General features: G+C 40.3%; 2 protein-coding genes across 5 annotated transcripts; one reads left to right on the top strand and one right to left on the bottom strand.

The window, feature by feature from the left end:
• Window positions 1-1,381: 1,381 nt before the first annotated feature.
• Window positions 1,382-142,424, top strand: ATRX (ATRX chromatin remodeler). Of its 4 annotated transcripts, XM_077827053.1 has the most exons (36): window positions 1,401-1,540; window positions 11,146-11,288; window positions 18,130-18,242; window positions 24,367-24,422; window positions 27,059-27,111; window positions 28,068-28,192; window positions 29,650-29,769; window positions 45,653-45,762; window positions 48,495-48,562; window positions 49,679-52,620; window positions 58,928-59,000; window positions 65,520-65,650; window positions 67,114-67,293; window positions 71,799-71,892; window positions 72,908-73,016; window positions 76,810-76,989; window positions 77,716-77,857; window positions 78,127-78,236; window positions 80,342-80,488; window positions 80,735-80,912; window positions 85,235-85,372; window positions 86,057-86,232; window positions 87,877-87,994; window positions 93,135-93,265; window positions 93,607-93,695; window positions 93,879-94,051; window positions 101,514-101,667; window positions 102,003-102,106; window positions 105,741-105,849; window positions 113,356-113,533; window positions 115,086-115,280; window positions 132,853-133,002; window positions 136,668-136,793; window positions 137,476-137,571; window positions 138,172-138,300; window positions 139,438-142,424. In XM_077827053.1, exons 2-36 carry the CDS (start codon window positions 11,239-11,241, stop codon window positions 139,708-139,710), a joined length of 7,320 nt encoding a protein of 2,439 aa, XP_077683179.1. In that variant the 5' UTR covers window positions 1,401-1,540; window positions 11,146-11,238; the 3' UTR covers window positions 139,711-142,424. The 4 variants fall into 4 exon arrangements, with proteins under 4 accessions (XP_077683180.1, XP_077683179.1, XP_077683182.1 ...); XM_077827054.1 differs by lacking the exon at window positions 11,146-11,288 and having other exon boundaries at window positions 1,382-1,540; XM_077827055.1 differs by lacking the exons at window positions 1,401-1,540; window positions 11,146-11,288; window positions 18,130-18,242 and adding an exon at window positions 21,002-21,118.
• A 6,269-nt stretch (window positions 142,425-148,693) lies between these two features.
• Window positions 148,694-162,773, bottom strand: FGF16 (fibroblast growth factor 16). The gene is made up of 3 exons (XM_077826590.1): window positions 162,418-162,773; window positions 154,822-154,925; window positions 148,694-148,939 (listed from the first exon to the last, which is right to left on the bottom strand). The coding sequence occupies exons 1-3, from the start codon at window positions 162,689-162,691 to the stop codon at window positions 148,694-148,696; spliced, it is 624 nt and encodes a 207-aa protein (XP_077682716.1). The 5' UTR covers window positions 162,692-162,773.
• Window positions 162,774-243,793: the final 81,020 nt, after the last annotated feature.

The raw sequence follows: 243,793 nt of genomic DNA, 5'->3' as shown, positions 1-243,793 counted from the left end.
TCCCGGATACCGAATCAGGGCAATAAGTCTGTTGCTCTCATCAAAGGTGAGAGGCTGGCAGCAAATCAAAAGTTACAAAGCTGCAGCTGACTCTCTATTTTAAGTGTTATCTTAGCTGAAGTTAGTTAATGATGCTGGGCAAATATTTTAGCAAGGGTGCTTTTGTATACAGCGTATTGGGTATTTGCTGGATTCTGTTTATGATCTTTGAATATTTAAAATGTTATAAACATACTTATATACTTATACCTACTGGGATAGGCCATCAAATGGGATAGGGCATCAAACTACTGGGATAGACCATCATGAAAATAACATGAGTTATTATTACTGTGAGTAAATATATTATTGACTCATGTTATTTCCATGATTTTGCTCTTTGTCACTGATTTCTCAATTGACAGGAAAGATGCCCATAGTTAACACTGAGGCCAGATAATTGACATCTCCAGTAAGTGAGTAGGTGAGTAAAGTGGCATTTGGATTTCCCTTGCAGATGCCATATTTCTATAGTCCATTAATTCAAACTGATTTAATTCAGGAATTCTTGGGAACTTAACTTGTGGCATGTTAATGAGTCCCCAAAAATATTTTGTGTTCCCAAGAAATTATTAATATTACAATTATGCCTAGAGACTTTAACTGTGCTGAAGATCCACTGGGCTAGGTCCTATACAAAGAGTAAGAGTGACCTGAATAGATGACAATCTAAGGTCCTGATTCTCTATGTGTCTCCTCATTTAAATTTACTATTGTGAGTAGTTGCATTGATTGTACAATAGTAAAGTTAATCGTGTACGTAAGTGGTCATATCAGGGCCTAATTTATGCAAAATGTGTGAGGAAAGGGACATAACATAGCAGCAGAGTGATGTAATGACTTGAAGTGTCAATCCATTTTTTTATTTTGAGTTTTAATTTTTAAATCTGCAACTGCTGCAGTGCACAAGCGTTATCTATATTGATGTTTGACACATTAGTACACTGATGGCTTTTTGACAGGACGTTCTCTCCTTCGGTCATGAGTGACAGTATGTTTAAGTATGGTGATGATCCTGTACAAAAAATAGCTAGAGACAGAGACACTATTGCCTTGCTAAGTGCCTGTGGCGGCAGCTGCCACTAGCTCTTTGCTTGGGCGAATGACCAATGTAGGCGCGGAGAAGACAAAGCGAACAAGCTTTCTTCTCCCTTTCATGGGTAACGTCATACCATTCCATGTCTGACGTCAAGCCCTCGAGGATGACGTAACCATTCATACAGCCAATCCCAGCTAGAAAGATGACGTAAACGACCTTAGCAACAGGCCCAGTCCGAGCGGGCCAATTAGAAAATCGATGGGGGTGGCAGGCAGCCAATGGGAGACGGCGAGGGAGGAAGGCGGCAGGAGGCCGGTCGTCTCCCTCATCTTCCCTCCGAGAAGATGGCGGTGGTGCTGGCGATGGCGGCACTAACGGCTTTGTGTCCCTTCAGCGCCTGAGCTCGGTTCCGGCCTGGCCGGGGGTACCGAGCAGCGGCGACATGACCGCGGAGCCCATGAGGTACGGACCGAAACACTCTCCCGCTAGGGTCTGACGAGCCTCCGCTGCGGAGAGGCGGCTGGGGATCCTGTAATCACTTTCTTCCCACCCAGGGAGTAGAGGCGGCAGCGCCGCTCCCCGCTGCGGGCCGGTACCGCAGGAGGATGGAGGGGAGGCTGGGGAAGGCATCGGCAGAGAAGGCCGCGGGGCAGAGTAAGGGATCGCGGGCGAGAGGCCGGGCAGGGGGAGGGGACCGGCGGGACGGAGGTTAAGTGCGGTCTGGCTGCTGTCTGTGCGCGCGGGGCTTAACCCGGCCGGGCTGAGGGAGAGTGGCCAGTGGGCGCTTATATTCCCCTCGCCGGAGTGCTCGGGGGTAGTGTTGCGCCCCCGGTTCGGCCGGGGCAGGCGCACGGCCTGTTTCCTCGGCCAGTCCCGCCGCGGGGCGGAGGGGGCCCAGCTCCGAAGCCCGCTTTCTTAAGGTTGGGGGCGTTGATGCTTCGTTTCCATTCTGCCTTGCCTGGAGAGAGCCGGAGCGGGACCTGGCTTGGCGGACCAGGTTGAGGGGCGGTGCCCTCTCCTGACCCCCAGCCCTGGATGGAGTTTTTGCGTCAGCAAATGTCTTGGTACCATAGCGGTGCTGCCGCCTCTCCCCTCCTCCTCTCCTCTCCTCCTCCTCCAACGTGTTTATCCACAGTGAAAGTTCCTTCTCCCCTATTGGCCCTCCACAGTAAAGGATCTATTTTTACATCACAATAAGTGTCTGCGACCGCAGGAAAGCTGATCTTCATACAAGGTGTTCACCCTAAGCATCTTAGTCTATAGGCAGACTTTTCTCTAGCTTGCAGACTGGAAACGTTCTCTCCTCCCTCCCAGCAGGGGCGGCTTCTTGCAGTTCTTTGCTTTCTAGGACCTACTCTTGTCTGCTGTGTTAAATTCATTTCTTTGCTGCATACAGTAAATTATGCTATGCCAGGCCAGAAATCAGCTTCAGTGCTGACGAACAGGTGCTATGTTTTACCATTAATACATAATTAGTTTTGTGTGCCTTCCAACATACAGACATTTCAGGGGAAGGTGACCAAGGAGCATGGTCCATCAACTGCACAGCACTCTGAATGCTTAAGATGTGATATGAATAATAAACGATTGTCAGTTAACCTTCATGGACATTGTCTAGCCTTGTTCACAAAATCAAAACAAAAATTGAAGGAAAAGTAGCATCACATGAACTTGTATTATGATCCTCAGTAAAGATTCTTAAGCAATCATAGTTGTTTACATGGATTTTTTTCCTTTGTGGCTCTAAACTCTTTATGGCATCTTTGCAGTTGGTAGCACATTAACAGTACAGCATCCTTTTAGTGAAGTTTGGGTTTGATTACATTTCTATTTGTTTGTATTATTTTTCAGTCAAAACAAAAGAGGGGGCTGATTTTTTCCTTTTGCTTTCCCTTGTTTGTGTAGTTTGTAATTTACCATAAACTCCCAGTAGGGTTTCTGCCAATACTGATAGGAATGGTAATTTTTTCCCCTTATATGTTCCCGGCCCTGAAAGCCTTTTAATTTCTTAGTTAGCTGTGCCTAAAGGCCTCTAGCAGTGTAAACAAAAATATTAATAAAGTTAACATAAAACAGGCTGATCAAATCCAGGAGGAGAAACTACAACAAACAAGCTGTCCCTAACATAAAATAGGGTGACCTTAAACAGATAAACCATCACAGGGTCTGTTGTATATACATTTTTTATTTTAATTTAATTGATTATTTTACAGAAGAAGCGATCTCTTCAGACCCCCCAGTCCTCCCCTCAGACACCCTCCATGACCCTTTGGGTCATGATCTCCAAAGTATGGGAAACACTGGGTTGAAAAGTTCAGTGTGAGAATATAAAACAGAAGCAGTGTAGTCACTAGAACAAATTACCTCTTAAAGCAGGGGTTCTCAACTTTTTTGTTTCTGAGGCCCCCTCAACATGCTGTAAAAACTCCACGGCCCACCTGTGCCACAACAACTGTTTTTCTGCATATAAAAGCCAGGGCCAGCATTAGGGGGCAAACAGGGCAGTTGCTTGGGGCCACCATGAAACTACGCTGCTCAGGCTTCTGCTTCAACCCCCAGTGACGGGGTTCAGGGCTCTGGGCTTCAGACCCATGCGGTGGGGCTTCAGCTTTGCGCCCTGGGCCCCAGTGAGTCTAATGCTGGCCCTGCTTGGCGGACCCCCTGAAGCTTGCTTGCGGCCTCCTAGGGGGCCCCGGACGACTGGTTGAGAATCACTGTCTTAAAGGGTTACCTTCATGAGTAATGGTAACACACTGGTTTGGGCGGGAGGGTGATTTGGTATGGGAGAGGGTAACAAACTTGAAGTTACTTTCCTAGAGGAAGAAATTAGGAAATTGTTCTGTGCTGGTAGTATGGCGTGAAAGATTGATAACTTTGGAATGTATGTAGAAATATTTACAAAAAGTTTGAGTACAAAATATCTACTACTGGCTTCTTTCAAATTACATTATTGCTGCATTACACAACATGTATCATGTCATGCTGCAACATCACTCATTCATAGTGAACGGATGCAGGTTACCTTAAGAAAGAAAAATGAGATCAGGTTTCCCACCAAGATGTTAGGGCAAATCTGTCAACATATTCTCTGTACAAGACAAATATTGAATGTATTAACTTAAAAGCTAAAGCAAAGTTGTTAGTTCTATTGAACTATGCATTATTCATCTATAGCATCATTAAGGCTGCATTGAAAAAGGCCCCTTTACTCAGCAGATGACAGGTGAATTTTCTACAAAGATGTTGTATGAAGTCTCTTCTAACTGCAGAAGAAACATTTTAAAATAACTCCCTTTCAAAGTTTTCTCTGTCTTCATATTTCTTTGAGTTCCGCATAGTCCACTCAAACTTCACATCTGTTCTGGTAATATCTTGGATGTAGGCCACTTCTGAATGTTTAACATTAAACTTCTAGTTAGTTATTCTCCTTATTTGTCATAACCTTAGTCCCTCCAAGATTAGCAACAGAACTGCTCAGTTACTTTCATTTTAAACACTGGCAACCTGGGTTCCAAAATCATGACCCCCCAAAAGTCTTATTTTCAATAAAATTTCATTTTTGTCTGGGTTTCCAATCGGTTCTATCCCTGACTTGCCAGCTGTGCTCTGTACCAGAAAAGATGAACCAGAAAAGCTTGCTGGACAGCAGTAGGCGCTGGGGTGGACTGTGGGGTGATATCAGGCAGTGAGCAGAGATGCAGGAGTCGGGGAGAGAGAATGGTCCTTGTGGGAGAGAATGGGGTTAAGCAGGGATGATTAAAGGAAGAGTCATCTGTGGCACAGTTTCTGTGCCAAGGCATTATTACATCAAGGGCTACCCTCATACTCCAGCTCTCCTCTCCACCTCTTCCCCTGGTTCAAGTCAGCTTAAGCCCAACTTTTTAATCATATTCCCTGCTTACTTCCCATGGTGCCCTACAGCCTCATGCCTCATACACAGCCTTACTCACCTGTAGAACAAAGGCTGCAAGTTGTTCAAGATGAAATATATTTGGGCTATGGATTATGAAAAGCAGGTAGTTCAGGCTGAGAAGGGGAGTTAATAAGTGGATCAGAGCTGGGCATCGAATGACTTTACTTATTTTCTTTCTGTTTAGAACAGGCATCAAACATATGGGCAATGGGCCAGTTCCAGCCCAATTGATGTATTTATGTAGCCTACGTGATATTCAGATTGTGCAAAATACCAGCTTTCATTTAAAAAAAAAATGTTCCTGGCCCTCCTGGTTTTGAAGAAAACCTTCTAAATGTGAAAAACAACAATAAAGAGATGTAGTGATGCCTTCCCGAATCTGCAAACAACCTAAAACAATGGTTCCAAACAGTGAACTCCCGTATCCCCTGTTAATCTCAGTGGAATGGTAACAAAAACATTTTAATGCGAACACTAGCTGTTGCACTGCTGATCATTTTAACAGATGGAAAGGGACGGGAGTGAAGCTCACAGGAGGGGTACAGAGAATAGAAGTTGCTGCAGGAAAGGAAAGACAGAGGAAAAAGTAGAGGAGATACAAAAAGACAAGGAAGCGGGAGAGAAACAGAGAAAGAAGGGTAAAAAAGGAAGAAAAACAAAGGATAGAAACAGTAGCAGCCCAAATAAGGAGAGGAGCATATTTTCACTGTAGACTACTGCAGAATAAGTGTGTGTTAACTCTCTGCTGAAAAAACAGTATGAAACCTGTATCTATCTGTACCTGGATTTATCTTAGGAAAAACAGTATGTCTTTATTAAGCGTATTTTGTGTGAGGCAAAGTGCAGGTGCAAATGCACATAGTCCATGACAAAACATGTCACTGAATTGGAATATTGGATGTATCTGCAGTAAGGCCTTAGTGTGCTGCTGAGCCTCACCTGACCATATTTCATGTTATTGGACCTCAGTTCTGGCTGATGGGTGATACAGAAAGATGAACTGGTTTGTGAATAGGGCAGTAGCAAGTTGTTCTAATGATGGCTCAGAAAGGGAAAAAGAATACAGAAATATAATGGCAAACACGATGTATTGTTTTACACTGATTTGAAACCATGGTATGTAGTGTGTTCTGAAGTTCTAGCTGTGGAGTATATGGTGCCTTCAAAGTTCTTGTAACATTTAGAGACAGACAGCTGACACTTAAAGATAAAAGGAAGGCTTTTTTTTTTTTTTTTTTTTTCAGAGAAAGCTTGAAGCCTTGAAAAATCCTCAGGGCTTGATTACTCAGACTAGCAGTGTCAATACCAGTGCCCTTCAGGTGACTTATTTGGTGCGTCTGCAAACTGCAGATCACACAGTTTTATATGGTGTATATGATTGTTTCAGAATTTTGTTAGGGTTAGAAACACCTACCAGATAACATGGTTTCTCATGTTTGTCACATGGGTAATGATATATGAGACAAACTGCTTTTATAACTTTGGAAAAGTCTGTAGCTGGCAATTCAGCTTGATGAGTCAAAAGAAGTCAGAAGATGTCTTTCACGGGTACTTAAAGCCGCCCCCCCCACCCCTCCCCCCCGGCGCGCGCAAAAGACAAAAGCTTTGCTTACGTAAGTGGCAGTGTGAACATGGCTTTGTCTCCTGCTGACAAAGCTAACGCTGCTCGCGAGTCTGGAAGTATTTTGAGGGCAAAAGTGCCAACAAAGTACTGACAAAGAGCGTTTACACACGCTGACTTTTAATGACATGGCTGTATCGACATAGCCTTGCTGCTAAAAGCTGCGTGGTGTAGACAAGCCCTAAGATACTGCCTGATCTGAGGGGTTGTTTGATATCTCTAGTGCTCAACAGCTAATATTTGTGAGGTAAGTTTCTGATGGTTCTGTTGGAGAGTTGATCTTCTGTAAAGCACAACAGCAGAATGCTCTTCAAGACATTTGAAAACGTGTTTAGTCTTCCACATTTAGTAGGAGCTGTGTATGATAATCTGGATGCATAGTGCCAACGTGGTGACAGATAAGGGTAGTATACTAGTCCACTGATCCAGAACATCACACTAAATACATCCCTGCCTCACTGTTTCATAAACTGCTAAACTCTTGATGATAAGAAAATGCCTGAATGTCTGTGTCATGTCATAGATTAATTCAGAACTTTTGCATTGCTCTGTAACTACCAACAATGGTTTCAAACTGAAGAGTTGTGAGACTATTTTCCTCCTGTCTCACAGGTGGGAAAGAGATGTAGTGACAAGTAAAGTGTTAACTTAATTCTTTTAATTACAAGCAAAAGTGGAGATTTCCCATAATAATAAATCTCCCTGTAGTGAGGGGGCGTGGCCTCCCTCCCAGATGGACAGGGAAACTCCCTCACCCACCCCCTGGTGGGCAGAGCCAGGGCATCCACACCCATCCCCCTGGAAATAGAAGGGCGGGACAGGAACCAGAATATAATGGGTGGGTCTTCAAGCTCGGTTGGGCCAGAGCTGCAAGATGTCTCTTCAAGCTCTAGCAGCAGGTGGCCTGACAGATACCACTACAGCACCAAAGCCTCAGAGGAGCTGTAGGGGCTGCTATTAGCTGTCTACCCCAGGAAGACTGATGATGATCTTGAGACCTGAGTACTGCACAGTGGGAGTGTAGGAAGTAGCCCATGGGAACCAGGTGATAATCCGGTTGTACTGTGACTCGAAACTAGGTCAGTATGTTTCGGGCAGATCCCTGCTGACCAGTGACAGAACATTCCGCCCAGCCCTGGGCTGGGACCCGATGGAGTTGTGTGGGCCTCGGTCCCCCTACCACTCCACCCCTGGGGTGGCAGCCTCCCCACCTCAGGCCAAGAGGCCTGCGTTGGTCTGCTGTCTGCCAGAGCTAGGACATCAGACTGTTTGCTGTCTGCCCAGTCAGAGGGCTGAACCCCTAACTGTTTGGTATTCCTCCCTGCCTAGGGGCAGGGTCCCTATAGTCCTTTGCCCTGACTGCATGGCATGGCTACTTAACTGTTTGGTGTTCTGTCCTGCCGGAGGCTCAAGCGGCCAGTGCTAATTCCTCCTGAACTTGACGCCTACAGCAAGGGGACGTAGCCTCCCTCCCAGATGGACGGGGAGGGATGAACCCAACCTCCTACACTCCCCTTGCTGACACTCTAATTAATTCATAGGGGTGGCATATTTAGCCTACCTTGTTAACATCTTTGATCACCTGAACCCACTGAACACTTATTTCAGGGCAGAATATGAATTATTCTGCCTGCACAAACAGGGTAGAAACATTCTTTAGAAAATTTGTTCTTCCCAAGTGCAAAGAAAACCTGGAGTCGTGACATTCTGTACCTTGGGTAGTGTCCTGTAACTCCCATATTCCTCATTTATATATGATTGTGATTTTGCATATAAAGCAGGCCTTGTGAGTATCGGGGGAAAGGTTATGGTCTGCTGAAAGTAATTTCTCTATCCATATACACCTCTACCCTGGTATAACACAAATTCGGATATAACATGGTAAAGCAGTGCTCCAGGGTGGTGGGGCTGCACGCTCTGGTGTATCAAAGCAAGTCTGATATAACGCGGTTTCACCTATAACACAGTAAGATTTTTTTGGCTCCCGAGGACAGTATTATATTGGGGTAGAGGTGTACATATATCATTAATGCATATGAAGTTATGAGAATTGTGTTGTATGGTTGTCACTAAAACATGCTGTAAATTGGGGAATCAGTCAGATACTAGCTCCCCAGAGGCAACAGAAAGGAAAGTAGCCAACACCCAGGTGGGGTGTCAACCCATCACCAGCCATTGTCCAGCAAGGGAGCTACAATGCAATGACTTACCTGCATGAGGCCACACCAGGGGAATTGCTCAACCTTGCCTGGAGACTCAACAATGCCCACCCAGACATGCCTGGACTTGTGTTTTCCAAGCACGTGGACTAAGGGTATAAAGCCGAACACAGGGGGCTCATGCTTGGCCTTTCTCCTTCACCCACCTGTACTGCAAGCAACAAGGACGTTCAGAAGACTGAAGACTCCAACTGAGGGGACTGCCCCAGATTTCAAGGGTGAAATCTCTGTACTATGAACTGTGGGGTGAGAAAAATTGCTTAATCTAGATGTTGCCCAGTCTAATAGGGTTGAGAGTTTAGACTGCATGCTTACATTTTCTTTTCTTTTGGTAACTAACTCTGACTTTTTGCCTATCACTTAAAATCTATCACTTGTAGTCAATACATTTGCTTTACTGTTTATCTTTACCAGTGAGTTTGTATGAAATGTGTGGCAAATCTGCTCAGGTTTTGCAAAGGCTGGTGTAGATCCACTTTCCATTGATGAACCAATTAATAAATTTGCATTGCTCATCTTGAGCAGTGCAAGACAGTATATTCCTGAGGTACAGTGCTGGGAGCTGGGGGTTTGGCTCTGGTGCTTTCCTCTGTGTGATTCATAAGTTGGTCTGGGAGCATTCATGCAATCTAGCTGGCTGTGGGGCTCCACATGTGTTTGTGCTGAGTGATCACAGCGCCCGGAGGGGTTTGCTGTTGGTTACTAGCAAGGCATTATGAGAGACAGCCCAGGTTGAAGAGAGTTTAGGGGGCACAGCAGTCTCACAGTCCCAGGCTGCACCCCAGGGATCCCATCACAGTCATTTTTATCTTCTTTGAAGGAATTTAGGAGGCTATCAGACTATCAAGTACTCATAAATCACCTATGAAGGGAACTTAAGACTTAATTATTAGACTGTTTTTCTACTGTCCCATAGTTGTGGAAAGAAGTTTACCCTTGGTGGTGTTGATGCTGACTGCAAAACATTGCAAAACAAACTGACAGATCACTCTTGGGCCAAAACCCACAACTAACTTTTCTCTAGCAGAAACTCCATAGACTTGTCTGTCTTCTGAAGGAATCGCCAGCCTTCCTTAGTTGCAGAAGCCATGGAAATTTTAATCTCACCTTCATCCCTTATTTCCGTAAGTCAGGTTTCTTTTCAGTGGCAATTTTTTTTTATCACAACTGCCTGTCTATTGAAAGTGAAGTAGAATTGTATTGCCCCAATTCCATTTTGTCTGAAATATCATTCATCAGCAAAGCAGGTCCATTCATCAGATGGAATTGTGAATGTATATAGTACAGCCTGCACCCAGTTTAACAGAAAAGAGGTGCTTCTCTACTTGAAAGAAGTGAAGAGAAAGTAGAAGTCTGGAAGAATGGTATGTATGAAAGAATTGCACAATATCACCAAGGCAATTCAGATGGATAAAGGCACACTAAGTATAAGAACATAACTTCTACATCCAGAATTTGTTTCTAAGTCCATTTAGCTTCCCCCTTTCCTTTTAACAGGCTGAATATTGAGAAGAATTACAAGTCCTCAAATGTTGATTTTTGTACTCCGAAAGCAAACCTTAGTCATATATGTATTAGTGAAATGATAACTAAAACTCAGGAATGCGCAGCTGAGAGAAAGGGGTCATATATTTATTTTGTGGACTATGAATTGGTTGCCACCTTTGTGGAAACAGGCAGTGCTGGAGCACTGGATGAGGACAGGAGAACAAGATCAGTTCAGACATATACCTAAATGAATTTAACAGTAACAGTCTCCACAAAGAATGTGATAGGATAAACTTAATCTTGTTTGGGGAACATCTTCAGAAACTCTGAATAGGAAGAAGTCTTCAAAATAGTATCTGAGTTGCCTTAGTTACCATTAATTTTTTTGTTTTTTGCTGAAACGCTAATTTTTGAAGCATTGATTGAAAAATGAAACTCTTCAGAGGTATGAGTATGTGTGGTTTTAGGATGAAATTAAGCTCAGTACAAATGTGTACTGTATTAAAGACTTAAATAGATTGGGGCTAGGGAGGGGAGCATGGGAGGGAGGGAGGAATTGTGGTGGTCAGTTTATATTATCCAAGCTAAAGGTGAAGTGAAGAGACTTGAACCTGGATAAGACTGTGAAATAAATATTATCTAGACCAAAGGTGCCGCTGCCTAAACAGTTTTTATTGCTCGTTTACTATCAGCAGTTGCACGTTTAACAGAAACATAGGGCTACCAAGAAAACTGAGCAGGAATGAAAATTGTGCAAAACTCTGGAGCGAAAATAGAGCAAACCAAGACAACTGATATCTTAAGCACTGGTGTGTCCTTGTTGCAGGCATAAATGAAATACAGACCAACCTTTAGACTTTAATGTGAGGAAACACTAACCTGGGAACCTTTGCCGGACCTATTTGGCTGTCGCTAGTCCATGACAAAGATATTTGGCAACGTCATAGGGAGGCCTTCGTTCAAAATGAGGTAATGATGCAGCATCATAGAGAGTTTGTTGTAAACAGTTCAGAGGAAAAAACAGAAAATAATAAAAGCAATTTTTGTATTAAAGCAGTGAAGTATTTATCTGTTATTGAATGTAATCCTTGCTTCTGTATATCTAAAACTGTTTTACATGAAAATAACTATTGCCTGTCTGTTCCTGTTTGTGTTTTCATGCTAAACTTTTGCTTTGATTATGCTTTTGTTGGGGGAATCTAGCATTACCATATAGCAGTGTTTCTTAACCTTTTCGTGCCGGTGACCTCCTTTGGACATTTAAAAAACAAAAATGGTCTCCTCCTCCTCGCCTCCCCCCCCCCCCACACATACTTTAAGCTTGGGGCTTCAGCTTCAACTTCTCACAGCTGAGGGCTTCAGCCCAGCATGGGGCTGCAACATGTAAATTAGTTTTGCAGGGTCTCCTGTGGCGTGGGGCCCCAGGCAATTGCCCTGATTCCTACCCCCTAACACCAGCCCTGCTTGTGACACTCCCCCCCCCCCCCACCCCAATCCCTCCACCAGCCCTTGTGGGGTCACAACCCCCAGGTTGAGAAACACTGCCATATGGTATTTTTACCTATCAAAGTTCTCTGTATGCTTAACATTCCTTTACTTGTTCTCCAGTACCTATTTTTTCTATTCTCAAGCTTGTCCTAAGAAGTCTTCCTAGTTATCAACTTCTCAGCTTGGTTATTTGAAAAGAAAAATATTTAGCCTTTTAGTGCAACAGTGCAGCCTTCAGGAAAACCCAGGCTATTGTCAGATAGTTTGGATGCCATTTGAATAAAACTAAATTGTTTAATCTTCCTTGAACAGAGTACAGATTCTTTTAGTGAACTTTTGTCCACCTGTTCTCCATTTCCCTTTTTATGAGCAGTTAGTTTCTCTAGAGAGTCTTTTGTGATATTTGCTTTCCTTACTCAGTATACTCCGAGGGCATTTCATGCATGTCCCCAAATGTCCTAAAGTTTGCTGGGTATCCTTTGATTAAACCCCTGTGATTATAAAGTCAATTCTTACCAAAATAAGATATTAATCAAGTAATGAGTTAATGAAATCTAAGAATAGCACCTCAGGATATAATACAGTAATATGGGACACGATGCCTGCGTTGTCTTTTTTAAAAAACGAGTACTTTGATAGTCTGCTATTTTTGAGGACATTCATAGTTTGAATTTTCAGGTTGCTACCACACTAAACTTACCGTATATACTCGATCATAAGCCGCTTGGTTTATAAGCTGACACCCCCCCCCGCCCCCCGATGGATAAGTAAAAATGGACAATTTTTATGACCCATTCATAAGCCAACCCTATAATTCAGGGGTCAGCAAACTTTGGCTCCTGGGCCATCAGGATAAGCTGCTGGCGGGCCGAGATGGTTTGTTTACCTCGAGTGTCCGCAGGCACGGATGTAAACCTAAGTAAACAAAGTGTCCCAGCGTGCTAGCTGCTTACCCTGATGGGCTGGGACAGCAACTGGTGGGGAAATTTTTTTGTGGGGAGAAGCTGGGGGTAAGGGGACCCCCCACCACTAGCCCCCCACACTCTCCCCATCCCATCCTCTCCCACCTTATTTGGGGAGGGCCAGGGGAGGATGTCTCTGGCCTGGCTGGCCCAGCTCTGGCGGGCCAGACCGGGCGGCACAGCCTCAGCATGTTCCAGTGGGCTGGGCTGGGTGGCACGGCTGCAGCGTGTTCCGCTGGGTGGTGCGGCCACAGCCTGCTCTGGTGGGCGGGGCCAAGCAGTGGGACCCCGGAGCTGCAGCTGCTTTGGAGGCTGTGGGGAGAGCAGCATGGCCAGAAGCCGAGAGATTCTGGCCCCGCCTCTTCCCTTCTGGTTCTGCTGGCTGTGCTGCCTCTCCTTGCTCCCTCTGTTGTGTGGAGGGCCTGTGTCCCACCTCTTCCTATCTATACCCGTTCATAAGCCGACCCCCTTCTCTGATGCTTCCTTTTTTTTTTTTTACTAAAAAAATTCGGCTTATGAACGAGTATATATGGTAATTTAAATTGTCCTGGTAACAGATGTAAGCAAGGACTGACTTGAAATTGCTTAATTAGCATATACATTTGAAATCATTTACAAAAATGTTCTGTTTTAGCCCAATATTTTGAGCTACCACATAACTGCCGCCCCAGCTGAAAACTGTTAATGAGTTTTGAACATTAACTACCACAAAGGACATAACTTAAATTGTTTTATAAAAATATAGTAGTAAAAACATACTTTTAATGTTATAGGATGGTTTGATTTTTTTATAGTGTATTTTGGACTACTGTTTGTATACTGTATGATGTGTTAAGTACTTAGTACAAGGCAGATTTGTTCACTTCTGCTATGACTGCTTATCAGTAAATGAGTAAAATATATTTAATTGTATACATTGTCTACTTCAGCCCTTTCAATTTGTCTGTTCCATGTTTTTGAGTCATTTTTCATGCGTACAACTATCAGACCACAGCCTTGACACATTTTATAGGAGAGTACTATGTAGTCTCTGGCCTTTTGATGGGGGACTTCTGAATTGGGGTAAGGCTCCAGACATCTTTTCTTCTGGGTGTAGTGTCTCTTCAGGGTTACCTATGTGAAAGTTCTGAAACAACTGTCTGAAAGTAATGGTCTCATAAAAAAAGATTCATAAAAACTAGAGAGAAAAATCAATAACTGTATGCATAAAGTCCAGTTTAAAACTGAAAACCTTAACTAGGTAGCCTCACTATGGTTTTACTTACAATGAAATAAGAATACTTTCAATTTTTGTCTGCTATCCTTTAGATCAGGGAACATTTTGGAGACATAACCTCAGGGTCTTTTTCACTTTCCCTCTCTCTCCTTTCACTCTGGCTATGGCTAGCTTATCATACCAGGTACACTTCAGAGTTATTTACATAAATGTTCTCTCTGATGGGGTCATCATTGCCTTTTATGAAATCACAATTGTATATTTTAAAGTCATGCATTCTAATGTCCACTGGTCTTGTTTAAATTTATTCGAGGAGTTTTATTTTATTTACTTTGCCTTTCTTTTTCATATATTTATTGGAAGGTGCGTTCCTGCCACAATAGATTTTTCAGCCCTCGTTTGCATCTCCTCTGTCCCCCTGTGTGCTTGTCTTAACCAAAGGTGTTAACTTTGAAATCAGTTAATTTTCAGCCCCTTAAAGAAATAGTTATATTTCTCTTAGTCATTCCATCTTATCAGAATCCCAGCTGTAGATGAAATATGAATTCACAGATGCAAAATCCATCACATTATAGTTGGCTTTACCACTTAACTGACATTTTTGGAAGTAAACATATTTAAATGTTGTAAGTACTTAATACTGGACAGACATTGGTCACTGTTGACATAGGTTATACGCAGTAGTGATTTTGAGGAGAAGAAAATCACTCTTGTTACCGGTTTCAGAGTAACAGCCGTGTTAGTCTGTCTTTGCAAAAAGAAAAGGAGTACTTGTGGCACCTTAGAGACTAACCAATTTATTTGAGCATGAGCTTTCGTGAGCTACAGCTCACTTATGAAGTGAGCTGTAGCTCACGAGAGCTCATGCTCAAATAAATTGGTTAGTCTCTAAGGTGCCACAAGTAATCCTTTTCTTTTTACTCTTGTTACCAATCACTTTAGCAATCCAGCTCCCCAGAATTTTAATTGTGTGAAATTGCAGTGTTGTAGCCATGTTGGTTCCAGGATATGAAAGAGACAAGGTGGGTGAGGTAATATCTTTTATTGGACCAACTTTTGTTGGTGAAAGAGACAAAGATTTTGAGCTACACAGTGCTCTTTTTCAGGTCATAGATACTACCTCATCCACCTTGTCTCTCTGTTATGTGAAATGGAAGTTATAGAGGATGGAAGAGTAAAGTAAATTAATACTCCTGTTTACAACAATTTACCTAACATCTGGCTGCAATTTAAAAAAAAATAAAAAATCTGCATAGATTTTACAATCAGTAAAGGGTTACTTAAATTGTGGCCACTGAGTTCTCGTTATGCTGCAAGACGCCATTTTACCTTTTAAAGTGGAAAGTGATAATGATTTAACATTTTATAGTTGCCTAAAAAGGTAGTGAAAATCTTGTGTACTTTAAGTAAATATTAAAAAAAAAGCTACAACTGACTAAAGAATCTGCAGACGTGAGCTAGTGCTCTGAAAAAGTAAACTAATGAAGAACACAAACATTGCTCTCAGAGATGTTCTTGAAAGATTTTTAATTTTACAGTGGTTCCTACACCATTGACTGTCAGGAACCATTAAAAATTCAATGTGTTATATATGTGGATAACTTTTATGGTTAGAATAACTAATTACTTTATGAGGTAGTCCATACCTGTATTTTGAAGATGCATGGGGAAAGTAATTCTAAATAATACAATTTGGAAGGTAACAAATTAATAGTTTGTATTTTTAAAGCACTTCCATCTAAGGATCTCAAAATTTTTGGAGTATATCTAGATTAGGAAAATTTTTTTACTCATTTATCTTAGTCTAGATATACCTTAAATGTTTGTAAGGCACTTTAACTAGTTTTAAAACCCTAGTTTATTTTAACTTTCTCTGTGTACGCTATGGTTTTAAAACGTTTTAATTGATATTAAAAAAAAAAAAAAAGTTTTATCCTATCCTATTTTACGCTTATAGAATTAAGACTTACAACACCGCTGTGAATGCAGGTCACTAGCAAATATACTGTAGGGAACAATGCTACATGGCAAAGGAATAGACTGTAGGACTTAATGGTTCTATTCTATCTCTGATTTTTTTCTTAAGAAATTTTTAAAAATTACTATTTGAAGTGTGCACTATCAGAAAATTTGATGTCTTGAAAATAGTTTTAAAAAGCACAATTTGGATGTGCCCCTTTAGTGGCAGTGTTGAAGGATTATCTTACACAGGGGTTAGTCTAGTTGATGATGTATGATTTTTCAGTTACTGTACAACAGCTGGAAAAAGACATATGAGCACAGGAAAGCTTTTGGATGGTGGTCTCCAACCTTTTTATGTGCAAGATCACTTTTTGAAATTAAGATCAACCCAGGATCTGCCCTGCCCCCTCCCTCCATTCCCTCTCTCCCTCCGTTGCTCACTCTCCGCCACCCTCACTCACTTTCACCAGGCTGGGGCAGGGCGTTGGGGTATGGGAGGGGATGCGGCACTGGGTTGGAGTTGAGGGGTTTGGAGTGTGGGAGGGGGCTCAGGGCTGAGCCTGGGGCAGGGGTTGGGGTGCAGGAGGGGGTGAGGGGTGCGGGCTCTGGGAGGGAGTTTGGGTGCAGGAGGGGGCTCCTGGCTAGGGTAGGGGGTTGGGATGCAGGAGAGGATGAGGGGTGCAGGCTCAGGGCTGGGGCAGGAGGTTGGGGAGTGGGGTCTGGGAGGGAGTTTGCCCCAGCCAAGAGCCCCCTCCTGCACCCAGAGTGTTGGGGTGCAGGAGGGGGTGAGGGGCGTGGGCTCTGGGAGGGAGTTGGGGTGCGGGCTCAGGGCTGGGGCAGGGGGTTGGGATGAAGGAGGGTGTGCAAGGTGTAGGCTCTGGCTGGGAGGCGCTTACCACAGGCAGCTCCTGATCGGCGGACCAACAGAGCTAAGACAGGCTGCCTGCCTTCCCTGGCCTCATGCTGCTCCCAGAAGTGGCTGGCGTGTCTCTGCGGCCCAGGGGCCAGCAGGCTGTTCTGTGTGCTGCCTCTGTCCCCGCCCTCCAGCGCCGACTCTGCAGCTCCCATTGGCTGGGAGCTGCGGTCAATGGGGGCGGTGGGCGCGGGCAGCACACAGAGACCCGTGCCAGCCACTTCCAGGAGCGGCGTGGGGCCCAGGCAAGCAGGCAGCCTGCTGAGCCCTGCTGCGCCGCCAGACAGCGATTGACTGGCAGAGGCTTCAGGATCGCAATTGACTGGTTGGTGACCACTGCTTTAGGAGGTGGGAGAAAAATATGTGGAGAGCCTGAGACAAGAAACCTTTTTAAAAAGTAGTGCTAAGAAGGTAACTGGTGAATTAGAGCCTTGTCTTATTCTTAAGAAAAATTGTGTACATGGGAGAGAAATGACCAAAGGCTCCTGTTCTATAAAACTGGCTAATTGAAAATTCTGTTGGCAATAGTATCAGTAAACTAATTCAAATAAAAATATCAGACAGTCATCTGCTCCTACACAATTGTCTTTTGACAAGATACACATGTTGCTGGTTATCTTCTGAGACACTCAGTAAATAATTTGGATGGCTGGTTTGATGTAAGCTTTGTATGGGTAAGTTAAAATAATGTCTGATTCCATGCGTCTTTACAATTTTTTTTCTTTAGGCCATGTAGAGAAACTGCTTGCAATTTCTGTTTGGGTTATGTATCCACAGACAGACCAATATAAGTGATTCACATTTTTAGCTATTATTTAATTACTCTCTTAGTTATGCACAATGTTTTTGCTATGTTCTTTCCTTTTAATTTCTTTGAATAGCAGTGCACTTTTCTTGGCTTCTGTAAATATTTCATTTTTTTAATTACATGAAATACGGCTTTTTAAAATGTGACATGCTTTATTGTAAACTTTATACTAATGTAGTCCTAAATGCTTATATTTCAGTGCCAAATCTGCACTTACAGATTTTTTTTTCAAAATTACAAGGGGGTTATTTTTGCATATTTTGGTATCCTTTTTTGAGATAGATGTTTTGGTAAAAAAAAAAAAAAAAAAAAGCCTTGCTTTGGAAGATTTTCAGTTCCTTTATTGATACGTAGTACTTAAGAACAAGCAGCATTCATTTCAAGCTTGCACTATATATTAATTAATAAAGTAGCATGAGATAGTGAGACTAATTTCAAGTGACACTTCTGTGTTTTATCAGTGAAAGCAAGTTGAATACGTTGGTGCAGAAGCTTCATGACTTTTTGGCTCACTCTTCTGAAGAATCTGAGGACGCAAACTCGCCTCCAAGACTATCTGTGAGCAAAAGTATAGGTAAAATATATATATATTTTCTCTCTTTTAAATGTACACTCTTATTCAGCATCTTGGAATGTAGTGCAATAAAATGCATTTTGATGTACAGATATGCAATATTGTTCTTGCTGTTTCCTTCTTAAGTGGAGATATCTGGATAAATATACAGTAGATTCTTGGTATAAATTGCTTTTCATTTGTGAATATAAATGTTCTGTATGTTATAACACTTTTAAACCAACAAAGTATTCAGTATTCCGTTTCATGGAAGTTAAACTATCTGTGTGTCCTTGGGGTGGGGGATGTTTGTATCTCCTCTGGGATGCTTTTGGTTCAGATTTCTCATGGTTCCCTATATTAACAGTGTGTAATAGACACATCTTGTTTTTCTGCTGAAGTTAAGATCTTTTGACCCTCACAACTGTGGAACAGAGTGTGGGGGAGTTGTTTTCATGTTAATTGTGGGAACAATTTGTGAATTAAGTCAGAAACCACTAAAACAAAAGCGCTTTTCTAAAGCAAATGATTAGGTTTCTTCTGGAAAATTATTGGTATCTCCAAAATATCTAGTAGGTAAGTACTGGATTTAAAAAACAACAACTTCATTTTAACTACTATCAATAATGAAGGCTTTTAAAATAAACACACAGCAGAAAATTATAATCTAATGTATAGTAGGAATCTGGATTTGTTATAGAACTTTTCAGACTCCAACTTTCCTAAAACGCTTTCCATAGCAATGAAGTGACTGTGTGAGGAAAGTTGGGATTGTATTAGCCGAGGAATGTATTTTGTTCTATTTTCTGACAGATCCATGGGATCGCTAAAAGGATGCTGTCAAAATAAATAGTTAACTTTTCACTAACAACTCATTACCTTATTAAAATTGACAGAAATTTAAAATCTAATTTTACTTGATTATCACCTGTGCTTTTTCTTATATTTCTCAGATCATATAGTGAAATAAGACTGGTCGTTTTCACTTTGTATTTACTTCAGCTTTCTTATTCTCCTTATATAACAGGATGCAACTGTTTTGCATTTCTAATGTTTAGGAATATTTGAAATATTCTTTTTATACAAAAAAATAAGTGCTCTGTCAGATACACAGCATTGATTTCAATGGAGCTAAGACAATTTACATCAACTGAAGATCTTTATATTCATATTGGATTATGTAAAACTTCTGTTAAAGTCACAAACTTCTGCTATACTTGATAATATCCCTTTGATTTAACTGGAGTTCTGCTTAAAATTTCATCTTAAGTATAGCATTTCTGACAATATTGTCCCCTTATTACTGCATTGTAGTGTCAACACTGACTGTACGATTCAATTCCTGTTTGGTGCTTCAGTGCTTTATTTCAGGGCACCTTTGCCAAAACCAAACTGTGACATGGATAAACAGATATCTGTCATTGTGAAGTTGTTTTGGGGAGGATACTGTTTGCAGTACCTCTCTCCCAGTCCTGTGTAGTTACAAATGTGACTCTAGCTCTTGTCCGTGAAAGAGAATTACTGTGGAGCAGAGATACACCAATTGCTTAGTCCTTTTGACAAATTTCAAGGGTGTATGTGTGTGATATCACACACATATACATTTATATATAATTACAAAAAACTACTGTCCCTTTGTGTGTATGAACTATAATAGTCTTTAATCATTTGGTCGCATGCTATTTTTCCATAGGACCTCTGCCTCATGCAATGCCCTGCTCTGGGGATGAATTGTGTAATAAAAAAGATTGTCTTTAAAGACCCTCCTCATTTGTTGGAAGGTGTCGAGTGAATGAGGCAGAGGATTGCAGAAAGAGAAAGGAGGGTCTCATGGTCTTCACTGTTGTCCTGGAGAACTGGATTTTGGCCCTGCCTCTGCCACAGAGTTCCTGTGTGATGCTAAACAAGTCACTTAAACCAAACCTTTGAGGTGCTCGCTAATTGTGTGTTTAGCTCAGGGGTTCTCAGACTTTTGCACTGGCAACCCCTTTCACACCTCAAGCCTCTGAGTGTGACCCCCCCCCTTATACATTAAAAACACTTTTTTATATATTTAACACCATTATAAATGCTGGAGACAAAGTGGGGTTTGGGGTGGAGGCTGACAGCTCGTGACCTCTTGAGGGGTCCTGACCCCCAGTTTGAGAACCCCTGGCCTAGCTTGATATCTTGAAGTCTGATTGGCAGAAGTGCTGACCACTCATAATTGAAATCAATGGGAGTTGTCCTTAGAACATATTCTGAAAGTATTCTGAAAAATCAGGTCCTAGGATTTTCAAGTTGGCTCCCCAAAATTAGTGAATGCTTTTGACCATATTCTCTGTGCGTCAGTTCCCCATCTGTAAAAGTGAGATAATACCTCCCCCTCATCTCGAGAAGTTTTGAGAAGACTAATTAATTTTTCTTTGAAGCACTCAGCTTACTATAGTGATGAGCACCATAAAAAAGCCATGTGGAAATAATTTTTTCTTCATAACAGGATTTGAACAGTCTACAATAAATTGAACAATGAGGAGAAAACAAAATATTGAATAGCTGCTCATTAATCACTGTTTATCCAGTGCACTGAATAAGACTGCAGTCCTGTAGAAAAATACTATGTGATCATATAACTTAACACTGTATCGCAATGCATACACACAAGGGGGCTGAATGAAGCTTATTCAGGCAACCTTAATCTTGAAAGTTCCTAAGTTTTGTGTGCCTGATTATGCAACCTTAGTGGTCTTTTAACATAGTTTGTGTGTGTGTGTAACTTTCTCATTTTTTTTTTTAAAGAAGAACTTCTGTTTTTTCAGTTTGCTGTCATGTGGCATCACAACACCACATGGGTGGAACCTTTAGATACACTACACAGACTTCTGCCACTTGAACTAGTGGACTAACTGATAGCAATAGTAAGTTGTTATCCTCTATGTGGATCAGTACTAGAGGGACATCAGACACACATTTAACCAGTGATTTTCGCAGATGTTTGCTGGCAGAGGAGGAATAGTGAGACTCGGGAATTTGGCATTCCAGGCTCTGGAGGGGAGTGTTTTCTAGTGGTCACAGCACTTCGGCTCATTTCCTCCAGACTTGTCCCCCTTCTGCCTCATCCCTTCCAAGGTGTTCCAGTCATGTCCCGTCCCGTCCCCCCCCCCCCCCCCCAGCTCCTTGCACCAGTCCTAATATCCTTATCTTCCCAGTCCCAGACTCTACTCAAGTTTCTCGTTTCAGTCTTTTTGCCCAGCAAGTTCTTATTTCCCCCTCCAAGCTTGCTGTCATAGTTCGGATCTCTGACTTCATCATTCTCTCATCCTGTCTTCACACCTAGTCATGGTCTCTTCCCAGCCAGTTCTGATTTCACTCCCTTTTGAGCTCCTTGCCCACAATCTGTCCTCCCTACCCCTCCTGCTCCTCACTGCATTCTCCTTGTCCAGCAAGTCTTAGTCTACCCCTTCCCCACCGTGACTCTTGGTCTTCTTGCCCAGCAAGTCTGCCCCCCCGCCCCCCCCCCCGCAGCTTCCTGCTCCAGCCTCTTCACCTCCAACTGCATAACTGTTGTCTCAGTCTCACCAGACTGTGTGTGCCAATATACTCTCCTTCCTGACCAGTCTGGCTTCTGTCTCCTGTGTATTTGAATCGGACAGCTTCCTCCTTCATACTGCACTGTGTGGATGTGTTACAAGGGAGTGGAGGTGTCATTGAGAGCATAGGAAAGACAGGCTCCCTGCTCTCAATTCCCCATCTTGGTGTTCTCTCAGCTCTGTACCCCTAGACTGGAGAGAACATGCTCAGTTGCTGTGTGGTGACGGCATGTTCAGTCTGGTCAGGACTGTGATACGAGGGGGTACAACATGCTTAGTCAGTTTGTGGGTATGGTGACAGTCTGGTCACACGTAGGCGCAGTGAGATTTGAGCATGCCCAGTGAAGATGGAATCTTCTGAAATTTTAGCTGTTAAAATCAAAGTATTCTCTACTGAGCATGTGCAAACTGAAATTGTTACAACTTAACCAAAGTTAGGCGAATTTTAATGAGGATGCCAAGAGGCACATCCTTGGCACATCACCCCTCAGCCAAATTTCAAGTAATTAGTTGTCACAATTTTGGCATGAGTGTACTTTATACCCTTCCCTTGGTCTCTTAAGGGCACCCGCTTAAGGTTTTCAGTACTCAGCCATCACCTCTCTTAAGGGGAGACATGCATCTCTCTTCCTCTTGATGGGGATTTTAAGGCTTCCCTTCCCAACTCCCTGCACTTTGATATCCCTAGCAAGCCAGTCTACTAAGGCCAGTCTATCTGTGCTTTGCTTTCTCCCCAAAGGCTATGAACAGCATATAACCATCAGCTACAAGTTACCATACTGCTCTTTGTAAGCAAGCATGTTTATTCTTAAGGTAAAAGCATTATAGAGAAAACAAAACAAAAGCTCCTTCAGCCATGCTAAAAGTTTACAATAAGTCACCCATTATTCTTATAGGGCCCTAGTAGGCCAAAGTCTTTCCAACCCTCCACAAGGGTTCGGCCCCGCTTGGACAGAAGGTCCTGTCTGTTTGCTGGATCAGAAAGAAGGCTTTGAGTCAGTTTAAATGCATCCTTTTTAAGCCAAAAGCCCTTTCTTGGTTTTCCTAGTCTCTTGTAACCCAGTTTGAGTCCCTATATGCAAATACCCCAATGGGTGGTACCTGTCTTGTACAATGAGTGATTCTCCTTAATCACCCTACAGTGTTTTAGTTCCTGAAGGAGCTGTAGTAATTCACCCCCATGGAGTAGAACACAATCATACATATAATTCCTGAGCCACAGTGATACATAAGCATAATGTAATATGTTCCCCCAAAGACACTGCATATGGTTGCAATATCTGTCACAATAGTCACAGGGTTTAAGGCCAGAAGGGACCACCAGATCAGCTAGCCTGACCTCCTGTATGTCACGTGCCACCAACAACACCCAGCGCCCACATGCTAAACCCAGCAATTGAAATGTGACCAAAACGTTACAGCCCGCAGGACACTAAATGGTTATTTGCCACAGGCAGAGAATAGGAGGGTGACTTGGGGGAAAATTCCTTCCTGACACCACATGGTGATCAGAGCCTGAGGATGTTAGCAAGGAAAATCCGGCTAAATATCTTGCTGCAAAACAGAGGGACACGAGAGCACTTCAGAGAAATGATCTGAAGAATTTAATACAGAGAAAACATTTTTCCTTACTGTCATTTTCATAAACATCTGCATTGTATTGGCTGAAATTTTCCAAAAAAAAAAAAACAAAAACAACAACATTAAGCCTGAGGCAGACACAGCCAGTGTGGAAAAATTCAGCCCAAACAGTTTGCAAAATTATAAGCAACTGAAAATAGGGTCTTATAATGTAAAGAGTGCTATGAGCCTAATCTATAATACTCGTGATATCCATATGAAAAATAGCATTTTTGTACTTTCCATTAATCCATTTCCTGTGAGGCTCCTTCTAACATTCTAAGCTTTTGAGCAACTTCATATAGCTGCATTATAAAGAATACTGAAACAGAAATATTCCCTTCTCCCCCTCAAAAAACCTATAACATTTCTCTCAAAATTACACTTGATGGGGGTTCAGTCCTGGATCAATGACATGTTTAAGGTTTAATATCCCACAACCCATTAGGGCTAGAAATAGGAGGTCTGTATATCTTGAAAGAGGAGACTCCACAATATCAAATGGGATACATCACTTATTTTTAGCTGTGCTAGCTAGGTCCTTGATATATCAGTCCTTAAAATCACAATGTTATGTACAGAAGTTTCAGGAATGTATTGGTTGTTACTGCTTTTCGTGTGAAGCATGTGTAGTTGCACTCTGGCTCCTCTAGTATGATTTCTTTATTGGTGGGAAAAGGTTGAAAAATAGTAGCAGTGGTATTTTTAAAAAAAATCTAAATAAAATTTTCTGTAAATTATTTAGCATGTGTGCAATAGATGATGCCATGGTGTTATGCAAAGGTTTTATTGTGATTCTATATAAAACTCACTCCTCATCCCCACTGACTAATTGTCCATTTAGTAATGTTTTAATAATGCTGTAAAAAAGTTTATACCAACCATCATTTATAATTTAAAGAATTGTTAGTGATTTCTACCATTCAGTGAATTACATTTTTTCCCTCCTTGTACAGGTAAAAGTAGTGGGCCTGAAAATAGTCCAACTCCAATGGAAAATAACAGGGAAGAGGTAGGAATAAAGTATATGGTGCATTTGATTTACAGTAATGCTGGTAATCCAAAAATGGCTGGTATAGATTGATTAAATTTGAATTAAAATCTGTACTGGATTACACTACCATATCTGCTGAATGTGAAAGTTGATTAGGGAACTTCTTCTAAAAGTTGAATTAAAAAACCACAATATAACCTTTTAAATGGATATGAATGACATCCATTATGCCTAGGCAAGCAATCACAATTTAAAAATAAAAAGTAAAATAATAAATTCAATGTACTTTCATAGTTTTGACTACTTTCGTATTTTTCCTATGGTACTTCATAATGCATGAGTAAATGTATACTTTGTGGAAGGTATCACATTGTACTATCATGAGGCTTCTACCCACTATTAAGTCTTTGCTGAGAAGTGGGGAGCTGCTGCAATTTTGTGAATTATCATGGTTGGGAAGTGGCAAATTACGTAACGCTAAGTAATACCCCTTTTCATGAAAGTATTAGGGCTGTCGGTTAATCACAGTTAATTCATGTAATTAACTAAAAACAAAAACAAATCGCGGTTAAAAAAACAATTGTGATTAATTGCAGTTTTAATCGCGCTGTTGTTAATAGAATACCAGTTGACATTTTGTATAAATATTTTTGGATGTTTTTCTACATTTTCAAATATATTGATTTCAATTACAACACAAAATACAAAGTATTCCGTGTTCACTTTATATTATTTTTGACAGATATTTGCACTGTAAAAAAGAGAAACAAAAGATAGTGTGTTTCAGTTCACTTCATACAAGTACTGTAGTGCGATCTCTTTATCATAAAAGTGCAACTTACAAATGTAGATTTTGTTTTGTTACATAACTGCACTCAGAAACAAAAGAATGTAAACCTTTAGAGCCAACATAGTCCATTTAGTTCTACTTCTTGTTCAGCCAGTTGCTAAGAGAAACAAGTTTGTTTACATTTATGGAAGATAATGCTGCCCACTTCTTATTTACAGTGTCACCTGAAAGTGAGAACAGGGCTTTGTGTGGCACTTTTGTAGCTGGCATTGCAAGGTATTTATGTGCCAGATATGCTAAACATTCATATGCCCCTTCATGCTTCGGCCACCATTCCAGAGGATGTACTTCCATGCTGATGACGGGTTCTGCTCAATAATGATCCAAAGCTATTCGGACTGATGCTTGTTCATTTTCATCATCTGAGTCAGATGCCACCAACAGAAAGTAGATTTTCCTTTTTGGTGGTTCAGGTTCAGTAGTTTCTGCATCATAGCGTTGCTCTTTTAAGACTTCTGACGGCACGCTCCACATCTTGTCCCTCTCAGATTTTGGATGGCACTTCAGATTCTTAAACCTTAGGTCGAGTGCTGTAGCTATCTTTAGAAATCTCACATTGATTCTTCCTTTGTGTTTTGTCAAATCTGCAGTGTTCTTAAATTGAACAGTGTGCTGGGTCATCATCCGAGACTGCTATAACATGAAATATATGGCAGAACCAAGCAGGTGATACAGAATTCTCCCCCAAGGAGTTCAGTCACATATTTAATTAATGCTTTATTTTTTTAATGAGCATCATCAGCATGGAAGCATGTTCTCTGGAATTGTGGCCGAAGGATGACGGGACATTCAAAGGTTTAGCATATCTCACATGTAAAGCGGGCAGCATTATCTCCCGTAAATGTAAACAAACTTGTTTGTCTTAGCGATTGGCTGAATAAGAAGTAGGATGGAGTGGACTTGTAGACTCTAAATTTTACATTGTTTTATTTTTGAGTGCAGTTATATAACAAAACAAAATCTACATTTGTAAGTTACACTTTCACGATAAAGAGATTGCACTACAGTACTTTTATGAGGTGAATTGAAAAACAGTATCTTTTGTTTACCTTTTTTACAGTGCTAATATCTGATAAAAATAATATAAAGTGAGCACTGTACACTTTGTATTCTGTTATAATTGAAATCAATATATTTGAAAATGTAAATACAAAGCAAAAATATTTATCATTTCAATTGGTATTCTTTTATTAACAGTGCAATTAATCACATCCTCAAGTGACCCACGAATATTGATGATATGCTCTTGAGTGAGCCACACCCAGTCCTTAGCCCAGAAAGTTGTGAAGTGCGAGCCGTAACTGTTAAATGGACCCTTTGGAATGGAGGATTGCAGGGAAATAAAATCTTCTGAAGGGGTCCTCTACTATTTTTAATACTTCCTCAATTTCCTGCAAATTGGTGCATAAGAAATATGGTGTATGATTCTGTGAATTTCTCAGATCACAATAATATTTCTTTATAATTTCTGATGCAGTGTGTGCTTGGTGGGGCTCAAAATATATATTCATTTTAAGAGATCTTAATCCAGGTAGTAATTTATAAACGAAAAAGTCTCATAATTGAATCCAGCTAATTACAACACTACGTTTACAAGCAAAACTTTAATTTTTGTTCTGCTACCCTTGATATGAAATGTAGTATGAACAAGAAATGGGATATGATTGGTTTAAACCCAGCTAGAAATTGACTTCTGAGTTGCTGCTGTATACCTAAGAATCCAAGAAAATAATTTTTTGTTGGTGTATGTTCTGGTCACACACTAACAGATGTTTGTGACTTCAAAATTTTTCCTTGTTTTTAGGGCAATAGCTCTTCAGAAAGATCCAAATCTTTAGGATCATCACGTTCGAAAAGGTTAGTTTGAAAAGGAAAATGTGAATAATACTATTTGTAACTAGGTGCCTTCCCTAACTTGGTCTACAGAAACAATCTACGCAGGGCCAGATAACTATATAGTGTAGATTGGCATGGAGCCATGTAACTTCAGGCTGATTTACACCAGCTGAGGAGGCTCACTGTGTCAAGTTCAAATTTACCCCCTTCCTGGAGTATGGCTTTATTAACAAAGTCTTGATGGTATCTTGTTTTCTATCTCAAGGCTCATCAGGCATAAATGGTCATTGGGTTCTTCCTTCAGGACTATCACCCTACACCCAGGATTTTTTTCCCTCGGAAAAGTCATTTCTATGTGTCCAAGTGGGGTAATCAGTTTACCCTGTCTTAGTGAGTCACTAATACCCAATAAAATCAATACTTTACCAGTAAAATCAAGACTTGGTAACAGTATGAGATGTTTCAGACAAACACTGCCAGTCTGATGCACTTCAGTTTATTCATGTTTTTTTTGCTCTCTTTCAAGAAGTAATGCACTAAGGTAATAGTTTCTCAGTTTGTGCCTAAAGAAAACACATTCTCTGTGTGGCCAAAAATAACTGCATTTTAGCAACCTTACACTGATCACATTCCTTCTTGTCTTTTGCCATCTTTTGGTAAACCTTACGGTTCTGTCCTTCAGATCCTTTTAAAATATGTAAAACAAAACAACATATAATCTTTTCTCTAGGGGGAATAAAAAAAAAAATTATGTATCTCTAAGAACAAAATTCCTCTTCTGTTTACTGTTGTCATGCTTGCCCAGTCTGTTTCTCTCTGCTTCATCATCTCATGCAGTTTAAATTAGATCGAAAAATAGAATTTAAAATTACCAGGTTCCTGACCCAAGGGAGATTGTTTGATTGCAAAGCACCATATACACCTAAATTGCTATAAAATATTTATCACAAATGTGGATTTTTTTTCTGTTCATACAGGAAACCTACAGTTGTAACAAAATATGTTGGATCAGATGATGAACAAACCTTACCTGAAACTGTAAATGAAGATGTTTCAAATGAAAACTCAGAAAATGATGTTGATATGAAAAGCTTACCTAAAGGTAGAGCATGCATTTTCTGTGTGTCTGAATTCTGCGAATTAGTGTCAAGATTATATGATGGAATATGCGTAATAGCCACAAAGGGAAACGTTGTATACTTCGTCTGTTTTTTTTTTATTTTTATTTTTTTTGTAAAGTGCCAACCTTAGCAAGCAGGATATTGAGGCCCTACTATGATTATAGCATTCAAAAGGTTAAAATATTTTGTTTTTAAATGTCTACTTTGAACCCCACATACATAAATCACTGGATCTACCAGGATGCACTGATTACTTAATTCAAAATATGCATTGGAATCCATATTTTTGTGGAAATAAAGACAACATAAAACAGGAAATGGTATTTTGCTTTTGTTCTTTTGTAAACATTCCAGGTAAAATTTTCAGAAGTACCTAAGTCCCATTTGAGAATGGGATTTAGTTCTTGTAAGTGACTGATTTTTGAAAATTGTACCCTTTGCTTAAAAGTATTAGAGGTTTAGGCCAGATCTTGAAATATGTTTAAAAACAAAACAGAAAAAGCTGGTCATTATTGGGTTATTTTTAAATGCAATACTTTTAAAACACCCTCTACACCATGGGGGGAGGGATAGCTCAGTGGTTTGAGCATTGGCCTGTTAAACCCAGCGTTGTGAGTTCAATCCTTGAGGGGGTCGTTTGGGGATCTGTGGCAGAATTGGGGATTGGTCCTGCTTTGAGCAGGGGGTTGGACTAGATGACTTCCTGGTCCCTTCCAAACCTGAGATTCTATGATATTTTTAGTTTTAGCATTGTTTAAAAAGAACAACAAAAAAGCTTGCCTTTCTTAGCTCTATAAAAGCCATAGTATAGCAGAGACCCCAGAAGCAGTCATTGTATGGTTATTTTCACAAACGTATTACTGCAAATTCCCAGGAGACACAGGATTGAAACCCAGCTCTAAATGTGAAATTACACTTTTTTTCTTCACGTAACTTTGGTTAGCACTGTTCGGTTTTGTTAAAACATTAGTAAATTTAATAATTTTGTAAAAAAGGAAAATGAGATTTTGCCCTGTTGGTGGGGAAGGGAAGAAATTTCTACAGCTTTTGAGAGATGCTCAGTTAGCTGTCCTAAAACTCCAGGTGCCACGGAACAGTTGCATTGCAAGCTCACCCACATTGTCTCACTGTTATGCTTTATTCTGTTCTTCATGTACTGCATCTGGGGCTAGAGAGGGTAGTTCGCTCTCCAGGGTCGACTCAGTCTTTGATCTCTGTCCTACAATTGCAATATCAGTGCCAGTTTGAGGTGTGTGATATTGATATTTGTAATATGGACACCTGTGCAGTAGGATATATTTATCAGTCAGTCATCATATAGCTTGTTGGGGGAAAATTATATGCAATGTTGGCTTTTGTTTAAACAGGAGTCTTGCACTTCACTGGAATGTCACTTGGATATGTAATGGTTTCCACCTTTTAAATGAAATTATTCTAGGTACAGTGGTTGTACAACCAGAGCCAGTGCTGAATGAAGACAAAGATGATTTTAAAGGGCCTGAATTTAGAAGCAGAAATATCGTTAAAATGAAACCTGAAGCTCCCAAAAAGCGTGGAGGTAAATACATTTTATAACATGTTTTAAAATGGGTTTAAACTGCTGTTTATAGCCACGTTTGGTACATCCAAAAATTGTACATATTTCCTAAAAATACCTCCACTCTTCTGGCTTTTAGTTCACTAAGGGTTCTGTCCTGCTGAAATTAGCCTCCATTGCTGTCCCTGCAGTGCAGCAGTGAAAGCTAAGATTTTACAGAAACTAATCTCCTGCCTTGGGTAGCCATAGCATGCTTCATTAGGTATTCTGTGTAAATCTTCTTCACTCTATTCCCAGGAGTTTGATTCCATTCTGCTATTTTGCCATATCCTTTTCTAGGGAATAGTGGCATACCATTGCATACCCCAGAATTTAAAAAAAACATGGTCGATCTAGTAGCCTGTGGGCTGAATCTCACCTGCAGGATAGTTTCGTCTGGCCCCTGAACACATAGTATAGAACAAAATGGCATCGTCCGCATAGTGTGACCTTATACATACGGTGCATCCAAGGTCATTGTGTGGAGGGTGCCATTTTGGACTTCCAAAGGCATGCAAGTATAACTGCATGCCTTATTAAAAATGTCATGCATGCCACTGCTAGGGAATGATGTTGGAACTCCACTGAATGTATTTTCTGAGGCTCCAAGAAATCCATACAGATGTAAGCAGAGACAGAACGTTAGTTGGTAAGGAAGATGTTTTTGTTTTGAAATCCCAGATTAATTTAATTTCTTGGCACTTCCCTGGCTATTGGTTATATACCTTAGGTCATCCGTGGAAAGTTGTTATGCCAGCCAATTTTCTCGACCTCTACTAGAATTGATATGCAAGTACATAGATGCTAATGGATAATATAAATTCATCTTTTATGGACTTGGAAAACAGAAAAGAACAAGCAAGAGGCCATGCATAAACTACTCTGAAAAAATATAAATAAGTGACTGTACATTCCTTCCTCCCCTTATAGTGCAGGCAGTTTTGTAATTTACATACGAAAAATAGTAATCAGTAGCTTACTCCAGCCTAGTTACTTCTTTGTTTGTTATAATAGTTGATATAAATAACTTTTTTTTTCCCTCATATGTAGTTTAGGTATTTAATAGGAATCAAAAATAATGACCGTGAAAAAGTTTACTTACTCTTTTGTGTGTGCATGTGTGAGGTGTTTTAGGGTTTTTTTTTAACATTGATCTCTCCTCTAATTATATTGGCTAATTGAAGGGCCACGTGGTTCATTTTTAATTATATTATTGGATGTTACATTCAGGACAGAATCTCATGGTTTTGCCTGAAGTGATAAAGTGCGATCACTGAGGTCGTTCCTGCTCACCACCACATGGTCTCTTGTGATGTACCTTCGAAAAGACTTTTATTCTTGTAAATGGTCTTTTTGTTGTTTTTATAGTAGTTTTAGTGTGTGTTTTAGTTTTTAGGATTTTAAGGTCTTTGGGACGCCATTTTGCTGGACTCCCTCCTGGGTACTGGATTATGCTGAAGACACTGGGGTTCAAGATCTGCTCTTTCTGCCCTTGCTTGTTCTCAGTCAACGACAAGCACCAATGCTGCCTTTACTGCATGGGGGAAGCCCACTTTGCATCCAAGTGAAGTATCTGCCTCTCTTTCCCAAGCCATACCTGAGAAGGCTGTGCTCTCCACTTCAAGAAGCACCTCATGGAGGTTGCCATGAAGCTGCAGTAGGATCCAGACCAGGGAACCCCCTCATAGATTGGTCTGAGCAATCAAGGAGTGTGCCTCCTACCATGGAGCTCCAGTCTGGTTCTGCTGGTACCAGTGCTATGGACCTCAGGCCAAGGCTTAGTCGTGAGTGAATATAAGCGCGGCAGTAAGTTTCCTCCAAGCCCAAGAAGGATACTGCCCTGTCCACGAGTTCTGTTCACAGGGAAGCAGAATGTTCCAAAGCTCACAAGCGTGATAAAAAGTTGTATAGACCATTGGATCGCCAGTTCCATCCACTGAGCCACATAGTCCTTCCAGGTTGGCACTGCTTAAGTCAATGGAATCTTCGGTTCTGAGGCAGTCCTCTGTTTGGCTCCCATTCCGGCTCTGGTTCTGACTACAGTGCGTATCGCTGACACCAGGGAGACCTGATTTGGCTTATGAGCTCTTTGTCATGGAGGAGGTAAGGTCTCCATGTTTTCAAGTGCCATCGCCTTCCAGGGGAGTATGCTCTCTTACATTAGACTTGCCTGTTACTCTGTGGTTCCTGTGGGTCCGCTGGTTCCAATGGCACCACCATTTGTACCAGCCTGACTTTTCAGCATTGGAGGACTCTGACAGAGTGTAGGGTCTGGCCCTCCCATACTGCCAATATAAGTACCCCAAGGTTCTGCTGACTCAGTGGCAGTACCCTCTCTTTCCCCAGCAATGGAGCCATTGGTACTCTGCTCTTCGGGGCTCTCCATAGCAGCTGCCGGATCTGCCTGGTTGGTCCTACTGGGGATTGTGGCTGCAGTATCCACCTTCAGAACCTTCCTGCTCCACTTGAGAGGTGTCTTTTTATCTTGTCTCTTCAACCATCATCAAGCTGGCATTCCAAACCAATGTTGGAGGCTGTTCCACTTAGTCTGACTCCAAAGGTACTGCTGGAACTCCAGACGCTGCAGTGTCTTTGACTCCCTCCTCACCCCTGGATGACTACTGTCAATTCCAGGAACTTTTATATAGGGTGGCTGCTGCTCTCCACGTTCCACTGGAGGAAGTACAGGACAAACAGCACCAGCTGCTTGACATCTTATGTACCTCGGTACCAGCCAGAGTGGCTCTACTGATCAAAAATGCCATTCTTCAACCAGCCCATATTGTCTGGCACGCTCTAGCCACTTGCACACCCACCCCCAAGGGGGTGGAGATGAAGTACTATGTACCTGAAAAGGGGTCTGAGTTTCTGTTCTCTCATCCCCCCACCCAATTCCCTCGTCATACAGGCAGCGATGGAGTAGGCCCAGCAACAACATGCATACTTCACCCAGCAGACAAAGAGGGCAAGCAACTGGACCTGGGTCGCAAGGTATTCTCCTCTGCCAGCCTCCAATTTCGTATCTCCAGTTAGTTTGCTCTATTAGCTAAATACAATTTCCTTACCTACAGGAAGCTGGGAGACTTTGCAGACAAACTTCCCCAGCAGGACTGAGCTCGCTTCCAGGCTATGCTACAGGAGGGGAAACTAGTTGTGAGAACGAGACTCCTGGACGTAGCAGACACTTCTTCACAGATGATGGCTATGGAATTGCTATGCAGAGGGAGTCATGGCTGCCTTTGTCAGGTTTCCCAAGGGAAGTCCAGAACAACATAGAGCAGTGGTCCCCAAACTGTGGGGCATGCCCCCCTGAGGGGATATGGAGGAATGTTTGAGGGGGCGCACGATGAAGCCTGGATCAGCCCCCATGCTAGGTAGGGAGGGAGCACCACCCAGTTGCAGCTCCAGCCCCAGTCACAGGTCTGGCCCCAGGCCAGCTCCTCCCCCATCCGCAGTTCTGCCTCCAGCTCTGCCTTCAGCCTAGTCTCATCTGGTGAGCCAATTATGCAGTAATGGTGGTGTTGGTGGGGCTTAGACCTATTCCATTACTGGTAAGGGGGGTGAACAGGAAAAGTTTGGGCACCACTGCCATAGAGGACCTCTCTTTCAATGAATCTCATCTCTTCAGTCAGAAGACTGATGAGTCCCTCCACTCCCTTAAAGACTCCAGCGCCACTCTGCTGTCTCTGGGTATCTACATAGTAGCACCCAAGTTTTACCAAGTTTTACCACCCGCAACCAGTCAACATTCTAGAGCTCCCCATTTCTTCCACCAGCAGTCCTGTGAGCTGCCTTGCAAATGGCAAGACCCAATGGCCCCACCCTCTGGGTTCTTCATCACAACCTACAGCGTCTCGTACTCAGTCTTTGCAGAAACAATACTTCTGAGGGCACCTAGAGAGCCGGCAACCATCCTGCCTCATGCTATACTTCTGAGTCCCCTCTTCAGGGAGCGTCTATGACACTTGTTTCCAGTTTGGAGTGCAATAACAATGGTCAAATGGGTCCTAGATGTCATTTGACATGGCTATATGATCAAGTTCGTGACGTTACCTCATCCACGTCATCTGGCCTTGCCTCAGGGACCACTCTCACGACAGTATCCTTGCTCTAGAAGTGGTCTCCCTACTGCAGAGGGGAGTGATAGAACATGTTCCTGTGACCAGTCCGGACACAGGGTTTTATTCTACTTATTTCCTAGTCCCCAAGAACATAGGCGGTGGGTATAATAGGCCTGGGGAGGCTCTGTCTCTCCTGTCGCGGCCACCAGACCCTGGTTGTGATGTTTGGTGACAAAGTTTTTGCTTCATTAGGCCCCATGCAGGTTCTGGGGCGGCTGAGGAGGTGGTATGTGCTATTCAGCTTCCCAGGTTCATCGGTAATATCCCTGGACTCCAGAGAGATTACTGAGGAACCCACAAAGCTGAATTTGAAATATCATCTGAGCCGCCCCGGAACCTGCATTGGGCATATCAAAAGCGTTGGGAGAGACGCTTTTCCCTGGGGTGGCTTGCGGTCTGGGGAGGGAAGGTGCAGCTATAGCTGCCCTGGGGCTTCTTTGGGTGGGGGCACTCCAAGCAAGTGGGATGGGGGCTCGGGGCTTCAGCCAGCCCAGGGCTGCTTCAGCCAAGGGGGGGTGGATGCTCGTGGCTTTGCCCACCCGGGGCTCCTCTGGCCAAGAATGTGGGGGGCGCTCAGGGCTTTGGCCAGCCCAGGGCTCCTCCGGCCGGGGATGTAGGGGGTGAGGACGCGCTCTGGCCTTCGGCCAGCCTGGGGCTCCTCCGGCCAAGGGGCAGAGTGATCGGAGCTTTAGTCAGCCCAGGGGTCTTCTGGCCGGGGAGCAGAGGGATGATGCTCAGGGCTTCTCTGGGCGGTGGGGAGGTCGCACTTATGTCTCCAGCTGTGGGCTGGGGGAGCGCAGGTGGAAGTGGCAGAGCAGGGGGCTGGCCTTCCTGAAGGGGGGCTCCACCCGCTGCCCATGCTGAAGAAGAAGACTGATCTTAGACCTCAGTCATCTCAACCGCTTCATATGCAAGCCAAAGTTTCATATGGTCACCATAGCAGCCACCATTACTTTGTTAGAAAAAGACATGTTGTTTATGACCCTTGATCTGTAGGACACTTACTTCTACGTGGATATCCATCCTACCCACAGACATTTTCTGAGATTCATGGCAGACCTCTGTCACTTCTGATACAGCATTTTACCGTTCCAAATCACCACTGCTCCTTGGGTCTTCACCAAAGTTTTCTCGGTACTGGCAGCCCACCTCTGGTGCCAAGGGATCCTTATATTCCCATATCTTGATGATTGGCTGCTAGCAGCACAATGAAAAGGGGAGGGTTGCGCCTTGAACTCCATGCTGCTCACACTCCACTCCTCTTTGGGGGTGAGTATAAAGATTGAAAAATTGACTTTTGATCCTATACAGTCCCTGGAATTCATTGGGGCCCACATCCATGCAATCTTGGCATGCGCCTACCTACTGGAGGACAGGTTCCAGACCCTACAAGAGCTGAGTTTCCAAGGTGATTTTGAGTCCTTCTGTTCAGGCCAAGACTGATCTCTCTCTTCTTGGCCACATGGCGGCTTGCACATATGGTACCGCCTTCACTTATCTCCACTTTTGCTGCCTACAGTTGTGGCTCCAGAGGCCCTTTTCTCCCACATGCCACACCATAGACTTCCTACTGACCGTTTCCCACGAAGTTCTCTCCTCCCTCAAGTGGTGGACGGACCCAGGACAGGTCTACACCAGGATACCATTCCTTCCATTCTCCCCAAGCACGACAATCATCACAGACGTGTTGCTTGTCAAATAGGGTGCCCACATGGGTAAGCACATGACTCAGGGGAGTTGGACTGCTCTGGAATCCTGGATGCACATCATCATCTTGGAACTTCGGGCAGTGCTGAAAGCGTGTCGTGCATTTCTCCCGTCCATCCACTCCTGTTATGTTCTTATCATGTCAGAAAACACCACCACCATTTGCTACATGGGACCTACACTTTGTGTGGAGGCAGTTTGTCTTTAGGATTGGTGCATTGCTCACAAGATCCTGTTGTCGGCAGTAGGGATGTAAAAGTTTAAGCAGTTAACCAATAAGCATCAGTCTTATCGGTTTAGGTTAACGATTAAACTCTGCTGCCACCCGGCATCCTGGCTGCTGCCCGGCATCCTGGCTGCTGGCCCAGAGTCCAGGGGCTCTGCTGCCCGCCCCGCATCCAAGACTCCATTGTGAGCGCGGGGCCGGCAGCCGGGTTCCGCGTAAGATGTGGGGGTGCTGCAGCACCCGACGCACCCCTAGTTCCCCGTGTATGTGAAATCCTTAATGGTTAACTGTTTAACAAATAGAATTTTAATAGTTCTAACGGTTACTATTTTTAAACCATATTTACATCCCTAGTCGGAAGCATACCTTCCCAGGACTCAAAATGTAATTGCGGACTTCTCACCAGGAAATTCATGACTGACCACGAATGGGAGCTCCATGACTCTGTGGTCGTCAATGTTTTCGACCGCTGGAGGACTCCTATCTGGACCTCTCTGCCTCCCACATCAATAGCAAATGCACCCAGTACTGCTCTGGGTGTGGGGACTCTGCTCCCTTTCCCGAGGTGATGCCCTTTCCCTCCTCTGGTTAGACCAGATCTATTTACACCTTTTCTCCCCTACTGCTCCTGTGGAGTGTCCTACACAAGATCAGATGGGAGAGAATGACTGCCATTCTGATCAGCCTGTTCTGGCCTTGCCAGTTCTGATTTCCCCTTCTTCTCCACATCAGCATGTTCCCTACTTCCGCTGCCAACTTTCTTGGAACTCGTCATTCAACACAGCACGAGGATCCGCCATCCCAATATACAGACTTCATCTCAGAGCTTGGTTTTTGGATGGGCATCTTTGCTAGTGCGGGAATGTTTATCAGCAGTACAAGAAATCCTCTCAAGTAGCAGACAGAAGCCCAGAAGGTGGTCCTATAGGCCACGTGGAAGCATTTCACCTCATGGGCCCAACAGAGGGGTATTGCTCCTGAACATGTGGACATCCTTCTTTTGGACTCTCTCCTCTTCCTGAAGATGTCAGGTCTCGCTCTCAACTCCATCAAGGTGCACATAGCCGCTATCAGTGCCTTCCACCCCTCTCTGGAAGGGCACTCCCTTTACTCATCCCTCCTGATTACCAGGTTTTGGAAGGGCCTCCTAAGGACTTATCCTCCTGTTTGACGCATCGCTCCCCAGTCGCACCTCAGTCTTGTTCTGATGGTGTTGAACTCTTTGAACCTGCTCCCTATCTCGCCTCTCCATGAAGGGTGCCTTCCTGGTAGCTATTACTGCCACGAGAAGGGTTGATGAACTAGGGGACATGATGGCAGACCTCCCCCCTCTACCATATTCATAAGTACAAAATTTCCCTGAGCTTGCACCCTAAGTTTCTGCCAAAGGTTGTATCCTGCTTTCATCTTAACCAGTTCGTACACTTAACCTCTTTCTTTCCGGAAGAATACTGCCTTCGCTCCCTCGACGTCTGCCGGGCCCTGACTGTCTGTCTGCAGAGGACGAGATCTGCCGGGCCCTGACTGTCTATCTGCAGAGGACTAGACTTTTTATCGCTGGAGTGGGAAGAATTAAAGGGCAAGTGATCTCCGCTCAGAGGGCTTCTAAGTGGGTTTCAGGGTGCATTATGCCCTATTATCAGTTATCAGAACTGTCTCCACTCCTTGGGGTACAAGCCCACTCCATGAGAGCTCAAACATTGACCACAGCTGTGCTTCATGACGTACTGCTTTCGGACATATGTAGGGAGGCCATATGGGTTTCAGTATATACATTCTCTTTCCATTACGCTTTGATGTGAGACTCTGCGACGGATGCCTCATTCTGTGCAGCTGTTCTCCGTTCCACGGTTCCATCATCTTCTTCACACCTTCCTCTTAGCTAGGTACTACTTGTTAATCATCCTCAGTGGAATACATTAGGGACCATTGCTAGAAGAGGAGGAGGTTATTTACGTGTAACTGGAGGTTCTTCGAGATGTGTGGTCCCTATCTATATTCCAGTCCTGCCCTCCTTCTCCTCTGCTGTGGATTTCTTGGTTTGCAGTGGAGAAGGAACTGAGGGCATGGTTGGTCCGCCTCTCCCTTTATTGCCTCAGACGAAACTATGAGGTGGAACAAGAGCACATGCATGGACCAACGGACGCTACTACTTTCAAAATCTCTGGTTCTGGATGCATGGCGCATTTATATAACCCCTCAGTGGAATACAGAAGGACCACACATCTTGAAGAACCTCCAGTTACATTTATGTAACTTCCTCGTATTGCAAATAAATCTTATCAATTTTTTTTTTTTTTTTTTTTTGGTGAGACTAGAAGGCTGGTTCATAAAGGTAATAGTATTGATGTACTAGACTTCTGTGAGAGGCATTTGACTTGGAGCTGTACAACATTTTGATTAAAAAAACCCCCTAAAATGATATAAAATCAACATGGCAGATGTTAAATGATTTAAAACTGTCTGATAGGTCTCAAAATGTAATTGTAAATGTGGGAATCTGTCATCAGGCAGGTGTTTTTTGTACCGGGGGTCCCATAGGGACTGGTTCTTAGCCCTATGCTATTTAACGTTTATCAGTGACCTGAAAGAAAACAGAATTACAGAGAATGTTTGCAAATTACATAAAGATTAGGGGAGTGGTAAAATAATAAAGATGGCACTGATACAGAGCAATCTGGGTTGCTTCATAAACTGAGTTTAAGCAAATAATACGGTTTTTCAATACAGTCCAATATAAAGTCACACATCTAGGAACAAAGAGCGCAGGCCATGCTTATAGGATGAGGAACTCTAACCTGGGAGACAGTGACATTGAAAAAGATTTGAGAGTCATGGTGGATAATCAGCTAAATGTGAGCTCCCAGTGAGAGACTGTAGCCAAAAGGGCTAATGTGATACTTGGATGTACAAACAGAAATATCCAGGAGTAGAGAAGTTATTTTACCTGTGTGTTTGGTGCTGGTGCAAAATTTCTTGGAATTCTGGGTGTCTAGTTCTGGTCTCCACAATACAAGAAAGGTGTTGAAAAATTGGAGAGGGTTCCGAGAAGACGCATAAGAATAACTGAAGGATTGGAAAACTTGAGACTAAAGGAATCATGCTTTTAGTGATGGTTAACTGGTAACTAGATCACAATCTGTAAGTACCTAAATAAGGAAGATACATTTGTTACTAGAGTGATCTTCCTTCTAGCATACAAAGACAGACTAGTATCTAGTGGCTGGAAGTTGAAGCTAAACAAATTCAATCTCAAAATAAGGTGCACATTTTTAACAGTGAGGGTAATTAACCACTGGAACAGCCTGCCAAGGGTTTTGGTCGATATTCCGTCACTGGAAATGTTTAAATCAAGATTGTATCTTTTTCTAAAAGATGTGGTCTAGTTGAAACAGGAACTAATTCAGTGAGGTCCTGTAGCCTGTGTTATGCAGGAGGTCAGACTAGATCATCACAAAGGTCCCTTCTGGCTTTGGAATCTATGAAGCTTTCCATGGCTTGGTCTGCTTTTCTTCACCAGAGCAAACATTGGGTAGATATAGTTGTTTTAACCTGGAGAAAAGATCAGCAAATGTAAACTATCTTGTTTCAGGGCAGCCAAGGACCAAGATTTGGGTTTGCATGCTTTCCTGGTATGTTGTGGGTGAAAGGACTGTTACATGCCTTCTCCCTGTTTCATTTAGTTTCCAAAAGTCTTAAAGATAGGGCAGGGACCAGATTAATTTGACTTCTTCAAGCTGGGTCAGTTAGGTATTCAATGCCCTTTACAAGCAATGTCTTGTCTTTTTTCTCATTAGTAATACATCTCTTATTTTAAAAGAACAGCAGCCATTTTCATCAATTTTTTTAATCTTTTCATCAGTCATCCTGGTTTCTGAGTACTTTACAGGTTAAACTATTTCATTTCTCTTTAGAGTTAAGAAATTTCTTTTTAGAATGAAGGAACCAAGGAAAACATATACTTTAAAAATTTCAAGAGTTTGCAGGTGGTTTAACAGTGTTAAAACCTAAGCTTTGTTCAATCCCCTTACCTTTAAAATAGAAAAGTTTGTATCATCAATATGTATACATTTATAAGCATCTTCTGCCTGCCATGTACCAATGGTGAGGTGATTCTACTTTTTCTGACCTCTGAGCTTTTTGGAGAGTCTTTTGCCCTCACACCTACACCATAAAATACAGAGAATATGTCTGGACTAGAGTTTGTAATCCTGTTTTAATTTGCCATGGGTAAATGACGCAACTTTGTGTCCTGTAACAAACATTTGTGGAGCATCTAGATTGCTATTTATAATGGTGTTTAGTTAGCTGATTGCCTGTTAGTTTGATCCAAGAAAAAATTCTTCCATTTCCTAGCAAGTTATAAGTCTTAGGAAAAAATACAGGCAGCATTATATACTGATATTAAATAACTATTACATATTATTACTTCAGGCAGTTCCACCATCCTTGTGGAATACAGTGTAACGGGGATTAGCCATAACCCCCTCTTCCTTGCTAACATCACTTTCTGATGTTGTGGTTAACAGGGGGGCAGTCTTTGAAGAAAAAATGTTGAACTTTTGCCCAGAAATTTCAAAGGGAGGCTTACATCAATTTAATAAGAATGCAGGCCACGTTATTCAGTTTTGTCCTGGGCTTAGGTCAAAATTTTGAAACCTAAGTGCCTAAAGTTAGGCTCCTAAATTCTTGCTTAGCTACTTAAATAGAAGTGACCTTTCAGAGTTACGGAGTGTCTGCAGCTTCCACTGGAAAAAAATCTGCTCTTTTGTGTTCAGTTCACAAAGCATTATTCTCTTGAGTCTGGAGCAAGATCAAAAGATTGGTTTAGTAGGGGATTGCTTCTGTCCTTGTTTAAATAATACTTCTGGGTGAATTCTGTGTCGAAAAATGAAAAATTCTGCACACATTTTAAAATTCTGCAAAATTCTGGCTATTTTATTTGTCAAAATATCACAATACAGTCCTGCCAGTTTCAGTTACTTTGGTAGTTTATTTCACAATACCTGCCAACAAGTATGTCTGTAACTGTTACAGACAATAAGTAAGATTGAGGGAAATATTTTTTGACAAATAGATTCCTTACTAGGCATATTAATACAAAACTTTGAATAATTCATTTAAACTATAATACAGAAACGTATTTCCTACACGCTTCAGAAGCAGTTTAAAGGCTTGGGGGAGTCAGGGGTAATGGAGGAGCTGAGGAAGAGGGAAGGAGCTTGGGATTGAACCTTGAGGGTTGTTGGATGTGGGTAGGAGGAGTATGGAACAGTTGAGTTTTTTTGTGGGGTAAAGGGATTGTTAGGAAGTCTTCCCCCTGCAGGATCTGGCTGACCCCTAGCCTCTAATTCAGTCAGGCACATCTGCCACTGCCCCATGCGTCCCTCTACCCTCCTGTTCCCATGTGGCCCTGCATCCCCACTCAGCCACTTTCTCCCCCTATCTCCATGTGTCTCTGCACCTTCACTCATCCATCCCCTCCCCTGTCCTCGTGTCCCTGCACCCCCACTCCCATTCAGTTCCCCCCCCCCTCAGTCTTCTCCCCATCAGCCCTTCTGAACTGCAGTCTGTGACACCCCTCCCTCCCCCCAGCAGCCCCATGTGCCCAATGCTGTCCATCCACCTATATCCTATGCCTCCTGACCTGGCCCCACAGGCAGGGTGCTATGAGGAACACAGTCTCTTCTGTTTTCCCTACGTGCAGCTGAGGCTGCTCTCTCGGCGCCACAGCAGCTCCTGGTCGGTGAAAGACGTAATTGCAGGACTTCTCCGGCAGAATGTATTTTCTGTGGAGAAAAAATATTCTGCGCAGGACATGAATTCTGCATGTGCGCAGTGGTGCAGAATTCCCCCAGGAGTAAAATAAGCACTCCCTTCAGAAGGTTACCTTCTGTTAAATGGAATTTTCCTAATATATTGCTTCTGAAGATTCATATATCAGCCCTTCCTTCTTCAGAGTCTATAAATACTCAAGAAGAGTAAAGGTCAGAGAGTGGATAGAAGGGTTATGTGACCTTTTATAGTACCATTTTCTAGAATGCTCAGATCCAAGGACCCCATAATAGTTATGCAGTTAAAGGTTTCTTGGCTCCTGAGTGTGATATACAGTTCCTGCACTGTGGTTCTGCAGCGGTAACACGTTTGGACAACTCAGTTTTTGGGGTAGTAACCTTCTGTTTTGCAATGTTTCATGTTCTCTTTATATGATATATTTAAATAGATGCCTCCAAACGGCTGAGTTTGGTGGTAGTTGTTCCTACAGAAATATCTAAAGGTCTAATACATGCAAGGGGTGAGTGGGATGTGGAGAGGATAGTTTTGCAGCAACTCTACAGTTTTTCATGTGTCTTCCTGGAAATCCTGTATGGTTTCACATTGGAATTCCTTCATGGTTTTGATTCCAAAAGATATTTATTTTATCTCAGAATCTTGTATGAACTAAGATGATGCATGGGTTTAACTGAAGGTGTGATGATATTAATGTCTGTAAGGGAGATGATGATAAATTGGTGCAGTGTCATATCTCTAGTTAAAATGGTGCAACTTTGTGTATAGAGAGAGCCTTTGTGTTCTTTGCTGGTGCTTTCTACTGTCCAGCTGATGGGCCAGTGATTGCTTTGTGTTGATTGCAAAACACTATAAAAACAGTGCGGTGTTATGTAAAATTTTACATAGTGAGTAGCATTCATTACTTTGTGGAAACTTAATTGTGTATTTTTCTAACATATTTAAATGAATATAGTACTTGTGAAAACTGCCAAGTTGGTACCCCTGGAGGTGAAAACCCTCATTCTATCCATGAAACAAGCATAGCATAGGCTGAAGCAGTGCAGATTTTCCCCACGCTGACATGGTAGTATGCTTCCACCATATTTTGGAGGGACTATGTCTGCACTAGCCTCTTAACCTCTAGATAGTGTCCAATGTATCTTTGGCTGTCTTCTAAATGTGACAGTTTTGGTAATGTTTTGTGTGTTGTTTCCTGTCCACCGTGTAATGGACAGAGACTAGCAACTCATCTTACATTAAACACCAAGCACTCATTGGCTGATAATGACTTTTGACAACTATCATCTTGGGCCACATTTGGTCTTGTGACCTAGTTGTCGAAGGCGTTGTATTTCATTAGTGATTGCCCCATAACCATCTAGCTCCTGTCTTCCTTAACTATTCCTCCTTTCCCCTAAAATACAAGTTTTGGTTAAACTGAATGTTTCAGAGACTCTTGCTGCCTGCAGATGTACTGATAGACATGGCCTCACTTTCTATCTTGAAATATTTTTAGTAATGGTAATGTAAACGATTTGAGCAAGAACAGACCTTGTAACTTTATTTTAAAAAAATACTGTAACCTTGCAGTATAGCTTGAATAAAAACTAGCATAACATTCAGAATATTGATATAACCAGGTATTTATTTACCATGCAAATCTGGTGAAATTTCTGTCAGGATAGACAGAGTTTTGAACACACTGATATTCATGAAAATAGAACACTTATAATAGCATATGTAGTATAAAATTACTGGCCAGATATACTAATGACAATATTCTTTGATTCAGATCTTGTCATGGTCATCCATACTACTAGTCTACAGTATTGAAATAGGCTGTATCTGGCACACACCTTAGTACAAGTGGAGGCTATTTACCTTCTGAGCAAGAGAATATTAAACATATACTTCATACTCGGCTTTGGCAGCCAGGAAACTTCTAGATGAAATTCAGGATTTTAATTACCATTTTCAAAGTGGCACACTCCGTCAAGAGCTGCTTTCCACAGTTTGTATTCATATCAATCTAGTGAACCAAGCTTAAGGTCCTAAAGGATGAGGCTTGAGTGGACATGGAGTTCCTTGGAATTTTACTGCCAGAAATTTGAATTCAAGCCAATACCATTATATTATATAATATAAAACTACAGCTTTTTTCCTATTCTTTGGTTCTGACCTTTATAAGAACTAGTTTAGACACTATGGGAGGGATAAAATCTTCAGAATGTTTGAGGAATTACAGAAATGGTGCAACTGGCCTGGGATCGGTCAGGTCTTCATCTATTCTTTTTATAGATGTGGTGCTGAACAGGAATATAAAGTGAAAATACCAGCCAAATGTTTCTTGTCCTCTTCCTGGTAAGCTGAATTACCAGTTGACATCTTACATTTTGTCAAAATTAAGGATAATATACTGATTCTGATCGAAATATAACCTACAGTTCTGTAAGATAAAACACCATAAATCTTTGCTTTTAGACTAGTAGTTGGAAAAAATGGGGTTGAGCAGGTCAAACTTGTATATCCTGTTGTGAGGTGTTCGACTCAAGTACTAGCATAGAGATTTCCATGAATAAAATAATTTATTTTCCTTCAATGTCAAAAATGTGTTTCTTGTTAGCCAAAGGAAGGAAAAGCCACGAGTATATAACAGGGGCTGGCCGGAAAGCTGACTTGCTGTACCTATTTTACAAAACCCATCTTAAGCCTGAAGTTGGTTCAAGGATTTGAAATGCCCTTTCCATTTCATATCAAGTACTTTGTTCTAAGAATCCCAAAATATTCTCAAGTCTGTTAACACACACTGATGTACCCAGCAGCTGAAAATGTCTGACTCTGAATGAGATCTGTTGTTTTCACCTTTCTTTGTAAAGCTTTCTTCCTCTTTACTTAAGCCTAACAGACTCTGAGTCCATTTAAGGCTCTGTCTCCTTTTTCAAAATCTCTGAATCTTTGCCAATAGTCTGTATTTTGTTTTTGAAAAGTTCAGTAGGTTCCTGAACTCTTTTTGGTATTTGTGCCTGATTCTGTGTATGTGTGTTAAAGCCTTTAAACGAAGTCTCATCTCTTGGATTCACAGCCTCCTGAATTGATACAGGCAGACAGGTTGCAGTTGACATAAGTCATCCTGCAGCCTTCTGCTTTACTGCTTGATTCCAACTTAAAACAGTGGCTGTGGGGTTTCTCAGCTGGCTTCCCTTCTTTTCTTGACAGCATCACTGCTTATAAATAAGAATAAAAGTTGTTAAATGGAACAGTTTGTACTAAAAGACCACACTACAGGTGGAAGCCCCACCACAGCAAACAGGACTAAACCAACTGGAAAACTGGAGTAGTAGCTACCAATAGGATGGTCAAAGTGTATTTTGTCAAACTGTCATTTCAGATACAGAAAACATTTATAGATGACAAAATGAATGTGAACTTCCAGGACAGTGTGTTGAGGAGAATGGTCTGGAGGTGTCCTGTACAATTGCTACAAAATATTGCCTTAATCTATTTTTGATCTTATATAACGTTTCACACAAAATCAGAGAGATTTTATTTATATTTTTAACTTTTCATAGACTTGTTTTCCTTATTTCTCATTCAGAAATAAATTTTAAAATCTGAAGGAAATATTAAAATATTTATTTATAAACTGCCGTGGTATTTTATGAAGAAGAATAACTGAAAGTTGAGGGATTTTACTTTACAATGCAGGACCATGATTAAATGTATTTTTACTGACAGTTCAAGTATGTCCTCATAAAATAACAATTTAATCCAAGTATATAACTTCACCAAGGAAGAATTTTTTTTCCCCTCGATACATTTTATCTGGAAAGCAGATAATGGCCCAAAACCTCTTCTTCATTAGCCTTTAAAAAGGGTGAGTGGTTATAGAAAGCTTCCTCTAAAGCTGGGTGGTAAAGCATTAGAGTGGGTTTTGAAGTAAACAAATAATTTGACAAACCAAAATGTTGTGATAAGGAAACACAGTAGTTGTTCATAGATTTCTTTTAAAAACTAATATGTCATTTATAATCCCCTATAGAGGAAGGTCTGCATGGAATTGTAAGCTGTACAGCCTGTGGGCAACAAGTGAACCATTTTCAAAAGGATTCAATCTATAGACATCCTACACTGAAAGTTCTTATCTGTAAGGTATGTAATAAACTGTGCCTCCATGTGCCTTTTCATTTCTTAAAAAAAGTGATCTGTCACTACGTGTTCTCTGTGTATTGTTTTCTCTTGTTAGCCTGTTAAACTTTGCAATGTACATAAACAAGGAAACTGATAGCAGAAAAGGGAAAAGCAAGTATTAAAATATGAAGTTACTTTGATAAAGCTTATACACCACAAATGTTTAATTTATTGTGGTTTCTTTGGAATTAGTTTTAAAGTGTTAATAATTTTGGAATATATCACAAAGCTACTCTCATTTTGGTGTTTATGGTTTTATATGCTATAATAGGGCTCCATATCAGTTTGCCTCTCCCAAGAGGCATAGCACAAAAGGCTCAGCACCAAGGTAAGGAAGAAGAGGTGACTTTAAGGACTCCTTTGCACTACTTGGAACTAGGCAGCTACCTGGAGTTCAAACAGCCCCTGATATAAATTAGATCAATGACAGGGTCCGCCCTAACTTATGGCAACTTTCCCACTGGTTGTGTATGGGCAGCACCACAGTCCAGAATTCTGTAGCACTGACCACTGTGGGTAGATCACCTCCAACCCATGTCCATTCCATCATGCCCCTACATTAAAGTCTTTGAAGGAGGCAGTGTAGGGTGGCCTATGTTGGCCCAATGCTGTGCCTGCAATTGGGGAATTCACCCATGCCCTGTTGTGTCAATTCTTTAAGCTCGTGGAGTCATAGGTGCCGACTGTGTGGGTGCTCCAGGGTTGGAGCATCCATAGGGAAAAATTAGTGGGTGCTCTGCATCCACTAGTAGCCAAGCTTCCCCCCCCGCCCCCAGCATGCTGCATCCCCGCTCCTCCCCCTCCCTCCCAGCGCTTCCCGGCCACACCCCCACCCTCCTACCACCTAACCGCTGTTTGGCGGTGCTTAAGACTTTCCAGGAGGGAGGGGGAGGAGCGGGGACATGGAGTGCTCAGGGGAGGAGGTGGGGAAGGGGCAGGGACTTAGGGGGAGGGGGCGGGAAGGGGATGGGGACTTTGGGGAATGGGTGGAATGGGGGCAGGGTGAGGGTGGGGCAGGGGCAGGGCCAGGGGAGGGGTTGAGCACGCACTGGGAAGAGGGAAGTTGGCGCCTATGGGTGGAGTGACATGTAGGGTCTGTGATGTGGGCTGTATTTGGTCTTCAGGTTTTTCAGTTGGTCTAGTACTATATCCTTAAGGATTGACACACTGGATCTGAACTGAGGTCCATCTTGTCCAGTATCCTGACTCAGACAATGGGCCAATACCAGCTGCTTCTCAGGAAATTACAAAATCTCTGACAAAAGTAGGTACAGAATAACCAGTCCACAAGGAACATTGCTTCCAGTCCCATTGTAACTCTGAATAGTCGAGTTATATATATTTATTTGAGCTTAAGCTTTCGTGAGCTACAGCTCACTTCCATCTTTTTGCGGATACAGACTAACACGGCTGCTACTCTGAAACTAGTTTTATATATGCGTCCAATCTATTTTTTTAATCTTGCTAAACTCTTAACCTCAATTATGCCTTGTGTCAGTGAGTTCTACTATAAGGTGATATTTACTTTTATCAGTTTTACATTTCCTTTCTTTTAAATTCATTGAATGCTGCCTTGTTTTTTAATATTATAAGAAGGGAGAACAGATCAGGAATTCTCTGTACCTTTCATTATTTTCTATCCCTGTGTCATTTCCTTTACCTTAGTTAAGAGACAAATAAGAAACAGTTCCAGACTTTTCAATATCTCATCATGGGGGTGTTTTCCTACGTCTCTTAACTACTCTTGTTGTCTATCTCTGAATCATGTTTTTGCTATAACTTTTTTTGTCATAGGATGACCAGGTACTGAACTCTGTATTCCAGGCGAGGGTGCATCATTACTTTATACACACCACATGTGGATAGATCCTGAAGCTGTTTTTCAGGATTGTGATGACAGTGGGTACAAGTGAGGGCAGCATTTGGTCTACAGTCTTTTGTCAGCTCTTGTTCAAGGAAAACTGATAAGTCACTGGAGCCCTACTTAAAAAAAGACTGAATAAAGACTTCAGAATTTGACCTAACCAATTCAGGAACCGCAGTCATTACTATTAATCAAGTGGGCTTAATGTTTAGCAGCTTTTGGTAGTGCACAAATCTTATTTAAAAAGTTTTAGACTTAATTTTATAAACTCTGTTCCTGTACAAATTGTTGCGTTGCTAACATCAACAACAACATGAGGTTGAAATGATAGTTGCAACTACGCTGGGGGTTTTGTTGGTTTAGCTATTGTGGTCAGGGTGGTTTTTTTTTGTTTTTTGTTTCCTTCCACGCCCCTGACCAATGTAGCTATGCGAAGATAAGTGTAGACCAATACTGAATATAAAAAATAATAGTCAACTTGGAAGTTTTAGAATAAAAAAAACCTGTGGTCTTCAAAAGAAGGCAAACATATTTAATTTTCAAATAAGGCTTGTACCATTCAGTTCAGAAAAGTCATTGTGTAGGAGCTGCTGTGTCTTTAGAGTGTTGTTAAGATTAGTTACAATTTTGTAAACAGCAGGTGAAAATGAGAGAGAGAGAACATCTTAAAGGGGTTTCTAGTTTTCATTTATAGACAGCGATCTGAAGTTCTAAGAACATTTTAAGAGTCTGACTTTAATGCATTCATTAGATTAAGTCATAAAGATTTATTAAATTCCATCTCACTTTAATTGAAAAAAAATTCCTTGTCCACCTATTTGCCTTGCAGACTTGCTACAAATATTATATGAGTGATGACATTAGCCGTGATTCAGATGGAATGGATGAACAGTGTAGGTAAGTATGTAAACACCACTATAATATTACCCACATCAATTAAAACAATAATGAAATGCCCACTGTCCAGCCAACAGACCCATAATATTATGTTGGTATTTCAATTTTAAATTTTAGTACAAACTAGGAAAACATAAATATAAAGAAATCAAGTAATTAGCCCTTTTAGTTAAAAGTTGAATATCACATGACCTAAAACCTAAACATCAGTTTATGTATACTTAGTTAAGTTTCCAACACCAGCTTTATATATGTTTTCTGATCATTATCCCATAAATAGCATTTATCAGGTGGGCCACTGAAGCTCACTTTCCCAGAGAAAACTTGATATATTGGTCTGTAAATTGCAAACCCACTAATATATATGTAAGAGGTAGAAGCTAAAACCCTCACTCACTCTTATGTCATCAACCAGAGGCCACATTGTCTCTCATTACTATCCAGATATGGTCCACTCAGAACTTTGCATCTGTCCAGTAAACCAAGAATAGGTTCATTCTATCCTGTTCACTTTCTGGTCTTTGTCAGACTGTGTGCTCCAGACACGTTCCAAAAAGAAAAATTTTCTCCTACATACACTGAGTATGCACAGTTCAGGACACCTTCCTCCCCCCATCCAGTACCTCATGAACCCCTGCAAAATGGGCCTCAGTAGCCCTGTACCTGTGATATGGGTCAGAAAGGGAGATGCAGTTTGTATCATTGTATTACAAAAGACCATACTCTTATAATTCTCGTACTGAACAGGGAAGACTTAAGTTTCTTTCATGTGGCAATTTTTTACATTCTTCTGTCAGGCAAGTTCTCCTGGAGGCTAGGCAAGGGTTTTTGGAGCTGTACTTGAATATTTCTGGTTTTCTGAACTGTTAAATCAACGTTTTAATCTACTGCCTTTCAGTGTCTTTTTTGTTAATTATTGTGTTTCAGTAATGTTCTAAATTAGTAGATATCTGCTTGCCATCTTTTGAAATGAAAATTTTGCCTTTGATTAGTAACTTTTAAAATATTATAACTTTTTAAATCGAACTTTAAAAATGATCAATTAAACTTTGTCTAAACAATTAATGTAATTTGTTTTGGGGTATCATTTTTAACATTTTCCAATCATCATTTCAGATGGTGTGCTGAAGGTGGAAATTTAATTTGCTGCGACTTTTGCCATAATGCCTTCTGCAAAAAGTGCATTTTGCGCAACCTGGGTCGAAAGGAGCTGTCAGCCATAATGGATGAAAATAACCAATGGCATTGCTACATTTGCCACCCAGAACCTTTGTTGGACTTGGTCACTGCATGTGACAGTGTTTTTGAAAATTTAGAACAGTTATTGCAACAAAACAAGAAGAAGATCAGAGTTGAGAGTGAAAAAAGTAAAATATATGATCACACACTCAAATTTTCTCCAAAGAGAAATATTTCAAATTGTAATGGAGAAGAAAAGAAATTAGATGACTCGTATTCTGGTTCTTTAACCTATTCCTATAAAGCACTAATGGTGCCAAAAGACATGCTTAAAAAGACAAAAAAACTGGTTGAGACCACAACTAATATGAACGCTAGTTTTGTAAGTTTTTTGAAAACGGCAGTAGAAAATTCAGAAATAAACTCTACCATACAGCTACGTCAGCTGAAAGCTTTTAAATCTGTGTTGAGTGACATAAAAAAAGCTCATTTAGCATTAGAAGAAGGTCTGAATCAAGAGATTCAAGCTTTGGATGTTAAAATCAAAGAGAAAAATACCAAAGAGAAAAAAACAGATATTAAACTAGAAAAAAATGAGGTGAAAAGAGATGAAGGAAAGGAACGTGTAGAGTTGAAAGAGGACGCTGTAAAGTCAGTGAAAAAAGCTGTGTCAGAACAGCCTAACAATGAGCCCATGGACCAAAATGTTCCAGCAACACAACAAACAGAAAACAAGAATACTAGCAGTGAAGATAAAAAGTCTGAGACAAATGAAGAGCCTCAGTATGAACCTAATAGTACTGAGGCTTTAGACATGGATATTGTGTCTGTTCCTTCATCAGTCCCTGAAGATATTTTTGAGACTCTAGAATCGGCTATGGAAACTCAGAGTGCAGCAGATGAACAGGGCACTGGAAGTACAGCAACAGAGCTGGAGACAGTAAATGCAAATATAAAATGTACTACACCTTCAAAAGAAATTAAAGGAGGTACCAAGTTAAAAGCATCAGCTAAAGTAAGAAAAGAATTGTTTGTAAAACTGACTCCTGTTTCCCTTTCTGATTCTCCAGTTAAAGCTGAAGATCAAGACAGTAATCCAGTAAAGGGAGATCAGAATGCTGATGTAACACCCAAGGCAGAAAACTGTGATTCTGGAAAAGAAAATCATTACATTGGTAATGAACACTCACCTGAAAATGAAACTGTCCTCTTGGTAGAGGAATCTGATCTCAGGAGGTCTCCACGTGTGAAGACTACACCTCTGAGGCGTCAAACGGACATGAATCCTTTAACATCTAATTCAGAAGAGGACAGCAATGACGCATACTGTGAGAAGCGCAAGCAAAAATCATCAACCCAGTCAAGGAGAAAAAAAGATAAAAGAAATTCTTCTGACAGTACTACTGATCATCCTAAACCTAATAAGCTTTCTAAATCAAAAAAAGCAGACATATTGGACCAAAGTTCGGATTCAGATGAGATGCCAGCAGTCCTTAAAGAAGTAGCCATGATGAGTCCTAGTTCCTCAGATATTGACAGCAATAGTGAGACATCCAATAATCAGAAGAATGGTTTAAATGATCTAACGAAACAACCAGTGAAGTATGAGAATGGAAAGCGCAAAAGAAAAAGCTCCACTTCTGGTTCAGATTTAGTTGCCAAAAAAGGCAAATCAACTAAAGGCTCCACTTCTGCAAAAAAGAAACGACAGAACCCTTCAGATTCTTCAAATTATGACTCGGAGTTAGAAAGAGAGATAAAGAGTTTGAGTAAAATAGAGTCTGCAAAAAAAGCCAAAAAGAAATACCCCAGAAAAGAAGAGAATTATGATTCTTCTGAAGATGAGCAGAATAAAAAAGGATCTACTAGTAAGAAAAAAATAAATTTGACGAAACAGCAGGTTGAATCATCTGATGATGCTGAGAAGTCATCCCCAGAGAAAGAGGAGATTAGTCATTCTTCTGAAGATAAAAAAATTAGGAAGGGGCAAATAGTCAATGAAAAGAAAAGCAGAGATTTACAAGAAAGAACTTCGAAGGCGAAGCATGACGGATCGTCTGATACTGAGAAATCATCCCTGGAGAAAGAGGAGAGTTGTCATTCTTCTGATGGTAAAAAGAGAGCAGAAGCAAAAGAAAAGAAAAACAGAAATTTGAAAAAGAGAAAGATACAGAATGATTCTTTGGACGGAACTGAGAAGCCTGCAGAGAAGGAGCAGAATTGTGATTCTTCAGAAGACAAAACCAAGAATAAAAAAGAAACAGAAGGTAAAGAAAACAAAAAAGAAAACTTGAAAAAGAAAAATTATAAGAAAGAACACAATGGTTCTTCTTCTGATGGAGATAAATCATCCCCAGAGAAAAAGAGTTACATTTCCTCTGAAAATAAGAGTAAAAAGGAAATGGCTGTTGAGGAAAAGAGAGAGAGAAATTTGAGAGAGAGAACATCGAAGAAGTTGCAGAATGATTCCTCTTCAGATGCTGAGAAGTCCCCAAAGAAAGAGGAGAGTTCTTCTGAAGATGTTAAACGGAATAAAAAACGAATAGAAGCTAAAGAAAAGAAAAAAGTAAGCCACAAAAAGAAAACTTCCAAGAAAGAACAGAATGATTCATTGTCCTCTTCTGATGAGGAGCCTTATGAAGACGATAAAAAAAAGAGTAAAAAGAGTTCAGCTAAGGAGAATAAAAAGGGTAACTTAAAAGTGGAAAAAAGAATTTCTAAAAAACAGAAGGATGACATCACCTGTTCCTCCTCATCAGATGAGGAAGAAAATGAGGACCAGAATTCAGCAGGCGATGGAAGCAGTGATGAGCAGAAGATTAAGCCCGTGACTGAAAGCTTAATACTGTCCTCCAACACAGGATTTTGTCAGTCTTCAGGTGTGCAAAGGTCTACAATTTGATTAGCATATTAATACAGGGAGGTCGATAGTATGAGTTGGGTAGTCATATTAATTTAATAATCTAGTAGTCCAAATGCTTAAGTGAAAATATCTGTAAGTGTGACTGTGCATTCCAAAATTTAAGCCATATTTCTAAAACCTGTTTTCTAATGTGATGTGTTCAGAAGTTTTGTGATGTCACTTGCAACCAGTTACCATTTGATTTGTGCTAACCTCGGCAAACAGCCATTTAACTTAATTTACAAATCACCTTGGACTTTTTATTTAATTTTAATACGTTTTCTAAGAAGGTATTTGAGAAACTGGAGCCATAGTCTGTAATACCATTGTAGGTTGGCTTTTATGCCTATTCTTAGTTGCTTTCGTCTGTCTAATGAATACAGAACATGAATTGGGTTTAGGTAGTAGAGAACAGGAGAGCTCACATCAGATCTTCTAGCTTTGGGTCATGTAATGGAGAAGAGTATCAAGCCTTGTGGTATAATGTGTCCTTTGGAGAATTAGCTATAGTTTATGCATGTGCACTTTTTATATTGGGCCAGATTATCTGTGTGTCCCATGAAATAGATTCTAGTAATTTTATTTAACTAAAATGACATCTGTTGCTAAAGTCTATCAGGCTGCTATTTATTATTTGAGCAGATTTTTATGCATTTTAAAAGTGCTTCTGAGAGCATGGGGGCTAATTCTTTTTCTTGCCCAGACTTGAGAGGAGGACCCCCTTTGATCAGCATCTGATTAGTCCTTTATTCTTTAAAAAATTCAGAGCAGCACAGCTGGAACTTCTAGGTTTAGAGAACCTAAAAATAAAGAGGAAGGGTGATCTTGAGGTTAAAAGGGCACTATCAAGTTTCATTTCCAGCTGAACAATTTATATCTATGGTTGTTACTAAGATTACTCTGAGAGAGAAACTTTTTTCAGACTGTTTCCATTGACATTCTACAGTACTTTTTTTCTGTACTTGATTTCACTGCATTATAGTTGATGCACACCCTTCCCCATGGCTTGTGAGACTGAAGCTGAAACAGAAGATTCAGTAGGCACAGGGCCGGCTCCAGGCACCAGCTTTCCAAGCAGGTGCTTGGGGTGGCATTGAGAATGGGGCGGCAGTCCGTGTCCCGCTGCAGCAATTCGGCGGAGCCCCACTGCTCTTCCGGGCGCGGCGGCAATTCGGCAGCGGCTGCTTGGGGCAGCAAAATTGGTAGAGCTGCCCCTGAGTACGCAGGAGTATGTACAGAAAGGGAAAGGATGGGGACAAGAGGGCATTGTTGCTTCTGGGTCTTCCTTCTCAAAAAGTAACAAAAACAAAAAAATTGAAAATGTATTTCAAAGGGTACTGAATCAGAAAATGTATTTATTTATTTATTTAAATTAGATAATTCAGAAAATTCAAGTAGACAGTATTCCTGTAAAGCACAGATCTCAGGAACTCCCAAGTTCTGTTTCAAGGTTCTGCCACAGACTGACTTCAGGGGAATTACTGAACCTTTGTGTTTTGTTTTTCCCTGTATGTAAAATGGAGAGAATACTTGCCAATGGTACTTTATTCATTAATGTTTGTAAATTACTTTGAGATCTTTGGATAGAAGGCACTATAAAAGAGCACAGTTTTGTTAACAATATATTGAGCTATTGTTTTTAGAGTAGTTGTTATTGATACATCTTGTTCATATATTACTATTCCAATTATAATAGGGTCAAAATCTAAAACAGTTATGCAGAAATCTTGTAAAAAGGTTGATTTTCATGTACAGTTAGAGTGGAACTGGAACGTGCTAATTTACCTAACAAGCAGTGGTGTAATGGATCTGAAGATTCGGTCTTCTAGGGGGTTTTGTTTTTTAAATTTTCTGCTTTAGGGAGAGATGATAACATGCTCAGTGTTAATGTAGGAGCTTCTAATCTAGCTAGGATCAATGGATTAATTTAACCATTCTTAAATTAAAAATGTAAGGCTCTTTGCTGGTCTCTTTATATAAAGAATTTAGACTGTTCAGGAAGTCTGGCAACTGCAGATAGTTCAAGAGACTTGTTCTATTTATAAGATATGTTCCCTGTTTGAAGCTACTTTGATTTGGAATCAGTGCAATTAACTCTGCTCTGAATATGCAGTAAGCAGAAGATCTAACAAAGTTTTCTGTACCGCTCTCTTGTGTTCCACCTCAAGAATACCTTAGAGAAGATTTGGTATGTTATAAGAGTTATTTAACACTGAGCCATTATCCAAATTCAACAGGTCATCTTAGGGTAACCAATTCTTCGAGTATGTGTAAGTATGGATTCCAGTGTAGTTTTGCATGCATCGCATACGTGTGAGATTGGAGTCTTTGGACTAGAAATGTCTTTTGGAGCCATGTATGTGCCCTTCGTCTACTATGCTACAGTGCCGGGGAGAAAGGGTGAAGCAGCTGCAGCCCATTCCTCAATTCCTCTTACCACCCATGGCAGTGACATTGAACAACGGTGCCTGAGTTGCTACTAATTTACATTTACTGATTATTCTACCCAACAGTTCTTATCGTGCCAGTCATCTACCTAACTAGTAGGAAATCTTAGTCTCCAAAAGAGTATTTTTTTACACTGCAAAACCACTACACAATTTGACATGATATATACAGTCTTTGTTAAGTAGAGGTTCAAAGGAGAAGGTGCTTGATATATAGCTCAGTATTGTGGAGCATTAATAAAAGATTTCACTATGCCTGACTTTTGCTAGTACTATTAGTCCATTTTTCAGTGGGCTATTAAATTTACACAAGTTCATGCCATTTAATATAAAAATGTAAAGAGAATAGCATTAAAGATATAGAATGTTTTTCTTCCTTAAATGGGCCATAAACTTCAAGACACTACTCAGACAAGGATTTACTGGTGACAAATGGAAACTTAATTATCTCAATGTCTGATAGCATTTAGGAATTCAAGCTTACATATATAGTAGAGGAGTATACCACAAACCATAATGGTAATGTACAAGATAACATCATTTCTGCAGCTTCACGAAAGTGCAAGGTGAAGCATTTTATACAGTTTAAAGAGAGACTCCTCTTCCCCAAATCCTTACATAAAATTACATCAATTAATCGAATAGTGATACCCTATAAGAAAAATGATTCATCATTTTGTGAATCATATTGCATAAATGATATCAAAGAATTGTAAAGCAGTAAGTAGCAGTGTAGCATAGGGCAAGTTTGCCCAATGATATTCACCCCATTATATGCATTGGCTTGCCTTCTATTCTATTCTGCTGTAATGCAAGAAACCATTAGGCCTATATCCTGTAAGATATTAGCTGGAGCATAAGTGTGTAGGCCGTCTCCCTTAGCACAGATCAGCGGTTACCTTTAGATTTGGGGAACTAAGAAGAGTTTGCTCACCAGTAGGAGCTAGAATGTTCCAGTAAGTGCTACTACAAGGAACATGGAAGTAATAACTGCAAATCCACAAGCAAGGGATGATGGTATGATCATGCGCTGAAATGGTAGTCATGCAGATCAATATGTTAACATATAAAATAAGTACACCTCGGTATTATACTGGTAAAAAGGCTACATGTGGGCATATGAACAGATGATGCTAAGGCCCTGTAACAGGGCAGTCACCATGTGGCCCGGGGCTGGTCTTCTCTGGGCCTCTTCCATTGCCATCTGCTTCTTTTCTACTTGACCATTCAACTCACTGGGGGACCTGTACCATTGGACACTGCATGACGGAGACAGAGTTGGTCCTTTTGTCCCCAACTAAGGGTGTGAGCATGCAATTCTAAAGCTTATACATAGAGTGACACCGCAGATTACCCTGATCCTGTATTATCTTCCTTATGTGGTTTGGATCATTTCTAGCTTTCTCCATTATTTTAATAAAGGTATCTAAGGTTTTATTTTGCCCTCAGTGTGAGTATCCTTGTTACTCACACCAAGACGCCCCACAAAATATTGAACTCCATAGTGTGAATTCTGTGTAGTCTGATTCTGGGGGGAAGAACTTAATTGCAGTCAGATCAATTGGTCATTAATCTAAACATCAACCTTAAAAAGGGTCAGGCAACAATAGGAATGAGAGAGCGTCTGAAGCTTATACCTGTGGATTAAAAAAGGGTATTGGAGGTGGGGGTGGGGGGAGAGATTGAATCATATGGAAATGGTGGATGAGGCACAAGCACATGATGGCATGAAGTTACAAGAATTGGGTACTAAGGAACTTGTCCTGCTCCCTTGGATTTCTTTACACCTTTGATTCCCATGGGAATAGAATTGGGCCTTAAGGGACTTTAAGCAGAGGAGAAAATAATTTGTGTGTGGGGTGGACTTCTAAAGGAAGAGAAGCTTCAACTATTAAAGGTGACCTACAAGTGGAATTTAAAAGTGTTAAGGAAAAGTTAGCACATGTGACTCCATTTTGGTTTGGGGCCCACCATTGTTTAAATGCGAGCACATCATACACCAGGAGGAGTGATCCTTAGATACTGAATCCCTGTGAAAATCCTCCTCCTTGTCTCCAGTCTGCCTTGACTCACAGTATCTGGTTTTTGTCAGTCTCTAACTCCCTGTCTCTTGGCCTTGATGTGAGGCCTCCCATTCTGATAATAAAAGTTACTGATGCATGGCTTTAGGACCATGCTGTGTAATTAACATACTGGTATAGCACGAGGAATGCACCAAGCAGGGATAGGTGGTAGATAAGACAAGGGTTTGTTTATTGGCTAAGGTTTCCGATGCACGAGGGCAACATGCTTTGCTAAAAAGTATATAACCTTTGTATAATTTGTATTCAGGGTCCCCCCCGGCTAGCAGGGGGGCACCACGCTCGAGCGTAATAAACTTAGTGTCTTTTGGGAACTTTGCAGTTGTGGACTTTGTTTCTGTGCCTCAGCCTAGATTCGAACTGTGCGTGTCCTACCAGGTGTAATTCGTAGCATTTGTGTGCGTGTCCTACCAGGTGTAATTCGCAGCAGTTGTGTGCGTGTCCTACCAGGTGTAATTCGTAACAAAAGTAATCCACCAACATACTAGCAATATCTGTTGAGAGTCCCTACTAACCAAGCAGAGGGACGTATTGAACGCGAGAACTACTGACGCTTCACCCTTCTTTAGTAGGTCCCCTGATACCCAGTCCTACTGCTGATTGCTGGCTAGCTCCCATTCTATGGCAATGTTACATCAACTAGAGAACCTTGAAAGCCATATGAAGTAGCAACAAAGAATACTTACTTGACCACTTGTGGACCAGTTTCTCTTTTCATTGGCTAGACATCACTGGACAATCAGAAATTTGTTTTTAAAAAATGAATTTTCAGTGGGTAGATTGAATGTTCATAGACTATACTGGAAGTAGTTTAGCACACATTGCCGGATACTCTCGTGTCATTATAATTCCATTTGCAAATCAACTTTTAAAAGTTAAAAACATTTTAGGGAAAAATAGAGTGTGTGAACTAAAAAGGTAGGTGGCAGGGTCAAGATCAGAATGTATAGCTCCCTTCTCTCATATGTAATTTTAAGGAAGGAAAAAATTTCCTCCTGCTTAAGTTGACTTCTGGTTTTAATAGATAAATTAGGTATATTAACTTCCTGCATTTGTGAAGTATGTTATATAATAAGCTGAATTTTGATATTGTTGCTCTAAGGCTAATCAGTATAGTTCTCAAAATACAAGTCTTCATACATAAATGTGCATGCTCTAAAATGGATGGATGTTGCGTGGTTTTCCTTAGTAGTACAGAGAGGGAAGTAGAGCAGCAGGAGAAACTTTTTCCTGCTGAAATATTTCTTGTGAAGACCAGGCAGCTCAGTTATGAGTAAGCAAGCTCTTGTATACTTGGAAGTTGATAGTACTGTAGCTTATTTGCTATCATCTTTTCAGTCTCTGTGAATTTGGTGATGAGAATCCAGTCGTGAAGTGGACAGGAAAATCTAAAATTTTCATTTTTAAGATACCTGAAGAGTGGAGCATTCAATTATTGTGCATTTTAAAGTAAAATCTATACAGATTATGGCTTCATTTTATATGGGTATTAAAGATTTGCTTGAAAATTACAGTAGTAGATATAGATGTTAACAAGGCTCTTGCTTCAAAGAGTTTTCTACTATTAGATATTGTATGGGGGAATACTTTGTCTATTCAAGATTGCTTTTTTTATTTTTTTAAAGGTCGGGTTGTGATATTTAGTACCAAGTTATCTTTAAATTGAGTGTGTGCTGCAACAGGTCACATACAATAGAAAATTGATATGTGCATTGCTGGTTTTATCCTTATGTCAAATCTCTGACTTTTTTCCCAGGGGATGAAGGGGATACTAAATCCGGGGCTGTTCCAATGGAAGAGGAGGAGGATGATGACGATCCTGAGAATAGGTATGATTCCATCCATAAGGACTTTAAAAAGATTATAACACACCCTAGGCGTGGGCGCAAACCGGCGCAACGGAACAGCAAGCAGGTTGTAAAAACCAGGACTGCCTGCCTTGTAAAGACTCGCTCACAGGCTTCCCGCAAGTTTGAACGAGAGGCCAGAAAACAGAGGCCAAAATCCAGAAATGTAAAGAAAATATTTAGAAGTGTTAACTAACACACCTTGCATAGGGTGTGTTATAAATGCATTGCAGCACTGTCTGTTTTATATTCCTATGTAAAATGTGGGTTTTGTGATAAGCTCTTCATTGAGACAAGTAAAAGCCTGCTTTGATAAATGTGAATTTCAGCTACTTACATGAATAGATGATAAAAATTGGCATCTGTGCAATATACAATGACAAAATCTTTATAGTGGATCTTGATTATTAGAGCTACACAATTTGTTTTTTTATTAAAACACCTTTTCTCATTAGAAAGATAAAGCAAAAATATGGGAACACGTTTATGGAGAAAAGATTTTCATGGATATTCTGGACTGTTAATGAAATTGAGGTTTAATAAATTGATGAGTACCTGAAATCACCTACGTGATGGTTAAGGTCTTGATGCTACATGCACTCATACATAGGCTTACTTGCCATGAAGGGAACTACTCACATGCGTAGTGAAGCATGTGAATGAGTGATTTCAGGATCTGGGCCTATATATTATTCAGTTTTAAAATTTAAATTTATAAAAACTAATAGATGTAATTTTACTTTTAGGTGGTTGTTTTTTTAAACGTATGTTATATTTTACTATTACAATGTAGTCCTCAAAAAGTAGCTTGGATAGCGAATGAAATAAAATGTAAAAGTTTTTGGCTTTTGAATTAGTAACAGCATAAACAAAGTATTAATTTAAAGGGACTCTATGCTAAACACTCAATTATGAGCAGGAGTTTCTTTTTGGAAGCTATTGTAGTTAGATTAAATTTTTCCAAGAAAACTTTATACAGTATTTCTGAAACTGAATTCTTTGTCCTGTAGTAAATGTGGGACCGACTTTGTAACTTTGCAACACAACTGTTGATGGAGTCTGCTTTTCTGCTTCTGAGCCTTATTAGCATAGAATATTGTGTCTGTTCCACAAAGTAGCTGCATTTTGTTACATAGCTGAAGTGAATTTAAAAACAGAATTTTGTTATATGGACCTCAGTTGGGTACAGAAATATTGCTGCTAATCTAGCTCTTCTGTATGTTCAGTTTTAAAATTTAAGCATTTTAATTCACTTTTTAAAAAATAACTTTTAAGGGACTGACAGCACAGGTCCATAAGCACAACATTTTAAACATTGTTAACCTTACTTTTATTTAAATATACTTTAATTTCACTCTACCTTTGTTATGTTTTTAAGAATTTCTGGTTGATGATTCAGCTGATTTAAAGCAAATATTTATCATTGAAAGCTCAGCTTTTTACAGTACAAATATTAACTGGTAGATTTGACCTGTTAGTGTGGACGGGATTATCGTGTTTCTCAGTACAATCCCTACAGGTCTTGAACAAAATAGATTTGATCACTAAATAATATTATATTTTCTTTTAGGTTTTAAAATCAGTTTGTGTAACTTTTCAAACTGAATCATTGTTTAAATTTTTATCTAGGAAATATTCTGAATATACATTTCTGAGGTGTAGGGGGAGGTATTTGTTACCAAATACACTTTTCAACCTTCAGGAAGTAATTGATAACTGAACTCACTAATATTACATTCAACACTCATTGTACTTTGTACCGTAATCACTGGTACAAAATTGTAAAAAGATAGAAAACATTTTGAGAAGATTTAAAAAAAATTTTTTTTTCTTTACTCAACACAACTTTAGAAAAATATTTTCTGTTACTCAGACAAGCTGCCACTTTTCTACCAGACCAAAGAGGGTACCTAGTACCCAATGAAATATTTATAGTGTGGGCACTCATGGTTGCAAGTCTCTAGTTTAGAAGTTTTATTGTTTGAATACATTTGAATGTGAATGACATGAATAATTTTTTTAATAAGTCTTGAAATCATCTTTGCCAAAGTGCAATATATGAGTTGGTCACAATATGACAGGCAGTGCTGTATGCTGTCATCTTATGTTGTGTATTTGTTTATTGTTGGTCCTTCTGATCTTTTAAATGGTACTGTTAATATGTTCGCAGTAGTTTTGTTTATTAAGAGGTAAATAGTGTATTAATGCAGAATGCCTTTAAGTATTTGATGGATGCAATAAATTTTTGTAAAACATTTTTCTTGTCCAAGCATTTAATTTAATTGTAATACCTCTGAGAGATGGAAAATCAGATCGTTGAAACAAAGGCATAATACAGTCTATAGAACAAAGTATTTGGTAAATTATTAATCTGAAGGAAAATATTTTTGTGTGTGTACTAAATGTCAGTCAAACATACATATATAAAACTATAAATACAAATACAACTAAATATTAAAAATATGCTAAAGGTGAAATTTAATTAAATTTCTGATACTCTTAAAGGATGCTGCTTTCTATTAGCGAAGCCTTATGGTTTTGTCTCTTTAGCGGCTTATTTTGGACAATTTGATTATACATACAACTAATATGTGTTTATGGACACCACCTGTGAGTTGATTTAATTTAATTAAGAATGTTAACACATCGTGTTAATCATTATTTTTAGTTAAATTCTCAGCTAAATTTGTTTTACAGTGGCAACATTGTATCCTCAAGATGTTTGAAAAGCTATAAATGAGTCAGTTCTTGCCAAAGAGTTACTGCCTGTTTAGACATTAGAGGGTGTGGGGAACAGAGTCACAAAGATGTGAAATAACTTGCTAAAGATCACACAGCAAGTCTGTGGCAGAGCTGGGAATAGCATCCAGGTCTCCTCACTTGCAGCCCATTATACTATTGAGTGGATCGCATGGCCCCAGTGTTTTTTGTTTTTATTTTTATTTAAAAATTTTATAGCATTTAATTGTAATTGATGTTGGCTAAGAATCCACCTCAGTTCCCCGATCCCAGGAAAATAAATAAAAATCCCCCAGAGATTTGTTGGGGGAAACAGATTTGCACACTATCATAATCTGTATTGTCTTGGCGCTTCTACAGTTTGATGGTTAAACAAGTGCTGAAAAGAATAAAAGTTTGTCAGTGTAGGTAACTGTTGATCTTCTGTCTTAATTACTTTCTAAAAATTTGGAAGTTGAACTTGAAGTTGGAGTAGATTTTTACTTTGAGGTCAGATATAATTTAACTTAATAAAACTGATTTCAAGAGCTAAACATCCAGTTTCACATGATGATGTGAATACTGTTATGCCAAATATTTATCAGAAGCATTTATAGGGTTTGATCTGTTCAGCACTGTCTTTTCGGTATTGTTTACCAATTTCATTATATATAATCCTTTGATTACACCAAAAGTGGAAAAATAGTCCTAATTTCTAAACATGCTTTACATTTTCAGACTAGAGCACCACTTCAGTGGAACATACTAGAGAAAATCTAGTTTTCGAGGACCATAATTTGTATCTTATTGCTACTAAATAAATAGTTGCATCCCCTGTTGATGAGCAGGGTTTGAACTTTCTTTCACTAGCTGAAAAATTAGTGTTATTAATGTCTTGTGGAACATAAAAGTATTTAGTTATTAATCTGCCAATTTCAGAAATGCTTATTAATTAGTATTATTTAATTAAAATTATTCAGCTTGAGGAAGTTCAGATGATGATGGTACTGTGGACAGTGACCTGGGTATCCTTAGGAGCAGGCTGGAATAGAGAAGAAATAGTGTTCTATGTGTGCATACTCAAGTTTGTACTTGTGAAGAAATTCTGCTGAATTAGATTTCTCTCAGCAAACATTATTCTGTAAATGTGAAAAAACCCTTCCTTTTAAGAGTCAAAATCCACTTTATTTAAATAAATATATAAATATATGTATATTTTAAAAGATGATTTGCAATGCAGGTAAGAATTTGTTATCCAATTTCAAGTTTTATTAACTCTTTTAGCACTATTGAGGATAATGTGAAATCATTTAGGTGCACTAGTACAGGGCAGTATGTTGAGACTTGTGAACTTAATTTTAAGTTTTGCAATGGTTTTTTCATCAGTACCTTATTCCTTTCCTGGTGTTGAGTGTGTTTCTTATGTAAAAGCTAGCAAACCTACTGGTGATGTCCACATGACCTAGATTATACTTTAAGGTTAAAATAACTTATATATGAAAGTTACAAAATAATTAAAAATAAGGAAATAGTTCCCCTTTTTTGGGAATCCAAACCATTGTATTCTGAAGAAAATTACAACTGATCTGGGCAAATAAGTACAGTATTCAAAAAAACTACAAAAGGGGAAGATTTAATTTTCAAATACACGTAACTATTTATTCCTCCGGTCAGATATTATACACATTCATTAATATTTAAAATTTACTCTCTTCTCTTATTTCTCCTACACGGACTGATACAAAGCTAATTGAAATGAATGGGACTTTGTCCATATGAACTTCAATAAATGTTGGGTCAGGTCCACAAAATGAAGTCTGTTGATATAAGTAATTAAAAGCAACTTTTTAGGTAAACTTGTTTTAAAAAAATAGCTTTATATCATGACTCATCTAGTTATATATGGGTCAGATAATTCTTTAATGTCTTAATATTTCCACTGTGGATGCTGCAGGTCAGTGTGACTTAGTGCACCAACCATAAACATCTTCATGCTCTTGGATAATTTTTAATTCCCCCCCCTTTCTTTTCTTTTAAATAATAACAGTTGAACATATGCCTGTCTTGAATTCTTATTTGAAATCATATTAAAGTGTATTAAAAGATGGAAAATATTGTATGATTGAAGTGTAATTGCAAAAACCGTGGGGAAAATAAAATAGTGGTCTTGGAAAATTTGGCATTGTTTTGGGGGCACAAATTAATTCCTGGAAAATTAAATAAAGTATAAATAGAATAAAATATATTTTATAGTTCAATGTGACTACTAATTACTTGAATTGTGTAACATAAAAAGCAACACATTAGGGTCAGTTATTTCTGTGCCAGTTCCGAATGAAGAATAGAACTGTTCAAATTCCTGGCTTTTGAACTGGGTTTCTGATGAGGTATATATACTTCCCTTTCCTGAATTACGTACTTACTTATTTACTTACATATATACAATAAAATGCTTTGCATCATTACTGCTAAAATGATTGGATCTGATCGAGAAAATACATGAAATCTTGCAGTTAACATTGCAGACAGGAGAAATATATTCAAAATATTATTATTTTTATTCCTCAGTTCCATAGGACCTGATCCCCTATGAGGGACAATTCTTTTTTCCCCCTTGAAGTAAAGTATCAGATTAAGTCCACAGTTTTCTTGTCCATTTGTACATCACTTTTCCCTGTATGTATTTTCATACTTGATTTTCCTTTGTTGAAAGATCCTGTAAATAATGCGTTTTTCGTAGTCTAAATTATTGTATTTTAACTGAAAATATTTTTGGGTTGGAATGGGAGGCTATGAGAAGTTGATCAACCTTTTTTTTGTTCCACAGGAAGTGGGATAATAGTCTGACTCTGCAAGTTTATATAGACCCGTAACTTTTGACAAATCACTGTTTTCTTCATCTGTGGGTCACTGTGCCTAAGAGGGTTGCTGGCAGATGTTTGAGGGGATGTGAGACTGCTCTCATCCTTTTTCTCTGGTCTTCTACTGATGTAGATTTTTCCAGCCATTTGCAACATCTTCTTGAGAAACCGTGTGTGCCCTATAAAACACTGCACTTATTCCTGCTGCATCTCCTTTGAAGTCCAAGGGCACAGACATAAAGGATTGTAACATATACCTCAGGAACAGCTGTCAGGAGCAAAATGTGGAGTTATAGTATAAAAAATTGTTTTAGTGCATATCCTTTATCTTCAGAATTTAAGGTGTTCAGTGCATACTGCCTTTACCACGAATTAAATTCATAGAGGAGAGTGTCCAGAGATTGACTGTTGGTTTAATACTGTTTTTTGTCTCTAATCATTTAGAGACTTGTCCCAAAACACTTAGTGTTCCTGAGGCAATTAGAACTAAAATAAATAAATAAATAAATAAATTAAAAATAATAAAAAAATTCAGTTTAATATTGCATCACAGTTTATTAGAAAAGATGAGTGACATGGAAGATGGGACAGGTGGGAAGGAATGAAATGGGCCCAAGTTATTAAATGTTGCTTTAAAAAAAACACATTTCAGCAAAATCTGCAGTAAACATGGTTTAAAATTGGAAAGTGCTTATTTGGGAGCACTGCAAAGAACTTTTTCCAAAGCAGATTACCATGTTGAACATATGAAATGTCAGTTAGAATATCCTCTCAATACCACCATGATTGCTCTCCATTCCTAATTCTTTCTGAGCTCACAACCCTGTTACTGAAGTGCTGAATTATATAAGATTACATTTGTCATTCATTGATCTATTGTGTAAGCGATGGAATACATAGTATTTTTTGTTTTACTTCAAAGAATTGCCAAGAAAATGCTTTTAGAAGAAATCAAAGCCAATCTTTCCTCTGATGAGGATGCATCTTCAGATGAAGAATCAGATGAAGGAAAAAAGAAGACGGGAAAGAAAAATGAAAACGCAGAAGATGATGGTGAGCACCAAAATGTGGCAGGAAAAAAGTGGTGCTTTAGAATCTGTCATAATTTCAGAAGTCGTTCGGGGAAAGATAACAGCAAAATCAATAAACAATCCCCAAACAACATCATGCATTTTTTTATACCAACTGCCAAACTGAACTCAGTCAGTATGGTTCTGTGGGTTTCTCTGTTTGACTTCTGTAAAAGTGTACTTTTACTTTATGATCATATCGTTATAACCAATTTAGAATCGAGTATGTGCTAAGCAATATTTGATTAATAAAAGACAATAAGACATACAAGTATTATTCCTGGAGGAATTCTGCACCAAAAAGTTAAAAATTCTGTTTACAACATTTTAAAATTCTGCATATTTTATTTGTCAAAATAATGCAAGATAATCACGCTGGTTTCAATTATTTTGGTAATTTATTTAAACTACAATACAATGGATGGAGAATGGGAGTGGGGAGCAGTGGAGAAAATCCCTAAACCCCCTTGCCTAATAGTAATGTAACTAGGTTTGACCTTTTGTTGTCTAATAACTAGAAATAAATATATGCAGCCATATGCTCAGTGGTACATCATAGGCAACTGAAGAGCAAGTGAGGGCTGTGGAATCAAACTCACAATTTATGTTGGCTACTGACCGTGTCCAGATAGGTCAGTAGCAAACAGTTCATGGAGTACATTTTGATAGGAAATTTTTTCAGTCCAAAAACTTAGTTCAGTTCTAATCACTAAAGCACCATAAGCTCTTAATAAGGCCATACGGTCCTTTACACCACTCTGGCAATGTGTAAAGGAGCCTTAAAACTTTTATACTCCTGGGGGAATTCACAAAGACAATGGGAACAATTCACTAAGCAGGCCGGCTGCTGCATTCTGCTCTGCTTTAGGGGACGGAGCCTGCCCCACGCCTACCTCCTCAGAAACATCCCAATGGCCTGTCCCTCCATGCTGAGCATGCCGCAATACAAGTGAGAGGGACAGTGTGTCTGTCTGTCTCTCTTTCTCTCACAGGCATGAACGCCAGGCGCCCCCCCACCCCCCCGTGATTGATGTCTCTACTGGCTGCTCCAGGAGCCCAAACTGACTTGCCTGCGCTGCCTGGGAGGGGCGTGTGACCACTCTTGTAGCTTCCCTTTGCTTCCCCATGAGAATTCATTTTTCCGCAGGGAAACAAAGAAATCTGTCGGGGATATGAATTCTGTGCACGCTCAGTGATGTAAAATTCCCCCAGGAGTAAAGTATGTGAGATATGTATGACGAAAACAAAATTGCTTCAGTTGATAATCCATGTGATAACTGTAAGATCAAACCATTTCCATTGCAAAGATAAAGTGGAGGGGGGGAAGTGCATATGTGCATTTGTTCGATCACATCTTCCTGGAAATACTTAATAGATGAAATGCAACTTAAATGAGCAAATAGCTACCTGTATGAGTTCTGTGCTGATTTTTCTTCTCTCTGACAGAGGAGAATGAAAAAGAAGATAATTCTGAATCAGATTCAGATGATGAAGAGTCTAAGAAGCCTAGATATAGACACAGACTGCTGAGACACAAGCTAAGTATGAGTGATGGAGAATCTGAAGAAGAAAAAAAGGGAAAATCTAAAGACGCAAAAGAAGGCAAACGCAGAAATAGAAGGAAAGGTACAAAATTTAAATGTTTGTGTGGCAGAATGTATTTGTTATTGGATGAAATATGTTCAGTTATGTGGCGTAATGGAGATTTCCAGTGAACAAAAGATTTCCCGGAATTCCAAATTGTCTTCCTCACACCTCCTCTCACTCTTTCACACCTATAGTTTCTTGTTTTGCAGTTGAGGTTGAGGAAGTTAGTGCCATCAACTCTCTACAGGCAAATAAGGGAAAACAGTGTTGTTGTCACTGAATTTTTGTCAATAAGGTTCTTTGTTTGTTTGTGTGTGTTTGTTTTCAAAATACTCTAATTATAATCTTTAATCATGGGACAGTGAACTCCCCATGAAATTATTTGGTAAGTTTTTGATGAAATAATAATTAAAAAAACCTAACTATCATTGAAACTATTTGAAATATTTATTTACAGGGGCAAAAGCTAGCAAATTCAAAGATAATGATGTTAACTCAAACACATTTTCTTAAAGTCCATTTAAACTAAATCAGTATATCTAAAACTAGAACAATTTGGAAAGAACTCAGATTTTGAACTAGGAGTTTTAAAATATATTTTTTACACATCTCCTCCTGTGCTGTCATCCCAGACTGTTGTCTGTTTTTGTTCATTTACTAGGTTTATTATAACACAGTGATTATTCCAGGATAGTTTACTCTTATTTAATCCCCTTCTCTTTATTTAATCTCCCTCCCTCTCTTCTCCCCACCCTCTAAAAAATTGGGTTAATCTGGTTGAGTCATGAAATTTTAATACCAAGTCAAATAGGTATAATTCAGGAAAACCCAATTTTTCCTCCTCCTTCCTCCTGCAACTGCTATCTCTTCCTCACACTATACATAGGCCCTTGTGTCACCAGAAATTTCCTTCATCCTAGAGAGTTAAACTCTACATCCCTCCAAGTTCTTCTAAAGTGGTTCACAATGGGACGGCAGATGGAACTCTTAAATGAAAACTTGGGTTTATTTCTCATTTTTCTTGTCTTAAGAAGCTAAGAATGCAGCTCTTCTAGCTTTTTCTGGGTTGAGGAGCAAAGGAATGACTGTTAGTGCAGATTTCTTACATCTAATAACCATGGGACCAACTGGGACCAACACTGCTATAGCAACACTGCAGACTCCAGTAACCATGGCATTTCAGAGTGTAAATGGTTTATTTACATTGGAAGCAAAATTATCCCTATTGCACAATTTGAAAGTATAGTTATATTTTTAGTGTTGCAGTAATGCCAGGATACCATACATGTGTAGTCTTCCATGTACCTAAGGATAAATTATCCTGTATTGTATTATATTTACAGTGTTCCCCCATAAAAGTCTCATTTTTGCATCTTCTGTGATATTGTTGTAACTTTTACAGTATTTTAGCAAATAAAATGCCAGACCAAGGCATGGCCGGACCAATCTCCAGAACCCTTTAGTCATAAGTCTCCTCAATTACCTCAACCCTGACCTGGAGCAGTAAAATTTCTTTCACTTCAAATAGCTCAGTGACTTGGTCCTCCATTGTTATACCTCTCCAAGTACATAAAACAAACAAAAACCTAACTCCCAGTTACTTATATTCTGTTATTTACTGAGTAGCATTTTATTTACTTATTGCAACATATACCATTTAGTAAGAAACTCGTATAGCTTTCCAGTGTATTCAAAATTAATCTTAAATGATAAAATAGGACTGAATAGCATACTATATTTTTAGCTGCTTATAAATGTCAGACTTTAAAAAATCATGAGTCAGGCCCCCCAAAATTATGAACTATAGATACTGGCCTCTTTTTGAGTCTTCATGACTTAAACATAATGAACTCATGATAAAATCAGTAAAGATGGCAATCTGGTATAAAGAGGTAGCACACTTTGCATGAGATGGGAGAAATGAAATGAACTCTCAGCACAAAGGATTTAGATTTGCCTTTTTTTTCGTAGAAGTTGCTGATCCAGACAATGCTCGTTGGCGTTGGCAGTGCTATTATCCGAAAACACTGACATCCATACAAAGGAGATAACAAACTATCCCTTGCAGTGAAAGTTTAGTGTGACTGAGTAAAGCAACTGTATTCTAACTTAGTCTTTGCGTCAGCATATTAAATCCACACACTTCACCAAAAATCACAGTATCTCTGGGTTGAGCACTTGTTTTCGTATAAAATACACAGATTTGTGTATATTTTAAAACTTGGTTATGTATATCAACTTTTAATGGTGGTATGGTTGACTGTTTATAACTCCTTTCAGATAGAAAAGTCTTAATTTATTTTCTACACCACTAACTTGATTTTTGTAGTACTTACTTTAATATGAATTGGATAAATACTATATTCCACTTCATATGCACGAAGCATGATTACAATGGCTATAAATAAGGAACTGTACAGTGCTTGAAGAAAACACTACTATCGGTCCTTGGAAGCAGTGCAGGATGGCTCTGTAGATCCTCTTTGCCTGCTCTTCTAGCTCTCGAGTAACAGCTGTGACCTCTGAATGCACCCTGAATCTGCATTGTCATTGTCAGGGTTGGGGAACCTTGAATGCCTTCAACATCTCTGGGAGTATTTACTTGTTTTGAATAAGTATCTATTTACGTACACCTCATTTCAACTACCCCGTCTCCCATTTTAATAGGAAAAACTGTTCAACTTTCTATCCGTTGCAAATATATATTAAATCCTTTTTCAACAGTTAGCTTATATCCAATAAATTCTTTGGTCTGATGTGTGAAAAGTCAATCCAAATTGGTCTGAAACTTTAAAGCAATGAGGTCCAACTCTTGGGTAGTGAATAAATTTAATGAAATATGGAAATCTTATTTGGGACATAGCTGAAGGCCATCTGTAAAGCTTTTTATTTTGGTGGTGGGGAAAAGGGAGAAATGTGAAACTATCCTCATGTTTGTAATTCTCAAGAAATGTTCCATTGAATGGGCAGTGTCGGGCAAAAAATTCATACACTTTTTTTTATACAACAGTTTATTATCTATGTTACTAACAGTGTAGACTGTTCATATTTTAATCTAGTTTAGGGGTTGTCTATATGGTGGAGTAATGCATGGTACAGGGGTGTGGTTTCTAAAGTGAACTAATGTTTTGCACATTAATTGGTCTGTGTAGATCCTCATGGTGCTCATTAAAAGTGTCCTACTGCGCTTTAACCTATCCCAAGCACAGTGTTATAAAACACTAGGGAATTTTTAGTGCACACCAGCAGAGTCTACATGGACCAATAAAAGCACACCACATTTAGTGTGCTTTAGAAAACATACCTCTGTAGTGTGAATTGCTGCTTCCTGTAACCAAAGCCTTGCTTTTCATCAAGTGTGATTCTCGTCAGTTGGTTTTCACTTTTTTGTTTTCATGTGCTAGACCAATGGTCTCCAATCTTTTTACTCGCAAGATCACTTTTTGAATTTAAGGGCAACCCAGGATCTACCCCGCCCCTTCCCTGAGGGCCCTGCCACTTCCCCAAAGTCCCGCCCCACTCACTCTGTCCCCCCTCTCTCTTTTGCTCTCTCTCCCCCACCTTCACTCATGTTCACTGGGCTGGGGTAAGGGGTTGGGGTTCAGGAGGGGGTTCCAGGCTGAGCCTGGGGTAGAAGGTTGGGGTGCAGGAGGGGGCTCAGGGCTGGGGCAGAGTGTTGAGGTGTGTGTGGGGGTGCTGGCTCTAGGAATGGGGTCAGGGCTGGGCTGCAGGAGGGGATATGGGGTGCTTTCTCAGAGAGGGGGGTCAGGGCTGGGGCAGGGGGTTGGGGTGCAGGAGGGGGTGCGGGCTCTAGGAAGGAGTTTGGGTGCAGGCCAATGGGAGCTGTGGGGGTGGTGCTTGCAGGCAGGAGCAGCACGCAGAAGAAGACCTCTATCCCTTCTCTCTCCTCCCCCCCATCTCCCCCAATCCCCACCCGCGTGGGGGCATGCTGGCTGCTTATGGGAGTGGCATGGGGTCAGGGCAGGTAGGGAGCCTACCTTAGCAGCAGCTCTGGTGCACCGCCTGAGAGCGCGTTCGACTGGAAGAGTTTCCAGGATCAACCAGTCGATTGCGTTAGACTGGTTGGTGACCACTGTACTAGACCAATAAGGGAAAATCAAATCCAAACAAAACTGTTTAGTGAATTAAAAAGAATCATAAAATATTACTGTTAATATTAGGGTTCTAACAAAACATATTACTTACAATATACCTTTAAAAGACCTCTTTATTACCTTTTGAGTTATTTTTAAAAAAATTTGCATTGGATTTTTAATATGTAGCAGTTCAAAGCCATATATGTTTCAATTGCATTTCAGGCGTTTCATGCTATCTGCTCGGTCTATTGAAACAACTATTGTTGCATTACCTTACTGAGATATTTTATTACCTGCACATGAGGGCATTTATTGACCAAGAATTTACAAGTCCTACAAGCAGCAGAAATTAATTTCAAACAAATTACTTTTGTATTATTAGTAAAGTTATATTGATATTACTTTAGGTTACAACAGAGGTAGATATGTTTTTTTTTATTCTTAAAGTGAGCAGTGATGATTCAGATGACTCAGAATTTCATGAATCTGGAGTTAGTGAAGAAGTCAGTGAATCTGAAGATGAGCAACGTCCTAGAACAAGGTATAAATAAACTTTAGTTCTAGTCATCTCAGGTGAACTTTTTAAAAACTGATTATTGGGAAGGTACAATCCTGTCACATGTCATGTCTGAAATGTTTAGATGTGTTCTAAGAACCTGATCCAAAGACTGCCATTGATTTCAATGGTTTTTAGATCAGACACTAAATTTTAGTTAAAAGAAAAGGAGTACTTGTGGCACCTTAGAAACTAACAAATTTATTTGAGCATAAGCTTTCGTGAGCTACAGCTCACTTCATCTGAGTTGAAACAAATTTTAGTTGTTTGTTACAGAATTTCGGTATCTGCAATTTCATTTATTTCAAAAGCCTGGAAGTTGAGTTGAGTGTGAGACTTCGAACTTCCTCGTTTATGTCTCAGTATAATTAGGAGAGTTGGGATACGAGAAGATAAGACCATTAAAAAAACGTGGTATTTTTCTAACACGTTTGCTGCAGTCAAGGAACAATGGCTTCTAATTAAGGATTGAGTTTTAGTGAGGTTATGGGAAGTTGTCTAGGATGTAATCTTCTTGTTTGTGTAGTGTGAAAGAGACAGGTGGAAAATAAACCACTAATATTGATACTATTTTGCTATGGAAGTGATGTGTGTACAAACCAGTTACAATATAGGTGTCACAATACTCAATGCAAAACTACGATGTGGCATTTTCCTTTACCCCTTTAGAAATTATAGGACCCTCTTGGTAAACTGTGCAATCTACTCCATTATTGCCTGATAAAGTCAATAATTCATCATTATTGCATATCTGAAGATAGTAAAGGGGTCCACATTACAGAAGAACATATTGTTTTGCATTTCTGTTAAGGAATAAACAGTTAATCTAGAGAATTGATATAATAGTGATGCTCCTCTTGTAAGAGGAAGTTAGTCTATAGGGTGAAAAGAGAGAAATACACCATTGTATTGAGTAGTAGAGTATTTTATAAGAGGAAAACAAACATTTGATCCATCAGTGTTCTCCTGTTTATCAATGAAATTTTTTCCCATTTCTCAGATCTGCTAAGAAAGCTGAGGCAGAAGAAAATCAGCGGAGTTACAAGCAGAAAAAGAAAAGACGACGCATAAAGGTTCAGGAGGATTCTTCTAGTGAAAACAATAATAAGGTACCATATAGCAATGCCTTATGTTCTGACCAAATTGTTGAAACTGATAACTAAGATTTTGTCACAGACGTTTTTATGAAAAGTCACGGACAGGTCACGGGCAATAAAGAAGAATTCACAGGAGCCTGTGACCTGTCTGGGACTTTTCCTAAAAATATCCACGACAAAATGGGGAGCTCAGTTTGGGGGTCCCTACACCACCCACAGTCGCTAGGCAGCTGCAGGGGACCACTCGGAGCTCCGGGTGCCCCCACCCCCACAGTAGCCCACAGCTCCCAGCCACCACGGGCTGAAGTCACTGGTGTCGCTGGAAGTCATGGATTCTGTGACTTCCGTGACCTTCGTGGAAAAAATTGTAACCTTAATGATAACTAGAGTTTGCTTTTGCAAAGTGCAATTAGGGAGTCTTCATTTTCTGTATGTCTTGTAACATTTTAAAATTTTTAACTCACACATTCTCTTTATTATAATTACATTTTTACATTAAACTGTTAGTAGGTGATTGAGTCTGCCAAACCAGATTAAACTTCAAATGCAGATGACTGTATACCTAAGCTTCTGAAGTCTTTCAAGAGTCTTTATTTTTGGCACTTGTCTCATGAGGCAGAACTTCAGTCCAAACCTAAATTACAGTAAAAAAGTTTGGTCTAAATGATCCTACTTGCTGATGGCATTTTTTTATACACTACAAACTAATCCATAAAGCCCAGTACTCTGGCAGCCTTCAAATTCGTACTTGAGATTCTCTTCTTCTGTGACACTTCCAATATATAGCTAGTTGATAATAGGTACCTAATAGAATTACTGATATTAATAATAATAATTTCTCTATCAATTCAGTACTTTATTCCTTCCTTCTTTATTAAAAAAATACTTAAAACCTGTTAATTTTACATGCAGCTTGTTTTTATAATCATATTTTCTTGTCAGTGTCACTCACATCCTCTGTCCCCCATCCCTCTAATATTTCCATTGTTGCATCTTGTTTTAAACTAAATTGTAATCCATTGGGGTTAGAGGTGGTCTCCTAGGTGTTTGTATAATCCCAGTGCATTGGGACACCAGTCCTGATTTGGGTGACCTTCTGGATGCTATTCTAATATAAACTTCACTTCTTGATTCTTTTTCCTGTTTACATGGGGTCGGAAGTGCCCACCATTCTTCGCCACGCCTTCTGGTCCATGGCAGTTGTTTGTAGGTCTTCGCATTCCAGTCCCTTTCTCTTCAGACTTCCTCCCACGTTTTCTTTGCTGGTCATTCTTTTCCCATTTCCATTCTTATCGCATGTCCAGACAACCTCAAATAGAATGTTATTCTAATACTAACAATACGTAATATAAACCTCTATACCCTTGATTTTTTTTTGTTTTATTTCTACCCTTTAGTCAGAGACCCTGTGCTGGAATGGTAGGGATATGGATTATTAAGAAATCAATTTGAGGAGCAGTGGCAGACTTCTGTGGGGAGAAGCTGTCTGCAGTAGGCCAGATTCTAGACAATGGTTTTGATCTTTTAAATGTTGAACAGTACATATATTTTGCATTTTAGACAAAATTCGAAAACACACATTCGGTAACAGTTGAACACCTTTCATTATATCTCACAATAGGTGCAATTATAGTGTCTGACTCTGAACAGCGTGGAGAAAAAATGTAAAGCAGATGATTTAAAATGTCTTACTTTTTTTGGAATGTCCTCTTTATGAATGCACAGATAATATATTTCTGTATATGACTACCTATAGAATAATATGTACATTTTGTTTAATCAGTGGACATTTTCTGAAAGATACAAGCATGCAGTAATAGTAAATATTCAAGATTAAAAAGGGAAACCACCAAATATGTTTGTCTCGTATATGCAGAAAGATCCTCAGTTTATTCAAGTGGAAAGAAAAAATAAAAAAAAACTATTAATTTCTTCCAGGTGCAATAGTGTAAAATTAAATAAGTACTAAGCAGATTGTTGAGTTTAGTATCTTTATTTAATTCACGGAAACAGAGAATTAATTAGCACACAAGTTATAATTGCCAGCTATTTTAGAGGTCATCAAAATCTTAGGTAATAGAAGGGAAAAGGAATTATTCTGATGAATAGTTTGTATAGCTGTCTAAGGGATAGATATAGGCTGTTTAAACCATCAAAACCATCTCAAAGAGAGTCCTGGCTGTTTTTAGTAAAGCTGTTCTCCATAATTGTTGTATCAAGAAAATATTTTGTTTGGTCAAAAACTTAAATAGATTTATTATTTGAAGTTTTGTCCCTTAATTTAACAGAGTATAACACACAGTAACTCTGATGGTATTTTTTTAAAATGTGGGAATTGACAGTAACGCCCTTATGTAGTGTTGTTTAGACTAGTTAGTAGGTATTTCACAACTTTAAATAAACCCCTTACAACTTTCTTTCACTTTGGAAATAATGAAACTTGTGTGAATTAGTGTCTGAAGAGAATAGTTCAGCTGGCATATTTTCTACTTCAGGATCCAGATATTTTTAGTTTATATCCATAATGGAGGTTTAAAAGGGTCTGTCAATTGGATTATTATTTCAGATCTCAGTTAAAACTTGTCTCAATATATTGTTTGTGAGGGGAAAAATCCAATGTTTTTGTTACATTTCTATTTTTCAGAATATTTCCCAAGGATTCACATTTAGAGCTCAAAGAAACATTGTTTTCCTACAGTGAACAGTCCAGTTTGCAGCCATTACAGTGAAGGAGTGAGAGAGTTCTTCCCAATTTTTGATTTTGCCTGCAGATTTCCAACCTGTTGATCTATAGAGATCACTTTTCAATCAGAATAATCCTTTTTTTCTCTAACTGCTTTACAGAATACTCAGATTTTAAACATATGGATTATACAGTGGAAGAATTTTTTTTCTTTCATTGTCCTTAGACTTTCTAATGGTTGATTTTTTTCTGTTTTAGAAATAGCTGCTTAGCCCAGTGAATGAAGGACATTTCAGATATCAGACTTTATTTTAAAATTAGGTGTTCCTACTGATAAACTATTTGAGTTAGGACATACTTGATTTCTCTTTAGATTTGATTTATATTCTTTCAAGCCATAAAACAGACCAAATAGGAAAATATACAAACAGTAAAAAAAAAATACTTTAAGTAAAAAAAGCCAAAACAGAACTCTTTTACATAACTATTTTTTCTTAAATAAGAAAACTGTTGACTAGACTAGATAAAATTTCCATTCATAGAAACTAAAACCAGCTGCGTTTTGGAGTTATGTGAAGACACTCAGCTATTACTTTTAAGTAAAGTGGAATTTCTTAACCAAACTCAGAAGAGTCATCATCCACCTGACCAGTGGCAATAGCTGGAGCGAGGAGTCAACCAGGTCTTGTAGGATTTCTCTGGTTATACCATATTGAATAGCAGTAATGGGGAGGAAATTATTATAAGCTTCCCTTTGTGTTGTCACAACTGAAATTACTGGTGGTAGAAGTGGATTTAGGTCCAGGTATGGGTATGTCTAGTTGAAGAGGGAAAGAGTGCTTTTTTCATTTTTAGCAATATGATTTGAAAACACCCCTTAATATCTTTGTGTAGGCATAATTTAAAATAATGTAACCTCTGTTTTTTAAATGTGTTAAACTGTCAACACAAGTTGGTAAAAGATCTTTCAAATTATGCTGGATAATTCAATTTGAAAACTCCTTTTCCTGTTTAGGTAAGAACTGTGTCACAAAGTTCGATCATTTATTCAAAAGTCAGGATTATAATAGTCCTCGTGTCTCAGGTTTTATACTAATGATTAATTGGTTTGAATTGTAATAGAGTAATTCTGAGGATGAAGATGACAATGATTCAAAATCTCCTGGAAAAGGCCGGAAGAAAATACGAAAGATTCTTAAAGATGATAAGCTTAGAACAGAAACACAAAATGCACTGAAGGAGGAGGAAGAGAGAAGAAAACGTATTGCAGAAAGAGAAAGAGAGAGAGAGAAGTTAAGAGAGGTACATCTCATTTATTTATTTTTACTTTTGCTTGAGATATTGATTGAAAGTTTAGTTGCTGATGGTGTTTAAAGACATCATAAATTTAGCTGCGGGTAAGGAATTTTAAGTGTTTAGAAATTATAGATTTGTGGAACCATGTGTAATAGGATGACAATCCCCTTAAGGATAGTAAGGATTAGTGGTCAGGCATCTTAAAGTGCTGGTTCTCTACCTATTTACCTTTGTGGGCCTCAGATGCAGCTCTCTGTGTTATGGGGCCACATCCACACAATATATGTACTACCTCTCTGGCCCTGAGGATGTCGCATGGGCCGCAGCTCGTGCTGATTGGGCCGCAAGTGGGCCATGGGTTGAGAACCACCATCTTAAAGCGACACACCAGAGACCAGGTGTTGACTGATCTCCCCTAAAGGGACAATCACACCATAAATCACACATTCATACTTAAACTTGTAATTTGTTGCAGAATAAAGCTTTTTTGTTTAAGGTTAATGATCAATAAATAAGGAATTATTGTTTCTTGTCTCAACTGTTTAAATTATTTTTTGTGGAGACAAATCTTGAACTGAGATGTTAGGGGATAAAAAGGGGAAGATTGCTTAAAATCTTTCCTTTTGGATTTAGCAAATAGGGCCTTGCTATTTCATTGAACTTGTGTGTTTAAAAGGGCCTGAATTAGTCATGTGCAAAGCATTCCTATAATACATTGTTTTTTGCTTCCAGGTGATAGAAATAGAAGATGCTTCACCTCTGAAGTGTCCGATCACAACTAAACTGGTTTTAGATGAAGATGAAGAAACCAAAGAACCTATAGTACAGGTTCACAGAAACATAGTTACCAAACTGAAACCACATCAAGTAGATGGTAAGAAAATATAAAGACAATTATGTTAATTGAACTCTTTTTTTTTTTTTTTTTTTCCCCTTGTGCTGGCAGGGCCTACATGTTGAACTGGTGTCTTATGTACGATTACTTGGGAAATGCTGTTAACTTTGAGTTTTTGTTTTATTGTGTTGGAAATATCTTAATCTGATTGCTAATTTATATAAAAATGTCTTTTCAGATAAGTTCTTTAGTAAATTTAAAACGTTTAATACTTTTTAAAGGAGCTCTTAAAAAAAAATTCTCTCCAGGTGTTCAGTTCATGTGGGATTGCTGTTGTGAATCTTTGAAAAAAACAAAGAAATCTGCAGGTTCTGGATGCATTCTTGCCCACTGCATGGGTCTAGGAAAAACATTGCAGGTAAGTGGCAAAGGACTTTTGGTGAGGCATCCTGTACTCTAGAACCCACTCTCTCAACTGGTCCAACCAGAGGCCAAGTTTAATCACTTTCAGGACACAGTGTAAGACCCACCCCTTCTTCTAGGCAATGGCATGATGAGGTTGCTTAAAAAGAGGAAGTGCGTGTTGGTAGAGATTGGTCCTCTTTTCTGAAAGAGTTGGCGTTAATATGTATTTGCCGTTTATAAAATATGTTCATGCACCCTGAGCTCTATCAATGTGCATATTATACTTGCCTAAAAATAACTAAATTAGATAATAAATTTGGTCTTAGTTTAAAAGCATATGATCTGTATAGAGTTAATACATACAACTTCTTTGCATTCCAAAATAATACGTAACTACAGGGGGATGAACAAGCATCTGTTATGTTCATCTGAAACCCATATTTCTGAATTTATTTAACATTACTCTTATTTTTCAAGTAGGCTGTGCTCTCTGAAACATTCCTTCTTCAGTGAGTTTACTATTTAAATTGGTTCCTTTCCTCAGTGGCTCCAGATTATCCCCTGGTCATGTCTGAGATACCTGTCTGTTCACTGTCAGTGATTTCATTTGTAGTTCTACTATAGCAGAGTTCTGTAGAGATTTAGCCCTTATTTTCTCAAGGGGAAGTTGTATTAAAATCAGGCAACGCAGATGCAGTATAGGTTTTAATATATTAAAAAAATAGTCTCATCTCCAGTGTGAAGAGACTGCTGTCTTTAGAAGTAGCATCCTGTTGGATGATATGATGCCTCTAAGAGTATCAACATTTATGGATGTCACAAACGATTATTTTGTCAATCTTAAATCATAGGAAGTGTTACGGTTTCACGTAAATCCTGAAATTGACCTTTTAGTATTTCCTAAAACAATTCTGAATTGGCATAATCTGACTTTTAGGCAAACCTTTAGTACCTTATACTAGACATTGGAAAATATTGGAATCTGTTAATATGACAAATGTGCAAGTTGGATCATCTGATAATCCAGATGATAAAGAAGAGAGTTTTCTATCATTACGAAATATTTTCACAGCAGAAGGTTTCTTTTGCTCTGTCACCTATAACTGCTCATATGATTAAGGAATTAATGGGTGTAACTCTCCTATTGGACAGAAGGCCAGTAACAAACATACATTTTGTCTTCATGGGTCTTTATAGTCTTTATAATCTAATCGCAATTGATTCCCCCTGCCCCCTTTACAATTATTTTTCAGTACTTCCTCTCTAACTTTCGGCTGCTTCTGTGTTCTTTTGTCCTCCACTTATTTCCATTGTAAGAAGTAGATTTAAGACAGGTTTTAAGAGATTTTCTGTAATACCTTGAAATAACAAGGAGATGAAGGTCAAGTAAAATGAGTGGTCAAAGTCTCCAGGATGGCTTAAATGACCAGTTTCTTTGGGCACTCTTTCCTTTCACACTTGAGTATTTTTAGCATAAGATGTTAACAGCAGCTCTCATCTTAATAAGAGCAAGTATACTAGTTCTCCACCTGGTGATGGCAGGATAGTTCCAAGGGCTAAAAGCAGCTTAGTTTCCATTGAACGTTGCATATTTGCAGCACAGTCCTGAAGTTTGGAATGAACTGTTATATGGTGTACAGAACTGGTCACCATACTGAAGGAATTGTTAACTTGGAAAGCATGTAATGCAAGATTGGTGCCAAGTTTCAAGAAACTCCAGTCTTTCCTTATAAATAATTTAAGGAGTTGGGCTTATTCTCAATGGGGAAGAAAGGAGGCTCAAACACACAGGGCGGTCCCTAGGGGGATGTGGGGCTGGGGCAACCTCCACTCCACCCCAGGCCCCGCCCCCACTCCATCCCTTCCCCCAACCCCCCGCCCCTGCTCTGCCCTGCCCTGCCTCTTCCCAAAGTTTTAACTACTACTCCCCCAAAAAGGGTGAGGCTGTTTGGGTAGGAAGATTGTTGTTTGTAAACTTTTATACGTTATTTGGAGAAAATGAAGACTGGACATGGATGTGTGTGTAATGATGGTGGTGCTGTGTGTGTCTGTGTGCAACTTTTTTTTTTCCTTAAGTATTCTCCTACTAAGTAGTAGTTTGCTTGGTTCCCTTTACAGGTAGTGAGTTTTCTCCATACAGTTCTGTTGTGTGATAAACTGGATTTCAGCACAGCTCTCGTGGTGTGTCCACTGAACACTGCCTTGAACTGGCTGAATGAGTTTGAAAAATGGCAAGAAGGTTTAGAAGATGATGAGAAACTAGAGGTATTTCATTTTTAAGAATTTTCTTTTTTTAAAAGTCCCTTATATAGCTGAACAGTTTGAGTGATTATGACAAAATTACACCATTCAAAGTGCACACTAGAGATTGTGTTTTATGTATACAGAAAATTTACTTGTACTGATGTAGTAGGTGTGATCTAGGTATGTAAAGTTGTGTAGTACTCTGCAAGACTCCTGTTTTGTCTTGGTTAAAAGCAGAGTCCAACATCCAGTATTCTCTTTCAAAAGGTTTCTGAATTAGCAACTGTAAAACGCCCTCAAGAAAGATCCTATATGCTGCAGCGATGGCAGGAAGATGGAGGAGTTATGATCATAGGTTATGAGATGTACCGTAATCTTGCACAAGGCAGGAATGTGAAAAGTAGAAAACTTAAGGAAATATTTAACAAGGCTCTGGTTGATCCAGGTAAGTGAATGTTGTTAATGTAAGGACTCAGAGTAGCAATTAAGCTGTCCATTTAAGGGTATGGGCTGAATTTAGAACTCTTGCAAGTGGGAAATGTTTTAGTATTTTTCTTTTTACATATACTTTTAGGAAAATCATTTAATGATGTATTAATGAACCCACTAAGCTGTTTTATTTACAGTTAACTTAGTTTCTGCATGGGTGATTTCTGTAACACACAGCTATATTACAAAAATGTTCAGTTATGACTCAGAGTATTTTAAGCTAGGACTCTCTTGTGGATATGAATGAGATGTACTCATATGAAAAAAGATACAAGGTACAAAAAATATGTCGATGACCTTTCCTCATCTCTTAAATATCCCTTTTGGTCAACCTTTTTTCTTCAAGTGATTGCACATGTCCATTCCAGTGCAGGTATGTGCACGCCCTGAGCAGAGTCACCAGAAATTTTTTCTTCAGTGGTATCCATCGGGTTGGCTCTGGTGCTGCATATCCATTGCACCGGTATAAAGGGCCTTGCCAACCCCACATCCCCTGAGTTCGTTCTTACCACCCATGACAGTGCTGGGACTGTTCCCCTCACTCTTGCAAGTTCTCAGTAGACTTTGTCTTCTCAGTATTTGCTGTTGATAGTTACGTCTTGGTAGTTTGTTCAGTTAGTTCTCTCTGTTTAGCGTCCGCTCTCAGTACCAAGGCATGCCTCGGTCGCCAGGCTTCAAGCCTTGTGCTTCTTGCAACTAGGCTGTGCCCCGGAGTAACCTGCACTCCGGTTGTCTTAAGTGCTTGGGTGAAGCTTATATTGGGGACTTCTGCAAAATTTGCAGAGACTTTAAGCCCCATACCAAAAAGGATGGAGAGGCTAGACTGAACTAATGGAAGCAGAGGTGAGACCCTCCTTGGAACCGTGCCATTCGGACTTGGCACCGAGTACCTCAGCATCAGTGAGGAGTGCTCCTTCCACTGTCCAGGAGTCACAGAGCCATTTGACATCCCCAATACCAAGGAAGAAACAGAAGAAGCTGCTGACCGAGAGAGGATGTTCTCCGACCCCAAGGATGGCCAGACATGGAGACCAGAGCAGAGTGTGACCTGTGACCAAGGTCACTTCTTGGCTCTGGCAGCTCAGTGCTTTGATGCTTTGATTCTGGCCCCTATGTGGGCTCATTTGAGTCTGGTACCAGCCGAACTGTCAGCATTGGAAGGTCAGCATGGTGCCGGGATTATTGCAATGCCGTCCACGGCTGAGGCTTTAGCTTCGGCCAGAAACTTGCTCTCGCTGTTGGTACCAGAGTCACAGACAGTACAAGAGTTTGGTGGTGGTGGTGCTGGCTGGTGGAAGGGAACATATGGCCACTGGCTACTATTTGGTACCGGGGCCTTCAGTGCCATTTAAAGGGAAACGAGCCCTGTTGGCTCAGTCCTTGTCTTCCCCACCCTGGCACTGGTCACCGGCACCAGTGGGAGCCACTCCTCCATGGTCGCCATGCAGAGACTCCTCCTCCAACAATTTTAAATGAATGGGTAACACAAGAGAATTGGGGGGGGAGGGAAAGGAGGATCTAAACCTTCAAAAACCTAAAACAGTGAAAAGAAATTTAAAGATATACTGATGAAACTTATGTGCATCCCCAGTGTTTGATTAATGCACAGTTATACTAATTGGGAAACTCAGATCCCTGAATGCTTTTTTTTCCTATGAGTAGGGAAATTAAAAGTTAAGGAAAAATCAGTATCTGTGGGAGGGAAGAAGTCAACAACGAACTAGATATTCTGTGCGGGTCGTGAGTCTGGAAAGCTGCCAGCTGCCTAACATGGGGAGCCAGGGCAAAACTGTTTACCTAATATGTAATCTCCCTGCTACAGACAGCCTTGGCTTCCCTGTTTCATCCAGTAGGGTGGCCACTGAAGTATAACACGAGTGAAGAAAAGCTGTGAACTCTCTTCAGCTGAAGCTAAGGCAAAGATATGGATCTTACCTTGAGTTATGGGCTAGTTAATAAAAGATGGTCTGTGGAGGAGAGTGAGTTTGTGTGTGTGGTTTTTGGAGGGGGGTGAGGGTGTGAGAGAACCTGGATTTGTGCAGGAAATGGCCCACCTTGATTATCATGCACATTGTGAAGAGAGTTGTCACTTTGGATGGGCTGTTACCAGCAGGAGAGTGAGTTTGTGTGTAGGGGGGTGGAGGGTGAGAGAACCTGGATTTGTGCAGGAAATGGCCCACCTTGATTATCATGCACATTGTGAAGAGAGTTGTCACTTTGGATGGGCTATTACCAGCAGGAGAGTGAGTTTGTGTGTAGGGGGGTGGAGGGTGAGAAAACCTGGATTTGTGCTGGAAATGGCCCAACTTGATGATCAATTTAGATAAGCTATTACTAGCAGGACAGTCGGGTGGGAGGAGGTATTGTTTCATGATCTCTGTGTGTATATAATATCTGCTGCAGTTTCCACGGTATGCATCCGATGAAGTGAGCTGTAGCTCACGAAAGCTGATGCTCAAATAAATTGGTTAGTCTCTAAGGTGCCACAAGTACTCCTTTTCTTTTTGCGAATACAGACTAACACGGCTGTTACTCTGAAACCTGTCATTAAGAATAGTGGTATTGTCTTTTGAGTGTAGGTGACCTGCACCGCTCTTCTGATGAGCAGACCCTAAATAGTTCTTGGCTTTCTGATGGCTCATTGTGCTCTGCCTTGACTCCATCTCCATCATGTCGAAACTCATGTCCTTTTTCTGGGTTGGTCCTTCACAGCAGAATGGGAAAAATTAATGGCTGATCAAATGACAATGACCACAAAGCAAGACAAATTAATTTTAAATTCTAAGTCTTTGGCTTCATGAAGGTGCATTGGGCAAGATGCATTTAGTCATAAAGGAGTTGCTAGCTTATTCTTACTGATGAGGAAAGAATGGTCTTGTGACTAAAACACATGATTAGTAGCCCTGAGATCTGTCTCTATTTGATTTTGGGCTTCTTTGTGCCTCAGTTTTCTCCATTTGTAAAGCTGAATTAATACTTCTCAAGCACTTTGAGATTCTTTGATGGAAAATACAATATAAATGCATTGTGTTATTTAATAGGTACACCTTGAGTGATGGGTCTCTGATCCCAGCATTAGCTTCTAGGAGAATGATGAGGAGCTATTCTACAATGGCCTAGATTAGACATGCATATTTGTCATGAAAAAGTACTAGTCTAAGCACAAAACCTAGTTATTTGGCTTTGACTGTGATAATAAAAGAAACAAATCGTATGGTTACTTGTTAGAAAAGGCTGCTTGTCGTGGATGAATGGGCAGGTAGAATTTTGCAAAGCTGTATTGGAAACAAACTATCTTTATGAGGGATTGATCAGGCAGCTGGCTTTCTAAAAGAAGTTTTCATATATTTTTTTCTCTCTTGCTATCTTGGCATCCAAATTTATAGAGGTAGTTGTAAATTTAAATGTTAAGAATTTTTGTGTAAGTTAAGTATCAAGAAGTGATTTATATGTGTTGGCTATAAACCCAATAAAAATGAAGTTGTTGCTTTGCTTGAAATTAATGTTTTTTTAAAAAAAAAAAAGCTTGGGGGAACTTTGAGGTGGGCCTTTGATATTATTTAACATCAAATAAAATTTGCCTTTTACCAGTGGGCAAATCAAGTTTACCACTTGGATAACTCATCAGGCTTTCAGCTCTATCTGTTGTCAAGTAGGATATTGCATACTGCTCTGTTGTCTTCATACAGAAAGTTGCTGTTGGACTTCGGTTCTCTTTATAACTTCTTATCAGTTACCAATAGATGGCAGTGTAATGTGACTTTAAAAATGTGTGCTTATGAAACTTGACAGGGAAAACGTGCATTACTAATATACATTTTACAGTGTGGTTGTAGCCATGTTGATTCCAGGATATTAGAGAAACAAGGTGGGTGAGATAATATCTTTTAATGGACCAACTTCTATTGGTGAGAGAGACAAGCTTTTGAGCTACCCAGAGCTCTTCCTTAGGTTCAATAAAACATATTCCCTCACTCATCTTGTCTCTATAGTGTGCGTTTAGATGTTTTTAATAGGAATGTACTGTAAAACGTTTTGCTTAATTCTGCCCACTAATACATTGTGCACTATGTTATGTATCTTGGAAGAATCAACTACTGTGAATGCATTTGCAAGCCAAGGGTATGGGCTTTAATGCCCTTAAATCTAGAGAGCTTTATTTAAAAACAGCATATGGTTGCCTGTTAATAGAGCAAAGTCAGACTCTTGTAGACACGAGCGTCCTCGTGGTTACAGAAAATAAAGTTAATTGCATTAGACATCTTGATTTTCTTCTAGGCCCTGACTTTGTTATTTGTGATGAAGGGCACATATTAAAAAATGAAGCTTCTGCTGTTTCTAAAGCTATGAATTCTATACGATCCAGGAGGAGAATAATTCTTACAGGAACACCCCTGCAGAATAATCTTATAGAATGTAAGTAAATGCTTCTATAGTCAGTGCAGAAAACGTTTCCTTCAATACATTTCTGCCAGTATAGTAATATATTATTTAGTTTTGAAGTAGGAGAAAATAATCTGTTCCTGGTGGTACCAGACCACACCTTACAGCTAGTAGAATAATTTTCATTACTTTTTAGTTTACCTTCTGGATAAATGTATTGGAGATGTTTTAGCTATGTAAACTGCTTTAGAAATCTGATGCTTACATACTAAGTCACTCTTGGAAGTCTAGTTAATTTAGAATGAAATCCCCCAGTAATGCGTGCCTCTACTGACTGCCATAATTTTGTTTTCAACTACTACAAAACCTACTGTAAATATAATTTTTCTATATCATTGCTTCCCTGCATGTTTAAGCTCACAGGCAGTACGACATTCCAAGTAAGTCTTACATCAATGCATCAGATCAACATTTATGCCAATTTTTCAAAAATGGTTAATACCGTCTGAAAATCAAAGTACATAGGTACCTAAATATGGATGGTAGATGTTTAACTTTAAGGACTCACTTGGGAAAATTTTGGCCTTACATTACCTTGCTTAACAGAAAAGAGTTTATGAAAGGTGTACACACACCCATTCTCTGCTTTCCTTAAAACAAACTTTTCCATAGGAACTATTTAATTTTAAAGAACTGGAGTTGATCTTTCTCTTCCAGATCACTGCATGGTTAATTTTATCAAGGAAAATTTGCTTGGGTCAATTAAGGAATTCAGAAATCGGTTTATAAATCCAATCCAGAATGGTCAGTGTGCAGACTCCACCATGGTAGATGTTAGAGTAATGAAGAAGCGTGCCCACATACTGTATGAGATGCTAGCTGGATGTGTTCAGGTATGGAAATACTTTACCTTCACATTAACTCAATCAACTTAATATTATAGTAATCTATTTTCCTTTGAATTAAAAAAATGTTATGGTCTGGGTCCTCTAAATTTGCATCTACAATTGCTACATACATAGTCCAGTAATTTCGTTATCATTTTGACTCAATGTATAGTTTTCATAAGTAGTTTGAATTGTAAATAATTCAGAAATTCCATATAAACAGAAAATCTTGTAAAAGCTTCGCAGTCTTTACAAACCCTGTCAGTGCATCTTAGGCAGGACACACACAACTTGGAGAATTGTTTTCCTGACTTACTGGACCAGTAATCTATATTATCAGATAGGATATCAGTACTTCAGTTTTGAAATATTCTGAATTTAAACTTAAAAACCAGCCTGCCTTTTACTGTTTCCTAAAATGTATGGTAAGATGGTGGTCCATGGAGAACTGTCTAACTGTTGAAGCTGGCTCTCCTATTTCCATTTGAGAGAATCAAAACAGATGGAAGAGGAGGAAGCGGGGATGAAGACTGATTTCCTTTTTTTAAAAGGACGAAACACCTGTTGCCTGAAAGACACCTAAAAATACATAAATCCTTCCCCAATATTACTTTTTCATGTTTAGGCAGTTGCTATCATTGCCACAGAGATGTTATAAATGATTATGAAGGGGTGTGATGGTGAGTCATGTGGTCATAAATAGGGAAGGGAGCTGGACCATCAGGCAGTGTCTCTATTTAAAGAAATAATAATAATAAAAAATAAAAATGGTCCACACTGGAAATTTTTTTTTGGTATCTCCTGCACCAATACATCTGAAAATGGAAAGCCACTTGAAGATACACAGTAGCAAGAGGGGCCTTACCCAGCTGAAGCTAAATATACAGTAGTACAGTACTGGAGAACAAGCCATTCCCACTGAGCTTTCCTGCTCATATCAGAAAGAAGGAAGGCAGCAACTATGAAAATCTTAATTAATACACAAATAACTTAATATTTAAGCATTATTAGATGTCCTAAACTAGTCCCTGAGTCCAACAAACTTCTCTTGGTTTGCCACAAAGGGAGTAGCCCTGTGACAAACCGTGGGGAGTTTTGTCAGCCCCTAAACTGTCAACACCCACCATTTGGAGGGTGAGGAGGCAGATGAAGAGTAGCAGAGACTGTAGGCAAGTGAATGAGGAAAGGGATTAGAAATAGCATTGCCAAACAAGCATTCAAAAATCATGAATCACACCCACCCTCCAAAATCATGAGTGGCTTTCCTGTGGAGTCACATTCAGTGTCCATAATACAAACACTGTCATTTGGGGCTCGTTCACCCTAACTATGCTGAAGAGAAGCAGTCACTGGAAACAACTATTGAAATTGCATTTGACACAGCAGAGGCGTAAAATGTGTGCATAGAGGAGATATGTATAGTGGGCAACCAGCTGTACTAGATTAAATGGTCCTGTGCAGATGGGCTGGTATAATTTGGCTTTCATTGTGTATTATAGTTTTTTCTCTGTGGTTAGAAAACATCCTAGAGGTGGCTTTTGTGGTACATTTGGTCTCTTAAGGTGCCACAGGTTTTTAAACTCTGAGTAAGAATCCACTTGCTTTATACACACTTATCTGTTTGACTAACATCCTTTTGTAAATTAACAGAGGAAAGATTACACAGCATTAACGAAGTTCCTGCCACCAAAATATGAATATGTTTTAGCAGTTAGAATGACATCTATTCAGTGTAAGCTGTATCAGTACTACTTGGATCACTTGACAGGTAGGTAACTAAAGTACACTTAGGTAATGTGATTGATCATCATTTAATCAGTTTTTTTTAATGTTTTCATAACACGCTATAAATGGTCCCTTTTGGTTTGCTGTAGAAATCCACTTTGGCGCAGATGGTTACATATAACTAAATATTTACTGAAGAATACGAATACTTACTTTTCTTGTTTGTGGTTCATTACTCCTTTCCTTTCTCTTCCTCCCCAAAAATATAATTTAAGTAATTCATACATTATGTGGATTAATTGCTGGTACTCTTTAAGCAAACCCGTTATTTCAAGCGGTCTTTGGATTATTACACAAGTCTTTTACATCTGGGGACCCACATTTGTTTCAAGAGGAAATTAGTTGATTTGATCACATCCTAGACCTGGTTTGTCCTCAGAATCTTTCAGCGTGCCTTTGTTCTGAGGGCAGTACTGGTTAATCTTTCACGTTACTCGTTTGCAAGCGTGATATGGAGTTGCCCCCTCTGTCTCATTCCACATCCCACTGGTCAGGTAGTGAAAAGATTTAAGTTTGTCATTAGATTTCCGTGATGTCTCAGGACCAGTTTGCCTTTCTAATTTTTAACTTCCTTAGCATTTTAGAAGAAGCAAGGCCATACACAAACTTGTTGAATTTAAAAAATCTTACAGCTTGAACAAAGGCACGTTCAAATGCTGAGAACTGCTGTGCTCTTGACTCTAAAACGTTGGTGGTTTTCTTGGGGCTTGCAGTTCAGCATCTTGCAAAACCTGCCAGTGTCAGCAGCACTTCTAAAGTGATAGTGTTGTATTTACCATCAATAATGGTAACTCAAGAAGCTAGCAAAGGCCTTATGCACTCAGTGGCACAATTGGACCAAATTCCACAGCAGCAGCTCTAAAGTTCTACAGCAACTATCCCTAAACTCTGTAGCAACACTAATTTATTCTATGATAATGAAATATTCTTCATGTTAAATTCTGTGGTTGCAGAATACATGGGGTCATGATGATGATACAATCATATTTTTATCTAATGAATAACCTAGCATACATTTGCTTTTTAGAACTGTTACTAAATTAGTCCATCATGCAAATGTGTACTAACTTAATCTTTTTAGCATTAGATAGACTGAAGTATGTGGCACAGTTTAAATTGATTGTATATAGCTGCCGCAGTGACTGTTCATGGTTTGTTTTGCTGTTGCAGTTACCCTCCCAAGTTTAATTCAAGAAAAGGATGATAAAAGATTAATTGCATTTTGTATCAAACTGTGATTTACAGCAGATGTTCAACTTGGATATGATATTCAGAGTGTTGTCTTACTTGCTTGGATTATAGCTGGGTGTAGTTTGTGGTGTCTTAGCTAAATTGCCAGCTAGGTTTTCTTTTTCAAACTTCGTGTGGGCTGTTTCCTTTATTTCAGTTAAGATGCTAATCTAACCAGTCATCCGGAACCAGTGTTGGTAATTTCATTTATAAAAATTGCAGGTCTAAAAACCGAAAGCTCTTTTTCAGGTTTTGTTTGTTTTGTTTTGTTTTTTTTAATAAGGAGTAAAACCTTTATTTAAACACACCCCCCCACCTGAGTGTGTTTCAAAGCAGAACACATACAGTGTTTTAATAGTCTTGTAGAGCTCATCACTAATCAACCCTATAACTTAATCTATTCTGTATTAACAAATTTATTTGAGCATAAGCTTTCGTGGGCTAAAACCCACTTCATCAGATGCATGGAATGAAAAATACAGTCAGCAGTATATATATTACAGCACATGAAAAGATGGGAGTTGCCTTACCAAGTAGGGGGTCAGCATCATCAAGGATCTACAACCTATCCTGAAGGACGATCCCTCACTCTCGCAGACCTGGGGAGACGGGCCAGTCCTCACTTACAGACAGCTCCCCAACCTGAAGCAAATACACACCAGCAACTACACACCACACAACAAAAACACTAACCAAGGAACCAATCCCTGCAACAAACCCCGTTGCCAACTCTTTCTGCATATCTATTTAAGGGACACCATCATAGCCACATCAGCCACACCATCAGGGGCTCATTCACCTGCATATCTACCAATGTGATATATGCCAACAATGCGCCTCTGCCATGTACATTGGCCAAACCGGACAGTCTCTGCGAAAAAGAATAAATGGACACAAATCAGACACCAAGAATTGTAATATTCAAAAATCAGTAGAGAACACTTCAATGTCCCTGGATACTCAATAACAGACTTAAAAGTGGCAATTCTTCAACAAAAAAAACTTGAAAAACAGACTTCAATGAGAAACTGCAGAACTGGAATGAATTTGCAAACTGGACACCATCAAATTAGGCCTGAATAAAGACTGGGAGTGGATGGGTTACTACAAAAAGTAATTTTCCCTCTGCTGATACTCACACCTTGTCAACTGTTTTTGGTCAACATCCACCTTGATTGCATTGGCCTCATTAGCACTACAAAAGTAATTTTCCCTCTGATATTCACCCTTTCTTGTCAACTGTTGAGAATAGGCCACTTCCACCTTAATTGAATTGGCCTCGTTAACACTGGCCCCACACTTGGTAAAGCAACTCCCATCTTTTCATGTGCTGTAATATATATACTGTTTACTGTATTTTTCACTCCATGCATCTGATGAAGTGGGTTTTAGCCCACGAAAGCTTACACCCAAATAAATCTGTTAGACTCTAAGGTGCCACAAGGACTCCATTGTTTTTGCTGAAACAGAATAACATGGCTACCACTCTGAAACCTTTATTCAGTATTGGCTCTCACCTATATAAATGCACTGAAGAAAAATATATTTGTATTCTGTTAATTACTACAACATTCCAAATGCATATCCTCCTAAAGTTATCCGTGTGCTTAAAAATAAGTGAACTGTAAGTTTCATTGAAACAGCTCAGTAGGTGAAAACACACTGCTTCCTCAGAACAACTATTTTTTATCAAAGCAATAGAAGTAGTTTTGTAAAGTCTTCAAAACTTTTGCTGGCTTCTTATATGTGTGTGTTTGTCTGCTGAAATTTTTAGGCTTTCTGGTATAAACTGTGTTTTACCTACCATGCTACAAACAACATACCCTTAAAAATAGTATCACCTGGGGCACATACTGACTGAAAAATTAGCCCAGTGTGACTAATCTTTTAGTGCTGTTACTTTGTTCTTATTCTGTGCTGCCACTGAAGAATTCCCTATTCGTTTACTGGACAGCAGTTGCTTGCACACCTTTTACTTTGTAGCTGATAGAAGGCAAACAGCCTGATCCAGTGCCCGCTGAAGTCAATAGAAAGGTTCTCATGTACTTTAATGGGCTTTGAGTCTCTCACACCCCAGGGATGTACAATGTTCTGTGATAAGTCATTAGTTTTTTTTTTATTGAGACTAAATCTCCCCAACTCACTCAAGGACTGACAGTGTCACAAATCTGTCTAGATCTTGAGTCTTCCTTGTTAATATCCATCCATATTGCTATCTTCTAAGCCATTTGACTGGTCCCTAAGTTAAGTGCCACTTTCTGCATTTGGTATTCCAGCAGTTTCAACTAAGCAAAGTACCTTCTGATTTGTATTAGTTAAATATCTGAAAAATGAATCCTACTACTGAGGCTGAAGTTCCAGTAGAAGAAATTTCTCTTTACCCGCAAATACAAATAAAAATAAAAAGTTCAGTGTTTTATTGAAGTACTTTCAGATGTGGTACAAGTTGCCACTAGAATACATAATCTTAGAAAGTTAGTCTTTACTCCAAATATGAAAATAGTTTTTCTACTTTTCATTAATGTAGAAAATATTATATCATCTGTAATAATTTTTTTAATTGCATGACAGATTTTAGAGGAGGTGGTCTCTTCTCTGTTTCTGTATCATGGAGTTAGGGCATCTGAACTTAGCACTTTTGTAGGGACCCTTCCAAATCCATAAGAGCCATCCCAGCTACCACAGTGTTATTTTTACCTTTTATTAGGAACATAAAGGAATAATTATTACATGGAGCTAACTGTAGAGTAACTCTTTATAATGTGGCAAAAAGCAGCTTGCTATCATACTTTCCCTTATGCCTTCATTTTACTAGTCTTCTTTCTATAGCCTGTTGACTGAAATTCTTGAATAAGTTTTTTGGCCTGGTTCACCCACAGGCATTTATTTTTGTGATTCAGAAAATGTATGATTTTTCCAGTTATTTTGTTTAAACAGGCTTCACTGTACAGATAAGTCAGTTTCAAAAACTTCAAGTTGACATTGTTTCTTTGTCAACCCTTTAGGCTTGTGGTGCCCAACCTTATTACACAAGAGGGCCACATAAACCTAAGCACAAATTTGTGAGAGCCAACAGATTCTGGTTTGTATGTATTTAGATAGGTTGTTTCTATGTACAGTATTATCTATTTAAAAACAAATAAAGAAATCCAGTGCATAAAACGTGCATCAGCATTACAGAAAACAGGAAAAAAACAGCAAAGAGCACACAAAATGATGTAAACCTGATGACAAAACGCTAATGAATCATCTGTTAGTATATTGTGTTGAAGCAGGCCGCAAGCCTTATGAAATGCTCTGGTGGGCCGTGGGTTGGATCCCTGCTTTAGGCTATTAAAAATAAAAGAATTTTTTTAATCCAGTCGTTCACTACAAATGCTGTTCACTTTTTGCAGCAAATTCAGCTTAGTCAATGAAAATAGACAAGGTATTAACACCTTCTGGCTGTTTTACATTAGCACAGTTTTAAAGTTACAAAATATGCAAGGAAATAGTTACATTAAACAATGATCTGAATTAACTGAAACTTTACAAAATCATAACATTTATATTAATCTTAGGTTTTAAAAATAATTGCTTTTACAAACTTGAATAAACCTGAGTGCCCCTTCGCTGGGATTTATATGAATTCCCATTGAGGAGAGAATGCACTCCTCTGTAAAAATGTTATCGTGTAACTCATCAAGAAAAAGACAGAAATCTAGTTTTGACTGTTTTAACTAGAAAAGAATCCTGTAACTAGGTAACTTGACCCCTCTAAAAGAGAAATTACAATGTGAGATGTGCACCTGGAGAGAACACTCTATACTAAACAAATGTGTTGTTCAAAGGGGGAACAGTATTTGGCAAACTTAATTCAAGCTTTCATTCTATAATCTGAACTTTATTGTCAGGTGTAGGTAGTAGCAGTGAAGGTGGAAGAGGCAAAGCTGGAGCTAAGCTCTTCCAGGACTTCCAGATGTTAAGCAGAATCTGGACTCACCCTTGGTGTTTGCAGCTGGACTATATTAGTAAAGAAAATAAGGTAAATTAGATATATCAAAATACATACTTCTGCTTCTATTGAAAGCTTTCCAAATAAGACATGACAAATGATAGGTAGATTTTTGGCAAATTAATGGAAATCTCTGTTGCTGTGGGGCACAGTGATTTTGCCAGCCATTTCACTTATGGCCACTCTCCCCCCTCCCCGCCCCAGAAATTTTGTCATCATTAAAACATTTTGAAATGTTGATCTTTCACTGAACTCTTGGTTTGTTTAAATGAAGAATAAACAGATGTTTAAGTGTTTTAATAGAGGCTTCAGTCTAGATGATGGTACTTAATAAAAATCTGTGTTCTAAGAATATTAATTTTGTTTTTCAGGGCTACTTTGATGAAGACAGTTTGGATGAGTTCATAGCTTCAGATTCAGATGAAACTTCAATGAGTTTAAGCTCTGATGATTATGCTAAGTAAATTGAGCTTTTCTGTGTGAAACATACGTGCTTAACTTAAATTCTGTTAGATTTCTTTTCTTTTAAAGTTACAAAAATTTAAGCAATATTTGTGGGGTTTTTTGTTTTTTTACTGTTACAGCTGTTGGCTCTCTCACCTGCAGATTTTTAAATAGTGAACATACAATGTTATGTTTCTAGGAAAAAAAAATCCAAGGGGAAGAAAGCGAAGAAAGAGAGTAGCTCAAGTGGAAGTGGAAGTGATAATGATGTTGAAGTGATTAAAGTCTGGAATTCAAGATCTCGTGGGGGTGGAGAAGGAAATACAGAGGAACTTGCAAACAACCCTCCATCGGCTGTAAAGTCAGACGAAAGTGAGTGTAATGCACAAGTAAACTGGGATATGATGCTGCATCATGTTGAAAAAGGTGATCGTGACAAGGCTGGGAATTAGTGCAGTCCATGCTTATACTATGCCTGGTTACAACTGATGAGTCCTCAGTTCAATAAAGCCATTCTCCCCACCAATTCCCCTCCCCACAAAACAAACCCTAATATAGATATACTTTTAGAAAACAAAGGGAGAATCAGCCTAAGGGTGAGTTTGTGTTGTGACAGAGCAACTAACTATTGTTTTTCTTTTATTTTTGAGCAAAATACCCTGCAAGCCTGCTTCAGGTGACACAAACCAACAGTTTCATTCTTGTAAAACTTAAGGTCGATTTGGAGTAGAATTCAGAGGTGAACAGTGCTGCTGGATGATAGATAAATGTGTTACTTTTCACCTTCTAAATGGGGTCTATGAGGAAATCTGAATAGAAAGATTAGTAACAATATTCTACATAATGCATTGATGCATCTGGAATTTTGTTTGGATGTTGAGCTAGCAGATGGCTGTAATAGATCTAGAATAAGGTGGCTGTTTTGAGATTATTGTTCAGCTGCATACATCTGTAAACTTCACTTTCAAATGGTTGTTTTTAAATAATCTTGTTTTTCTTTTCTGCTGAGTGATGGGAATCATTTGTAGGTAAATGTTTTGGCAGGTTCATTTTATGGGTTTAATAACCTTTCCTAGATAAATTATTCTTATGACAATGAATTTGAATTCATAATTCATAATTAAAATACATTTGTAAATATATGTTTATATGTTTATAAACAGTTGTGATTAAAATATAGTTGTAAAAGGGTGGTGGTCCTTTTATATATAGATAATATATATAGGAATATATTATCAACATTAATTTATAATAATAAAAAGGAAACAATCTGTCATACCATTTCTTACTAATCACAAATCACTACAATGTTAGTGGGTAGATAGATTCTACTATCCATGACCTCATCTAACTTCATATACATAGTTTTAAAATGGATGCTTGGTACAGTGTGAGTTTGAAGAGGGTTTGCCCTGTTTCCATCTTGCTTCAGATATGAAAGGTCCACCTGCACTGTAGACTGCTGTGAGTATGTCTCCTGTGTGCAAGTCCTGGAATGAGATTAAGATGGGAATAGATGTGATCCCATCGCACATATAAGTATAGGCTTGTTCCCTCGCACATGCAGGTATCATTTTGAACTAAGTAGCTCGTTCAGTGGTATTTGACTTATCTGGATTTATTGGTGGATCTTGGATCGTGTCCCAGGTCTTGTCTGAAAGGATGGGGTTCAGTAACAGAAGGGATGAAGACTGCCTTCCTTTGTGTCTCCATTTCTCTTCCCACACAGGATCTTGCTGATTTCTTCCAAGAAAAAGTTGATAAAATACAATGTGACCTTCTCCTTCCGCTAGGCTTGCCTTCCCTTCTCTTCTTTTCCTATAGTTCTACCCTCCTCCTCTCTCAAAGACACAGATGTTTCTCATCTACTGTCCTCCTCTAATTCCCCAGTGACCCCATGTCCTCCCATCTCCTGCTCACCTACCCTCCTTCTCATCCATTTCCTTACTCTTCTCCGATACTCTGACTCTCCTCTGTTTTTTTTTCCTCACAATTCAAGCATACTTCAGTTTCTCTCATCTTAAAAAACAACGCCACACCTTTGATCCATTTGCCTCTCCAACTACTGCCCCCTCTCCTTTCTTCCTTTCATCTGAGTTCTTGAATGTGCTGTCTACTGTCAGTCTCTGGGGTTCTTCTCCAGTCTACTTTCTGACCCTTGCACTCCACTGAAACCACTCTTGCCAAAGTCTCTCTAATGACCTCTTTCCAGCCAGAGCTCTGCACTAATACTCCATCCTTGTCCTCTTTGAGCTATCAGCTGATTTTGACACTATTGACCATGTTCTTCTTGAAATCTTATCTTCCCTTGGCTTCTGTGACTCTGTCCTTTCATAGTTCTCCTCCTTCTCTGATTGCTCCTTCAGCATGTCCTTTGGAAAATTCTCCTCACCCCCACCGCCCTCCCAGTTTTTTGTGGTGTTCCACAGGGCTTTGTCCTTGTTCGCCTTCTCTTCTCCCTCTACACCTTATTTCTCCTAGATCTACCTCTACTCCAGATCTGCCTCGTTATGTCAAAACTAAAATCTCAGCCTCTCTGACATGGATGTCTTTCAGCTGAAGCTCAACAGAGCTCTTAATCAGAACCCCTCCTCCAAGTCCTCCCCACTAAGTCCTTTCTCATTCACTTTCACTTAGATTTGACCTCTAGTTTCTCACATCCAAGCTGTATCTAAATCTTGCACATTCTCTCTGCATAACATCTCTAAGGTGTGGCCTTTCCTCTCCATCCACACAATTAAACTAATCCAGGCTGCCTCATCTCACATCTTGATTTCTGCAACATCCTTTTCTGTGGCAGTGATAAATGTAATCTTGCCCTTCTCATATCCATTCAAAATGCTATTGTAAAGCTATTTTTCCTAGCCCATCACTTTGACCATGTCCCCCATCTTTGCATTCCTCCACTAGCGCTCTATGCTTTTGCATCAAACATAAGCTACTTGTCTTCTCTTTCAAGGCTCTTCACAACCTATCCTCACCCTACGTATCCTTACTCATTCACTACTGAGATGCCAACTCCTGCTTTCAGTCAGCCCATGCTGCCAGCCTCCATCACCCACTTGTTAAATTTTCAAACAAGGACCTTTTATACATCCTCCCATGTTTGGGAGGACCTCCCTGTAAACATCTTCAACACCTACTTCTTCACACGCCTTCAAAACCCTGCTTAAACGCTCCTTTGCCGTGGGTGCAAAATGCTTAATGACGGTTAGGCTGCTGCTGTGTTGAAACCACTGTCTAGCATGCTGACCAATATTGTCTCATTGTTTGTTTGTGCTCCCCTGTCTGTCTGTCCCTCTGTTGTCTTATATTTTGATTGTAAGCTCTTTGGGACAGGGACCATCCTTTTCTTCTGTTTGTTCAGCACTTAGCACAAATGGGGTCCTGGTCCAATAAATAAATAATAAACAATAACATTTCCCCTTCATCATATTCAGATCATCTCCTGCAATTTGAGGTTATAGACCACCTTTTCTCCCACTCGGCAGTGGACCTATTTCAGTGGGTCTCCAGTGTAAACTGAAACTCACTTTAGTTTGACCTTCTGGCTTGCGTGGGGGGGGTGTGTGTGAGTGTGAGTGTGTGTGTATTTTTGAGAGGCAGGCACTCTTTCCATGGCCTGGTAGGACATTGATTTGTCTCTTGTTCTTGACCATATATACCATGGGTGGGCAAACTACAGCCCGCAGGCCAGATCCAGCCTGGTAGCTGCATGATGCAGCTCGGCCCCGCTCTGGCGCTCCCACCAGGGTGCTGGGTCAGGGACTGCACCACGTGGCACGGCCTCACTCCGGCCAGGGCATAAGGTCAGGGCCGGCACCACGTGGCTCGGCCCCGCTCCGGCCGGGGCGCTGGGTCGGGGGCCGCAACATGTGGCTCGGCCCCACTCCGGCCGGGGCGCTGGGTCGGGGGCCGCAACACGTTTGAGGTAAGCACCGCTTGAAGCCTGCACCCCTGAGTCTCTCCCCTGCCCCAGCCCTGATCCCCTTCCCGCTCTCCAAACCCCTCGATCCCAGCCCAGAGTACCCTCCTGCACTCCAAATCTCTCATCCCCAACCAGAACCTGCACCCTTTCCTGCACCCCTGCCCCAGCCCTGATGCCCCTCGTGCCCTCCGAACCCCCCCAGTCCCAGCCCAAAGCATCCTCCTATACCCCAAACTTTTCAGCCCCATCGCACACCACTACACTGCCCTGCACCCCAACCCCAATTTTGTGAGCGTACATGGCCCGCCATACAATTTCTATTCCCTGATGTGACCCTCGGGCCAAAAAGTTTGCCCACCCCTGGTCTATACAATGGCTCTTTCATACACTTATGCCAATTTCAGTTTTATTTAACCTTTTAAATAAAATTCATATAGCACCAGTACAACTAAAAGTTGTGTGATAATACTTTCAAAAAAGGAAATTTGTAGTTGAGGCATGCACAGCCTGCATCCTTTACATGCTGCATTGTCAGGTATTAACACCAAACAACGTCACTAACATGACTTAAACAGTCACACCAGCCTACATTAGGGACAGAATTCAGCATTCATTTAAAAGTATGCTTAAAAAAATATGTGCAAAGAAATTTTCAAATGAGAGTTCTTTTGCAGGTTAATTCCTTCCTCGGCACTGAAAGAGGTATTTGCAGAAATGTTGAGGATGACTATTCTGTCATGATGAAGTTGCCTTTCAGCTAGTTTGCTATATGTGGTCTTAAAAGTTGAATGTTTTGAATTAATAGTAAGATAATAGGAGAAAAATATTTTGTATAAGTAAATACCTCAGTAAGATCAAAGTTTTTAAGTGAAAGAAGGTTTGTATTGTAATTCTAATAAATCAATATTTATCACGCTAACGCAAAGGAGATTAAAGGCAGAAACATACAACCCTGTAAAATGAATTTAGGTAACATAAATAAAGTCAGCTCCTGATTCCTGTCTACATTTCAGGATCAAATGATGAGATTGCAAAAAAGCCTACATGTATATTTGAATTCAAAAGTGTTTCACAATAGATAAAGAGAATACTAATACCCTGGAAGGAGAGCATGCTGTATTTCAAATAGTTCACAACCAGGTGTTGTTGAATGACAAATCTAGAGCTAAACAAATGTTGCTTGTTTTGTTGGGTATTCAGTTATTTTGGCATAGAAGTACAGTGAGATACAGACTTTCCTAATTCTCTCTAGCTTGTCAGGTTTACCACTTTTAATCTTCTACATTTTTAGGAGGAGTGACTCGGATATAAAGTATCATCACTTGCTTGAAGTTTGACTGAAGTCAGCTTATTAGGGTATAGAAGTGGCAAGTTAACTAAAAGTTTTATGTAAATAGCAGATTAGACAGCTGTTTATGATCTCAAGTCAATAACATTATATAGACTTAAATTAGGAATACATTTACATTCCAAAACAAAATGTAAACTCTTTGGGGAGAGACTCTGTGTGTACTTGTACGGTGCCTAGTACAAAGGATCTTTCCTGATGAAGGCCTCTGAGTATTACCTCAGTCTGGATTTTTAATAATCATATGAAAATTGTCTCCTCCTTTGCTTTTTTTGTTAAACTACTAAATATTAGAATCCCTTTTGTAGGCAAATGTGGATGACACCATTAACAGGAATGTGTTTAAAAAAATAATGGTGTTTTGCACTTAATGTTAACTATTGCAAAAGAAATAAATCCAAAACTCTAGTTTTGATGGTACTTCCTGTATATTGTGCCTTTTTCAAAGAGTTTTTTTTTTTTTTTAAATTCTCATCACTGAGATAATTTAAATCTATTTTCCCAGACCCTTAACCCCTAAATGCAAAAAAAAAAAAAAAAAATGTATTGTTGGGAACAATCCTGCATAGCTCTGGTTTGATGAACTAGATAACCCCAAGGCCCAAGTACAGTGCCCTTTCTAAGGGTTGTAGATATTTGCTTGGAATTTAAGATCAGTATTTTAAAAGCAGTTATATCTCTCCTCATTCTTGTAAAATCTGTGATTGAGTTTTAGGAAGCAAATATTAGTTGTGGGTGAAGAAGTTGAATGCTAATTTAGGAAAATGGAAGGTGACAGGACTGTGTGTTAAAACAGTACGTAACACAGAAAAAGTGTGTGGCAGATAGTGACCCTCTAAGGATAACACACTAGTCTCTGAATTTTTTCTTTAATTCCATACCACTAACTGGCAGGACCTTTGGTTGAAGGGATAAGCCTTCTGTATCTTAGAACATAAGAATGGCCATACTGGGTGAGACCAAATGTCCATCTAGACCAGTATCCTGTCTTTTGACAGTGGCCAATGACAGGTGCCCCAGAGGAAGTGAACGGAACAGGTAATCACCAAGTGATCCATCCCATCACTCATTCCCAGCCTCCAGTAAACAGAGGCTAGGGACACCATTCCTGTCCATCCTGGCTAATAGCCATTGATGGACCTATTTTCCATGAACTTAGGATTTTCTTTTTTCTTCGAAAAAAGTAGATGTTATAGTCTTGGCCTTCACAACATCATCTGGCAAGGAGTTCCACAGGTTGACTGTGTGTTGTGTGAAAAAATACTTCCTTTTGTTTGTTTTAAACCTGCTGCCTATTAATTTGATTTGGTGACCTGTAGTTCTTGTGTTATGAGAGGGAGTAAAGAATACTTCCTTATTTACTGTCTCCACACCAGTCATGATTTTATAGACCTCTATCCTATCTCCACTTAGTCATCTCTTTACCAAACTGAAAAGTCTCAGTCTTATTAATCTCTCCTCATTCCATACCCCTAGTCATTTTTGTTGCCCTTTTCTGAAACTTTTCCAATTCCAACATACCTTTTTTGAGATGGAGCAACCACATTTGCATGCAGTATTCAAGATGTGGGCGTACCATGGATTTATATAGAGGGAATATGATATTTTCTGACTTATTTATCCTTTTCTTAATGATTCCCAACATTCTGTTAGCTTTTTTGACTGCCACTGCATATTGAGTGGATGTTTTCAGAGCACTATCCACAATGACTCCAAGATCTTTCTTGAGTGGTAACAGCAAATTTAGACCCCATCATTTTATACATATAGTTGGGATTATGTTTTCCAATGTGGATTACTTTGCATTTATCAACATTGAATTTCATCTGCCATTTTGTTGCTCGGTCACCCAGTATTGAGAGATCCTTATGTGGCTCTTCGCAGTCTGCCTGGGATTTAACTATCTTGCGCAATTTTGTATCATCTGCAAATTTTGCCATCTCACTGTTTACCCCTTTTCCCAGATTGTTTATGAATATATTGAAAAGGACGTGGCCTGGTACAGACCCCTGGGGGACATCACTATTTACCTCTCTTCATTCTGAAAAATGACCATTTATTCTTACTCTTTGTTTCCTATCTTTTAACCAGTTACCAATCCATGAGAGGACCTTCCCTCTTATGATGACAGCTTACTTTGCTCATGAGCCTTTGGTGAGGGACTTTGTTAAAGGCTTTCTGAAAATCTAAGTACAATATAGCCACTGAATCCCCCTTGTCCACATGCTTGTTGACCCCCTCAAAGCATTTTAGTAGATTGGTGAGGCATGATTTCCCTTTACAAAAACTATGTTGACTCTTCTCCAACAAGTTATGTTCAACTGTGTGTCTGACAATGTTGTTTTTTACTTTATTTTCAACCAGTTTGCCTGGTACTGAAGTCAGGCTTATCATCCTGTTACTGCTGGGATCACCTCTGGAGCCTTTTTTAAAAATTTGTGTCACTTTTAAAAATTGGCGTCTTAAGAGTTTTTTTTAAATATTTGCCTTTTAGGAAAAGTCTCATGCTTTCGTTTTGAGGAGATTCTTTTTAGCTTAATACTATTTTTGTTATACAGGTAAAGCCACATCCTCTTCCAACCCAGGCAGCCCAGCTCCAGACTGGTACAAAGATTTTGTCACTGATGCAGATGCTGAAGTGTTGGAACATTCTGGGAAAATGGTGCTTCTCTTTGAAATTCTTCGCATGGCGGAAGAGCTTGGAGATAAAGTGTAAGTCATGTTAAATAATATATAGATTTGTAGAAATTTTTTAAATTGTTTAAATATATTATTCTGCCTTACCATTCTTTATTGTCCACCCTTTGTTAACACTTATTTTGCGCTCAGAGCTGTAGCTCAATTTGTGTTAGAGATGTGTGTGTTTAACTTATTTTTATCAGAAGAGCATTCCATGCTTGTCCAGTACTCCACCAAAGACATTCGCTCCATTTTAAAGATCACATTCAGGGTGAAGGAAGAGAAGTAAAGCAAAACAATACAATAATTACATGCATTGAATGAATTTTAGTGGAAAATGTTGTATATTTCCGTATTTCTCTTTTCAGTCTAGTTTTTAGCCAGTCTCTAATATCACTGGATTTGATAGAAGATTTTCTGGAACTGGCAAGCAGGGACAAAACTGACAAAGATAAACCTGTTATTTATAAAGGTTAGTATAGCATTTCTATATCTTACAAACAGTGACAGTGGAGAGAATTTCTTAATGTCATTTCCTGCTACAGATAGTATAGGTGTGAATTTTAATCCAATCCAGGGTACAGTGATTTTTTTTCACTTTACTGACCCATTGCCAATTCCTCTGGTTTCCCTGCTCGTCACTGGGGCTATCTCTGTAGAAAACCCAATATTTGACATATTGTGGTCCAAACTCCTTTTTAAAGAAAAAGTGAAACATTGGGTCTATTGCAAGATGTTGTTTGATTATTGTAACATTCTCTCAAAGGATAAATTTGTGTAAAATTGATTTAATTCTCCTGATGACATGCCAAAACCAATATGATAAGTTGATGTTTAGCTAGTTTTTGTATTTTTGGGACAACACATTGTATAACTTGGTGTAGCATCTGTAATATTTCCATCTTTCCACCTCACAATTGTTCTGTAAAGTTAATTTGGTGATGGAGGCATCTGCAGAAGGAAGAATTCTTTTTTGCCTATGAAAGTCATTAAGGAAATTAGTTATTAAACTCCTTAATGTATTTGTTCTTGAATAAGTGTATGCTAATTCTGTAGTTGGAAAAGTATTATGGTTTTGTGGACTGAATATGGGCTCAAGGGCCAGGAAGTCTTGCATACTAGTCCCACATCTGGCACAGTCTCACTGGGTGGCCTTCAGCAAGTCACTTAACCTGTCTGTCTGTACCTCATCTAAAAGAAGGGGGTGATAATACCTATCTCACATGAGTATTATGAGAATCAAACTGAAGCACAGACATTAATCAGACATGTAAAATATAAAAGTAAATATTGTTAGAATGGCACTAACATCTGAACCTAAACCCTGTGGTCCGCTATGCATAACACCAAAAACATACATTCGCTGGTAACATTTCTCAGGCTTGGTTTCAAATGTGTGCCTCATTTTTAAATTTATTTAACATGTTGAGGAGGCTATATTTTATCTAAAAAAAGTTCAGATGTTTAATTATTTTGCATTTGATTATCTCAAAAATGGCTCCTTTTTAAATCTTTCAATTTGGCACATTTATACTCTTGAATAAGGGCTGTGTGCTTTGTCTTGTTTGAAAAAACATTGTTTTTGAAATAAAAGTTCTGAATATTTGAAGAGAGCATTCTGAATAGAAACAATAGATTAGTTTCTTAAACTTTGCAAATAGAAACCAGAATGTGATACTCTAGATCTTTTCTCCTGATCATTTAGGGTTGTCCAAATGAAGGAGTCCATTATACAGCTAGTTTATTAACCCTCTTTAGAGTATGGATCTGTTACTCAGGTTGAACGCTGCTTATCACCCTTTTCCTGTGACAGTATGCTCACGTTTCCTTCACATTTCAACTTCTCACCTGCACAACAGACTTCAAAATTGTGAAGCTAATTATTCCTTTTTAGCTCTTTGTTCATTCTAGATGGAAGGGAGATGAAACAGCTAATTCATTCTCAGACCAGAAGAGTTGCTACTCTTTTCCCAATATCACCAAATATGGGAGGGCTATTGGTCTGATTGCATGCTGTCTACCCCACCTGCTGTGGATCTTAGGCTGTTGCTACTGATTGCAGGCGTGTGCTCTATTTCATGTATTTATTATATTCCAAGCAGATGGGATGTCTTTCTTCTAGAAGCAGGGAGAGGAAGGTTTAGTCAGGGGCCATACAAAATGAAAACAGTTTTTACAAATGGAAAAACACTGAGTCTGATCCTCATTTTTAAGAGAGGGTTATTAAAGGAAATGACACTGGCTGTGCTGAAAAATTTAACATTTTGAGATTTTAATCAACCACACATTTCTAAACCTGCTCCCTTGTGTTGCATTGCAATAGGCTTTTTCATATTCTCACACATGGCACAAGGTATATTGTATTAGATCATATTTTCTTAGTAATGTGTCAATAGTGTGAACTTTTTTCTCTAACCATAGATGTACATGTGTACTGTAGCATTTTGTTTTACATCTCTGTAATCTTGCAGTGAAAGACCCTTCATACCATTTTTTATATGAATTCATATAACATTCCTTAAAAGATTTTTGTTTTGGTAGCATGGTGTTGAGCAATTAAATACCAAGTAATACAGGGACTTAGAAATATCAATATCATAGTTAGCTAGCTAGACATCGATAGCTCTCCATCTGCTGTCTATTTATATATTTATTTTATTGCTCACTGCTGCTGTATTACCCGGAACTCTGTTGTCCATATAGCAAGCGTCTAAAGAGTATTTCCAGTATTTTGCTTCAGAACATTGGTCATCTGTGACCTCTGAGCTGTATATATCTTTATAGCCTGTCCATATAACCTGAGCTAATTTTACATGGTCTTTGTTTTTTCCTGTTTGTGATGGTTCTGTTGATGTACAACTCTGTCATGATTTAGCATGCAGTTTCTCATAATTCATTGTCACTCAGCATTACTACTTCCTACAAGAGCTGCTCTGATTTTAATCGATGGCCCGGTGGGGTTCATTTTGTGTAAATAAACCTTGACCTCCAGAAAAAATAAAAGGTTAGTTCTAAAAGGGAACAGAAAAATCTGCTTCTATCAGCTGTAATTTTTTTTTACATTTGGAAAGAAGTAGCCATAACTCACTGGCTAATTAAACTCAAGCAGCTGCTCTAAATTTCAGTTCCAGAATGATTATACCTTGACTTTTTGAAATCCCCTTTCAAGCATTTACCTAAGGGGTACAATTTGTATAAGAGAGACTGCAGCCTAGAGTAATTGGAAACATACAGACTCCAAAGATCAATTAGAAAATTAGGGTTACTGGCATAATGCCTAAAGGTTAAATGTAGTTACTTTTTACAATTAACTTTTGCACTGAGGTTAAACAAGAAACTCGACTGATTTTGTTGCAAACGTGTCCAGACCTCTAGAAATTTGATATGACAAAGGGGGAAACACATGAATCTTAGAAGAGCTAACTAAAGGTTACTGAAAATATTGCAATTAAAGTTTTCCCTCAGTGTATAAATCTTAATAAATCTCTCTAAATTGCAGGCTGTGTAAAGCTGCTTGTGGAAGTTTCACTTAGTTCATTTTTTTTAAATTGAGACTTTTCCTTGGGAAGAGGACAATACTGCTGGACCCTACATAGGGGGTAGAATCCTATTCAGAAAATAAATTTTATTTCATTCTTGGTTAACTCTAATTCTGCACTTCTTATTTTGGGCAAGGCTACCTGAGGATTGGGGAGTATCACAAAAGATATGAACTATTAGAGTAAAGGCTTTGGATACTTACTGTCCCGAATTATGATTACCACTATTTTCTGTAATCCTTCTGTGGATTATATTTCATAATTCAGGTTACACTGCATCATTTTCACAGCTCAACTGAGACGAGCAGCAATGGCAGGTACCCCCTTATGGGTTCTTCATTTATTTGTGTACGTGTACTTTGGGGCACGGACATCATAGAGATCAAGTTCCTTGGGTATAAAATATTTTGATTGTTATAGAATAGCTGGTTCGTGTGAGGTTGTATGATTGCTCCCTTAACTTTTAGTCTCAATCTGGCCCTGAATGATCAGTATTTAAATTATTGTGCTGCTAATATTTTCATATTGTGCTGGTGTCATTTAATCACCTTACCTTCAAATTTCTAGGTGAAGGAAAATGGTTCAGAAATATTGACTACTATCGTTTAGATGGTTCAACCACGGCTCAGTCAAGAAAGAAATGGGCTGAAGAATTTAATGATGAAACTAATGTGAGGTAAGATCATTCTATGTAGCTTTTTATTTCCTCTTTTCTTCCTACATCTGTTTTGTACTTATACTAACTTATGAACTCTTTTTAAGATAGTGCAGATACCAAAATATCCTCCCAATGATAGAACTTTAATTATTTTTAAAGATATTTTACATAGGTTTTGTACCTGTACTGTTGCCCCTTCTTCCTCTGTAGTGTGTGTGTGTGTGTGATTGTATTTAATATTTTATAGCTAAGTGTCCCAGCACTTTCTGTTATGAGATCCTGTTTTCAGTTGCTTATAACTTTGCTGACCTACGTAATTTAAATTTAAATTTTCTATGTCGGGTGTCTGCCTCTGATTATAGGCAAGTCATGTAAACTAAAACTTTCACAGGTAGCCATTGTGTTCCTTCATTTTCTTAGTATCCAACTTGACACCTGATTTGCAGCAGGGTTGAGCACTCAGAATTGCAACAGAGGTGAATGGGAATTCTGTTCTGAACATATAAAGTGCTATTAAATGCTAATTATGCTGAAATAGTAGGCTCTAGGTATCTCCAATTGAGCACCCAGAATTAGTTGACAATTTTGCCTTTAGTCTTTGTCTCAGCTCCCCCTGTGTAAAAAATATTGATACCACTGCACCTCATGGGGATGTTAAACTTCAGTCATGAGATTATTACATGGTGCCACTGTATGGCAGAGTTAAGGTATTTCGGTACCCTAACTATGTATTTTTGTACCTTAATTTTTTTGTTTTCTTTTAAGTTTAATATTAACTCTGAATTTCATGGGTATATACACCTGGCTTTGGGATAATTGCAAAATCCATATAATGTACATTACCCTACATTACTAATATGTACTCTTAACATTAACTCTATTTTCATGTAATTTTTTTCTGGGAATTTTAGTCTTACCCAGGAGAGAATTTTGTGTGTGTGTGAGTGTGTGTCTCTGTGTGTTTGTAACGTAAACTATGCATGTGCAAGGCCACTGCACCAACCTGCTAACGTTTAAATTAGTAATGTAGTTTGTCTCTAGACACTCTCTCTCAATACTGGCCAAATGTGAATGAATTTTAAAGACAATTATTTACGCTAAACATGGAGATGACCAGACTGCAAAAATTAATGAATTAAATAAGGGGTAGCAAAATAAGCTTTCATATTCATTTTTCTTAACTTTGAGTTAAGTCAGTGAAATAATGAAAAACAACTTTTAGTTTTGACTTGTGAGTTTGATAGTGTGTAGTTCCGCCCTTAATGAGGAGAAATGCATTTGATGTTGGGATTTTATTTGAGAAGAAAGGACTTCTGTCATTTTGTTAAAGGTTTCCTATTAAGTTGGTTGATTATAGGGTTTACTCTATGCCACATGCCTTGTCCTTTGATGTGGCAAGCTTACTATCCCTTGCACATGTTGAATATATTCAGCCAACTTCTGAATGGAACAAATGGGAATCACTCTGTTGCAGCATTGGTCCATTAACCTGACAATAAATGCATCTCACTAATATTTATTTACTAAATTAGTTTTAAAATGAATGAAAAGGTTATTCCTTATATCTCCTCAACAAGGTTAGGTTTTCTCCAATAAACAGTTCTCAGTGTAACAGGTATGCTTTGTATTGCATTTTCACAGCTATTTGTGTACAATTTTGAATTTTCATAAATATAAATGTTCTCTTTCTGTAGCACTGTTTCATGGATAATTTAGTTATGGTTGGAAAAGACTATTTTCAGATGCATATAACAGTTTGAAAATATTAATCGTTGGCTGATATTTTTCGTGATTGTTGACATTGGTTTTTGTGGAGAAATTCTAGTAAAAATATAGCTGGCTTTTTTTGTTTTGTTTTTTTCAGGCCCCTTGTTGTGCATGGATAAGTTTGAAATATAAACCTTAAACCATACAGCTGAAACCTGTCCCTCAATTTCTCTGTCAATTTGGTTTTGGTTTTATAATTATATTTTCCTCTTTATTAAAATTTCTCTCCTTCTGTTACAATTGGAAAGGCCTACACAAATGGGGAAGAAGACTGGCTATACACTGAAACCAGCCATACACTAAGTTTTTTATCAGATGAATAAAGCAAACTGAAAAACGGATTTTTTTTCCTCCAGTCTAATTTAGTCATCGTAAGTTTTATTTGTAACAATAGCAGTTATGGAACTTCTGTCTGAATTTTTTTTATTACATGTTTGAAAATTACATATCAAATATACAGGAAGCTAACATTTCTGGATCCTGATACTGCCCCAGTCTGAGACATTTGAGCCATGTCATGCTTCCTGCATATATGGGAGGCTGTTCAGATTTGTCAGTGAGGCCGTTGGGCGTGACCACACTCCTGCTTTCGTGCCAAAGCCTCTGCCTCAGTTTTGAAAATCTACAGGATCTAGAACATAAATATTCTCTTTTTAAACTCTCTAAGACACATGCACCAGTGGCATCAAAGTTAAAGTATATGTCAATATCTGTTGTGAGGGGGTTTTCTTCCCTAGATGGAAAAATAGAAGCCATCCACAGAGGGAACCCTGAAGCTATTTCAGCAGCCCATAAGGGCTTACAGGGCAACCACATGCTGCAGATGACCTACAAATCCTTAACTCCCAGAACCATGGTTGATTCAAGTGGTATGCTAAGTAGAGTGTTCATAGTGAATACATCCACGGGACATCAGGAAGCTGGCAACAAGAGCCATGGAAGTAAATGCAGTGACCTGGCATTGACTCTAGCTTAGTTCCTGAGTAGCAGATAACTATTCAAAGGAAATCCTCTGTGCCTCAAAATTTGCGGATAGAATTCTGGCTGGTGAGAAGTCCAATGAAGGTAAAGGACGAATACAGCCTTATATAAGGGCATAAGCTCCTTTCATTCCTACTCCCCCAAAAAAATACCAGAAAACGGATGCCAAGTGGAAGTCCAGATCAGAGAATGGGTTCAATCCCTCTTTCCAATCCAAACATTAATGTATTAACGCAACTAGGATTACTTCCATCCACAAATTGGTTTAGTGACAGGCTGTTCCACTTCTCAGACATCTAATTTTAATCAGCTTCAGACAGGTGGATACAGGCGATAGTGCAAGATGAATACTTAGTTACTCTGGAACTTTTAGCACCTTCATCATCACCTCTCCATCCTTAAGAAAGAGCAAGCACTTCCAAAGTGGTATTCCAGATTTTTCTAAGTATGAAAAAGAACTAGAGGAGATCAAGCTCAAGAGAGTGAAAAGGTTGACGAAGAAAACAGTTCAGAATGGAGACTCTAGCTTTTGCTACCATTGGAATCTCTTCGGAGGACTTCATGGCCTCAACAGAACCTTATGTGCATTTTCTAGGCAGGCCCTATTTTCACCAGTTTCTTCATTTTGCCTACAAAAATCACCAATTTTAATAAATAACATTACCTTTCAATCTATCCTCTGCTCCTTTGGTATTCACAAAGCCATTTAGTTACACTAACTTACTGAAGGAGTCCAGGGATTTATCTATATCCATTCATTAAAGGCAGACTCATCATAGCATCGTTTTCAGGGGCCACAAAGGAAATTACATTAAGGATCCTTTCTGTACTTCAAGCATAAGGGTTCCTGGTAAACTTAGCTGTTCTTCAAGAGGATCATCCACCTAGGGAGACCCAAGGAGAACTAGAGTCTTCCTGAAACAGTACAGATTGAAAAGATCCAGGCACTATTCTGGAAGGTGTTACAGAACTGAAGGTCATCCATCTATTGTCACTTGCATTTATCTTCTGTCTGAGGAGTAATCAGTGTTCAAGAGACATGACCGTACATGACAGAGCTTCAGGGATTCCTCTTGGGGTCTGGAACCATTCCCAATACGAGATGATATAAAGGAAAGAGAAGAGTGACAATCCCACTGTTAATCATTTCCCTGCCATTGCAGGGGCTTTGCGCATGGTATACCTCAGTCCCTCCTATTCTCTGCCTGTAGCACATAGTAGTCTAGTCTCCTGTGGACTGTAATACTTTGGTCTAATTTTGTTGTTGGGGTTAGTATGGGGGTGCTGGGTGGGGTTGGAGGCTTGTGATGTACATCAAGTCAGATTAGATGATCTAGTGGTTACTTCTGGCCTTAAAATCTATGATTCCATGGTGATAGAAAAACCCATATGATGGTAGGATCCTCCTTCCACTACCCAGTCCCTGAATCTTGTCTACTGATACCAGTATTTCAGATTGCGGAGCACACATGGACCATCAGAATACAAAGAGTGGATAAAAAGGTCAGAGGCAGAAAGGTTCCTGAACAACATCTTGAAAGAGATCTAGATAGCGTTAGGCTGGCTCTTTGGCATTTTATTAGCACTAAGGGAAATAGTATGTCCTAGTTCAGACAAAAAAGGAAACCCCACAACTGTGGCATGCATAAATCAGTAGTGGCGTACAAATGTTTCAAGTCTAAATGCTGAAACAATACAGATTTTTTTTTCCTGGACAAAAGCTCAGCTGGCCTCCATTAAAATGATCCATGTAAAGAAGTCACTGAACACATAACCAGACTGGTTAAACTATCTGCAGACAGTCAATATTCTATATGGTCCCTGAATCAGGAAGTATTCTTTCTGATATCCACAGAGCCAGGTTCAAGTATATACATCCAGATGAAACTCAGAGGTGTGGCTTTTCTTCAGCAGGGAAGCAGACCACAAATTAGCGAGGCCACACTGACTCTGATAGCTAGATTGGTTTCTTTCCTTCTCCCCCTCCTTCTGCCACTAGGAAGAAAGTGATTTATTAGATAAAAGAGGAAACATCTGTCTATTCCTCACACGTTCTTGTCAACTGCTAGAAATGGCCCACCTTGATTATCACTACAAAAGTTTCCCCCCTCCCTCTGCCCCCGCTCTCCTGCTGGTAATAGCTCACCTTACCTGATCACTCTTGTTACAGTGTGTATGGTAACACTTATTGTTTCGTGTTCTCTGTGTATATAAATCTCCCCATTGTATTTTCCACTGCATGCATCCAATGAAGTAAGCTGTAGCTCATGAAAGCTTATGCTCAAATAAATTGGTTAGTCTCTAAGGTGCCACAAGTACTCCTTTTCTTTTTGCGGATACAGACTAACACGGCTGCTACTCTGAAATCTATCATTCTTGTCACTGCAAATTGGCCAAGAAGGTATTTAGACCTAGTGGAAAAGTTGCAAAAGTCCCTGCTCTGTCTTTCCATTAAGTAGATGTCTGCTCCTGCATTCTGTTCCAGACTGACCGAGCCTAAAACTTTGGCTTTGAGTAGCAAGAACTGAACAAAATGGGATACTTTTCCAAAGTATACTCTTCTAACCTCATTCAGGCTGTCCTATTCTCTGCCTATGCAAGCTTTTGAACTGAATGCCCGTAAGGATGTTAACATACAAAAATCAGCACCAGGAAATCAGGCATTCCAGCTCTTTTGGAGTTCTTTGCGGTGGCCTTGACTTGAATCTTAGACTTCCTTCCACAGTGTCTTATATCTCGGTGTTAAACTAGGCCATAAACTCATGCTTATCTAAATACCTGATGTCATCAAAGTAGCTTATAGTAGTATAACTGTCCAAACCAACCATTAGGTGTACCTTTCTTATCTAGAATTGGCCCAGAGTGGTACAAGTTCTTATGAACCATCCAATGGCCTGAAATGCCCTTTTTTATTTCTTTTCCATGAAAACTTTCTTCTTGGTTGTAACCAGGTTGGCAAGAACAGTCTTGGAAATCTCTGCTTTTAGGAATATACATCTTCTTACTATATCTTCTGTGATGACAAAGTAGTTATTGGTAATCAAGGTTAATTCATAGGAAATTGTTTTGTCTTCATTTACTTTGAATCTTCGACACCTGAAAGGATAAGTACAGCATATGTCAGAACAGCAATTAAAATATTCCTAAGTGGAACTGATCAGTATAGAAAAATGTCATCTTTGTTCATTTCCATTTACCCTAAATGTCTAGCCTTGAATGGATCCAAATACTCTGTGGCTAGGTGGATCAAATAATGTATCACTGAAGCATATTAAGCCACAGGAAAAAAAAACATGATTCAACTTATTCCACAATCTCATCCTGGTCAGAAAGAACATCAGCTACCACAGAGGAAATCTGTGAAGCTACCACCTTGTCATCCATGGATACTTTTATATATCAGTACAGACAGAAAAGTGTCTCCAAACAATGTTGTCTCAAAATAGATTAATACCATTTTAGGCAAGGGGAAACAGTTTGCTTCTGTCCTACTTATGTCTTCCTCTCTCTAATATTTTCTTCCTGCTCACTACATCCCAAATGTCTTGGACTTGGGGAACTTTCAGGATTGAGAATGGAAAGTTTACCAAATTACTGCTTTACTGGGTCTGACCTGTCTCAATGTCCACTTCACTCAAGATGAGTTTTTCAGGTATGTTGATGATGGTCTCTGTGAGTCCATCTGTTTAGTTAACACAGTTGAATTAGGCATTATGGTTGTTTGTTTAATTTAATAAGGATTCAGAGTTTCCATAAAGCACTGGAAGTTCATATCTGGAGTAAAGGTAGAAGGTGCATCGCCAAGCCCTGGTGCCTCATGAGCTACCTCTACTCTCAGATAGATAGATATACGTGTGCGTGTGTGTGTGTGTGTGTGTGTATATATATAATATGCAATTGTACATATTAATTGAAGCTCTTTTGTTTCATGAATTTTCCCAAATACATATGTCAACATTCAAATTAATATCTGTAATGCAGCCAATTGTATATTTAAAAAGCAATAAATGGAATAAACTTAATTCATGCAGTGTTAAAACTGCACTAATCAATGACTTTTAAGTTATATTCCCCAAATTCTGCCACTACTTACATGCTAAGTTGCAAGTTAAAACTTATGCAGTAATAAGAATATTACACACTTGCAAAAAGGTACAATTACTGTTGTTATAACTTTAGAATCCTTGCATTTTGTGTTTTTTAAAATGTCAATCTCAACGTTACATGAGATTTTTTGCATTGTTAATTTAAAGTTAATCTTGGGTGATAGTGACATGTAAAGAAACAAAGGTGCGTTATTTTATAAAAAATGTCCTAGAAACAGTTTCATGCCAAGGAATTTTTAAAGTCTGCTTTCCAGATAATAGTTCCAATGACACCAACCAGCATGTATTCATTTTTAAATGATGGTTTAACTTGGCATAACTAATTTTCTTACATTTGATCCTGAATTCAAATGTCTGAAGAAAAAGATTTTTTTTCCTCTCAGAACAATTCTTGGTAACAAATGACTTCTTAAAGTCCCTGTCCTGTAATTCTGACAGCTGGTTAGCAGCTTTGCCCTTTTATTTAGAACATAAGTTGCAAATTTTACAACTTCATGGTTTTAGAAGATTTTGAATCATTATAATTTATGAATAATTCATAATAGGACCCCAGAGGATTTAGGTTACAGCATTTCAAAAACTTCATGTTTATAACAGTTAAGGAATCCAAGGTAAGAGAAGTCCGTTTGTAAAATATTACATTTCATAATTTTATTTTTTGTTGTTTCAGAGGTCGTTTGTTTATTATTTCCACTAAGGCAGGATCCCTTGGAATTAATCTGGTGGCTGCTAATAGAGTGATTATCTTTGACGCCTCTTGGAATCCATCCTATGATATTCAGAGTATCTTTAGGGTTTACCGCTTTGGGCAGAACAAACCTGTGTTTGTGTACAGGTTCTTGGCTCAGGTACGTATGATTTGGATGCTTCTCATTCATCCTTTCAGGCTCAGATCCTGATGTCTTATCTGTAAAGACGGACCCTTACATCCTTATGGACTCTTTTTGAAGTCTGCGGGGGGGCTACACAGGAAAAGGGGTCCACTGGTGTAGATCAGATAGTAGAATTGGGGTTTAAGATTGTCAGACCATTAGAAAAGAAAAAAATTGTGTATATTAAGTCCAGAAGGGTCCAGTAAGATCAGCTAGTTTGACCTACAACATAATACATCCCGTAGATTTTCACTCATGATTCCTGCATCAAGTTCACAGCTTCTGGTTGAGCCAGAGCATATCTTTTAGAAAGACATCCAGTCCTGATTTAAAGACTCCCAAGTGATGGAGAATCCACCATATCCATAGGTAATTTGTTCCTGTTTTTGTTTAACCTCACTGTTTAAAAATATGTGCCTTAATTTTAGTCTGAATTTGTCTAGCTCCAGCTTCAAGCCATTGGATCTTGTGCCTTTTTCTGATAGATTCAAGGCCCTCTATTACAAGATTTTTTTCTAGTTTAGGTAGTTATAGGTCTTCAATTCATATCTTAATCTTCTAATTATTTATCTTAATAGCTTGAACTTCTTTAGTCTCTTACTATAAGATAAGGAGTACTTGTGGCACCTTAGAGACTAACCAATTTATTCGAGCATAAGCTTTCGTGAGCTACAGCTCACTTCATCGGATGCAACGTGAGCTGTAGCTCGTGAAAGCTTATGCTCAAATAAATTGGTTAGTCTCTAAGGTGCCGCAAGTACTCCTTTTCTTTTTGCGAATACAGACTAACACGGCTGCTACTCTGAATACTGTGAGATATTTTTCCAGAACTTAAATCATTCTTGTAGCTTTTATCTGAATCATTTTCAGTTTCACATCCTTTTTAAAATTGTGAACACCAGAACTACACATGCTATTTTCATTTAATCTATATAGAATGCGAATACTACTCCCTACGTCTGCTCTCTATTCTCCTGCTTATACATTCAAGGATTACATTTTCTTACCCACCATATCACACCAGAACTCATGTTCAGTTGTGCCTAGTCCCATGTCCCCTAAGTTTTTTTTTTAAAAGCTGTCATTGAATGTAACCCATCTGTTTCTTATTTAGTGTGATTTTTGTTTTTGTTTAACTTAAAATAAGGTGAACGATGCAACAGAATTATCAATTTTTTTCATATTCATATTTTAAAAACTACAATTTCGGGAGGTTGTGCAAAAGCTGATTTCTTCAGGGAGCTAAAGAAATTAAAATATATTGATTACACTAATAAATAGACATGCACCATTAGTTGCATTGGTAGTTCATGTTCCTTTGTGGTGGTTCATTCAGGGACTACATTCATTTTTAAACAATTTAGCAAACTACGGGAGACGTACTGGAGTAAAGTTCTTTATCTTTTTGAACAAACGTTAATGATATGATAGTGTTGTTCTTATCATTGCTGTTTTTCTCAGTGACAGAATAACTTGATCCCATTTGTGTGTTTAGATTTATAAAAACAAATATTTGGATTTTTTTTAGGGAACAATGGAGGACAAGATATATGATCGTCAAGTAACAAAGCAGTCACTGTCTTTCCGAGTAGTTGACCAGCAGCAGGTTGAGCGTCACTTTACCATGAATGAGCTTACAGAGCTCTATACCTTTGAGCCAGACTTGCTGGATGACCCTAATTCAGAAAAGAAAAAGAAGAGGGATACACCCATGCTGCCAAAGGTAACATAATTCACAAATCTTTCATAAATCTTCAAGCCTGTTCAAGTGGACAGTGCTCTCTTTCCTAGGAGGGAAAGAGTGTTATGAAAAGATTGGGATCCTTTACTTTTAAAGGTAAACAAATCAGAGGGGACATGATAAAAATATATAAGATAATGAATGATATAGAGAAGGTGAATGGATCTTCTGTTCCTCCTGACCCTCAACACAAGAACAAGGGGACCTTCAATTCACTTAAAAGGTTGGAAATTCATACCAAAAAAGGGAAGGATTTTTCCTGCAACATGTGATTAAACTGTGGAACTTGTTGCCAGAAGAAGTCATTGAGGCCAAGATTCAAAAAGGGATTGAATATTTACATGGATGTCAGGAATGTTCAGAGTTATCACACTGAATGATGACAAATTTTTAGCGGCTATTAAACCTTGTTCTTCAGGGTTTAAGTCATCGGTGGGCAAACTACAGTCCACGGGCCACATCCAGCCTGCGGGACCATTCTGCCCATTCCGCCGCGCGGGCTCCTGCCGCTCTGAGTGGCATGGTGAGGCGGTGGTGGCGGCGGTGGGGGGTTGGGTAGGGAGTGCCGGGAGGCAGTCAGGGAGCGGTTAGGGGCAGGGGTTCTGGGGGGGTCAGTCAGGGGACAGGGAGCAGGGGGCGGCTGGATGGGGCAGAGGTTCTGGGGCGGTCGGAGAATGGGGGGGTTGGATAGGGTGTGGGAGTCCTGGGGGGCCTGTCAGGCGGCAGGGGTGTGGATAGGTCGGGGCAGTCAGGGAGCAGGGGAGGTTGGATGGGGGTGGGATCCCGGGGGGTGTGGGGCGGTTTGGGGTGGGGGATCCCAGGAGGGGCAGTCAGGGGACAAGGAGCAGGGGGGGTTGGATGGGTTGGGGATTCTGAGGGGGACAGTGAGGGGGCTGGAAGTGGGAGGGGGCGAATAGGGGGCAGGGGCCAGGCTGTTTAGGGGGCACAGCCTTCCCTACCCTGGCCCTCCATATAGTTTTGCGCCCCGATGTGGCTCTCGGGCCGAAAGGTTTGCCCACCCCTGGTTTAAGTCAATCTATGTCAGTCTTACGGTAACTTCAAGTAGAGAAAGTGTGTTATAGCCATAAATACAGAGCACTTGTTTTGTTCGTTGTTTTCAAAACAGATCTGAAAATAAGGTAAGTGTAAGATAGCTATTGTTTGTAGTACGTTTAAGATCACAGTTAATAAAAATAAATTTAACATTAAACGTAGTCTGATAAAGGTTAATTCCTGAGTAACCAACCTGTTGTGAAATTAAGTCTTTCACTTACTATAACAATCATTTCATACAACTTCACTTTTTCCATGTATAAAATAACCTAAGTAGATCCTTTATGTAGTAAAGTGATCATATTTCTTTCAGTTTTATTTGTAAGACTTTTGTAGTTGGCCCTTGGAGAAAATACTTAGGGCTTTTTAGGTAGGTTTTTTTCAGTTTCAGCTGAATTAGTATTGAATGGTTTCATAATATTGAAGCAAAGTGGACCAAACTTCTGCACCACAAAGCCCACCACCAAGTGCAAGATGCATTGTTTTGATTTTGCATTTGCTAATATTAACAAATAAAAAAAGTACTATTTAATTTTTTTTTATTCCCATGCAATTCTTGAGGAAAAGAAGGGAGAAAGAAAGAACCACACATGGTAGAAGCTACTCATTTAACTTAATATATTTCTGTTAGGCACTGAGATACTACAGTAATGAAGGCACTCCTGAAAAGAATACAATAGAATAGAAATGATGTCAAAATCATGTAATTTGGTATTAATTTAAATTTGTTGTAAGCAATTAAAGAGCAAATGTTCAAGCATACATGTGAGGAAAATATAGATATTTCTAAATGACTTGGTTGCTATTGTATTTAATTGATTGTAAACTGTCTGGAGGGGGAGAAATGCTTTTCTCCTGCTTTATCGTGACTCTGTTTCTTTTTCAATGAAAGATGGCATATTCTCCATTTTAAAGAATCTATTTTTAGATTACTAGAATATGATTCATTATTGTTAAACACCAGACTGGTTTTCCTTGAATTGTTAGGCCAGACATTTTTTTAGATGGATTTTTACTAGACCACCTAGAGTGCCATGCAGCTGTCAGAGGGCTTTAGGCGATGTTAGCCCAGTACAGAGCCACTATAGCATGGTCATTTTAAAACAGTTGAAAACAAACTTTATTGACTCTATCTAAACCCTTCTTATTATGAGATTTTTCAATTCAAGCAGTAAGTCATAGATCATTTTCTTAATAGTGGTTTTATTGTAACTTCGTCAGTGAATTAAATTCTCTCGTTATTTAATTTGTTTCTCCAGTTTAGAATTAACATCTGCTTTAAAAGAAAATTATTTATAAAGTTAATATATTATCCTATTTTGATTATTTTATTTACTGTATGTTGATAGCTCCACAAAGAATAGTTGATACATCTCAGGATATTTGTATATTCTTAAGAATAGTTCTTCATAATATATCAAAATGCCTCTTCAGTAAAATTTGGACTGGTTTTGGTCTTCATGAAATGATCTGATTATGATTAGTGATTTTGGAATTTTGAGCAAACCATCTTCTGTAGTAATTATACTCTGAAAGTTATGTCTTTTCTAACGTACAATTTTAGTAATGCTCACAAGAGTCTATCCAGTTGTGAATATTAAAATACCACTAAGGAGTTAAATGTTGGAAATAAATTCCAAAAATATAGATTTGTTTAAATAAAGTCTGTGTCATTAGAATGGATATCTTGACAGAGAAACATGAGTGTAGAAAAAAGATACACATACAAGTTGACAAACTGATATAATACTTCAGAACAAATTTGCAAACATCAACTAAATTCCTCATCCCACTAAAGTGATGATAGGCAAGTTGTGAAGAGACAGACTGAACAGGAGGTTAGGTTATCTGCCTTTACACAACAGGTAAACATTTCCCATTCAGCATATGGGATGTGGAACTAGAGACGTCTTGTATATCTATTTCAAAGGAAAGTTGTACTGATTTAACTCAGCACAACACTTTAAACATTCATTTGTTGAAAACGCTTAATTTCAAATATTTGTTTAGGTTTTTTTATTTATACGTGAGTAGATTGCTTGCTGGGGCAGTCTTTCTTGAGAGCAAACAGTTTTCGTCCTCATTCAGGGCTGGTTTTAATATCAGAACAATTTGTGTCAACATTTAGTTTTAAATATTAAACTTTACACATTAGTTATCTTCCTATCATCCAGATAGAGACAGATGGGCCGGGGGTGAATTCCTGCTCATACACAAGTCCCCCGCTGCTAGAAAAAAGAAAATATCTGTATATTGTAATTCTGCTTGGCTGTGCCTTGGTTCTCTTTCCAGTCCAGTTGCCAGTCTGGTGTTCTTTAAGGATGTACACTTCATTATATGCTATGTACAAACTTCTAAGTATTTATAACTTTTCACTTGAGAGGCTATACATTATCAGCTAATTATCTCCTTGTTTTAGCAGCTTCTACATTTGGCTTGCACAGAATAATTCCTTGTGTGCTGGTTCCTGTATCCTCACACACTAACTGAGAATACTGGTGATCTGTTAACGTGTAACGCATCTGTCCTTTCTCTCCTTTTCTCCCTCCTCCTCAACTAGATTTTTGGGTAGGATAGTTTAAGATCCAGTCATGTGAGGTGCTGAGCTCTCTCAGCTCCTGCTGAAGTTGGGAATTAAGGGTGCTCAGAGCCTCCCTGGAGACACTCATTGCCTTGCACAATGGACACAAACTTGCACAAATCATGAATCTGTCAAAGGAGGTGTATAATTTTTAATGTATGTTTTCAAACAGCACTGTGTGGTGTAGATCAGCAGTTCTCAGTCAATGTCCCAGGGTCCCCTGGGGTGCAGCAAGCAGGTTTCAGGGGGTCCGCCAAGCAGGGCCGGTGTTATATTCACTGGGGCAGAAAGCTCAAGCCCCAGGCCTTGAGCCTTGTCAACCAGGGCTGAAGCCTGAGCAACTTAGGTTTGTGGAACCCCCTGTGACATGGGGCCCCAGGCAAGTGCCCTGCTTGGTACCCCCTAACATGGGCCCTGGCTTTTATACCCAGAAAAATAGTTGTTGTGGCACGGGTGGGCCGTGGAGTTTTTACAGCATGTTTGGGGGCGTAAAGAAAGAAAGGTTGAGATCCCCTGGCAGAGATGATACCCACTGTCTCTTTGTATCATGGGTCATTTTATGCTGAAGCCTTACAAACCCTGTTTTAAAATGTGAAGTTTTGAGGAGTATAAACCATTTTTTAAAAAAAATTAGTTTTTGTGCAAGTCCTTCTTAAAAAGCAACTCGTGTGTATTTCCATGATTTCACAATTGTATATTTTTTCAAGTACAATTAATTTGACACTTATTTCAAAATTAAACATAAAAAAGAAAAATTACTTTGAACATGGAGCCAGACATTTTTCTGTCCACAAATTAGGACAGAATCAAATTCCATCTCCATTAGATTCAGTGGGAGAAACTGGGCAGTTTGCTACTTTTAGCTACTTTGGATTCTGCAATCATTTTTTCTGTAGCTTTGTTTTATGCCTTAACTTTGTATTTTTTTCCCATAATCAGGTGATCTCTTTTCTCCAAACTGGATGCTCCTCCAAAACCAGCTATTTCCTTACACTCCTCTGCTTAATCTTTTTCTCACAAGTGCCAGGTTCCTTGCCTGCATGTCGCATTATTTTCATAGCTTTCCTCAACCACCACTCTTCTTCCCACCAACAAACAGTCTATATTTTGCTCTTCCAAAATCAGCAACCACGCCTCCAAAACCCTTGCTGTAGGGTCAGTGAGTAACTGGAAGTAGCTATAAATTTACAATGAGTAGAATTTTGGGACTTAGTCAAGCAGCCTAGCACTGGAGAGGGCGAGGAGGATTGGGCTAAGGTGTGCAATGAAAGAAGACTGTTTTTACAGGACCATTAGATATGGGCATGCAAATTACTTGTCATCTCTTGAAAGTCCGGGACACTGTCTGCCTACAAAAATATATATAGTTAAAGAAAACAAAACTACACATAGGAGAAACAATTGCTTAAGATTCAAACTGAATTGTTTTCTCTCACTAAAACTAACGGAGAATGATTTTGTTCCTGTCCTACTTTGCCATCACAAGTTGGCAACCTCTTTTGATATTTGTTACCGATTCTAACATCAGTCAGAATATTCCAACTTCATCAGGTATTTCTCAGGTACAGTTTTATATTAGGGGATTGAATACATTCTTTTTTTTTTTTTTTTTTTTTTCATTTACTATGGAAAAAATTGAAGATGAATCCCTGGAGTTTTACTTTAATTCTTTTGGCTTCAGTTCACTTTGCTTTTTTTAGTTGTATTTATTTTTTCACTGTAAATTGATTAATTATTTTTGGTTCCATCCTTTCCAGCACTGAGTTATTTTACCTACAAATCCTTGAGTAGTCCAATAACCATTTTGACTGCTTCTTGATCCATACATTTTGCATATAAATGTCATTGTTGATTGTGTCTTACTTATGGCTGTCTTTTTTGTTTCTTTTGAATGAGACACTTTTTAAAATAAGGTATATCTCAGGCTCTAGGCATCTTTAACATAAAGACAAACATCAACATAAATCTATACAAAGGTAGCATAGGATGCACCAGCCTTCAATCCTAATAACTGTACTTCCTAATTATTGTAATTTCACCAGTTTTCCTTCTAATATCTGATTTTTGGTGTTCTATGAATTTATTGTTGTTCATGAGAAGCAACAGGAAGTCTAAGGAAAGGGTTGGCCCATTACTCAATGAGGAGGGAAAGACAGTAACAGAAAATGCAGCAGTGGCCGGAGTTTTAAATGCCATTTTTGTTTCAATTTTCACCTAAAAGGTTAGCAGTTATCGGATGACTAACAAACGTCCATGAAAAGGGTTTTGGATCGGAGGCTAAAATAGGGAAAGAGCAAGTTAAGAATTACTTCGACAAGCTAGATGACTTCAAGTCGGCAGGGCCTGATGAAATACATCCTAGAATACTTAAGGAACTGGCTGAAGAGATCTCTCAGGAGTTAGAGCTTTTAGAATGCGTGGAGGAGAGGAGAGAGCCCATCAGCAGAAAAGGACAAATATAGAACCCGTCTATAAAAAGGGAAATAAAGACAACCCAGGGAATTATAGGCCAGTCAGCAAACTTTGGTACCCAGAAAGATAATGGAGCAGATAATCAAACAATGAATTTGCATGCACCTAGAGGATAATATACGTAACAGTCAACATGGATTTGTCAAGAACAAATCATGTCAAACCAACCTAATATCCTTCTTTGACAAGGTAACAAGTCTTGTGGATGGGGGGAGGGAGGGAGTAAATGTGATATTTATCAACTTTATTTCATAAGACTTTTGATACAATCTCACACGACCGTCTCATAAGCAAACTAGGGAAATACAGCCTAAACAAACTAACTATAAGATGGATGCACAGCTGATTGGAAAACTGTAATCAGAGTAAATATCAATGGTCCACAGTTAAGCAGGAAGGGCATATTGAGTGAGGTCCTGCAAGGATCTTTCCTGGGTTTGGTTCTATTCAGTATCTTCCTCAGTGATTTTGATAATGGCAGAGAGAGTACACTTACAAAATTTGCGGATGATACAAGATGGGAGGAGTTGCAAGTGCTTTGGAGGACAGGATTAGAATTTAAAATGATTTTGACAAACAGAAAAAATTGTCTGAAATAAATAGGATGAAATTCCATAAGGACAAATGCAAAGTGCTGCATTTAGGAAGGAATAATAATTTGCACAAATACAAAATGAGATACGACTGCCCAGGAAGGAGTACTGCAGAAAAGGATCTGGGGGCTATCGTGGATCACAAACTATGAGTCAAAAGTACAATACTGTTGCAAAAAAATGAACATCAATCTGGGATGTATCACCAGGAGTGTTGTAAGCAAGACACGAGAAGTAATTATTCCATTCTACTCAGCAGGCCTCAACTGGAGTATTGTGTCCAGTTCTGGACAGCACACTTGGGACAGATGTGGACAAATTGAGGAAAGTCTAGAGGAGAGCTCATGCTCAAATAAATTGGTTAGTCTCTAAGGTGCCACAAGTACTCCTTTTCTTTTAACAAAAATGATAAAAGTCTAGAAAGCACAACCTACTGGGGAAGATTGAAAAAATTGTTTGTTTAGTCTGAAGCATAGAAGACTGAGGGGGGACATAAAAAGTTGTTATAGAGAGGAAGGTGATAAATTGTTCTCCTTATCCTCTGAGGACAGGACAGGAAGTAATGGGCTTAATGGCAGCAAGGGAGATTTAGGTTATGCATTAGGAAAAACTTCCTAACAGTAAGGGTAGTTAAGCACTGGAACAAATTACCTAAGGAGTGTTGTCAGTAGCTACTGGTGAGGTGCTCTGCTCTGGTTCGATGATGATGATAGTCGGCTGCGTGCGTGTTCCCTCTGTGTGCTGCCCCAGCTCTGCGCACATAGCTGACACAGCAGGTCCTGAGAGAACCTCCAAAGGCCACAGACTCTATTAAGGTATGAAGGCACCCGGCCAGGTTTATTGTCCAACGAAGCACAGTAATTAATAGTTTCCTGTAGACTCTACAGGACATACTACGAATATGTGCCCCCTGGCGATGGACACAGCTCAGTCAGTGCGGGACACTCCACTGCCCCCGAGGCTGGACAAAGATATGCGCTCCCGGACCTATTTTTATACAGTTGCAGGACAGATTACTCATCCCTACTGACACATTGAGGTACAGCCCCTTGACTCATTAGGGTGCTGTCTCCCCCTTTGATCATGTTGGTTCAAACAAACAGATCTGTCCATCATGCTGTCCTTTGGACCCTGTCTTTGGGATGCACCTGGCTGTTCCTTGTTATATCTGTGAAGTGTCCTCGTATCAGGATGTCCAAGTGCCATCTTGGCACACGTTCCTCTGATTACTACTTATATCATTAGCACGTGCTTTCTAGGAACCCTTTTCTTGCCAAGTTCTGCAATTAGGGCCGGCCTCTGGCTCACAGCCCAGCTTTGCTTAGCAATGCCTGGAAGTACTTTGGTTCAGGCTTTAGACCTCAGACCAGGCCTCTGATGCAAGGGTTTATGTTTCAGGGCCTCTTACTGCAAGGAGGTTGTGGAATCTTTGTCATTGGAGGTTTTTAAGAACAGGTTAGATCAGTAGTGGGCACCCCGCGGCCCGTCAGGGTAATCCTCTGGTGGGCCGTAGGATAGTTTGTTTACATTGACTGTCCACAGGTACAGCCACTGGGAGCTGCAGGCAGCTGTGCCTGCAGACGATCAATATAAACAAACTGTCTCGCAGCCTGTCAGCGGATTACCCTGACGGGCCACAGGTTGCCCATCGCTGGGTTACACAAATACCTGTCAGGGATGGTCTAGATAATACTTAGTCCTACTGCAGTGCAGGGGACTGGACTAGATGATCTCTCGAGGTCCTTCTGAGACCTATATTTTTAGGATTCTATAATTCTTTCTTTAATAGTTTGAATTCAGGTACTTTACGAGCATTAGAGTTTCTCTGTTACCTTCCTGCTATATTGGTGTTGTCCTTATTTCAGTGTAATTTTAATAGCAATACCTATTTCTGGCTTTATAATTGTAATACCTGCAATATTAACAATGAGACGAATTCAGTATCTGGTTCATGCTTCAGTCTTTTGCAAAAATCAAAATAGAAGTAAGAGGCACCTAATATTAATTGTATTTAGGAAAACATTTTATTATAATCATGAATTGCACAGTAATCAGAGAGGAAAATCTTGGTCAAAGTCATGTTGCGTAATTAGATATTTTATTCCTGATGATAAATTTAGCATACACAATCTGATCTCTACAGCCTTTAGTAGGGAACAAAGGCCAGTAACCTATTACAAACATTTACCTGCATTTCTTCTTTTTGACACTGAACTGCCTATACCTTTCTTACAAAGACAGAACTGTTCCTTTGTAATTATCAGAAAAGCAAGATAGGCATGTAAGCTAACGTGAGGCTTTAGTTTTGTTTTTTACAAGTTTGGGGTATAATTTTCCCCCTTCTGTTCAGGCCCCTTCAGCTTTTATTTCTTCAAAGAATAGTTTGCTGAACAATGATATCATTGTGCAATTTTATTACCATGCAGATGGTAAGATAAGGAACTTTTGCCTCTGTAATGCTTGGCATTGGCAAGAAATGCACCAGTACTCATGCAAATGTACTCGAAGCAATATGTGGAACTACAGCTAGAATCCAGAAAAACAACACCCTCCCCTCCCCCCCCCCAAACCCCAATACATGACCGAATGTTGAAAACATTGATTTTGGAATCTAAGTGAATATATAGTTAGACCCTTAAGGCTAGTTCTTTAAATGGGGTAGATTGTGAATTGGGTGGTGTGTTTTCTCTTCCAGCTTCCTTTACAACCATCTAAGCATAGATTAACCATCTTTCTCTCTCTCGGGTCTCCTCATGAAAAGGTTACTTGCTAGTTGAGTGCAGACCCAGCACACTTGTTGACTTCATAAAGCCCAATAGCAGGGCTTTTTCATCTCTGCTAGGAGGAGTTGCTTACATTAGGAAGGAGTTGTTCAGAACTCCATAGTTAAGTTGAGTCTGGACTTCCTATATAAAATTTATCTTTAGCACCTCCAACTTTTGATTTGAGCAGCTAATTTGTTTGTAAATTCTTTTGCTTTAAATATGATAGGATTTTTCTGGTGCTTTTGGAAATTTTATCATTAAAGACTTTGTATATGTTAGATAAACAAAAATTGCCTGTTTTCTAATATTCTCAATGTCTGTGAATTTTTGGCTTGTTTTTTGTGCTCTAAATTTGAGATGTATATCTTACACACACACACACACACACACACACACACACACACACACACACACACACACACACACACACACACACACACACACACACACACACACTTTCCTTATAAAGTAATTACTGGAGGAAAAAAAATTGTAATTGTGTCAGATCCACATGCTAAAAAAGCAGGAGTATATACATTTGCCTGGCAATTAGCAAAAGTAATCTGTATATAGCTAACATTTACATTTTTAAACATCATGCCATGTAAAATTTTACTAGTAGTTAAATACATCTGTGTTTACTGTTTTCACCATAATGGGCTTTTACAATATCTCATTACTTGGGTGTTGCATTTTAAGAGATCGTCAATAATAAAAGCACAAAACGTCAGTGTTACAAGGAATGTTTTAATGTCAGATTTTCTAATATAACAATATTGCTTCCAAATAAAGAGCAATATTTGGGGGATATTATGTGTGTAGTTGTAAGAGGGCCTGAGACTTAAGCCCTTGTATCAGAGGCCTGGTATGAGGCTTGAGGCCTGGGCTAAAGTAGTAGTCAAAGCTTTGCTGATATAAAGAAAAGTCCGGCTGTGGCTAGGCAGGGCCTGCTCACAGAATCTGGCAAAAATAGGGTGTGCAAAACCACACATTCCTAAAAGGTGCTAGGCACAAAGCTCGCACACAGACACATTCCAGAAGGGTGGTACCAGAGCACCTCAATACCAATACATCCTCCAAAGGTAACAAAAACACACTGACCCATTTTAAAAATAAGGTCAGGATAACAGCGTGATGGATAGAAATGTTTTAATCAAACCAACAGGTACAAGGTAATGGGTGGTAGTTAGGTAAGTCAGAGAGTGGTCTCTAGGTATGTCAGAGGGCAGTAACTAGCCATGTCAAGGGGGCAACACATAACTTGTTTGTGTGTGTATAAAAATGTATCTCAGAGGAAGTGTCTTTGTCTGGCCGAGGGGAAAATGGAAAGTCCCGCCATTATCTCAAGCATACATGTGTTAGTGTACCTGTAACCATTGAGCAAGGGCATTAGCACCGTGCTTCATCGGCAATAAACCTGACCAAGTTCCTTCGCTGAAAACTGAGTCTGAATTTATTGGGCAGGTCTGTCAAAATCTGCTATCTGCGCAGAGCTGGGACACCATGCTAAAAGAACTCATGCAGCCGAACATCTATCAACAAAGGGGATTTTTATGCTGTTAAAAAGAACCCATGCCAGTAACACTCAGAACCTGAGTCAACTGACTGGGGATCACACTACAGAGCTAAAATTAGCAGTGTACACATTCAGGCTCTGGCTGGAGCCTGGACTCTGAAACCCTTTGAGGGGGATGGTCCTTGGAACCCAGTCTCCAGCGCGATCCTGAACATCTACAGGGATATTTTTAGCCCTGTAGCTCGAGCCTGAGTCAGTTGACCCTGACTATAAGACTCGCTGTTGGTTATTTTTTGCAGTGTACACATGCTCTATTGTGCAAAATTTTATCATTTAGATTATGTAAAAATGAAGAAAAATCACAAAACTTTCACAAAGGCAAGACAAGTAGTTCTTTTAATCAAATATTGAACGGGGGAAAGCCATCTTACAGATTTCTGTATTGATGGATATCAAGGCATTTGTCATAACTTGCGTACATTTTTAGCCTTTTCACTAAACAAAAGCAATGACACTTACAAGTTGAAATATAACCACTGCTTCTAGGCATATACTTGGCATTGGAAATATTTATGCAAAATTTGCATATATAACATGTATGTTTCATTAACATAGCTAGCAACATTTACATGATTCAGAGGTTAACTGGAAGGAGGTGGAAATTTGTCTCTAAAATTTTAGTCTTTTGGATTTTTTTAAGAAATCATCCAAGTGATTGTGTAATTTGAATTGTTTTAAAAATTCAGCTGGTTTCAATTTCATGAGAGGTATATGTGTAATCCAAAAACATATTGCGCCTACAAAAATCATAGAAATTCAGGACAAAAAACTTAGTTGAGCTATAGTTATAGTTGTAAAGTGCTACTAGAAAAAGGACCTACTTACACTCATAGCCTCATTTTACCACCCTTAATCACATAAGGGTTTGAAGGCTCAGATCCTTGGTATGAAATATAATAAAGAAAGATTAGAGGCAGATGGCACTACAGGGAGAATGTTAAGATGATTGCCCAAAACATACATTTTCAGTTCACTGGTGTATGCAATTAATAGTGTGGTGAGCATGGTATTTGAACTGCTTATTTACATAAGGCTGGATTTTTAAAGGTATTTAGGCTGTTAATGCCCATTAATATTGCTTTTTTAAAATATAATTATACTGCTACATCTTCTTTTTGATTAGCACTTAACAGTACTGACCTAACTGTTGCATAGCAATTTGTGTTTCTTTTAGATTAAAGATGGCATGACTGCTAGAACTTGCTTGTGTTTTGTTTATGATGTAGTATGTATGCTAGTGATTGTGTGACTCTCGTCACCTTCAAAAGAGTTAACATGTAGCTACTATGCAATTATTTGGTGGACTATATTCTTCTTCAGTCCCCATCAGTACTACCTTTTTATCACACAGGCAGGCTGCTGTTGTGGTATAATATGTTTTCCAAGGAACACATACATTGACTCTTCAGTACTCCTAGTCAGCTTGAGGATTGAGAGTCTGGTTCTCTGTAAGGCAGAGCACTATCGCTAGGATTTTAATTTCACACTAATTACTGAAAGCCCCCGCTGTCACACAGGTATAATTCATAAATTCATGTGTAAAAAAAGCTAAAAATTGAGCTCTTGTTTCTGTGCGCTGTGTTTGTAGTGAGCAGTGTTTCTAGTTTGTACACAGAGCTGCCCCTTGGCTGGAGGCACTGTCACCTCTTGCCTCGCATAGCTGTTACTCCCATCTTTCCTGATCAACTGTCATATTCCAACCTCCACAAAACCAAAATCTGTCTTGTTCTCACAGCATGCATTGATGATTGAACCTGGTGATATTCTAAACAAAAAGGGCTCTCAGCCATGCTTCTAGCTGTGGCCATCACTTTACACCGGTGGTCCCCAAACTTTTTACCTCGCACCCCACCTCTTGCCGGTGTCCATGTCCCATCCATCCGCCCCACGCACCCTGGGGAGCGGGGTCACGGCTCCAGGAGAGCAGGATGCAGATGGGGTAAAGGGGCCAAGGCTGGTGCTACAGCTGGGGACAGGACCAGGAGTGGAGCCGGCACATGTGGCCAGGGACAGGAACAGAGCTGGGTGGTGCCCCCCACCCCGTGTGTGGACTGGCCCGGGACCTAGCTGTGCCCTCCTGGGCGGGCGGGGGCAAATCCCACAGTTTGGGGACCTTTGCTTTACACTGCCTCAGTTGACATTTGTGGCTTCAGAGTGATGCAGAAAATAACGTTGGAATCTTGTTATATAGATACTAGTTTATTTTTAATAGTGCTATTACAAGAAAAAGAACCGTGACGAAGGCAGATTCAGTTCTTGATTTTTGTGTTTAAAAGGCTATTTATATAGTAAAAAGTTCTATATAAAAGTGCACAAAAATTGTTAAATTAGCCTTAACTTTCACTGATTAAAAGTAGATTTTTATTAATCCACTATCTCTGCATCTTTGCAAATAAGACTGCATTAAAAATTATCTCTGTTAGTCCAAGAAAAGCATACAAGGTGCACTATGGCTGATTAATCAGTGGTTCAAATTTAGATGATGTAAGTATAGAAATAATTACTGTATATACAGTGGGCTTTGTGTAGATTTCTGTTATGCTGGTGACTAGTTATCTAATCCAGACTGAAGTTTTAGGCACTTCAAAGCGTTTTTAGTTTTGTAGAACAGCAGATTATAAGGTTAGAAGGCACACTGGACCTATTATCTTTCCTTGGAAGAGATAGTTTAAACAGAACTCTCTCAGTTTACCATATTTTTATTATATTTCAGATGTTATATTTTGCTTTGCGTTGGGCTTTTCAGCAATGGAGGTGGGTGCTTTAAATAAATTGACTTATGAGTACTATTATAGTGTTTTTAAATAGATTCCCACAAATTTTTACACTGAACTCCCACAGGATTATGTGCTGGGGGAAAGATTTAGCACAGCAATTCTCAATGGGGGAGGGGGGGTCCACAGCCCCCTGTTGAGCCACAAGCCCTTTTACAGGGTCCGTGGGGCTGAAGCCGGGAGCCACAGGGCTGAAGCCCAGAGCCCCAGCATCCCCCGCGGGGCCGAAACCCCAGCTACCTCCACCCTGAGGTACCCCTTGCCTGCACACAGCCCCTAGTTGCCTCCTGCCTGCACCCTGAGCAGTTTTCAAACTTTTTGAGCTGAGCCCCTCCCCCCTTTGAGTTATAATTTTTGGTTGTGTGCCCCTCCCAACCGAGACAGGCCGGGTGGCCTGCTGAGAAGATGAGTCAGGCGATAGAGGTGGTGTTCTCTTCCCGGACGCCACCCAAGCCCCGCTGGGCCCTGCCCCCCAAAATAGAAGTCAAGCTACGCCTTATAGCATGTTGGGTCGTGGGGGGGGGGAGCGCTCAGAAAGAAAAAGGTTGAGAACCCCTGATTTAGCGCATGTTAAAGTCACTGTCAAAATATTTTTCCCCAATTGTTGGCTTGGCTTTTTCATTTTGTAACAGGTATGTTCGAAGTGATAAGTTCAAGCAGTTGTCACTTTACCGCTTATGGCCACTGGCACTAGACTTCCCAAAGAGGTGTTGCAGGAGCAGACCAAAGGCAAGGTGGGGAGAGGTACTGCTTAAGCCTGTGCGCCCACCCAGGGTTGTGAGTTCAATCCTTGAGGGGGCCACTTAAGGATCAGGGAGCAAAAATTGGGGATTGGTACTGCTTTGTGCAGGGGGTTGGACTAGATGACCTCCCGAGGTCCCTTCCAACCCTGATATTCTATGAAACAGTGTCCCTAGGAGCATCCAGTAGCGTGTACCCTGTCATTTATTCTTGTGTCGTCGTCATGTCCCCAATACCATCAGCAGCACCCCCCTATCAGCAAAAGCAAGCAATGCCGTAATGCGGGGGTAGTCAATTATTTTTTGTCAAGATATAGTCAAGGTCCAGACTCCAAAGAAAATAATAAAAAATAATTATAGTAAGTACATCAAAAGATTTTGGGGTTTGTTTGAAAGCATCTGGCAGTCTGGATTTGCCCACGGTCCACCTATTGACTATTCCTGCCTTAATGCTACAGTATTTATGTTGTTAAATATAGGATTGGCTGAGTTAAGGTCATTTAATGCAGATTGGAAAGTCAGATAAAACTAATAGTTCTGATTGAGTTGGGCATAGTATCTCTTTAGCAGTAGTTTGCAATATATGATCATTAGTTGTCTGGGATTTAGCAAGTGTTTGCTTTTTCACTGTAGTCTAAGAGAAAAATTGTGGATTCTTAAAAAGCTGCTAACTCCAGAATAGTAAATTTCTCTGCTCCTTTTCTATCAGTCACTGAATTGGTTGAGAAAAAGTCTTTATTTTATGACTCAGTATATAGGCTGTGTGCCCTCCTGGGTTAGTCTTCTTTTAGATGTAATTCTTCTGTTGCATTTAGTCCCATGAAAAGTTGAAAATGACAACTGGGAGAAACATTTTTGAAGTTTGGACACATTTTCCAGCAAATTTTCAGTTCAGCACCAAAATTGCATTTCAGTATCGTTTTAAAAACCTATAAACCATATTGCTAAATGCTTTTTTTAAATTTCAGAGTATACTAATGCAAATCAATAAACTTTTTTGCTGAATTTCACATAAAATTGAATTAATTAGTTTTGCAGTGTAAAAACATTTAAGAAAATGTAATGGCGGTATCTTACTTAGCTTTCAATCGTCATCGCTTTATTTAATACAAAATAAAGTTTAGACAAAGAAAAGCAAACATACACAGTTGGATGTAATTTAAACCACATTTTGATGACTCTGCTGGCCAAGTGAGTGTGGATTATATTCCAGTATTGTTTTCAGTAATAGTGTTACCATGGAAACTAATGCATATGCATGTATAAGAACCCTCCACACACTTATGTACAGCTACAGTATGTTGAGAAAGCTTTTATTGTGTTAACTTCATTTTGTAATCTCTTCTGGACTTTCACCCACCTCCCTTAAATGTTTTCTGTGTATCCTATTACCACATCCTTTCTCTTCCGCTAAATCCCATTATTTGATTCATGTGCCCTTTAGTCACACGGATATATCACAGAATTTGCTCCTGAGGGGCTGAAGGAGAATGTGGTGGCTCCCACATGAAGAGGCCAGTTGATAGGACAAGGATGAAACAAAGAGGTTGACTTTTTAAAAAAAGATGTTAACTGCTTTAATACTCAAAATTATGGTTTGTTTTTTGCTTGTGTAGCAGTATAAAGTGTAGAAGCAGATAGTTGTCACTTGTGATTAAGGAATTGGACTGAAATTCAAGATACCTGGGTTCGCTTCCTGGTTCTGCCACAGGCTCCCTGTGTGACCTTGGCTACAAGTCACTTTTTCTCTGTGGATCAATTCCATACCTTCTACTTGTATTTGTTTCCCTTTCTCCCATCTTAGGTCTATATAGACTGTGAGCTCTTCAGAGCAGGAACACAGTCTGAACTTTGTGGTCCAAACAGGAGCGGGATCTAGCAATCTTATGGGCCTTGTTTCTGTTGATCCTTAGAGGCATTGCTTTCATTTCAACACCATCATTTGGGTGCCCATGGAGAAGGAAATGTTGACTCAGTAAAAATGAAGACTGCTAAACCTTTAACTTTAGTTTAAGATACAAGCAGCTTTGTTCCAACCATTCTTTTCCCCTCCATTTGTTTTTATTTCATTTTTTAATTGAGATAACATGATCTCATTACGTGGCATCTGTATTCCTATCAAGGACAAAGCACCTAAATACGTTAGTTACTTGCCACGTTCTCTCTTTTATTTGCTTAATTAATAAATTAGGGTTTTTTAGGTTAGTGACTGACTTTTGAAAAATAGGAATAGTTTTTAACACAGCTCCATAGGACCTTTAATATTCAGGACTTTGAATAAAACAATTTGCAACTGAGGTCATTTAAATATTTTAGTTATTATAAAAGTGTAAAAGTATTAGTATAGTATAGAATGTGAGTGTCCAAAGCATGGCCTGTTGGCCAAATCCAGCACATGGAACCCAGACATGACGTTTTAATATAGAGCTGTGGAGACTACATATCCCAACACATGCATTTTGCCGTTTTGAAAAAGGTGGCCCCCTGCAGGGGCTATTGGTGGTATAGTAGTGAAACTGTTCTTGGAGTTTCAGGTTGAAACATGCAATTTGGGCTCAAATACTTTCCAACTCATAAAATCCAACAGGGAGGTTTTACCTCATCACCGAAGGAGATTATCATAGCCTCCCGTCAGGAGCAGGGTGCAAGCATCTCTTAAAGAAGCAATTATTTGGCACCTTTCATTCTATTTAGGTTCTATACTGCATCAGTCATTGTGGAATCTGGGTATACTGTAGTGGTCCACTAAGTGATTTGACTATCTGTTGCATGAGGTTGTTTCTCCATTACCTTTCCCATCAGGAAAACTGCATTTGTTTTTGTTTTTTTTTAAATTTCTTCTAGTTTTATTTATATATGAAGTGCTTTGAGCTCTATTGTGAAAGTCAGGTCAAAGAAGTATGACTTGCACATGCTCAACAAAAATATACTGTAGCACTATTACAGATAAAAATATTTAATAAGTGACCTTCATTTCATGGTACTTTTTCATTTAAACAGGATACAATTCTGGCAGAATTGCTTCAGATCCACAAAGAACATATAGTGGGCTATCATGAGCATGATTCCCTCCTAGACCATAAAGAGGAGGAAGAATTGACCGAAGAGGAAAGGAAGGCAGCTTGGGCAGAATATGAAGCTGAAAAAAAGGTAAAGATGTCTGCCCTAACGTAAAGTGGGTGTCGTGTGTGTAAAAAATAACCGTCAGTTTAAAAAAAAAAAAATTATAATTTGTTCTGTAAGCATAATGAATCTTTGTAGAAATAGCTCCATTACAGGCTTGGAAATGGGCTTCTGAATAATATTATGTAAAATGGTAATTTTAAATATCACCTCTATAAAAGCTAAACAGACTATGAAAAATGAAAAGATAGATGCTGTTTTGGTGGTGGACTTTTGTATGTATTTGCTTCAAGATATTTTTACTTAGTGTTTGTTACTTTTTTTATTAATAATTAGCTTTGTAGTTTTCACATTTTATATTATACATCCAGCTGACATTCTTCAGTATACTTCATTCTGAAAATGTATGGAAAATCTCTACCTTTTGAGATTTTTTTTAATGGAAAAATGGGCATCTCATTTCAAAACAAGCCCTCCGCCTCTCCCCCAACCCCAGAAAATATAATCCAGTTGAGGCATAAGTAAATACTGGAATTGGCCTGAGAGTTTGCAGTTCATTCATTCCCAAAGTCCTAGATTCTTAAACTAGAGACAGTTTTTTTGTTTGTTTTGTTTTTTAATTATAACCCAGGAATTACTAGATCAAAAAGAAGTGGGAGAAGGAAATTGAGTGCATAACAAGGATTTTATAAACTGTCAGAAAGGGAGATACCCACTGATGGTAACGTAATTACTTTGGTTTGAATTATGAACAGAAAGACAGAAAGTTTTAGTGGGAATGGTCATTGCAATAAGTAGAACGAACTTTCTAGTGTTTAAGACAATAAAAATCTTTGTTCTTAAAATATGCTTATAAATCTGTGACTTAGTTCAAAAGTCTTGAAAATAATTATATTTCACTTAACTCAGTGGGAGAACAGAGAAAACTGAAACTAGCCTCCATTATCATACTGTACAAGGAGAATAAGAACTTAAGTATTGGTTTGTTTGGTGTAAATAGGAGTATTGTTGCTAGAGTACTCCTCTAAAGGATGTAAAGGCAGCAGAAGTGAAAAATGCCTGAAAGATGTTGCACCTGGGTGATCAGATCTGATGATTAAGATATTTTCTCTTTTGAATTCACAAAGTGGGAAATATGGAAAGTTGCTGAAGATTTTAAGTGGGCATCTGACTCAGGGAGAATTTCAGGAGTTCGCAGATATGAAGAGTAGTTGGAGATTTTTGGTAGCAATGTAATTTCTCTGGGGGAACCAAAGTACTGTGTGAGATATGACACTAAAACATCTGGATGGCTCCAAGTGGATAAGTTTAACAGTCATCTGTATGAAGTTGTGTAGGGCCAGAAATGGACCATGAACTCATGTCTTGAACTGTTTCTTGTTTCTGTCATCTGTTTTTAATTTTTTTTTTTAATGTCTTGTCCTGAGGACAAAAGTTCTCACGAAAGAACACCATACCCAATCTGGGTGGGGGAGTATGATCAGAGGAAAATGTCCTATGAGTCCCGTCCCCCCTCAAAAGGGATTAAAACCCCTTAATTTACTATATTTCATGTGTCTTCCAAACTTAATTATGAACAGGACCTAGAACAAAATTACCCAAGAAACCCTTTCATTCATGCCTGGGCAGCGGGAAAGGCTTCTGAATAATTCTTTTCCTGTTACAAGTGTCTTTTTCCAGTTTTATCATCTTGTATAGTGCATAATTGCTCTTGACATTTATTTTAAAAACATATAAAGTAGTACCATTTCCAGTAGACAAAACAACCTGCCTGAAGGATACAAGAACATCATGCATGAGTACAACCCTGCATGGTGTGCAACTCCTGTCTGGGAGCTTGCAAGCCGCTTGTACATACTAGCATGACCAGGGACAGATGCCAGTAACTCTAGTGCCCACCCCAGTGGGTGGGGCGGTGGGGGGAGGGGAGGTACTGCCATGCTGGAGGAACTGCCAGCGGCCCGACATGCTGCTACTTTTGCTAGTGTGGTTCCTGCTAGAGCCCTTCAGCTCTGCGGATAGCAATTTATATCCGCGGTTCTAAATTTTGTATCGTGCAGGGCTCTATGCATGGGGGTTAGAATCTAAGGACTGGAATGATCAAGCAATTGAAAATCTATTTTCTCTATTTCGTTTGAAATGTGAAGCCCTGCAAAATTTAGATTTTTTGGAAGATTGTTGAGTAATTCCTACCAAAATTTTGAGAATTCTATGTTCATTGGTATTTAATAGGAATTCTGCAGTAAAAAGACCTTTTTTCGATTTTAAAAAATTAGGCTATATGTGAATTACAGTATATGAGAATCCTTAACAAACACAGGATGGTTTATGGCAAAGCTGAAAGTGCTATTAATACACCTAGCTAGTTACCAACTCCTAATGTTACTAATTAATGCACATTGCCACTATTCTTAATACTTAAATCATACCCTTCCTAAAACAGAGCAACAGTTTATATACGTATAGAGTCTGAAAGAAGCATCCTCAGAGTTGTCCAACTTCATTATATAAATACCAGATTTTGAAATCTGAGAGAAAGTTAACCACTTCAGATCAGACTCTGATTAAGAGAAAAAGAATAATACCTATTCAGGATTGATTCTGTGATATCCAAGATAAAATTATATAGGGTTGATTTATGGAGACTTAGTTGTTGCAAAGGCATAGCTTTATACCTGCCTGGCATAGCTGCTTTTTTAACAGTCCGAAAGGAAAGGGTTTACTGTATTGGTGTCTGTAATTCAAATTTATTTACAGCAAAAGTATTCATCTTTGCTTTTTGCAGAGGGTGGGATTATTTGTTCTTATAAGGAACATTGGTGGTTACACTACACCTGTTTAGGCATTGGTGTCCCTACATTTTGGAAATACAGGTTTGCCAGAATATCCTAATGGCTTTGTGCAATCTGACATGCCTCTCAGTTGCTTTGTGATATAATTTGTTTGAATATTTTGGGGAATTATTTTTCTGCTTCAATAACTTTTGTGATCTAACTGGTGTTTTTGACTTTTATTTCAACAATGGACTTGTGTATTTGAGAATTATTCCTTGCAAGAGGTCTTGTATTTCTTTCTTCCAGTGAATAAAACTCTGCATACTGCATTTCTATCAAGTCAGGCTAACCCTGTTCAGCTAGTTTTTCTGTATTTGATTAATTCATTTTTGAAGTCCTTGCTCTGTTGTTAATGTATCTGTAATGGTGTCTGGCTACACAAATGTGTACTACTGTATCCATATCGCAGTACTTCAGCATGTGCTTAAAAATCAGTTATCATATAAACCTTAAACAATGTATTTTGTCAGATTATATACATATCACATACACACTTTTACATTAGTGTAGTATGTATCACTAGACAAATTGAAGATATTGTTAGGATTTTCTTCTCTTACTGTGTTTATACCAAATAATTATAGATGAACTAGACTCAAATCTCAAGACACATACTGAGGCTTCTCTAAGTAGTTGGAAACTTAATCATTTTGATTCCACGCTTTGGAAAGAATTTTCAATACACTCAGATGGTTCCACTTCTAAGGGTTAAAACTTTATAAGATCTTTGATTTCTCTTTAGGGTGTGTTTTGTTTGTGTGTGTGTTCAATTCTTTCCTAGAATTGACAGCAGTGGCATGCTATAGCACTTAGGAATATTCATAGTCGCTAAACCTAAGTACAATTTTTGTTTTTAAGGGTCTGACCATGCGCTTCAACATGCCAGCTGGGACTAATATGCCCCCTATCAATTTCAACTCTCAAACTCCATATATTCCGTTCAATTTGGGAGCATTGTCGGCAATGAGTAACCAACAGCTAGAGGTAGGTAGTGAAATCCAAATGGCACAGTGTATCTGCATTGCTTTGAGCATGTCTCAGATATTCAAATTAAGTTACAAATCAGTAATTACTGAAATTTTTTTAACGTCCTGATAAGTAATACCTTCTAGTTGAATGTAACATTTTTTTAAAAGTAGATTTATGATATGTCTGTTTAGTTGAAATCTATTAACTTGTGTGTGCATATTGAAATGTTTATAGCAACAGTGTATTCTGATTATAGGAAGCTGATCACTGTAGCATTTGTATAATATTAGGAATGTACTAGTATAATTTAAAACAAGAAGTAATGTTGAACACAGTCATAGTGAGTATGAATGTGACAATTGTAATAATTTTACAATGCCAACTGCAAAAAGTTTGTTAGGTGCAAAATTTGTCACTTTGGTCTAACACAGTTTTGATCATCTAAAAAGCACTGAGTGAGCAGATTGTTTTCAGTTGACTTATTTGTATTTTCTGTTCATTTACTTACCTCCAAAGTCTAATTGTGTGTGAATTTATTTCCATCATATTACCCAACTCTGTGTGTTCACTTGTGTGAAAAAGTTTCAAATATAGTTACATAAATTGGAGATGGAGAAAAGCATTTCTAAATGTGTGGACAACTTAATTTCTTGCTTTGCACCTATCCTTTATAATTCATTGTCTGCTATTCTCTCAGGACCTCATTAATCAAGGAAGAGAAAAAGTTGTGGAAGCAACCAACAGTGTAACTGCAGTGAGAATTCAGCCCCTTGAAGATATAATTTCAACTATAGTAAGTAAAACAGATATTATTCCACATTTGGTCAGGAGCTGGAAAAATGTTAAGAAGCAGTGTCAAGCAAAGAAGTGACGACTACTGATTATAAATAGTCATCCAGTTAATTGTCATATTATTTCTTCTTCATTAATAAAGCAGTATTTTTAATTAATGCTGATTTCTGTTACCACAATTTGTAATAACAGCTAATTAATGATGTAGTTGGGTAATAGCACCTGTGTGGGTAGTAGAATCTTATAGTGCCAACAATTTGGTCCATAGCTCCATGTCAGTATTTCCCAGACAGTGAAAATGCTGGCTCCCTGCAAATGAGACTGATTGGCTCAGCTGAGTATTTTTTCCCCCTGTTTTCTTCTCCATACATTTTCCCCTTTTAAAAGAAAATTTAGAAAAACATGTTTTTTATTGGCAATATAAAGATCTAATAACTTCTGGTTATAGTTATAAAACTGTACTTCCCCAGAATATTTACTGGAAACTGGGCGGTCAGTCAGTGCCAACTATATTCATCCAGCTCTGAAAAAATTGCGAGAACTTGATTGCCCTTACTTTTCTATCAGAGTGACTAATAAAATGTATTTTTTTCCTTTTCAGTGGAAGGAAAATCTGACCCTGACAGAGACCCAAGTGCAGGCCTTGGCCCTAAGCAGACAGGCAAGCCAGGAGCTTGATGTTAAGCGCCGAGAAGCCATCTACAATGATGTCTTGACAAAACAACAGATGGTAAGAATTCTGAATGCCTTTTAGATAATTATGTTTATTTGGATTGGGATGCATGAGTGATACCAACCTGGACTAGCACATGATATTAAAGATGTTTTTGTAGAATGCCAGCTTCTTATCAATCCCTTGGGCCCAGTAATTACCAACAGTGTGTTTTGCTCCTCCACACCAGAAAGTGCTGAGTTATACAATGTTTTGGACTAGCATTGTTCATTTAGGGAGATGTGTAAAGTAGATTGCAAATTCCATCTCCTAAATTCTGCTATTAATTCATGTATTTGAAGTGCTTGAAGACTAAGTGGCTTAAGAAAAACCAAATACTAAAGTGGTAATAGGCATGTAGCATACAGTGACCTTTACACAAGACCCAGTCTCCTTAAAGATGTTAACTTTCTAATTATATATAGGAACTTGCATCTCTTCAGGATAGTTCTGTTTACAGCAGTTTAGTTCCATGGGAAAACAAATCAACAGCACTCCTCCATGCATTAAATCTTCCTTAAAACAAGTCAGAAACCAAAATAATCCATGCCAATGCTCTTTCTGAAACCTTTCTCATCACCCTTTCCTGGTGTATTCCTTTACCATTCACAGGCTTTGTATTGGAAAGTTCTAACTCCTGGCACTAAGGAATTATTTTATGCAGAATGCACATAACTTAAAACCACGTAACTCATTAGGACTTTCTAAGTAATCTTGAGAAATCTGAAACTTTCCCAATAGGTGCTAGTCCAACTGGAAGTATTTTCTCCTTTGGTGTTTGTCACTAAATGTTTATTTGCCCATCAACTTGTAGGATTTTCAAAGGGATGTTAAATAGTACCTGACAACAAATGCTGTAACTAATACAGGGGAGTAATTTCACAGTAGAATGCATATCACCATGGCAACTAACATAAATGCTGCCTGCAATACAATAGGCAAGTCATTAGGAGACCTTAGTCCTACATGGTGTTACTAACTGGTTTCTACTGTAATCCGCTTGTGAATGCCATCACGTTAGTGATGGGGATAACAATAATGTTTTTTTCTTCAGCCATGGTACCCCTAGCAAATTGATTTTTAACTCTAAACTTGATACTTGCTGCAGTAAGACAGGTCATGCACTTGTAACAGCTCCACTTTCCCTCCCCACAGTTAATCAGTTGTGTTCAGCGGATACTCATGAACAGAAGACTACAGCAGCAGTACAATCAGCAGCAGCAGCAGCAAATGTCTTATCAGCAAGCAGCAATGAGTCATCTCATGATGCCAAAGCCTCCAAATTTAATCATGAACCCTTCCACCTACCAGCAGATAGATATGAGAGGAATGTATCAGGCAGTTTCTGGTGGTCTGCAGCCACCGCCATTGCAGCGTGCCCCACCCCCAATGAGAGGCAAAAATCCAGGACCTTCCCAAGGGAAATAAATGTGATTTTGCACTAAACGGATTGTTAAAATCAGAGAGAACTTTTTTATTTTTTTAGGAATCAATGGCTTAACAGAACTCAACTGCATAAATAGTTTGGATCCCTTAAATGCCATGTTCCATATTAGTGTTTCAACTGTGTTTAAATAGGATGTAACATTTTTCCCTCTCATGTCAGTGATGTTGCCTAGAATCTTCTTACATGTGTTGAATACAGGAGATATCAAATTGTTTTCAGTGAAAACAAGCCCTTCCATAATAGTAGCAGCTCCACAGGTTTACTGTCTAAAATCCTATGCTTGTTTTTAGTAGCCATAAAACCATCATCAAACATGAGAAACTTAGGAGAGAATACAGATCTGTATGTTTCAGTATTCCATATATAAAATGTACACAGCTGAGTTCTTGATTAGAGTTGATTCCTCAAATTATGGGATACTTTTATACTTATCCATTTCTTGAAATTAGTGAGTGTGATAAGACAGAGAAAAATTATATTGTTTCCTTTTGACTGAAGTCTGGACTTGTACTATATCATCTGTGCAGAATAAAACATAGGAACTGAAAATTCTCTTGAGACAAAATTGAGTGCAATATTCTTAAATACTACGGCTCTAAAACGTTGTCATGCAGTTATATAGAAACCGTGTATACAGCCTTAAATCATGACTTGAGAAGAGAATTTTTTCTTCTCCAGTCTTCTGCCACTTGTTGTTATTTTCAGTTTTATGTGATGGAATAACTGGTAAATTTAAATTTACAGCTTTGTATCCTTCACACATTATTTCACTGTTCGCTGACTCTGATACAAAGCACATTTCTGTTAACTCCTTGATGCTGGTGCTAGTGTCTCTTCCCTTTGCTGGCAATGGGATAGGGACCAAAAAAATCAAATTACTGGTATTTTGGAGGTTAAGATAGTGGTGATTCTTAGGGTCACTCCCTGTTTTATAAACAACATCACAATGGCAGAACCATTGCCAACTTTGAATTCATACACTGAATGTGCTTTAACAATTTCCAGTTCTGCCAGAATTGTGAAATAATTCTCCTTGTATAGATAAGGATCTCTGCCTACCATGTTCTTCTCCCTACCCCTTCTTTCATTTTTGTAAGAATATAAGTTAGTCCAAAAAGACCTTGATTCTTTGGTGGTTTTTTTTTTTTTTTTTTTTTTTTGTAATAATCTAGACCAAGGTACATTTCTGATTGGTTACATGTCATTAATACCTACGTTCCCAACATTTTAATGGGATAGTAACACATTTTCTGTGCTTATGATGATCCAGTTACACACACACACACGACTTTTCTTTGCATATAGTTTGGCTGATACTATTTTTAAAGGAAAACGTTTTTAGAATGTGTGAGACAAATTAAATGACAGGAATATTTGAGGTGATACTGTATCAGGTATTGAAAACAGAATTTTTGAGAAACGAAAGCTGGATGGAGGGATTTGCTGTAGATATTGCTGTACTCACATGACTTGCTGACATCAACTAGAAGAGTTTTGGCTTCTTGAATCACTCTTGAAGGACTTTTTTGAGTTTTTATGTCCTCAAAAGACAAGTGTTTCCACATCTAAAATATACAAATCTTGTGAGATATTTCATTTGGGGTTTGAATTTTGGTTTGTGATATGTGTAGAATTTGTTAGATCTGCTGCAAAACCAGCTAACAAAATTGTTGGTTTGGATTTTTTCCTGTTACAAGACATCGCAAGAAAACCCTCTATGTTCTAAGCCTTTGCCAGCTCCGTAATCAGATTTATTTAATTTGAGGGGGGAGAGGAGCCAGAAAAGGTGCATTCATTTTAGAAGAAGTTACAAAAATTAGACTTTGTGAGACAAGCATTTGAATGCAAATGTACTCTGGACAACTGTCATGGATATTCCTACATGTTGTGAATAAGACAAATATGTTCTACCAGACCTGGGAATTTTCAGTGGAGTTCTACGATAACTCACTCAAAGACTTAAATGTGGAAGTTTTAGGCAACATTTAAAGGCACATTTTTTCCACCGTGGACAAAACTATGGATAACAGAAGACTAATGCATAAGAAGATTAATCAAAGATAAGAAGCATTGAAATAAAACTTGGACCACTTTGTATACATGTTCCTCACTTGACATTTTAGCTGCATAATGTGTGTATAACATGAAGCTTTAACAAATATTTAAAGACAGAACATTACATCAATAAGGTAATAAAAGGCTCATTTTTATATTTGTTTTAGATGTTTTAACTAGTTGAAATGGCTTAAGATGACAAATAAAAATGTTGCTTGTAATACAGTTTTGCCTGCTAAATTCTCCACATTTTGTAACCTGTTTATTCCTTTGGATGTAAAGCGTTTTTGCTTAGTATTGTGATATTGTATATGTTTTGTCCCAGTTGTATAGTAATGTTTCAGTCCATCAACCAGCTTTGGCTGCTGAAATCATACAGCTGTGAAGACTTGCCTTTGTTTCTGTTAGACGGCTTTTCAGTTCTGTATTAAATATCTTCAGTACTGTAGAAAAGATGTCACCTCGTCCTATAAGGCTGTTTTGTAATATATATATAAGGACTGGAAATGTGTTTTTAAAGAAAAGCAGCATTCAAGTATGACAATATACTATCTGTGTTTTCACCATTCAAAGTGCTGTTTAGTAGTTGAAACTTAAACTATTTAATATCTCATTTAATAAAGTGACCAAAATACATAAACATGTGCAGTGCTGCATTTTTAACATGCTGTTAGATCCACGTTGTTTACAGCCCCTGAGGAATTTGTTATTTGAGAAATAAGGAAGTAATGGTTGTGAGTGGCGCATTTAACTGACATCTCTCTGGTATAATCTCTCTCTCCACATTTTTAGTTCAGGATTCGGGAAAAATACTTATAGGGGACCCAGGAGATAGTTCCAGAGGTATTAGCATCTACATAAATTGCCCCTGCCTTTGGAGATTCCCCAGAGATTCATTTGACACTCAGGATCTGTGGAGTGCCAGATGACCACCATCCTGGTCAGTTCCACAGATGTTGGAAGAGAAAATACTGCAACCTCCTTTTATGATGCATCATCTAAAGCAGTGGTTCTCAAAGCCTGTCCACCGCTTGTTCAGGGAAAGTCCCTGGTGGACCAGACCGGTTTGTTTACCTGCCATGTCTGCAGGTTCGACTGATCGCGGCTCCCACTGCCTGCAGTTCGCCGCCGCAGGCCAATGGCGGCTGTGGGAAGGGCAGCCAGCACGTCCCCTGGCCCGTGCTGCTTCCCGCAGCCGCCATTGGCCTGGAGCCAGTGGGAGCCGTGATCAGCCGAACCTGCGGACGCAGCAGGTAAACAAACTGGTCCGGCGTGCTAGGGGCTTTACCTGAACAAGCGGCGGACCGGCTTTGAAAACCACTGATCTAAAGAATCTCTGCAAATGGAACTATTACAGCTTCCTGGGATTTTGATCTGAGTGCAAGAGTGATCTCTTTTGCCCAACATCGGATAAACCAAATTGTAATATAAAGAGACATTTTTCAAACTGAGTTTGGGGGAAGTGTAGCAGATAAAGTACTTGATGCTAAGAGGTGTTGAACACCTGAAACTCACTGACTTCATGGGAGCTGCAGGCTCCCAAGGCCCCCCCCCCCCCCTTAGTATTAGGCCTCTAAGTTTGGTGTTCGAAGTTGTATGTTTTTAATATTTGTTTTGATGACTGCAAATATAGAGTCATGTTTTATTACATACCAACTATTAAATACTAAGTGATCCATGTGACTTTAATCAAAGCCTAATCCAATAACAATTACCACTTATTATAGCAAAGAATCTCACAATGTGTATCTTAATTTTCTTCTGGCCCTTGTCTATACATGTTAACAGCACAGCAGGTAGAACCGGGTGTCTGCTGTACCTAGTATATTGATCTGCTGATGCTGCTTGTTGCATTTTGGTAATTTTTTGGGGATGTAGTTAAGAAGAAATCTGAGACTCTTAAATCTTGCATTAAGCCAGCCTTGCAAATCTTTTATGCAAACTTTCCAACGCAGGCACAAAATCTACGTCCCTCACCCTCTTCCCTCCATGATGGGAGGAAAAAAAGTGTAACCTTTCAAAATCAGTTACTTGCTGTAGGTGAGTAAAACTTTGGAAGGCTGTGCTGTACATACTGTAAGAATTACTCCGAAAAACTCCTTTGCCATCACAACTACAAAACAAACACAAAAGCAGTTGGTGTGCTGAGACTACATGCCTGTCATGCAAATCAATATTGTCTCATTGTTTCCTTGTACTCCACCACCTGGAGGTAGCCATGGCTGTCTCTTGTGTTATATTTAGATTGTAAGTCCTTTTGTTCTGTGTGTGTTCAGTGCCTAGCACAAAGGTGTCCTGGTCCATAACTGGGATTCCTAGGTGCTATGATAATAAGTATATGAGAGACAAGGTGGGTGAGGTAATATCTTTTATTGAACCAACTTCTGTTGGTGAGAGAGACGAGCTTTCAAGCCACACAGAGCTCTTCTTAAGGTCTGGGAAAGCAACTCCCAGCCAAAGCAAAATGCAAGGTGGAACAGATTGTTTAGCTTAAGTAGTTAGCATAGGAGTTAGTTGGTCCAATAAAACACATTACCTCACCCACCTTGTCTCTAATATCCTGGAACCGACACAGCTACGTGCATATAAGTATTTATATGGTCCACATCATCCCCATTCTTCTGCTCATGATATATCCTGTGACCTCAATAGTTCCACTCTCCTTGGAGTTGACTTTGCTTGACATCAGGATTAATTTATTCCTAAACTGTACTGAAGCAGATCAGACTTGGAGTTGAAATAATTGCAATACCATGCATAGACTTTCCCTTCTTTCAGTCCTATTATATTTCCCCCACCCAGGACCACCTCAGCCATTACTACTTGTGCCTGCCGAAGTCAGTCAGTATGGTTAGACCAAATCACCTAATGTGAGGAGTTTAAATCCTCAAGACAGCTGTACAGTGAAAAGTCCAGCTCTTCAGTGATTAGCTGAAAAAGGGGAAGTCAACTGTTTTTTCAGAGTGGTGCTAAAATGCATGTGAGGCAGAAGTGCAGGGGAACAGTGTAAGATCTATTCATGTGAATCTAGAATTAAGGATTCTAGAGAAATTAGCAACAGTGTTAGGGTAATGTACAGCCCCCCACCCAATGGAACTGGTGCCTTTGTACTACACAGGTTAGGGTTAGAAGGCAGATTTTTCTGGAGCCTAGGCAGTAGGTCTGTATTCTCTGGGTGCTATGGAGCCTAGCTATATGAATCTACTGGATGGATGTCCCCTATGAAGCAGAAGGAGAACAGCAACAGGGGCTACTGTGACTGCAAGGTTGGCTCTTCCATCACTCCCTAGCCTACAGGGAAGAGCCCTACCTTCTGAAATGCAGCTCCCTTTGAACCAAGTCAGGCTAAAATTGGTGCAGAAGGGCGGGTGGTCTTGTGATTAGGGAACAGAACTGGGAATTGTTACTTCCTGGGTGACTGAACAAGTACTTTAACCTCTCTGTGCCAACATTTGCTCCTGTAAATGTAAAATACAGCATTTTCCTTACATGGTACTATAATATTTTCAAATCTGCTGTGCTCTACATGCAAAATAGCATTAGTTGGGGGAGGCACTTGATACTGAAGCTCTCGTCGGCAGGAATAATCTCTTTAAGGTTTATCTGTAGCACCTGTAACTGTCCAGGTGGGTTTCCTCAGGACTTTGCTCAAATGGAGCAGTGAGAAAGGAGCCCCCATCTGATGACATCCACCCAGCTGCCTTTACTTTACAGAGAGATTTTAAGATGAGAAGTTTAAACTTTCAACATAAGGAAACAATATAAACAACCAAAATACAATATACATTTAGTTTTTCTTTCACTAATTCAAAACAAGTTTCAAGTTGAAGCATTGCGAACATTTTTTCCTGTGGACCATGGGCTACACAGCAGCCTTGGAACTTGTCTGTCAGTGCAATTGGTGTGTGGAATTTTCATTATGGAAATTATATGATTGTAGGAAAACCATTTCACCCAATGCCTTTCATGCTGCTCTACTGTACTGATTTCAGAGTCCATCTGCAATTCTTGTCAATAGGACTACAAGCTATAGGAACTACTGACACTATGTAAAATACTAGCATTTCCAACACATTTACAAGTGTAAAAGGTCCATTTTATTACACTTTTCATAAATGAGCCTGACTCTGACTTCTGATATAGGTACTGAGACTTAGATGTTTCAGTGATGACTCAGAGAATAAAGGAAAAAAACATTTTATTTCAAACACTGGATTAAATTCCTTCATGTCTAGCTCATTCGGGTAAAGCTCTTTCAATCTTTACCTTGCCACTTGAAGTCTGCTGTCCGTAGTGGTGGTTGCATTGCGTACACTCAGCTGCAAGGACAGAAATGTTTGGGAGAGCAGAGTACTGTTGCAAGGAACTGGCAAGATTGTCAAGAAGGGGAAATGATACTAGATAAAAAAACCTGTGTGCATCAGACAGAGCTGTGTTAACAATATAATACACATGAAACAACTGATCTGACCATCCTTATTTTGGTAAAACTAACGTGGGAATAAAGTAAGGGTGGCGGGCTAAGACCTACAGGAGTTTGTGCTTCCCCATAGCTATTCATACAGCTCCTTAAAGGCAAAACTGAAAAACACTAAAAGATGAGGTTGCAAGCAAAACATTTTTAAAGCTACAGGTCTTGATTTTCTTTTACATATGGAGACATAAGTGTCTCAGACATTATTAGCTCTTTGGATTTAAAGTGCAGGTGAGCTCGACAAAGTGACCATGTAAAAATGGCACATTCTTATTCAACAGACCTGCTCCCTATGTGTATTCAGAGTCAAACTTGCTGATGTTAATGTCAGAATATCAATTGGACTGTTAGCCCTATAGAGGCCATACAACTGAAGAGAAAGGGAGCTGGAATCTTGAGCTTAATCAGCAGAATTTGTTAATTTACTCTCCATCAATTGAGGGTATAATACTACACAGGTGTTATCAAGGGCTTAGAGGACACTGGGCAATTTGTACTGTAAAACTTTTATCAGTGATAGTGTGGGTGGGGGACAAGAGCTAGAGAGAGACCAACTTAATTTTCCAGAGCTAAGGCTGAGTTTGCAGGTCTAGCAGGTAGAAAAACCACCTTTTAGCCCATGAGCCAATAAGTTCAGCTCTCTTCAGTGCAGCATTTAATCATAGTTAAGTGCTGTGCTAAATCAGAGTCTTAACTTGAAGACTGAGCACATCTGACATGGAATCGATGGGATAAAATTAACAAAGCATCCCATAAGGCAGTTTTCACAGAGGGCACCCTTGGCACTGATTCAGGAAAGCATGTCAGAATAGCATGTGCTCCAGTGCTTCCCAGAATTAGGGCCTTTTAGCAGTAGCAATGAAGGTTGACTGGGAAGGAGCTGCCCATTTCTTGAGATGTTAACGCCGGCCACAGGTTATTCTTCCAGCAATGCCCGTTGATGAAATTGTCATTACTATGATAAGGTGAATGTTTCAAAATACTCTGGAATGACTGTTTTAGGTTTTGCTATGTGTTTTCTCTCTGCAATGCCTCTGCCTGTCCTCATGTTTGACTATTTTTTTTGCAGCATTAACGCTGGGCTGGTTTGTTAGTCAGGAAGGTTGTTGCTCAATGTTCTGTTTAGTTTTTAGAATGGACCTGTAATCACTCCTTAATCCTGTTATGTGTACCGGAGTCTCATTAACACTACATGGGTAAATACTGCATATGTGTTCAAACTCCTTTGAATTCCTTCAAGCTCTTTGCTATCCTGCAGCATTGGTTAGTTAACATTTGTAAAGTACTTTGAAGACGCAAAGCACTGACTGCTAAAATACTAAAAGTGGTAAAGATGTGTTGAACATCGTATTGCCTTAACTTCAGTTATGAATGAGAGCTCCTCATCCTTGTGCCTCTGCTGGAGCTAAATCTTTCCCAGTGTATCATTTTATTTTGCCTATATCACTGCAACTGAGAAATGTCTGAGTGAAATCCTGGCTCCACTGAATTCATTGGGAGTTTTGCCCCAACAAAACTTTATATTGACCTGATCAGGTGCTGCCTTTGAGTGCCACCTTTCATTAGCACTGGGTTTTATGGATTTGTGCTGCCCGTCACAAGAGTCTCATGGTTTGTTTGCCTCCACCTCAACCCAAAACACTGTACTGTTCGTTCTCATGGTAAGTGAACAAAACAAAGTTAGTGAGAAATCCACAATATAAAGACAACTTTATTGCCAATAAGCTCTTAAAACTCTTTTTTTTCCTGTTTCAGTAGGACCTTATTCTTCCTGATGAAAATCCGGTCATAACATCTCTCATTAAAAATAAAATTATTTTGAAATAAATAAATATATAAAATAAATATCATATACATTTTATAAATAGTTTTGTCCTTATGCACAGTATCCATGCTTACATCTTAATAATGTTTCCCACCCTCACTCCCACCCTCAACAGCAGGAAAAAAAACACACATCAAGACCAGTCCATAATAATCCATGTTGCAAATTCCAGGGCCACTTCAGCAGGGTACCATTTGAAGGGCATCTTCTTAAAACGTAACCATTCCAAGCTTACCAGCAGCATCTGTATCAGTTCTGTGGTATTTTTTTTTTCCTGTAATCAAGTTGTTGTGGGTTGTTTGGTTTTTTTGTTTTGAATCATCATTGTATGTGAACATTCCACCTCTTTCATAACCTCCAGGTAAAGACAGTGAATGAAAATGAAAGATTATACGGAGGGCTCCCTCCCCATACCCTATACCCCACCCCCACAAATAACCCAGCTTTGATATACACTTTAAACAATGAGGAACGGCAGTGTTGAATTCAAGGTAAGTGCTTTTCTATGTTATCTAAGTTTATAGGAATGATGGAATGACTATTAATATAGTGCTCCAGGAAAAAGCTTGGAACCCAAGTATGTACATTGACTGGACAGCGGCAGGAAATATCACCTATAGTGGAAAAGGTCTCTGTACATTGCAGGTATTTTAGCAGGGTCCACGGGTCTGGGTAAAAAATGAGTGAACTTCTGGTGTCTCTTAGTCCTGTATCCTTCACGCGGTGAGCCGTCCTTGTTCAAAGCCACATAATACTGTCTCTCAGAGTCGGAATGTTTGTAGAGGGTTGAGGCATAGGTGTTGTACCAGTTTTCTTCAAACTGCTCTCGGAAAACGCACTCCCTCGTAAGTTTCTTCTGTGTTGGGGAGTGACGAGAAGGAGAGAAAAGGCACACGCATGAACTTTATACTTGTAATGCTTTATAGATTCCATTTCCTCCTCATCTTGCACCAAAATTTCCTGAACTTTCTTGGCTTCCTAATTTTGGCTCCCCTAAGGCTGGCTGCTGCTGACTGTAAAGTGCACCCTTGCAACATGCTTCATTTCCCATTCATTAATTCTAGAGCTAAGCCCAATATCATAAAAGTCCCAATTCAAATACCCTTGAACTTTGAGAGGGAAGGCAGCAAAATCCAACCTGAGATCTGAATCTGAATTTTGCTGTTTTAAAAATAGGCTGAACCAAAGCTCAAAACCTGAACACCCCTGGAATAAGGAGTGTTTGAGATCTGTATTTGAATGTTGTAGCTTGGCTACATCTTTAATTAACACAGGGCAAGGTTCAGGCCTAAGATGGTATCGCTGTGCTTTGTACGCTGCATGATACACAGCATTAAGGGCTGCTACAAGGAGATCAGATTTTGCCTGTCACCTTAAGCACAAGACTTGTCAAACGTACAGATATTTCTAGCTGACCAGCGATTAAAAGTGGAAAGGGGTGCAGTTAATTTCAAAGGTTTAAATAACCCTGAAATGCACTTTGAACTCTCAGAGCACACAACCATATAAAATACAATAATGAAAGGACTATAATCTCTGGAAAAGCCGAACTGTGGTCTGAGGCCATAAACGTAATGGAAAAAGGTCTTTGTGCTCAGCGGCATAGTATTGTCCTACAGCCAGGACACCAACCAATAATGGTTTGTAATGGGAACTGGGGCCTAGACCCTGGAGCACAGTGTGGCTGCTGTGTGCCCACGCTGCCAGCCAAATCTTAGTCATAGGGTCAAAGGCCAGAAGGCACCACTTGATCCTTTAGACTGAACCTCTTCTATATCACAGTCCACTATCAGCAACTGCACATTAAACCCAACAATCGAAATGTGACGAAAGTATTACAGCCCACAGGAGACTAGAGTGTTCTGTGCCCCAGGCAGAGAATAACAGGGACTGAGGTCCCAGGGAAATGATTAAGTGAGATATACCCAGATAATCCTGGCAAGTGACTTGTACCCACTTGGTGCAGAAAGCAACCCCCTCCCCACAAAGGTCACTGCCAATCTGACCTGGGGGAAATTCCTCCCAACGCCACACATGCTGATCAGTTAGATCTGGGGTAGTCAATTATTTTTTTGTAAAGGTCCAAATTTCTTGCTCAAGGTATAGTCAAGGTCCAGACTCCAGAGAAAATAATAATAGAAAAAATAAGTAAATAAAAAGATTTTGGGGTCCGTTCAAAAGAATGTGGCACTCCAGATTTGGCCTGCGGTCTGCCTGTTTGACTACCCCTGAGTTAGACAGGGAGCAAGAAATAGCCAGCTAAGCACTTGAGAGCACGAATACTCAGTGTCACCTCAGAGCCCCGGTCCTCCCTTCCAGTGTCCTATCTCCAGCTGTGGCCATCCTGATGCTTCAGAGGAAGGAGATTTAAAAAAAACAAAAAAAACCTCCCAGAGTACATTGGGAGAATGCCTTCCTGACTCCTGCTGGTGGTCCACTAAAACCCTGAAGCATGAGGTTTAGGAACATAAGAGGTAAACTGGAAGTGAGCCCTAGGACTGCTGAGCCTCTGCTCCACCATCACAAGCAATCCCATCATGCAATTGCACTCATAAATTTGTCCAGCTCTCTCTTAAAACTATTTAAGTTGTTTGCCCCCACAACTCCTACTGGGAGGCTGTTCTAGTCTGGGCATGGAGCCAGTGTAATCAGCCATCGGAGGATCATCTCAGCACAGGGAAATTCTCAGGTGACACAGAGTCACTGGAGTGACTGGGACATAGGGGACATCTGCGGCCTCTCTCTCTCCCATTGATCTCTGTCTGCCATAACTGCATCTTGGGGCTTTTGGCTGCTGGCATTGACGTTAAACAACATGCAAGTGACATGCACCAAGTTGACAGCGTTGCATGGAGAGTAGTATATTGCTAACTGCAAAAGGACAGGTTAGATCTGTCACAGAAAAGATTTGCAATCAACCTTCTACATTTAGCAACATACAGATTTATTAAATGGAGAAAAAATGAAAGCACTGAGGGAGTAGATGGCTTTGATCTTTGGGGCTGTTAAATTCACACACACAAATATATGCAAGATTAGCACAGAGAAAAATGACTTCCTTACTGAACCCTTACAAAAACACTAGACTATTCTACAGCAACGTCCCAAAATATGGCCCTACCGCCAGTACAAGGTATCATTTAATGGGCCTTTACTGTAGAATACTGTTATACCTTTTAATAAGGGAATCCTGGTCAAAGTGTTGACACCTCTTCCAATATTTGGTGTTTTTCTTAAAGCCCTAGCTCTTGGAATCCTATGATTTCAAGAGAATCTGTTTTCACCTTCTTTTTATTATTTTTTTTAAAGAAAGTTTCTATTCCTTCATGATTGCACAGAAAAGCTTGCAAATGTGACCTGAGTTGTACCCTGAAGCCAAATAAAATTAATACAAAAATATTTTATGTATTATTTGTTTTAAATTCTCATGTTTTTTAACATTTGGGCTTGATGATATTGCTGTTACAGCCACCTGGCCAGTATGAAGAACATTTTCTAATGCGCAGGTCAGTGGTGGCAGAAAGGAAAATTCCAATGATATTGTACTGAAATTAACTCTTGTTACCAACTAAGATTATATGCTATTATATTGACATTTCTGTGGCATGACATAATGGATTCTGTAGTTTGATTGGCCTGATTGTGGGACTGTCTGTTGCTTTAAAATTGCAAGTACAGCACTTCAAAGCAAAACAAGCAGAATGCAGGTTAGTTTCCTACGTTTCAATAGTACAGCTTAAGGTTCTGACACCAAGAGATGGTGAGCACCCAACTCCTACTGACTTCAATAGGAGTGGTAGTAGCTGAACTCTTTTCAGAAGCAAGCCCTACTCCTTCCTGAAGTACAATCTCACTTTCTGTTACCTGGTACAATTGTTGTTCAAATTAAAATTAAATTAATGCCAAATGGAAAACAAGAGTGACAAGAATGCAGATTTTGGGTCCCTGCTGTTGTGTGGTTTAAATTTTTCAACCAACATTTTTCTCAGTACTTATATGCCAATAGACTCCAACAGGATCTCATAATGTTTCCCTAGACATTACCCCTGAGGGCTCTGCATATGCCTTTTACCACAAGTGTAACTGCACATTCCATCCTTCTGGGCTGTCTGCCTAATCTGTGAACATGCAGCACATCAATTGAGAGAAGAAGCTTTCTCCCTTTTGCCCTACTCTATGCATGTGTAATGCCATGAAGGACATTGATACACTATCCTCACTTCCACCAAGATGCCTACCAAAAATTAGCCATCTAAGGTGGGGTATGTTGAAGTGGGGAGGGATAGCTCAGTAGGTTGAAGGGGGGAGGGAGTGGTTTGAGCATTGGCCTGCTAAACCCAGGGTTGTGAGTTCAATCCTTGAGGGGGCCATTTAAGGATCTGGGGCAAAAATTGGAGATTGGCCCTGCTTTGAGCAGGGGGTTGGACTAGATGACCTCCTGAGATCCCTTCCAACCCTGATATTCTATGACACTTGAAGGCAGCAGATAATTATTAATGTATAGGTTATAAAAGAAAAAAACCAACAACCCATACTGCCAGTAATTTGGAACCATTGAGTCGTGCTCATCACTAACCTACATAAATGTGTGATCTGAACATTGTTGCTCTCATCTTTCCTCCTTTTATTTGTTATACTCATTTGGTGCATTTTATTTCAAATTAGATAAGTCTTCAGAGCAGAGAGTATGTGCAGGGATGCAGACTAGCATAATGGGGCCCCAATCCTAATGGAGGCTTTTGCTCACTAGGATGATTTAAATGGCTCATAATAATGATGATGTGGCAGGTTTTGATTTTGAGAAACAAGGCTAAGGTTTGAGCATCACCATGTCACCCTGGATCGCCTACATTGCATATGCCCTATATATTCAGACATGCGGTTAATAGCTTATCAGTCAATTAAATATATTCAATATAGGTGAATTAATTTTACTACTAACCCTTAACTGCCTTTTTTCTGTTTAAATGTGTAAACTTAACACGTAGTTCTCTGCATTTAAATTTTGGGTTTTTTTTATTTGGAGGAGTATTTTAAAGGACGTGAGGGGGAAAAGGGGAAATTGCCTATGCACAGAAGCATTTAAATTATCTCTCTTAGGCTTTGAAGTTCACACCTCATGAAGAGAAATGGGGTTTGTGCGAGTGGTAGTGTGTGGGGGCTGGTTTTCTATGAAGGTTTGTACATCCGGATTACACCAGTTTAATGTACGGTGTGATTCTAAAGTGATTTGGTTCAATCAGTGTAAAAAGCTGGGTTGTCCTGTTTCAGTTTGAAGGCGCTTTACTTCAATTTGGGTTCAATTGATTAGGAATGGATTTAAATTACACTGAAATAAGCTCCTTTTAAACAGAAATATAAGTGTGTCCACACATAGGTTTGCATTGTTTTAACTAAACCAGTGCAAATTTGTGTGTGTAGAAAAGGCCTGAAGGGGATTTATTTTGCTTTAGGTTAAGTCAATTAGCTCAAACCAATTCCTGAACTAACACACTCTTAAACTGAAATTAAAGGCTGAAACCCTGGCCATATTGAAGTCAATGGCAATTTTGCCACTGACTTCAGTCGGAGTTAGGTTATCATCTGGAGCATCCACAAAGAGATTTGCACTGGTTTAACTAATCAGTTTAAAACCCGATTTAAGTTAAAATTGATGCAGTTTTCTGATGTAGACTCAGTCTAATTTTGATGGATTGTGCTAGGTGTATTTTAGTAAGACATTTACAGTCTCGATTCTGCAGCAGCCCAGGGGCCTATTTCATCAGGCAGAGACACTACAGTATGAGAATGTCACAAAGGGGGTGGATCTTCATTAACTTCCACTAAAAGTCTTAGCTGATGTCTGTGCCAAAGGATTTTTCAATCACAGAACTTTCTATCCTTCCCTGTCTCCAAATCAGTGCTACCAAGGCCTGATTCCTCTGTAAGAACCATTTACAAGCATTGTTTGGAGGGATTTTCCAGCTATTTTGGAGTTATTGGTAAGCAAAACAAGTCTCTCGTCTTCATCAGTTTTAAACAGGCTGAAGTGATTTTCCAATGGGATGAGACCAAGCATGGAAAATGTCAGTGCCAAAGGGGCATTTTTTAGAAGGTTATGAGAACACAGGAGTTATAATGAAAGTTCCACCATAACTTTAAGTACAGCTTTCATTATTGAAAAGCTATAATATAAATGTATGCATCTGCAGACGTAAATATATATTCCTGTGTGAACCCAGATCATTCAAAGTGACACACTGTTCAGATGAGAGAACACAAACACACACCCTGATGGTGCGCTATAATTTATTGCCTGGCCTTTAGTTTATGATCACCACAATATCCCTGAATGGCAGAACCACAAGTGAGCTACACAAAGCTCCCAAACAAAGGCTAATAATAAAAGCTTTATACCCATCATGTTCTTGTCTGTTTTCTTTATCCCAAATATTTGTCAGGTTTTGTTAGAGCTGGATTGGTCTCTCTCTCTGCTTTTTTCTACTTCAACTTTGGTTGCAACTATGACAACAATGGAATAATTGATATGCGTGGAGCTACATGACATCCACAGGTGCAGTACAGAATCATTTGATTGGTTGTAACAGGCTTGCAGATGACCATGTCCTTAGGGAAGGCTGGCAGCTTATGTGGTGCCCTGTTGGACTCTCATATGGGCAGTACGCAGGCTAGCCCAGCTCTCAGAAGGCACTGTGTAAGTTTTATAGTATTACAATGATTATAAAACCTCAAACTTACCGACCCATACAGCTCTCCTCTCTCATTCATTCCGAGGTAGAGTCCTGAATCCACCCCACGGATACTAACCAGCCCCACCGCCAGGCTAATGAACTCCAAAATCCCTAAAGAAGAGGAATACAGATCATTCAGAGAACAGAACTGACACCAGGTACAAGTGACAAAAATAAATCAGCCTTCCCCTGCCTGTTGGAAGAGCTCTTTGTTTACAGGGCCCTGACTCTCCTCTTGCTCACACAAATGTAACCCACTGACTTGCACTCTGAAATCCTCACCTGTGAAGCATTACTATAGCCTTACAAAGTTTAACTTCCTCAGGGAGAGTAATCCTTTATTAGTAAAGTATCATTAGTTTCCTTGCCAGTCACTGCAGGACGGGACAGGTGAATATTTTGTGCCTGGTCCGATAACTGTCCTTAACATTCTGGAAGGCTCTATAGTAACAATATTTATCATCCACTGAAAGTTAGGTGGTGATGACCCCCACCATGCTTCCTGTTTGTGGACAGTCTGAGGGGACTGGCTCCGTGGAAAACCCTTTGGAGGTTTGCAGGGACGGCACGGCAAGGCTATGGACGATTTCCCTCTCTCTTAGTTCGGAGGTTAGTTATGTACTTGTGTCCGTGTGTGTGCGCAGGCATCTCAACGAATTCACTGGGAGCTATGGCATGGAAGAGAAGAGTGCGTTCACTCCCCTAGTCCAAGCTTCTGTTTAAACTGATGGGAGAGAAATTTCCACTGAGCGAACATCTCCCTCCTTCTAACCTTTCATACAGCTCTGAATCTATTACCCCAGCTCCTAGAACATCCAGCCCGGGATGAGCACACCTGCCCCACCCCGCTCACGTTACCTCACACGGCTCCTCATGTGCGTGTGCCCCGGGATTCTCAGTGCACCACGTGGGGTGAGTTCGGTCATCTGCCACCTGCTGACTTTACTGGGAGTCACGTGGCTTGAAACCCACCTCTCCAGCCGCACCTGCTTTTGACTCTTTGGAAATGTACCTTCCAGTATGTCAGGTGCATCGCTCATACAGCAAGGACATTATGGCTAAATATAGGACAGATGTCCCACTTTCCCTCCACTCCCTCAATCGTAGGGTAGGTAGCCTTCTCACTCAGCTATGCTGGCAGTTAAACTAGTGGCAACAAGGTAGACTTCCTAGTTTAACTTAAATTTTGCTCCCACAGATAAGCTGTTTTTTGGTTTTACTTCCCAGCTCGTGCCTTGACACTTGTGTGGTGTTAGAATTATTCCACCAGCAGCTATAAGACTGGTAGCTTAGTGCCCTTCTTTTACACGTGCTAGCTGTGAATGTAGTCCCAATTTAATCTCTCCACCCTACTGACTAACATACCATGGACCCGATCAAATTTCCAATAAAGTTAGCAAGAGCTGCTGGGTGTTGAGCACTTTTGGAAACCAGTCACTTATTTAGGAGCTGAAATATGGACTTCCGAGCCAAAATGTAGACTTCTGTTTTTTAAAATCTTGACCTAAATGTTCTTAATGGATTGGCACACACATTTTCTAGAGGGTTAAATCTGCAGCCATATTCCGTCTGGGAAAACCTATCCTTCCTATGACCCCAGACTCGCTTCTGCCAGTGAAGTGAGTCACCCTGTTGTGACTCTAGTACAAAAAAATGGAAGAATACAAATTGTTTCCTTACGTTCTGTGCTTTCTACAAAGGGATATGTGGCAGGATCCAGAAATTACCAGTACTTGTTTTCTAGCAAGCAGGGAGTTAACTCCTACCTTAGACAAAAGTCCCAGTCAGACAGTCTGGGGCAATACAGGGGACTCTTTAAGAACAGGCCTTTGGTACTCAGCAAGGGCAGGGGGGCTTTTTAGAAGGCCCATTGGACACAGACTGGCTTGTGCTCTAGACTGCGGAGGTTTTCTGCTCACTACTGATATGTTTTCTGGGAGGTGGCACGGTCCAGTGAACTGGGAGTCGAGGCCTAGCTTCTATTTCTTCCTCTGCAAGTCACTAATTCTGTAACGTGGGGCAAGTTACTTAACCTCTGTTCCTTTGCAAAGTGCTTTAAGATGTCCGGGTGTAAAGGGCTATATAACTGTTAACTATTATGCTACACCATTTTGTTTTCTTATTGTACATATTGACCTCTAATCCATAAGAATCCCTTTCCTAGACGTAGAGACCATACTGAATGAGACTATTTTTATTTATTCTATTTTTTTGTTGCTGAAGCAACAAATTCAGTTCACCAATTTACAATACTTTGGGAGTTTATTGCATTTGTGTTGAGTACATTTATCCTCTTGCAGTTTCACAATCAGCAACATTTGGGATGGGACATGAGGCTAAGGGGATTAATAAATAAAAGGGTGGGGGGAGGAGTTTTAAATTGACTGGGCAAAGTCTGAATGAGGCTCACATAAGGGAACAGGAATATAGCACTATCTTAGAAACTAGGAGCCTCTTTCTCACCCAGTAAGATTAATTAATTTTTATTTGTGTGAGAAATGCCTGAAAATGTTTGAGAACCGTGAATCTATCTTAAGTACTTATACCACCACCACCACCCCCATTTCCATAGCATCTAAGTGCCTCATAACACCCTTGTGAGAGATGTACTATTACCCCCACTTTACAGATGGGGAAGTGAAGCACAGAAAGCCTAAGTGACTTGTCCAAGGTACAACAGGAAGACTATAACACAGCTGGGAGTTGAACCATAGTTTCCCAAGTCGTAGACTAGATCTTACGCACTAAACTCTCCTTCTCCTTTCTAAAATGGATGGGTAAACAAATACTTATCCTACTCTGGGGTAGATGTCTACCTCTATTTTTGCAGGCACTTAACTCTCTTCCGGTATACTCATGACAATCTCTTTTGACAATGTCACTTGTAATATTCTTCTTTTCTGATCATTCGAGTGGCACTTAGAGAAGCGAACCAAAGACAACTATGTTGAAATAACATTAAGAGTGTAACTTAAACCCACAAAAGTCGGGAGAGAGAGTGAAGGCTGAAAAAAATGTGGGCGGACATCCATCTTGTCCTTAACTCACTCCAATTGCTAGACAAAATTGCAGCTTTATGCCTCTGATCTCCACCAGCACAGGGAGTGGCCACTGGGGTTAGATCAAGAATTTACTTTCTAACTGTAGTGGGGTGTGTTTATGAAAGTACGTGATTTTCTTTTCCAACACTTGTCTCTTCTTTTGTTGCTTGATTATTCATTCTGCTTGCTCTTTGAGTCCCTCTACATAATATTCAGAGAGATTTGACTAGAACTATTGCTGGATGAAGTAAACACTGAAGGGATGAATAATCCTTCTAGCCTCCTTTGTAATGGCCAGATCCCACTCACTGTTACATTACTAAATGAATGTTTAAGGAACTGTTCAGCTGGCTGCACCTGTCTCTTTTTGCACAACTATATCCATGTGCCTGGGTGTAGAAATATCAGATGTTGTACTGATCTCTACAAATCTAAAGCTTCAGCTAAAAACCTCAACAACTGTTTGGGAACAGGTGCACTAAAGTATGAATGTCAAAGTCTTCAGAGGAGCTTCCTCTACAGATTTCACTAGCTTCCCCTCAAAAAAAAAAAAAAAAAAAACTTCAATACAGACTTTTTAGATCTGTGCCGAGGGGAGTTCTGTTTGCTGTCCTTATTACTCTTCAGTCTAAACTTCGACAGCCTGATTCTCTTCTCAGGGCTTGTGTACACTGGAAATTTACAGCAGTGCAACTTTCTCACTCAGGGGTGTGAAAAAACACCCCCTTGAGCGCAGCAAGTTTCAGCACTGTAAAGCACCAGTGTAGACAGTCACCAGCGCTGGGAGCTACATCCCTCGTGGAGGTGGGTTTTTTTTAGAGCGCTGGGCGAGCTCTCTCCCAGCACTGCGCTGTGACCACACAAGCCACGTTCAAGCTACACTTATAGATTAGATTACCTGTAACTTTGTTGAAGTCAGTGGAGTAACACTAGTGTAAAACTGGCATAAGTCAGAAGAGAATTGATCCCTGGTTGCAAGGAGTTCCCCAGTAGGTCTAGCATTCACATAAGGAGTGTTTCTCCTGGAGAACTGATATCAATTCAAAATCCCTTCCAGATTTCTGCTAATCATCCATTTCTTTGGTATAGGAAAAGGTCTTGGCAGACCAGTAATAACTGAGATATGGTTTCAAATTCTTCCAGTTTCATCTATGATTCTTTAGGTAGGGCTACTAGTTTTGTGCTGACATCTGGGAACTTCTCCAACATGAGACCTAGCTTTGCTCTACAAATCCTGGAGAGTCTTTCTCCAGGATCCTGAGCTAATCCTATTCAAAGAGGAATGTGCTTCAACCTATAGGCTACAGTATTCTCCATAAATATGACCCTGTTACCGTCTTTATTTCCTATGGACATATCTCTTGAATCCCACACTAGGCCTCCCTCCCTTCGCCCCCAGAGGCTAGGAGCTCCCCATCATATTACTCTGACAGCATTTTGCTTCGTTGTCTTACTTTAAAGAAAACTTTTAAGTCTTGTACAGATTTAGACTCTGCACTTTGGGGATGGATCAACAGAGGATGGTGCAGACACAGTACACTTTTTCCTGAACCCCATCCAACATTACAAGATAGATAACAAGTCCAGTTCCACCCCTTATTCCAGCTGCAGTTGGATAGATGCCACGGCTGTGGTGTCCCGGAGTGTTATCCTTGGAGTGGATCTAATTATCTGCTTAGGAGGTCAGGGTGCATCTTCGCAGTCTATGGGTCCTGTCAAGCTAGCACCCAAATCTCAGGAGTTTCTAAATCTAGCCACATTAAACTTAGTACCCTAAAGTAAACCCCATCTTTGGCTGTAATCTAGGTCCTTCACCATGCTTTTCCACTTCCCCAGAATTGTGTAGTGAGCCTATTTCTGTAATAATTCATTGTCTTCTGACTGGTGCATGCAAAATTCAGGAATGCATTGGTACATGAAATTCTAATGCAAACCAGACCAGTTACATTGGAATTTAAATATTCATGGCTACTGAATGCAGATGGTGAATACAGTGTGCCAGTACATTATTACTTTGCATCTCTGTTGCAGCTAAGCTCAGTCCAACTTTATCTGAACATGAGGATTCCAGTGTAATCCTCTGGGGTCTTGCCCTGCAATTATAACAAATAACTATTTATTTTACGCTGCCTTTGGGAAAACCCCGAAGGAGAAATCTGTAATATTTTATATCTGACGTCTGGTCTAGTTTACGTAGCTGGATGCTGACTAGTAAAACACTTATGGAATGCTAACGTTTCAATTTATTGCACACACACTATGATTAACTCTTAATCTTAACCTTGCAAAACTAATGAAACGTATTTGCTTGTTTTAATATGTGCAGTTTCCAAACTTTGTTTAGAGACCAATTTATTTTATCTTAAGCTTCAAAAAGTGGAACTGGGTGAGGTTCTGTCATTAGATGCTGACCGTTTATTTGTCTAAAGATGTGTAAAAAGTGAGCAGAAAAGTAGCAATAAAGTGGCAGAAGTAGATTAAAAATATACAATAGATACAAAGGACTTTCTTTCAGTTCCTCTTAATATGGGAACTCATCACATGTTGTGAGATGAAAGGGAAAAGGTATGTGTCTTTCGGGAGGTAATTAAAGAGCACTTGCCCCATGAGCCTATTACTACCTTACTCTGACCTGTGGGTTATGACTTTTTTGTTGATTTAGGCAAGGACATGCTACCTGCACCTGGTGTTTATGCAAGGTACAGTACACAGTCAGGGGTTTTGGTTTTTTTGTTTGATTCCAATCAATTCAAAATCTTTGCCTTCAAACAATAACAACAAAAATATTCATAAACTATTATTTCTCAGATAAAATGTATGAGTAACAAAGCTTAGAAGACAGAACAGAAATCCTTTCAGTGAGGAGTTAAATTATTGCAAGCCACAAAAAGTCACAAGAATGTTTCTTGCAACCTGTTGACTGTACAATTGAGATCACCAACTTGGGACTTGTTGATAGTTTACACAGACACCTGCACCATTTGCCAAAGTAGCAGGAGTTTTTCTTAACTCTGTTCAGACTTACTGTACTTCTGTGCCTGTGGCTTGAGATGCATTTTTCAAAGATTACATAACAGTTTCATTAGAGATCTGTGAGTTTCTGTGATACTAATACAGACTCTGAAGTCTTTTCCATCTTTGCCCTGGATGCTAGGTAAATCAGCAATGTTCTGTCTATTCTCATTTCATTTTTCCTCCTCCTGAAGGTTAAGGTCACAAATATTTTCTCAAAAAAAAAAAAATCTTTCTGCCCTGCTGATTCTGCTTTGGGGACATTCTTAATGGCTATGCAAGTAACGCAAAAGAAAAGACTTTAGTCCACAAACTCTGCAAAGGCAAAAAACCACAAGGTTTGTTTTTGTTTGTTTTCCCAGAGTGCTGTGTCTTCTTTCTTTTGCCTTTCCAGCTACGCTGAGCTTCAGAGGTTCGAAAAGAGCTGAAGTAGCCAGCAAGTTGCTTTTTTAAAAAAATCATGTTTTTGTGCACCTGCAGAATGACTTAGCACTGGTAGAATAGGAAATTGAAAATAAAAATGCCCAAATTTCTGGGGAGTGAGCGCATTTGTTTAGAATTCTAATTATATCCATTCCAGGGATGATTTATATTAATAGTGTAATTAGTTTTGCATGTGAGACAGGCGGCTGGGCTCTTTGAACAAGTTCATAAAGAAAACAGGCAGCCTCAGAGCCATCGCGTGTATTGAGCAGAGAAAAGACACCTGTTTCTTGGATGGGGGAAGATGTGGAGACAACTCTCCCACTTGGAGGGGGGAGAAAAGGGGGTTAACCCCTCACTTTCGGAGGGGGGAGATCACAAGGATGCATTGCATCGGATTCAATGAGGAATTTTATAAAAGGTCTAAAAGAAAAAGGAATAAGCAGAGGCAAACACGTGGTTTGGAAGCTAACCAAGTTCGGGATTTTAAGGCTGTAAACAGTGTTAACAAGGTGACTCGTGGGTACTTTTCTATTCTTCTGCACGACTCCAGGGAACTTTTCCGCAAGATAAGGCGCCCTCACCTACTGTCTCACAGCCAGGAAAGGACTCGGAGCCAGGCACCGAAACCCCGAGGGATTAGCCTGCCCCAAAAAAGCTTTTGCACCCTCCCCAGTTTCCCTGGCTGTGTTCAGGCAGGACAGACCTCTCCCCAGAATCCTCACTGCATCTCTCCCCCTCTTTCCTCCGCTTCCCAGTGTGGGAGTCTTGATTAGGCGTTTGAATCTGTGAACCCCAGTCGGACCAGGCAGGCAGAGAAGATTCCCTGATACGCCTGTAGCAATGCAAAGAATGCGGAGCTTGTCTTCTGCTCAAACGCAGGGGGAAGAAGTGCAAAAAGCATATTTGGCACATGCAAAAAGAATGTGGAGGCAAATGGAGGTGAACTCAGGATCCTCAACCTGCTTTGTCTGGGACTGCAGGAAACTCAGACCAGACCCTAAGCAATCAGTGGAAAAGCGAGACTAGAACACCCCGCCCTTGCATTCCCCCCCCACCCCATCTCCCAGCAGCTCCCACACGTATAAGGAAAAATCAGTGATAAAGAATATAAGCTCCTTTCTTACCGAATCTGCTGTGGTCCTGCCTGGTGCCATGCACCGTGCCATTGGGGAAGATTTCCAGATGGAAGCCCGTCCTGCAGTAAAGCTGCCTCCGCCTGAGGATACCTTTAAGGTGGGCAAAGTCAGTGGGAGATCCCCTCTGGAGCCTTCCTTCAATCTGTCCCAATCTCTCATTCAAAAAACCAGGAGAATCAGCTAAAGCAACATTCCCAAGAGAGGAGGAAAATCCATGCAAATCCAAATCCAGAGATCCAAGAAAGCCCCCTACCTCAGCCATCGCAATAGCAGAGAGAGCGTGTGTGTATGTGTGAGAGAGTGAGAATAGTGAATGTCTGTGCAAACAATAAAAAATTGCTGGTCTCTTTTTAAAAATGTGTGTGTGTATTATATATAACTAACCAGCTGTGAGCTTGGCTGCCTTCAAGTAACTTCCCTACCCTCTCACGGTGTCTGATTTGAACGCCTGACCTTGCTTTGAATAAAAGTATTGTTTTTCCTTTGCATTGATCTCCTCTTGCCTTTCATAGCTGGATATGTCCAGCTATCAGATGCAAACTGCACTTTATATACATACACACTCCCCTTACATTGACATATTGGATATTTAAATGCAAGCCACACCTCACTGGCATCCCCTTTGGCGATTGCTTTTTTTTTTTTTTTTCCCTTTTTCTTCTTCTCTGATCCATTTGGCTTTTTTTTTTTTTAAGAGAGAGAGAGAGAAGAGGGAAAAAAAGCTTCACTCCCTCTTTTATTATGAAAAAATGGCAGGAAAAGGCTACACATTGCACTGAGGCATAACAGCTTTTGGCAGGTTCTTGTAAAACTGCTGATGAAATCATGGAGCCCTGTGTATGCAACCCTACTGATACACAGACTGCACATTGCTGCTGGCTATCCAAAACACTTTGTGCGCGTGTAGCAGTTTGTCTTTCCCCTTCCTTCGGTTCAGTGTGTCTGTTTAGTTATACCAAGCATAGTACTTTCACAAAGAAACCAACTTTCCCATCCCCCATCTCCTATTTTTCACACCAACCCTGAATTAATCACAGTAAAAACCCTTTCCTATTCAGAACTCTGTCTTTCAGTCAAAGGTTTTATTTTGTGGGGCTGAGGTTGGGGTTTGGAAGGGGAATATATTTCAGACACTTTTTTTGCAACATTAGACCCATCTGTAATTTTTTGCCCTGAACAACAGACATAGTGGTAAGGGTAGTGGGGGAGGGAGGATAACATGTAAGGAGAAAACTTTAGAAGCATTTTTCAGCTAAATATGTAAAAACTGAAAGAGATCTTTTTGAAAAATGATACTTCAGATTTTATTACTTGATTTTACAAGCCACTTGAGAGAAGAATATATGGAAGGAGTTTCCAAGCCTGTTGTGGGCTTTCTCCCCACCTTTTTCATGTTGGAAACAGGTGTTTCCTAGCTCTCTCTTGCCCTGTGACACTGTATCTGTAACAGCAGCTGCTGGGCGAGCTGCAGACAGACAGAGTCAGGCACAGGGAGACATGGGGACCAGAAAATGCGTGGAAAAAAAAAATTCCCCGGAGGGGAGCTTGAACCCTGCTTTGATGCAATAAAATGGACATTTTTTCAGAGCTCCTTTCCCCTCTCCGTCCCCGCGCTGTAGCCCTTCCACCCCCACTTTCTGGGCTGCACGGGCAGACAGCAGAGGACTCCCAAAGGCAAGGCGTGTCTGTGCTCTTGACCACTAGAAGGCGCTGTCGCTTGCTGTATTGCTTGGTATCCGCGCTCCTGTCCTTCCACTTGGCCTGTGTGTGGTGAGGGGACGCGGCCGTCCCCCTCCCCGAGTCGGCTTGGAGTGGGAGGGACAAGGCGATCTGCTCTCTACCGCCGCCCGCTGGAGAGCAGCAGGGCAGCGCTTAGAGCCAGGGGAGGCAGACAGCCTGCCATGGAGACACAGCAAAGGGGATTAGAAACAATAGTTACAGGGAGCTGAAAATGCTGGGAGATTAATGTCCCTAAAACAACCCCCCCATCAACCAACCCCCCCCCACTATTCAATGTCAGCTTTTCCGAGGAAAATAATTCTTTCCAATAACTCTTTGTCCTTCCTCTCCCACTGTCCAGCCAAGCCCATCACACCCCTTAACAGACATGTCTAGAACCTCCCAACATCGCTGTGAGGGGAGAGGGGCATTATCCCCATTGTATGGAGGGGTAAACCAAGGCACAAAGTGGTGCAGCGACTTGCTGAAGGACAAAAAGCAAGAGGAACAGAAGCCAGGAGTCCTGATTGGCAGTCTGCTGCTCTACGCCTCCCTAGACCCGTCTTTTCTTATGTGAAATATAATAAATCACTAACAATAAAAGTGAAATAACAGCCCAAGTTTTTGTCTGGAGCCAAGGTAGAAGCAGGTTTTAAATGAGGGCTATTGTGTCCAAGAGATATGGCTGTCAGTGGATGACTGGAATTTGGGCTGATGTTAACAGTGATATTTGAAGCATAAAAGGATTTTGATTTTTAAAATCTCTTCCTGGAATTTAACAGAAATTTAACAATTGCCTTTCACTGTCTGTTCTTACATTGGAGAAATTCTCTCTTGGTGGGCAAAAAATCTGTTGGTGGATGACTGAAGAATAGACTGTACAGGGTGAAAATGGCAAAAGTCCAAGATAAAAACAAACCCTATCAAGTTAAATAATCATTAAGGTCTAATAGTGCAAACTCTACTAGGTGTAATGCTAACAGTCAACAAGATACTCACAATGGAGAACACTGTGGATGAAATCTTGGCCCCACTGAAGTTAATAGGAGTTTTGTCATTGATTTAACTGGGGCCAGGATTTCCTCTTATGTCTGGAAGTAAGTGTTTAAAGGGTCAGGGCCTAGATGTATTAGAAAAAGGAGAGAGAGAGAGAGAGAGACTCCTTCATAATGGGCCTGATCCATACCCCACTGAAGGTAATAGGCATCTTTTTCCATGGACTTCAAGGGGCTTTGGATCAGGTCCAATATCCATCAACCAAATCCAAAGGAGGACCTAGAGGGGCATTCAGGAAACTGACTAGGGGTACTAGGGTTCAATTACATTACAGTAAAATCCAGGATTTAATAAAAAACACAAACCTACATGCTTAATGTAAAACAAAAGCAGGGAAATCCCCAGCCCAGGCTGACATTCCTCTCTTAACTCTGGTGATTATGGTTAGCTTTTGCAGCGTCTGCAATACGGTCTGTAGGAAATTATATAGCCCACTACAACAATGCAGGATGTTTAGGCACAATAGGGTGAGGGGAAGGTAGCTTTCACTTCCTTTTTTATCTTTAATTTCCTGTTTTTTTGCTAAGAGGATGAAAAAAAGAGTAGAGAAATTTTGTTTCCTGCAGTGTTACAAAATATATATAATTTAAATTTGTGGGTCTGGATTGACGCCTTTAAAGGAGGAACACATAGTTAGCTATTTTCCCATGTATTGTATAGAATATAATTTTGTACTAATTTATTTCTTAAAATGCAGGAGAAAATTATATACAACATGCCACAATACAGGGGAAAACTATAATTCTATATAATACATTGCATATATGTTATAATCCATCTAGTTTCCCCCAGGTTTATGCATTGATTAAAGTGTATATTGTCTACTGGGAGAATTAGAGTGATTACAGCCAAATTAATCTCTCTTTCTATTTACACAAGTTTGCCGCAATATTTATATTTATTTGAGCATAATGGACCTTTCAGAGCCATTACCATCTATTGTGGGAATGCACATTTAGCCCAGTAGTAAAACTCCTAATTACATTTATTTGTTTAATAATTACTGTTCATAGGCAACAGCAACATTTGATATCTCACCTACTAATTGTAAAATCAAAGGCTTTGATGCTGCAATTGACTCTTCACAGGCACAGGACTGCACCCATCTGCAACAAATTGCAGGACAGGGGTCAGAGTTATAAATTAGTTAGAAAAGAGTAAAATGAATAGAATAATCAAACCCTGATACTGTAGATCCTCTGCCCAAGACAATGCCATTGATAAAGGATCCAGGTAGGGTTGCCAGTTTTGGTTAGATCTGTTCCTAGAGATTTTATCACATGACATAATCTTTAATTCCTGGAGACTCCAGGCCAATCCTGGAGGGTTGGCAACCCTACCTAGGCCTGGATAAAAAATTTTTAATAGCATTGATAGCTATGGTCACATACAAGAAATCAGCTATATGAGGAACAAGACAATTTAGAGAATAAGGAAACATCATGGAGACCCTTTTCAATGTATTATAATAATACCTTCACTTCTCCAGCACCACCCATCCAAGGATCTTAGTGCACTGTACACATTTTTCTGAATTAAGACTCACAACCCCATTCTGTGAGGTAGTGAATAAACAGATTTTCTTAATGGGGAGATTTTATTAAATCCTTTAATTGACTGTGATTCAATTTGTTGTTTAATTTATGAGTGTAATTATTGTGGTAGCATTTAAAAGCTCCAATCTCAAATGAGGACTCTATTGTGCTAGATCCTCTACAAACACAAAACAAAAATACAGCCCCTGCCACAAGGAATCCTGGGGACTTTACTTGGGGAAGGAGTCCTATTGATGTGCATGACATGAACAAGGTGAGTACCTCATATTTTATTTAATTATGGTTAGAGTAGGTGGCGGAGCCAGGATTAGAATCCAGTGCTAAACCTGTCACATTTGGGTGCCTAAGTTTAGGAGACAAATCTGTAACTAGGCACCTAATTAAGTGGGCTGATTTTCACAGGTGATGAGCGCCCACACTCTCATTTATTTAGGCACCCAGAAATGGATAAGTTTTAAAATAGTGGCATTAACATTTAGGAAACTCAACTCGCCAGGTAGCACAGCTCATTCAGAAGCCATGATATTATTATTTCCCCTGTGAAGAGGAATTATTGCTACCTGGTGACTAGGAAATCTACATCCTCCTGAAGGAGGTATTCTATGAATGACAGCTCCTTCTTAGTTCCACTCTATTTGGGAGTTGCAAGTGCTCAGCACCTCTGAAAATCAGGCTTCTTAGGTGGGTAAATGTGGATTTAAAAATCTGGCTTGAGGCACTCAAGCTAATATACCTCAGGAGCCTAAAGGACTTTGATCTGTATATCCAAACTCCCCTGCTCCAACCCCTTGATAATTAGTGTGGTATGAGAATCTCAGTCAGGAAAGGGACATGCTTCTTTACTAACGGAGAGCACTGCATGTTACAGTGGGCTCCATTTCTAAGTGTTTTAGTGCTATCCATGTTAGAATAACATGAGCCTTGATAATTCAAGTAACAGACTGCCTTTTGTGTTAATAGGCCAGGCTTGTCTACACTGGGAAATTTACTGATATAATTATACCACTATAGTTATGCTGGAAAATTTCCCCATGTAGACAAGCCCCCAGTAAAAGTGTGACCCCTTTGTTCTAGTATCTGAATTATGGAAGTGAAGAGGAGTTGAATAAACATGCAGAGCTCTGTTGCTTAAAGGCGTTTAAAAATGTGATTTAGCACTTTGATATGTCCTGACTTTGGAGACTTGTGTAGGATCTTTCTACCTGCCAGTGGCCTGAGTTCAGAAGCTGGTGATATTATTAAAGAAAAAACTGTATCTTCTTTCCTCGTTGTACCAGCCTGCATCCAATCTTGTAACTATTTCCTGGTAGAATATGTGCACTGGCTTTTATGCTCTGACAAAGGAAAAAATTTATTTTCTATGCTTTCCCTCTGTATGTAACTCACATATCTACCTACTATGAGTTTATCGCATAATACCAGGCCAATGTAGCTGTGGTTCATTGTTAACTTGCTCAACCTGGGGTAGTGTTGGTAGATGGTAGGAGTGTAGTGTCCTGGTAAAATCCCCTCCAGTTTCTTGACCAAGCCTAGTAACAACTAAGAAGGGAGAGCCTCAAATAATCCATTCTAGTAGGGTGTCTCATGACACATGAGAACCTAAACTGCTGCAGAGAGTGCTGAATTACAAGTGAGTCAGTTCCCTCTCTGATTTCACTGCTGAAGAGGGAGAAGGATAGCCTCGGAGTTGCAAAGCATGCATAGGTTGCAAAAGTCCCAGTGAAACAGGGCCTCAAGAGGTTGCTTGGTTGGTTTGTGCGTAAGGTTGCCCCTGACCTCAAGTTTTACTCTAGGCCTTGTTGTATGCTAGGGCAAGACTTGAGGGGTTTTGGCTTGTGTTGTGCAGATGCTTGTAAGTGTTGCCACATTCAGCAAGGCTGATGGTTACTTTAATACCCAATCTTAGTGCATCAAGTTAAGAAGCTCTTGCTCACCCAGGTGTTTTGGTTTAAAGATGGAATCTGGGGCAAGGCTGGATCTAGTTCTCTGTGTGGGTTCACCTGACCTTATTGCTAATATGCATGACATATAACAAAACAGAATTTAATATCCTAATTTCTCTGCAGGTGAGAGAATACATGAGGAAATCCCAGAGAAACATAAAGAACGTTCTATTCCAATGCAAATAAGATGAGTGTTGCCCTGTATGATTGTTACTCTTCTTTTCTGCTTAAGTTTCTATCCTTTCCTATTTCAGATATGCATAGAAATGTCTATTGGGAGCATGTCTGTACAGTAAATATATTAGTTGATAGATGGTGTTGCCATTAAGGCAAAGGATTGGGAGTCAGAACTGAGTTCTATATCTGCCCGTGCCAAAGCTTGCTTTGAACCACTCTGTGCTTCTGTTTCATCATCTATAAAATGGAGATGATACTTGTCTCTCTCATCAGAGGGTTGTAAAGCTGAACTCATCAATGTTTTGTAATGTGCTTTGAAAGCCTCAGATGGAAGGCCCTACAGAAATGGGTAGTACTAATATTCCCATATGAAATTTTGAAATAAAGGGTAGTTGAAAAGGGGATAAGAAAGTGAAAAGTGAATGCCTGAGTATTCTTAAATGCCATGAATGTGGGTCCTAGTAATAAAATGCAGTTTGAGATACTCATGATGGTGTTCTTTGCGGGACCCGGAAATGGCAGAGACTGAACGTAGCTAAAAATCTGGAAGGCTAACATTGCACTGCTCTATGGCCAAGTTGGCAACTTGCTGCTCAGAGATCTTGGGCAACAGGAAACCTCCTGCTAGGAAGGAATTAACAGAGACACTGCAGTTTCTATTTTCATGATTCTCTGCCATTGTGGTTTTACTGTTAGGCTTATATTCATTGTGCAATGACACAAAAATACAAGCATATTTTGTCATTGCTCACCTATTGCTTTGGCTTATGTGATTTTTAAGGAAGGGTAATAAGCCATTTATTCTGTCTTGACCTGTACATTATGCAGATGATGTCTCTGTTAAGTGATCCTCACAGCTCAAGGAGGAAAGGAACCAAAGAGCATGTTTGTTTTTTTTTAAATCTTTCCCAGCTTTCTTTTTTCACTTATTAATGAGCATGGGGGGACACAGGGAGGAGAGTGAGAATGCATGCTGGGATGTGAACATACATGTTTGAGTTTGTATGCCTTTACAGTTGAGAGCATGTGTACCTACAAGCATGTGTGGGCATCTGCAGGCTTCTCTGAGCTTTTCAGTTCTGCAGGTTAATTTGATCTTATGCTTATGACACTGCAGTTTTTGGGCTAAACCTTGCAAACATTCCACAAGAGTACTAAGTATATATTTCATGTACTATGTATATACCTACTGTATTTTCCACTCCATGCATCTGATGAAGTGGGTTTTAGCCCACGAAAGCTTATGCCCAAATAAATGTGTTAGTCTCTAAGGTGCCACAAGTACTCCTTGTTGTTTTCACATGAGTAAAATTGCTCACATGCATTCATGGAGGATTGGCCCATATAATTACAAGGTGACACATTTATACTAAGGAAAATGTTTTTTAAAACTCTGTAAATAGGATTCTTGGTTTTGCTAATTATTAAGTACATTCCTTTCTAGAATTCTAAATAATGTGTGAGTTCTTTTCTTTAATATATTTCCTTAAATAATGTATTGCATTCCCACTGCCAAAAAGGCACCTGGGCACTTTTGAAACTAAAATAAATCTGTGTTTAAACCATTAATGGTAAGTAATCAAATGCCCAGCTCCCACTCTGCCCCAGCACCATATCTGTGCGGAGGGGAGTTAAATAGATATGAAAAGCCAACCCAAACAGGCATGCCTGTGCTGAGTCCTGAAAAAAGCCAATGGATAGGGAGGAAGATATTCCGTGGAGGCCCTGCACCTTTGCCCTACACTGAGGGCTTGATCTTGCAAGTTGTTTCTACTCCCAATAAAGTCCAGATCGAGCCCCTTGCAAGATGTGATAGGTTCCTTTTCAGAACAGTGAGAAATTAGTGTAAGATGAATTCTGTTATAACACGAGGCTCACCTTAGTAGAGCCGGTTAAAAATGGGAAAGAGAAGCTAAGAAGAAATAGTAATGCAAATATTTCCCTATATCTCATCTGACAATACAAGTGAGTGAAGTCAATTTGTAACATCCAGGAAGGTTGTTACCTCCCACTAAGATTTGGGGGAGAATTCTTTATTCAGGGCCAGTTCTAGGGGTGGATGAGCAGGGCAGTTGCCATGGGCGCCAATTTCCAAGGGGCTCTGTACTGCCTTTTTTTTTTTTTTTTTTCCTATGCCATTTTGGGGTGAGGAAGTCTGAAAACATTTTCCACCCTGGCCTGCAAAATGGCCAGGACTGCTCCTAACTGGGAATAATAATAGAACAATTAAAATTGCACTTATTCAAAACCATTTTCTTTTTGTGTCATACTGAATGGTAAGCATAACCAAGGATCAATCAATGACACTGCATAATTTACAAATGTAGACTCTTCTCAGCGCTGTTCAGCTCTAGGCCCTGATACAGCATAGCACGTAAGTACATGCTTTAAGTTGCATTGACTTAAATGAAACTAAATTTCAATAGGACTTAAGTACAAGCTTTAAATTAAGTGCATTGCTGAACTGGGGTCCTAATAAATATTAATTAGAAATGAATACATTGACACAAACTTTCTCAGTTGCAGAGCAATGTGTATTCTACCAGACAAGTGGATAGGGAATTTAATTTAAGACTGAATCCTGTATTGCCCTTAAAAGTGTTCCGCTGAAGCCAACTTTGGAAAAAAAACACCCCCACTTCAGTTTAAGGACAAAATTTTAAAAAGAAACATTGCAGGAAAAAGGGGACAAAGAACAAAGTGCCGTGCTTCAGTTCAAAGGAAAATCTACATTCTATGCAATGGGACCAAATCCTTCTCATTTTATTTACACAAGGTTTCTCTTTGACTGCTATATATGATGGAGATATACAGAGCTACTCTTCGATAATGAAAACCTAAAAGTCATGTTTTGTTACAAAACATTTTTTTACAAAATTAATTAAAAATAATTTCAGGAAACATTGTTCTTCATTTAAATAGTTTAATATAAAAATTCATTTGCTGTGTTGCAAACCCCAACACCACAACATTGGACTAATTTATGAGGACCAGAAAGTGAACCTAAGTAGAAATTTAAAATGAAATAATCTCATGTAGTTTCATTGTCCTGCCTAAGTGAAGAGAATGAATCACACAAATGGTGAAAAGTACATGAGTTTTAAGTGACCATTAATTAACAGGCTTTTTTTTTTTTAAATATGGGGTGCTGATACCATGTATCGCTCTTACATCATACAAGGCCATAACTGTGTGTGCTGGATTCCAGTTTCTGCAATCATCCTTACACATCTTTTAAAAAGAAATTTGGGGGTGGGGAGGGGGGAATAACTAGGTCAGAACAAACGGCCAAATGAATGTACAGTCATCAAGGCTGGAATAAATGCAGCATGCAGTAACGACTATACTTTTAGAGGGGAGTTTCAAGATCTGAAAATGTTTTACAGATGTTTAACTAGGTCTTACAACATCTCTTAGAGATGGCTATGCATTATTATCACTTTTTTACAGATTGGAAAATTTAGGAACAGAAAAGTTTAGTGATTTAGTCAAGGACACACAGGGTATGTCTTCCTAGCAAAGCGAACTTGGGTGATTGGCACCCCAGGTTAGCCTACCCTGGATGTGAGCAGCCACACTGCAAAGCCCTCCCTTAGTTACTGTGCCAGCACTTGTGGTGTCCTCCCCCATGAGTGTCTCCTAGGACTTCTGGGGGTATATCCTATGCTGCAGTAAGCAGAAGCTATATGATTCTTCCCCAGTCAACTGTGGGACAATAGTTTGTCCTTCTGGGCACACACAGAATTGTGGGAAGGCATTGGAGGAATTTCAGCACTGAGAAGTGGGTGATGTACCATCTGCAATTAAAGTCTCACTTGGGTTTGACCCTCAAGCCCCAGATAAGCTGGGTTGAAAGGACCACCAAAGTTGGGGGAGAGAGTTTTGTATGTGGACGGGAGGAGGTTTAGGAGCAACACCCAAGTCAGAGCTCATGTTAACTTAGACACAGAGTCAGTGGCACAGCTGAGCTAGAACCCAGGAATCTTAACTCCTAGTCCACTCCTGAAAACCGCAAAATTCACTTACAACAGACTTCAATAAGGGAAGGAGAAGAGGAGGATCTTCTCAGATAGTCATATCGGAACATGATGGAAAAATCCTGTTGCTGGGGTCTCCTCTAGATTAGAAACCTCCCATTGTGTCTCCCTCAAGCTCACAATAAATGTACCAAAAATTGAAAGTGAAAGTAACCCTTGCCCCTTTCCAGACACTTGGCTTATCGACATGGCATTTTGGACCCAGCAGGAGTGAGTTTCCCAGCCTAGGTCAACAGACTTGTGCTCCTAGAGTGATGCTAGTGTTCTACAAACAGCTGTATCGATAGCGCTTTGAAGTTACAGCTATTTTTAGAAAGCTAGTCCTGCTAGCTGAAGAGTGTCGACTGAGACGCTTGGTCCAAAATGCTGGGTAGACAGATCCTTGGAAACATTGCCATGCTTTATACATGATGTAGTGACAGCTGTGACTCATGACTGATGTTGGGATGATGATTTATCTTAGTCTGCACCATTTCCTTTCCTTATGGAAGACAAAAGCAAATGCAAACAAAGCATGTTGACACATTTCTTTGCAAACAGACTTGATAACAGCACAATGATGCCCAACTGGAAGAGCTAGGTCTAGGTTTGGTAGAAGGAAATAATAGGGTCTCAGGTATACAGTACCTCACAGGAAGATTGTAATGAGACCCAGCCAGCTATAAGAAAGAAAACAAAACCTACTGATTTTAGTCCAAGCAAAGAAAGAGAAAAAGAACAGATGCATGCGTTCTTCTGTCCATGCACAAACTGCAATCAGCAGTGCTGAGTTAGAAGCAGATAATAGCCTAGACTTCTTTTCTTATTGTGCTTCCTGCTGAAGAAATGCCCTGGCTCACAGAGCGAAAAGATTTAATTTGGGGTGGGGGAAAGGGGGAGGAAGAGCAAGGACCTCACACAAGAACTGACCTAAACGCCAAGGAGGTTTGAATAATCTAATTTACAATAAAATGGTATTTACAATGTTATCAGACAAAGCTTAGCACTGTTAAGTTAAACAGCATATAATGTGATTAGTGAGGGGGTCATGCCCATGATGTCATGCAAATTCTCTGAACTCTCAGTATGGGAAGATAATGTCTCAGGCATTTATTCTCTTGTGACATGTAAAAGCTCCCTAAAGGTTTGGGTTGGGAGGACAGCATGCGCGTGGGTGTGTGTGTGTGTGTTTATATATATATATATATATATAAAGAACAAAATCCCAATGTGGCTTATTAGTTCAAATAGAAAAATTCTCTCAGCGTGACAGATCTCAACCGCATGTACATACAAGGGATACTGAATGCATCCAATGAAGTGAGCTATAGCTCATGAAAGCTTATGCTCAAATAAATTTGTTAGTCTCTAAGGTGCCACTGTACTCCTTTTCTTTTTGCGAATACAGACTAACATGGCTGCTACTCTGAAACAAGGGATAATGCAACTTAGTGGTTAGAACAGGGGCTTGGGAGTTGTAAGGTCTGGGTTTTATTTCTGATTCTGCCACTGACTTGCTGTTTTACCTTGTGCAGGTCATTTAAACTCTCTGTACTTCTGTTTATTCCATATTTAAAATGGAGATAAAGTAATAATATTCACACACCTTTGTAAAGTGCTCCAAGATCCTTAGGTAAAAGGCCCTATATAAGTGTAAACTATTGTGATTCTGCTCCTAATGCAAAACCAGTATGGAATATGCAACAGAAACCTTCAGTGTAGATTAGAGTGGAGAACTTCATTGTGGGCAATGGCTCATATGTACAGCATTAAATCCTGGCATCCCTCTTTATGTAAAAATGCAAAAATTGTGGGTTTTTAAAAGCAAATTGTCTAAACTAATCAATCCACAGACCATTAAAGAATCAAAATGACAAAAGATAAAAGTTTTAAACTCAAAGATAATGTGATGCTTATTTTAGAACATATTTTGAGTCTAAAGGAGCTCTTAATACTAACAGTTAAATCAGCAAAAGTCCCCTTAAACTTTAAAACCCTTAGAGTGTGTATGACAGGCCAGACTGTGAACTCAGGGATTGTCTACACTTACTGGGGGATCAATGCGTAGCGATCGATGCATCAGTGGTTGATTTAGTGGGTCTAGTGAAGACCTGCTAAATCGACCGCAGATCACTCTCCATCGACTCTTGTACTCCACCAGATCGAGAAGAGTAAGGGGAGTTGACGGGAGAGTGTCTCCCATCAACGACGCGTAGTGTGGACCTCGCGGTAGGTAGATCTAAGCTACGTCGACTTGAGTTATGCTATTCACGTAACTCAAATTGCGTAACTTAGATCGACTTTTCCCTGTAATATAGACAAAGCTGAGTAACTCTAGTGTAGATCTGGAGTAACTCCATTGAAGTGAATGGGATTACTCCAGATTTACACCATATAAACTGAACTCAGAACCTAGCCCACTTTATTTCATGCTACTCTTTAATGGAAGCATACAGCTTCTTTACTCCCACTTCTTGCCATGAGGTGAAAACAGTATTAATTGTTTCATTCTAATTTAGGGATTGACTATATGGTATTTCTTTTCTCAGTGATGAAGAAAATAAACACTGGCTAGACATAAAGTCAAGTGGAAGCTGAAGTTGCTTGGGCCATCACAATATCAGGCCCAAAAACAGAATACAGGAAATCTTTATCTCAAAAAGGGGAATGGGGTGGATAAGGACAAACAGGATTTGAAACAAAAGACCATGCAATATAATATCCATAGGATGTGGCAAACTCAACTGAAACAGAGTTGTATCGTGTGTCTTTTATCACGACAATGATCCTTTGTATTAGCTGGAGCACTGATTGATGTTTAGGGCATTATCTCTGCTCTGATGAAGAATGCCTACATTAATTTTATTTGACTGCAGAGGGATGCCCTTGGGAATAAATCACTGTTCAGAAAAGGGAAGCCAAACTTTTGTCTCTGCATGGCTGATGAATCATGAGCAGGAGCCAAGTGCAATATGCACAGAGCGCAATGGGGCATTAGCCAGTCAGCTCAGGCATGTGGGATGTACTAATTACAAGAAAGAATGAAAGCAAAGCCTGCAGGTAGTCACCTTTTAAATAATCAGGGCTGACAGTTTTATTACAGTAGCAGAGGTTAACACTTCGTAGGTATGTGCTACATCATGTGTGCTGCCTGTATGAAATATTCTTTGAGCATTACATAATGTATTTAGTGGACAATTTTTATTTCAGGCATTTTTATATTACTAATGATTCCCCCCCCCCCTTAGAGTTAATTATAAAAGGAATATCTTATTGTTGCTGCAGGTGCTGCCAATGGATTATGCTGGATAATGTATCATATAGAGTTTTCAAATGAGCTATGGGTAATTCATCAAGGAGTGATATACATTCTAAAACTCAGAACATTTCCAAGAATTAATATTTCCAATACCCCTTTGTAAGATACGTTAAAATAAGTTCTTGAATTTTTGTACCTGGACAAACCGAGGCAACTGTGGTCAAGCTGACTGAGCATAGTATGATTAGTCAGGAGACCTGGGTTTTCTTATGGACTCCGCAACTGACTTGTTATGTGATCATGGTCAAGCTGGTCTGTGCCTCTGTTGGCCCATCTGTAAAATGGGGGATAATGATACTTTTATCTGACGTTTGTAAAGAGTTTTGGGGTGTATGATGAAAAGCATGATGAGAGTATAAAATAATGTACTTACATAGTATTTAATTAATATCATAAAGTTTTTCACATCTTAAAGCATGAATCTTTCCGTTCACAAGATGTCCTCCTCATAGCCAGGGCTGACGAGGATGGGGGCAAAGGGAAGACAAATGTACCAGGGCCCTGCCCTGCAAAAAGCTGTAACTGGGATGAAATGTGGGGGTGGCGGGAGGGAGGGCCCCAGCCAACATGATGTACCAGGGCCCCAAATTTTTCTCAGTTGGCCTGCTCATAACTCCCACAGGAAACAAATTAATTGGTAAGCAAATAACTATAGCTGCAGTATCCCCTTGGGGCCAAATTTCTGTTCCATGTTATGAAAGCAGTAAAAGGTGCCATGCCCTCAGCAGGTGCCGCACAAAGGGCATGTCTCAGCTTGCCTCTGTAAGGCAGAAACTGTCAGGGCACTAGCTTCTTGAGGCTCAGCACAGATTTCCAAACCCAGTGCTAAACAGCTGTGTGACAGAGCCTTGAAAAATTGGTACTAATCTAACTAAATAAATGGGGATTTAACCAAATAGAATGTAGCTGCAAAATAACATCCAAAAATTCTTACTGTGCTCTCCTTTGGTAAAACAATCCCTCTTACTTCCTCCCACGTAATATAAGCTGGAGAAGAGAACTAATGTTTAATTATAGGCTGTTTGGGTCCACACTGTGGAGTTACAGAACACAATAAGTAATGAAGTTGAATCATTTCATTAAGTGTGACAGCCTTGGCTATGTTAATTAACACAATAATAGCTTCAGCTAGATCTGGGCTGGGCAAACTTTTTGGCCCGAGGGCCGCATCTGTAAGTAGAAATTGTATGGTTGGCCATGAATGCTCACAAAATTGGGGTTGGGGATGCAGGAGGGAGTGAGGGCTCTGGTTGGGGTTGGGGGCTCTGGGGTAGAGCCAGAAATGAGAAGTTCAGGGTACGGGAGGGGGCTCTGGGCTGGGATGGGGCAGTGTGGGGGGGGGTAAGGGCACCGGCTGGGGGTGCGGGCTCTGTGGTGGGGCTGGGGATGAGGAGTTTGGGGTGCAGGAGGTTGCTCCAGGCTGTGACTGAGGGGTTCAGAAGCTGGGAGGGGGATCAGGGCTGGGGCAGGGGTTGGGGCATGGGGAGAGGCTCAGAGGTGCAGGCTCTGGCCAGTGCTTACCTCAAGCAACTCCCGGAAACAGCAGCCATATCGCAACTCTGCCTCCTACGTGGAGGCATGGCCAGACGGCTCTGCATGCTGCCCTGTCCGCAGGTGCCACCCCTGCAACTCCTATTGGCACTTGGGGCAGGGGCAGTGTGCAGAGTGGAGCCCCCTGGCTGCCCCTACACATAGGAGCCGGAGCGGGGCCATGCTGCCGCTCCTGGGAGCGGCATGAAGCAGCCCCTGACCCTGCTCCCTGGCTGGAGCACCAGACAGGGGCCATGCCAGGCCACTACTTCTGGGAGCTACATAGAGCGGCCCCCGATCCTGCTCCCCGTCTGGAGCGCCGGAGCAGGGCAAGCCCCAGACCCTGCTCCCGAGTGGGAGCTAGAGGGCTGGCTTAAAATGGCTGGCAGGCAAGATCTGGCCCGCGGGCCATAGTTTGCCCACCCCTGATCTAGATCAATCCATAAGCAATTTACACCTACAAAGATGTATCGCACCAGTCACCTCTGAAATACAGTCACCTTTGTGTGGTAATTCAGGAGTTGTTTAACAGCACTCAGTTCCTAGCAGTTCAGGATGGGAGAAAAGAAGACCTTTGTTGCTGCATATCTTCTGGATTTTCTAAGCTGCACTAAACTTCCTGATGAGTGTCCAGGCTTTCATGATAGATCTTGACATATCCACTTCTGAGATTGCTTTTCTCCAGTGTGCTCTTTGGGCTACATTCAGGCTCTCTAGGAGGTGGTTGTCTATTTCTTGGTCGCTGGATTTTTCTTCCTGTTTAAGGAGGCCTGCACATTTTTTCATCCAGATATCGTGTATAGTTTATTTTTGGCACCCACATGGGATGGACTTCGTGGTGGTGACCTTCCTGAACCGCATCATACAGATGCATCATACATGATACCCAAGATACGGTAAAAATCTGAGGTTATAGCTTAACCAAAACTTGGTAAAGCCCACTCTTTTTAGGAGCCAACTATTGCCCAAATATCACTTCTGAATTATAGCTACAAACTCCTACAGGCAGATAATCCTACAGAGAATTATGCTCAAGATAGAACAACTTTTGCATGATGATCAGGCAGGGTTCTGAACAAATTGAAGCACCCGTGATCCAGCGATAGCACTTTCTATGAACATCGACAGTACATATCAACAGATGCAGAAAACTAGAGCTGTCTCTTTTGATCTTACAGCAGCCTATGACACTATCTGGCACACTGGTCTGCTCTACAAGATGTCAGCAGTTCTTTACAATGGGTTGTCATGGCAACTGAGCTGATGTGCCAAGGTAGAGATTTTCAGGTGGCTCTGGGCCACAAAACCAGCACCTGGAGATTCCAGAAGAACAGACTCCTACAAGGCTCTGCGCTGGCACCAGCTTTATTTATATAATGTATTAACCAATAACATACCAAACACCATCTCCAGACAGCTCACATACACAATGAAATCTGGCCTTAAGAGACCATGATTTCTAAAAGATTGAAGAGAACCTGAACTGTGATATGGTTGCCATAGGTGACTATTGCAAGAAATGATGATTGAAACCAGGTACATCCAAAACTGTGCCAACATGCACCATGCTCAGAGCCAGCTTGAACTTATCTTTTTGGCACAGGATACAAAGATGCTGTATTTAGGGGTCCCCCTAAAATGCGCACTTGCATACAAATACCAACTTACTAAAGTTATTCAAAAGATCAGGAGCGAACCTCTCCTGAACAAATTAGTGGGGTCTATCTGGGGAGCAAATGTGCCAACACTGTATAGTTTGGGGCTTGCTCTCTGCTATTCAGTTGGTGAATAATATGCCCCAGTTTGGTTAATTTCTGCCCACGCTAGACTAGTAGACACATCATGTCTTACTCATACCATAAGTATTATCACAGGCACACCAAAGCCAACAACAAACTTTATGGTTCCCAGTCCTGGCCAATAATCCTCCGCCTAATATCCAGTGTCTGAATGTAGCCAACAAACTGATCACTAAGATACAGAAAATGATACACTTCAGGGATATATGGGATGCACCTTTCCACCAACTGCATAGCAGAAATTCTGTCTGGATAATGTTGCATACTTTCCATCTAACTAATAATGTCATCAGCTTACAATGGTGGGCAGAATGGGAACAAGCCTCTGCCACTACCAGGAACTTCCAGATCATTATCAAACCAGATGCATGACTACCTGGCTTTGGGCTCCCATGCCACCTCTGGAGCCAGCTTAACAGGTTCAGATGTGGCATGTTTTGCTGTGCCAAGACCATCCATGCTTGGGGTATCCAAGACAACCCATCCAAGTCTGTGGTGAATGCTGCATGCAGTCTCGATGGTTGGTTGTTTTGTGCTGGGCTCTTTGGAGGTCTTAGCAAACGGAACATTGCTGACTCAAAGGCCATTGACTGGCTCCAGACTCTCTTTAGCTGGGTTTTTTTGTTTGTTGTTTCTCCCGCTATCCCCTGCCCCGCAACCTTGATCTAGTCTTGCTCATATGTAATAACTATGTAGTGATTTAGAATACTTTATTAAAATAAAATTACAGGGGTCAAGTTTAAGAAGGCAAGTTTAAGAAGACATAATTATTCCAAATGCAATTTGGAATTGTCTACCATTTGCAAAAAGTGATCTGGGATCATCTTTTTGGTTTGTTTAGTTCTGTAAAGCATTTTGAGATGCAGGTTGTATGAAAGATGGCGTACCAGATAACATCATATTGCATTAATGACCATAAGTGGTCAGGGCCATTACATCTGCTCTTAAAGGTGACACCTGTAGCAGCACCTTTTTGGTCAGTACTGAATCAGAGGGCAGAGCACCGCACACTGAATTGCTTGTGCCATTTTCTACAACATCCTCCAGTGCTTCTTGGAGGTCTGCCCTTCTTCAAATACTGGCTAGACATGACTGTCCTTAGTTTGTGAGACCTGTCAGATCACTTAACCATAACGGTTAGACTTGATAGATAAGACTAAAAAGTTGAAATGTGGGAGGGGAAACAGATATCAAATGTAACTGTGAGCTAAGTAACTACTAAAGACTAACACAGGAAAAATAGGATATGTCCAGTTAACGTTTTTTTTAAGAAAAAATCAACTGTTTTCAAACTGCCAGTAGTTTTGTTTTATTTCCAGGTCATAAACCTTGCTCGCAATCCTGTATCTTTGCAGAGTGTATGTGCTCAGCAAAATGATCAGAAGTTAAACAGCAACAGCTGCCAGAGAAGACCAAGATGTACTAGCAAATCATTTTAGTTAAAAGGAAGACAAAAATCTATGGAGTACGGAAGTGAGTTTTAAATTAGCCATTGCACTAAACTCAGCACTAACAAAGGACCATCTGCAGGCTTCCACAAAACAAACTAGAGCATTGAGTTAAAACTAATGGAAGCCAGTCATTGAAAAGGTTTTCCTTATTTACCTAATTGGAAGCAAAATAATTCCTTTGGTAGTTGTCTTGTTTAACAAAATTTCTCCCTTTTCCTGATTTATATACAGTAAGATGAGCTTGTTAATTACAACCATATTTCTCTCTGTGCAGATTGGTGAGTGTTTGTTTGGGAAAACCTGGAAACTACATCCACAAATCAGGTGGAAAGATCTGCAGTGCAAATTCCTCATAGAATGCCAGATTAAAGTCTTAATCTGGAAGACATCCTGAACTTCATTATCCTGTTCTGTGTATTGGGGCAGCTCTGCTGAGTTTAGTGCAAAGTGGGCCATAGTGGAAATCAGAGGAATAAACTCATTAGAAGTTTGCACTGGAACTAAGATTTGAATTGGAGCTCCTGGGGATCCTTTATCAACTAAACCAGCCTGATTTCCTTCCTCATTCCATTATTTCTGGAGCTAATTTTCAGATAAAGTAGAAAGGGGCTGTTTCTTTTTGATATTTTTTTCTAAATATTGCAGAGATTATAATTTAGGGAAGGATGCTGCCTCGTTAAGTTTTTCTCATTGAATTCAATGACAACAGGATCAGGGCCTTAAGGCAGCAGGAAGGACTGCATCAGCCATAGTCTCCCTAGAACAACGACTTGTCTTGATTATAGTATTAGTTTGGTAATGGAAGATGAGCTCACCCCTGTGAAAGATTAAATAAAGTATCACAACTTGGCTGGCCTTAAAACAACTTCCTTCTCAGCTATGTTTTGAAACCTTGCAGCCTCCATGGTATTCTGTAATTTGAAGAGAGGGTCATAAAAATGTTTGCAAAAATGTGTCCTACATCTGATGGCAAGAAGACAAAAGCACAGATGGATAAAGGGCATGACTAGAGGTGATATTTCTCTTTCTAATAATAAAGTAAAAATAAATAATCTATTTGAGGATTTTAAAAGCAAGTGAAATTAATCAGCCCGGACCCTGCCACTAATCTGAACACTTCGGAGCTTTGAAGTTTTTGAAATCCATATCCAAACTTTGCAACACACATACTTCTCTGTTCAAAACCTATTTATGTCAATGAAGCATATAATGTAAATTATTTCTTAGGTACAAGATGACATGTCAATAGGACTGATACTTGCTCATTTGGCATGGGATGATGGATGTTGTGGGCATTGTAATGAGTGCTCTTAATGTCGCGACTGCATACATAAGGGAGCGTTGAGGTATTATAGGTTGGCAATGTTAACCGGTCTGCTTTTTTCCAGATTCTGTAATGTTAATATCACATTGGTTTGTGTGGTCACTGTGATGGGGTGTGCGCCCCATTCTGGCCTTGAAAGGGATGAATTAGGCTGGATAGGCCCAATCAGCCAATTAAGTTGCAAACACAGGGGACATTTAGGCTGTGTGGAGGGCACTAATTAGAAGGAAGCTTACTTGTGAGGGAACTGGTTTGCTTCTGTAAAGTTAGGCTGATGAAGGACCAGATCTTAAATGCTCACCTTAGGGTCCTGGACTGGAACCCAGAGTAAAGGGTGGGCCCGAGTTTCCCTACCATCCACTGCAGAGTGGTATTGCTTGGGACAGTGAATGGGAAGACTGCCTGAGTCACTGTGGGAGTCAGGGAAGCAGGTGTGAGGACTGCTTGTGCAGAGAGACTTTGAAAGACAAGTGAGCTGTAGCTCACGCAAGCTTATGCTCAAATAAATTTGTTAGTCTCTAAGGTGCCACACGTCCTCCTTTTCTTTTTCCCTAGAAGGGGAATCACAGTGTGACCTGACCAGAGGGCTGAGTCATGAAGATGCTGTACTGTGACTCTGTGAGCAGGAGGAGAGTTGTAACAGTGGAAGAGAAGAAAGGGGGAGCTGAACTGGGTGGAGCTAATCACTAGAAGGGGGTGCCACCCAGTAGTGAGTAGAGCAACCTGTAACAGTCACTGTAAAACACTAACATTCAAGAGGAAGTATTGTTTAAGCTGATTCTTAGTTTATTTATGAATTTTATCTTTCAAGTTGAATAAGCTGCTGTGCTAATGACTCAAGTTGTATGTTCATTCTGGTGCCATGCCATGCCCTCTCTTGATCAAATGTATCCTAGTTGGCCTTTACTTTTAAATATTTCTGGGTAGTTTGATTGTTTGGAGTGTGTCTTCCTCTAAAGACATTTCTACATTTAAAAAGTGTAGTGTGAAAGGAAGAAAAGAGCCACCTTTGATCACTTCACTGGAGTTAAAGAAGGGATTAATTTAGCCCATTATTTATACATGAGACAGGAACAGTTTCTTTGGATGTGGGAATGATCTGCCTGCTACAACAACACTGCATGCTGCCTGATTCATGATATCTACCTTAAAAGCAGATATCATGACATCTGACTAATCTGGTATTTCTTTCTTGAACAAGCTCAGAAAGAGGGCTGTTAATTAGCTTATTTTCCTTCAAAATGTAAAATAAGGCAGAATATAATAAGTATTCTACTGGCAAGCGTCTTAACTCTAAGAACTCTTAGAAATTCAAAGAACTGGAGGAGGCGTCTGTGAAACGTACATGCAAAGTGGAGAAATTCAAGCAGACTGGCTGCCAGTAACTTGAAGACACCTATAACGACTGCTTGTACTTGCATGGTTTATTATGACTCATAACTACACAGCCAGAGTTCCAACCAGTGCATGTAATTCCTGGAAGGTAGGAGACCCCCCCCCTGCCCCCTCGAAAAAAGAGAATTTTTAGTTCTGTACATTTCTTTAGCGTTGCCAACTACTACTAACCTGACAATGATTCAAACAGTGCTAACTGATCAACGCCACAGTGCTTGTACCATCCTCCTACCATCTGTAGAATCCTATCCAAAACATACGTAAATATTCTATCTAGTCTGAGGACTCAGCTTATGTTAATTTGGATGGAAGTTGCTTTAGGTTTGGGCTAGCTGCTAGACAGCCCAACTTAATGAATAGAGTTACCTGTGCAGCCAAATCTTATATAAAAGGGTTAACAATTCTACAGATGTGGATTTGCTGATTATTGTTGAAGAGTCAGTCCTTTATCAAGTGTAGTTATCTGAAATCCTTTGGCTAAAACCTATGCTAGCAAGTGCTTTTGCTTTTCAGAAGCAATATGGCTTAATACTAGTATACAACATGTGGCAGATGGCAACTTCATGTGCAATCAGGCATTAATGTGTGCCTCAGTTAGCCCCAAATAACCAAGATTTGGGGGCTGACTCTCCTCTTAAGTACACCAGTTTTACACATGTATAACACCATTTATTTCAGTAGCGTTACTCCCAATCTATACTGGTGTAAGTGAGAGTAGAATTGGTCTCATAGTCTTTCTATTTTTCTGTTTCAGCAAAAAACAAACCAAAAAACCCGCATTCATCTGTGGGACATTTTAGGTGATCTTAAACTGCTTTGCTTTACAGAGCTTTGTAGCTGAGTGGATCAAGAGAAACCATTACTACAATGTCTATGAGTACTTGTGGCACCTTAGAGACTGACCAATTTACTTGAACATAAGCTTTTGTGAGCTACAGCTCACTTCATTGGATGCATACTGTGGAAAGTACAGAAGATCTTTTTATACACACAAACCATGAAAAAATGGGTGTTAATCACTACAAAAGGTTTTCTTTCCCTCCACACCCCACTCTCCTGCTGGTAATAGCTTATCTAAAGTGATCACTCTCCTTACAATGTGTATGATAATCAAGGTGGGCCATTTCCAGCACAAATCCAGGGTTTAACAAGAACGTCTGGGGGGGGGGGTAGGAAAAAACAAGGGGAAATAGGTTACCTTGCATAATGACTTAGCCACTCCCAGTCTCTATTCAAGCCTAAGTTAATTGTATCCAATTTGCAAATGAATTCCAATTCAGCAGTCTCTCGCTGGAGTCTGGATTTGAAGTTTTTCTGTTGTAATATTGCAACTTTCATGTCTGTAATCGCGTGACCAGAGAGATGGAAGTGTTCTCCGACTGGTTTATGAATGTTATAATTCTTGACATCTGATTTGTGTCCATTTATTCTTTTATGTAGAGACTGTCCAGTTTGACCAATGTACATGGCAGAGGGGCATTGCTGGCATATGATGGTAGATATCACATTGGTGGATGTGCAGGTGAACGAGCCTCTGATAGTGTGGCTGATGTTATTAGGCCCTGTGATGGTGTCCCCTGAATAGATATGTGGGCACAGTTGGCAACGGGCTTTGTTGCAATGATAGGTTCCTGGGTTAGTGGTTCTGTTGTGTGGTATGTGGTTGCTGGTGAGTATTTGCTTCAGGTTGGGGGGCTGTCTGTAGACAAGGACTGGCCTGTCTCCCAAGATTTGTGAGAGTGTTGGGTCATCCTTCAGGATAGGTTGTAGATCCTTAATAATGCGTTGGAGGGGTTTTAGTTGGGGGCTGAAGGTGACGGCTAGTGGCGTTCTGTTATTTTCTTTGTTAGGCCTGTCCCGTAGTAGGTGACTTCTGGGAACTCTTCTGGCTCTATCAATCTGTTTCTTCACTTCCGCAGGTGGGTATTGTAGTTGTAAGAATGCTTGATAGAGATCTTGTAGGTGTTTGTTTCTGTCTGAGGGGTTGGAGCAAATGCGGTTGTATCGCAGAGCTTGGCTGTAGACGATGGATCGTGTGGTGTGGTCAGGGTGAAAGCTGGAGGCATGTAGGTAGGAATAGCGGTCAGTAGGTTTCCGGTCTAGAGTGGTGTTTATGTGACCATCGTTTATTAGCACTGTAGTGTCCAGGAAGTGGATCTCTTGTGTGGACTGGACCAGGCTGAGGTTGATGGTGGGATGGAAATTGTTGAAATCATGGTGGAATTCCTCAAGGGCTTCTTTTCCATGGGTCCAGATGATGAAGATGTCATCAATATAGCGCAAGTAGAGTAGGGGCGTTAGGGGACGAGAGCTGAGGAAGCGTTGTTCTAAGTCAGCCATAAAAATGTTGACATACTGTGGGGCCATGCGGGTACCCATAGCAGTGCCGCTGATCTGAAGGTATACATTGTCCCCAAATGTAAAATAGTTATGGGTAAGGACAAAGTCACAAAGTTCAGCCACCAGGTTAGCTGTGACATTATCGGGGATAGTGTTCTTGACGGCTCGTAGTCCATCTTTGTGTGGAATGTTGGTGTAGAGGGCTTCTACATCCATAGTGGACACGATGGTGTTATCAGGAAGATCACTGATGGATTGTAGTTAAGTCATTATGTAAGGTAACCTATTTCCCCTTGTTTTTTCCTACCTCTCCCCCCCCCCCGACGTTCTTGTTGGACCCTGGATTTGTGCTGGAAATGGCCCACCTTGATTATCGTACACATTGTAAGGAGAGTGATCACTTTAGATAAGCTATTACCAGCAGGAGAGTAGGGGGAAAGAACCTTTTGTAGTGGTAAACACCCATTTTTTCATGGTTTGTGTGTATAAAAAGATCTTCTGTGCTTTCCACAGTATGCATCCGATGAAGTGAGCTGTAGCTCACGAAAGCTTATGCTCAAATAAATTGGTTAGTCTCTAAGGTGCCACAAGTACTCCTTTTCTTTTTGCGAATACAGACTAACACGGCTGTTACTCTGAAACCTACAATGTCTATATAACTCTCTGACTCTTCACTGGCCTACTAGAGAGCTCAGCAGAAAATTAGAATTGCTTTATGAAGCCACTTAAGTTTGAACAGAGACGACAACAGCCTTTCTTCATTTTAAAGTACAATGAGTTAATGAGGAACCAGTTGTGGATATGAACATTGTGTTTAATAGGTGGCTATAGATGCAGAACCTTTAAAAGATAGAGGAAAAGAACACTGTATATCCCTTTCTTGCTGTGTAAGGTATTGTTACGGAGATATACAAACTCCATACGGGACAAGAAGTGGTTAAAGATCTGTTCTGGGTGCAGGCAGCTCTATTCTGCCACACCTTCAAGGGATGCAGAAGCTGTAGGGGGAGCTTAAAAGGGAAGCAGAGCAGCTCACTTGTTGGTAGACCAGGGAAGAAAACAGACCTTCAGTCCTCCTCTCCAGGAGGCAGGAGCTTCCCAGATGACCACTGCCTTGAGGGAAGAGAGGGCCTCATGCTGATGCACCTTGACAAAGAATAATTTTTCTCTTTCTTATTAACTCTGTTTATTTGCATTAATTCCCTTTGTCTTTTGTTCACAGATTGCCCTGGAAAGGGAGAGACTTTCAAGTGACCTGGCTGGAAGCTGAGTCACAGGAGGAGTCGGGTCACGGCAGCAGCTGTCAACAGGAGACACCCAGCAGGGAGAAAGCTGCTACATCACACCCAGCCACAAGGAGATGACAGCGGTGAGTCAACCCCCTCAGACATACATACTGTGAAAGTTCCAATTAATATATTAAAGTCACTTCTGTGAGGGGGAGAAAATGCGATGACACAATATGGGGCTTAATTCCACTAATTCGAGAGTGGTCCCATACAAGTGACTAAAAGCTACATAATTAGTGGAAAATTAACCACCAAGAAAAAAAAGGCCAATCCAAAGCCTGCTTAAGTCAATGGGAGTCTTCCCACTGACTTTAATGCACTTTTTGTCTCAAACCCATGGTTCACTTATTTGTCTCTTAATATTCTGAACTTTCTGTCTATCTGGTTCTTGGTAAAGATGTTTAAGAATATTAGAAGTACAATCAGAAACTAAGAGATGTTTTCTCTGCTGCAGAATTGCAGTGGTAATTATGAGGCTCAAAGACAGGTGTGGAATAGTGATAAAGCATTTACTCTTCTGCAGCTCTGAAAGGTCTGACAGTTTTTTGGGATGAAACAGCTGACTATTAAGGACCTCAAATTCTTTCCAAGGAATCTCACAGATAGCTGGGAGTGAAGAAGCTGAGTCACTTCTTGGGAGAGGATTGTGTTTTTTACCCTCAATGTAGGGTGGGGCCATAATATTAATCATTATTATGGATAAAAACAAACAAATCCAGACTGCAGTGTTGACCCGATCTGTTTCTCTGCTTTCTGCACTGATATTAACTAAAGTGCATGGTATTCTTATGTTTATCTCTTCCTCACAATGGTTGTGTTAATACTTTCTTCAAATAGAAACAACCGGAAAGAACAGGTCCCAACTCCACGAACCAACCAGTTTTTGAAATTCTTGAATTATGAAGGAAAGTCTTTCTATAGCATAATACTAATGTAACTGCAGTAGCCAGAAAATTAACAATTCCCACAGGTTAGACATTCCTTATATGTGTAGTCATTAATGTGTATGTAACTCTGGTCTAAGGTTTTAATCTTTGTGCTCTTTCAAAAATGTGGTTTTGATGGAAATTTACATGTTAATTGTTTTTATACTTCTTTAACTTTTATTTCTAAAGCCCCAATCCTTTAGGGCCTGCTGACCAACCTATACATCTCTTAATGTGTCATTAGCACGCACTGAATTCTTGATTCGTCTTACATCACTATCCCACACATCTTCTGCTTTCTCCACTCCTCCAGCTTCAGTGCTCCATTGCTCTCCTTCTGCTCCCATCTCTGTTACTTTCTTCAGGCATGGAAAGCTCTTCTTATTCCAGCTTTCTAAGCCACTCCCTTCCCTCATTCAAAACCTTCCTTAAGGCTCACTTATTCTGCAGGGTCAATAAGAAGTGAACCAACCAATCAAAAACCATATTTCTGTAACTCTAGATTATTCCTCTAGCACCGTGTATGTCATATCTCTTCTCTTTTAGACTATAAACGCCTCAGGGCAAGCACTGTCTCCATTCCGTGCATTGTACCACATAGAGCATTTAGCCAATGATGAAAATTTGCACTTACGTAGCACAATACACCTGAGTATCTGAATGCTCTTTACACGTATACTCATATTGGCATTTAGTAAGCGAGATCATAGAATCATAGAATATCAGGGTTGGAAGGGACCCCTGAAGGTCATCTAGTCCAACCCCCTGCTCGAAGCAGGACCAATTCCCAGTTAAATCATCCCAGCCAGGGCTTTGTCAAGCCTGACCTTAAAAACCTCTAAGGAAGGAGATTCTACCACCTCCCTAGGTAACGCATTCCAGTGTTTTACCACCCTCTTAGTGAAAAAGTTTTTCCTAATATCCAATCTAAACCTCCCCCACTGCAACTTGAGACCATTACTCCTCGTTCTGTCATCTGCTACCATTGAGAACAGTCTAGAGCCATCCTCTTTGGAACCCCCTTTCAGGTAGTTGAAAGCAGCTATCAAATCCCCCCTCATTCTTCTCTTCTGCAGGCTAAACAATCCCAGCTCCCTCAGCCTCTCCTCATAAGTCATGTGTTCTAGACCCCTAATCATTTTTGTTGCCCTTCGCTGGACTCTCTCCAATTTATCCACATCCTTCTTGTAGTGTGGGGCCCAAAACTGGACACAGTACTCCAGATGAGGCCTCACCAATGTCCAATAGAGGGGAACGATCACGTCCCTCGATCTGCTCGCTATGCCCCTACTTATACATCTCAAAATGCCATTGGCCTTCTTGGCAACAAGGGCACACTGCTGACTCATATCCGGCTTCTCGTCCACTGTCACCCCAGGTCCTTTTCCGCAGAACTGCTGCCTAGCCATTCGGTCCCTAGTCTGTAGCGGTGCATTGGATTCTTCCATCCTAAGTGCAGGACCCTGCACTTATCCTTATTGAACCTCATCAGATTTCTTCTGGCCCAATCCTCCAATTTGTCTAGGTCCTTCTGTATCCTATCCCTCCCCTCCAGCGTATCTACCACTCCTCCCAGTTTAGTATCATCCGCAAATTTGCTGAGAGTGCAATCCACACCATCCTCCAGATCATTTATGAAGATATTGAACAAAACCGGCCCCAGGACCGACCCTTGGGGCACTCCACTTGATACCGGCTGCCAACTAGACATGGAGCCATTGATCACTACCCGTTGAGCCCGACAATCTAGCCAGCTTTCTACCCACCTTATAGTGCATTCATCCAGCCCATACTTCCTTAACTTGCTGACAAGAATACTGTGGGAGACCGTGTCAAAAGCTTTGCTAAAGTCAAGAAACAATACATCCACTGCTTTCCCTTCATCCACAGAACCAGTAATCTCATCATAAAAGGCGATTTAGATTAGTCAGGCATGACCTTCCCTTGGTGAATCCATGCTGGCTGTTCCTGATCACTTTCCTCTCATGCAAGTGCTTCAGGATTGATTCTTTGAGGACCCGCTCCATGATTTTTCCAGGTAGAGATAGCTTGAGGGAGGCTGGATCTGGGTTAGAATTAGACTAGCATTTAGGGTTCAAGGTTGAATTAAAGGTAGGGTTTGGATTTGCCAGAATTATACACTCAAACAAGATTTTTTTTAATTTTATTTTTTTTGCCATCGAATTGCAGAAGTCTCTTGATTGATCACCTGATCTCTTGAAATTGATCGATCTGCTCCAGATTTATGGCAGGGTAGTTAAGAGCAGGGTCTGGGCATAACATTTTTTTAGTCACTTTTACAATGTAAACTGAAAAAGAAAAGTTTTGCCTAATTCTGGAAATATAACTATGAGACGGTGGTAAGACAAGTGCCAGCTCAGTTCAAAGTCTAGGCATTGGCTGAGAACTGACAAGCTCGCAGCTTGAAACCAGGCCCATTTATTTGTGATGGTTGAATGTATTTGGTGAAAACTAATGGCATTCTTTGTTTTCACTCATGTGTATTCTGTTATAATGTAATAGCCAACATTTACATTTTATATACTCTAACTAAATAACCCATCAAATGAGAAAGAAGCCTTGTGTAATGCAAATGAAGAAAACTTTAACAGGAAAGTGCTAATTCTTGTGCATTTTAAAACAAGTGGTCATTTTCTGTGATGACTGGTAGAGGTGCTGGAACAATTTTTATAGGGGAGGTTCTGAGAGCCATTGAACCAAACTGTAAAGCCTATATATAATGGAAACCACTTCAAACTAGGGGATGCGGCAGCATGCCTAGTTTGAGCACCTATGATGATTGGAGATCAGACTCTAAATGCATTCCTCTCTCTCTCTGTCATTACTCCCTGAGGTAAGGGTCACCTGGATGAAGCACAAACCCTCACCTGCACCCCAACCCCCTGCCCCAGCCGTGAACCCACTCTCGCACTCCAAACCTCTCGGCCCCAGCCCGGAGCTCCCTCCTGCACCCCAAACCCCTCATCCCCGGCCCCACGCCAGTCTGCACTCCCAGTCAGAGACCTCACCCCTCATTTCAGGCCCCACCCTGGAGACCACGCCCCAGCCCAGTGAAAGTGAGTGAGGGTGCGGGAGAGTGAGCGATGGAGGGAGGAGGGTGGTGGAGTGAGTGGGGGCGGGGCAGTGGCAGGGCCTTGGGGAAGGTGGGGCAAGGCTGTTCGGTTTTGTGCAATCAGAAAGTTGGCAACCCTACTCATCATGTCATTTCAACAAGTGTAAAACATCGTGTGGCAGGACGGGGTAAACCCTTTGAATGCCCTGCTAAATTGCTGGCTAAGCCCTGCTTTCTGGTAGGGAGGCCAGGTGCGGGGGCCCAGGCAGTCAGCAGAGAGCCCAGCTGCAGGCCCTAACAAGGGCTGGCTCACTCCTATGAGTTGAGTTAAATAGCGACAGCTGGGCTGAGGACGAGAGGGCTATAAAAGCCCTGAGGAAAGCTCAGTGAAGAGGCTACCCTGGGAGGGAATAGGAGGGTTACATCTCTGTGTAAGGGGACTGTTGCCCTCTTACTAACATTCAGTGGGGTGTTTTGGTTGGCTAGCTCCCAGTAGTAAAAGGGGAAGGGTCTATGGGAAATCAGGACCCTGAGACTGACAGTCCCTGGGAACAATGGCGAGAGGTCAATGCTCCAGGTTAGCCTGCCCACCCTGTCATTCAGGCTGATCAGAGAGTTAGAAGGCCAGGGAAGTCCCGTCCTCCATGTGAGCTGGTTTTGCCTAGGTCAGACAGAGTGGGGCCGAGCTAAGGAAAAAGCAGGGGCCCAAGCTGAGCTGGGGAGCAGAGCTATGTCAGATCCAGAGAGAGCAGACCCTGTCCTGGAAGCAGAGCTGTAGCCCCAAAGCCAGAGGCACAGCCCAGAGAGAGCAGACTTGCCCTGGGAGGAGAGCTGCAGCAACCAGAGCCAGAGGGGCCAGAAAAGCAGCCCAGGAAGCAGGTCAGTGCTGGAAGCAGAGTCACAAAAGCAGCTTGCAGAGCAGGCCTGTCCTGGGAGCAGAGCTGCAGCAACCAGAGCCAGAGGGGCCAAAGAAGCAGCCCAGGGAGCTGGAGGCAGAGCAGCAACAGCAGCAGTGCAGAGACAGAGTGGTGCAGCTGGGGCTGGAGCAGTCTGGAGCTGGGTGCGGTGGGGTTACGAGGGCTCTGCCAGACAGGAGAGTGGAAGGGGAGTCCTCAAGGGCAGGGAGGCCACTGGGTAAAGGAAGTGGGAGCGAGGACTCAGATCCTTTCGCTAGCCCACTTCACCGGGGTAGTGCAGAAGCCAGGAAAGTTCCCCACAAGAGCGGGACTATTCTCCTGCTTACATCTGTCTCCTCACCCAAGGAATGGCGCCACACGGGCCAGCAGACTCTGGGAAGGGTCTGACTGGGGATAGCTGTTGGGGGGGAGGGGAAGGGTGATAACACTGTTGCACTGTAAATAAAGACACAAGGGTGAAGCATCGAAGAAGGCGTGGGGACTCTTTATTTAACCAGTCAACACAGGGCACAGGCACGAGAGAGTGGAAACTTGTGCAGACCCTGTGACACACCCCCAAATAGCTAGAGCTGCGATTAAAATCACAAGAGCTAGCAATACAGGTATGGCCTTGGAAAATAAGAAAATGCAACTGGCTACCTGGGATATTCTGTGAGATTGCCCTGTGAGCCTACGCAGGGCTGCAGCGACTCCCTTACAGTATGGCCTCCTGGCCACCAGGGGCAGCGGCTGCTGCAGTGCCAATACTGAGGACAAAGGGACTAACTTATCTTCACGCTCTCCTGAGCGGGCCTCGTGCCTGTGTGGTGCTGCTGTGGGGAGACAGGAAGAGGTCTGGCTGGAGGACCTTGCCGGCAGGGAGGTGAGGGCCAGAGTGGGATGTGGGAACAGGAGTTCAAGGGGGGTAGGAGTGGGGTGGGGTGGACTCCTCTTCATGCCCTTCTGCCCTGTATGGTTTCCCTAGCCTGTTCCCCTCCTTGGATCCCTGACCCCTCAGTCTGTCTTATTTGAGACATGATCTATGTTTAATTCTGTAAAAAACCTGTCTGTCCTGGAGCACAAGCTATGTTCAAACAGGTTGGCAAGTAGGCTTCTAGCATATCTGTTTTTAACTCTTTCTGAACATGATGCTGTGGTAGCTAACCTAGCTTGGGGCTCTGGAGAGGATTATGTTTTGATTCGCATTTTAATGTGGTAAGTGAAACCATGCTATATGCTATCTATATGCTGTGTTTTAAATACATTTCCAAACCACAGCATAGATGTACAGGCCCACATTTTCAAAAGCAGGCTTAAAACAGCGTACCAAATATTTATGGATGAGCAGTTTGGAATGCCCCATGTCTTATATTCATGTGTGCAAATGGCATTTATGTAAGTGAGTTAGGTAGGAAGATGTCTTTGTCCCTGATCTGGAATGACAAATGCGTTTTTTATTCACAAACTGAGTTTGTGGATGAACAAAATCACATGCAAACTTGGAGGTGCAATGTTAGTCTTACAGATTTTAGAAGCTGCATTGAGGTCCTCTGAAAACTGTGCCTAACTTAATCCCGTTATGTATCAAACCTACAATAAGCTGCAATTTCATTATCAAAAGAAAAGCAAAAGTAGAGAGGGTTGGGAATCAGGTATGACAGTTTTAGGGATGTATGTGCACGAGTGCAGCCTTTTACTAGAAGGTCAGCAACAGCAGGGTCTTGTATGTGGTCTCTCGTGAAACAAAACAGCAGCAGTTAATGTATTTTATGAGTAAAGATGCAAATAGTATCCTTTGCAAACTGAAAAAAAGATATGGTGGGTATAAGCATAAATGAGAGGTATAGTCCCTGCCCTGAAGGCCTTGCAGTTTTTCGGTTCTGAGTTTATAGATCTGTTTCTTCTAGTTCAAATCTATTTTTCCCTTCAAATGTGATTCAAAAATTCCAGGATGATTTGTTAAAGAAAATTCCAAAGGCATCTTGTTCTCTGCATGAGGGATAGAAGAATCCTGAAAAAGTTACTTGTCCAAAGTAGTATGCCTTGTATAAGATTGTGGGGTTTTGTTCCTTTGGCTGCTCTCTGTTCTATTTCTCACTGTCTCTGCTAAGCAAAATGTGAACTGTATAACATTTTGTATAAACCATTTGAGTCAAATCTTCTAATTTAAAATATTCAAAGTAGGTTTGAAATTAAACTAAATGAATTAATCCCATCCTATTCTGAACCCCACCTAAATGGCACATGACCAATATTCAGAGTCTTTGTAATGCAACATTTCTGCCACTGAAGCAAGAAGAAAAATAGACCCTCACGTGGTTGGCTGATCCATATAAGCCACTGTTCAGTGAATAGGCCCTTTGGTGTGTCACTACTTTCTCCTCGTTTGATAAGCCTGAGACATGGTTACTTTGCAGCTTTGGCACTATATACCTGGCTTGGGAATGGTGTGATGAAAACTGAGATTGGATCTCTGTGCTGCTGACTTGCTAATTTTGGACATAATTGCAAGTCTCAAGGCCAGTATGCCTTTCAACAGCAGAATACAGTGTCTGATACATAAAAACTTACTTCAAAATAGAACTCTTAGAGTCACTTTTTCCCCATGGTCTAGTTCTAGCTCATATGTCACCCTAAGGTCACTGGTCTGAGCCCAGGTCCAAAGCTGTTGATGACAAATCATAATTGTGTAATGGCTTTTCTGTGCATTAGGTGAAATATGTTGCTCACCACATTCTTTTACCAGGGAACAAATGGGGATCATTTGGAGGGGGGCAGGGAAGATACTACCACAGTTTGCCCTCCTGTTGATAGACGCATCTGAGAGGTTAAGGAGCCTCGGGCCATGGAAGCTGGTAGTCCCTCCAAAATAGAACTCAGGCATGTGGGGAAGATGGGTGGGGGAAGTTTACAGTACCACTGCTCATGCAGTTCTGTCAAACCACCACCTTTCTCCACTGAGAGGCATTGCACTGAATCTCTTCACTGGCAGTCATCCCAGCTAACTAGACGTGACTGCGATTAAGAGGAACTATTAAATGGGTTCTATGGCAGCAAATGTACGTGCATCCCTTTCATTTTTGCTAAATGGTTTTGAATAAGAGCCTAAACTTCTGACATTTCAGCAGTCCAGTGCCTGATGAGTTTTCCTTTTCATTGATGTCTAGTAATTTCATTTTGCACACAAAAGAAAGTATTTTTAACTGACAAAAGTACTACAACGGTACAAAAAAATCAACAGTTATTCATAACTGTTAACCAAGGTTTGTCCTTGGACAAACTCACAATTTAGTTACGCAATGACTCTTGACTCTTTATTCTGAGTATTCTTCAGATAAATTGTGATGTGTTGGATTTAATAGCACTCCCCACACCACAGTGAGAACTGCCTTGCTTAAAGAGTCTTGGAGCCAGGACTCAATGTACCCCCTAGTTATGAGGTCAGTGTCCCTTAACAGGTGTTAGGCGTAGCCAGCAGAGGAGGATCCACCTCGTCATTGGGATGGCAGCCAGGAGTCTTACACAGGCTATTGCTGTGTAAGAACAGTATCTCCCACACCAACAAATAATGTACTTAAACTATGGAGTTTAACAGCTAGCTGGAACCAAACACAACTGGAAACGGAAAAGAGAAGTATTTCTAAGTGCTGCAGTTTTCAAGTCATGATCCAGCAAACCTACACACAGTAACATTTGCTTGTTTGCACAGCATAATCAGATGATGATGAGGATGATTTTTATTTTGCATTTAATTTAAAAAGAGATGTTAAGAGAAGACATGCAGCATGATCTAGTGATTAGAGTTCTGACAGTCTAGAGATGCAGGTTCTCGCTGTATGATCTTGAGGAAATCGTTATACTTCTTTGTGACTCAATTTACCCTCTGGAAATTGTATGTATGTGTATGTCAGATGAAACATGTAAGTTTTTTTTTCCCTTTGATGAGGAGACCGGGCTGCTTATGAAGGATATTTCCTATTTAATCCCAGCACCCTGCAATATGCACTGTTTTTTGCATGCTGCTTCTGAAACCTCAAACACAGTGACTGTCTTTGGGCAGATCAAGATCAGATGCATGCAGCTTCCCTTAGATACCATCAAAGCTATGCTTATGTTGGCTGGAGAGGTGACTTCAGGACCCCACATGTGGTACTTGTCTGATTGTCATCAGCATATGTCATCCCTGTCTGTCTAGAAAATTGAAACTGTCTTTGGAAATGGAGCTGGAGCCTTTTGGATGGTAATACTTATACCTATTGGTACCCTCTATTAACAAAAGTGTTTTGGGGAGAATCAGTTGTTTATGAAGAGTCGATAATAATAATAATGTTAAACTAGAGGATAACTTCCTACTACTGCTACCAAGTAATTGAGGTACTCCTATAACCTAAAGGTTAGGAGTTCTGTGTTGCAGTGCTGAAAGGCCCAGGTTCAAATCCTACTGAAATCCAGTGCAAAGGGTCCTTAAGTGTGCAGAAATAGGACAGAGGTGGTGTTCAGATCTATACTGAGTTAAGTTTTGGGTGTTCAGGCTGAATCTGGGCTAGGATTGGAATTATATGATGGTGAAAACTTGCCTTTAGTTCTCACACAATTTTGGCCCAAGATGGCAGGACAAGGACAAAACCGCTTTTGTGATACTTCCTCCATCTTGAATGGTGCTGAAATCTTGTGAAAACTTGTCATGAGGGTCGGGCACATCATATCTGGTTTTTAGAATTGGGTTCCTTCTGGATTTGGATCTGATAAGAAACCAGAAAAACAAAGGCAGTTTCTTTCAATATGGGGATTTAAATCCAAACTTCTCCGCCCCAGTGTTGAAGAGGTTCCTATCTGAAGGTCTGATTTCAGGCAATTTTCATTTAGGGAGTGACTGTTTAAAGAGCCGCAGGAGCCCTAGAAACTGAAGTCTTTTGTTCACAAGCCATGTACAGTGCAGATGACAGCAATCCGTTTTCCCCATGCATTGCCAACAAGCTTAACCCTGAGCTGGAAAGACTTTACTCTGGAGAAGTGAAAGGAAATTCAGTCTCTGAGCTAACTCAGCCCTTTATTTCCTTGGAACAAACATTGCCAAGTGTACAAAGTTATGATGATTATGTGATGAGGACCCATTGTCCACTAGGGATTTAAGGACCCTATGATTTTAATGGAAGACTGCAAAATAAACGGTCCCACAGGACAGTGGGTCTGGAGGTAGGCAGTAGAGCCTCAATATACTTATTCCTGTTATACTTGGACACCTTTGAGAGCTTCAAGGTAAAACTTTTGATGTCTCTTTTTTACAATGATCTGTTTCCTTACATATTTTGAAACATCTGTTCCAATAGTACTAAAAGTTTGCTGTGACCGATAACTTTTCCAATGCTAAGCACTTGTTAAAATCATAACATGTGTTCAGACCAGACCTGGATAAAGATTGTGCTATTCTCCAAATTATATTGAAAGTTTGGCAATTTTCTTCAAGTTACAACATAACTTTCCCATGAAGTCTAAATATAGACTTAAAAGTAAAAAATCTTTCCTGTTTAGTGGAGAATAATAGTGACCTTTCCCTTGTCCAAATCCTACTTTTAAAACCCAGGATTCAGGGATGTGTTGCTGTTTGGGTATTTTTTCAATTAGCAATTCTAATGGACAGTGGCCTGTTTTCTGAGCAATGCCACTTCAGTTGCCCAACTCTTAATTTCTTTGCAGTCTTTCCTTTGTGAAATGTTAACCTACTTGATCAGCATCTGATAAATGCTGTTTCAGGAGGACATAGGGACTCAGCAGAGGTAACAATCTATCCATCCACCTGTAATGTGTACATTTTGGGCCAGATTCTAGCTGATGTAAAATGGCCTAGCTCTGACTCCACCAGCTGAGGATCTGTCCCTTCTCACTAATGAAGACCAAGGTGGTGGAAGTTTTTCCAGCCCTACATGAAATTATTATTAATTTTTATTATTTATTATTTTTAAAGTCTTTCATTTGTTCTGACTTTGGGTTAATTTTGTTCTAACAAAATCGGCAGCATTTTCTAGTAGTCAGAGAAAGGGACTTTTGGGTTCTGTTCTTCAGTTTGCCACTGACTCACTTTTCAAAGTTAGGGACCTTACAGTCTGATACTACTAACGCTATTTGCTGCAAGTGCTTACTAACACATAGTTTCAGTTGTTTTAATGGGACTACTCATGTTATTAGTACTTCAAGTCTCTGGGCGCTGTGGATGCTTAGAATCTTTGGAATTCAGGCCATTTATTTAGATGTCTTTTTGAAGGCACCTGTTTTGAAAATGTTGATATTAATTTTTCAATGCCTCAGCTTACTCATCTTACAAATGGGCATAATGATACCCAACTCATAGGCACACCATGAGGCTTAAGAAACCAATGTTTGTAAAACACTTGTCAATCGTTCATTGCTAGGTGATCTATATAAATGCCAAATACTGTGGGGATAATTGATTCCTTTGTTTTTATTCACTATTTCACTTACCTTACTGATGAAAATGATGTCTATACAAAACCTGACAGGCTTCATCAGTTCCCTCGGCATTTACTCTGACTGCAGGCCTGATCCTGGAAAGTGTTGAATACCTCTTATGAGCTGTGCCTCGTTCACTTCAACATTTTGCCAGATTGGGTCCTATACTTATTCCTGCTGCTTCAGATATCTTTGCTTGTAGGGCCCTAATTCATATGGAATAATCTAAAACTGCATTGTTTGATTCTTGATGAATCTTGGATCTTCATGAAATTCTCTCTGTTCAAGCTTATTATTTTAGTGTTTTCCATTAATAGTGAGATTTATGCTTGGCAACTATGCCAATGCAGGGCAAGAACTCAAAGCCTTTAATACCAAGTATTTTATATGCCTTCACAGTACGTCAGATAAATCCAATTGAAAACAGCTCTTTAAATCTTTCTGTAGCAAATACCAAACAGATTTTTCAAGGAAGCTTTGTGTGTGGTTTCTCTTTTCTTCATTTTTTTTTTTAAGAAGGCAGCCAGAAGTTGTACTTTTGTTGTTACCATAGATTCTTCTTGTCGGATCCAAATATTCCTAATAGTCAGTGGGAAATTGATTTGAAACAAAATGTTAAATCATATTTTTAGGAACAAAATTCAAGTGTTTCTGTTAATCCCTCTGACATAAGGCTAGACAGATACTTTTTCATTTGGTAACCTCAGATTCAATTATTGAATCTATTATACTGGTCAATAAACTACTTTCTTGGAAATCCATAAGGTCTTTTCATTATTGGGGGGGATAGGGTTGGAAAGGACCAAAGCAGGGGGTGGGGAAAAGAGTGGTATTTTCAGCTTTCTTACAGGGTGTTACAATGATGAATAGCAAAAATTATACAACTTTAGGTGTTTAAAATATTGAAGGGTGCCCCTTCTGTATCAAAGCTCTTTAATGGTTTTATAAGTAATCTAGATTTATTCAAAAACCTTCTGTTCTAAAGACCATTCTGATTTGGGAGAGAAACAAAATTCCAGAAATCTCCATAGAGCCTTATGTTTGGCATGACTTTCAGAACAGAATTTCAGATAAACATCAAAACCTTGGAGACTTTTAGGGTTCAGTCATCATTCCTAGGTATTTTTTATAATTTTTATTTTTGTGTGAATTTAGTGCTTATGGAAAGGGGTTGGACTGAAACCACTGGAGACTGAAATTACCTCAAGTATTTTTTTTTAAATTGTATTATAGTGGTGTTTAGAGGCCCCAACCAGGACTAGGATTCCAATGTGCTAGATGTTGTACAAATGTACTATAAGAGATTCACTGCCCCAGAGGGCTTACAACATACATTGAAATTATTAAATTTAAATCTCAGTTTACAATGCGCAGACAGTGCAATGTATGTTATCCTCCATGTTGCTTCAACCCTGACTTAGGAGCTAGGCCCACTCAGTTCTTGGCCTTGCTTCTGAGATTGCTATCTAGTTTGTTGATTTTTGTTTTGTTCTAAGTAGTTTGGATTCTGGGAACTTGACTGAGACTGGCAAATTCACTGCACACATGCCACTGTAGAGTCATCAAATACTAACCCCTTTCAGTTGCTACTGACCTAGGGTCAGTGAAGTAGCAACAAAAAAATAAAGGAACCAGGACTTGGGAGTGCATTTATCCTACAGCCACATTGAGAGAGACAGTGCAGTATGCATCCGATGAACTGAGCTGTAGCTCACGAAAGCTTATGCTCAGATAAATTGGTTAGTCTCTAAGGTGCCACAAGTACTCCTTTTCTTTTTGCAAATACAGACTAACACGGCTGTTACTCTGAAACCAGTGCAGAGTTGTGGGGCAACGTATCCCCCTCATATCCTCTTAGTTCTTGTACCTAAGCATGGGTTGGATTTGAACAGGTGAATGACTGTATAGTCCATTAGCAATCCCCTGAACCAATTCAGGCCCCCAGTTCCCTTTCCCACCCTTGACACTTGGTATAATTTATGTAGTAATTACACTTCAGTTGTAACTCAATTCCCAGTTTTGCTCTTTGTACAGAAATTAGCACTGAAAGGCATAGCAGTGATGGAGGGCCCTGCAATAACAACCAGGAGGTTGATCTATTTAATAAACATTTGTCAAAGATACCATTTTAATGACTTTGAGAACACAATAGGGCTAACTGTATTTCAGAAGTTCAGCACTGGTTTACACTCTCTTTGAATTTCATGCTGCAACGTCAGCGTTGAGTGATGCTATTAAAGACCCGTGAAATGGAGAACTACCCTAATTCCCCCTCCAAAATAAAAAGCAGAGAAGAAAAACAATGATTCTCTGAATTATTTATCTTTATCCAGTTCCTCTGTCAGTGAGGGGATGAAGCGAAAAATTCAGAACAAAGTAACTTAAAAAAATCAAAGGATTAAAACCCTATGCATGTGATCCTGATGAATTGGATGATTCAGAAGATGTTAACCAGAGCAACAGCTGTAATGGAAGGAAAGCCTGTAAAACACACAGGTTTTCTGATTTATTGTGGTAATCAAGCCTAGAAGTGGGCAGGCACTGGGTGGTACAGAATACCAAAACCTCCCCCCCCCCCTTTTTTTTTTTGGTGCTGCCTGGGAGATATATTTCAATCTATGTGGGAAAAAGTTGAGTTTTATTCCCCTTTAAAGAATATTTTTCCCTTCAAAAATTAAAGCATTGAACCAGCACTTTCCTGACTCACCTAAAATCTTCTTAGGTTTAAAATGACTATTGATATGGACTGTTCATTATTAGGTGTTTGTAAAGTGCCTAGCATGTTGGGATTCTGATCCCAGATAAAGGCTGTACGCACTACCATAATGCACATAAGTGATCAGAAACTGAAAACATAAATATAGACACTGGATTGATTAGGAAAATACAAAAACTCAATAGCCATTAACCTCCATCAATCTGACTATGACAGTTTGGTAGGGACTAAGTTCATAAGAATAGTTCATGACCTTATCTCATGGGCTTTATGGAAAGGTTTGAGTTAAAACCAACCCTGGATGTGAGTTGCCTTGCCAACCTCATTTTCTAGGGTAAAATCACCCAAAAACATGATGACCAAGATTCAATAAGACTTCAGAGGTGACGTGTGAAGGGGTCATGTGGGGTCACACCCTCTCCCCCCTCCAGATTTGCTGCTTTGTTTGTACTGAGCATGTTCACATGGAATGAGCATGTTCAGTAACACTGCCGAAGCCGGCTGCCCTCCCTCTGTCTCCTCTGTCAGCAGGCACAGGTTGTCTCTGCCTGACCTTGCCTACATTCTTCACCAATAACAGTCAGGCTTCAGTCTGGTAGTACATGGGATGGAAATGGTCTTGATCTTTGTAACATAAATTATTCTTCTATGTGTTACTGTACTTTGTACCAGCCATTCAATGGGACTTGGGCTCCTTAGTCATGAAAGTGCTTTTGAAAATTTTACCCAATATGTACAAAGACTGGCTGTTCAGAACGCAGCACAAAACCCATCTTTCCACATGAGGTCCCCTTCATCAGTAATAAGGGCTCAACAGTCATCCAGTATTTATCATGTTTAGGTAAGTTTGAAAAAAATTTTCTAGGTACAGGATTCTTTTAGCAGTTGTGTGTGTGTGTGTGTGTGTGTGTTTGAAAAAGGGACAAGAACATGCAAGGTCTATGTGAGTTGTAGGGAAACAAATTACAAAGTAGAATATCTGCCAAAACACAATCTCAAACTTTGCATAGTAGACACATGGCTATAATATTTGATTCTTTACCCTGACACAGAGACTAATTATTATCAAGCATTCCTTAGGCTTAAACAATATCTCTTGTTTACTATCTCTGCATTTGTAATACAGTGTACTTAATGTCTGGTCCAAAATATAATAAAACAATATCAAGGAGTAGTTTGTTTATTTCTATTACTTTTAATCCAGTAACTTTATTAAAGTTTCATGTGATCATCACCTCTGGAAATAAGGCCACTTTTTTGCTTAATTGCCTAATATTGTTCTAGATGTTTAACTTCAGGCACTCAAGTTTGAAAAATTTAATCTTCATGCTGTAGCTCAACCAGAAGTTACGTGCTTGACGCAAAAATTCCTTGGTGAAATTCTATGTCCTGTGTAATGCTGGAGGTCAGACTTTGATGATCATAAGGGTCCCTTCCAGCCTTAAAAATCTATAAATCTGTGTTGACACCAAGGGCCCAATCCAGAATCCACTGTAGTCAATGGGAACCTTTGTATTCATTTCAGTGGCCTTTGGATCAAAACCCAAATACCCAATGCTGGCCCATTCTAATATTTTAGGGCATCTAAAGTTAGGCAGGAATTTAGTTGTCTAGCTTAACATACCAAGTTTGTTGCATAGGAAGAATGCAAAGAACAAATGTAGAGGAGAGAGCAAAATATGTAAACCCTTTGGGAGTACTTATGGTATTTTATATCTTAAATATGGGGAAGACGGTAAAGACATTGGCAGCAGTAAATATTGTACATCCATTTTTAATGGTGCTCACCAAAACCAAAAATGCCTCAAAAAGTGTACTTTTTGAAAAATGAGTTAGTGTTTACCCATCTATGTAATATGTATTTTTCATGGGAAGAGTTTTTCTTTCCAAGTTCATATCTAGAAACAAAAGTCCTATTTATTTTTGATGAGAGACTGCAATGACATTGCAACTGCAGGTGACGACTTGTCTCTTATTTATTCCTTTTTATTGCTCATGAACCTCTGCCATGGTCCCAACAACAGCATGAAATGTTAGTTTCAGGTTCCTGTGGAGTAATACAATCAACCTTCTGAATAGCCTTATGACACAAGGACTCACAAAACTGCTGGTGAACAACACCAGCCATAACTAATGGGCCTATGTAAATTCTAACCATTTGTGAGATTGGGGGGGAGAGGGGGAAGAATTATTATCCCAAGTGCTTTTGTTTTTATCAGGCTCACTATCACGTCCCAGTCTTCTGATTTCTGCTTGTAGCACTTCTGTAGTCTGTTATTTTTGTTGAGAAAATAATTTTTGTTGCTCATCACAATTTTCTGGGGGTGGGGGAGGGGAGGGAAAGGTTGATCAGATACAGGGGAGAATTTTTGTTTGGTTTCCTATCTGTCCTGGATGCACAAAGCAAGAAAAAGTTTCAACTTTAAGATGTTGCCTCTTGAGGTGATTATAGAGCCGAATGTATAATTTATCACATGAATCGAGCTTGTTACTTTTTGAGTGTTTGTGTAATATCTATAAACGGACTGTGAGTTTCTTGAACTTGTTTTATACTTCTTTGACTTGATCATCCATCTATATCAGGATTTTTTGGCTAAGCCTGTGAGGCCATACACTCATCTTGATGGCCTTTCTTTGTCTGTCTGTAATGTGATAACTTTTGAATGCTGCATCTGGTCAATTCCAAAATTTTAGGGAATGTTCTAGGCATCAGTGGGCATAACACTACTGATTTTGGGGTAAAATAAAAAATAAACCTGAAAGGGGGAAATGGGGGACAAATGGAGTCCTTAGCCTGTGTTTAACACAGTTACAGCTTCAGGAACCTCTGTAGTTGTCTGTAGATCAAACAACTAGGTGCTGGGACCAAGTAACACCTTGCAACTAATACCTCTATCTCAACTCTGCCTAGCCTCCCAACAGAGTTTAACATATTGACTCGCTGAATGATTGATCTCCCAGAGAAAAAGAAATAATAATGCGGGAAGGGAAGGGGGATTTTGCACAGAGCCTCTGACAGGGGGAGAGGGGAGAATAAGGAACCTGGAGTGGGGGGGATTGGGGAGCATGCAGAGCCCCAGTTGTGGGACCCTGGCATGGGGGAATAGAGGGCATACACAGCCCCTACCATGGAGGAAGAGGGGAATGGGGGAGTACACAGAGCTGCTGGCCGCAGGAGGCAGAATGGGGGACCCTTTTATATGTGGGAAAGGAAGAAGAGGGATGCATGCAAAATCTCTGGAATGAGAGAATAAAGGACCCTGATATAGGGAGAATGGGGGGCCCATATAGAGACCTTGGCATAAGGAAAGGGGTGGAATGCTGGGGGGAGGGGTAGCCAGAGACCTTGGCAGGGAGGGAGAGAATGGGGGACAGTGGTGTGTGAGGATGAGGACGTGGGCAATACACTGAGACCTTGCCCTGGGAGAAGAGGGGATTGGGGAACTCATAGCTGTAAGGATGAGGGAGTAGGTAGAAAGAGTTGTAGGGAATCTGAGGCATGGGGGAGAGGGTAGAGGGGGTTGGGAGGCTGGCATACAGGGAGCTTGTGAGACTGGGGAGTGGGAGAATGGAGGAATGCAATAAGCCCCTGGTGTGCCTACAGAAGCTATGCAGCATGCAACCCTCTAGCTTTATAAAGTGCCTATTGTAGCACTAAATGCTTACAATCTGTTCTCTGCAAATATTCAATACTTGTAATTCAAGCTTTTGCTTAGTTGTGATTGGTCAAGCAAGTCATGTGGTATGGTTTCTGTTCCGTGAGTGGATGAGCATGCAAGCTCTTTTGACATGAATTCTCATTTATGCACATCTGACACTGAATTTTGTTTTGGCAAACAGCTGAATTTCTCATGAATGGTCAGGGAAAGAAAGCGCCTATGAACTTGATGAATTATTAACCAATTCTAGCAGATATTCATGGAACATTTCTTGCAGTATTTTCCTACCTTTGCCCAGGTGTTTCAATAAAAGTACCTATTTTAAACTCTAGGCACTTATATCACTATTATTAAAAAGAAAAGGAGTACTTGTGGCACCTTAGAGACTAACCAATTTATTTGAGCATAAGCTTTCGTGAGCTACAGCTCACTTCATCGGATGCATACTGTGGAAAATACAGAAGATGTTTTTATACACACAAACCATGTATAAAAACATCTTCTGTATTTTCCACAGTATGCATCCGATGAAGTGAGCTGTAGCTCACGAAAGCTTATGCTCAAATAAATTGGTTAGTCTCTAAGGTGCCACAAGTCCTCCTTTTCTTTTTGCGAATACAGACTAACACGCTGTTACGCTGAAACCTATCACTATTATTATTTATTATAGTAGTAGTGCCTAGGAACCCCAGTCAGGGAGCAAGACCTCATTGCACTAGGCACTGTACAAACATAGTATTTATTTAAATGAGAAACATCAATAAAATCGTATTGTCAGGAATTCAGCTGGTTCTGGGCATGGTCGCCCAGCAACCCAATGAGCTCTGCTGGGCCCAGTAAACCCTCACTAAGTGATTGTGCCCCCTGATAGGACAGGACGGGATAGGATTGTGCCCCCTGATAGGACAGGACAGGCATTGTGGTGCTGTTGTTACCATAATTAGGGTCTGTTTAATTATGACCCTAATTATGGTAACAACAGCACCACAATGCCTGCTCAGTGTGTTCCATGCCAGCAGCTGTGCCAGACCTGTTTCCTGTTGAGCTCTTGCTCCATTTCTTGCCTATTCTGTCCCAGTGAGGGTTGCCAACTTTCTAATCGCACAAAACTGAACACCCTAGTCCTGCCCCTTCTGTGAGATCCTGCCCCCCACTCACTACATTCCCCCTCCTTTGTTGGCTTGCTGTCTCCCACCCTCACTCACTTTCACTGGGCTGGGGCAGGGGGTTGGGGTGCAGGAGGGGGTGAGGGCTGTGGCTGGGGATGCGGGCTTTAGGATATAGAAGGGGCTCTGGGTTTGCGGGGGGGGTGGGCTCAGGGCTGGGGCAAGAGGTTGGGGCATGGGCTTACCTCTGGTGGCTCCTGGTCAGGGGTGCAGTGGCGGGGCTAGGTAGGTTTCCATTCTTCTTTCTTGCAGTGTAGTCATAAAACATCAGAACTGACGTGGTGCTACCCAATCACTAATCCAGCAGGTGCACTTTGGAAAATCTAACAATACATCTGATGAAGAACTAAATACTTTTTGGTCAGTCTTAAGAGATACTGTGCCCTGCAGTTTAGAATCCTGTAAGCAATGACATATGCCTGGATTCACCTGTGGCTTTTATGTAAAGCTTTCATCAGTGATTTTTATTTTTAAAGATAAGGGGACATAGTTTATCACGCAGCTGGTACTTTTAGATTTGTAATTGAGACACCATTACTGAAATTCCACAATCAGAACACATTTGGTGGTTCTGTTAAATTTATCATTATTTGGCTGCCTCTAGTCACATCTGTTTGTATTCTTAATTTAAGTGTATCTTTGCCATCATAATGTTGATTATATTTGAAGCAAAAAGAATTTTCATAAATAATATTTACCGGTAGCTGTGAGCTGGACCCTAGAGTCTGTGTGTGTGTCAAGAACGTGTTTTAACCTGAGTATGTTGCAAACATGATATGAAAGAAGCACAGAGAATGGATCTCTGTTACATTCCATTGGAACTTTGATTCATTTTCAAAGCCAAGGCTAGGTAGTTACTCCATAAGGAAGAAAAAGCAAGGGGAAAAGATTTGATGGGAAGAATACTTTGGGAAAATGCAAATATTTGGGAAAAAAGACTTTGGGTGGGGGAAGAACTGCATCATAACTACAGCATTTAAGTCAGAATCTCCCTCCTATTACCCCCCTTCCCCCGCTGACATCTATTACACGCACAGTATGTGATTTCATGAAAAATTTAAATTTATGAAGCGTCATCAGGCAGATCTATTTGCTTTTGTGTGTTTGAGTGCATCTCTGATATAGATCATTAGCTAGACTGTGCCTAGTCTTTATCAGGGACACAGCAGAGGGAGGATGAGGGCACAGGGAACCTACACATATGTATTCTCCCTCCCTCTCTCTCTCTCTCTGTGCTCTCAGTATACAAAGCCCAGGAGAGCCTAGCATTGACAGTGGCAGTTGATTTCCCAAAGAAGAAGGAAGGATTTGCCAAAGGTGGGACTATGGCCTTATGCTGAACCATCCAGCAGAGCTGGCTCAGTGCAGGGCCAAGGAGAGTGCATCTTGTTTCCCAGAAAAAGAGTGTTCCAAAGGCTTCTCAGACCAATATACCTGACTGCCTTGTGCCTGCCTGATGCACAATGCATATGGGAATGATCACTGGTGCAAAGGCATTCCTCACCTCTGCCCCAACATGGACAGTTCAACTGTTGAGTCTTTTCTTTAGTTAAGCAATGCAAATGAAAAGAACCTTAAAGTGGTACAGGTAATTAGTTAAGCAGTTGCTTAACTAAGATTTATTTCATACTCTATCTTTCTTACAACAGGCTGGTGAGTGGTTGACATATAGTATTTCTGCATGTCAGAGACTGCCTTTTGGAATCATTGTAAAACTGTCTGGAAAGTTAAACTTTGTAAGTTATGGTAATGTTAAAAACTTTATTTACTGGTTTGACAGACATCAGAAATGATTTCATCAGCTTTACATAAGTCATAGAGTATAAAAATATGAATCTGAAGTAGTTGCTTATAATTGTACTAGTAGCTGAAAACCCATGCTGCCACACAGGAGTGGCAGTCTCTCTCATACAACCAATGAAATTGTTCCATGTAAATTAGCTGTAGAGCAAGTGTGGTAGTTGGCTGAGTTACCTCTGATATTGTGACTTAATTAGCATCATAGAGACTAGATTGAATGTATTAGTATAGAGGGTTAATAGCTCATTCAGGAAGGACAAAAAATGCATGTGTTGCATTATACATCAAGAATATATACACTTGTTCTGAGGTCCAGAGGTTGATAAGAGGCAGATCAGTTGTCAGTCTCTGGGTAAAGATAAAAGGGGTAAAAAATAAAGGTGATATCATGGTAAAGAGTCTCCTATAGATCACTAAATCAGGAAGAGGAGGTGCATGATCCATTTCTAAAACAACAGAAATATCCAAAACACAAGTCCTGGTGATAATGGGGGATTTTAACTACTTAGACATCTGTTGTAAAAGTAATATTGCAAAAACAAAATTTCCAATAAGTTCTTGGAACGTATTGGGGACAAATGTTTGTTTTAGAAAGTGGAAATAACCAAGAAGACAGCCATTTTAGACTTGGTTCTGACCAACTGGGAGCGATCATGAGTGAAAGTGATCATGAAATGATACATTTCATTATTCAAAGGAAAGGAAGGAGTGAGAGCCACAGAATAAGGACAGTATACTTCAAAAAGAAGACTTTAACAGGTTCAGATAACTAGTAGGTAAGGTTCCATGGGAAGAAAAACTAAGGGGAAAAGATGTTCAGAAGAGTTGGCAGTTTAAGGAGACAATATTAAAGGCACAACTGCAAACTGTCTTGAAGCGAAGGAAAGATGAGAAGAATAGTAAGGGGCCATCATGGCTCCATCAAGAGCTCTTACCTGAAAATCAAAAAAGAATCTCACAAAAAGTGTAAATATGGACAAATTGCTAAAGAAGAGTAAAAAAGAATAGCACAAGTATGTAGGAACAAAATCAAAATGCCAAAGGTACAAAATGAGCTATGCCTAGCAAGGGACATAAAAGGCAATAAGAACAGGTTCTTTAAATACATTAGGAGAAAGATGAAGGAAAGTGTAGGTTCTTTACTTAGTGTGAAAAGAGAACTAGTAACTGATAACATCAAGAAAGTTGAGGTGTTTAATGCCTATTTGGCTTCCATAAAAAAATTAATGGTGACCAGTCATTCAGCACAGTTAATATTGACAACGAGGGGAAAGGAACCCAAGCCGAAACAGGGAAAGAACAGGTTAAAGAGTATTTAGATAAGTGAGATGTATTCAAGCCAGCAGGACCTGATCAAACTCATCCTAGGGTACCGAAGGAACTAGGGGTGGGGGGCAGGGGAACCTTTTGCAGTGATAACTGTTCCTCACACGTTCTTGTCAACTGCTGGAAATGGCCCACCATGATTATCACTGCAAAAGGTTCCCCTCCGCCCCCACTCTCCTGCTGGTAATAGCTCACCTTACCTGATCACTCTTGTTACAGTGTGTATGGTAACACCCATTGTTTCATGTTCTCTGTGTATATAAATCTCCCCCTGTATTTTCCACTGCATGCATCCGATGAAGTGAGCTGTAGCTCACGAAAGTTTATGCTCAAATAAATTTGTTAGTCTCTAAGGTGCCACAAGTACTCCTTTTCTTTTTGCGGAACAACTTATTAATCAATTTGTAAGCACCTAGATCATAATAGGGTTTTAAGGAATAGCCAGCATGGTTTAGTCAAGAACAAAGCATGTCAGATCAACCTAATTTTCTTCTTTAACAGGGTTACTGGCCTAGTGGATGGGGTGAAACGAGTAGATGCGATATATTTTGAATTTTAGTAAGGCTTTTGACACAACCACATGACATTCTCATAAGCAAACTAGGGAAATGTGGTATAGAGGAAATTACTTTATGTGGGTGTACAACAGGTTGAAAGACAAAACTGCTTACAACTCGAAACAACCTTGACAAATTTGAGAATTGGTCTGAAATCAACAAGATGAAATTCAATAAGGGAAAAAGGGGAAAAAAAATTAAAATGGGGAATAACTGGCTAGGTAGTACTGCTGAAAAGGATTGGGGGTTATAGTCGATAACAAATTGAATGAAAATCAACAAAGTGATGCAGTTGTGAAAAAGGCTGATATCATTCTGAGGTGTATTAAACCTGACCTGTGCAGAAAAATTTAAAAAAGCTGGGCATGTTTTGTCTTGAGAAAAGAAGACTGAGGGGGGACCTGATAAGTCTTCAGGTATGTTAAGGGCAGTTATAAAGAGGAATGTGATCAATTATTCTTCATGCCCACTGATGGTAGGGTAAGAAGTAATGGTGTTAATTTTCAGCAAGGCAGATTTAAGTTAGCTATTAGGAAAAACTTTCTAACTATAAGGATAGTTAAGCACTGGAAAAGGCTTCCAAGGGGAACTTTCATTGGAGGTTTTTAAGAACATGTCAGACAAACACCTGTGTGGAATTGCTAGATTTACTTGTTCCTGCCTCAGTGCAGGAGGCTGGACAAGATGACCTCTCAAGGTCCCTTCCAGCTCTACATTGCTATGATATCATAATGGTCTAGGATTCTTGGCATGCCATAAATATATGCCTTATTGTAGCTGTACACCACGCAGATGTAATTCATAAAGTCAAAATTGCTGAGAACTTAAAAGTACATGTTCCCCAAGGTTTGTGCACAGAGCTGCTCCCTGGCTAGAGGTACAACCAGCTGTTTGTTATCCCACCTAGCTGTTACTCCCACCTTCTCTGATCAACTGTCACATTCCAACTGCCACAGAATTTTGGGACTCCAACATTCCATCTGGTTCTCTCAGAGAGTATGACTGAGTGTGAGTGAAAATGTGTGTTCTGGGAGATTTGTGTGGGCGGTAAATGAGGGGTAAATGTGTGCAGCTGTGAGAGGCAGTGTGTGTTTGGGGTTAGTGTGTGTGCTGGTTGTGTTGTTGTGTATTTGGTCTTTAAGAACTGTGGTAGTTGGGGCATGTGATCCATCATCTGTGCAGTCTCTCTTATGCAGCCAATGCAGTTGTTGCATGCAAAATAGTTGTAGAGTAAAAGTGGTGACTGGTTGAGTTATCTGTGATATCACAGTGCGTTAGGACTCTTGGCATGGCATAGATACATACCTCCCTGTAGCTGTACTCCACATGGGTGTAATTCATACAGTTAAAATGGCTGAGAACTTAAAAGCTGCATGGCAACAGACCATGCATTCAGTAATGACTGAACCTGGTGATAATTTGAGCAGAAAGAGCTCTCAAGCACGCTTGTTGCTGTTTCCATCACTTTTCTAGGCTTCAGAATGACAATCCTGGAATCTTAATAAATAGATGGTAAGAATGCCATTAGAAATATCAGCATGTTTTGAATATCTGTGTGTGTGTGTGTGTGTGTGTAATGTTTATACACACTAGTGTATGTGCATATATGCATGTTTCTGTATGTGTGTATGTTTGTAAAATATGACATGTATCACATTGTAAATTTATAAACATTTCCACTCATGGGATTAAAAAGGAATAATTTAATATTTGGACTTTGTAGAAGATACCAAAGTGTATTTTAGCTGAGATAAGCTAATGGCTGATCTTACTGACTTAGCTTTTTCTCTAAGGCAAATCCTTTTGGTTATCTAGTAGAAATGCTACTTATTGACTACATAGGTTTCAGTTCAGATCCTGGACACAGTGATATGCTGACTGGAAGGGAGACATTGGTCGATGACAGGTTTCAGAGTAACAGCCGTGTTAGTCTGTATTCGCAAAAAGAAAAGGAGTACTTGTGGCACCTTAGAGACTAACCAATTTATTTGAGCATAAGCTTTCGTGAGCTACAGCTCACTTCATCATTAAGCTTCCCTCGTGTGTTTAGCTGCCTCTGGCAGGTGCAGCACTCTTCAAATGGTTTGGAAACAGACAGCTGATTGATCTCTCATTTATTGATTTCCCCACCCCCCTTCTTCACCCAAGCTTTCTTTTGGCCTGAACTAATTACAGATTAGGACAGTTCAGAAGCTATTGTTTGAGAGAACTACTAGATAGTCCCCCAGGTCAAACCCTGTAACTTTGCCTATTGCAAACAAGATTTTGTTTTGTAAGACAAACTTAATGGGAATGGTAAACTGTCAAAATCCGGTAAACTGAGCTCTGTGAAATCTATCTGAACTTGAGAGGCACTAGTTATACTTCATCAGTGAGGTAAGAAAATAAATATATTCATGTACCTTGGCTCAAAAAATATTTTAGGCAACAAAAGAGATCTCTGGTTAGAAATACAGTTAGGACTTGACAGCCTGACAACAGTTCCTGCTCTGACACTGAGCAATAATAGTGAGTGCTGTTTTTTTCACAGAAGTTGGAACTGTGTTGACAGATCTTCCATGTTATAAGCACAGTTTCAGGTCAGAAGCAGTGGTGGCATGCCTCCTGGAGAGCCACACACAATTGCTAATGTATACGGTTTTTTAAAAAGACAAATTAAAGCTCCCTTTTTATCTTGCCTTATTTTTCTATTAAGACTACCCAGCATGGAAACCTGCTGGATGGAGGAACAGAAAAGACACTGAGAAAGGGTCAGACTACTATTTTTTTTAAAAAAGACATTTGTTTTCCTTCCTCCCATTTTCTCCTTGTCTCTCCTGTTGAAATCGTGATAGCGCTTCTTGTTTGACTGGCTACCCCTCTCTCCCATCTCTGTTAGGTGAGCAGAGTCCAGTATGGATCCCCTGCTGATAGTGAGATCACACGGAGTATTTCTGGTACTCTCCAAATGGTTTCGTCAGCGAAATAATCTGGGAGCATAAATCAGAAACTTATTTTAAGAAAAAAAAATAAAGTATTTGTTATTTATATTACAAATAGCAGCCAAAGATCCCAGCCAGGACTGGGACTCAACTGCACGAGGCACTGAGCAAACACAGGATGTATCTTCTCTGAAAAGAGTTCAATCTAACTAAAGAAAGATGCAAGAAGTGAATGTAGCAAACAATCGGAGGGAAGGGGAAAAGACAATGAGAGTAACAGTAGTAATGTTATATGGTCCACAAAATAGCAACAAAAGGAGGAGAGGTGGACACAAGAAAATCTCCCTAAGATGTCTACACTGTGGAGGAAACTGGAGCCTACACCTGTGTACGCTGCAGTGTGAACTGTATTGTCTACAACTGAAAGCTTCAGGAGTTTACAGGACTGTATTTTTTTCTATGTTTAACTATGCATTTTAGCTGCCTTACAGGATTTTGGGGGTAATAGAACCATCAAAGTTAGCCTTTTTGAACCTTTGGTATGTTTAGAATCTCAATTAACTTTATTTAATAAGATATTATCAAGATGGATTAGGCCCCAAAATTGACTTATCTTAAAAGCTGTCATAATGTAAGAGAGAAGTTAGCATGTCCCTAAATTAGTTATCTTAAAGTGGATAGTATTGGTAGTTTATTAATGGCAGAGATAAGTCTGACTGCTAGTGGTTGTAGATGGAAGGCAAGCTGTAACTGAAATGGTGAGAAATCCAAGTATTGAGCATGAAAGAAAGGGGAGGAGATTGAATGAGTGGACATATGGCATAATTTAAAGCTTTTCTCTGTGGCACTTCTACCATGTATAATGTGCAGAGCTCTGTTCTTACATCTGAGTTTCTAATTTGAGAATCTGGAGAGATTGGAAATGTCATAAAACTGGCTTGTGTGTATGTACACCGCTGCCGTGTGTTGAACAAAATCTGAACTATTCTACAGAGTCATAGCCTTGTGTGGCTAATGAAGATTTTTTTTTTAACTTAAGCAGTAGAGGTTTGTGCTTTTGGAGCAGGAGGATCAACATTTCAATCTTGCTCTTGTCATCAAACATATGTGAAGCCCTGGGGGTAGTACAGTGGAAACCACAAAATTTCTAGATGACTGCATATTAGTTAAAATGTCTAGTTAGGTGTGTGCTATCCGGCAACTCCAGAGCTGAGTTTCCAGGAAACCTTTACAGCTTTTGCAATAACAATAGTGTTCATATACAACTTTGTTTATCGTAGGCACCTACAATGAATTATTTGGGTTTTATCTGTGAAATTTCTGGCCAGTGGAAGGACTGGTTTTACAAAGAATAAGTGTAGGTTGGAACGCTAGTGGACTTAAACCCTTACAAGGAGAAAACAATATTTTAAGGAAAATCATATTTTGGGCCCAACAAGTTTGACCATGATAATTACTGCCAGAACCTTAAATGCTGTTGTGTTTAGCAAATGTTTCCATCAAATTCTACAATCATTTGGAATGTTCCCTTTTTTAGTGAAATGAATGCTTGTAAACTGCCAGATGATTAACAGTTTTCAGAGTAACAGCCGTGTTAGTCTGTATTCGCAAAAAGAAAAGGAGTCCAGTGTTTGCTGTGATGTAGACAACTGAGGGCGCCCCGAGAGAATCTGCTATGCTTTGCTACTGTAATTTCCAGTAAAGGTTTGGTCAAGATTTGAAGCTGTGTCAAATGATGTATTTTGAAGCTTTAAGTTAAATTCAGACCTGCCAAAAGGTTCTTGATTGCTAGTTTTTCTGGCTGAAAGCATTTAAATGCTCACTCCACCAAGTCTCCATAGCTTCCCTTGTTCCCCCATGCAGAGCACACCCTATCTTTCCCCGACATCCTGACTTTTCTCCTCTGCCCCCTGACTCTCCCTGCCCTCCATGCAGATTAGCCACCCCAGCTTCCCTTCCAATCCCTGACACCCTGACTCCCCCGACGTCCCATGCAGAGCACTGACCCTGACTCACCCTTCCTAATCCTGATGCTCCAACCTCCCCCATCCTGCCCTGGCTCACTCTGCTCCTCATGCAGAGAAGAGGAAAGAACTGCTTCTTAGCTGTCTTGGATATTTCTAAATAAGCTGAAAGCAGCAAATCATAGTTCTTTCAGTCCCACCAAAACATTGTAGTTCACAAATTCATAAAGTTGCATTAGCATTACCCCATCAGCACATTCAGTCATTCTTAGCGTGATGGCAATGACTTTTGCATGAATATTTGTTGTAGGTGTTATTTAGTTATAAACGATAACCTTCTTCTTTGGCATAAGAAAAAACAAGAGCGGGCTCTAGTCAAGAAATGTTGTACACTGCGTTTTCAGAACCATTAATTTATCCACCCTAATCACCAGTTAAATTATCTCATCCTTCATCTTTTTTCCCTTCTTTTGTCACTCCAAGGAAGGAATATTTCTATCACAATAAAGATTGTTGTGTATTCAAAACAGGAAGCAAAAAGTATTATTGCCGAGCTATGCTGGAAGGATAGGAGACACCGGATATGGTTTAATTAGGCCACAACTTTTTTCCTAAATGTCTAAAAGTACCCAGCAGATAGAATTGTGCAACAGAGGTAATTCCATAATCATTTACACATACATGGGGAAGGGGGCTGCTGTCAGCCCTCCCCATTTACCCTTACAGGTTTTCTGCCAACCTGCTGCTGGGACCCTGCCCCTTCCCCCCTTGAAAGAGGATTAAGGGGAGGAGAGCTATAAAGGAGAGGGTAGTTGTTCCCTGCTCTACCAGTCATAGGAGCCCTGAACCCCCCTTGTTTCTATTCCTTTAAAGAATGCCTCCTTTAAGTCCTTTTCCAATCCATTTTATCTGATTACCCTATCCCTTCCCTACACAGTACCTGCATTGGATCTCGACCACAAGGAGGTGCCAGCAATGAGCTTGGGTGTCTTCCCCACCATAACTAGCCAGGTTCCCAGAACTCTACTAATGCCTTCTTTAATATCAGCCAAAATGTGTCGACTCCCAAGTCTGACAGGTGGATCACATCCTCCCTGAATAATTCTGGTGCCCCATATGCTATTTCCAGATGAGAAATTACTGACCCCCCCCCACCCGCCGTCTATGAATTTGGCCACCTCTGTATTCATATCCCTCCTAAGTTTGTCGACTCGAGGTATCTTCACAGCTCCCTGCCACACCCTGTGTTGCAACATGCCTGACCAAATAACTTTTACTCCTGGAAAAAGTTCCAGGATCTGTCCCAAGTCCCTCTTAGCTCTGATCATTAAGTCCATCCCTTTACACATTGCCAAATAATTTTCCCTGAGGTGAGCCACAATCAATCTGGTGTCTTGATTTGAATGTGCCTTTCATAGTAAAAAAAAAACCTCAGTCCTTCAAAATGCTGAAAACACTGTTCAGGTGATAATTGTATTTTTTATTTAAGCATCACCGTGATTTCACACTGTACAAGAGAATAAATAAATAAAACCATTTCCTGAAATGAGGCACTTAGGCACTGTAATAAATGAAGTGTGTGTGCTGGGGGGGGAGCTCCCTTTTATGGACACCCAGCCAGCCAGTAGCTATAAAATCCCTGTTAGTAGCCGTTTTCTAATTGCTCTACCTGTAAAGGGTTAAAAAGTGTCACTGCTATGCATAGGTAAAAGGAAATGAGTGGGCACCTGGCCTAAAGAGTCAATGGGAAGGCTAGAACTTTTTAAAAGAAAACTCCCCTTTTGTCTGTCTGTTGTTGTTCTCCTGGGGAGAGGTGGACAGGGCAGAGCTATGCTGTAAGAAGCTTGGGCCAGGTGTGAAAAAAACTATCAGTATCATACCTAGAGATTGCTCATTTAAAACCCCAGATATGTAAGTAAATCAGGAAATGTCTAGGAAGACGTGATTAGGTTTGTCCCTTGTATTGCTTTATGGCTTGTGGATTCCTCTGTGCTAACCCCAGGTGCTTTTGTTTTGCTTGTAACCCTTAAGCTGGACCTCAAGAAAGCTATTCTTGCTGTTTAATCCTTGTATTTGCTCTTTTTAAATCTAGCAATAGCCCAAGTTCCCAGATGTATTTTCTTTCCTTTTTTTTTTAAAGTAATATTTATTTTTTTTAATAACAGAATTGGATTTTTGTGTCTTAAGGGGTTTGTGCACTTTTTATTTTTAATTAGCTGGTGGCAACAGCTAATTTCCTCCCCCCCCCCTTTTTTTTCTCAGCTCTTCCCCAGAGGGGTGTGTGTGTGTGAAAGTGCTTGAGGGTACCCCAGAGGAAGGAATTCCCAAGTGAGCCTTCCAGGTCTCTCAGAGGGGTTCTGCACTTGGGTGATGACAGTGTTTACCAATCCAAGGTCAGAGAAAAGCTGAAACCTTGGGAGTTGAATACAAGCCTGGATTGGCCAGTATTAATTTTTAAAATCCTTGCGGGCCCCCACCTTCTGCACTCGAAGTGCCAAAGTGGGGAATTAGCCTTGATGGCACACAAAAGACTAGATGCCAAGGTTAAAAAAAAATAGCTTGCTCAAGGACAAAAATGTAGCACTCAGTGGAGTCTGTAGCCTATACAAAGAAAATTTAGAGGGAATCTTGCAGGGAACAGCTTTGTTTCAACCCATATTCTCAAAATGGTTTCATTTTGCTACATCTACACCCTGACAAGGCAAGTGATGTTGAATTGTTTCTCTCTCTCTCTCTCTGTCACTGTATATAGCATGCATGTGTTTGGTATATGCCCATTGTTCTGTCCCATTTCTCTCCTCCTACAACAGTTGGATGCACAACAACAAATGTATGTGAGCGTTTGTACTTTGTATTTCTGTTAGTATATCTGTGCAAGAAAAGAAAAGTTGTTCGTTGTCAAGGTTCCTTCCCCACTCTGAACTCTAGGATACAGATGTGGGGACCTGCATGAAAACCTCCTAAGCTTACTTTTACCAGCTTAGGTTAAAACTTCCCCAAGGTACAAACTATTTTACCCTTTGCCCTTGGACTTCCACTGCCACCACCAAACATTTATCTGGGTTTATTTATTAGGAAAGCATTGGTTGGAAACATCTTTCCCCTCAAAATCCTCCTAACCCTTGCACCCCATTTCTTGGGGAAGGTTTGGTAAAAATCCTCACCAATTTGCATAGGTGACCACAGACCCAAACCCTTGGATCTTAAGAACAATAAAAAAAAGCATTCAGTTCTTGAAAAGAAGAATTTTAATAGAAGTAACAGTAAAAAAGAAGTAACAATAAAAAGAATCACCTCTGTAAAATCAAGATGGTAAATACCTTACAGGGTAATTAGATTCAAAACATAGAGAATCACTCTAGGCAAAACCTTAAGTTACAAAAAGACACACAGACAGGAATATCCATTCTATTCAGCACAGCTTAATTTCTCAGCCATTTAAAGAAATCATAATCTAACGCATATCTAGCTAGATTACTTACTAAGTTCTAAGACTCCATTCCTGTTCTGTCCCCAGCAAAAGCATCACACAGACAGACTCTTTGTTTTTCCCTCCCCCCAGCTTTTGAAAGTATCTTGTCTCCTTATTGGTCATTTTGGTCAGGTGCCAGCGATGTTATCCTAGCTTCTTAACCCTTTACAGGTGAGAGGATTTTTCCTCTGGCCAGGAGGGAATTTAAAGGGGTTTACCCTTCCCTTTATATTTATGACATTTGTAGATCACTGTTGTGACTTGTGCAGTGCTGATGGATACAAGAAAATTCCTGAAGGTAGGCACTTTGATATGTTCGGTGTTGTCTGATTCGCTTAAATTTTATTCTCTGAAGTTCATTACTTTTGTGATCTGTTCCTCACTTTACCAGTATACACTGCTACAGCTGAGCAAAGTTTCTTGGCACTCCAAAGACTGAAATCTGTTCTCAGAACAATGATGACCCAGAACATTTGAACAATACAATGCTTTTTTGTACAAACCAACTGAAGATGTCTGAAATTACAAAGGAGTTCATGTCAACTAATGACAGGTGCATCCACGTTTTTGGAACACTTTAAGACAAGGCGCCTTTTCTTGTGTGTCTGGTTTCCCCATTGTTTTATGTCACCAAATTCATTGTTTTCATAAAAACATCATAAAATACACTACGCATATGAGTTTGAGGAGTGGTTTGGTGGGCGCAGTTTGAGGAATGCACTGTTCAGTATGGGGTACATTGTGTACAGAAAATTGTCTGTCAAGAGACATACAGGTTTGATATCTTAATACACTATGTAGTTTACTTAGGTTTCAGTATGGATCTCAGGGCCCCACACCCTATTGTTCAAAGCAAGCTTGTGCTGCTTATGGGCAAGAGGCCTTGGAAGAAATGGTCTTGAGGAGGGACTCAAAGGATGAGTAAACATAAAAATGGCCATACTGGGTCAGACCAATGGTCCACCTAGCCTAGTATCCCATTTTTCAATAGTTGCCAATGTCAGATACTTCAGAGGGAATGAACAAATCATCAAGTGATCCATCCTCTGTCGCCCATTCTCAGCTTCTGGCAAACAAAACCTAGTGACACTTCAGGATATGATTTTGCATCCTTACCCATCCTGGCTAATAGCCACTGATGAACCTATCCTCCATGAACTTACCTAGCTATGTTTTTGAACACTGTCATAGTCTTGGTCTTCACAACATCCCTTGGCAAACAGTTCCACAGGTTGACTGCATTGTGTGAAGAAATACTTCCTTTTGGTTTTTTTTAAACCTGTTGCCTATTAATTTCATTCGGTGACCCCTAGTTCTTGTGTTATGAGAAGGAGTAAATAACACTTCCTTATTTACTTTCTCCACACCAAACATGATTTTATAGACCTCCATCATATCCCCCTTAGTCATCTCTTTTCCAAGCTGAAAAGTCCCAGTTTATTGATCTCACCTCATAGGGAAGGTGTTCCATACCCCTAATCATATTTGTTGCCCCTTTCTATACCTTTTCCAATATATATTTTTTTGAGATGGGGCGACCAGCTCTGCACACAGTATACAAGATATGGGCGTACCATGGATTTATATTGAGGCAATATGATATTTTCTGTTTTATTATCTATCCCTCGCTTAATGATTCCCAATATGGTTAGCTTTTTTGACTTCTGCTACTCATTGAGTGGATATTTTCAAAGAACTATCCACAATGACTCCAAAATCTCTTTCTTGAGTGGTAATAGGTAACTTAGACCCCATCATTTTATATGTATAGTTGGGATTATGTTTTCCAATGTGCACTGCTTTGCATTTATCAACATTTAATTTCATTTGCCATTTTGATGCCCAGTCACCCAGTTTCATGAGATCCCTTTGTAACTCTACACAGTCTGCTTTGGACTTAACTGTCTTGAGTAGTTTTGTATCTGCTTCAAGTGCTTGCTCATGTCCATTCTAAGTAGGTATGTGCACGCCCACGTGCACGGTAGCCAGAGATTTTTCACTTAGCGGTATCCATAGGACTGGCTCTGGTGCCCCCTTGAGCCCTGTGCTCATGTGCCCTGCCGCCCTCTCTGTTCCTTCTTATCACCAGTGACGGTGGCTGGAACACTGCTTGCTCTTGCAAGTGCCCTTAGTGCTTCTTGAACTCTGAGTTGTTTCTCCCACCTGCTATAGTAACTGCTCATTCCACAAGAGCAAAGGCTTCCTCAGTGGCCTTCCTAGCACAGATCCCGATTCAAGATATTGGTCTTCAGTCCATACCTTTGTGTCCCACTATGCTATCACTCAACAGGCTCAGGACAATGCTGGCTTTGGTAGAGCAGTGTTGCAAGCTGCACGAAAGTGAACTCCAGACCCACCTCCAAGGGTACTGCTCATGAGTCACCTTCATGGAATGGACATGAGCAAGCACTCGAAGAAGAAAAAATGATTGCTTACCTTTCGTAACTGTTGATTTCAAGATGTGTTGCTTATGTCCATTCCATGACCTGCCCTCCATCTCCACCATCAGAATAGACAGCAAGAAGGAATTGAGAGGACTCGGGGCCGCCGGCGCCCCATATACTGGTGCATGAGCACGGGGTCCCAGGGGGCACCAGAGCCGCCCCTATGGATACTGCTAAGGGAAAAATCTCTGGCTGTTGTTCATTTGGCACACACCTACATGGAATGGACATAAGCAACACATCTCGAAGAACAATCCGTTATGAGAGGTAAGCAACTGTTTATCTGTTTATTCCTTTTTCCAGATCATTTATGAATTTATTGAACAGCTGTGGTCCCACTACAGATCCTTGGGGGACCCCACTATTTATCTCTCTTCACTGTGAAAACTGACCCTTTATTCCTACTCTTTGTTTCCTATCTTTTAACCAGTTACTGATCCATGAGAGGACCTTCCCTCTTAACCCATGACCATTTACTTTTCTTAAGAGCCTTTGAGCCACCAATTGGAAGGCATGAGATGCCTTGTCCCAGGGTTGGGGTTCCACGATCACCGCTCCCAAGAGAAGGAGGCAGGTGGTGGTGGTTGGGGACTCTCTCCTTAGGGGGACTGAGTCATCTATCTGCTGCCCCGACCAGGAAAACCGAGAAGTTTGCTGCTTGCCAGGAGCTAGGATTCACGATGTGACGGAGAGACTGCCGAGACTCATCAAGCCCTCGGATCGCTACCCCTTCCTGCTTCTCCACGTGGGCACCAATGATACTGCCAAGAATGACCTTGAGCGGATCACTGCAGACTACATGGCTCTGGGAAGAAGGATAAAGGAGTTTGAGGCGCAAGTGGTGTTCCATCCTCCCCGTGGAAGGAAAAGGCCTGGGTAGAGACCGTCGAATTGTGGAAGTCAATGAATGGCTATGCAGGTGGTGTCGGAGAGAAGGCTTTGGATTCTTTGACCATGGGATGGTGCTCCAAGAAGGTGGAGTGCTAGGCAGGGACGGGCTCCACCTAACAAAGAGAGGGAAGAGCATCTTCACAAGCAGGCTGGCTAACCTAGTGAGGAGGGCTTTAAACTAGGTTAACCGGGGGAAGGAGACCAAAGCCCTGAGGTAAGTGGGGAAGTGGGATACTGGGAGGAAGCATGAGCAGGAGAGCGTGAATACTAAGAAAAGCAGGGCAAACAGCAAGTTATCTCAAGTGCCTATACACACATACAAGAAGCCTGGGAAACAAGCAGGGAGAACTGGAAGTCCTGGCACAGTCAAGGAATTATGATGTGATTGGAATAACAGAGACTTGGTGGGATAACTCACATGACTGGAGTACTGTCATGGATGGATATAAACTGTTCAGGAAGGACAGGCAGGGCAGAAAAGGTGGGGGAGTTGCACTGTATGTAAGAGAGCAGTATGATTGCTCAGAGCTCCAGTATGAAACTGCAGAAAAACCTGAGAGTCTCTGGATTAAGTTTAGAAGTGTGAGCAACAAGGGTGATGTCATGGTGGGAGTCTGCTATAGACCACCGGACCGGGGGGATGAGGTGGACGAGGCTTTCTTCTGGCAACTCACGGAAGTTACTAGATCGCAGGCCCTGGTTCTCATGGGAGACTTCCATCACCCTGATATCTGCTGGGAGGGCAATATAGCAGTGCACAGACAATCCAGGAAGTTTTTGGAAAGTGTAGGGGACAATTTCCTGGTGCAAGTGCTGGAGGAACCAACTAGGGGCAGAGCTCTTCTTGACTTGCTGCTCACAAGCCAGGAAGAATTAGTAGGGGAAGCGAAAGTGGATGGGAACCTGGGAGGCAGTGACCATGAGATGGTCGAGTTCAGGATCCTGACACAGGGAAGAAAGGAGAGCAGCAGAATACGGACCCTGGACTTCAGAAAAGCAGACTTTGGCAACCTCAGGGAACTGATGGGCAAGATCCCCTGGGAGAATAACATGAGGGGGAAAGGAGTCCAGGAGAGCTGGCTGTATTTTAAAGAATCCTCATTGAGGTTACAGGGACAAACCATTCCGATGTGTAGAAAGAACAGTAAATATGGCAGGCGACCAGCTTGGCTTAACAGTGAAATCCTTGCTGATCTTAAACACAAAAAAGAAGCTTACAAGAAGTGGAAGATTGGACAAATGACCAGGGAAGAGTATAAAAATATTGCTTGGGCAATATGGGAGTGAAATCAGGAAGGCCAAATCACACCTGGAGTTGCAGCTAGCAAGAGATGTTAAGAGTAACAAGAAGGGTTTCTTCAGGTATGTTAGCAACAAGAAGAAAGTCAAGGAAAGTGTGGGCCCCTTACTGAATGAGGGAGGCAACCTAGTGACGGAGGATGTGGAAAAAGCTAATGTACTCAATGCTTTTTTGCCTCTGTCTTCACGAATAAGGTCAGCTCCCAGACTACTGCACTGGGCAGCACAGCATGGGGAGGAGGTGAATAGCCCTCTGTGGAGAAAGACGTGGTTCAGGAGTATTTAGAAAAGCTGGATGAGCACAAGTCCATGGGGCCGGATGCGCTGCATCTGAGAGTGCTAAAGGAGTTGGCAGATGTGATTGCAGAGCCATTCCATTGGCCATTATCTTTGAAAACTCCTGGCGATCGGGGGAGGTCCCGGATGACTGGAAAAAGGCTAATGTAGTGCGCATCTTTAAAAAAGGGAAGAAGGAGGATCCTGGGAACTACAGGCCAGTCAGCCTCACCTCAGTCCCTGGAAAAATCATGGAGCAGGTCCTCAAGGAATCAATTCTGAAGCACTTAGAGGAGAGGAAAGTGATCAGGAACAGTCAGCATGGATTCACCAAGGGCAAGTCATGCCTGACTAATCTAATTGCCTTCTATGACGAGATAACTGGCTCTGTGGATGAGGGGAAAGCAGTGGACATGTTGTTCCTTGCCTTTAGCAAAGCTTTTGACACAGTCTCCCACAGTATTCTTGCCAGCAAGTTAAAGAAGTATGGGCTGGATGAATGGACTATAAGGTGGATAGAAAGTTGGCTAGATTGTCGGGCTCAATGGGTAGTGATCAATGGCTCCATGTCTAGTTGGCAGCTGGTATCAAGTGGAGTGCACCAAGGGTCGGTCCTCAGGCCGGTTTTGTTCAATATCCTCACCAGGAGCGCTTCCACTGACCTAAGACGGGCAGTGTGAGGAGCTGAGAGCCCAGTTTCAGCTGCCTCCTGGGCTCCTGGCAAGCTGCCCCCCCCCAGCTCCCTGTTCCCCGTTGGGAGCAGGATAAGTCACCCAGGGCTTCTTGCCTCCCTGTTTGCCGCTGGGAGGGGGGAAGCCACCTGGGGCTTCTCCCCCTCAGGGAGTGGAGTCCAGCTGCCCTGACTTCTTGGCCCCCGCGCGCACCCCACCGGGAGTGAGCAGCCTTGTCACTTTCACAGCTCCAGCATGGAGCTGTGAAATTGATAAGACAGCCAAGCTTCCCAGCAGGGAGGGACGGGAAGCCACCCAGGCTTCTCGCCTACCCGTTCCCCACTGGGAGCGGGGTCCAGCCTCCCAACTCTCCAAGGGAGTAGGGGGCAGCTGGACTCTAGCTGCTTGGCTTTCTTGTCAAATTCACAGCTCCTCTGACAGGCCTACCGCAGCATCCTCTCGATCACATTGACATTCTTGTGGTACATGAGTAATGTTTCTGCTTGTTGTCTTTGCATTTGCCAGTCTATATTCTTCATCAAGCAGAACACTTGAATTCACATTTGATACTCAGAGATTTTTAATGGAAATGATTCTCTAGCTCTTCAAAGAAGGACTGTTACACCCTTACAATTCTCTTGTAAAGCATTACAATATTCCTTCCTGAAACTGTTTGGCTGAGAAGTGGTTTGATGTCTATTTCCTTTCTTTGGACTCTGTGTCTTGCAGTATAGGGGTTTAGATTTGATAATCTAGTCAGTCTTTTCCATTTTGAACTACTTCGATCCCCAAATGAACATGTAGGGGATTGATTCTTGCTACAATGCAAAATATTCCTCTACTATCCACAATGCCAAGCTCATCCCTGCTCTGTGGATTTCCCATTGGATCTGAGATGAGTACAGAAGATGGTCTCCATCGTTTGGAGAGAAGAATTTGCCCTGAGCGGGGGGTGTGTGTGTGTGTGTGTGTGTTTTGTTTTTTGCTTGGTTGGTTTAGGGTTTTTTATTTTGCAGAGGGTAACACAGGGGACATGATGGAAATATTTGACCTTGGTCATATGGTCAGTCAGTGCTGGCATAGCACATGGGTCTCTGTAGTCACTGATCATAGGCTCTGTTCCAAATGGATGTGCTTCAAAAAGGTGACCCTGTTTTTGCTCACATCTCAGATGCCCTCAGAAAACTCTTTGCAGTAGCTATCTCAGCATCTGTTTTTGTTTTAAACACCATTGCAACCTTTGCAAAAGATTATTTTGGAGGAGGAAATGACATGATTGAAGGACTGGATGGCCTGCTAAGAAAGGTTGGTTGGTGGTAGGAAAAGATCAGGGAGTGGTGGACCTGGAGGGACCAAACCTCTCTATTATTATGACATCATCTCATGCCCCTAGCACTGGCCCTGAGTAGAAATGGCAGAGTACCTAAGTACATTATACTGTATACTGATCAAAGTTCTTTAAAACTCAAGTGAGACTAAAGGACTCAAATTTATTTATGGTGTTTTTCTATTGTCTTCAGGGATTAATTTGGATGAAAAGGATGTATTTGGCCCAACAAGTAGAATTTCAAAAGAGCAAATTTGGCAAAAGATTTGAGAAGTAACAGGTGAAGGTAAATAAAATTGAGCTCTGGAGGGAAAGGATGAAGAAGAAAAATGGAAAGTGTGCAAAGACAAATATATGGCCAAAGACTGGGGCCAGAGTCATGTACAAATACACTTGGGGGCCACTCCCTGCTGACACATACTTGCAACTTTCTCTAATGTTCTTGTGAAAACTATTTCAGCCATGGAATTAAAAAAAATAAATAAGAAGAGGCAGGTGTGTCTGGATGAACAATTGCCGTAACACTGATGAGAACTGTTATCTTATGTATCATTACGTAGTCGGAGGGTGGGGGATTTATTCTTTCAGCATTCCAAAACTTGATTATTATTCCTACAGGATTTACGTTCAATAGATTTCCTGCCTGTAGCCTTTGTCTTAGAGAGATTTCTGACAAAATTATTTATCTTATTGAATAATATACACTCTTACCAGTGCTGATGACAAAAGTTTGTGCTGAAGGATACATTTGCAAATACTGAAAATTCCCTTCAGATTGTATCTAGAGGTCACACATGACTCCTTATCAAGATCAGCTAACACAATAGGGCTCAGTAAACCCAAAAGACAGTGTTACTATTGTATGTAAAGACACTCAAATCAGGGCCCCTTAGCAAACTGCTTAAGCATGCACTTTAAGCATGTAAGTCATCCCACTGAAATTAATGGTATAACTCAAATGCTTTGAGTTAAAAGCTTGCTTAAAGTCTTTGGTGGGCCCCAATGCAAACTGGCTTTCAGTATGTTATAGGCTAACTTCCCGGGAATGGCACTGAATTAGAGGTGTGCTAAAGTATTTGTAACAAGATGAAAAATTACTTACAATCCAAGGTTTTTATTACTTTTTCAGTTTTATATGAACACAAAAATGAAACCATTTCTGTGTCACCTGAGTATATGACGTTTCAAAAAGAAATGGGCTAATTTTCTAAGTGAAAGTGACTGCATTGTGAATATGTAAATAGTCACATTTTTACATGTTTACGATGCTGAAGTGGTTTTATCTCCAAAAATTAGGTATGAAGTGAAATAAAATAAAAATTGTGAACAAACATAGTTCTGTGCTGAATATTTCTCATGGTCTGCAGAGAGGCAAGTTAATAGCGCTCTGCATGGGCACATGGGTCCACCCACGCAGATATGATTTCAGACTAGGGTATCTGTGTGTAATGTAGAAGGATGTGCATGTTGCTTTCAATGCTTCCTAGTGGTCGTCCTATTTATAATGAGTAAAGAAATGTCTGTTGAGGAAAATGGGAGCATAAACTCTGGCAAATGAAGTGTAAAATTACAATTTTAGGCCAAAAAAGAATTTGAAGAACAGCTAGCCAAAGACTCAAAAAGTAATAGCAAAAATGTTTTTCAGTACATCAGAAGTAGGAAGCCTGCTTAACAACCAGTGGGACCAATCAACGATCGAGATGCTAAAGGAGCACTCAAAGACGATAAGGCCATTGTGGAGAAACTAAATGAATTTTTTGCATCGGTCTTCACGGTTGAGGATGGTGAGGGAGATTCCCAAACCTGAGCCATTCTTTTTAGGTGACAGATCTGAGGAATTGTCCCAGATTGAGGTGTCATTAGAGGAGGTTTTGGAACAAATTGATAAACTAAACAGTAATAAGTGACCAGGACCACATGGTGTTCACCCAAGAGTTCTGAAGGAACTCAAATGTGAAATTGCAGAACTACTAACTGTAGTCTGTAACCTATCATTTAAATCAGCTTCTGTACCAAATGACTGGAGGATAGCTTATGTGACACCAATTTTTAAAAAGGGGTCCAGAGGTGATCCTGGCAATTACAGGCAAGTAAGCCTGACTTCAGTACCGGGCAAACTGGTTGAAACTACAGTAAAGAACAAAATTGTCAGACACATAGATTAACATAATTTGTTGAGGAAGAGTCAACATGGTTTTTGTAAAGGGAAAACATGCCTCAGCAATGTAGTAGAATTCTTTGATGGGGTTAACAGGCATGTGGACAAGGGGGATCCAGTGCATATAGTGTACCTAGATTTTCAGAAAGCCTTTGACAAGCTCCCTCACCAAACACTCTTAAGCAAAGAAGGCAGTCATGGGATAAGAAGGAACGTCCTCTCATGGATTGGTAACTGGTTAAAAGATAGGAAACAAAGGGCAGGAATAAATGGTCAGTTTTCAGAATGGAGAGAGGTAAATAGTGGTGACCCCCAGGGGTCTGTACTGGGACCCCTGTACTGGGACCAGTCCTATTTAACATATTTATAAATGATCTGGAAAAAGTGGTAAACAGTGAGGTGGCAAAATTTGCAGATGATACAAAACTACTCAAGATACTTAAATCCCAGGCAGACTGCAAAGAGCTACAAAGGGATCTCTCAAAACTGGATGTCTGGGCAACAAAATGGCAGATGAAATTCAATGTTGATAAATGCAAAGTAATGTACGTTGGAAAACTTAATCCCAACTATACATATAAAGTGATGGGGTCTAAATTAGCTGTTACCACTCAAGAAAGAGACCTTGGAGCGAACAGAATGTTGGGAATCATTAAGAAAGGGATAGCTAATAAGACAGAAAATATCATATTGCTTCTATGTAAATCAATGGTACACCCATATCTTGAATACTATGTGCAGATGTGGTCGTTGTGCAGATGGTTACCATCTCAACAAAGGTATATTGGAATTGAAAAAAGTTTGGAAAAGGGCAACAAAAATGATTAGGGGTATGGAACAGTTTATGTATGAGGAGAGATTAATAAGACTGGGACTTGTCATCTTTTGTCCAAGATGAATAAGGGGGTATATGATAGAGGTCTATAAAATCATGACTGGTGTGGAGAAAGTAAATAAGGAAGTGTTATTTACTCCTCATAACATAAGAACTCGGGGGCACCAAATGAAATTAATAGGCAGCAGGTTTAAAACAAACAAAAGGAAGTATTTCTTCACACAATGCACAGTCAACCTGTGGAACTCCTTGCCAGAGGATGTTGTGAAGGTCAAGACTATAACAGGGTTCAAGAAAGAACTAGAGAAATTCATGGAGGATAGGTCCATCAATGGCTATTAGCCAGGATGGGCAGGGATGGTGTCCCTAGCCTCTGTTTGTCAGAAGCTGGGAATGGGTGACAGGGGATGGATCACTTGATGATTACCTGTTCTGTTCATTCTCTCTGGGGTACCCGGCGTTGGCCACTGTTGGAAGACAGGATATTGGCTTGATCGACCTTTGGTCTGACCCAGTATGGCTATTCTTATGGATGACACATTGACCCTACCCAAAATCCTTGTCATAAAGTTGGGAGTTTACAAATTATGGTGGACTGTTATCAGTAAACCTCAAGTACTGTCTGTCTGTCTTTTTATTTATTTCTGAAGAAGGTTTTGTTTTGATGTGTGCATGAGCTGCAATATTCTTCCTTAATTAGAGTTGAGAGAATAATTTGAAACAAATTAATTTTGTTTAATTAAATTTGGCCTGTTTCTTTGCTTGTAGATGAGTAAATCTCAATTTCCTTGAACATATTTGTTCAGATTTATTCTACAAATATCTTTTCACATTTTTTCCTCTAATGGTTTGGTCTTGGATGTGTAACATTTGAGCTGTGTTGCAGATAGTTTTGATTACTAGAGCACTGTGTAGCTTGAAAGCTTCTCTCTCTCTCTCTCCAACAGAAGTTGGTCCAATAAAAGATATAGTCTCACCCACCTTGTCTCTGAAAGGACATAGCATATTAGTTACATTTCTAAAAGTCTCTCTCTTCTCTCTTTTAAAAAAGAAAAAAAAATCAAACAACTTGTTAAACATGTGTCTAGACTAGAAATTCTCCCCTGAGCTCCTGGTAACTACAGGTGCTCGTCTTGCTCAGGACACACCCTCTGTGTACATTCCTCACATTCCACAAGTGACTTTGCTTATATAACCTTAACTACACTACCTCCCTAATAGCTAAACTGCGGGTTTCTTTCACTTACCCCACATGACTATCTTTATCACTCCAGCAAGGCTTACTCTGCACAAATCCCTTCTCCATTTCTTGTTCCATAACTCTTATTACAACAGCTAAACATTAAGGCCTCAGTTCAGGAAAATATGCTTATTCAGAAGAGCACTTAAACACTTGCTTATGTCCTACTGAAGTCAGTGTGATTATTCATATTAATCATTCTTTCCAATGCAGTTTACTTTTAAAAGCTATGAGGCCATGTTTACACTATAGTACCAACTTTGGATGCATGTTATACATATACCAAAGTTGGTAGATCACTTGGGCACGTGAATTCTTGGGTACTTGCACATACAAACCAGGTATGCTTGTGTCGATGGAAAGAGTGGTGCACCATGGGCAGGTATCCCAATGTGCCTCATGTCACTGTCGATCCCAATAACTTTTGAGAAATTTTCTCAATGTGTTATGAGATAGAAATGGCTCACCTAGGGATCTGTGGGAGCTATGGGTCAGGGTTCCCAGCATGCAGTTTTCTCCATCCCATAATGCCATCCACGTTCCATAATTTTCATGCCTTTTTAAAAAAACATCCCACAAACCCAGATGGCACTTCTCGGTGTCTGCCATCATTGACAGAAGCATGGAGCCCATAGACCTCTGCACTATTCTCATGAATGTTACAAATAACAGAAGAATTGTGAGTCCTGTATTTGCAGGCACGCAGGAAGTACCACAACAACAGGGAACATGATGATTTCTTCGAGGACAGTTTGCTAAGGGACAGAGCAAAAAACACTTCAGGGTTGTCGGTGGCATTAACGGAGCAGCTGCAGGTGGTGGAGTGCTGCTTCTAGGTCCGAGAAACTAGCACTGACTAGTGGGATTGCATCATAATGCGGGCTTGGGACAACATACAGTGGCTGCAGTATTTTGGTATGTGAAAGGCCACATTCCTGGATCTGTGCGCCAGGCTTACCGTAGCCCTCCAGTGCAAGCAGACAACAATGAGAGCTATGCTAACCGAGGAGAAGAGAGTGGTGTTTGCAGTCTGGAATCCCGCAACACCAGATTGCTACCAGCCAGTGGGAAATTACTAGAGTTGGAAATCGACAGTGGGGGCTATAGTCATGCAAGTGTTTAGGGCTACTAATCATCTCCTGTATGTGACTCTCAGCAATGTGGATGGATTTTCAGTATTGGGGTTCCCAAACTGAAGTGGGGTGATAGATGGCACACACATGCCTATTTTGGCATCAGCCCACCTTGCCACAGAGTACATCAAGAGAAAGGCTACTTCTCTATAGTTATGTAGGTGTTTGGTGGATCACCAGGGATGCTTCACCAGTATCAGTGTGGACTGGTGAGGGAAGGTGTATGACACTCGCGTATTTAAGAACGCAGAACTGTTCAGAAAGCTGCAAGCAGGGACATTCTTTCCTGACTGGAGGATTACCACTGAGGATATTTAAATGCTTACTCCCCTGGCTCATGAAGCTGTACGCTGGTCACCTGTACGGCACCAAGAAAAGATTTATGTACTGGCTCAGCAGGTGCAAAATGACTGCTAAATGTGCTTTGGGTAAATGGAAGGGACACTGGCTCTGTTCACAGCCTGCCTCTTGCCTGCAGGCACTGCTCCCCCCACCAGCTCCCTTTGGCTGATTCCTGGCCAATGGGAATGCGGAGCCGGTGCTCGGGGTGGGGACAGTGCATGGAGCCCCGTGGCCCCCCTGTCTAGAAGCCGGACCTGCTGCTGGCCACTTCCGGGGCGCAGTGCAGCATCAGAACAGGTAGGCACTAGCCTGCCTTAGCTGGGCAGCACTACTGATGGGACTTTTAACCTCCAGGTCGGTGATGCTGGCCAGAGTGACCCAGTGCCTTACATGCCGCAACCCGGTACTGGGTCGCAACCCAAACTTTGAAAAATGCTGGGTTACAGCATTGGACTCAAAGGTGCTGTTGCTGACTCTGCGATTGAATCATAGTGTGACTTTGGGCAAGTCATTGCAACAGTGTGTCCCTCTGTATTGCCATCTGTAAAATGGTAATGATAATACTTACCCATCTTCTGTAAAGTACTTTGAGATCCTTCGATGAAAGATACGATTTAAGTGCCAAGTATTCTTACAGTCACTTAAAATAGTGCACTTGAAATCGATTCCCCCTTCACTTAACTGCAAAGACCTGAGTTCAGGCTTACATTTTTCTCAAAATTTGCTGAGCTTTTTGGTGTCATTAACCATTGCAAGGGGAAACATGGAAACCAAGAATTGCTAGGTAGATAAAAGGGAAAATGATTTTAAAAATGTTTTGTCTGAAAATAATTTTGTATTTCACTGATTTATCTTCAGTAGTTTTCAGAAATGATTCTCAGAAGCTGCTGAGTTTCATCTTTAACCATCACTAATATTCATCTCAGAAATCTTTGAGAGAGGGCAGCCCTTTAATATATTATAAGTATGACTTCTCATATTGGGAGGTACTGCCGTGTCTTTCTTTAACTGTAAGCTTACCCCTGGAAGACATTGCTTTCCAATACTACCTTTAACTAGAATTTAGCAATAAAAATATTAATTGGGGCACACAGCTCATGAATTTGCATAACCCTTGGAATGTTAATAATGTCACAATAAAATATAGCTCACAACATGAGTTCAAAAAATGTCTACTGTATATCTTGAAAGTTTAGCTAAGCCTCCAGACTGTCATGCCAAGCCTTATACCCATCACAGATCAGGACGGATTGTCAAACTGATACCTTTATTCAGGATCAAGATTAGAGAGAAACGATATCAGCATAAAGCAAGCATCATCAGTTCAAATGAAGCTGTTCTTTCCTGATGCTTTTGCATCAGCCAGTTATCTGGGGTTTTAATTTAATAATATATTTGCTCTATATCTCTATTTATTTTATTTTTAAAAGGCTAATTTACCTTCCTTAGCAATTTTTATAACTTTCATTTTTCATTTCTCAGGTGCCTTCATTTGTGTCAGCTAATTGCTTTCCATACTTCCCTTAACGAGGCTTATCTGTTGCCATCATATCAAATGTTCTCTGATTTTGCTGGTGCTGAAGAAATCTCACTGATGACCTCATGTTCCTGTGGCTTGGCTTTTTTGCTCTACTCTGATTTTTAAAGGTGACCTCCAAATCATTTTTTAAAAATTGGTCTTGTAGGGCTTAAGCTCTTTTTTGCTCTTCATGTTGTATATGAAGAAGGCTAGAAATTTTTTTCTTAGAAAAAAAATTAAAAGTTTTCCTGTCTGTCTGTTTTTCCGGTGAAATATCAGGAATGCAAAGCTGGTCTTTCCTGGTTTTCCTGGAAGAACTTTTGGTGGTCTTAAAGCATGTGTATTTGTATGTTTCTTACACCTTAATTAAAGGATTGGTGTGTGTTTTTGGAGCTGGATTTTTAACAAAGATATGTTTCCTCCAAGTTGTGCGTTAGTCATTGAAGCTAAATAACTGTTTATTTTTTGTTAACAAATAAAAAGTTTAAAATAGACTGGTTACAAATTCCTCTCACTCCCAATTGCTCAACCTTCACTCTTTTGACTCTTGTGTAGTCATCATTTCACTAATTCTCTAGTCATCACAGGGTCTTCTTGGGTAAACAATACCTGAACATTTAATGTTGAAAAACAAGCAAAGAAAACGTCTTTCCTTTCAGGTCATCTTTATACATTAGAATAGGGGTGGGCAAACTTTTTGGCCCGAGGGCCACATCTGGGTGGGGAAATTGCATGAAGGGCCATGAATGTAGGGCTGGGGAAGGGGGTTGGGTTGTGGGAGGGAGGGAGTGTGGGGTGTGGAGAGGGTGCAGGAAGGGGCTCAGGGCAAGGGGTCGGGGCAGAGGAGGGGTGCTGGGTGTACGAGGGGGCTCAGGGAAGGGGGTTGTGGTTAGGTTGACCAGATAGCTAGTGTGAAAAATCAGGATGGGGGTGGGGGATAATTGGAGCCTATATAAGAAAAAGCCCCAAATATTGGGACTGTGTCTATAAAATCGGGACATCTGGTCACCCTACTTGGGGTACAGGAGGGGGTGCACAGTGCAGGAGGGGGCTAAGGGCAGTGGTGCAGGGAAGGGTGCGGAGTACAGGAGGGGGCTTGGGGCAGGGGCTTGGGGTGCGTGCAGGGTGCAGGACGGGGCTCAGGGCAGGGGGTTGGGGGGATGTGGTGCCGGCTGCTTCCGGGAGCGGTGTGGGGCCCATGGCTCCACAGGGGTAGCAATCCCGCAGGCCGGATCCAAAGCCCTGAGGGGCTGGATCTGGCCCATGGGCTGTAGTTTGCCCACCCCTGCATTAGAAAGTAGCAAAAAGGCAAAGAGCAAGCTAGTTTTCCATTTTGTAGGTCACTTCTTAAAGATGTTACAGACTGAGCAAGATGGAGCCTGGTGGGGCTCAGATGGGAGGCCTTCAGGAATAAACCAATTTCAGCCCAACCTGTCTCTTTTTTCAGAGGTGCTAAGTACTTGTAACTCCGATTGAAGTTAGCTGGAATGATGGGTGCTCAGCACTTTTAAGAACAAAGTGATTATTTATTATTATTAATTTTATAAACTGCAAACATAAAGTGTGTCAAGCTGGAAACCCAAAACTTGATGTACCTTTTGAAAATTTAGGCCATATTGAATATGGACATAACAATTTTCTTAGAGCAGTGGCTCTCAATCTTTCCAGGGTACTGTACCCCTTTCAGGAATCTGATTTGTCTTGCATACCTCCAAGTTTCATCCTCCTGCTTAAAAACTACTTGTTTACAAAATCAGACATAAAAATACATCACTAGGAATATAAATATTGTACTTACATTTCAGTGTATAGTAGTATATAGTGCAGTATAAAGAAGTCATTGTATGATATTTTAGTTTGTACTGACTTCGTTAGTGCTTTTTCTGTAGCCTGTTGTAAAACTAAGCAAATATCTAGATGAGTTGATGTATCCCCTGGAAGACCACTGCGTACCCCCGGGGGTACATGTACCCCTGGTTGAGAACCACTGTCTTAGAGGCCCTTCTGAATATTGGCCTAGCTCTCTCAAGTGCTTTTCATTCCCACTGACTCCCAGGTCCTTCTCTTTGGACATCTTTGGAACTCATATCCACATGGGCCCCAGCCACCCTAGCGTCAGCATGCTGCTTCCCTGAATAGGAGCAGCCTACCTGGGCTGGGACCAAAGGGGAAGAGCAAGCAGGGCTTCAGGGAGAAGCGTGGGCGGGGCCACGCTGGGCTGTTTGGGGAGGCAAAGCCTCCCCCAGCCTATGCAATGCAGCGCCCATGCATATCCACACTAAATCATTTTGTAATCCTCTCTAGGCAGGCCCTGTACTGGAATTGCAAAGGTGTCAGGTGCAATGCTAGAGAGCTTATTCATGGCTTCTCTTTGCTGGGCTTTGTTATTTTGGAGGGCTGTATTGTGACAGGTGATATGCCTCTTTAACTCTCAATGTCTTCACTCCAGTGTGCTCAGCCCTTATCAGGACTGAGGGCAATAATCACCAAATTTCTCATCTATCTTAGAGGAAAAGTAAAATTAAAAAAAAAACCAAACAGTTGTGCGAATGTGTTTTTTAAGCAAGCTGAAGGAATCTGCTACTGACAAGTAACTCCTCTGTCTTGGTGCTCACATTGATGCATTCTGTTTGCTTGTTATGAATCTAAATTGCCATGTATAAAGATATTTATAGCTAGATTATCTAGTATAAAGTTATTTAGAGAGAGATCATCTAGCACAGGAAATATTTTGTTGGGAGAGAGAACTGGAGAAATGAACTGAAAAGGCATCAAGTTTTGCACTGTTAAACATTCTAAAAATAAACTGGAGACATTAAAGTATCTGATTTTTTTCCCTCTTACCTCTTCTCCTCCTCCCTCTCAGGCATGTGTACTCATAAAATTTAATGGAGTGAAATTGCTTGAAAGAACTGGGCCATTTTTTACTCCTTGATACATATGTGAACAATTTTAATAAAAAAAAAGGTTGATTCTTAAACAGCTTGTGGTCGATAATTTGTACTGGACGGATGGATTTGGTCACTGTAAGCCAAATAAATAAATTAGCGCTATCTTTGAAATGTATAGCCAAGCTTGGCATCTGTGGTTACCATACTCTCTCTTCAGTTCAGATACTTTCACCTGTGCTGCTGAACCAGCCTAACTTTGTTCTATTTGGCCTTGAGTTAGAACAGAGGACCACCTGCCTGGAAGAGATGTGAAATGTTACGCGTGCCTTTGTAATGGGATAGAGTACCAGAGTACCAAGTCTGCAAATATTTTACTGAGCAGGTCATGTATTAAGTAGAGGACTGAAAGGCAAAATGATAAATGATGAGGTCATCCCTTTAGAACTGGTGTCCAGGTGGTGAAAAGCCAGAGGTCCAAGGATAAAAAGTTAACTTCCTTTTAGGTTAGCCAGCTTAATGTCTTTGCCTTAATTTTCACTATATTTACCAGTTTGTCTCAAAGTTTTTTGGTTGTTTTGTATATAAATACAACAATCCCACTTTATAATTACAAAGGGAGGATATGTTTAGCTGTTCTGATTAAAAAAGATGAATTCAGAAAAATTAAAGTGATGCTTTTGGGTAATTTAGGCCAAAAATGTACATTTTACTTAGGAGTACCATTTTACCAAGTCCAACGTCAATATTTTAATGAATTTTTCCAGAGAGATTTTTCTCTATGGGGAGAGTGATGAGGGTTGGATTTAAACATTCCACTCCAGTTTTTATACCCCATACATTGAGCAGTGGCTAGTACATGAGAATCCAAAAGTGAAACTGAATAGAAATGAAAATAGAATTGACTATTCCAAGCTAAGTGAAATGTAACAAACAGCATAATTGATGAAATGTAACTTCTGATTTACAGTATTAGTTTTATTATAAAATGTCAATAGGTGAACAGGGAAAGAAATTGTTTTATTTGAAATGATTTTTTTATCTGAGATTGTTCCTTTAATTAAATATACATATCAAGGTGGCCATGTGTGAACAAGTGTTAGATTTGGATGGGATTGAACAGTTAGACTAATATATTTGTGTGAGTGTATTGGTGCATGTTCATACGCAGGTTAGGTTTATTTACATTTTGTGCAAATTATACATGGCTTCCCATTTACTGGTAGTGGGGGAGGGCAGTGCAGTTGGAAAGGTTGGAAAAAATTCCAACTATCAATCTGTTGATACAACTGTCAATCACTGGGAATTCTGATGGAAATAAATTCTGATCTGAGTAACATAGTATTGCAAAGGCAATGGGGCCCACTGAATAGGGCACTGATGGGAACCAGGAGACCCCAGTTCTATTTCCAGCTTTTGTCATTTACTTGCTCTGAGCAAGTTATTACAATTTCTGTGATCATCTTTGTCACACCAGGTCTTTTCTAGTTTTGGGAGAGGAGGAGACAGTGGGAGAATAGATATTTTTGCCTAACTGCGAAGGGAATTATGCTTTGGGTGAGAAGGAAGACTTTAGGCTGCCAAAGTTGTAATTTTTTGTGGAATATCATTTGTGAAGCTCACAAGCACCAGTTTGTGTTCAGATGTGGGCTGAGCGCTATGGTGGGAGCATTTAAAAATCATTAAAGTTGATAAACTTTCTGAAATTTACTGGGATACTCTTGATAGCGGCTCATTGCTTCCATATGGGCAGCTTACATTTTTGGTGCCTGCATGATGGAAAGTTTTCTGATGCTTTCATTTTGCTGACAGTTGAGCAGTTAGTAGGTTTAACATTATGTTTACTTGCTGTATATTATTCAGCCACTAGATGTTTCTGAGTTCTAGACAGGGTGTGGTCTCTGGTAATCAACAGGGACAAACCTGAGACTCAAACTGTGTGGAAACCTGTTTGTATGTGTCTATAGCATGTAGTTAAAAAATGCCCCCTGTTTAAAGTAGACTGTGGTTCCTTATATCATGACAGCAGGAAAGCTTATTTCAGAGAGGCAAGTCACCTGTGTAGGTCAATGACAGTTTTGCCTGACTAAAGCTTGCAGGATGCAGACCCTATGTGGAAGTATTTTGTATGTACCAGATGTGCCTGTTAGTTAGGTGTGGGCAGCCCAGAGGCATATCATGTAGCTGAAAGATGTAGAGAAAGTTTTCTATATTAAAATAAGTCATGTTCATTAGACATTATAGGTAGAACTTTCAAAAGAGCCCGAGTGACATAGACACATAAGTCCTATTGAAAGCCACTGACTGTCAATGGGACTTGTGCTCTTAACTCACTTTGGTGCTCTGGAAATCCCCTTCTCCCCCATGGCTTTGGACTCATCAAGCAGTGGAACCTCTCAGCAAAATGATTAAACCAGAAGACTACTCTAGCTTTCATATAGTAAGAGTCTAACCTGGTGAGATCATGGATACTGCCTGCGGGGTGCTGAGCACCCACCCTTGACTCCACTGATGTCAGCAGGACTTGTGGATACGCAGCACTTCACAGGATTTGGTCCTCTCAGGGCATTGTCCTGGAGGACTGCAAAGATCAGCATAAAACTAATCATACAAACATTATTATAAACATAGTCCCAGCTAAAAAAGAAAAGGGGTAATAAGAATGATTGGAATTCTTTACCCATCATTTGCTTTTATCACAATAAGATATGAAACTCTGGGGTGGTCGGAATTCTTTTTCAAGGAACTCTTTTTTTTTTTCCTTTTAATTAACTTGAGTGGCATCTAGCAAGAGTGAATAAACTAATGGTAAAAATTTGAAACAACTTTTTAGTGAAAGGCAAAAAACCTTCCATGAAAAATGTGCAGTAATAGTTTTTTTTCTTTCTTTTTTTCCCAGTCTTTCCTTAGTAAATGCTAAGGAGTCCACCCTGAACCAGATGTTGGGAGTCTATAGTTTAGTGTTTCTGGATCGGTGCCCAAACTTTTACCTATCTTTTCAGCTATTTACATGGGTTTTATTTCTCCAGCTGTGCTTTCATTGATACTGTACAGTTGCAGACCTGCTAAATTAAGAGTCACTAGTGTAGGGTATTACTGTATTTTCAGTGAGACTAACAGTGATATTAAGCATCAAATGAAAATCATTTGGGCTTTGTTTCGTGAACAGGAGGATCAGACTTAATGAAGGATGTGAAGAAATTTGCCATGGACAATGATAACATGGAGGGAGGGAAGGGAGGCGTATAGGAGTATTTTTCCAAAACTACCACAGAGAGGGAACAGACAGTTGCTGCATATGTATGGAAAAGGTGCATGGGGATGTCTTTTGTTTAAAGCAGACTAAACTTTCACTCTGTTGTTTGACTTTAAAACTATTTTTAGTTTTAATGGTTTCTACTTTAGTTGCCTTTTCAGTTTCCATCCTTACCTTGTACATTTCTTTTTTTTAAATTTGTCCTTGTGGATTAGAGTATCACAGGCTTATTCTCAAGAGCATCTTTGGCTTATTAATGCTTGAAATATTAGTTGAAGGCACACACTCTTCCAGCCAATATAGCATAGAACCCACATCTAGAGGGGCCTCCAGGGGTAAGCTGCATGGGATAGATGAGCTGGCCAGCTTTGTTTAGCGAGAGGTAACTAAAATACTGTACTTTGATAACTTTGTCTTTGTGGTACTGTGAAATAAGAACATAAGAATGGCCATACTGGGTCAGATCAATGGTCTATCTTGCCCAGTATCCTATCTTCCAACATTGGCTGGTGCCAGATGCTTCAGAAGGAATGGTCAGAACAGGTCAATTTGAGTGATCCATCCCATCCAGTCCCAGTTTCTTGAAGTCCAAGGTTCCTGAAGCATGGGGTTGTGTCCCTGACTTTCTTGGCTAATAGCCATTAATGGACCTTAACCTCCATGAATTTACTTAATTCTTTTTTTGAACCCAGTTGTTCTTTTGGCCTTCAAAACATCCCCTGGCAACAAATTCCATAGGTTGACTGTGCATTGTGTGAAGTAATTCCTTTTGTTTGTTTTAAATCTTCTGTCTATTCATTTCATTGGGTGGACACTGGTTCTTGTGTTATGTGAAGGAGTAAATAACACTTCCTTACTCACTTTCTCCATACCATTCATGATTTAATAGACCTCCATCATACTCCCCCTTAGCTGTCTCTTTTCTAAACTGAACAATCCGAGTCTTTTTAATTTCTTCTCATATGGAAGCTGTTCTATACCCTTAATCATTTTTGTTGCCCTTCTCTGTACTTTTTCCAATTCAGTATATCTTTTTTGAGATGGGGTGACCAGAACTGCATGCAGTATTCAAGTTGTGGGCATACTATGGATTTATATAGTGGCATTATGATATTTTCTGTCTTATTATCTATCCCTTTCTTAATGGTTCCTTTTTGTTAGCTTTTTTGACTGCTGCTGCACACAGAGCAGATGTTTTCAGAGAATTATGCACAATGACTCCAAGATCTCTTTCCTGAGTGGCAACAGTGAATTTCAACCCCATTATTTTGTTTGTATAGTTGGGATTATGTTTTCCAACATGTATTATTTTGAATTTATCAACATTGAATTTCATCTGCCATTTTGTTCTTCAGTCTCCAAGTTTTGTGAGATTCCTTTGGAACTCTTCACAGTCAGCTTTGAATTTAACTATCTTGAGTAATTTTGTATCATCTGCAAACTTTGCCACCTCCTTGTTTATTCCTTTTTCCAGATCATTTATGAATGTATTGAAAGCCATGGTCCCACTATAGATCCTTGGGGGATACCACTATGTAATTCTTTCTCCACTGTGAAAACTGACCATGTATTCCTACCCTTTGTTACCTATCTTTTAACCAGTTACTGATCCATGAGAGGACCTTCCCTTTTATCCCATGGCTGCCTTCTTTGCTTAAGTGCCTTCAGTAGGGGACCTTGACAAAGCCTTTCTGAAAGTCCAAGTATATTATATATACTGGATCACCCTTGTTCACATGTTTATTGGTACTCTCAAAGAATTCTAATAGATTGGCGAGGCATGATTTCCCTTTACAAAAGCCATGTTGACTCTTCCCCAACATATTGTGTTCATCTATGTGTCTGCTAATTCTGTTCTTTACTATAGTTTCAACCAATTTGTCTGGTACTGAAGTTAGCCTTATTAGTCTGTAATTGTCAGGATCACCTCTGGAGCCTTTAAAAAAAACAAAACAGCATCACATTAGTTATCTGCCAGTCATCTGGAATAGAGGCTGATTTGAGTGATAGGTAACATACCATAGTTAGTAGTACTTTAATTTCATATTTGAGTTCCTTCAGAATTCTTGGGTGAATACCACCTGGTCCTGGCCAGTTATTGGTGTTTAATGTATCAATTTGTTCCAAAACCTCCTCTATTGACACCTCTGCCTGGTGCAGTTCCTCATAATTGTCACATAAAAAGAATGGCTCAGGTATAGAAATCTCCCTCACATCCTCTGCAGTGAAGACAGATGCAAAGAATTCATTTAGCTTCTCCACAATGGCCTTGTTGTCTTGAGTGCTCCTTGAGCACATTGATCATCTATTGGCTCCTACTGATTGATTGGCAGGCTTTCTGCTTCTCATATACTTAAAAATGTTGCTGTTAGGTTTTGTCTTTTGCTAGTTGTTCTTCAAATTCTTTTTTTCGGCCTGCCCAATTATACTTTTACACTTGACTTGCCAGAGTTTGTTTCTTTCTATTTTCACCAGTAGGATTTGACTTCCAATTTTTGAAACATGTCTTTTGTCTTCTACTCTGGTGTTTAGTTATGGTGGCCGGGTTTTTTGGTCCTCTTTAATGTTTTTTTTTTAATTTGGGGTGTGTATATGTAATATATATATAGTTTGAGCCTCTGTCGTGGTGTTCTAAAAAACTTTCTAGGCAGCTTGCAGGCATTTCACTGTTGTGATTGATCCTTGTAATTTCAATTTAACTAGTATCCTCATTTTTGTGTAGTTCCCCTTTTTGAAATTAAATGCTGTTATGGTGGGTTTCTTTGGTATTTTCTAGCCTACAAGGATGTTAAATTTATTTACGTTGTGCTCACTATTACCACGCGATTCAGCTGTGTTCACCTCTTGGACCACATCCAGTGTGCCACTTATGACTAAATCAAGAATTGCCTTTCCCATCATGGGTTCTAGGACTAGCTGCTCCAAGAAACAGTCATTAATGGTGTCTAGAAATTTTATCTCTGCATACCAACCTGAGGGGGCATGTTCCCGGTCAATATGGGAATAGTTGAAATCATAGAATATCAGGGTTGGAAGGGACCTCAGGAGGTCATCTAGTCCAACCCCCTGCTCAAAGCAGGACCAATCCCCAGTTTTTGCCCCAGATCCCTAAATGGCCCCCTCAAGGATTGAACTCACAACCCTGGGTTTAGGAGGCCAATGCTCAAACCACTGAGCTATCCCTCCCCCCTTATTATTGGGTTTTCTGGTTTGTTTCTCTAATCTCGCTGAGCATTTAACGGTCACTGTCACCATTCTGGTTACCATCACAGTCACTGTCGCCATCCTAGCATATTCCCACAGCTACACTCTTACTATTCAAGCATGGAATTTATATCCATAGAGATTCTGTGGTACTGTTTTAAAAGATTTTTACTATGTTTGACTCTACGCTCTATTTCATATACAGTGCCACTCCCTCTCCAGTGAGACTTACTCTGTCATTCCTATATATATTGTACCCTGGTATTACCATGTCCCATTGAATATCATTGTTACACCGAGTTTCTGTGATGCCTATTATGTCAATATCATTTAATCCCAGGCACTGAAGTTCACCCATTTTAGTAGGTATTTAGATTTCTTGCATTTTGTATACAAGCACTTCTAAGAGTTGTCACTTTTTAGTTGTCTGCCTTCATATAAGTGAATGTGACTCTCTTGCATACGAATGTTTCTCTTCAGCTCATATCTATACTTTATAAACTTCTATCCTCTCCTCTTTACTAGGATATAGAGTATTCCTTTAATAAATCCTCCCATAAGGGATGTGTCTTCCCGAACCACATGCTCCTGCGCACCTGTCAGCTTTCCCCCAGCCCTTAGTTTAAAACCTCTTCTATGACCTTTTTAATATTACATGCCAGCAATCTGGTTTTGGTTTAGGTGGAGCTTGTCCTTCCTGTATAGGCTCCTTCTTTCCCCAAAAGGTTCCCCAGTTCCTAGTAAATCTAAATCCCTTCTCCAAACACCATTATCTCATTGACGCATTGACTGTCCAGTGGGCCCTGCGCATGGAACTGGAAGCATTTTAGAGACTGCTACTATGGAGATCCTGGGTTTTAATCTCTAACCTAGCAGCCTAAATTTGACCTCTAGGACCTCTCTGCTACTTTTCCCTATTTCACTGATACCTACATGTACCACGACTACTGGCTCCTCCCCAGCACTGTACATAAGTTTGTCTAGATGTCCTGAGAGGTCTGCAACCTTTGCACATGGCAGGCAATGCAGCATGCAGTTCTCCTGGTCATCACAAACCCAGGTATCTATATTTCTAATACCGAAATCCCCTGTTACTATTACCCATCTTGTCCTAATAACAGGGGTCCTCATCCCTTGAGTGGTATCCTCAGTGCAGAGAACATCATCTGGAAGGAGGGTCCCAACTATGGGATTTAAGTTTATAGTGTGGCCTGCTGTGATGGGGGTTAGGACTGTGTGCTGAGCCTAGCAGTTTGTTTTCCCTCTGCTCCAGCTTGATGTTCTCCTTCCCCAAGACTTTCATCCACCCCAAGAGCACAAAGGCTGTCAGAGTGGGGATGGGACTGCTCTGCTGTGTCCCAGAAAGTCTCACCTGTGTAGCTCTGTGTCTCCCTTAGGTCCTCCAGTTCAGCAACTCTGGTCCCAGTAAAAACAACGAGGAGTCTGGTGGCACCTTAAAGACTAACCGATTTATTTGGGCATAAGCTTTCGTGGGTAAAAACCCCCACTTCTTCAGGTGCATGGAGTGAAAATTTTCATGCATCTGAAGAAGTGGAGTTCTTTACCCACGAAAGCTTATGCCCAAATAAACCTGTTAGTCTTTAAGGTGCCATTGGACTCCTCGTTGTTTTTGTGGCTACAGACTAACATGGCTATCCCTCTGATATCTGGTCTCAGTGATATTCTGAGGGCCATGAGCTGCTTGCACCCAGTGCGCACACATGCCACACACCCACAAGGCAGGTAACACATGCTGCATTCAATTTAATAAACTGGATAGTCCCCACTCTGCTGCTGGACTTCTACCTGCATTATTTTTATTCTTGCTGGGGATTTGTTTGTTTGTTTTTGGTGTGTCTGTGTTTTTGGGTGGGTGGGTGTGTGGGAGAGTTATTGGCTGAAGTTTAGAGACTATTGATTAGGTGTTTCTTGCTCTCACACTCCTTCTCTAAACTTCCCCACAAAAATCCCCATTTGCTGCTCCTGTTTGCTAGCTCCTCTGGTCACTTCCAGGCTGACTTTT

This window comes from Eretmochelys imbricata, chromosome 9 (assembly GCF_965152235.1).
Source record: "Eretmochelys imbricata isolate rEreImb1 chromosome 9, rEreImb1.hap1, whole genome shotgun sequence".
Lineage (NCBI taxonomy): Eukaryota > Metazoa > Chordata > Testudines > Cheloniidae > Eretmochelys > Eretmochelys imbricata.
This window is presented reverse-complemented; position numbering and strand designations above follow the sequence as displayed.

Coding starts and splice junctions, on each gene's coding strand:
- ATRX (XM_077827053.1), top strand. CDS start 11,239: ATGACAAAGATATTTGGCAACGTCATAGGGAGGCCTTCGTTCAAAATG. Junction 87,995..93,134: donor CTACTTGGATCACTTGACAG/GTAGGTAACTAA, acceptor CTTTATTGTCAG/GTGTAGGTAGTAGCAGTGAA. Junction 133,003..136,667: donor AATATGAAGCTGAAAAAAAG/GTAAAGATGTCT, acceptor TTTGTTTTTAAG/GGTCTGACCATGCGCTTCAA.
- FGF16 (XM_077826590.1), bottom strand. CDS start 162,691: ATGGCTGAGGTAGGGGGCTTTCTTGGATCTCTGGATTTGGATTTGCAT. Junction 154,926..162,417: donor GCAGGACCACAGCAGATTCG/GTAAGAAAGGAG, acceptor CCTCTTCTTTAG/GGATTTTGGAGTTCATTAGC. Junction 148,940..154,821: donor GAGGAGAGCTGTATGGGTCG/GTAAGTTTGAGG, acceptor TCCCCAACACAG/AAGAAACTTACGAGGGAGTG.